A 282,198-nucleotide genomic window follows, 5' to 3' on the forward strand; every position below is an offset into this window, starting at 1 on the left:
TCAGTGATGGAGGAGTTAGAGGTAACAGCTCCTTATAGTGGAAAATCTGCATGTAATGTTTGACTTCCCAAAAACTCAACCACTAATAGCCTACTGTTAACTGGAATCCTAACCAATAACATTGATTGTATTCTGTATTCTTATAATAAAGGAAGCCAGAGAAAAGAAAATGTTATATAGGAAATCAAAAGGAAGAGATAATATTTAAATTTTACAGTACCATAGTATATTTATTGAAAAATATTTGCATATACGTGGACCCATGCAGTTAAAACCCATGCTGTTCAAGGGTCAACTGTACTTGTGTGGTTTAATATTTTATATTTATTTATTTATTTATTTTAAAGATTTAATTTATTTATTTGACAGAGACAGCCACTGAGAGAGGGAACACAAGCAGGGGGAGTGGGAGAGGAAGAAGCAGGCTCCTAGCGGAGAAACCTGATGTAGGGCTCGATCCCAGAATGCTGGGATCACGCCCTAAGCCAAAGGCAGACGCTTAACGACTGTGCCACCCAGGCGCCCCTAATATTTTATATTTAATCTCTGATCCTTTTGGAGTTTATCTTACACTATGAACTGGGCACTGTGCTTTGGGCTACCTGGGGAGTGACAGGCATGGATTGGATGGGGATTTGGGGAAAATAAAATACAAAGTTGTATATGATACTGTTACTGCATCAAAGTGCTATTATTGGAAGAAGAATAGCCCAAAACAGCTCTTAAGAAGAATTGAATAAGTGGATACCATGAGTCTGTATGGTAAGATAAGATAGTAAAGAAATCAGTTCTCTCCAAATGAACTCATTGATGTACTGGAGGGCACAGAAGATATTCTTAAAAGAGAATGAGATAAATTCTGACAAATATGTTTATAGAGTAAAATGATACAAAAGAGTTTTATTTCATGGGATAGTCAAAGAATCTCAAGTGAAATGACACTAGAGCTGAATTTTAAAGGATGAGTCGGAACTAAACAAAGCGAAGGTAAAGGAGAGTATTACTAGCAAAGAGCATTTTGTGGCTTGAAAGTATTTGCTGGGTTCTTGAAAAAGTGGAAGAGTTCCCTTGACTTGGTCATCCACCATATAGGAGGAAGGGATGAAAGAGAAAACTCAGTGATCCTGCTAGATCAAAGGTCAGGAAATATGAACCCAAAGGGCCAGATTGTAATTATTTTAGGCTTGTAGACTGTATGATCTCTGTCACAGTTTTTCAGTTCTCCTGTTGAAAGCCGCCACAGCAAACAAATGAGCATGGCTGTATTCTAATAGATTTTTATTTACCAAAAGCAGGTGGCAGTCCAGATTTGGCCCATGTGGCATGGTTTGCCTTCCCCTGGATTGAAATATTGAGATTGGAGAGCAAGTGAGGATGGGGGGTGTTAGAAGCACAGCAAAGTCTAGGGAAAAAGTCACAGCAACATTATTGTGTCTTTGTTTTAGCATCCTCAGAGAGCTAAAACTTCTAGTGTGGCTGCTACCCCTATGTAATTTTACAGAAACATAATGTAAATTTTAGATTGAAATCCTCTTAACCTTATATAGTGAAAAAACATGAGTTGTGGGAACCAGAAAAGAATGATGATCTCATCTTGCCTTGCCCAAGTGGGAGCTGTGAAACTAAATCTTCCCGAAATTTGGGTAATCTTAATCCAGTTATAAGCAGGTACCACCCTGTGCCAGAACTCTCTCAAAGTGGGGAATTTTGACATAGGAAATCAGCCTCTTAGTGCAGTAATTAGCCAGAGGTGTCATTTTGATGGTTAAACTTACAGAAAGCTTAAAAGTTGTTCAAGCATTATATAAAAGTCTGATGAATTAAATGTGAGAGCAAAAGGGAAAAACCTCTTGATGAATTGAATGGGATGCCTAAATTGGGTCTGAAGGTGGATTAGGTGGATCCTAAATATTTCTCAGACTTGCAGATTCTACAAATGTAGGCAGCTTAATAACAAAGCCTATGAGAATGTTTGTTTTTGACCAGCTGTCAAATAATGGAGAAGTTCAGTTGTGTAAATGCATCTTCATTTTGGTAACAGTGCAAATAATTATTAATTATGTGTTCCAAATAATTTGTTAGTATTAGTACAAATCTTACTAAGTCACAAGGATGATGACTATTTAAAAGTTCTTTTTTTTTTTTAAGATTTTTATTTATTTATTTGACAGAGATAGAGACATCCAGCGAGAGAGGGAACACAAGCAGGGGGAGTGGGAGAGGAAGAAGCAGGCTCATAGCAGAGGAGCCTGATGTGGGGCTCGATCCCGCAACGCTGGGATCACGCCCTGAGCTGAAGGCAGGCGCTCAACCACTGTGCCACCCAGGCGCCCCGACTATTTAAAAGTTCTTATAATCTTAACAATTAAAAGATGGACTCTACATCTCTGAAGGAAAAAAATCTAAGCATTATCACAGTGAAAATGGCAACTTTCATCAAGATGCCAATGATGTTTCCATAATTATTGATTTATGTAAGTGTGTAACTCAGTCATTATAGAATTACATTTTAATTTCTAGCATTTACTAGGGAGAGTGAAGTTAGTTACTGAGCAGGTTAGTTAGTGAGAATGTTAGCCAGAAGCAAATTACCTTTCATCGAGATGAAAGTTTCATGTTACTACTAAGTGAAGTTCTCCAGTGTATCTCTGTATATTATGACATATGCTTTCTGAAATAGAGATAACCTGGCCACTCACATGATTTCTTTCTTCTTGTTTGTCAGAAAAGAAGCAGGCATGAAATGTGTTTTCCCTGTTTTTCCAGTTATTGCTCATGCTGCCTCCAGTGCTCTTCTTTTTCTCTCTTCACTGTTTTCAACAAATAAGGCTCTTCCATGCAATAACATATTTAAGCTCCTTGATAATCAGTGGTCTGTGACATTGATAAAGGCCTTCAAAGTGATCTCTTGCTTAAACCAGCCATTATTTTTGAAAGTTTGGATTTCATTTCCTGGGCTTCCACCTCGAGACTTAACGACGATGGGGATAGGGTTGGTGGAGGCTAGATGCAAATAAAGTTTTAGAAAGTGATTGTGGATTGAATATACACCATGTCCTGGGCACCAAACTCTTTTCATATTTTATTTCAGGAGGTCACAGTTTGGAGGAAGCCAGAGGAATCATATTAACATGTGTCTGATAAAACCATAGAGACTGGTTTTTTTCCTCTTGTTTTTAACACATTGGCCAGGACATCCTGTAGGATGTTGATCTGTGTATTATATTTCATTCAAAAAAATTTACTGCGTTTATAAATATGATAAGTTATCATTTCATACCATTGCCCAGGTCTTCCTCTCCATTCTTCTCCACTCTTCACACTTCCACCACAAACAAATATTTAACAAAATGTGCATATTTTAGAATTTCTTTGTATCACTTCAAAGGTAGCATGTGCAAGGAGTTGAGATGAGGCTGGACAAGTAAGCAGTGCCAAAGTCATAGGGTTAGGGGAATGTGTCACGCCAGTGAACTTGGTAATAGAAATCAAGGAAAGGGCCTTTCTCAGTAAAGTGCCATGATCTGACTCGTGTTTAGATACATATTGTTCTGAGCGCAATGTAGGAGATGGATTTTTGGGAGCCAAGACTCGTGGCCAAGTAGAGTGGTGTGAAGACTCTTGTAATGTCCACATAAGGAATGGTGAGGACTGCACTGGTAAAAGGGATGGAGACGGAGAGATAGACTTGAGAGTGATTCAACCACTATTGTGTGTGGGGTAGAGGAAGGGGGAAGACTCATCAATATCTCTTAGATTTCTACCTTGGATGATTAGGTGGATGATAATTCCTTTGAGCCAAAGAACACTTCTTGATTTATTAAACAGAATGGTATTTTCAGCTTTTGAAGTTGGACATAGAGATTACTCTGGTATAGAGCAGGACTGTCCAATATGAATATAATGCAAGCCACAAATGTAATTTTAAGTTTTCTAGAAGCAACATTAAGTAAAAAGAAACAGGTGAAATTAATTTTAATAATATATTCTATTTAACCCAACGTATTCATAATATTATAATTTAAACTTGTAACCAATATAAACGTTATTAATGAGCATTTTACATTTTATTTTTATGGAAAGTTTTCAAAATCTTGTGTGTGTTTTACACTTATAGTATATGGCAGTTCACCCTAGTCACACATCAAATGCTTAGTAGCCACATGGGACAAGTGGCTACCATATTGGACAGTATACCTGTATAGCATCCTAGTATGCTTAGATAAAAGCATTCTTCTTCATAAAAGAATCACATAGCTCCTGGAAATTGACTAGTTAAGATAAATAAAAAGCTCAGAAAGAAGCCAATAGCTTAACAAGAGACTCGCTTATCAGAAGATAGGACATCTGTTCTGGGTTCTAATACTACAAATTGTGTGATCTTTGGGAAGTCACATTTTTTGCACCAGCATGAATCTAAGGTCAGGACTCTATTTTTACAGTTTGCTTTTAGTATCCGAAAGTCAGTGAGTTGACTTCTTTGTGCAGCAGCAGCAGCAGCAGCTGTAGTAGTAATAGCAGGGGTGATGATAATGGCAAGCCTTCTGTTGTGTGCCAGGCACAGTTTTAAATACTTTACACACATTGGCTAATCTAATTATCACAACAACCCTATGCAGTAGATTCCATTATCATGTTCATTTCACAGATGGGGAAACTGAAGTACAGGGAAAATCTAAGCAGATAACAGAGTTGGTAGGTTGCAGACCTGGGTTTAAAATGTGGTCCTCAGAGTACATACTGGTTTCTTAAAAAGTGAAAAAAAAGAAGAAAGTCATTTTCTTTCAAACATCATAAACATAAATTTTCAAACTCATGAAAATTTCAGAGGCACAACGAATATGTTTTGGGTCAGCTTGATTATTAGCACAGATAATGCAGTGTGTACATACAGTTGACCCTTGAAAAATGCAGGCGTTAGCCCCCCCCCCCCCGCCCAGTTGAAAATCTGCATATAACTTTTGACTCCCCCAAAACTTAACCGGTAGTAGCCTACTGTTGACTGGAAACCTTACCAGTAACATAAACAGTCAATTATCACATATTTTTGTATGTTGTTTGTGTTACATACTGTAAGTCTTATAATAAAGTAAGCTAGAGAAAAAAAATGTTATTAGGAAAAACAAACACAAGGAAGAGAAAATATATTTACAGAACTGTGCTGTAAAAAATCAGCATTTGAGTGGACCAGACAGTTCAAATCTATGTTGTTCAAAGGTCAACTATATTCATCTTTAAAAACCACTTTTAATTGTAAAGAAAATAGGTAATTACTGCCTTCCTTTCCTTGTAGTAGCCCTTAAGCCGTGCTACTTTGGCACTGTAGAAAACAACAAAGGGCCAGTAGGCAGAGCTCTGAAGCTGGATATTTCTCAATAAAAAGAGATAACTGTCCTAAGAGTAAAAACAAAACTAGCAAAGAAAAATGGACCAGTTCCCCCTTTCCCTATATGAGAGTGAGGCACAGGTGGTGGTTTGCTGATAAATGTTTAACAGCTGTTTCTCTGGAAAAAAATTTATGTGTTCCATACATAAGGTTATTATAAAACTTATATAGAATGTGTACCACACAATTTACAAATAATAATAAATATACTATACCCGTATTAGAAACTTCATACAGGCAATTGATTCTCGTAAAATACTTTTGCTGATTTTTTTGTTTGTTTGTTGCTGAACCCTTCTATCTGTTGGCAACCTATTATAGCCATTGATGAATGAATGTAGTTCTGACATGAATGTTGGTTAATATTTACATTTATGTTAACCAGGAAGACAACAGTGAAACAATCAAGTTGTATGTCAGGACATCACTCTTTTGTAGATGACATGAGTCACTTCTTTGCTGAATCAGAAAATAGTGTTTTAATAATATGGAAGAATATTTCCTTGCTTATTTGTGTTATTTACAATGCAATGGCTACAGGTACAATATATTTGTACGTTTAATCTGTATTGTGAACCATTTCTACTTCACTTTTTAAATTCTAGACAATCAACAAAACAAGCCCTCATTTGTAGTGAATTAATGATTTTCTTGGCATAAATATCCCACCAGGGCCAATTTCAGACTACTGACATGAGTGCAGAGTATAGAGTTGGAAAGAGATTCACAGTAGCACACCATTACGTGGTACTTCTACTATACGTAGGAACAACACATATAAATAGCCTCAAAGGCATAAAAAATAGTAAAATGTAATTAAGTAATTAGTGTCTCTTACCTTTGTTTTAAATATAAATTATTTAATTGTAAGTTTATGTAATTCATTTGTAATAACAGCTGTGTCTAACAACTGGTTCACAAAATTCCTAAAAATTTAATAACCAGCTTTTACGAGCCAGCACAAATCAGTGCACGATTGGCACAAGTATGGGGACTTTAGATGCTGACTTAGAAAGGAGCATGTGGAAGAAATCACATCCTGCAGCCTAGGTATACAAGAGGTGCAAAACCACCGTGAGATTGTACAGCTTGGAAAGATGATAGGGGACTGGAGCTGTAGAAGCATAAATAAGTATAGCCCATTTAGCATACTCACCAAAAAAAGTCCTTGCCACTCTTTACCAGAATCTTGATTTTAATAACCAGTTAGGATCCATGCAGAGGGGGATATTTAAGTTAGATTTTTATGGAGACATCAAAAGCATTTGTTGAGAATGACTAAACCTATGCTCTGTAATAAGATCTCTGTACAATTTTGAACATGTAAAAGTAACTATAAAGGAAGCAGAATGTGTTCTTATACAGGTGTCTGTTTCTTCCTTGCTATCAAATTGATGACAGTGCTTTATCTGTTGTGTTTGAATGGCCTTGCTGGCCCAGCACATCTGCTACATGGCCCAAATTGCTGCTGTAACTCAAAATTTGCTGTGTCCTGAGATGTCTGTTTCTTGCTTCAAAGTCCTGGGCACAGAGTCAAGCCATTTCTTACCCAGTTTCCCAAAGCCCACTCTGAGTTGTGAGATTTGTCTTGTCTGCCCTAGGAGTGACTGTGCAAGTCTGCAGTTCTGAACCTCTCCTGAAGGTGCTCCATGTGGACAGTGTCGCTGTGGCTGGGGTTTCATGGGGTAACAAGCATTCTTCTATATCACATCTGGGTTTTCTCATTGTCTGGCCCTAAAGTGTTTGGGGGGAAAGTCCTTTCTTGATTGGAGTCTTCTGAAAACAGATCCCCCATTGCTGGGATGTTTCCTGGGCAAAAGCAATAAAGATACCATATGAACCTTGCCTGCCTCCATAGCACATAAAATACAAATACCTAAGATCATGTTACTTCTGATATCATGTAGGGTTTATTAGGTCAAAAAAATTTGTCAAGAGTGAATCAGACCCTGGAGTTAGCCAATTCATTTTTAATTTTCATGATGATGGCAATATTTTAGAAAAAAAACGAGAGACATCAATCTGTTCCCTCTCAGCATTTTCATTTCTTGACTGGTTTATCATCATAATATTTCTTTTCATCAAGCATCTCTCTCAACTTGGTGATTAGTTAGACTGTCCTTAACTGGGCTTTCATCCAGCTCCACTATGTTTTTCTCAATTGGCATTATATTTCTGCAGTAGAACATTAGCTCTTCTGGCCCTAGACTTTATTCTCACTTAGCCCCTCTAGGCCCAGGTTATAAGTGTGAAATGTATTTATTCCTAAAATGTCAAGACCAATCATATGCAAAATTATAAGGCAGAAAACTCCTAGCTTCAATGCTTCACCTTATAATACACCCCTAAATTATACACTTCTTAAGACAGGAATTTTATCTCATTTATCTTCATGCAGTGGGTTTTGAAAACAGTCACAAGCCAGATTTACAGAAGGTATACCTTTGTTCATCCATCTTTGAACTCAGCTCTATTATACTGCTTCAAGAATACTCAGTGTCTTGATTTAAAGAAGTCTTTTTTAGAAAATCACTAAATTCATCACTTAAGCTCAATCAAAATTCCAACTTCCCATTATGATTCTTCTTTTCTGTGGTGGGTTTTTGTCTTCTGCTTGGTATCTTGAGTTTGTGTCTGGGCACAGGAGACATTTGTAACATTGTGGGGCTAGTGCTGTCCTCCAGACTTTTCTCATCTGCTTTACTCTTTGGTGGTGGGAGGTGGGGAGGGGTAGCTGTTCACATTGCCCCCACTACTGGTGGAGCTCTGTTTCACTCAAGGGGCATAGGCAGTGTTCATTGGGAGCTCCAGCATTTCCCTCTGCTCCTTAGGACCATACCTCAGATCTTTCTGGCCCTGGGGATCTCCTGTGGTCTGGCTAGGCCTCCTGTTTGACTGCCTAGCTTGGGCTATCAACCTTGAGGCCCTCTGTCACAAAGTCATTTTCTTCTTAGCTATGGTGATTCCCCTGTGAGCTTGCCAGTCATTTCTCGCTGGGGGACATTGGACATTACTGGTCCTCTCTAGTCTTCCGTGACAGTTTCTGTGTGGGAGCAATGCTGCCGTTCTCTTTACATCACTGCAGCCTTACTTGTCATGGTTTAAAAATCTCCACATTCAATCTTCCACCCTTTGGTTTTGTTATTAAGGGGAAGTTTTTACAGTTTAGGAAACTCAAGTGCTGAGCTCTAGTCATGAAAAGCCTAGTTTTCTTGACTAGTATATCTGGAATGTCCTTCAAGGGCCCATCTTGAAAGTGAAAATCTGAACTTAAAGTTTTAGTTGTTTCTCTTTTCCAACTGTGACAACTTTATCAGTTTCTACATCTGCAAATGTAAAAATGTAAGTACAGGACTGTTACTTTACCATAACTTCCTCTAAAAAGTAGGAGGTCTCAAAATTCATAGGAGAGCAGTGCCAGTGATCGTCAAGCAGAGAATAAGATGCTGTATACCTTATGCCCCTGGAGTTAGGCAAAGCAGCCCTGTTTTAGAATGGCTTTGAAGACAGGAGTGTAAAGCTACATGAAACACTAGTTGTAGTAATAAAACTTGTGTTGGAGGGAGAGGCCAATTCTGATCTCTGCCCTGTCACCTGCTAGCCATGAGACCGTGTTGCACTTCTTTTTAAAGATTTTTATTTATTCATTTATTTTAGAGAGAGACAGAGAGAGAGAGAGAGAGAGACAGACAGACAGCATGTGTGTGTGAGCACATGGGAGGGAGCTGGGGGGTTTGGGGGGGTGGGTAGGAGCAAAGGGGGAGGCAGGGGGAGGGGAAAGAATCCCAAGCAGGCTCTGCACCAAGCTTGGAGCCTGCTATGGGGCTTGATCTCACCACCCTGAGATCCCCAACTTAGCCAAAATGAAGAGCTGGACCCTTAACTGACTGAGCCACCCAGGCGACTCTGTTGCACTTCTTTTATCTGTTTATGATTCTTTTTTGGAGCATTCACACTAAAGCAATTGTACTCTGGCTGAACAGGAAGAAGGTTATATTGGGAAATACAAAATTAAACCAATACTATGGTTTTATAGTTAGGGAGATAAATGGGGTGGTTTTTCTCTCTGATAGCTACAGCCAAGTGACGATACCCAGGAATACCTGAGCACCTATCACATTGCTCTTCACCAGCGGGACCTGGAAGAGCGAACCAGCCAAGAAGAAGGAAGTGGCTAGCGTGGCGTGTTTCTGCAGAGGGGAACAATTCCAAATCAGAATGGGGAAGCTGCAGGGGTAAAAAATCATAAAAGAAGCAGACTCTAAATGATTGCCGTTGTCTCAAGGTAAATGTCTACTATCCAGATTACCTGTAGAATTTTATTTCATTTGGATCATATTTGTGATGAATAGAGAACAGGAATTCATCTAATTTAGGAAATATACCCCCTTTTCACCATTAGCAGTTGAATTCAGAACAAAGGGATTCTGAATTCTTTGAAGAACTGTGAAGGGTATACTAATTCTTTCTCAAGTATCTCATCATCTTCAGCCTCTTTTCAGTCACTTTGAGAGGATTTTTTAAAAACAGCCAAGCCTCAAGTGACCATTTATTCCTACATGTGATGGCGACAAGGACAAATGATCAAGTTATGAGGTCCAAACTGTGGTTCATTCTTGCTCTGTGGAAAGGAACAGAACTCTTACTTGTTTTTAGGGAATAGACTGATGATTCTTAGAACTCAGCATTCATTGCAAATCCTCAGAGCTATTTGTTAATGTAAAGTCATGTATTCCCACCCACCAAGCACCACTTAGAACGAAGGAAATGGAATGAAGTAGAGAAATAATGGCAAATATTGCAATCACTGCTATTTACTAAGAGCCTACTCTGATAAAATGTTCTGTATTTGCTCCTCACATCGAAAGCTCAGACATGTTGAATTGCTTGTTCCTCCAGGTTCACAATGGTGTAGTTGCTAAGTTCCTGGACCCTGGTGCCAGATTACCTGGGTTAAATTCCGCCTGTGTCTCTTTCTGGACGTTTGACCTGAGTGAATTCACCTCTCTGTGCTCCCATTTCCCATCTGCAGAGTGGAGAGAATGATATTGACAGTAGCTCCTCATTTGGCTGTTATGGGGATCAAGGGAGTCAGGTGTGTAAACACAAATCAGATCCCAGAGAGATTAAGTAAAGGCTCATAGTCCTATGGCAGTAAAAGGAAGAAACAGAGTTTACAACCATGTGAGTACTGGCCCTTATTATTATTCTGTGATTTTGAAATATGAGAACCCATATCATAGCTTAAGCAGCGAAAGAAGTGGTAATATTTGCTCCAGGCATGCCTCAGAATAGAGGGTCAGATGATGCTGTTAGGAAGGTCCCCAGCATCTCTGCTTCTCCTTGGCTTCAAGATAGATCACACAAGTTTTGGGGTAGTAGGATGGCTGTTTACAGCTGCAGGGGTTACAGAGAAAGAAAAAAAATCTTGTTATGAAGATCTGGCAGAGGTCCCAGGAAAGTGACCCAGCGTTGGTCAAATACCCATTCCCATTCCTGCACCCATGCCTGAGTTATGTGGCAGGCACTGAGGCAGGGGGCACTGGGCCAGAACACATGGCCTAAGGACAGATCTTGTGTAAAGACACTCAGGGTGATGCTCTAAAGAAAGGGGATCAGGAAGAAATATAAATCAGTATTAATATATAGTCTCATGGCTATCAGGTGACAGAGCAGAGACCAGAATTGGCCTCTCCCTCAGTACAAGTTTTATTACTACAACTATTGTTTCTTTTAGCCTTATACTCCTATTTTTCAGGCCATTCCGACATGGCTGCATTGCACAACTCTAAGGGCACAAGTGACACAGCACCCTGTTCTCTAGTTTTGAGGCCCATTGGCACTGCCCTCTTATGAGTTTCCAGTCCTCCCACTTTTTTTGAGAAAGGCACAGCCAGGTAGCAGACCTGTAGTTTCATTTTACATTTGCAGGCATAAAAACTGAGGATTAAGTGGAAGAAGGCTCCTTATTCATTACGTTGTTGTTTAAGCCTACCTTGTCCCAGAATCTATACTAAGTGTGCTAGCCGCCTTCTGAGAAACCAACCAGAAGTGACTGATGTGGAGTGCCAGTGCTGTGAGTCAAGACTTCCTCATGAGGGGCATGCCAGTATTCCGGCTGTGATGCTGAGGCATTCAGGCTTTCTATGACTTTTTTGAGCTGGATAACAATGAATAATAACTAGGTACATCACTGACTAATGTTTCAACTGACAAACAAACATGAGTTTCCTTCAGTCTACTTGCTCAGTTTCAGTGCATGGCTCTGTTAACACAGTCATGACCCTTTACGTAGAAATATTTATAGCCTTTGGAGTGTATTGAATTATCTTCTTCGGTTGACTGATACTGGTGGCCAAAAATTGTTGAATGTCCCTGAAACCTCAAATAGGTATTGCTAATAAAGTAGAAGGCAGAATAACAATTTCTTGAAAGTGTAGCATAATAAAAAGAATATATGTATATTGAGCGTTCTGTACACAGCGATTTTATAAGTTTTCCTTTCTAAATCCTGACCAACAAATGTATACTGTAGGTATTACCATCTCTTTTTACAGATGAGAAAAATCAGATCTCAGAAAGAGTAAGTAAAGGGTCATAGTCCTATAGCACTAGATGGAAGAAACAGAGTTTATTCATATATCCGTCCTGCTTCAGACACTGCCTTTCTTTCACTGTTACCATTTCAACCACCATTTCACCAAACCTTGCCGTAGTAAGGGACGTCTGAGTGGCTCAGTCAGTTAAGCGCTGCCTTTGGCTTAGGTCATGATCCCAGGGTCCTGGGATCGAGTCCCTGCATCGGGCTCCTTGCTCAGTGGGTAGCCTGCTTCTTCCTCTGCCTGGTGCTCCCCCTACTTGTGTTCTCTATCTCTGACAAATAAAAAAAATTAAAAAAAAAAAAAACTTGTTGTAGTAGACACTGATTATTTGTTGATGTCTCAGAATCCACTCCTGCTACCTAAATGCACCCAAATGTCACTTTAGGGAGTGTCCACCAACTTGATGTGTGATCTTGGGTCCTGCTTTGACATTACAGAAGGCAAACGGGTTGCTAAAGGTCACGTCAACCAGGCTGTTTCTTTTAACACCCAGGGACTGTCTAATGGAAGATAAGCATGCAACCTAAGCACAGCCAATCTGATGTAATGTTCTGATATTCTGTATCCTGAGAAGAATGAAGCAAGGACGGGAAAAAAGTTAAAATTGGTTGATTTATGGGAAACACCCTGGCAAGACTATATTCTGGCAAGATTGTGTTCTCATTTCTGTCTCCAACCTTGTTCTCAAGCTTTGACCTTCCATCATGTGATAGTCTTACTATCTTTCTAAAACATTGTTCCTTGTTTCAGAATCAGAAATGTTTTTGTGGGTTGCAGCCAGAGACCTCTCATAATAAACCTTCCTCCTTGGTAGCCCTGCATGCCATATTGCCTCCCAAGCATCTCACTGTCCTGTTCACCCCCTCCTCTACTCAGTGAAAACCTGATGTGCTTATTTCATCACTTTCCAAGTCAGGTGGTCTGTACTGCCTGGGGTGACTGTAAATAAACCAGGTAACTGATCTGTAATATCGAGCTAGGTTCAGAGAGAGGAGATTGATAGGGTCCTTTTCTCAGCTTCTTTGCTGAGGCATTAAGCTAACCTTCTTCTTAACAGCTATTTAAAATCCATCTTGGGCTTTTTCTTAGGATTCTGTTTGGGGCTTATCATCTGGCCATTTACAATGGGCTTTCTTCTTCCACAGGCTCCTGTGTACATTCTTCTCCAAAGGAGATTGTGAAGCACAGGAGATGTAGGTCAGAAGAGCTGAGTGCAGACCAGGTTGTACAGGGCCCAGGGGGACCATCTAATCTATGGACTCTGAGAAACAAACTGAGGGCTTCAGAGAGGAGGGGGGTGGGGGAATGGGATAGGCTGGTGATGGGTAGTAAGGAGGGCACGTATTGCATGGTGCACTGGGTGTTATACGCAACTAATGAATCATCGAACTTTACATCAGAAACCGGGGATGTACTGTATGGTGACTAACATAATAAAAAAATATGATTATAATAAATTGAAAAAAAATAAAAGCGCAAGAGAATCCTTGTACTACCTTGTTTGAAACCTATAGTGGATTTCCCATCTGAACTTGAGGGTAAAGTTTAAACTCCTTGCGTGGCATTCACATTCCCCACTCCCTCCCGCAGTGCCTGGCCTCTTTCTCTGGCTTCATCTCCAACATTCTCTCCTTTACACCCTATTGTCCAGCAAAGCTAAACTAAAGGTGCTTCCCTGTATTTGCCACATTGTTTCTTTTCTCTGTACTTTTTTTTAGTCTATTATCTCTTTCTGGAATAACCTTCTCATCACCCCCAGCTGCCCACACGTGAGCTGGCCAATTGCTATTCATCTTTAAAGGCTCATCTCCAGCATTACCTCCTCTGGGACGTTCTTTGATGACTTCCTACTCCAACCCTTACTCCTACCTCTTGCAGAGACTTTGCTTTCAAATTTGTATTTCTTTTTACATTCCTGGTGTTTAGCATTGTAGGTACTAATGATGATTGTACCTTCTCAGGAAGGATGGAGGGATGGCTGAATAAATAAAACCCCTTCCTTATATAATTGCAAAGTATAACACTGCAGAAAGGAATCTATAATGCAAGTCTCTTTAGACCAAAGCTTCATGTGTGTGGCTGATCGGTTTTCTTCCCCCCACTCTATCTGGGTGTGTTGGCAGTGATTTATTTCCAGTCAATAATGATTCAATTTATTTGTAGAAGTCAGTTAAGTCACTTAAGTGACTCAGTTATGTCCATCACATAAATAACATGAGTCTCAACTTGGCTGACAGGTTCTTGTGGTGACATATTCTGTTACCCCAATTACCAAATTAATCATAGAGCACAGAATAATTACTGAAGAAAAATAGGACCTGATATGTCTTTAAAAATAGATGCTAAGAAAGCAATAGGAAAATCAAAGTAGTCTGAAAATTCTGTGTCATAATAAGAGCATTCAGAAAATAAATTTGTATAATTTAGTTAGTGCCATTAGGTTTTGAGAAATATTTCAGGATAACAATTCAAGATTTATTAGCAGACCCAATGATGGAGGGTTTACACATTACCTTTTTAAATACTTTTAAAATACCTATTTCATTAAAGTATTTCCTCTTTATATAAATGAAATTTTGCATTTGACCCAATCTTTCTAGAGAATGTTGGGGAGTTTTGACAGAATTAACATGTTCCCCTAGGTAGAAGAGAAATGTGCCTTCATTTCCTGCAAGATAGGACCAGTGACTATGTAACTTGGATCCCTCTTGCTAAGGGAATGGCAGTCAGCAGCAACAAAGACTTGTACAGCTGCAGCTGTTTTCCTGTTCTGGTCTTAAGTGATTATTCTAGTAGCAGTTGTGCCAGATAAGCAGCCAAGGCCACAAGAGGCGCTTTTCTTTTGCCCATTTTGAGGTTTTTCAGAAATGCTCTGTTTTCTCGCCTCTGCTGGTAGGATTGAATATGTTGGAACATCACCATACTTCATAATACTTATTGTAGTGTCACTAACACCCAGGGGCCAGAGTTTGTGAGGCTTTTCCAGGTGAGTCATTATGCGAGTTGAGTCTGACTCTTCTTTCAGTAAAGGTTATGAAATGCCTTTGGAATTCCTAAGATCATGTTGTTTATTCTTGAGCGTTGAATTCAAATGATGCTTCTAGAAGGGCTGAGATAGAAGACAGGTGACAGGGGATAGTAAAACAGAGAGAAGGAAACCAACATCTCTTGAGCATCTAAGATTGCTTAGCACTAAACTATGACAGATGTTTTAAAGATGCTCTCTCATTTTATTTTCCCATCAACTGTCAGGAGATTCCCCACTCTTCAATTAGGAAGTAGAAATGGAGAGAAATTAAGGTAACACAAACAGTAAGTAGCAAATTTGTAATTCAGATTTAACTCTGACCCTCTTTGGTCTACTACTCTGCCTTCTTGGGTTTCATTGGCAAGTGCGGAGTCTTTGTGTTCCCTGGGTTCACATATGATAGTATTCTGTAATGCATTAAATATGTGTATCAACTGACAAATTTACAAAGCAGAATGAAATACTGAGTTAACCTTCAACACATTATGAGAGAAATTAATGAACTGTTCTTATGTATAAAGAAATTGTGAACTACCTTACTGTTGTACGTGGAAAATGTGTGTAATTCTCTCTTCATTTATTACTGTTTTCATCGTTATTTGTATATGCTAGTGATATCTATCCTCCAAAATGCTAAATAGGTTTATGGAAAGCTTCCACAAAGAAAAATAAATCTGATGACCCATTTTATTACAATATAAAAGAGGAGTGTGTATTGAACCTCAGCAAACCTTTTATGAAAAAGAAATATAGGGGCACCTCTTGGCTCATTTGGTCATGGGCCCGACTCTTGATTTCAGCTCAGGTCACAATCTCAGGGTCATGGGATCAAGCCCCAAGTCGGAGTCTGCTTGAAATTCTCTCTCTCCCCCTCTTTCCCTCTGCCCCTCCCCCTTCTCATGTATGCACATGCTCTTGCATGCTCTCCCTAAAATAAATAAATTTAAAAAAATAAGAGAAAGAGAAATATAATGCTTAAGAGCTGGGACACAGGGAGCCAGACAGATTTCCCTGGGTTTGAATCCCAGCTTTGCCATGTCCTAGCCCGGGTGACTTTGGACAAGTTAATGCAGTCAGTTTCTTCAACTGTAAAATGAAGATGCTAACAGTAATACTTATCTCAAAAAGCTGCTGTGAGCATTCCATGAATAGAGGTTCTAATGCCTAGAATAGAACCAGGCACACTGTAAGTCCTCAATAAATAAATGTTTTATTTCATCTATGTGTGAAGAAACAGGTCTGCAGTTCAGTGATTTGCTCGGGTCCTGCATTCTGTTGGCAGAGTTGGTGCTGACACCCAGGTGTCCTGTTCTCAGTCCAGTGCTGAGTGCTCCAGTGACATCCAGAGCAGTATGCATACGAAACTAGAATTTTCCCTCTACCATTGCTTTATTACTCCAAATGCCAATGATATTTCTGTATTCTGAATTTACACTGTCCACTCTAAGAGCAGTTTATCAACCCAATTCCCAGATGGAGAATCTTTCCCAAGGTCCCTGGTTACTCTGCTGCTGAGCCAGCTGTCACAATCTTGTGCTGTGAACTCCTAGCCCAGTGGTTCCCAGAATGCCAAAAATGTTAACAGACTCTACCAGGTCTACAATCCCATATCTATAATTCCCAAATCCCCAAAGCTCTCTTAATCTGAAAGCTTTTTCATGAATCATATGACTGTAAAACTTGTTCAGACCTGAGCTTATCTAGTGATAAATCACCTGAACTGACAGGAGACTATTTATCGTTTGTATTTATCCCTCCTGGTATGTGTATTTTTACAGTTTACTACAGACATACTAATGGTTTTGCTTATAGGATCCTGCCCCAGATCTCAGTTGGGACACCTATCAGTCAGGGTCTTGGCAGGAAGAGATGGGGCGCTCAGCACAAATGAATGAGGGGAGCTTAGTAAAGGGATTGTTAAGGCTGTGGGTGGGTTGAGGGACGAACAGGTATGGTGCAGGAGGGACAAAGGAGGGATTACTTGGTACACCAGGAGCTGTGACTACTTCTAGGTTTGAAGGGCTATGTAGAGAAAGCATTACTGGAATCCAGAGAGAACAGTGTGGGAGGGGGCAGCCATCAGGAGCTAGGGCCTTAGCAGGTGGAAGGAGCCAGCTGGTAGCAAATCAACAGAGAAGTCTGGGAAATAAATACCCAAGCTGGCTTTTCCCCTTCCCTGTAGATGTCTTGCTGACACCTTTCTTTGTGGCACCCTACCTGACACCAGAGGCAAAGGAGCTCAGAGATGCAGACCAGAAGGTGAGCCACTGGGGCCCCATGTGTTAGTGAGGGTGGCAAGGAGATCTGGAGGGTAAAAGGAAGATGTCCGGCAGAGCATGTTCTATAATATCCAATATATGCACTCTACCATGTTTCTGAAACCCCAAAACTCAAGAATGCTTAGAGTTGTATTTTATTATTCAAAAAATATGCCTACATTCAAAAAATATTAATATATACATGTGAAACATTTTTAGTTTGCAGTTATGATTTACAGTGTCATACAGACTTATGAATCATTTATAATAATTCCTTGGCTACCCTGAAAGATTGGAACTACTGAACAAAAGGGTGCTATCTCCTTCATTCATTGGTTCTTATGTTCATTGATTTTACAGATATTCTTTGTTGATTGCCTACTCTGCAAAACACTGTGGGCTGTGGAGTATAAAGACAAAAATGTGACACTAGCCCTTCTAGTAGCTTGCAATTTAGTTAAAAGACAGTAATTAGTTGGAAATATATAATACACTCCTGGGTTAGCAGATAGTTTCATCTCAAAGCTGCCTTGCTGTTGGAGGCTCTGTTTTGAGAAGGGTTTCTTGACCACATGTGGGCTCAGTGGAAAAAACCACTATGATCTATTAGCTGTGTGTGTGATGGGCACAGTAGCGGAGCATGAACATGGTGCATGGTTTTGGCTGACTGTGCTTTAACTGTGTGGCAGAGTGAGATCATTCTTATCACAGAAGCAAAAGGGTTTTTTTTTTTTTTTAAAGATTTTATTTATTTATTTGACAGAGATAGAGACAGCCAGCGAGAGAGGGAACACAAGCAGGGGGAGTGGGAGAGGAAGAAGCAGGCTCATAGCAGAGGAGCCTGATGTGGGGCTCGATCCTAGGACTCCAGGATCACGGCCTGAGCCGAAGGCAGACGCCTAACGACTGAGCCACGCAGGCGCCCCAAAAGGGGGTTTTGAATTAGGAACACCTGAGAAGTCTTCATGGGGGAAGGTAGAGGGTTTTTAAAGATTTCTGGACGGGAAAATGACAGGAGCAAAGCTAAAGGAAAAGGGCAGGATAGGCTGGTGTGGGAGGGCCATAGGGTTTCAGGAGTAAAAAAAGTAATAGGTGATCAAAGTAGATTAATGAGCACCTATTCTAAGGAGTTTGGACTTTATTTTGTAGCAAGTAGGTTACAACAGGGCTTTTGAGAAGGGGAGAAATTATGTTTTAGAATTATTCTACTAGCTCTTTGAAGAAGGGGAGGATTTAAGAGGAAGGTGGTTGAAAGTCATCTATGTCAAAGAAGGATGGTTGTCACCTAGGCAAGAGATGGTGATGTGAGAACAAAGACTGCAGCATAGGGAATAGAAAGAACAGTTGGGGGAATGAAACATGAGAGACTATGGACTCTGAGAAACAAACTGAGGGCTTCAGAGGGGAGGGGGTGGGGGAATGGGATAGACCCGTGATGGGTAGTAAGGAGAGCACGTATTGCATGGTGCACTGGGTGTTATACACAACTAATGAATCATCGAGCCTTACATCGGAAACCGGGGATGTACTGTATGGTGACTAACATAATATAATAAAAAATCATTAAAAAGAAAGAAAGAAAGAACAGTTGGTAGACATTTTGAGAAAGAGATAACGGATGTGGTATAAGAGATCAGAGGGAGAAGGCACAGTGACTCCAGGGCATCTAAAATGTGAATGAACAAGAGAGGGAGTCTGGCTGCTGAAGCTGGCATGAGGGCGCACCACCGTAGTTTTGGACATCTTGAGGCATAGTTTATGGCTAAAAATATTCACAAGGAGATGCCCTGCATGTATTTAAAATTCTAAATCTATAGCTCAGGAAAAAAAAAAAATGCTAACGAGACAAATTCCATGCCCAGAAAAAGTTTCACTACTGTAATTCCTTATGGTAATTCCAAAATGCAAAAAGCTGTAAAAATTACATGTTTAAGAAAGTTTAGTGTCAAAACTTATTTGGTGATAAACCTGATCTGAATATATGTGAGGCTATTAAATAGGCATTATTTATCCCGTTTAGGGTCAATTCTTTCTGCTTAGGAAATAATGTTTGAATAAAGGGTGCTGTCCCAAACTACTGGAAGGAAAGTATTCTATATTAAATGGTGCCTGTACCAAATTGCCTTTTAAAAATTAAAAAAATATATATAAATTCTGAAACATATCTGGCCCCCAAATTTTATTTATTTATTTTTAAAGATTTTATTTATTTTAGGGACAGAGAGAGAGCATGAGTGGGAGAGGCAGAGAGACTCAAGCAGACTCCCCACTGAGCACGGAGCCCAACGTGGGGCTCAATCCCATGACCCCCAAGATCAGTACCTGAGCCTGGGCCGAAACCAAGAGTTGGATGCTCAACCAGCTGCACCACCAGGGTGCCCCTGGACCCAAAGTTTTAGATGAAGTATTGTGGATGTGTATCAGTAATTACATTATGGATTTATTTCACAATTTAAGAAAGTGTTATCTTTGTTTTGATGCATTTAGTACAAAACACAGTAGGTTAACAGGTACGTCTTTGTATCTGAAATTTTTGAAGAATGAAGCATTCTTTATATATGCCTTTTTCATACACTGATGTTTGATAAATTTTTAATTCACAAAATTGGAATGCTAATAGAACCTACCTCATAGAGTTGTTTAAAGAGATAATGAACAGGATCCAACACATAAAGCGTATTTTAATAAATGTTAGTCATTCTTATTCCAACTCCTTTAATCAACAAAATATTTCCTAAGAAGCATTTTGGATTTTTTTTCCTTTCCCAACCTTTGAAAATGCAGTGAAAAGAAATGTCTCTCTTCTTGAAAATGTGAAGGAAGTAGCAGAGAGGACCACCATTTCTTGAGAAACTAGCATGTATGTGGTGCTTTTAACCTCATGAGAAGAATATTGTTTTCCCCATTTCACAGATGCAGAAACAGATTCTGAGATGTTAATTAGCATGGCCTAGGTCACCCCTCAGTAAGGGGTAAACTAACTTCTCTTTTCCCCTTCACCTAGGTCCAGGGGAGTGTGAGAGAGAACAGGTAAAACACCCTGTCTGGGTTTGAAAGATGAAGTCATTGTGGGCCTCTCTAGCATACTTCTGGTCCCCTTTTTAAATGGTTAAAAGAATGTTGTCTTTCCATTTGTGCTTAGTTTTATATAGGTAAATATATTTCAGACCCCAAATCATTGAAAATCATTTCTGATTATGTCCCTTTTTACCTGCCTCCCTGCCACACATTTTTCCTCTAAATAAAGACCTCTAGAAAAAAACATGCATTGGGCCCAGAATAATCAAGTCTAATTTTCAGACAAGCTGAAAGCAGTATCTTAATTTGATCAGGATTGGGAGGAGGAAAGGGATGTGGGGTGAGGTAAGAGTCTGGTTGCTGCGGTGGCATTGAGGGCGAGGGAGGGAGATTTTCTGCTTGCTGTAAGAGGGAGTTACCTGCCCCAAAGAAAATCAAGTTTATTGTAACTTGACCAAGTACACAGCAACGTAATCCGGTTCTTCAATTTTTGATGTGGATGCTTTAAATGAGAGAGTGTCACATTTTCTTCCTTTCTTCCCCAGACCACACGTTGTAGACCTGGCCCCTCTCCTTCTCAGTCCAGGCTCCTGAGGCAAGGTTTCTTTCTCTCGATTCTTGCTGCCAGGCAGGAAATGTCCCTAGCTATGGGATAAGCCTCCCCCATTTGGGTGGGGTGGGGGGGATGAGAAAAGGAAAAGGAAAAGAAAAAGAAACAAAGCAAGAAAAACTGCTAGAGCAGCTAGGCTGAGCCCAGAAGGATCACAGCGTGTTTCCAGTTTCCTAGAAACAGGGATCCCCCCTCCCCTGTCCCCGACCCCCACCGCCCCCCCCCCACCCGGCGTTTTCCCCGCCCCCACACCCCCACTCCCAGCACGGCTTGTGGGCGTGTCTTTAAGTCCCTGCTAATAGGACTGCCCCGCGGGCGGGGCCGGCTTCCCGGGGCGCCCCTGACAGCCGCCAGAGCGAGCCCCTAGGAGCTGGACGGGCCACACCAACCCCGCTGGTGACCGAGTCCCGGTGCGCTGGTCCATGCTGGTCCCCGCCTTTGTTCTCGGGCCGGAGCGGGGACATGCGCGGCTGAGGATGGAAGTGGAGGACTCGGGCGGCGTGGTGCTGACCGCCTACCACTCCTACGCTCGCTCCCAGCCGCCCAGCTCCGAGCCGCGCTGCGCACCCAGGGCCACCACCAGCCACCCGGGCAGCAGGTACCCAGATCGGCTCCAGAGGGAGCAGAGGTTTCCCGGGCTTGGGCTTTCATTTCCCAGCTGTGTTTTCTGCCAGGGCATAAGAGCACCATCACTTGATTGTTGTTTCAAGTTTTGATGGACTGGATGAGTGAGTGTACTGCTCTTTGTATTGTCCTTGATTGCAAGTGGGAAGTGCACGAAGTCTCAGCCGGCAGTGGCTCAAGTCCTTGGCTAGCAGAGGTTAGCTGTGGAGCCGTGTTCTTGATACAACTTGATGATAAATACGCACATGTCTCATTTCTGCCAAATTCACCCATTGATATTGGAGAATTAAAAAAAAAATTGGAAATGAGACAGGCAGAAAAGAAAAAAATTAAAATACATTTTCCCAAATCCTCAAATACTATTGAAAGTTTCTTTAGTAACTGTGTGCCACCTGAGCTAAAACAGCTGGAGAGATTCTCTAAAAAGTAAATCTGAGTAGACTTTTAAAAACAATTTTATTTCTAGATTTTCAAAACCATTCAACTGTATAAATACATTGGTATCATTATCATTGCTAATGTTGACTCAGTGCTGTAGATGCTATTATAATTTATTTCTTTTGGGTCAAAAGAGGTCTATAACCATCTCACTATGTGTGTTTTAGATTTAATATAGCAAGGATCTATGTTAAATTACTCTGTATCAGTGTTTATCTGTTTGATGCAAGATCAAGGCCAACGTGACTTCCATTAACTAAACAAAAATGTTAGACTCTTAGCAAATTTCCCTGGGCAGACAATAGTAAGTGAGATGGTTTGATATCTGACTCATATTTAGGGGAAGTTTTGCTTGTTTAAATGTGGCTATTTATCTACTATGGATCCACTGATGAAGTTTTTGTTTGTTTGTTTGTTTTGCAAGTGGGAAGTTTGAGTGTTGTTGATGTGCTTTTTTGCATTGAGTTTATTTTCACTTACTTTTTCTCATACTTTTATCTTTAGTTATGTGATAATGATTACTTCTGTCTCTTAATCTAATTGATTTGTGAGGCTTTCAACAGATTGTGATTTTATTTCAAGGAATATCCTTTTGGCTAGTATCCATGAGAAGAACAAACTACATTGGCATGAGATCTATGTTAGGCTAGGCTAACAAAGACAATATTGTTTCTTCCAAAAAGAGCAGGTTGAGTGTAATCTTATTTTTATATAAAGACGTGAGAAAGTAACATTTTTCTTCCAGCTTTAGTAACACATTGTTTTAAAGGCTACTTGAAGATATAAACTTGCATTTGTCTTTAGGGTGCTTTCTTTTCAAACGTAATTCCTGACTATAATTACTCAGATTATGAGTAACTAAATAGATAAAAGTGAGTTCATGAGAAGCAAGGACCTGGTTTGTGCATTTTTAGATGGTCCTGGTATAGCTGTCCTGTCTCTAACTCCCAACAGCTGTCTAGGAGTAATAGCTAGATTGTGCCATGTGGGCCTTCCGAAACTACATCCGTTTCCAAAGCAAACTGGAGGAGAAGTTCCATTAACTCAGCATGTGGTCTTGTGGAATGATAATGCATGAGAGCAAAAGAACTGTGTTTCACAGTTAGTGTTTTATCTTATGGCTGCCAACCAGATTTATGCTGCTCCAAGTTTTCATTTTTGGTGACCGTGTGCACCCTCTCTATAGGAACCTTTGTACTACTCAGCTCTCTGATGCAGGAGATAGTTGACCCCGTCCCCTGTAACTAAATCATGAGAGAATAGCTTAATTCCTTGGTTCCCAGTAACAACAATCAAAAAGAGATTCCTGTATTTACAAGGAGCCTGAGGACACCATCAATCATGAGTCTGATAACAGAAATAATCAGGACCCAGTTATTAACCTTTGACTCACTAACTACTGATCAATACTTCCTTTCAAGCCAAGGAGCAAGATCGTATTGTTCTACTTAGGAAGAAAGCACTCTCTCTTTCAAGAATACCCTTTCCTTGAAATTGCTTACATATGTATAACATATTTGTGGAGGAGTGACCAGTATGGACCTAGGAAGCATGGACTATTGTATCATCATTCTTTAGCTCTGAGTAGCAAAGGTTCAGTTCAAAGCAAGCCATCTCCTTATTTTCCAAGCCTGCACTCCATGTGACTTTATGTGCTTTTGATTTTTTGGGGCCTATTTTTCCCATTAAAATATAATCTCAGTCTCTCTCTGTCCCTCTGTGTCTCTCTCTCTCCATTATTCTCTTTTGTTCACTGTTGTAATCCCAAGTTCCTAGAGCAGCATCTGGCACATTGTGGTAGCTCAGTAAATGCTTGTTGAATAAATTAATGAATTCCTACCAAGGTTATAAAATGGCCAAGATAAAATGGCAGGATTTTTAACAGAAGTCAGTCTATTTGTACCTACCGTGTGCCAGCTGCACATGAGGTATTAGGGATACAAGATAAATAAGACAAAGTCCCTCCCTTGAGACTGTGGCCCTTTACCTCTCAGACAAATAAGATTTTTAGAAAAAGCTTGGAATAAGTAGCAACATTTCGAAAGTGAGAGGTTTCAGATATCAATCTGGACTGCTAGCTACTCATTTAAAATAATAATAGTAAAAGAATAAAGGATGCAGCAACTCAGGCCTCTGCTGCTGCCTGCCAGCACTGGCTGAAGCAGAGCAATGGCTGCTCCGTTACATGCCTCCCCCCATAACTCTTCAGCACTGAAGCTGGGTGGCCACTGCAGTTTCTTCGGGGACTGCCCATTTTATTTTATTAAAATAAGTAGCCAATATAAAGTGTACTTGCCAGTTACTCAGGCTTGGGGTCAGGCTCCCAGACCCCACACATCACCTACACCATTGATTACCGTGTGGTCTTGCACAGCTTACTTCAGCTGCTTAGAATAGTGTCCAAGACCAATGAAACATCCAATAATATTTAGATGTATTATTACTGTTATCACCTTTTTTTTTTAAAGATTTTATTTATTTGACAGAGATAGAGACAGCCATCGAGAGAGGGAACACAAGCAGGGGGAGTGGGAGAGGAAGAAGCAGGCTCATAGCGGAGGAGCCTGATGTGGGGCTCGATCCAATAACGCCGGAATCATGCCCTGAGCCGAAGGCAGACGCTCAACCGCTGTGCCACCCAGGCGCCCCTACTGTTATCACTTTTAATCACAGTTTTTGTTGACATAAAGAGGAGAGTAAAACATTTTTGGTATCTATCCCCAAAATGTATTCATGGAGGAAGAAAACTCGAGCACTAAGTATTTGTTAGGAGGAGAGAAGGTAATTCCTTATTTCACAAACATTCTATCTTTACATTCTATTTGTGAAGGATAAAAGAGAATGAAGGATTGTAAATTTTCAGTTCTGTTAAGTAGTTGGGACTGTCTTTACAATCATGTGATTTTTAAAGAGGCTGAGCTTCTAGACCCTTAATCAGAATCCAGAGTGAAAATTCTGACATACATACAAAATAATTTCACTTACAGAATGAAAGGTAGCTGAAGATAAAGCTAGGTGTCTTGTTTTTCAAAGATTTTCTAAGCTATAAATAAGGAATATATATAATATTTTTTGGTGAGTGTATAGTATAAAATGGCCATGAGTATTTCTGATGTTTATTTCATTATACCATAAACTTCCCAAGAGAGAACAAAAACAGAAGAGGAAGAGAACCAGCTCTTCCTCAAAAACAAATAAAGAAGCTTACCAAGGTTATCGTAGGAATTCTAATTCTATAGCAATGTTAAAACTTTTGTAAAGGGGATATTGTTTTGTAATATCATAATTATTCATAGTAATGGGAATGATTTGATTAAAATGGAATTAATGATGATTAGAAAATAAATACTTTGTGGAAAAAACTAAATTTAGCAACTCTTAGTGCCATATTCTTCCTGGATGAAAATTAAAAAGACATTTATTTCAAGGTGCCAGCTCTCATTCAAGTAAGTATTTATCTAGTTCTGTGTGAGCTTCTGGACATACACAGGTACACTAAAATATGGGGCAGATACTTCTTAAACAATACTTTTTCTAGAGGATTCAGAAAGAGTTATGGAAATAGAATTCTTAAGAGAGGGTAAGATATTTATGGGTCATTTTTAATGCTATGGTTAAAACCAGAGTTGGTGTCTCTGGTTTCTTTTTACAGTGGGGTCCCTACTGAGCGTAGGTGCCTCCATATGTGGAGCTGTTGGAAAACATCTGGCACATTTCCTTTGATCATGTCATTTGGCTAAACATTTGGCCAGTTGCTCTATCCATTTTTAACTTGCTTAGTTCTCCCAGATCGTTAATCCTCAATATATCCACAAAAATTCAGGGAACTAGGGTGTTGTAGAATCATGTTCATGAGGGTGAAAGTACTATTTTCTTAACTTTTTTTTTTTTAGATAATATTAGACTTCTAGAAAACTTGTTCAGAGTGTTTCAAGTAACCTTCACCCAGTTTCCCCTAATGTTAACACTGTACTTAATCCTAGTTCATTATCAAAACTGAAAAATTAACACAGGTGCAATATAGTTAACTATATAGTCTTTATAACCTGATTTCCTCAGCTTCTCTGCTAGCATTAGAGTTTCTGTTGTAGAATTGAATTTGGGATCCCACATTGTATTTAGTTTTACCTCCCAAACCTCCAATCTCTCACAGTCTGTCCTTATCTCTTATGGCACTTTTGGAGTACTGATTGCTTGTTTTGTAGGAAGTTCTTCAATTTGGATTGGTGTGGTATCTTCTCGTGATTAGACTGAAATTATGCATTGTGGGTAAGACTTCCACAGAATGATGTTGGGCCCCTCTCAAGTGTATCATATTAGGGGTTACAGGATGGTGATCTATCTCATCAGTGTTGATGTTGGCTCTGATCACCTGGTTAAAATGGTGCCTGCTGGGTTTCTGTACTGGTAAACTATATTTTGCTCTGTGTAATTAATAAGTATCTTGGGGGAGATGTTTTGTGTTTATGAAATATCTCCTGTTTTCTTTCCGAGCTTCCTTCTACTGATTTTTTTTCTCGATTCTTCTACAGTGATGTATTTTCCATTCTATAAAGTCCACATTCAGTATTCTCTCTGACTTGATTGTTTTATCTCCTTCACCTTTAAAAAAAAACCAACCAATTGTAAAAATTGTTTCAATTTTATCTGGTCTGAGTTCATGAAATCTGTTCCCTAATTTTCAAAGTTTCCTGATTTTTTTGGAAGCAAAATTTTATGATAGTCTTTGGAGAAAAATAAGCTACTACATTAAATTCTGTGTTAAGAGAGAGCAGTTGTTTAAATCTCACTTTGCCTGGAGAGTATTACTGTGGCTATCTATTTTCTTAGAACTATGTTTATACCTGATGGAAACATTTTTCCCTTACCAGTGTTCCTGAGATGTTATTCGAACATATGCAGATGTATCATAACTAAAGTAAATATTTAATTTACATGTGATTAAAATTTCTTCTCTTTCTGTCCTTAAACCAAACTATTTCATTTCTGAAGTAATTCCTATTCTCTGTTTTCTCAATCTGTGGTCTCTAGATATTAGTTCAAACAAAGAATGAAAGTAGAGTGTTGTGGAGCAGAGCAAAGGAAGGAAATAAAATGTTCTCAGAAGAAAATTTTGGAAATAAACTTTATCCATTTAAGTGATAGATTTTGTTTTAAGCCTCTTTGGATGAAAATATAAGGTCAAGCATACCCTTAACTAGTGTAGAAACGCTCCTTTCCTTAATGACTGTCATCATTAAGACAGTATGATTTGCAGTGCTGCCTTCACAACAAACAGCCTACATTGGCATATTGTTGTATTTCTTATACAATTTAAATATTATTTGTTGTTGTTATTTCCCCCCTTATTTTCAGGCAGCCTTGAAAACCTTTAGCAGTACTTTTGTTCTTTCTAATGTTGTTGTTTTTAACATGCTTTATAGTTTACTTTTCATTAGATAATCAAGGTTGTTTAGACTGTGTAAAGGAAGTGCTTATCGAAGGACTAAACTGTATAATCTAACAAAAGATTTTCATAGCATTTATTTCAGTTTCTTTGAGCATTTATTGGTTTGCTTGTTTGCTTTCAGTTTCTTGCTGTGTTCTGGTTACTTGAGTTAGTGAGTTTTGTATAATGTGTCATTTTTTATCACATGAAATTTCTTGTGTTCATTTCTTTGCGATTACTAGAGGTTGTACTTCAGAACAAAACAGTAACGTATCTAAAAGCTTCAAGCTGCTCTTTTTCTAAAATGGGAACTAAGAGATTGTTTCACTCTATATTCATCTTAAATATCTGGCATTTATGACACATTCTTTCAGTATCAGCTGTGTTATGTCACTCTTCAATAAATGAATATTATAGATAAAACTATCTTTTTTCTGGGCATTAAGTGTCCAAGGGTGGGAGAACATACACTAAGTATCACTTAAAGAACCAGCTGCTTTGTCTCATGTTACTCTTCAAAACTAATTAAACCTATGCATTCCATTTCTGATCCCTTAGATTATTGGAAGATGACTGCCTACAGGCACACAATACAAAGGACAGGAAACCAAAGACAAAGTAGTATGTAGAATTTTTAAAATTATCATGCACTTGAGACATATTTCTACTATTTTAATAATTCTAAGTTGTGGTGCTGATTATCTTATATGTGAGACAAATCTTTAGATCTGTGTTAAATTTTGTGATTAGCAAAAAGATTACTTTTGTACATATGTAATATATAGAGAAAAGAATTCTTTTGAGGTTTCCTGTTCAGTATTCATTTATGAAAATCTATTTATGAAAACACTGGCCAATGCATTTGTCTTTATACAAAGGTCTGTCAGTGTATTCGTATTTTTAGATCTGTAGAGATATCTGACAGGTGCTTAGAAAAAATGTCGAACGTAGAAAAATGACATTATAACTAATAATATGACATTTGATCTCTTGACACTGTTCCCTACCCTCATTATCATACCTAAACATTCATACAAGTAACCAAAGTTAACACTTCTGTGGTTGGAACCAAAGTCATACATAAGTAGCTGGAGATGAACAGCCAAACAAAGGAGAATAAATACAGTTAGAGAAGTGAGGACTAAACTTCTTTCCTGGAAATTTCCTTGACAATAGTAGCCAGAGAGTTTACACCTGTAATGACTTATGTCATGATCATTGTCCTATGATGTCATTTCTTTTTTTTTAAAGGAGTATTTTTATTGACAACTTACTTAGCTTAACATTATCATTTAATCCTTAAAACAGTCCTGTGACGTAGGAAGAAAGTAAGGCACAGAGAAGTAGCCCAAGGTAATGATAGAGTCAGGATTCCCACCCAACCCTTCCAAAACTGATGCTTTTAACCTGTTGTTTAAATCTTGAAACATTATTTAATATATTATGGATTTAGTGTTTTTCTGTCTCAATTTGGTCATAGGTTAATTGAGAGCAGGGATAGTATTACTATTGTATCCCCCTTAGCAAACTAGCAACTTTCACTTGGTTGATGTTACAAATACTCAGTTTCGATATAGTCTTTCCTTTTGAAATCGTTTTTATTCTGTTTCAGTGGAATAAGTATGCAGTGGGTTAAATATGAATGGATATAAATAGTTTGAGAAATTTTGTTATCAGTTGAAGCAAGTACAATGTTAGGAATTTTTTTCCTTTAATTTAAAAGCTAGGTTCTTGCCCTTCATGTAGTCTTAGGTAACAGTATTTTAAAGTAGACAAAATGTGCTGAAGAAGTCATTTAATTTGACCAATAAAGTGAGATCTAAGCAATTAGTAACAGGAAATCTTTCTGTGATTTTGGGGGGGCGGCGGCAGAAGTGGGGAAGGACAATTGTTAATCCTTTAACTTGATGTTCTTAGTAACTAGCTTTTAGAATTTTTTTAGTTTTATTAATTGCTTTCTTTAACTACTAAGATAGATTTCTATGGTTAAAAAGGTATTTTTCACTTCATTCCTTGCAGTATGACTCACAACATAAAAATTCTTTTTTCTTTCTTCTCCCTTGGGAGAGTGCCAATAAATTAATTTTTTAATTAAAATATTCTTTTAATTTTAGTATAGTTAACAGATGGTGTTATAGTGGTTTCAGGTGTACAATATGGTGATTCAACACTTCCATACATCACTTGGTGCTCATCATGACAAGTGCACTCCTTAGTCCCTATCACCTATGTCACCTATCCCTTCACCCCCCTCCCCTCAGATAACCATTTCTCTGGTTTGTTTCTCTATAGTTAGGGTCTGTTTCTTGGTTTGTCTCTCTCTGTCTCTCGTATTTTTTTTTCTTTGCTTTTTTTGTTTGTTTCTTAAATTCCACATATGAGTGAAATCATACAGTATTTTTCTTTCTCTGACTGATATATTTTGCTTAGCATTATACTCTTTAGCTCCATCCATGTTGTTGCAAATGGCAAGATTTCATTCTTTTTTATGACTGAGTAATATTCCATTATTGATATTCTTTGTTCATTCATCTATCCATGAGTACTTGGGCTTCTTCCATAATTTGGCTATTGTAAATAATGCTAGTATAAACATAGGGGTGCATATATCCCTTCAAATCAGTGTTTTTGTATTTTTTGAGTAAATATCCAGTAGTGTGATTATTAGATGGTAGAGTAGTTGTATTTGGGGGGTTGGGGGCAAGGGAGAAGGAGAGAAAGAATCCCAAGCAGGCTCCATGCTTAGTGCCAAGTCTGATATGGAACTTGATCTCACAACGCTGAGTTCGTGACCTGAGCTGAAATCAGCAGTTGGAGGATGCTTAACCCACTGAGCCACCCAGGTGCCCTGGTAGTTGTATTTTTAACTTTTTGAAGAACCTCCATATACTGTTTTCCACACTGGCTGCAATAGTTTGCATTCCCACCAGAGGCTTCCTTTTTCTCCACATCTTTGCCAACACTTGTTTCTTAAAATTTTTATTTTAGCCATTCTGACAGGTGTAAGGTGATATCTCATTGTAGTTGTGATTTGTATTTCCCTGATGATGAGTGATGTTGAGCATCTTTTTATGTGTCTGTTGGCCATCTGGATGTCTTCTTTGGAGAAATGTCTGTTCATGTCTTCTGCCCATTTTCTAACTGGATTATTTATATTTTGGGTGTTGAGTTGTATAAGTTCTTTGTATATTCTGGATACTAACCATTTATCACATATGTCATTTGCAAATATCATTATCTATTCAGTAGGTGGCCTTTTAGTTTTGTTGATTGTTTCCTGTGCAGAGACTTTTTATTTTGATGTAGTCTCAATAGTTTATTTTTGCTTTTATTTCTCTTGTCTCAGGAGACATATTTAGAAAAATGTTGCTATGGCCAATGTCAGAGAAATTACTGCCTGTGCTGTCTTCTAGGAACTGCATGGTTTCCTGTCTCACATTGAGGTCTTTAATCCATTTTGAGTTTATTTTTGTGTATGGTGTAAGATAGTGGTCCAAGTTTCATTCTTTTGCACGTAGCTGACCAATTTTCTCAACTCTATTTAGGGAAAAGACTCTCTTTTTCCCATTGTATATTCTTTCTTGCTTTGTGAAAGATTAATTGATCATATAATTATAGGTTTATTTCTGGCTTTTCTGTTTTGTTCTATTGATCTATGTGTCTATTTTTGCGATATTACCATACTGTTTTGATTACTACAGCTTTGTAATGTAAGGGATGCCTCCAGGATTGCTTTGGCTATTTGGGGTCTTTTGTAGTTCTATATAAATTGTAGGATTTTTTTGTTGTTGTTCTAGTTCTGTGGAAAATGCTACAACATAAGAATTCTTAATGCAAGTTGAGAAACAACACTCCATGAGAATTAATGGAGCTTTCTTATTTTCTCTCCCAATGGTCAGTCAGGTTTTTGCCTTATCCTGATTTGAAGTCACGCTAGGGACCAATCCAGGTCCTGGACCATACTTTTGTGAAGATCAGTTTTGTTCTAAATCTCGCTCAAAAATTTAGATACTACAAGATAGGTTGTGGCAATCTAGACCGCTGAGCCATGTCTAGTCTTAGTAGCCCTTATCCATCAGTGACCTCGGAGCCATGGATAATACTGACCAGAATTGAGCTGCAAGGATTCCTATTTAGAAAATTAATTCAGGGCCCATTGTAGTCTGGACTTGAGTCATCTGGAGAGGTCAGAATCCGAATGGCCTCCAGGTTCTGTGCACTTGTGAATATTTTGCAAAGTATTCATTTTGATAAACTTCGGCTCTTGGGACACTATGGAGATCGGATAGTCATTTTAGTTATATATAAACAGTGTGGTCCGGACTTCTCTGCTGACTGCTGGGTCTTTAGGAGTCTCTTCTAACTATTCTTAACCAGCCAGGGAGTTCAGAGTGTGTTATAAATAGGAATGAAGAAGCATCATCAAAGACTACTCATGAGTAAGGACTGCTAGGGATAATTTCTGTGGTACAACAGGGAAGCGAAGTATGGAAGTGTCTTGCTGAGAGGCTCATTAAGAAATAACCAGCTTTTTGAGCCAGACTCGGAATTCGTTCTGCTGACCCCTGGTTACCCACTCAGGCCCATAACATGGTCTGATGTTGTCAGGCTGACGGCAAGGAGATCATGGCAGAGGGGAAAACTGACTCTCTCACTGGGAGACATTAAGGGTATAGAAGTATAGAAAAGGTGGCAACAATTAGGAGAATGGCATTTCCTTAGCTTCCTTTCAAACGTGATTACAGCTACCCCTACGTTATCTCACTAAAGTTAACGTGGACAGTCTTGAAAACACACTTGTTGCGGCTTTTCATTGGAATCTTAAAGAAAAACATTTGCTGACCTCAATAGAATAAGCAATTAAATGGGAAAAGAGCTGACCTTAAGTTTCCGCAGATTTTGTTTTGAAAAACAGAGGATGCCTGGCCCCTGTGATTTTTAACATACCACAACTTAACTTCTCTCCCTCCTCATTTATAAAACTCAGTGATTACCAGGCCAACTTGGCAACTGTTTTTGTAAAGTCTAAATTGTGCTTAGTTGCAGAAAGCTCCACTCTAGAGGACCCCCACCTCTTCTGGTTGCTGGAAGCATGTAATTGGAAAAAGCAGGCCATCCTCTGCCTATTTGAAGCTGTGTCATCCTTTGTGGGGCAGTGAGTCAACACCAGCTAAAATAACATGAGTCAGTCACTGCTTAGAAGAAGCCCAAATGAAGCTGATTTCTATTATGCCAATCTTAAACAAACATGAGACTTATCCAGACTCTAAAATAGTTCTTGTGGGAGTTAAAAAAGATTAGCACCAATTTTCTTTAGAGTCCATGGAAGGACTTTTTTATGTGTCTTAAGAAGGCACTCTCTTCAATTAACCAAATTTTAACCTGGTTTATTCTCTCTTCTGTTTCTTCCACTCTCCATTTCCAGCATGTTCATACCCAATTCAGATCATTCTTACTGTTTTAATCTGGTTTCAGAGCTATTTAATTAAAATCCATAAAGTTACCACTATAATTTGAAACTGTTTGCTTATTCTGTTCCAGGATTCTCCAATCTTCTTATTTCTCTGGAGTGTAAAAGATTGTTTTAAGGAGGACTGTGACTGGGGGTAGAGAAATAATTTAGAAGGCAAATGCCATTGTTCAAGTAAAGATGATAAGGGGTTGTGAGAATACAGAGGAAAGGGAGTAATGGATTCTTGGGGAGAAACAAGTAGTGGAGTTGGTATGATTTGATGATTACAATTACTTGGGTTTCTGTTTTGGAGTGTTATTAATTGAAATTGAGAATTCTGGTGAATGAGCAGATTGTGGATAGGGAGATGAGTCTAGCAGGTGAAACTCTGAGCTAAGTGTGTATTTCCAGCTGGTAGTTAGCTGTACAAGCTGGCAGCTTGGGAGGGGAGATCAAGGCTGAAAATTCTAAGCTATTTACTCATGGGAGACTTCCGCATTCAGGAGAGAGTTAAAACTAGGACTGCATGCAATCTGGCAGGAGAGAATAGAATATCTGTAGAAACAGCAGTGGAACAAAGACAGAAACCTGGGGAGCAATGCCAAATAGGGAAGGGCAGAGCATTGGGAGACTAAGAGAATAGGAGCATTCTGGAAGCCGGGGCATTAGTTTCAGAATGAGCAGACAAGGTATCAGGAGTAGCTAGATACTCAGATACAGCTAGACCAATAATGTCAAGACTGAAAATCACCCCTTGGGTCTGGAGGGTGGATAGCAATGAAGATCTTGGCTAGGGTGGATTTAATGAGGTTATGGAGGTGGAGGCCAGTTTGCTGCAGGATGAAGAGTGAGTTTAAGGTGAGGAAATAGAGGCAGCAAGTAGAACCTATGCTAAAAACTCAGCTTATGGAAAGATGCAGAGAGAAAAAAGGCAGACTGAAGGGGGGGAGCTTATAAAAACTTACCCAAAAAAGCTGAAGATTCAGTGAAAGTCAAAAAAGAAACCTAGGTTTCTTTTTTTAATTTAAATTCAATTAATTAACATATAATGTATTATTTATTGGTTTCAGAGGTAGAGGTCAGTGATTTACCAGTCTTATATAATACCCAGTATTATATACCCAATAATACTCATTGCATCACATGCCCTCCTTAATGTCCATCACCCAGTTACCCATCCCGGCCCCCCCAGAAACCCTCAGTTTGTTTCCTATGATTAAGAGTCTCTTATGGTTTGTCTCCTTCTCTGATTTCATCTTGTTTTATTTTTTCCCCTCTTCTCCTATGAAGAAACCTAGATTTCTAAAATTCAAAACTTAAACACATTTGGTCCTACTTAAAATCCTTTGATAGTAACATTTTTGCATGCAGGATAAAACTTTATCCATAGCCCACAGCAGTTTATAAGCACTGTTAGTACAAGAACATTTCTCTGTTTCTTCATTTTGGAATCCTTAAGTACCTTCCCCTCCCCCATCAAACAGTAGAGTTTTAACAAATGTTTGCTGAGTGAAGGTACTGGAGGCTGAAATGTGGACATGTGACCTGTCCTTGGGTTGAGGAGCAACCAGGGAAGTCTTCCAAAATCTGAGCATCACTTCTTCTGTGAAGTCTTCTTCCCTGGCTGTCTCCCCCTCAAACCAAGTTGGTCATGTCCATTTTGGTGCCTTTTCTACCTCTTTACATTCTTCTACTATTGCACTTAACCCACTACTTAGTAGCAGTACTTCTATAAAGGCCAGGAGTTTGTTGGTGCCCCGGGCCATGTCTTGTTCATCTCAGTATTCCTGGCCTCACACAGTCCTAGGTACATGTATGCTTATTGAGTAAATGAATAATTCACTCATTAAATAGTAATAATCTCAAATATATGGTGATATTTTCAGAATTCGCTACTTTTGAATTAGAAAAGTATTACAAGTGTTAGAAATCTTGGATTGGTATTCTGACTTTACATGCTACCTGCTTTCTCAGAGTCCACTAAATTAGCCTTTATTCATAGTTTAACCTAAACTCTTGGTAATATGCTATGAAGTGAAGAATAATAAATAAAAATCAAAACTGGTAACAATTGTAAATGAGCAGTATGCCTTGACACATAAAACTTAGAAAAGGATAATGAATAGAAGGTAAACGTACCCTCCATTGTTTTAAAGATTAAATTTTGCTTGAGTTATTTCACTCATTAAAACATGAAGAATTTAAACTCCAATTTTCATAATAAAAGTGAAGTCGAACATCTGTTGAGCCTCTGTATGCCATATATTGGGTTCAGGGACTACACAAATGGTTAATAGTCCTTCAGTGAGAATAGATCAGCTGGTTAACAGGTTATTTCAGCTGCTTTTGAGGGGCAGCTCCTTCAGGGCAGAAACGCTGCCTCTCCCTCTGTATCCCTAGCATTAGCCCACTGGCCCAGGGTGGACACTCAGTGTTTGAATGGTGAGAAGAACGATTGAGGAAAAGTGTGCAGGGTGCTCTGGGAGAGAAGAGAAGGTGTCACTGCCACTTGGGGTTAAGTTGGTGAGAGTTAGATAGTGGGGTTCTGGAGGAACTTCTGGAGGAGTTGATAACTAAATTAAGTCTCCAAGAAGGACCACAAATGTCCAGTTATAAAATAAATAAGTCACAGGGGTAAAAATTCCAGCATAGGAAGTACAGTCAATAATATTGGTAATAATGTTGTCTGGTGTCAGATGGTCACTACACTTAGGGAAGTAAGCATTTCATATGTATAGAAGTGTTGAATCACTATGTTACACACCTGGAACTAATATAGCACTGTATGTCAACTAAGCTTCAACAACAGCAACAACAAAGAGAATGTGCACAATTCATTAGGAGGAATGAGAGTGGGGAAGAATCTTTGGCAGAAGAGCAGGAGGGAGGAGAAGGTGTAGCAGCCTGCAGCCAGGTGCTGGTGTCCCCGCGGCTGGCTGAAGTGAGACTAGCCAGGAAGGTAGAGGACACTGCATGCGCACTATGGGTGAACCGCTGAGGGTCAGGCCAAGCTCAGTTCACACCTTTTCTTCATTTGGATAACAAAGGGGTTCCATTGATGAGTTGACTTCCAGGGAACCTTCAAACACTTAAATTCTTTTATTTTTCTCTCTTATTAAGCTGGAAATGAAGGTAATTAGGTAATCCTAAATTTTTAACCAAAACATTGGCTTTAGACTTGTACTAATTGTATAATAAAATATATCCCCATCTCATTTAATTTTGCTTGTTTAGTTGATCTCTCTCTTTGCTGTGTGTGCAGTGAGCATGGATTGTTATCCAGTGTTAGTGGACTCAATTAGTGGACTCAATTACAGTTTGGTTTATTTCAACCAAGCTACCCAAGCGAAGGTATCAGTATATCAATAAGATGTTTGTCTTTCAGTCTTTCTTTGAAAAATCAAGCCTGTCTAGTAAGGAGAGCTGATTTTTCAGATGATCATAAATTAATAGGAATGTTGGATATCATTTCAGAATTCCACAGCATTTTATTGCATTTTTTGTTCAAGCTTAAAGAGAGCATTCATTAATAACTAACTTTTCAGTAAGATAAATTTTATCAATATTATATATACTAGATTTAAATATTTCTAATTATATTGGTACAAAATTAGAATAAATTTAATACAATTTGAATAAATTAGAGACTTCACAGAGGCGTGTGATCATGTTGTATATTTTCTGTGGTTTTTAATAGTCCAACAAACACACACTCTAAAGGAAAAAAAATCTGTTTTACCTGTTTCCTCATTTCCTGCTTTTGAGTTTTTTTCTGGAAGACTAAGTCCCCAGACTGAGATATATCTGATGACTTATTGCAAGAATGTATTTGTGAAGGAAGTGGTCTTAGAGGCTGGACAAGAATTTTCTCTCCATCAACAACCCCCACCCCTTCTCTTCTTTCTCTTGCTACCTCACCCTTCTATCCACTACTGTGGAGAGAAATTATGTAAAGACAGTGATCCTAAAAATCTCCAAGGTTTCTGAAGACATACCTCCAAATTTTTAAAAATCTTTTAATAGCCCCTTAAAAACATGAGGTGTATTCAAATACAGAAAAATGCACAGTTAAGTAAGTATTCAGTTAGATGACTTTGACCCTCATAACTACCATCCAAAACAAGATATAGAAGTTTCCATCACCCCCTAAATTCTCCATGCCCTTCTTCAATTACCCTCTCCCTGCCAGTTTCTTACTTCTATCACCATAGATTAGTATTGCCTATTCTTGGAAGTTACATAAACGAATTTTGTGTCTGCCTTCCTTTGGTCAGAGTAATGGATTCTGAGATTCAAACACATCATTCTGTCAGAGTCCAAAAGTGGTAATAATGTATATAGATGCTTTGGTAGCTTTATTATTTTACATGATTGTCATCCAGCTGCTCCAGGTATTGTCTGTTGCATATACGAGGAACTAGGCAAGAGAGCAGGTTTAAGTTAAAACCCATCACAGTATCAGACTCTAAAGACTCATCTCTCCTTGGTGGACCCAGGCAAAATTAAGATGTAAGATTTATTTTTGGTGCCTGCTCACTTTGCTTCGGCTTACTGGAGCCTTCCTTTTTCCTTCTAGTGCTCCCAGGCAGGAATCAGATGATTCAATCAAGTGACAATTTGCTTAACACTTGTGGTGTTTTACCTTTTCAAAGCATATGTAGAATTTTAAAGAATGGTGAACTTCTAGGTCTCATTCAGGGAACAGAAGAGCGTTCTTTAGGCAGGAAGTCACACAGCGCAGTGCACATCATTTAGACCAGAGACCGGCAAAGGTTTTCTGTAGAAGGCCAGTATTTTGGGTTTTGCTGACCGTTTGGTCTCTGTTGCAACGCTTTTGGTGTTAGCATGTAAGCAGCAGTAAATAAATCAATAGATGTGACTGTGCTATAATAAAACTTTGTTTACAGAAACAGGCAGCGGGCTGGGATGTGGCAGTGGGCCATAGTACTCAGACCCCTGATGTAAACAGCTTCTTGTTTTGTGTATTTGTGAGGCTTGCGTATCAAGCCCATCATAGCAAAATACAGAGAATTATTTCTCCAGAATATATAAAGTCGAATGGAACAAGAGGTTGCGCCTGTTACAGTCTCTTATTTTTCAGCAAGGACACTGAATTTCAGAATAATAACTTTTCAAGGTCACAAAGAGTCCGTGGAAGAGCCTGGACAATTCAGAACTTTGAAGTCTTTAACTAGTGTTCTTTGCCCTATTCAGTTTATGATGGATATGTGTCACATTACCTCAGGTATACTATTGGATGGACATTTGGGGAAACTATCTCAACTCATATATTTTGAAGGAATAAAAGAGAGAGAAACAAATAAGAATTCCGATGGTAGCATTCTGGAAATTCAGAAAGAATGAGACTTATACAAGTAGCAAACATATTAATTAATGGAAAAAAAGCCAGTATATTGAACACTGTATCCAAAAAGTTGTTTTAACAATATTAAGCGTGTGAGAGAAATAAATTAAAAATTTAACTGAGAAAATAGAGACCCCTGGATTTTCTTTCATTTAGTTCACTCATAGATTTATTCTTTCTCTTTCAATTTTTTTTAAAGCTAAACTTCACTGAATGTCTTCTCTTGTTGAAGGCACTGTGAAGGATCAAAGCTAATAAGACAGAGCTCCTATGCTTGAGGGGCTTAAAAGGGAGCTCAAGGCAATTGGGACCCATGTCTCATTTAGCTTTGTAGCCTCTGGAGAGAACACAGGATTTGCTTCATAGAAGAAATGGTGTTTGGATTAGGCATGTGAATATATATTGTGTGATGTGGGTATATTGGTGTACGGATGGAGGTGTGGAGCAAAGAGATGGTGTAGGAAGGAGCCAATAATTCCGCTTGAACGTATTGAGAATTGGTGAGAGAAGTAGTAACAGATTCTATACACATATTTGCAGGATTTTATGTGTGAGTTGGGTTTGGCTCAACGAATGAGTTGAAGAGATACCAGTTGCTTCACCCAAAGCAATGAAAAAAAAAATAAAAATGCCTCACTTTGGGAGGCTATCTTCAACTCTTTATAGATAACCATATAATTTATTGAAGTAAAGCATTAATTTTGAAAGAATCAGACTCAAACATAAACTTTATTCTTTTAGAATTCTCAAGGAATTTATGTCATTTCCCCCCGCCCACCCCAGTCAAATAACTGATAGAAACTAGCTTACACATTGGAAGCTGGCTTAATAATAATCGTAAACATAGGCCAGAATCCTAGTGGTTCAGCCAGAGTACCAGTCTTCAGACTTCACATTTAGTAAAGCTGTAGACAGCTCTTACCCCCAGTTAACGTGCCTTGCCACTGGATGACACAGCTGGGTATTGTGGATGATAGAGTTTTAGCAGTGTGTGTACAGGAGGGATGCAGGGAAGGCTGAGAGAGAAGATTCAACTCAACAGTAATGAAAACCCAACCCCCGTAGGCATTTTGGTAATTCCATGAAAGCAAGAATGTTACTAAGAACAGATTTTGGAGGTCATCTCAAACTTGGTCAGCTGCAGTTAAGCCCATGGCTGCTGGTGTAATGGAATGCACCCCTGTTTGTTTTGGGAAAGTGATAAAGAGATTCAGTTACGGATTTTCTGCCTTCCTGGAATGATGCTACCCTTAGAATAGAATTCTCCACATACCCAAGCATGATTGGACCTGAAATTCAGCAAATATTCCATTAAATGATCCATTGGTACCTAATTTGGGGAACTATTTTTTCATCCAGGCTCTCTCTCTCTTTTTTTTTTTCCTGGCGTTAGGAGGAATTTACTTAAAGCCAAATTATGAATAGATTTGTCAAAATTATTAGATTAACTGTTGAAGCGAGGTAACTTTTCACAAACTGAACATATGCAGTATATACTGTCTTTTAATTTGGAATTACTTTCATTACTCACAGATATTTATCTATTTATTTGATTTTTATCTATATATTTGAGAGAGAGAGAATTACTTTCATTACTCACAGATATTTATTTATCTACTTATTTGATTTTTATATATTTGAGAGAGAGAACACATGAGGCAGCATGAGGGGGTGGTGCAGAGGGAGAGGGATAAGCAGACAGGACGTGGGGCTTGATCCCAGGACCCTGGGATTATGACCTGAGTCGAAGGCAGACGCTTAACCAACTGAGCCAGCCAGGCGCCCCTACTCAAAGATACTTAAATGAAAGCAAAAAGTAATATATTTTGCTTTCTTGTTACTTCTAGCTTGGAGACTTGAGTAGTATTTTAAAAAAAATATTTTTCGTCATGTAGTTCTCAGTTTTTTCAAGTCATAGAACTTTTTGAGAATGAAATGAAAGGTTTAGGCCCGTGTGAAAAGTACACATATGCGTGTTGTACAGATTTGCATGCACTTTTATGTAATTCATGAAGCACAGGTTAAGAAGATGTTGGTCAAATTGTATTTAAAATTTCCTTTTTTCCCCACACCTTAACTTTATAGCTCTCATGACCATTTTTATATCCCAAGAGAGCTGTGTTTCCTTAGTACCTAGAGATTAGCTTTGACCAAGTGGAAGACAAACTCACTATAAAAATAGCACATGGCCATCCTAGGGACTGACTAGAATGCCTGCCCTGTGAGAGGCTGCTGTTCATTTCTGTCTCCCTGTAATCAGGATACTTCTGGGTGGCATTGGCCTCATGGGCAGTGTCTGTGGCTTGGGCATTTCGGGCTAATGTGAGAAAGCTTACTGGGCAGAGCCTTGAGTGCCCTGGTTTATGCTTTAATACCTGTATAAATAGGATATTTCTGTTCTCAGAAGTGAAAAATGTTGGCATCAACATTAATGAGATCATGGCACAAGAAGGTGCTGAGTTTTAGCCACTTCCAAGGAAGGCATAGAGGAAGGAAGTCTCTCAGTATTTCACACATGAGGAAATTACACGAATTGTTGTCTAATAAGAAGACAAAATAACTCTTTCGGCCCTCACACCCACAGTCCAAGGCCCTTTTCCTTATTGGGAGTCTGCTAGGGCTTTTCTCGGATCCCTGTGCGGGTGTGTGATCTGCACATGAGACCACCAGTCCATAGTCTTGTGTGCCAAGAGTCAGAAATGTTTGTTTATGCAAATGAAGCATTTCTGAGATTAGGGATAAAGCTTTTAGTGCATATTTAGCCAATATAATCATAACAATGTGAGGCAAAAATGTTTAAGCTAAAAGTCAATCAGAGCGAACAGTTGATCTGATCTGTTTGCACATCATCTATTCAGTAGGCCGCATTACCCTGAAAATAGAGATTGAAGAAAAGTTAGCTGAAGTCTGAGTAGTAAATTAGTAGTGAGTCTCTCTAGGAAAGTTGGAGATAACCACCCTCTCCTACAAACATTCCTTGGTAGCATTATCTGACAGATTTCTGGACTGGACAAATATTCCTCCCTACTCAGAGTTTTATATGCAGCCTTGATTCTATACATCTTGTTAATCAAGTAGTTTATAGGACATTTGAGGTCCCAAGGGTCCTTAGGAAACATCTAACCTTACTTTTCCAATGAGGAAACTAAGACGGTAAGTAACTCAAGCATCCAATATTCTAATATTTCTATACCGTTATTTTACGGGAAGGATTCATGACATTGTCTCATATTGTCCTCTTGTCATTCCTTCCCACATACCATGTGGCATCATAACATAACCTTCCTCTATCCACAGACTATCAGATGTTGTGTGTGAAACCAAACATGGGTTTTATGGGAATACTTGGCATCCATAGATTTAGGAGCTCACTCCTTCTCGGATGTTGGGATAGAAGGCATATTTAGAGTAGTGGGATCAGCCTGCCCTTTGAAAAGGAGTATTTTAATGCTGGAAGATGTAATTATTTTGTACTGACAGGTTATTCTTAAGTAGCAGTTGAAGTGTACATAGCTTCAAAGATATACCCTCCGTGCACATTTAAAGTTCAGAGAGGACCTCAGGGAGGAAAAAGTGATATCTTCAAAATGTCATTTTTATTTTTTTAATAATTCTTGTTTTCTAGTTTTATTGAGACATAATTGACATAGAGCGCTGTATAAGTTTAAGGGGTACAGCACGATGATTTGACTTACCTGTATTGTGAAATAATCATCACAATGAGATTAGTTAACATCCATCATCTCATATAGATAAAAAAGAAAATGAAAAACAGTGTTTTTTTCAAAAATGCCTTTCTGATAAACTTCAGCCCAGGTCTCTTTTCTGGGTTCCTTCTTCTGTCTACTGGACTTTTCTGTTTGGAGAAGGCAACTTAAACTCATCATGCCCTTGAAAGTGTCCTGACCTCTCTCATCTCTGGGTCTGTATACACAATAATAAATACTAATGTTTATTTAGTCCTTCCTTTAAAGCTGGCATGGGTCCAAGTGCTTATGTGTATTAAAGCCACAAGGATTTTACTCCTAGGACGTAGGTACTATTTCGCTTCTCATTTTGCAGATTGGGAAAGGACACAGAGGGTAAGTAATCTGCCCAAGCCTAGTGTAGTGGCCTCACTCCAAAATCTCTGCTGCTGCTGCTTTTTTTGAAAATTGTGGTAAAATATACATAACAGAGCCTGTGCTTCTTAACCACAACATTCTGTCCCCTTTTTACACACCCTGCTTCCCTTGCCTGAGGAGCCTTCTCCCCATTCTTCTTTGGCCCATTAAGACTTATCATCCTTGGTCACAAGTTACATTGTCTAGAAAGCCTGCCCTAGTACCTTTAACTTTTCTCTTCCATCTTGCGCCAGTTTATCTCCTTTGTGCTCCCGTGAACCCAGGCCCACTGCAGCCCTTGATTTATTATTCCTGAAATAATTATGATGTTGCTCTGTAGCTGCCCCCTGCCCCCATACTGGACTGCAATCTCCCTAAGAGCTGGAGCCATTATCCTTATGATCTCAGTACCCAGCAACGTGTCTTGTAAATGTTTATGGAATGGAGGGAAGGGGACAATGTATGAATTTTCTTCTCCAAAATTGGAAAACAAAATAATTAACTCTGGTTAGAATTGATCACAGAAGACAGTTTCTTATAAAATAAGAAATAGAAAATGAAACCCTGAAGAAACACAGGGAAATGATAATCAAGGTCAGGTTCCACATGGTTAGTTGCTTATATTTTCACTTTGTTAGATTTTATCTTGTTAAAAAAAAAAAAGCACAAAAAACAAAAACACAACAGTCCCAGTCTGTGAATTGTGAATGAGAAAGGAAATGCTTTTGTTTTTCACACTGTAAAACTAAAATTTCCATGACCTCATTGTGAGACGGTCCCTCTTCTTGGAGATAGTATGTCTCCTGTTAAAATGCAGCATCTAATTTAGGGCTCAGTAGCTTGGGGTGATTTCAGAGGATATCATAGATACACACATACTCTACAGGGGTGTCTGGGGTATCCACTGGTTCTCTGTGGGGGTGGTCCACCCTAGATGGCACTGCCAGATCTAATAAGAGCAGCAGCATTATGGATTGATTACAAAATACTAGAGTGCTGTCTCTCTGTAATTGTGTAAATCATACTTTTTGCTATTTAATTTTCTTTCCTGATTTTAGTTTGATTTTTCTGTCCTTGAAATACTCTAGGGTTATGAAGTTAATTGTCAATTGCTAAGACAAGAAGCTAGTTTTCCTATTATAAGAAATAGCAAAGTCCCTTCCATTTTGAAGACATGTCTCCAAAACTTAAAAAAAATTCCAGGCATCTGGCAAATCCAACTTCATAAAATAGTATTTAATTAGGAAGGAGGGCTACATTTTTAGAACAGACCAATTGATTATATTTTAGCTATTAGATAGATTAATTTTCAGGGTGGTCATTCTTTATTGTAAGCATTTAATTGACATTAAATCATATTAAAAATTTAATTTTAGCTCCCTTTACAAATTGGCTAATGCCCATTCACCCTTGGTAGACTAATAAGATTTCTACTCAGCCATGCTTTTTATTAATCCTCATTACTACCCTTGGAGGGAAAACATGGGTGGGGCCAAATGGAATTCTTTCCCCTGTTGAGTTTAACAACCACTGTTTCTGGAACTATTTAAAAAGGTTATGAGCATTATCCTAAATTACTGGACCCTCAGACCCAAATTCAAACCAAGGAGCAGGACAGACCTTCCTACCTATTCTGATTGTCTCACTGGCATCACACGTCAGTAAAGGACTAGTGCTTAACTTTCAGATTTCCTTCTGAGCTTTCTCTTGATCCTCTTTCTCTAGCTTGCACTTTCACAGTCTTTTTTGTCTATATCCGAGACCATTTGTGTCTTCTGCTAACACAGGCCTCATGCAGTGTAACAAAGGTTCCAGGCTCAGCAAAACCAATTGCTAAATCCACTTCAGTCTCTGCACAAAGAGGACCATGTCTAAGCAGAAAGGACTGCTGAAAAATGGGCTCTGGAAGCTTCTCATCGGGTGTGAGGTCAGTTCTTCGCCTGGGATTGCTGTGTGGTGACACGCAGGCTTTGCCTCCTCTCAGCTGAAGAACACAGGTAACAATGAGGTCGCTTGTTCCTCTCAACACTTCTTTATCATCTCTGGTCTCAGTTCAGGAATGCAGAGGTTAGGCTCCCAAGAAATGTAGTCAGTAATGTTGCACCAAGTTAGGAGTTTATTTTTTTCCTCTTTATGTGCTCTTAATCATTCCACTTGCTTTTGTCTTCAACCCAGTAACTGATGACTTTTTTTTTCTGTTGTTGCTATAAACACTATACATGAGAGTAAAGATGAGGCAAAAATAGAGCCTCAGACCTTTCCTATTAAATCAGTAGCTTTTGTGTCTTATAGAAATGTTGCTTAGTTAAGTGATTCTGAGTCTAGGCTATAATTTGAGATGGGACAGAGAAATAAGGAACTTGTTCTGTCTGTGTGCCCAGTGGGCAGCAGTACCAGTGAGTTTATTTTGTTTTTTTTTCTTCCTTTTTGAAGGACTATATTTTTGAAAGGTACTGTTAAATATTTCCGCTTATTTGCAGTACAATATTAAAATCGTAAAAGCTTAAGGTAAAAAAATTAATTTGACATGAGAATGACTACTCTTGTCTAATTAAAAATAAATTCCTTCAAAGTAGCCTTTATATTTTTTTTAGGTATTCCTGTGTTCTTTAATGCAAAGTGACAATAAGAACAAGTATTGTGTTTTCAGTGAGACAAAATTGAAATCAACTATACATATTTTTTTTCCTTTGTCCCCTACCTGTTTATGTGATTCATGGGGATAACATAATTTCATGATTTACTCATATAATAAAGTTTCAGCTTATCCTACAACTGCAGACCACAGTTGGAAGAACATAATATGTAAAACCTTACATCGTAAGAGGTTTGATTTGAAATTGACTTTTAAAAATGATTCTTAATAAAATAGATATTTTAAAATTAAATGAAAAAGCAACATTTGGAGGAATGGAATTGAATGAGTTGAGATATCTTATTTTTGTTGCTGTTTTGCATTCTGATGGTCTTCTCAGAGGTGTGGCTACTGCATCTTTCTCTCTCTGTGGTCGAGTTTCGTCTTGAAACCTTTCACTCAAGTATACTGATTTTTGTCTTACTAGATACTGTCTTTGTTCATAAAAGACAAAGGAAGTTGCTGAAATTCTTATGGCAGTCTGTGCAAGGATGACACAAAGAACTATGCTCCCTTTTCATGATTAAGATTTGGTCAGATTTAGTCTAAATTAGCAAACTTGTGCTTATCTTAAGTATTACGTCAATAGCTCTAAAATATATGACACAATTAATTCTCTGCAATGATTTCATCTTTGTTCTTAGTGTCTACTTGTCTCAAATGAGACCATTTTCATGAAGGGACAAGGTAACGGGATAATTAGGAAGAAATGACTGTTTAAAACATTATTATAGAATGAAATATGTAATTTGTCTTTGGTCATGGACTCTGAAACTGTAATTACTCTTCTTACATTTTTAATGAACTCCACTTCTTTCTATTAAATGTGATCTTCAGACCTTATTGCCATTTCTTCCAAAAAGGTACCACACATCCAAACAGCTTTTATAGAGGACCCTTTAATGATATGTCATTATCATAGTGAGATTAAACCTGTCTTTGGATAACTGAGACCATTTAGTGGAGCTAAATCACGGTAGAAGTTACATCATAGGAAAATTAAAGATGAATACAGTTCTATGTTGGGTATCACAGTCAGGGTAAGCTTAAGTACCAAGATCTGAAGAATCCATGCTGGCCAAGAGAGAACATCGTCAGAACTTTCAAATCACTAAGCCAGATACAGTGGGCAGTTGTTTCCGTCATACTAATTCACACTGGCATGGAGTAACTTTCCAGAACCTAGTGATGGTTGTACCCTCCACCATCTGTAACTACGTGGAGTGAGATAAGAGTAAAGTGATGGAATCCAGTGCTTCAGAGCAAGGGCAGGAATTTCCTCCCTTCCTTCTGCAGCTCAGTTCCCTAAGGATCTTCATAAGCAATAGGGCAAATGAAGCCTGGAGGCCAGGAAGCTTTATTTGCCAGCTGAGTTTCAAAAGAAGACTATACCTCTGAGTGGCTAGATGAATTTGATCCAAGGGGAAGAAGGTCAGGGAGTTTGTGAAAGGGGACCAAAAGTAGGTAATTTTTCAGAAAAGTAGTAAAGCAATATGGAGAAAGTGTAGGCCTATTAAGGCAACTGCTGAGTCAGAGGCATTACAGGAAGCATAAGGTAAATAATGGCTTGTTTCCAAAAAGTGACAGTGGAATCCTTAAGGGTAGAAATGTCATTAGGGTGGTTATTATAGATTAGGAGGTATTGGAAGAGAAGTAGTGATTTGGCAGAAGGACTAGAGGGAAATGAAGTCTTTGAAGAAAGAGGCAGAGAAATGGAAAGAGATACCATTTGGCTCACAATGGCAAAAACAACGGATTTTAGGATAAGAAAAATGAAAGAATCAGAGTTATTAAAGCCCAATGCAGCACTGTCAGCTTTTGTGCAGATATTAAATCTAAGAGGAATAAAAGACCATTTATTTATTTCATTAATTAATAAATAAATTAATTATTTTTAAAAAATAGGCTCCACATCCAGCGTGGAACTCAATGCAGGGCTTGAACTCAGGACCCTGAGATCAAGACCTGAGCTGAGATCAAGAGTCAGACACCCAACCGACTGCGCCTCCCAGACACCCCTAAAAGACCATTTAAAATTCATGGTCGGGGGTGTGCCTGGGTGGCTCAGTTAGTTAGGTATCTGCCTTTGGCTCAGCTCATGATCCCAAGGTCCTGGGATCAAGTTCTGCATTGGGCTTCCTGCTTAGCGGGGAGTCTTTGCTTCTCTCTCTCCCTTTGCCCCCCCCCCCCCCGGCTCATGCTCTCTCGCTTGCTCTCTCTCACATAAATAAATAAAATTTTGAAAATTCATGTAGGTATGTACCAGATCCTGTAAAATGATAAGAAAATGTTAATAGAATTCTCCCTTTTATGAGCATATATGGTATAAACTAGCATTTACAGAGATAATGTCATGTAGCTTTAGGTTCATAGAAAGTTCTTTATTACATATTTGTTCAAATGGGGAAGGAAGTTGTTCGTTTTATATTAGTTTTGCCTTTTAGAAGTTAATCAGTAGTCCTAGTGAATTTTATAGGTAGGAATAGCTAAGAGTTAGATTCTTTTTTTTTTAAAGATTTTATTTATTTATTTGACAGAGAGAGAGGCAGTGAGAGAGGGAACACAAGCAGGGGGAGTGGGAGAGGGAAAAGCATGCTTCCCACTGAGCAGGGAGCCCGATGTGGGGCTCGATTCCAGAACGCTGGGATCATGACCTGAACCGAAGGCAGACGCTTAACGACTGAGCCACCCAGGCGCCCCTAAGAGTTAGATTCTTGCTAAATAGAAAACTTGGGGATGAGACCATGCAACAAGAAAAAAAAATGTACATGAAAATAGAATAAATGCTGTACAGCCATTGGCTATTGTTAACATAGATTAGTGGCTTCTGAAGTTACTGTAAAGAATGACATGAAAAATAATATGACAACGAGATTGGATCTGAATTTTATGCAGTTTGACTTGTACCATTTACATTGGTTGTGCAAGAATAAGATTATTATTTATTTCACTGTCCAAATGGGACACTTTTGAAAGCAAAAGGAGGTGCTATACAATCAAGCATGGACAACAGGTTTAAACTGGGATTTTTCTGAGTAAGCCAGTACATATGGTCACCCTAAGCCTGAGTCCAAATAATATAAAATGTATCCCATGTTTTCCCTGGACAGCATTTGAGCAATTTCTTTGTATTATCAATATACACCAAAAATATCAGTTAAATTTGTACATGTCTCAACTATTGTGGTTCATACATTGGTCACAAAAGAATCGGGGCATTTTGGCCATAAGTCACTGCTAATTTCACTTTCAGCCTCACCCATATTGAAATAATCAACTCTGTTAGGTTTGAAAGAAGCAAATCAGTGGTGAAGGGCAGGAGCCAGACTGCCTGGATTGGAATCCTGGCTCTTCTACTGACTGTGGGACCTTGGGCAAGTTATCTGTCTAGGCTTGCAGTGGCTCAGTTTCCTCACTGAGGATAATTATAGTATCTATTCAATGGACTGTGTGTGAGGATTAAAAATACCAATATAAGTCAAGATCTGAGAACATCAACTGCCACATAATCTGATCTATGAAAGAATTAGCAACTTCTCTTCATCCTCCTTCTCCTTCATGAAGCACCGTTCATGTTTTGCGGTCCTTTGAATCATCATTTCCTGCCCTCTTTCCCTTTCCCTTCTTCCTGCTCCACCTTAAAAGATAAAAAAAAGAATCAAAAAGTGTTCATTTGCAGTAAGGAATTGAAATCAGTCTTATAAAACCATACTTAAAATATGTTAGTAACATTACAGTGGATTTTTTCCCTTCTAGGCTGCCCTCTTAGAAAAATCAGAATGTAATAAGTGAAAGAAAACACGATTTTTTACTCTTTATTCAGGATTCATAGTAATTTGACCAAGCATACATTTGTGGTTAACACAGAAATATCCCACTGAACGAGACACCAGACTTCTAAGAAATTCAGCTTTCTCAAATCAAAAGAAGAGGCATCTGAGCAACCATTATGATTGTCTAAATAATCTGATGAAAATGTTCTAAAATTGGATTATATATGGTTGTACAATTTTTTAAATTTACTAAAAATATTGAGTTGTACATTCCAAATGGGTGAATTTTATGATGTACAAATTATACTGTGATAAAGTTAACTTCACAATTGTAAATACAAATGCGAATGTAAATATATATTATATATGTGTGTGTGTATACACACACATATACATATACTACCTTCTGGGGACACAGGCCCAATACCTGCATTCTGTATAATGTTATCACAGCCACAGGGTCATCATCTTATCCTCCTCATCTTATTTGGGACATTTTGGCTTTGACTGTGTGACACTGAAGTTTATTTGGGACTGTTGAAATTATTCCTTTTGTTTAAAGAGATGTTACTGAAAAGAGCTTTTCACCCATTTTTTGTTTCTCTTTGGTTTATTTTCTAGCACAGTGGAAATATCCCATTGTAACTTTAACTTTTATTTCCTCTTTTTCCTTTTTTTAATTGAAAAATAATTAACAATATGTATTGGTTTCAGGTGTACAACCTAGTGATTTGATATTTATATACATAAGAAGTGTTCACCATGATAAGTCTAGTTACCATCTGTCACCAAAGTTGTTACAGTATTATTATTTTTTTTAAAGATTTTATTTATTTGACAGAGAGAGAGACAGCCAGCGAGAGAGGGAACACAAGCAGGGGGAGTGGGAGAGGAAGAAGCAGGCTCCCAGCGGAGGAGCCTGATATGGGGCTCGATCCCAGAACGCCGGGATCACGCCCTGAGCTGAAGGCAGACGCTTAACGACTGAGCCACCCAGGCACCCCTTGTTACAGTATTATTGACTATATTCCTGATGCTGTATATTATATTCCTGTGTCTTATTTATTTTATAACTGGAAGATTATACCTCTTTAATCCCCTTTACCTATTTCATCCATCCCCCCATCCCTTTCCTCTCTGGCAACCACTAGATTATTCTATCTGTGAGTCTGTTTCTGTTTTGTTTTTGTTTGTTTGTTTTTGTTTCATTTTTTAGATTCCACATATAAGTGAAATCACATGGTATTTGCTTTTCCTCTGATTTCTTTCATTTAGCATCATATTCTCTAGGTCCATCATGTTGTCACAAATGTGTTAAAAACCCAAGATGAGTAATGAAAATAACTTTTACAGAAATACTTAGCATCAAAATATCCTTTCTGACCCTTTATAGAGAATATGGACTGTTTAATAGTTATCAGAAATGGAAAATAGTATTTTTTGGAAGCTTGAAACTGATTAGTGACATGAGTCATTCTGTAACATGGTGAAGTTTGGAAAATAGGAGGAAACCCTGTTATGTATTCTGTGGAGATATATGGGGAAGATGAGGAGCAGAGCAGGACTGAAAAAGGAGGAAACAAGTGGAGTAAAACCTAAAGAAGTGAAATGTCTCTAGAGAGATGGGTCAGAGGCAGACATAATGAGAGCAGAAACCTGGCCAGCATCGCGTACAGGAAAGAGTGTATTTGAATTAGGAATTGTAGGGACATATTGATGATTAACACAAAGCTGAGATTTCCAGCTATCATGATGTTACCCAGGGAAAGAAAATTCATACAAATTTAGTAAAAAAAACACTTAAGTAGCAGTTGATGTTCTACCTATTTATCCCATTGAATTAAAAATTAAGCAATGACAAGAGTATAAATAATTTCCCCAATTTGTGATCTCTCTCTTTTGCATTATGTCCTTCGTTCTATCATTCCAAAATTAACAGGACCTGTGACTTCAGAGACAGAGGGACAGACTGAATTGCCAGTGTTTTTTAGCAATTTCAGTAAATTTGTTAAAAACTGGTGTTAAGGGTCTTTCCAGAGCTTGGTAGAAGAAAGCATTGAACACAGAGTTGTTCATCCCACACAAGCAGGGCTAGATACCAAACTCTTACACTGCACTGCCCCAGAAGAAAATTGATGAGTTCTGCCCCTTGGATTACCTTTCACTTCAAGGCTTTGAGGGTGTTTCCTCCAGACTAGGCCTCAGCAGTTCAGTGCCTGAGCTAGAAATTTTTGACGTTGAGAGCCTTTCCCCAGGTGCTGTTGAATTCTTTCTTTGTGCTGTGTTAAATAGATGTTTTCCAAGTTTTGGGGAGGAGTTGGGAAACAAGCTGAAGCTCGAGGAACTCTTCTTTTTACATATGTCACTGCATCATAGGTTTGCTTGGAATATTGTTTAGAAGATCCAAAGTAAGAAATTCCTGTGGCAAACATACTGTAATTGTATCAGATGAGAAATGGGAATGGGGGGCACTTAAAATACATATATCATAAGTACAATTGCTCTGTTCTCCTTCGGTATAGGACATAGAGTTGGCTCTAGAGTCTGTTGCTTGTTTTTGTTTTTTAATATTATGCCAGAAAGCAGGAAGGGAAGGAAGAGGAAATATAAATTATCCAGTTTTTCTCCTAGTTGGTTGGTCTAGTTAAAGATTTATAGGGAAACAGACCTGAAAATGAATTTTTATGGTATTTGTGACTTTTTTTTCATTCTATATCTGTTCGCTTATTCTCTTAGATAAATAAGAGTTGTGGTTTTTAATCAGAGAAGATCAAAGGCAAAATAGAAAATAAAGATTTATTTGTGAGTAAGAGTAAGGCAAGGGCATGAGACTGCTTTAGATTTGTTCTAAAATAATATGGAAATTGTTTCTTTATTAATGGGTTCTTTAAATCATACTCATTTCACATGTGACACTGTATAATGTAAGTTTGAGTAAAATGTTGGTTAAAAATCAATTAAAATGTAATACTTAGCAAGCATGGAGTGGGCTTTTTCTTTTCAGTACTTATTCTCTTCTAATCTTTATTTCACCACTGATGCCTTATATATAATTTTAAAGGAGGTAAGTTCAGATATCTTGGCAGATGTGGATTTAGTTCTTACTTTAATCCTTTTAAGTGCAATTACTTAAGTTTCAGGAAGTTTTATTAAAGACTTGGGTTGGCAAGTTTGGAAAAAATTAGATTTTTCAAAAAGAAAAGCTTAGAAATGAATAAGGAAATTCTAGTTCTTATTTAGAACATCCTGTTAGTGATCAATAAAAGCCCCACGTTGGGTAGTCTTTATCATTCTATACCTTTTCTGTACTATGTATAAAGTTGCAATGACTGTCTTCATTTTGGAAATGTAAATATATTTATATATAAGTATATAAATAAATATAAATGTATTTATATATGAAATATTAAAAATATATATAGGTATATGTATATTTAGAGCTTGAGCTCTGCAACAAATTTAAGAATTTTAAATAAGCCAGAGACGTTTATGGAATATCAGTCTTAAATGGTGAAGGAACTGAAACCTGAAGCTCATCTATGACGGGGAATAAGTATGGAAATTACAAGAGCAAAAACAAAAAGTAAAAGATAGCTAACATTTGAACATGTTCACAGATTCTTAATTATCTGACCTTGAAAAAAAATTAAAGATAATACAGAGAGACTAGGTTTTCACATTCAGGTGCAGATTTCCTCTGCTAAATAGTAACCTGACTTTAAATTTCATGCAGAAGTTGCTGCTACCTACCGATTTTAAAGGCAGAATGTCCTGCAGTCAAAATTTTGGTCACAGGTGGGTGATTCTTTTTTCAAAGGAGATTAATTAAGATTGTAATCAGAACAAGAAGGCTGTGCTAGTTGTTGGCTCTTTTCTAGGAGGGAGACATCAAAATATAATCAGGAAAGTTAGGGGTTTAAGAGGAACTTGGGATCAAAAGATTTGCAAGAGGAGTTCACAGAAAGAATTTGCTATGCTAAAAAATGATGTGAATATTCTCTGAAATGGAATCATATCATAACCATGCATGCCCATGTAAGTTCGAGCAAAGAAAATGCTTTGGAGAACTACAATATATAGGTTAAGTTTTTCCCCCTTTACAAATGTTGGGCAGCTTTAAAAGTTGGATAGCAGTAAATTTGCAAATGTGATTGTTTTCATCCTCCAAGTAAAATTTTTTAAGTTTTTAATACTGTGATTGAAAGCAAAAATAGTTAAATTCATAAGAGAACTATCAGAGGAAGATCTTATCCTAAAAATAAAGACTGTAATTGTAATCTCCACCCCACCAAGAAATTCTTAGGTCCAGGTCAGAAACAAACTCAGAATTCAGCAAGCACATAGTAAAATTATATAGTATAATGAACATACAGTAAAATACTGAAAGTTAAATGCACAATTTCCATGGAATTCTTTTAGAATAGAATTTTAAAAACTAGTAAAAAAGTTTATATTTTACTGACATTTCTATTGTTTTAAAAAACACATTCAGAACACTTGGTTACTGTGCATTCCTTAGCAGTGTGAAAGATTCCTAGTTAGGAAAAGGGATTACTTTGATAAAGCAATAATTGGAGTCAGTTTTAAATTTCTTATTGTCCAAAGCTTACCTTCATTTACTTTAAAGTACTGCAATAGAACTTTCCCTTTAAAACTGCTCTTCCCATTGCTATTTGCTTTACGTTCTAATCTTTAATTTATATGAAGGGATTTGTTACGGTTAGTCTGGGTCAGTGAGTGAATGCCTTCGAAAGGCTACAACACTGAAATGGGCCTTGTTCTTCCTTGGATTCATTTCACATTACTGGTTTTACCTGGCAATTCAAACGTGTAGGTACTATATATCCATTTCAGGGGTCCTTAGAATATAGGGAAATGAGTTCATGAAATTATACTTACGTTTCTGTCCACAACAACCTTTATTTTTGTCAAGATAGATTGCAGACTTCGTTATTTTTTTTGCTTTAAATTTTTTAAATTTAAATTCAATTAATTAACATATAATGTAGTATTTGGTTTCAGAGGTAGAAGTCAGTGATTCGTCAGCCTTATATAATACCCAGTGCTCATTGCATCACATGCCCTCCTTAATGTCCAGCACCCAGTTACCCTATTCCCCCACACATTCCCCTCCAGCAACCCCCATTTGTTTCCTATGATTAAGAATCTGTTATGGTTTGTCTCCCTCTCTAATTTTGTTTTCTTTTATTTTTTCCTCTCTTCCTCTATGATCCTCTGTTTTGTTTCTTAAATTCCATATACAAGTGAGATCATATGGTAATTGTCTTTCTCTGATTGACTTACTTTGCTTAGAATAATACCCTCTGGTTCCATCCAGGTCGTTGCAGATGGCAAGATTTCATTTTTTTGATGGCTGAGTAGTATTCCATTGTGTATAAATACTACGTCCTCTTTATCTATTCATCTGTTGATGGACATCTAGGCTCTTTCCATAGTTTGGCTATGGTGGACATTGCTGCTATAAACACTGGGGTGCAGGTGCCCCTTTGAGTCACTACATTCCTATCTTTGGGGTAAATACCCAGTAGTGCAATTGCTGGATTGTAGGGTAGCTCTATTTTCAACTTTTTAAGAACCTCCGTACTGTTTTCCAGAGTGGCTGCACCAGCTTGCATTACCACCACCAGTGTAAGAGGGTTCCCCTTCCTCCACATTCTTACCAACATTTGTTGTTTCCTGACTTATTAATTTTAGCCATTCTGACTGGTGTGAGGTAATATTCATTGTGGCTTTGATTTGTATTTCCCTGATGCCAGGTGATGTGGAACATTTTTTCGTATGTTTGTTGGCCATCTGGATGTCTTCTTTGGAGAAATGTCTGTTCATGTCCTCTGCCCATTTCTTTATTAGATTATTTGGTCTTTGGGCGCTGAGTTTGATATGTTCTTTATAGATCTTGGATACTAGCCCTTTATTTGGTAAGACATTTCCAAATATCTTCTCCCATTCTGTGGACTTTCTTTTGATTTTGTTGATTGTTTCCTTTGCTGTGCAAAAGCGTTTTATCTTGATGAAGTTCCAATAGTTCATTTTTGCTTTTGTTTCCCTTGCCTTTGGGGACATGTCTAGCAAGAAGTTGCTGTGGCTGAGGTCACAGAGGTAGCTGCCTGTGTTCTCCTCTAGGATTTTGATGGATTCCTGTCTCAGATTTAGGTCTTTCATCCATTTTGAATCTATTTTTGTATATGATGTAAGGAAATGGTCCAGTTTCATTCTTCTGCATGTGGCTGTCCAATTTTCCCAACACCATTTGTTGAAGAGACTCTCCTTTTTCCATTGGATATTCTTTTCCTGCTTTGCCAAAGATTAGTTGACCATAGAGTTGGTCCATTTCTGGGTTCTCTATTCTGTTCCACTGATCTGTATGTCTGTTTTGTGACAGTACCATACTGTCTTGATGATTACAGCTTTGTAATAGAACTTGAAGTTCAAAATTGTGATGCTACCAGCTTTGGTTTTCTTTTTCAATATTCCTTTGGCTATTCAGGGTCTTTTCTGGTTCCATACAAATTTTAGGATTGTTATTTATTCCAGCTCTACAAAAATAATTTGATGGCATTTTGATAGGGATTGTATTGAATGTATAGATCACTCTAGGAAGCATAAACATTTTAACGATATTTGTTCTTCCAATCCATGAGCATGGAATGTTTTTCCATTTCTCTGTGTCTTCTTCAGTTCCTTTCATGAGTGTTCTGTTGTTTTCTGAGTACAGATCCTTTGCCTCTTTGGTTAGTTTTATTCCTAGGTATCCTATGGTTTTGGGTGCAGTTGTAAATGGGATTGACTCCTTAATTTCTCTTTCTTCTGTCTCATTGTTGGTGTATAGAAATGCAACTGATTTCTGTGCATTGATTTTATATCCTGCCCCTTTGCTGAATTCCTGTATGAGTTCTAGCAATTTTGGGGTGGAGTCTTTTGGGTTTTCCATATACAGTATCATGTCATCTAGATTGCAGACTTTAAAATGCATGTAGACATATACAAAAGAGTGTATACACAGCAATTTTATTCATACACTGTACAAAAATAGCCAAAACTAATCCATGGTATCAGAGGTCAAGATAGTGGTGTCCCTGGGGGTGGTTGTGGAAGGAATGTGGGGCCATGGTTAAATTATAGTATCGCATTAAGGCTCATTTTCCTTGTCTGTAGAAAAGTGTTTGAAAATGTTTATAGAGTTCTTGGTACATATGTGTTGTACAGTAAGAGTTTAATAAGCAACAGGTACTATTAATAGCTAATAGTCTCTTGGCAGTCCCATAAGGATCTCAAATTCCGAATGTCCATTTTGACTTTGTCATCTTCCTTTACCATTATCTACTCATTTGCTGCTAATAATGGAATCATCCTTTCCTCACAGCCTCCCATCTATCACAAAGTCCATTGATTAGCTTTCCAGGTTGTATCAGTTTCTTACATCCCCAAGGCATGTTCAAGCCATCAGTCTTTCTCACTTGTCTTACTTCAGATGCCTCCCAGGTGCTCACTTTGCTTCCAAAAATCTCTTTATAATGCAGACAGAATGATTTTTCTAAAATGGAGTTCAATCAGGGTGCATATGCACTCTGCTTGAAATTCCGCAATGGTTTCCCATTCCTCTGAGGATAAACTCACACTGCTTAATATTTAAACTATCTTATAAGGCCTTACATGGCCTGATTTGCTGCTCCTTCCCTATCTTCAACTTTTGCTATTCCCCCTTTATAATCTATACTGCAAAAGTGTTTACGTTCACTGGATTTCTTTTCAACATGCTACACCACCTTTTTTCAGTTCATACATGTTATTAGAAGTAGTAACATTTCTAATAGTAATATTTATTTAAGAGGAATATTTCTGTTAGAAAAAGCCCTCTTCTCTGTGCCTCTCCATGCCTACTCCACTCTTATGGGCTGAATTGTGTTCCCCTCAAATTCATATGTTGAAGTCCTAACACCTAGTACCTCAGAAAGTGACTAAATTTGGAGATAGGGCTTTTAAAAAGGTAATTGAGTTAAAATGGGATTGTTACAGTGGACGTTTACCCAATCTGACTGATCTTATAAGAAGAGGAAACTAGGATGCATCCTGGCACAGAAGACAGAAGACATCCTGGCACATGACGACATAGTGAGAAGATGGCCATCTTCAAGCCAAGGAGAGAGGCCTCTGGAGAAACCAACCTGCTGACACTTTGATATTAGACTTCTAGCTTCTGGAACTGTGAGGAAATAACTTTCTATATGTAAGCCACCCAGCCTGTGGAACATTGTTATGGCAGTCTTAGCAAGGTAATATATCTACAGTGAATTCACTTCCATTCTTCAAGACTGAGCTTAGCAGTCCTTTTATCTCAGACACTGCTTGGGTTAGACCGATTGCCCTTCCATAAGGCATATCATATCAGAGATGCATTGGCCACCTGCTGTGGGTCAGGCCCTGTTCACATTGCTGTACCTTGTGCCAGCCATTTAATTCTTTTTTTTTTTTTTAATAAAGATTTTATTTATTTATTTGACAGAGAGAGACAGCCAGCAAGAGAGGGAACACAAGCAGGGGGAGTGGGAGAGGAAGAAGCAGGCTCATAGCGGAAGAGCCTGATGTGGGACTCGATCCCGGAACGCCGGGATCACGCCCTGAGCCGAAGGCAGACGATCAACCGCTGCGCCACCCAGGCGCCCCTAATTCTTTTTTTTTTTTTAAGATTTTATTTATTTGAGAGAAAAAATGAGAGCAGGAGAGAGTGCCAGCAGGGGGGATGAACAGAGGGAGAGGGAGAAACAGGCTCCACACTGGGAAGGGAGCTTGACGTGGGGCTCGATCTCAGGACCCTGGGATCATGACCTGAGTGGAAGACAGATGCTTAACCGACTAAGCCACCCAGGTGCCCCCATCCATTTAATTCTTACAACTACTTTAAGAGGAAGGTATCAACCTGCATTTGCTGATCAGAAAACTGGGAAGAGAGTTGCCAGCTGTGGACTCATCTACAAATGACCCAATCTCTTTTTCTCAGTTCTTGTCAAGATAGAATATATTCTTAACACAAGTATCAGAGTTTGACTCCGGTTTACCCTTATTTACCTATCATAGCATTCATCTAACATTATACAAAGATGTGTTTCATTTTCTTCTCTGCTAGTCTCCAAGCTCCAGGAACACAAACTCTGTCTGGACTTTTCCCCGCCAATCTATTGGCCAGTGTCCAGCACAGTGTGTGGCCTACTGATATTTGTGGGATGCTCCCAGCTTCAATGCTGAGGCAAGTTAGCTGCCAGAGGAGTTGTGCCTGGCCTGCAGATGGGGAAGGAAAACAGCAGCAATGCTCTCAGGAGAGAGGGTGAAGGAGCAGAAGTGGGGCTGAGAGGGCTCAAGTGAGTATGGCATCTCATAGCTTCTCCCTCTTCTTTCCCTGTGGTGCTTACAGCTCTGGTTATTGGGGTCAGGGAAGGGAATTATTAAAGCAGACATCTGGTCTATATTCCTACATCTGGTTGGCTGTTTTGTTCTATCAAAACTAAAGAACGTTTTCTTCAGAAATTTAGGATATGGGTGATAAAATATAATTCTACACCATTTAAATAGAAAATTCCGTGGGAAGAGTCCACATAAACATAAAAGAGTAAGACCGATAATTTCAGTGATATGAAGGGCAAGTAGCTCTATTATTGAATTATTTGCTGTTAGAAAAAAATAATGCAAGTTGGCACTTTTTCTAGGATTTCACAAGCACTTCCTATAATTCAGGGTCCATTAACACTGACAAATGGGCTCGTATCCAGATTCTGGGACCCCAGTAAGAGCTGAGTCAGTCTAGTTCCAAATTAAAATTTTAAACTCAAAGAAGGTTTTTTGGGGGTGTATTTTTATTAAGCACTTAGTGTGTGCCAGATAGCAGGGATATGAAGATAAGACAGTCTTTGCCCTCTAGGGGTTTTCTGTCTAGTGAAAGAGTCAGACATGAGAGCAAACAAACTTAATGAAGGAAACGCTCTGGGATAGAATAATATATTCAGGACCTGGGGGCACAAAGGAGGCAGCAGCCATTACTACTTGGGGAAATAGAAGAGCTTTATAGGGGCAGTGGCCTTAAAAGTTGAGTTCCTTGAGAAAACCTTTAAACAAATATAGTTCCCGTTAGAGATAAAACTAATCATTCTGCACAATTTTTTTTTGGCACATGTAAAACTTTTCTAAGAAAAGGATCATTATATGGGACGCCTGGGTGGCTCAGTCAGTTTAGGCATCTGCCTTTGACTCAGGTCATGATTCCAGGGTCCTGGGATGAGCCCCTCATCTGGCTCCCTGCTCAGCGGGGAGTCTGCTTCTCCTTCTCCCTTCTGCCTCTCACCCGCTCATGCTCTCTCTCTCACTCACACACTCTCTCTCAAATAAATGAAATCTTTAAAAAAAAAAAAGGATCATTATCAAAAGTGCCTTCAAAAAATTGATACAGCATAAACCAAGTACACCTGCTTTCTAATGCTAGAGTTTATTTTTAATTTATACTGTGTGACTTGGTTTGTTAACTTTATGTATTTACTTTGATTCAGTAATTCAATTCAACATTTATTGAGCACTTACTTTGTGCTATGTGGTGTCCAGGCTCTGGCATACACAGATAAATGTCTTGCCCTCTAGTTCACAGTCTCATAGGGAGACAAATATGTAAGTAAGTCATTTAGAATATAGGTATTATGGCATCCAAAATTAAGTGTTTAACTCAGAATAGTGAGGGAACCTGGGAAGATATCTTGGAGGTGGTAAAACTTTGGTAGGGTTTTGAAAGATAAATAAGATCTGGAATTTTAAAAAGAAACTGAAAAAAATAAAACCTGAGCATTAACTTTTAAATTCAGTGTTTATGGAGGGTGTGGAGGATTGGCTATATACCATATCAAATATAATTAAAAAGTGTGTGGACTGACCTATACTTATATGTACTGCAATGTATGTGACATAGGACATACATTTTTAGTTCTATTGTATTTATAAAGAATCTGCAAGAAAACATAGCTTATTAATATTATCTGTATTATCTTAGTCTTTTTATATCTAGATGAATAAAATGATAATTTAGGAAATACAAGTAAGATTTTTAAAACTTTCCTGAGGGGGTGGGTAACATTCCTGCTCAAAGCATTTTTAAAAAAAGATTTATTTGTTTATTTTAGGCAGGAGGGGCAGAGGGAGAGAGAAACTTAAGCAGATTCTGCGATGACCTGATGATTGGGAGTCGGAGGTGGGGCTCTATCTCACAACCCTGAGATCATGACCTATGCTGAAACCAAGAGTCGGATGCTTAATGGACTGCACCATCCAGGCGCCCCTGCTCAAAGCATTTTTTTTATGCCCCTTGCTACAGTGAATTTTGGTAGGACCTGGTGAGGGCACAGAAAATTTTGTGCTCTTCCCTTTAGAAATTTAGGATTAGAAAGCCATGACAGAGCATCATACTTTTGCTGATTAAAAGATAAAGGCATTTAACTTAGGTGAAATGCAGAGTCAGCCTGTTTCAGGCAAAGAGAGAGCTTAATAGTATCTCCTTACTGTGTGTGCTTGTGGAAAAAAAAAAAAGGCTTTCTTCTCATTTCCCATAAAATAGATAACTTCCTCTGCAATCCATGATTATAGATGCAATACGGGAATTGAAATACCAGTTTAACTTACATACAAAGTTAGTAGCTTTCTAGAAAAAGGAGCATTTATATTTTACTAGTATCTCATACCCATCTTTAGCCAAAGATTAGTCCTTTTGTTATTTTCGTAGCATGCATCATTATGTATTTCTATATTCAGACTCACAGAACGCCGAAATAATGATCTTTAGTAAATTTATGGCTTTAATTCATTCATCACGTAACACACATATTGTCAAACCCTCTTCTCAGTACTGAGAAATATACTACTGTATAGTAGTATACAAAACACAATAGACAATTTCTGCTCTTATGAAGCTTTCATTCTAGGGGTAGAAAATAAGTGAAATAAATAAGTTACTTTCACTATGTAGGGTATAATGATAAATGAGTGCAATGAGGAGAAGTAAAGGAGGGACAAATGTATAAGGGGTGCCAGAGACCTGGATGAAGGGTCATTGCAATATAAAATGGGGTGGGAGGGAGAGAGATTTACTAAGAAAAATAATTTGAATTTAGATCTGAAGAAGGCTTAATCTGCTGGAGGAAGCAGCAAGTGCAAAGGCCCTAGGGTGTCTTTTTTTCCAAGAAACAGCAAGAAGGCTAGTGTTAGCTGGAGTGGAGAGAACAAGGCAGCATGGAGCAGGTGATGATACGGGAGACGTAATGGCAGGTCAGATAGCAATGGGCCTAATAAACCATTTTAAGAACTTTTATTTATAATCCTTTGGTCTAGATATTAATCTGTTTATCAGACTGTATCAAACATCTATTTTATATCAGGGATTATATAAAGCAGTGGGGATACAATAGGTTTGTAATACTTGACTTCACGTGTAATACTTGCTTTCCAGTAGTTCATGTTATGGCAGAGTTTCCTTAATAACATAAATAAGAACATGTATTAAGCATTTATGTGCCAGGCATAACCCTAAAGGCTAATGTATATTAACTCCTTTAACAGTCAAAGCAGTACTACAATATAGGTACTATTACCTGTGGATGGGGAAACTGAGGCACACTAAGGTCAAGTGATTTGCCCAAGTTTGCACGGCTGGTCAGTGATCAGCAGAACTAGGTTTCAACGCCAGGGAGTCTCACCCCAGAGTTCAGCCTTTGACCACGATAAAATCTAGTCTTCTGAAAGAAGTAGACCCCCTCTTACAAAGATGCACCTCTGACGTGGGACAACTGTGCGGGGCAGTGTGGGGCGTGGCACTTCAGAGTCTGACAGATCCGAGGTGGAGCTCTGACTTCCCCTCGGTTTTACCGAGGCAATTGACGTAACTTGTTTTACTCTCAGTTCTTCTGATCCTTACAAACAGGGAGAAAAACACAAAACACTATAAATGTACCTTAAAGGTACATTGTCAAGATTTAATTAGATGGAATGGGAACCACATAGCACGGTGTCTGGCCCAAGCCTGGGAACTCACTAAATATTTTGGTTTTTTTCCCCTTCCCTTTCCATAAATCACATAACATCACCTAGTGATTACATATTCCTTGCAGGTCTTCTATTCAAAGAGAATACTTGACCTGAAGTATGATTTTTCTTGTCTTACGGGTGGGTTTACAGGAAAAGGTTCTGTAAATAGATGTGGCATCTTTCTCTCATTCCAAGATGTGGAGGTTAGTTAAGTTTTGTTTTTAGAGCTGAATTGATCTAGTTTTCCTTCGGGTTGGTAGAAGCCAGGTATCTGTGCCAGGCAGAGCTCTACCCTGCTTACCTTTCAGTATACCACCTTCACACATGCTGTTAGTCAGCTGTTTGCAAATGCACTTGTAGCCTTGGGAGTGTTTTACTGTGTTACTGAAAAGGCTTTTCATCCCAGTAAGTTGATCTGCTGGCTGAAAAGCTCACAGAACGTATTATTGTTTTCTCATGCTATATTTTTCCTGATTCAGTTTATTTTACCCATAGAGACAAAAAAAAAAAATACTTCCCAAAAGTAGAAGACTTGTAAAAATGTAAATTCCTGCAATGTGAAAGCAGAGGTAGTAACTGGCACACTGAGGGGTTACTCATCTCTTTGTACAGTATCAGAGGCTGGCTGTCTAATTCTGTACCTCGAACATTGTCAGAAAAGCCTAGCTGTGTAATTCTGGGTAAATTATTTATGTGCTCTGTGCCTCATACAACATCAGAAGCCTCGCTTGTACAATGCTGGGCAAATTACTTAACCTCTCTGTGCCTCCATTTCCTCTTCTGTAAAATGATGTTAATAATAGTACAATCTTATAGGGTGGTACCAAGGATGAAATTAGTTAGTATATGTGAAGCACTTACAACACACCAATCAACACCTAATAAACATCTAAAATGTTTTACCATTACTATCATTATTTTAAGATTGGCATGGCATCTTGATTGTACATGTCTCCCTATAAAAGTTTAGACTACAGTTTGGCTTTCTAGTAGAAGAAACATAAACACTTGAGAAAAATAAAAATGACTTCATTTGTTAATGGCCACTAATGATCAAAATTAAAGACATAATTTATTAGGGTAAGGCAAATAGCTCATTTGACTTGTAAATGGGGAATGGTGCTTGAAGATGTTATTCTTCCCTTGTTGAATGTGTATCAATATTATAATATATTGTAAAATATAAATAATAAAGGCTGTACTCATAGGCTGCATCATTTGTTTCCTGTAGAAGAATTACCAAAGGCTGCTGTTTACAACTGAAGCCTACCTAAGAGCTGTGTAAAATGGGCAATAAAATCGAGCTTTAGTGGAAGTACAGCATAAAAGCAATAATCATCCTGTGACTTAATGCCCTCAGTATGTAGTTAATAATCGTTGGCACATAAATGCTAATAGTCAAAGCTGACTGTTCACAGCTTACTGTAAACAAGAACTATTTGCTGTCCTAGATTCAGAGCACAATTCCTCTGACAATAATTTTGCTTCTTTTGTTCCCAGTAATCATTTTGGGACCATTTGTGTTGTCAAGGAAGCTATAGTTTCACTTCCAGACTTTTTTTATTCCGAAAAAAGAGATGAGTTGAGATCTTGACATGTATTAAAACTTATTTTAAAGCTTGTCTGTAATTAATGGTAGTAGCTAATAATAATTTGTATTGATTATGCAAGTACTATTACTTTAGTAATATACATTCACCTTTCATTTCCCTCACCTGCTATATCTGTTATTGTGAAGTATCTTTTGGGTTTTTTACCCTTACTGGCATAAGGACTGAATTGAAAATAAAAATCTGTCAGCATTTACCAGCTGAAAGAAGCTAAAGTTATAATACTGATGAGACTGGTTTTCTTTTGCTCGTGAATAAGTCACTGCCATATGGAAAGCGCAGTAAAATCATGAGCCAGTATTCAGTGTGTTCTTGTTAATAGAAGGACCCTTATAAGACAGAAAATTCACAAGCAGTAAGTTTTGAGCGATAGCTAGTATTTCCTTTGATCTCTTTTTCTCAGACATTAAACTTGAAGTGTGTCTAGAAATGGCACTGGAATTATTCTTTTATTTCAGTCCAAGTTTGATGAACAACCAAAATTGTACAAATTTCATCTTCCAACTGAGGCCTTGTTTAATTAATTAAACCTTGTTTAATACCAAACGTGCTCTCTGTCTCCTGCTTCCTCATTCTATCCTCTTTAACCCTATTCTCATTTCCATGAAACTTACTATCTTCTTAAGTAGTACCTAATTTACTTATTTCTTGTCTGTATTATTTTTATCTGTATTACTAGAATTAAACTCTACTAGGGTGAAGGTCTTTATCTTGTTCTCTGATGAATGTCAAGAATCAGGTCTGAGAATCATACCTGGCATATAGTGAAGTACTCAATAAATAGTTGTTTGATGAATGAAAATTGTGACTAAGCCTTCCCTTTCCATTGAGTGAAGTCATTTTTACTGTATGTTAAAAGGGACCGTGTTGTACATACACTATATTGGAAGACTCATGGAAATTATTTTCATTAAGAGTTCTGTGCTTCCTCTTAGTGTACTTGGTACAAAAAAATCTTGAGGGGGCAATAATAAAATTCTGCTTAAAATTATCTTTAATGGCTTCCCTTTGTTTAAGGATAAGAACTGAACTGAAATCCATTCCATGGTCAGAAGGTCAGCGTCTCTTGACCATATCCACCTTTCTAGTCACCGTTGCTCCTCCCATTTCTTCAGGCTGCTCAGATGCCCCACACTCCGTCTTGCCCCATTTGTTCTGTCTGTAATGTTCTTCTGGAATCAACCTCATCACCCTGTTCACCAAGTTGAACCCTACTCATCTGTCCAACCGCAGCTCAAGCAGCTTTTCCTCAGAGAAGCCTTCACTCGTGACATTTATCACCATTTTGTAATTGCAGCCATAGGATTGACCTCCCTTTCAGACCACAGTGTTGACAAGGGCCAAGAATGTCTGTCTTTGCTTCACATTGTATATGTTATCTCCAGCATAGAGCCTGGTACCTGGTACATTCTTAAGGACATTTGATGAATGAAGGAATCGTTTGTTCTGTGTCAGCACTAGACCTATCAGAATGAAGCATGCCTTTGCTGGCAGAGATTCTCTTCAGGCCTGGTATGAGTTTACTCTCCCTCGTTTCCTTCTCCTTAGTCTCTCTCTCTGCCTCCCTGCCATCACTGCCCCCACTGTGGAAAGCTGACTGAAACATTGTCTTAGTTATTAGTTCTACTGCTATTATTAGCACTTAATAGAAATAGAGTAAGAAAATACAGATATCAAATAATTTGGTATTTCTGAGGAAAGGCACTTAAAAGGCTCATGTTGTTCTGTGTTTATGGGTCATACGTAGTCTCATTGGATAAGACAAGTACCCTTGATAATAAGATAGAAACCTCTGTGATATGGCGATGACCTGCAAAGATGAAATTCATTGTTGAACTACTACAGTCTGGATTGTTGCCACTAAAGGAAGATTTCTCATTTGCATAAAGACAAATGCTGATGTATAAAAAATAGAATGGTGACTGGTTTTACCTTGATATTCAACAGGATCAATAACATCAGTCTCTCAGTATTTTTCTTCTTAAAATACCCATCGTGTGAATGGGCATTTATGGACTTAATCCATTTTGTTTTACTATTTGTTGAAAGTTCTATGAAATAAGGTTTTTGTTTTGTTTTGTTTTTTTATTTTGCAGGGATCCCATCATTCACACTGCATGGTGTGTGTATTGAGGAGTGGTTAATGGGGAGTCACTTAGTTAAGTGTGACTCTAACTGTTGGCTGGATCTGAATCTCAATACGGCTTTATATTTTCCCATGCTTTTTGAGTATGCAGAAACTTTCCTGAGAGTGTGGAGGATAAAGGTAAAGAGAAAATAAAGGTATTCTTAGTCAGAAAGTCAAATTCTGTCTTGGTTTATGTACAAATGATGTAAATAAGCCCACTACAAAATTTAAACAGGAGAAAATTTAATTTAATTTCATACGCATGGGGAATCTACAGAGAAATGAGGTTCCCACTACGATTTTTTTTTTTTAAAGATTTTATATATTTACCTCAGAGCTCTACCCCAGGACCCTGGGATCATGACCTGAGCTGAAGGCAGATGCTTAACCAACTGAGCCACCCACTACAATTTTTTTTTGGTGAACAGAGTGATGCTTGATCATTTCAGTAAATTTTTCATTAATTGAAAAAGGATAATTGAATAAAACTTGAGAAGGTAGTTAATTTGTGATATAAGGATAAGAAGTGTAAGTTGTAAGGTAGCCATCCGCCTATGAAAAACATTTTTATATTGGCAAATTTGTGTATCCAGGTAGATCTCCGGAGTATATCTGAAGAAGAGTCTACTATATACTATATAATCACCCATTTTTTTTATCAACCTAAAAGGAAAACAAGTAAAACTGATATTATTATTAGTCATAAAGTGAATTTGACTCAGCGCAATAGTGATGTTTAGAACTGTGCTAAAGGAAAATTGAAAGTAATTAATTGCAAGACTTCCACCATACATTCGGATGTGATAAAAGTACCATTAATTTTTGCCATCAGATTGTTCCTAATCACCACAGGAATAGCTCAAGACAATAAACAACGTCTTAAGAGAGGCCTTAGTGCTGCGAGTTCACAGGAAGATGCCTCCTCTCCCTGCTACAATTGAGGGGTCCTTGGCCGGGACTAAGCTGGCCCTGACGGTATTGCAATAGCCTGTCTATCGGGAGCTCAAAGACTCTGCCTTCTGAAGTTGCAGTCTGTTCTCTAACCAATTGGATATGAACCGTATGCTAGCCCAGTGCATGAGCTAAGACCCTTAAATCCTGTTTCCAAGCTTGCCTTGGAATTCAAATCAATCATAACTCCTTGTAAGGTCCCACTGCATCCTATGTCATCAGTTTTTCTGTATTATCAACAGGGCTAATCAAATAATTCACTTTAATAGGATCCCTATGCCTAATCAGTTCAAATCTGCAAACAGTGATTTGACTGACTACATGTTACAGCTGGACCTAGGTGCTAAAAAATGGTAGCATTAGAAATTGTAGGCCCTTGCTGTGTACCAGCCATTTTCCTGCATCATCTTAGCCAGTATAATGATATATTTAACCAGGAGGATCTGTACTATTGTGTTTAAATCAAATGACCAGTGCAAATGTAAGTTTTCATCTCCAACAGAGGACTTACAGTGACATAGAAAAAATATGACTCAACAGCAATATTGCTATAGACTTTAGCAGTCAGATACAGGATATCATCAGCTGGTACTGGATTTGATTTTTCTTGTTTTATGGAAGATTTCTGTGTTTATGTTTATGAACAATGTTGGTCTGTTGGTTTTCGTTCTTGTAATGTCTTGTCTGGATTTCATATCAGGATAGTTTTGATTTCTTACAATGAATTGGGAGGAGTTCCCTGTGCCTCCTATTTTCTGTGCAGGTTTGGTATTTTTTCATTTTTAAATGATAGCATACTGTGAGGCCATCTAGGCCTGGAGTTCTCTTTGTGGCAGGTTCTAAATTATGAATTCAGTTTCTTTAATAAATGTGGGTAGATTCCATTTCTTCTGTCAGTTTTAAGTAGTTTATATCTTTCAGGGAATTTATCCATTTCATGTAAGCTGTTGGATTTCTTAGCATATGGTTGTTTATAATATTCCATTACCATCCATTTGCTATCTGTAGGATTTTTAGGGACTGTCCTCTTTTTCCTTCACAATACTGGTAATTAATCTCTCCTTTTTTCTCGATCAGATTGCTAAAAAATTATCAGTTTTATTCATCTTTTCCAAAACCCAGGTTTTAAAAAACTTATTTTCTCCATTTTTTACCTGCTTACTCTTTCTTTCATTAATTACATTTTTAATTGTTTCTTTGCTTTGCTTTATCTCGGGTTTAAGTTTTTCTTCTTTTACTAAGTTCCTGAGATGGAAGCTTAGATCATGGGTTATTGACTTCTCTTATTTTTAATATGAGCATTTAATGCTATAAAATCCCCTCTAAAGATTGCATTAGCAGCATCCCGTGAATATTGATTTGTATAGTTTTGTGGGATGATGTTGTAGTTTTCCTATTATTCAATTACAAATATTTTCTAATTTCCCTTAGGAATTTTTCTTTGATCTCTGGATTATTTAAATATATATTGTTTAATTTCCAATATTTGGGCATTTTTCTAGATCTCTTTTACCAATTTCTAAATAAATTCCATTATGGTCAAAGAACATACTTTATGAGTTAAGTCCTCTAAAATTTATTGGCATTTGTTTTATGGCCAAATATATGATTTATCTTGGTGACATGCACTGTGAGTTTAAAAAGAATATGTGTGCTGCTCTTTTGGGTGGGAGTATTCTGGAAATATCCATTAAGTTAATTTGGTTGATGCTGTTGTTTAACTTTTCTATATCTTTCCCAATTTTCTGTTGTTCTCTCTGTTACTGAGAGAGAAATGTTGACATCTCTAACTATAATTGTGATTTGTCTGTTTTTTCTTTCAGTTCTTAGAGTTTTGACTTTAAATATTTTGAAGTCTTGTGATTTAGTGCACACATATTTAGGGTTAGGCTGTTAGGTTCTTTTTATGAAATCAGCTTTTTATCATTAATAAATAATAATCTTTGTCCTTGGTCATATCTCTTGTTCTAAAGTTGTGGCTGCCATAGAGTTGTGCTATTCAGACCTCCTTTCCAAAAAGTATACTTAGCCCATTACTTCAACTGCCATACTTGTGGAATCTGCTACATATTCCTGCTGTGGCTGTGCTCTCCCCAGGATGCCGCCATCCATGACCGAGCACAACATGATACTGGAGCTGGGCTGTTTTTGCCCAGTGCCAGGTCTTCTACTGGGCAGTATCTGCTGAGGACTGCCCATCAGCCTGACTGAGACTCTTGCACCTGCACTGCAGCCTGAGGCCCTTCCAACCCAAATCTTCTTTCTCCTCTTTTCCTTTTGCTGGTGTCAGATAGCATTCATACCTGAAGGTCTTTCCGTGTCCAGTCCTGCTCTCTCTTGCCTTTGTCTTGCACAGGTGTTTTCCCAAATAAATCTCCTGAACCTCTGATTTAGTCTTGACATCTGCCTCCCCTAGGACACAAACTGCCACAGAAATCTTCTTTGTCTGAATTAATATGTCCATCCAAGCTTTCTTATGATTAATGTTTGCATGGTAAACAGTCCATCCTTTTACTCTGTGTCTTTATAGCTAGTGTGTTTCTTTTTCTTTTTTAAAGATTTATTAATTTATTTGAGAAAGAGAGAGAGCGCGCATGAGCAGGGGGAGGGTTAAAAAGAGAGAAGCAGACTCCCCACTGAGTGTGGAGCCCAACCCAGAACTCTATCCCAGGACCCTGAGGTGGTGACCTGAGCCGAAATCAAGAGAGGATCAACCGACTGAGCTATCCAGGTGCCCCTCATTAGTGTATTTCTTATAAGCAGCCTATGTGGTTGGGTTTAATATACTATCTTGCTATATGTTTTCTATTTATCCCATCTGTCCTCCTCTTTCCTGGCCTTCTTTTAGATTACTTAAGTATATTTTTTATTATTCCGTTTATCTCCAGTCTTGTCTTATAGCTGTTTATCCATTATTTTTAGTGGTCACTCCAGAGTTTACAGTATGCCACTTTAGCTTATCACTTTTCACCTTCAAATAATATATCACTTCATGTGTAATATAAGAACCTGTGACTTTATGCTTTCATTTTCTCTTTCCCATCCTTTGTGATATTGTTGTCATGAATGTTTGTAGATACATCAAAAACCTTATAATAATATATTGTGATTATTTTTGTTTTTAAACAATTCTATTTTAAGGAAATAAAAAAAACAAGGGCATACTTTAATTTTACGTGTGCTCACAAATTTACAAATGTCCACACATTTATTTCTTTTGTGCAGGTCCAAGTTTCCATCTGGTATTATTTTCTTTCTTGAAAATCTTGCTCTAGCGTTTCTCGTAGTGTGTATCTACTGGCCATGAATTCTTTGTACTTTTGTTTGTCTAAGATAGTATTATTTAGTCTTTGTGTTTGAAGGATTTTTCACTGGAAATAGAATTTTAGGATGACCTTTCATTTTTCTTTCAGTACTTTAAAGATGTCATTCAACTACTCTTTGCTCGTGTTGTTTTAATGAGAAGTTTGCAGTCATTCTTACTGTTCTTCTGTACATTATGTCTGTTTTTTTCCACTCTGCTGCTTTTGATGTTTCCCTTAATCTCTGGATTTTAGCAATTGTATCATGATATTTGCCGGGCTGTGGCTTTCTTTGTATCATCTTTGTTGGGGCTCATTGAGTTTTTTGGATTCTTAGTTTGTAGTTTTCATCGAATTTGGAAAAATTTCAGCCTTTATTTCTCTGTATCATTTTTATCCTCTGACCCCTATCCTATGACTCCAGTAACATATATGTTAGACCACTTGACATCATCCCACAAATCACTGACGGTGCTCATTTTTTGCAGCTTTTTTTTCCCTCTGTGTGTTCAACTCTTTTCTATATTGTCTTCAAAGATACTCGTCTTTCTGCAGTTAATGTCCTGATAATCCCATCTAGTATATTTTCATTTCAGATAATTTTTCATTTCTATGAAGTCTCATTTTTTAATTTTCTATTTGTTTCCTCATATATTTCCTTTAAGTCCTTAACGTATGTTGAGCATATTTATAATTGTCCTTGTGTGCTGATTCCTCAACTGTGTCGTTTTGAATCTGTTTCTGTATCTCATTTTCCTGCTTCTTTGCATGTGTAGTATTTTTTTTAATTGAATTCTAGATTTGTGATTTGTTTGTATTCAGTGTAAAGTTTGTCTTTCTCTTAAAAGGGTTGTTTGGGCAGGTCTACAGTAACCTTTACTGTAGGGTGGACTTAGCCATACTACTAAACTGATACTTTAAAGTTATCTTACTACTAAAGACTCTTCTGGGGTTGGGACCAGAAGCCCTAGGTGCTCAACACAGACTTTCTGGTCCGGTTATTAAAAATTCAGGTGTCTCCTAGCTCTTTGCAATATCTGTGAATCATTTAACTTAAAGATCCTCGTTTGCTTTTTGTCTGGCATCATGAAGTTAACCCTGTTTATGTGTGACTTACCATTTAGCAATAAACTCAAGGAGACCCTTATATGATTTCTTGAGCCCTGCATAGCTTCTTCCTGTCTGGTGCTTATCCTAGAAAATTTTATCTCCCTTAGCCTCTGTGAACTCTTTTCTGTGTCCCCTTAACTCAGTGAGACCCCAGGATTCTTAGGTTTCCTCTCACTGCACTTCGGTCTGGAGTGTGCATCAAGGATGAAAGCTGGGATAACTGTAGGCTTCACCTCAGTTGTTCTCCTTCTCTCAGGGATCACATCTTTATTTTCTTCTAATGTTTATAAGCAGTTTTTCACATATTTTATCCACTTTTCCAGTTGTATGAAAGGAAGGCTACTCCATTCCCAGTTAATCCGTCATGACCAGAAACAGAAATTTCGTATTTATGAATAATCTGGATGTTTTCTTTTACATATTAAGGTAGGCTTTGAGAACATCTCTGTTGCTGAACAAGAAGCAACTTTTCGGGAGGGAGAGAAGAGACTCCAAGGTCATTTACTTTGCTCTGGATTGGCACAGGCTGAGACTGGACATAGGACTATGGTTGGTCATTTCAGAAAGAAGGGAGTATGGGAACTGGGAGGTAAGGGGTGGCGGTGGCCCCTCTTCTTTCCAGGTACTCCATCCCCAATTATTAGTCAAGGACAACCTGTACCTTCAAACTATCCCAAGAGGGGAGTTTCCTGGCTAGAAAATTCTGTATCTCTTATTTATGGGTGGAATCGTCTTTCTCCATTGGATGTCTATAGCAACTTAAGTATTTCTTTTTAATCTTTTTCTTTTGCATCAGTATTATTTATTGAGGACTTCAAAAGCCAGGCTCTCTGTTAAGGATTTGTACTCAAAATTCATTTATTTTTCACCACTGCCCTAGGAGGCAGGCAGTGATATATGACCTCTGTTTTATCCATGAATAAAGCAAAGCACAGAAGGATTAACTTTGCCCAAGCTTGCACAGTGTGCAAGTGGCAAAGCCAGTTAGACCTATGTCCTTTTTACGTCATGCCCGGCACTCTTGATATTAAGCTATACTTTCCCTTTTAGTACACGCTGCCTTTGTACTGTAGTTACTTCTGTACCTGTCTTACCAGTTCATGAATTGATTGAGAATAGGAATGCTGTGTTTACACATGTTATGTCTTCAGAGCCCCTGACCACAGCAAGTTGAGAGGGAGAAAAGGAGGGACAAATATCATCTTCTTTATCTCTCATTTTGGGAAAGAAGATAGTCTTAACCTCTTAGAATTAACTTGCTATCAAAATACTTCCTTATCAATAAGAAGAGCTTTCAATGTAACTTTGTTTTACTTATTTTATTCCTCATTAATCATAGTTGCTAGAGTCAGCTCACAGGAAATCAGCCATCTTATAAAACAACAGCTGGCAAAAAGGAAACATTCATTATTATTCTGTTGTGCAGCGTGCATACCTAGTAATAGCAGGTTTTGGAACGTGTTCTATGTTATTTTCCTCTTTTAGTCATGCCTATAAAGTATCTTCCCTTAAAGATTGATTTTTATGTTTTTTGTAACATTAGATAAATGTTTACTAAAATAAGATATATACTTGACAGTATATAATAATAGAAATAGCATAGCAGAACCCTCTAATCAGTAACTTGAAGTTATCTTCTTTTTGTTTGCTAACCAAATACACAGTGATATCTTGATTAAGTCTGTCACTAACCGGGGCAATAAAACTGTCCTACAGGATATCGCTAGTGGTACATCAGCATCCCCAGGGGAGGATGGCGGAGCTTACAGGTTGGTGCTTCCAAGGGTTCTTCTTACATCAGATGACTGTTGGATGACAGTTTCGACAGTTCGTTCCCCTCCAGGGTCAAATGTACATGTTCTAGGAGGCATTTAAGCCGCATCTGATAACCCTCGTAGTTGAACTTACAAGCTCCTGTAGACTGGTGTTTATCAGGGCAGAGGCTACACGTAAGGTGAGAAAGCCTTGCTGCTGGAAGCTGTTAAAAAATCTGTTTCAAAAGTCTTTAGAATCTGTAATTACTTAATTACATCAGAAGCTGCATCAGAGAGGAGTGGGTTTGTGGCAAACAACGTCACAACGTCTGAAACTTTGAGCTCAGAAAAACAGAATATAGATACTTGGTTTTATATGACCACCACTCTCTGTTCTCCAGAGATTCTTCTTTCTTATAACCACTTTCAGGCTCATGATTATGAAATGCTTCCTCATATTGCAGAACCAAAATGACTTCATTCAGAGTGAGAAACTTTAAACTTTATTTTCCATTTTAACACTTCCAAAAAGATCTGTAGTTAGCTCTTATTCTATGTATAAAGTGCAAGCCAAGAGAGAGGGCAGAGAGGAAAGGAGGAGAGACACGGAAGGTCCTATTTCTCAAGCAAAGCAAGAGAAATCCTTAGAAGTAAGAGGGAACTATGTTTCACGTGATCTTTTAAGATGTGGGATCTTTCCTCTCTTGGTAATTTAATAAAATGGACAAGTATCCACTGAATCGCTTTCTTCTTTACACATGATAAATTAATGAGCAGCCATCAAAAAATTGATTTTTAGTCTCTTGTGGCCTGAACTGGCCTGAACTGGATTGAGGCAATGATGTGAAGGCTCAAAACTAAATCTGTTGTTTCAGATCCCTGAGATATCCTGTCTCCCGGCATGTTGTTATGTCATATTAAACATTAGTAATTGGATCATAGGAACCACAAGGGACCACAGGTTTGTATCCTCCTTGTCTGGGTAATGCTCTTTAAAACAGTCAGTGAGTCCTTACAAACCCCACTGCCACCATACTAGAACTTGAAGGGCACCAGAGGAAGAGAGTTTCTATTTTTAACAGAAAGAGGCCTGAGGAAGGATTTTAGGTAGATTCTAACTAAGGTAAACTCTTTTTCATTGAATTAATTCATACTGAATGTTGTACCTCATATGCATGTTGTAAGAAACCTCTACCTTAACCATCTCAATAATGTATTTGAACGCAGGGTAATCTAACAAAACATAAAGTCATATTTGTGTCAAATGTTCTTAAGAGCTCCGACTTGTCTTAAAATTCTATTATATTGCATTTTTCCTCGGATGTTTTTCTCTAGAAAAAAAGTTGTGGTTCATTCATTAATTCAGTGTCTGTTACAGGTTTACTGTGTGTAGAGCATTTTGCTTGGCTTTTCTGAAATTATGCGTTTATCTCTTCATTTATTTAGCAAGTACTTATCGTATATTAATAAATGCTAAGTGCTATTCTAGGTCCTGGGAATATTGTTAAGTATTCATTACCAATGGGGAAGTCAGACAACAGGCAAGTGAACAAATGCATACATAATATAATTTTGGGGAGATGAGAGGGGATGTATTAGCTCTTTGTATCCAGCTACTAATGACTGATACTATGTAACAGCAGCTGGGAAATTGGATGCCAGGATGCAGTGACAGCATGATCTAACTTTTATATAATATATAAGGCAAAATACAGGGTCTTTTACAGTTATCTTATGCAGTAGACAATAGACATGTAAAGTACATGTTATTTTTCCCATTTATTCAGACAAAGAAAATGAAGCTCAGATGGAGTGAATTTCTTTACTTAAAGCTAGCTAATCCCAAAGGTTTTTTGCATCAAGCCTTTGCCTTCTGACCATAAGATGCATGTTTTTGCTCTGCATTACTACTTGGTACATGTTGGATTAATTATCTACCAATTCTTTTGTTCCTACATTTTAGGTTAAAATTCTTACAGGAGTAAAAATACTTATCAAATCATGATAGATACAGTGTTTGCTTTTGACTTTGAAAATACTTTAAATAAAGCCTCATATCTGTTTAGTGGGGAAAAGAAAAAAGGGGAAGAATATAAAACTTGCCCTCGCACACTGCACGGGTTTTCATAAATCTCAGCCTTCTCGAGGCTGATTACACTTTGCAGTCTTCCTTAGGAAATGGGTGAAAATTGGAGCTGGGACACAAACAGGAAGGCTGGGAGGCAGATCTGTCCCACAGGCACTACCTCTTTAAATAGCTACCGTGCAGTAGGAATTAGTTCTCCTCCTGCAAGAAACTCCACTGCCCTTTGTTTCTTTGCCCTGGGCTAGAGGCAACCAGTGCTGTCCTGTCTCGGAGGGGGAGGCAGTGCTCAGAGTGCGTGGGGTGGTGGATGTGGGCTGGAGGATGGCCTCCCCACCTCTGGGCCATGAGGACACATGGTCGCACAGATGTTTGGTACTTCTCCCTTAAGAATATCATCCGGGAGACTTTTAACCTCTTAAAAGGTAAGGTTGAGAGCACTTCCTAGATCAATCGCTTGGGCTACAGGCTTCTTTCTTCAGACTGATTGTTTCATTTTAAGAGAGGAAAGAAGAGAGTAGATGGTTGCTATAGCTTTTTTTAAATCCATTTTTAATTGAATGCGTAAGTAGAGCTTATGGTTTTATTAGTAGGTTATAGGTACATAATGTTAAGTGATAGTAAACTGTGATTTTTTTAACCTTTCAAAGAGGATTTTTGATATAGGGTGGACGTAAGTTTCTAAAGCTCAAATATAGAAGGAGAGTAGATAAGCCCTGTTACTAATTTGGGAAGACTAGTTAAGATGGAATTTTAATAGATGCATACAAAATGAATGGCTTAGAGGTCTTTTGATTCCAGTCCCTGCTTTTGAGCAGGAGCCTTTAAAACTCTAATCCAGGGGCTCCTGGGTGGCTCAGTCAGTGGAACGTCTCACTCTTGGTTTCAGCTCAGGTCAGGATCTCAGGGTCGTGAGATCGAGGCCTGCGTGGGACTCCGTGCTTAGTGCACAGTCTCCTTGGGATTCTTGCTCTCTCTCCTTCTGACCCTCCCCCTGCTTCCCTGCATGCTCGCGCTCTCTCGCTCTCTCTCTCAAATACACCTTTAAAAAAAATAGATAAAACTCTAACCCAGCCTTTCCAGATCATTATCTAATTTTGGAAACATCTACTGAGGTAGACTCCATTACCCAAGCAAGCACTTCCACTCTTTAGTGGAATTAAGGTATTTCTTTGGTCAGGCTACCAAGCCTTTCCTCTGGTTTTCCATGTTTGGACAAAGGGCGCCAAGCAGAAGCAGCTGTGTTTTTGCCCTGTTCTAGAGAAGAAGACAGGAAGGTGGGGAGGGAGTGCCCATTGCATACCTGCCTTTCAGAAAATACTGTGCCTGGGATTTTTGTGTGCTGCCTTTGTCCATTTTTTCTCATCTTTTCCTGGCCTCCGCCTACTCCTCCCTTATGTGCCTTCTTCAAGAAATTGGTACCTGTGTTAGGGCATACTCTCAAAGCCAGCCTTAGTCTGATTAATAGCAAGCAGAAGGCCTATTTCAAGAAACACAAATGCAGTCCTTCCCAGAAAGGTTTCCACAGTATCTGTTAACCTCCTTTCATGTTTAATTTTTAGAGCACTGTTATCCATACAGCCCCTTTGTCAGTGACTCCTTATATGTCTTGTCTTGTCTTTCTTTCTTTCTTTCTTTCTTTCTTTCTTTCTTTCTTTCTTTCTTTCTTTCTTTCTTTCTTTCTTTCTTTCTTTTTTCTTTCTTCTTTTTCTCCCCCCCCCTTGTTTTTGTCCTTTGCGTTGTCTTTCACAGGAAGGGGAAGTACTAGGACGGGTACTTTTGTTGTTTATTTGAATTTCATTTCCTTCAAATTAGAGTCATTTGCTTCACAGTGTTCTGGGTTCTTTTTAGTTAAGTAGCATCATCTTTATATTTTTGCCAATGTGTTTATAGTTTCTTTATTGTTTTTAAATTGTTTTACTACTAATGTATTTTGTAATCAAAGGTAGAGTCTACTTTAGCCCTGGTGAGCCTTTTTAGAGTAGAGTGTGTTAAAGCCCATTTAGATGAAATACTGCTTTTCTTGTATGGTATGAGTTGGGAGGGGAAAAGGCTTTTTTTTTTTCTTTTTAGTTTTACCTTTAGATTTCAGAGTGTGGTAAGCAAAAGCAAGGTCTATGATAGGTGATACATTTCCAGCATAATGTCTAGGATATGCTTGATGTGCTTATTTGTCTGTGAAAATAATTCTATACTAGTGTGCTTTGATTATTATTACTAAATAGGGAGTCTTTCTTTAAATCTTGTAAGTAAAAGGGATTTACATTATTTTTAGAAATCGTTCTCAAATTTGACATTCTATAGTTTTGTTTTGATAGCCCCCATAGTTCTACATGTAATAACTGCCCTCTGCCCAGCCCCCTTTGTACACATCCTATGTCTTATGAATTTTGTAAGGCACTTGTTAAACTGTAGACTAAGGGATTAATTGAAAAGTAACTGTGCTAATCAAAAGCAAGTTTAACAAGATAAAGCTTGTGTTTAGATAGGAAAATATTTTAAAAAGACTTAATTTTTATGATCCTAAAGCTGAAGGAAAAAAAAAATCAGATGGAAAACAGAACAATGCTTAGCTAACTTAAGCAGAATCTTTACAGAGAAGGAGTTCTGAAGACAATGGGCATAATAACGCAAGGCTCTATTAGCCGAAGTTCCAGCAGAAATTTTAGAAAAATAAAATCACTTGTGAGATGAGCTACAAGGAAATCAGTGCCCCTGTGCAATAAGGAGAATGACAAAGTCACGTAACAGATTTACTGGAAGGCCGCCTGCTGACCTGAGTTGAGCAGAGTGCAGGAATGTGTTTCAAAGCCTGTTTAAAACCCCAGAGGTGGTGTTTTGAATCACTCTTGCTGATGTAAACACAGACCCTGCCTGGAAATTTTCCAAAAGCGGAGAGGGTAAAGGCAGTTCAGTCAAGATGTGCAGTGTTATTATAATAAAGACATGGGGAAGCAATTCACCACCATCTTGGGAGACAGAGTCGAACAGCCTTTCGGCTATCTCTGAAGGTGTAGTGTGACCTGGTGATAAGACCATTCCCGAGAGAAGATTGCACTGAGAACAATCACCCCCAAGTGCTTATCTAAACAAAAGGAAGGGGGGGATTGAGAAAAAGGGAATTGTTTTTTAGTGATATAGAAGCCTGTGGATTATTTAAGGGGACAAAAACTATTGAGAGGAGCGTTTGGACAATATCAGTGCTGATGAGATGGACATTCATTGCTAGGGCACTTTAGTGATGAATAAATGATAAGTTCCCAAAGCTCAGGTAGCAAGCGAATGCGTTTGTAAGTGAGCAAGCAGGTCTTGTCTCTGTTAGCTATGAAGATCACCGCACGTAATACCCCATCTGCTAGATGTATTTGATGAAATGAACATGAAATTCAAACTTTCCAGATTTCTCATATGGATATACAGAGTAGTACGATTGGGGTCTGAAGTGAGAGGATATTTCCTGTCCAGCTGCACATCACCCTAAAGGAGACTTCCCCAGAATCCAACCTGGTACTTTACAGAAATCACTATTTGGGACATGAGGCGTCCATTATTTTGTTTCAAAAGACAGAAAGACACAATATTTCATTATTTGTGTACTAAAGTGGTATGTAACTATCTGAAACTTACGGAATAAGTAGGTGGTAAAGGAGATGTTTCTTCCTGTTCCATAACTTCCAGAGCTCATTCCAAATAACGCCTCATCCACTTCAAAAGGAATGCTGGAGGTGTGGAGGCAGTAACCCCGCACAGTGCTGCCTGTGATGGCGGGAGTGTACAGGAGAGCCTTCTGGGCTGGTGTAGGGCATCCAAAGGAACTAGGTGACCATTCAAGACAGGACGCTCGGAAGCAGTATAGTTAAAATGGAGGCTAACAGGCAGTTCACCTACTTGAAAAGATTTCTTTTAAAATAATTGCATATTATATAGTAATTGTCTTTCATTCTTTGCCAACCTCGAATTATTCAGTAGGTACGAATCTTCTAGTGTATGTTAGTTGAAGTACGACAGGATTTATCACTTGATCCGTCCCCAGCTGCTGCAGCTGCTCCTGCTCCCCTCCTTTTTCTAACAAAACACTCCCAAGTGCAGTCTCTGTTTGAATTAGGGAAGTCTGTGGATATCCCTTACCACCAAGAGGTTGCAGTTCCTTCAAAACTGCTTTCTAATCTATGAAATAGAAGAAATCAGAAGCCAATATCAGACAAGCTCACTTTGAGCTTTTTCAAGAAGTCTGATTTCCAAAGTCCCAGAAATGCCTAAGCTGTCAAAACGTCTGCCACCAGCAGTCTTTAGATTTTGATGGTAATGATGAGTAGAACTATAGAATGGGTGCAGGCATTTTATGAATACTGTTTTCTTTATCTTCACAAAAACTTCACGCAGGAGTGGGTATCCACAGTTTACAGATAAGGGGACTGAGGCACCGTGAGGCCAAGTGTCTTGCCCACATTTTATATAGCTCATGAGTGTCAGGGTAAGAATGTGAACCAAAATTTGTTTGACTCTGAGGCCTGGACATTTTATCCCACACAATGCTGAGTGAATGACAAAATTTGTTACTTGTGTTTTCTAGTCTGGAGGTAATAGGAAAACTCTGAGATTTTGGTGAAAGTTGCTGTAGGACTTTGAACAATCAAGGAAGCCTGTTTCTCCTTATTAATAGGACCCCCATATTCTCTATTCTCTGATTTTTTACTTCCTTTTTTGACCTACTATCTTGAAAGAGAAGGTCGTATCTATTCTTCTTCCACAGTAATATATAAATCTTGGTGTGTGTGTGTGTGTGTGTAGGGGATACTTTTGGGAGAAAAGAAGGGAAAGGATCATATTACCCCCTATAAATTGCAAAAAATTGAGAAGGAATGTATTATAGAGAATTATTGTATGTTGTTAAGCCCTGAGGGGACTCAATGAGCATTTTCAGTAATCTGTTTACAATTCCATCTGTTTACTGAAGATTTGGCTTTTTGGCAGTTACTTGACCACTTCGGATTGTAAACTGATTCATCTGTCAAAGTCCAGCTTAAATTCCACACCCTCCTTCTCCCTTCTCCCTGTTTTACCACTCCCCTCACAGTGACATCTCCAAATTCCTGAAGACTAGGTTCTCAGTATCTTTCCTTTAGTATTTATATACTCCCATACTCAGCAAGGTGAGTTTTCTTTTTAAAAGCATTACCTTGTTTTTGGCTGGCTTGTGGATGCCCACTGGACACTGATTGCTTCCTTTACTTTGGTAACATCCCTCCTCCTGCATAACTAATGGGGAGCTGGTCTTTATTATTAGTTGATTCATTGGGTATAGTATCCTCTCCGTGGTTCTGTTTTTGTATTGTGAGTCTAAACAGATTGTTCTTCCCAAGACAGATCTTGAAATGTTTGGTGATCGTGATCATGCTTCCCTTCTCCAGCGCTTTCAACATTTTCACACGTGGCGCATCCCCTTGACCGTCTGTCTTCATCCATCCTGCTCTGAATTCAGTCCTGGCTGTCAACATTCACCCTTGGTGCCCAGAGCCGAATTCCAGTTCTGCCGTGTTTAGGATAATCATCTCCTCTTTCTGTGTGATATACTTCTGTGCCGCTTAATCTTCCACTTAGTTTTCTTGGCATCCATGTAGCGCTGTTAGCTTGTACTGACCGATTTGGCCAAAATCTCTTCATCTTTTTCATATGAACTTTACTCTTGCCAGGAAGCAGTCATCCTAAACATGGACAGCTGAAGTTTCTGAACTTCATCCCCATTCCTATTAAACTTCATCCTGTTAGTTTCAGTCCCTTAGGCCTCCCAGTGGAGAATTTCTTGAAGTGGATTATTATCCAAAATAGTCTGTTAGACTAAGTAAGGAAAATGATCTTCTGAGAAAAAAGTTCCTAAGCTTAAAAAAAAAAAAATCTAATCTTCCCAAAGAATGTTTCATGTTACCTTGTAGAGAAAACTTTGCATAGCCTAGTAGTTAAAGCCCCATAGTGTCCTCCTGTGGCATCTGTAGAGTTGTCACAGCTATGCTTTCTACTGCATCACTAGCCAAACTAGACTCCTTGTCCATCCCACTCCGTTCCCTGCACCTGCCTGGCTGTGTGGCATTGTTCACCAGGGCCTAGAATGCATATAATTCCTATCCCATCTCTGCCAGTCAGAATCCTGCACATCCTTCTCCTTGAGGTCTTTCTTGAACTTTAATAGGGAGTAATTTCTCCTTCTTTCCAGTTCCCAAAGCATGTACTGAATTCTACTTAATGAGTGAAGTATGGTGTGGTGATGAGAGCAGAGGCTCTGGGAATGGATAGGCTGTGTACAGATCTGGGCTGTACTCCTTAATAATGCTGTAATCATGGGCTAGTGAATTTTTCTCTTAAACCTCACTGTCACATCTGTAAAATGGAGGTAGTAGTGCCTACCTTATAGAGTTGTCATGAGAATTGAACTAGTTAGTGTGTGTAAAGTACTTAGAATGGTACCTGGTGCATAGTAACTGCTAATAATATTTGCAGGTGAAATCCAGAATAACTTATGGACACGGTTTTTTGAATCCTTAAAACATGGCTATCAGAGCAATATTTACAGATTCATGGAGAAAGAATATTAGAGAGGAACATTTTCTTAAGGAGGCATTGTGAGATGGTCTCCAGCTAGAGGCCAGACTCACAGCCCTTTTCATTTGCAGTTAAATATTAGTCAACATTTTTATAAGCACTGTGCATATTTACTTGTATCAAGTAGTGCACATAACCTGGAGAAATGTGGCCTTCGTGTTATGAACTGTGTTTATCAGCATTGCAATTAAAATAATTAATTGCTCAAAGCTTAATTTTAATTTGTGTGCCCATGGGATCATGCTAATTTGCATTTTACTTTGTACAGTATGACAAAAGGAATTTTGTAAAACATTTTTTTTCCTTTTATGAAGTATAATCTTTATTTCTTAGAAAAAACAAACATCATGGTTGAGCAACATCAGAAGCTCATGCATTTAACTTTGGGCATTTATCATGAGGATTAGCAATCTGTAGCCTGATAACTCAATCTAATGTCAGTATTTATTGATGGTCTTACCAAGATCTTATGTTGGGCTAGGTAATATTGAGATGTTAAGAAGTAGAAGATGAAGTTTCTGTACTGAGGTATATTTGGAGATATAACCCAGTAAAGAAAGTAATAATATGAGGCAAATTCTAGTTCTGTACTCAGTGAATTACTAAGTCAGTGGTGTAGAAAACTGGGTAGTATAAAAGCCTCAACAAGATAGTTCTTAATTGCTACCAACCTATTTTAGTCCTCTTTCCAAACTGTCCCTTCAAGAACCTCTAAAAACTAAAGAACGCAAGCCTTGAGGACATCGTCAATTAACTGACAACAATATATTTGTACAAAGTGTTTCTTCTTGAAAATTTGCTCTAGATGTACCTGATGATGAGGTATTAGTGTAATAGCTAACAGATTGCCTTAATTAGTTCTGATAATAACCTTATGTTATTATCCCATTTTTTTAGACAAGGGGGAACCAGGTCTCAGAATGGACACATAAGTTACTACATCAGTAAGAGGTAAATCTGTGATTCAGTTCACACCAGCCCAACTGAAAAGCCCTCTTTCTTAACCACTATACTCTCTTGTTCCCCTTGACTCCTGTTCACCAGCCTACTTAAGGGATCCATGATTAGATTATTATGGATGAACCTCAGCAAATATGATTGGAGTGGGGGATAGAGGTGAATTAGAAGAGGTAAGCTAAGGCAAGTTGTAAAGAAACATTTATACCAGCTAATGGATTTGGAACATTCTACCAAACAGTTGGGTTAGCCTCATCCACTGAGTATTAACAAGAGAATGGCATTATCTAATTATTGTTTTAGCAACCTTTGCAAGTATATGTAAAGGATATTAAAATGGCAGGGAGCCAAATATTGAGAGATAAGTTAGGTGTGCAATAGCCTAGATATATCATAATATATACAACTAAATCAAAAAAAGATGGATTTGAGAGATGTATCTGAGGTAGATTTGGCCAAATTTGTGGACCTGTCCAATATAGTGGACAAAGAAGGGGGAGAAGTGAAAAATAGCAGGGTTGTAGTAATGCCATTCCTGAGGCTGGGGAAAAGGAGTGATTACAATTGGGAGGGGCTGAGTTTTAGACATGTAGAGTCAAACACATGAAGATGATTTGACATCCTGAACAGTCCGAGGTCAAGAGTGATCCGGCCAAAGATTAGAGAATCCTCCGCCAGTAAGTGAAGCCACAACAACGGATAAGGTCATGGGGAGGAGCTTGGGTGCCACAGGTAGACACTGGAAGAGAATGAGGAACAAAACCCAGGAGAGCCACCAGTATTGAAGGTATGACCCTCCTCAGTGGTGTTTTAATCTGATGGCTACCCTGTGGACTCTTTGGAGTTGGTATTTCCCAAGCCTCTGTCAACATTACTCTAAGCTGTTCTTTATGTTGACTTCCCTTGACAGGGGCTAAGCCATTAGCTGTTGATTGTTACTAGTATCACTCCCAGACGACTGATCAGCTCCAAACTTGGGAAATAATTTGCTTTTTGTAAATTGACTAAAGATTGGTATAGTCTAGAGATAATGTATAACTCACTCATAAATCAGTTATTAGATGTCCTAGCTTTTCTTTAGGATATTTTTTCCCATAAAGTTTGCATATTACATTTCTAGTTTTAAAATAAATTAGTGCAGTGATGGAATGCACATGAAATGACGGACAATTCCTTAAATAGCTCCAGGTTTCTTGTGAAATGTCTTGAAAACTTGACTGGTGGCTTCCTAGGTACTAAAAATGTGAGTGCTTTGATTCTATTGTGGCATGCTCTCTTAGTAGTGAGTAGGAACTTCTCTAAAAACTGACCCATTGCCTATTCACAGACAGCTATTTAGCAGTCACCACTACATGAGAAGTAACAACACTGGGAGTATCCTGGGGGAAAAATACCCAAGGCACAGGGCAAAGAGTTTTGAATCTTGAGGTCCTACTACCTAAGTTTGAATCCTACCTTTTACGTTACATACCCATTACAGCTATGGGTCGTCAGATGAGTGACGAAATTTCTTTAAGCCTTTATTTTTTTTATCTTAAAAAGAAATTATAATAGTACCAATAATATTTTTCATAGAATTGTTGAGGATGTTCAACAGGTTTTACCCAGTATTGGGCACTGGGGAGTGTTTTATATAATGACTGAATATCAGTGCACATCAACTAGGGTTCCTTTCTTTCTTTTATTCTGTTTTAAATACCTTTGTAAGTGGCTGCATTCTCTGGAAATGTTTTTATCAGACTTTCCTGAATATAATACAGTTCCTAGCTAGATGGTACTGTGAATATTAGATTCTCTGATATTAGGGGATATGGGACTATCACAGCGGTTCATTCTAATGCATTTAGAAGACTATACTTTTTTAGGGTTCCCTCCCTTTCTCTTACGGAATCGCCGCTTCACATCTGTCAGCAAATCGCTGGCCTAACTCTGCAGCTTAAGCAAGGGTCAGAACATCTGAATCCGTCTGCTGATATGGTATGTTCATTTCCTTTCTCTCCAGCGCAGGTCTCAAGGAATGTTGCCTGAGTTTTATAGTAGAAGTTTTTCATTTAATGTTCCTGACATACGGGCATGGAGACATAAGAGCCCAGGCGTTTTTGTAGGCCATTATAAAAATCATACTTAGTTTGGGCTCGGGTATTATTGAAGAGTGCACTGCGTACTGCATATAAAAACAACCCTACATCATGTTGTCAGGGAAATTCCCCCAAATTGCATATTAAGATAGATATTAAAGCTCTGCAAGTAAGCAGAGGTGTCCTCTTTGGGCTGCTGATCAGGGTTGTGGAACTTGCATGATAGAATATGAATAATAGGGGCACCTGGGTGGCTCGGTTAAGCATCTGCCTTCGGCTCAGGTCATGATCCCAGGGTCGTGGGATTGAGCCCAGCATCGGGCTCCCTGCTCAGCAGGGAGTCTGCTTCTTCCTCTCCCTCTGTCCCCCCCCTCCACTCATGCTCTCTTGCTTTCTTTCTCTCAAATAAATAAATAAAATCTTCAAAAAAAAAAAAAGAGGGAAGAAAAAGAAAATGAATCATAGCCCTGACAAGCTAGACGTTTTCAGGAATTGCGCATGTGTCTCATACTTCCTTGGGTAGAACCAGATGCAAGAGGCTTTACCATTGCAACTACTTGGTTTTCACAAACTGAATAGGAACACTGTGTTTATATTCTGGGCTCTCCATGTTGTTTTCATCAGAATTCTAGAAAGTTTCAGTATATAACTCCCACGGTACAGGTATACTGTGATCCCCTGAACAGCCATTTATGAACAATATCTGCCCTGATTCTAGGGCAAAGGTCACATTCAGTTGCTCACCAGTCCTTGTGGAGAGCAGAAATATTTGCCTTGTCTTGTATAGCATTTTAAACACCCTCATTATTGGGAAAATCGGTTAATTAATGGTGAAAATGCATTTGTCAAGACCTGATGCAGGCTCCTGACATTTCTTTATTGCTTCAAAATTACTCTGGCCAATGTGCATCTTTCTAACAAATCTCTGGCAGAGATTCAATCATCTTGCTACAGTAGTAAATCAGAGAACCCAAAATGTCACTGACATGGAACCCAAGAGTCCCTAGTTTATATAAGAGATCCTTATGAACTGGAATGGTTTGGGAAACTGTAGAAGAAATAAGAAGCTGGAGCAAGATGTTGGAAAGGAGAGGCAAGCAGAAGGGGCAGGGCCCTCCTGTCAGCAGTGGGGCTGGCAGCACGTTCACACGTGTGAGCAGGGGTTGACGGTGCCTTCCACCTCTCAGGCAGGACCAACAACCTGCATGGGCCCTGGTGCTTCCAGGACCCCGCTTTTTGAGCATGGGCTAGACCTAGGAAGCCATCCCACCTGTAAATCAGAGCTCAAGTAAGATCCCAGGTCAAGGCCAGATGGCCAGCCAGGATCTGCTTCTCCGGTGTTTGCAGAAGTCAGACTGTGGAGCTGCTGCTTCTGGATAGAATTTGACCTTAACTAAATATTCACATATAACATTTAAGCAATGGAAGCTGAGGAAAATCAATCAGTCTTGTAATGCACATGAATTTCACAGTCACGGAATATAATTTTCTTCATTTCTGGCAACTAAATTTATATTCTAACTCTAATTCCCCATTTCTGACAGATAGCAGAAAAAGTTAATCTAGTCACAGCCACAGCCGGTCTGCTCCATTCAATTTAGCGCTTTCTAAGTTGCTTCTGGTTAAGATTCAGGAATATTCAGGATCTTTCTGTCCATCCCCCTCCTTATTGGATGTTGCTTTAAGGAGTACTGCTCTAGAGGCAGTCAGGGGACCTGTGTTCTGGATCAGCACCCTCCCCTTCCCCTGACTTCTCAGAGCCCCAAACTGATGCCCTGACCCTGATGGGATTGGGTGAGGAGCCTCTGGGATGCCTACGTGGTTCTGTGGGCATGGGTGTGCCTCCTGCCTGGCTCCCTATTAGTGAACTACCCACTTTGCAGCCCCTGCTATGAGGACCTTTATCTCCAGCCAGAAGGAGAGTCAATCAATCTCCTCTTTCTGCCAACTCAACTCAGCACCCCTAGACAAGGCAGGCTACTCCTGACCTCGACTGCCTTCGCCCAGCAAGCTCATCCCTACTCATTCATCCTGCCCTTGCCACATGGGATGTCTCTGCATCTGTCTCCCTTAATAATGAAAGAAGGGAGGCAGGAAGCAAGCAAGCATTTTGCCAGATCCTCCCAAACTTCTGGGGGGAAACCTGTGATGACCCCCAAATCCCACCCTAATAGATTTGGGCTTTATTCTGGGGGTGGGGCACAGACTGCGTGTTCTCTAATTGCCTATAAAGCTCTTTTTCCTCTCCAGATTTTTCCCTTCTTCCCAGGGTAGTAAACACACACACACACACACACACACACACACACACACACACACACACACAAACTAGTTCTGCCAGTTCATATCTCTTTTCAAAACAACTTTTGTCTCTCATTTGAACTAGAACCAAGAATTTGGAATCTTTGTTTGCTTTTTTTTTTTTTCTTTTCTTCGCCTGACAGTTACCCCTGGGGCCAGTGGTGAACTGACTATACCATATCTCTTGGAATATGGGTTTAGGGAAGGGGGTGAAAGTGGTGAGGAGGGGCAGAGCCAGTCAACATTATATCATATCCTGGCAAAGGGCACCCTGAGCTGACTCATCATTCTGGGTCCACATTGGGCCCTCACCTCCTTGAGGTACCAGGCGTTTGGGGCTGACCTCCACACCTGGGCAGGACCGCTGTATAGCCCCCACTGCTCCTGATGAGGAGCGTCGCACACCCCTCTGGGCAGTGAGAAGGCACTGGGTTTTAGGGTAAAAGGTAGGGGTTTTTAACGTGTTAAGAATCCAAATATGAAGATGTTGTCTTTTCCATTTCTTAATGTTTTCCTAAGAGCCTTGATGAAGAATCTAATATGTGTATGTACATGTATATATTCCCACACACACACACACACACACACACACACACACACACACACACTTATAGTTGGCTTTATCTACCAGACTTCTGGTTGGGTTTTCTTAGGAACTGACTATCTAGTCATAGTGCTTACTGTTTCTGGTTTTCCTTGGGTCTGCTTTCTTCCCCAAATCTTGGAAATCTACCAGTGGTATTGCATCTAAATTCTAAAAAGACTTTGGAGGATTTTCGGCAGCGTGCTTCTGAAACCAGAGTGAAGGCTGGTCTTCTTGTCTGCCCTGGACCCCAACCTGCCAGTCCTGTTTCTCCAAGGTCTGTAGGGGCCACTATATTCTTAACTTCCTGAGCTGGTCTTTTAATGGTTTCCCAGCACTTCCTTTATGCCTTTGCCTCAGGCATTTTAGCTTGTTTTTCTTTTATCTTTAAAGCTGCCCCTACTTACCAACCCCCTTGAGGTTCTTTTCTTTCTAAAGATTGCCTACAGAAACAACACAGACTCATTGCAGTCTTTTATCCTGTAGCCCCCTTAAACATGGCCAGAGTCAGTTTTGAGGGTATTTACTTTTAACAGTAGGGAATAGTGAATAGCTAAATTGGTCAGAAGTTCCTCTCTGGGATAGCTCCCTGTGCCGTCCAGTGTACACTCCCTTCCTTCTGTGCTCCGGAGGTCATTTACAACCCCCCTCAGCCCCCTTGCCCTCTAGGTCCCAACTGGGTCTGGCCAGTGGGAGGTACAGCAGGGCTTCAGAAGGGAGGACAGGAGTGAGACTTCTCACTCCCTGGGAAGTGTCTGTGTTCTTCTACCCAAGATACCCAAGAACACAGCTGTTTTCATGTCCTACTAGTCCTGTTTCAGCTCCAAAGTTCTTTAATTCTGGTAACCTCTCCCTCCTTTTCCCTCTTTTGGTCTGGGGCTGGTGATGGCTTCTCCTCCCAGTTGCTAGCCTTAAAGGCCTTAACTTTTTTCTTGCTGGCATCCCCTAATGCTGCTCACATCTTAGTAAAATCTCAGTTACTCTGTTTAAATTTGTTACCTGCTTCCTCCCGGGACCTTGATCGAATCTATGCAGTTAGCGATGTTAGAGCACAGGTTCTGGGTGCCTTGCTACTTGAGGTGTATCTAAATTGTGGCCCAGCTGTATTTGTAACTCCTGGGAACTTTGTTAGAAATGCAGACTCTTAGGTTCTGCCCCAGACTTCCTATGTCAGAAGCATTTCAACAAGATTCCCAGGTGATTTCTCTGCACCTTAAAGATTGAGGGGGGAGCCTGGGTGGCACAGCGGTTAAGCGTCTGCCTTCGGCTCAGGGCGTGATCCCAGTGTTATGGGATCGAGCCCACATCAGGCTCTTCCGCTATGAGCCTGCTTCTTCCTCTCCCACTCCCCCTGCTTGTGTTCCCTCTCTCGCTGGCTGTCTCTATCTCTGTCAAATAAATAAATAAAATCTTTAAAAAAAAAAAAAGATTGAGAAGCCCTGCTCTAGAGATAAGTTTCCTCCTAAGGGAGTAAGTGGCCAGGAGCCCTGTTGGGTTTAAGTTTGCTACTTAAAATATCATCTCTTTCATTTCTGGGGAAAGCCCATAGCTCCCCTTGCTTCTCTTGCCCTGCTTTCAACCCGCACCCTATCTTGCATCCCATGGCAAAGCTCACATCCCTTGTACCCCTCTTCTTATCTGTTCACCCGTTCTAAACTCCAAGTGTGTGCTGTCATAGGTGTTAAGGATACAAAGAATAAGGCAACACACGCCTGCCCTCAACTGGATTATTAAAGGAACGAAGACCTGTTCATAGTCACTGTCAAGACAGCAGGAGGTACGTGCTGTAACAGAGATGGGACAAAATGAGGTGGAAACAAAGGCCAAAGTTATCAAAATTAAGTATGAATATGCTTGGTGAATGTGAGGAGGTCCCTTCTGTAAAATCCTATGAAAGCATTGTGTTTTCTGATTCCAGTCACACTTGACAACCTTGAGTAAAGATATCTGATTGTAATCCCCTGTCCTCAAGCTTCATCCTCACGTCACACTTGACAAATAGCAGTGTCTCTCCGAGGAGCAGCCGGCCGTCTGTGGTCAGGGCCGTTTGTGTGGAGGCAGCTGCTGAGCAGCAAGTGCTTAGAGGCAGCCAGAGCCCTAAAGGCATTAAGGAGCTGGGTTTTTTTCCAAAAGGAAATTCATGGAGAAAAAAACCAACTGATTACCTCATAAGCCGTCCTTGGAATTAATTTCAGTGCTTGTTAAAGAAACTAAATCCCCTTTTCATAAGGGTTCTCATAGGAGTTCCTAATTAGGCCCCCATCTTTGGTCACCTGTAAGCAACACTCCCATTCACATGTCTGCATAATTCATGTAAATGAATTAACACACATTCCAAATTACCCAAGCAAAGTGGGGATAGTTTTTATACCATTATGAAATTTTTTTTTAAGTGAGATATTGGCTTAAGCCTGTGAATATTGACCTAACCATTCATTCGTTCATTCATTCAAGAGGACCAGGGTGTTACTCAAAACATACTCTTCATCCACAGTTTTGCTACCTGTTCCTGGCATTAGAACTGAGTGATAGAGAAAAGATGTCGTCATCATTCTGGATTCTTGAACTTCAGCGCTCTCCCTTTGGCCCAAATGATGCCTTAGGCTAGCACATGTTGCTCCCTGCTCCCTGCTTCCTCTGCTGGTAAGCAGCTGGAATTTGGGTTGACTTCTGTCACTACTTACAGTTGATTGTGACTCTGTTGTTCTCATATCCCTGGTTTGTCATAGTCCTTACCATATGGGAAATAACTGAACCAACCAGTAGCTTCTGAGAATTCCAGAGAAGTTGACAGAGAAGAAAAACTAAGAAAGGGGCGTTATTCTGCTCTTAATCTATAAACGAACTTCCATGTTAATGTGAGTATTAGAGAAGGTGGAAATCTTCAGGTTTTGCTTGGTTTTCCAATTGCTAGTACTACCCAGTACTAGGTTACGGAATCAACTTAATAGGTTGCTATCAGCATTAAAAAAATGGAATAGAAAAGGAAATATATCAGAGTACATCACACATAATGAGTCTTTGATGAAGTTTATATTTGTTGCATGTATGCTGTATATGTGTGTGTTGGATAGATATATATTTCTGATTTGGGTCAAGGTTAAAAATTTTTTGAAAAATACTCCCCTAGGAGATAACACAATGTTTAAAATAAGGAGAAGTCTTACTGGAGGTTGATGGTGGGGAGAAATCAGGAGTAGGCGCTTGTCTTCAAATGGAGGGGGAAAGAAAAGTCAGTTAAACAAAATAGCATTTTGAGATCAAGTGACCAGGATAATGATTTCTGGAGTTGCAGCTTCACTGCACTGTTATCCACTATTGGTCACATGCTTATACTATTGTATGCTTATTATATATAATATGCTTTTGCATATATATATATATATGCTTATTATAAATTTTCTGGTTTTTTACCATTTCATTTTCTTTCCCCCGCCTTTCTCTAGTTTTTAGTAATGATTTTTTTTGGAAAAACTATCCTGATCAGATACTCTTAAAGAAAAATTTAAGAAAATTTTCCTAACTATGCCAGCATCTGAAAAGGAGTAAATATTTATCCAAGTCAGGGCAGTTGGCTACATTTAGGGTAAAATGTGAGAACTCAGAGGAAAGCAACCCTCAGGAAGGGAAAATTGGAACTCAGTTTACCCTGCCAGCCTCACTTCCCAGCCCAGTGTCCCCACTGTTGTCCCTCTTCTACCCTTCTGTCACTCGCCCACCAGAATGCCTTCTTAGTGTGACTGATCAGTGTTCTCTTAATTCTTCAAGACCATTATTCCATTGTTCCTGCTATTGATAGGTGAATCCCTGAAAAATAATGTAAGATTGTACCATTTAAAGTATGATCAAAAGGCTTAGAACACATTCTCCCCACAGCAGGAACTGCCATTAAAAACTATTAAAATTCAGCCAGCCATGGGGAAAAAAAAATCCCTATAATTTTCTTCTTAGAGCTCAGTTTGTTATCATAAAATTTTTTATTCTCCAAGTTTTTCCTTTGGCCTTAACATGTCGAAATATGATGTTGGAATATCGTATTCCACTATGATCACTTATTCGGGTTTGAATTTTGAATTGAAAATGCATTTTGAGAATACGGGAAAAAAATCAACTAAAATAAAAATCAACTTGAGTGAAGAAGTTCTTTAAGCTATGTTACTATTTACTTTTCTCTGATACCAAGTGTATGTTATTTGCTCTCACTTTTTAGGAATGAGATTAACAATGACAATAATCATGAAGATACTCATTTCCTTTTAGGGATGCAGTCTGCAGTTGGGGAAATTGTTTTCGTGTAGATTAGGGATTCCCAACAGTGAGAGTTTTTAAAAAATAGTGATATCTGGGCCCCAGCTCATCTGGAATATATAGCCCAGGCATTAAATTTTGAGAAGTTGTAATGTGCAAAGAGAAGGTACCTTGAATATTACTCTGGCGTCTTATCTTCCCATAGGTGTTCCCATGGGTGTTTTGTTTTACTGCTCAAAAACACAGTTAATCGGAATTTTGATTCTTTATGAAAGGTGTTAGGCATAGTTCTCAAAGACTTCTGTATTTCAAATACAAAGGCACAAGAGATTTTTTGATGTAATAGTTTAAACCATCTTTTCTAACAGTATCCAACAGTTATCCGTCACTGCATAACCCATCTGTCATTTCCTCTTCATAACTAACTTGAGTAGTTCTGCTTCTTTCAACACACCCTGGTTCCTTCTGCCTTTTGTCTAGGCAGAAACTGCAGCCCGGCTGTAGTTTCTCCAGGCCAGCTGCTTATCCGAGGTGCTTGCTGATTTTCTTCCTACAGCTTTTGGCTACGTTCATTAATTTGGTCATTCATCAAATACTTTCTGAGTGCCAGACTTCGTGTCAGGGCTTGGGATACAATGATGACTAAGACACAGTATTTTCCCACAAAGAGGAATTTCTTCTCTTTGGCCATTTCTCTCTTATGCCGAGACATAAGTGCTAAAATAGCGTATCCACAACTCTATTTGGGAGGAGAGTGTAAATGGCTCCTAACTGTCAGCAAAAGCTTCAGAGAGGTAATGGCACTTGAATTGAGTCTTAAAGGATAAATATGTTACTTGACCTGGCAGCAAAGGGAAAAAAGGGACATTCCCGTCAAAGAAAACAGCCTTGCAAACAGCCTTGCAAAAATGCCATAGTCCATGGCTTGTTCAAGCAAAGGTGGGAAGGTCTGTGTTGGTGAGGAATTGCAGGGGTCAAAGCTGAAAAAACAGACTTGGAGAGAGGCTGTCCGACCTTTTTATGACATGCTTACTCATTCGCTCCTGGACCTTTGCACGGTAGGAAGCCAGCAGAAAGGAACTCTGTGAACAAGTCCACACTTTGGACGAGATCGGGCGCATTCAGGGTGGTATGGCCGTAGACCAAGTCCACACTTCGAACAGATTCATTTCATAGTAGCCTGGAGGATGGACTGAAGAGCAAGGAAACAGGAAGCAAGGGAAGTGCAATAGGAGGGTGAACTATGGTACAGGCACCATTGACAAGACTTGGAAAGGACTTAAAGTAATTATAGGAAAAGCATGAGCCTTGTGGAAAATCTGAAAGATCACAGAAAAATATTAAGAAGAAAATACAAATAATTTATAATTGTTTCATGAGAGCCATTAGTGATTTGTTCCACTTTTCCCTGCACATTTTATATGGTTAAGATAATTTTAGATCCCAATTTTTCATTTAACACTATGAAAAGCATTTATTGTTATAATAAAGACACTCCATTAGCATAATTTTAATGGCTACAGAGTCATTTCTGTATGGATGCACAATAAGAAACCAAATCATTCCTTTTAGTTGTTTCCGGATTTTCATAAATAACTCTATATTTAACATTTTTGTGCATTGAGTTGCCTAAAACTATTATTTCCTTTTTTTTTAAGATTTATTTATTTGAGAGAGAGAGACAGAGAGAGTGTGGGGGAGGGGGGCAAAGGGAGAGGGAGAGAGAAACTCAAGCTGACTCCATACTGAGCATGGAGTCTGAAGTGGGCGGGGCTAAATATCACCACCCTGAGATCAGACCTGAGCCGAAACCAAGAGTTGGATGCTTTACCCAACTGCACCACCCTAAAACTATTATTTCTATAGGCTTATAACTTAAGTAGAATTGATGTGTTAAATCATACTGATCATTAAGACTTTAATGCTGCTGTATTGCATTTCAGATAAAGTATAAAAACTTGTGCTTTAGATTTGAGAAATATTCAGGATACAGGATAATTTGGTTGGATTTGGTGAACAATTGCTTTAGGAGAGTAAAAAATGATAAGCCGGTCTAAAATGATCCCAGTTTTCTAATTCGGCAGACTTGGTAAACTATATCACCACCAGCCAAGAAAAATGAGAATACAGGAGGAACAGACTTTGCAGGGAAGATGATGAGCTCTTTTTGGGGCTAGCTGCATTTGAGAGACTGCACTGGTAGAAAATCCAAGTAGTACACAGTGGGCAACTGAAAATGTGGTGTGAAATTCAGCGAAGGGGGTGCAAAACTCATAGTCTCGATTTGTGAGCAGTTTGGCAAATAAGTGTTGGTCAAAGTCGTAGAAGAGGAAGAAATAAATCAGTAAGAATAGAGTGGTGTGTGGGGGGGTGAAACTCAGGGGAGCATTGCTGCTTTTAAGAGCCAGGCACAAGAGTTGCTAGGGAAATAGATGCAGAATGTTTAGGGAAACCAGGAGTTAGCATTGTTACAGAAGCCAAGAGTGAGAGATTTTCCAGAAAAGAAAAATGATCTACAACCCTGGCTGTCAACCCTATCAGACACATTATCTCCTTGGTCATTTATAGATATTTATAGATAATATACCAATGCACATAATTTAAAAATCAATATAATAGCCCAACTGTAATATAAAGAACAAAAATGGAACTACATTTTATGTAGAATTTTGATATGTCAACATTGGGGTGTGACTAAAGGAGATGACACAAGGAAGGAGTTAAATGGTTGCTCTGATATGTAGAAGTACCATGGATGGGGATACTACAGGTGGAGACCAGTCCACCTGAGCTGGATCGTTGCACATGACATAATTTCTAGAATGATGGATACTCAAAGTACAGTTTTTCTTCAACTGGCACTATAATTGTGTTGCCGGAAAATTCAGTATATAAAAAAGACTTTCACTGAATCAGGCTCTAGGTTTCAATGAGTATAAACAGGTCTTTCAGCTGTGCTGAATATCCAGCAGACTATTTGAAAGTCATATGTGACACAGGACTATCCACTGTGTTGTAGGACTCCTAGCATTCTTGGCACTGCTGATTAAATACCAGCAAGAGCCCCAGTCATTGCAATTATCAAAAAGCTCTCCCACAGCATTCCAGAACACTCCCTATGGAGTGACACAGTCCAAGAGAGAAGCATAGGTTCACAGTGTCAAATGGCCTCCTTCGTCCTTAGAGTTCTTTAGTCTTTAAAGTTCTGGCTAAACAAGAAATGGAGGGGAAATAACATAATGGTATAGTAATCATGACCTCTGTAGAATTGTGTGGTTCTCCTTCCCTAATCAAATGATAGAGTTTTTCCACTGTTTGTACATAAATTGCTCCAATCCTTTCCTTCCTCTCTCAACTATAGGTTCTTAGGTTAATTCGTTAGACACACAGTGTTGCAGTTCTCCTTAGCAATGGCTCTAATCTAGCCAGTTTTCAGCCTACTTACACACAAAATCTGTTCCTTTAAAGCTGCTTCCAGGCTGATGCGTATAATTACCTGATTCAAACTTGTATTTTAAACATTAAGCAGAACATAATGAAGATCTTGAAAGAAATGCCTCAGTTATTCTGGGTGATTTTTGTGTCATTTATACTGATCATTTTGGGTGCAAAAGCTTTCTATATGTCTTCCAGAAAGACCATTCAGTTTTAAGCCATGTGACCTTGGACAAGTCACTTAACATCTGGGGCTTCTCTTTCTTCATAGTTAAAATACTTACGAGATATGATAAATGTGAAACCCTAAAATACCATAAAGTACATGGTCCATACTTGTTATGGACCACGGTTTAATACAGAAGACCGTGGCATGTGAGAGTAGGTAAGGTCTACTTAAGCTCGAAGCAATGATAAATGAGGGAAGTTGTTTCTCTAGTGTATCTGAACTTTAAGTGTTCAGACCATGGATGCTCTTCTTATATATACCTCTATTTCATTTCATGCTTATTTTTCCTTCTTTCTGTATTCCCATGACGAAAGGAAATGAGCAAATTTGGGGTGGATAGAAACAGTGTGGAAGAAAAATGAAATGTAGGATTTTGGAGGTTATGTTCTGAGTGGAAGAGAATAAAAAGTCGCAGTCAGTTTTCTGGGAACTGTTTAAATGACTTTCCCTACTCTCCTTCCTTCCCCCACTTCAGTTCCAAGGGAAGCCATACTGTGAATTGTAAAACACAGCATGCGTTTCTTGGCGGTGACATTTAAAAGGTGGTAGGTTACCCTCTGTTTGCTTTTATGGGTAAAGGATGTATATTTCATTCTAATATGCTGAAGATTTGATCTAGACTTGTCTAGACCCATGAAGGTTAGGGGTAATTAAGAAGGACATTAGAAAATATAATTGACAACATAAATGGAAAATGTTACACCCAGACTCATTCATCATGGTGAGAATGTCCTGGATTACTTGCTCAAGCCTCTCTTCAGTCATTCATGCTACAGTTATTAAGGGGAGAGAGAGGTTATAGTTTGTAAATCCTATACAATCATGAAATTAATTAATGAATTAATTGTATTAATTCTTTATTCATTTTCAGTTAGGAAAAGCAAAAATACTAGATAACAAACACTGTTAAGCTATTTTTCCACTTAAATCAAATAGTGTTTCTCTTTAAGAGAATGTATGGGGGGGGTATGGTGTGCAGTCCTAGACTTGAGATGTTGCAAAATAGATATACAGAAAACTAATTGTTCTTAAAATAGTTGCCAAGTTTGTTCTTGTTCTTTGTTCAGTTTCATAATAGAATGGCAAGTTTTGTTCAAATCCATTTTTTCCTTCACAATGTGATAAATAAATCACAGTGGCTTTTGCTTAATAATTTTTGCCCAACTTCGGAAATGCTAGAGAAATTGCCATTTTTGCAGATTGGTTCATTGACCTTTGGCATGTAATAGGAAAATAGGGCAACAGCCTTTTGCACTGCAGAGGGGTCTTAGAACTAACCCATCCTGCCAGAAGGAGCTTGACCCTCCACTGGGTGGTGACATTGTGTTGCTGTTGGGTCGCTTGCAAGGCATAGCTATACTCCAGTAATTTTGTTGAGGAACACATTATTTTCCTTAAGTTGTGATATTAAAAATTCACCATGGTTTTCAGTTTTTCTTGTACATTCCTTAGATTCACTAATGGGTCTAGTTTATTAGACCTTTATTTCAAATCTTGCTTTTTGTTCATTCAACAGAACTTGAGCCTCTATATGTAAAAATGCACACATTTTAAAATCACATGACCATTTTAACTTTTCAATTACACTTTTTCCTAAGTGAACAAAGGAAGATCAAGCAGCTTTAAACAGGCTTTCTTAAGAGATCAACTGAAACATTGAAATCTTATTCTCTCAAATTGCCATTAGGGAGATATGCCATTGCATATTTGTTTTATTAAAGACTAATTTTCTAAACCAAAGAGTGGAGCTCAGAGCACTCTTCTCTCTAGATGAATGGGCCTGAATAAAAGGATTCAGACTCAGAGTATGAGAAAAGCAGTAGTAAGTTTTAACTGAGCCTCCCATTCTTCCCAAGGTCCAGCAAGGAGAGTCAGGTCTTAGAGTGTCTCACAGTTCCAGGAGACACAGCCTGTGTTCACAGTAGAGAAACGGGGAGGGTGTCGTTCTAACAGCCATGGCTCCTCAGGAAATGGTCTGTTCTCGTGATCTGGAGAAGACAAGGGATCTCTCTTATTGTGTCCTAGGCGAGCGCACAGCAGCACCCTGTGGCCCACACATGTTCATTTGTTCTGGCTCAGGGGTCAGCAGATTTCCTTTAAAAGGCCAGATGTAAATATTTTTGGCTTTATGATCCCTAAGATCTCTTTTGTAACTATTCAACTCTGCCACTGCAGCACAAGTGACCATAGACTATACTCAAGCAAGTGGGAGTGGCTGTCAGTAAAGCTGTCTTTTTAAGAAGGCAGCAGCAGACTGGATTGTCACTGACCCCTGCTTTAGGTCATGTTCCACCTTTTTATTGGGCTAGCTGGGCATAGCCTGCCCCTTAAGGTGAGAGGAGGCATTTGGGGTGACCAGATATTTGTAGGTTGGGCCTCCCTAAGCACTTGTGGAATCCAGACCACTGCCTGGGACATCCTAAGGAAAGTTTTAAAACATATAACCAAGTGACAGTTATACCCTTATATCACGCGGAACATTGGAGTCTAAATTCAAATATAACAGGTGGCAACGCCAAGCTATCATATCTAAGGCCTGTAGGCATTTTCTGTGTTTGGGGACAGTCTGATAAATGGATGGATAGAAGTGCTTAACAAAATGTATAGTAGCATGCAAGGACAATATTCCAGGTATTTAATAACTCTTAGAAAGGTCCAGATACAAGAACAACAGACCCTACGAGTAGACAGCCAGTAAGGCTCTGCTGGCACTCACTCCCCAGAAAGAAGCTCTTGATCAATGGTAGCACAGTGTGCACATGCGCACACCCAGATAGCTATGTATGGGTGAAAATATCCACATACGTCTATTCATTTTTTCAGAGAATATAGAGTCCACATGGGCTTACCTTTCTTCATTACAAATCTTCACCTTCCCTCTCTGTATACCTGACTGAGAAAAACAGGACTTCGGCTAAGCTCAAACCCATGCCTTTCTGCCCCTTGGCAGCCTAGCTCAGTCCCCACTGTCCCTTTCTTTACAGATCAGTCTTTTTCTCCTAAAAGCTTCTTGCCCCCTGCCTTCAAAGATGCTTCCTCTTCTAAATCAATAACCACTTATTTGCATACAACTTTCCTATTTGACATGTTAATCATTTTCTGCAGAAAAAGTAGGGAGTCATGCTGGCTAAGAAATTCAGTGGTAACCATCTCACTACACTTCTTCTTTCTTCTTTTTTTTAAGATTTTATTTATTTATTAGAGAGAGAGCATGAGCAAACCGGGGTGGTGGAGGAAGGATGGGGAGGAGCAGAGGGAGAGGGAGAAGCAGACTCCCACTGAGCAGGGAGCCCCATGCGGGGCTCCAACCCAGGACCCTGAGATCATGACCTGAGCCAAAGACAGATGCTTAACCTACTGAGCTACCCAGGCACCCCTTCACTGCACTTTTTTAAAGTTAATCTGTTTTTCTCTCTTTTTTTCCTTTCTAAATTCTGTTAAGTTCAGCTTTGTTGTTTGCTTTTCAAAAATACCTCATTACAATTTCCTATCGGTCTTATAAAGAATGAGATTGGCAAGTTAACCTGTTTAATATAGTCCCATCAGACCTTCAGTGAATGAAAGGAGAAAAGTCCCATGTCTTTCTGAATCTGCCTATTTGTCTTTCTTTCTTCTTTTCATGTATATATAGACACAAAATCTTCTGTGATTTTACATTTCATTCAAACTTAATTTAAAAGTTTAAGTTTAAGAAATAAATGGAAAATGAGAAACAGACATTGGCCAGGGTGGCTGCTGGTGGAGAGCTCTAGAAACCGATAATGGCAATAAAATAAGGTTTATCCAGGCAGACTTCAGAGCTTAGCAGAGGGGCCAAATTTGCCTTTGTCCAGTAAATATTTATTGAAAGTAAATAGACTTCGGGGGCCTAATGGGTCTCTGCCTGTTTGTCTGGTAGGGTTCAGGTGTTATGTAAGGTTAACTTTTTGCATAAGGTGTATCCGTTTCAAAATCTGTCCTGTTTGTGTAAGACAGCTCCCCCCACCCCTTTTGGCATCAATATGCCCCTCCTGAAGCAAGACTTTAGAAATGGAAAAAACCTAGATCATTTCGATGCTTTTTGGAGTTTGTTCTCTGTCACTTTGAGACTGGAAAGGAAAAGATGGCTGTCAAGTCCTGGATCCCTGTCCTCCGGATGCTCTCAGAGCCAAGGCTTTAGAATGTCCTCTGAGGCCAGTATCATCCTGGCAGTTGTCTCTGGAACAGTACATACAACTTAAGAACTCTGGATTTCCATGAACGTTTATGTGGTATTTCTCCCCCTCTCCACTTCCCCAGTTTTCTGTTTCCTTTTCTGTGCCGTAATAGCATAGCTTTGTTATCTTTTGAGAGCTGGCACTGCCTGGAACTGATTTCTACAATTTGGAGGTCTTTGAGAGAGAGGAAATTAGAGAACAGTGATTAACTTCAGATAATGGTTTATAAAAACAAGTTTTTTTTTTGTTTTTGTTTTTTTGTTTTAATGAAACCTTGAGCTTAAAGGAAAAGCGTTAAACTTGGAAGAAAGAAGTATTTATTTTGTTTAATAAAATTCAGAATTTTCTAGACATAAAAGAAATTATAAAATGATTAAACCCATAAAATAATTTTCTTTTTCTTTTTTTTTTTTAAAGATTTTATTTATTTATTTGACAGAGATAGAGACAGCCAGCGAGAGAGGGAACACAAGCAGGGGGAGCGGGAGAGGAAGAAGCAGGCTCCCAGCGGAGGAGCCTGATGCAGGACTCGATCCCAGGACCCTGGGATCATTCCCTGAGCCGAAGGCAGGGGCTTAACTGCTGTGCCACCCAGGCGCCCCCATAAAATAATTTTCTGAAACATGTTTCTTTAATACAACTTTCATTTAAAAAGGGATTTCCCTATATACCTACTATTCATCCATCTTTATACATTTAATATTTACTTGGATGAAACAGGCATTATGTGAGGACGTATGATATACTGGATGTCAAAATAAATCTAATGTAATTTCTAATTTCAGGTAGGTTTTAAAAACCAGTTTAGGTGAGTCATATCTTCAAGTCTATAATACACTATGGTAAGTGGCATACGTTGGCAGATAATTTTCATCTGGTAAGATCAGGGAAAGTATCTTAGAGAAAGTGGTACTTACTTCTTGGTTTATACATCATCTCATTTTTCTCTCAACAATGTGTACAGTTTTCTTCTTCGGTAAGGTGTTCGAATCATTAGCCCATTATAAAAATTCAGTTGTTTTATTATTATTACAGTTTGAAAGTTCTTTCAATATGCTGGATACAAGTATCTAATCAGATATGAGATTTGCAAATATTTTGTAGAATATAGCTTATCTTTTCATTCTTTTAATGGTGCCTTTGAAGAGTAGATTTTAAGTCCAGGTTATATAGGTTTTATTTTATGCACCATGATTTTGTATCTTATTTTTGAAATCTTTACGTAACTCAGGGTCACAAAAGTTTTCTCATATGTTTTCTTTTCTATTTTTTTTAAAGATATTATTTATTTATTTGACAGAGAGACAAAGAGAGCACAGGCAGTGGGAGAGGCAGAGGGAGAAGCAGACTCCCCACTGAGCAGTGAGCCTGATGCGGGGCTTGATCCCAGGACCCTGGGATCATGACCCGAGCTGAAGGCAGATGCTTAACCCACTGAGCCACCCAGGCACTCCTCATATGTTTTCTTCTAGAAGTTTTAAAAGGTTTTGGGTTTTATATTTAGGTCTATGACCCATTTTGAGTTGATTTTTGTATATAGTATGAGGTATGGATAGAAGTTCTTTTTGTTTCTTCTTTTTTTTTTTAAATGGATCTTCAGTTGTTTCAGCACTGCTTATTGAAAAGATTCTCTTTCCCTCACTGAATTGCCTTTGTTGGAAACCATTTGACCACATTTGTGTGAATATAGTTTGGGGCGGGCTCTGTTCTCTTCCTTTGGATCTTAGTGTGTTTGATTGCAATACCATATGGCTTTCTCTTGTAGCTTTATTTAAGTCTTGAATTTAGGTAATATATGTGTTATGATTTTCCTTTTTTTTCATAGTTGTTTGGTTAGTCTATGTTCTTTGTATTTCCATATGAGCTTTAGAAATCATGTCAGTTTCTACAAAGAAAGCCTTCTGGGATTTTGAGTGGGATTGTATTAAATCTATAGATCAATTTGGGGAGAATTAACATCTTAAAGTATTGAATCTTCCAGTCCGTGTACAACTTATATCTCTCCATTTATTTAAGTCTTCTTTAATTTCTCTCAGCAATATTTATAGTTTACATTGTACAGGTTTTCCTTATCTTTTGTCAGATTTATCGTCCTAAGTAGTTTACATTTTTAATGCCTTGGAAATGGTATTGTTTTTAAATGTTGATTCTGATTACTCACTGTTAGTATGTAGAAATACAGTTGCTTTTTGTATTGTATGTTATATATTGTATACTGATCTTTATCTTGTTACCTTGCTGAACTAATTTATTAATTTTAATACCTTTTTTCTGTATTCTGTAGGATTTCCTACCTAGACTGTCCTGATATCTGCATTAAAAATCGTTTGTTTTTTCCTTCCATTCTGGATGCCTTTTCTTTTTTTTTTTTTCTTGTTTGATTGTGCTGGTTAGAATCTCCAGCACAATCTTGATTAAAAGTGGTGAGAGCAGTCATCTGGTTTGTTATTGATCTTAGGGGGGAAGCATTTAGTCTTTTACCATTAAATATGATATTAGTTTTTCCTAGATACCCTTTACAAGCTGAGGTAGTTCTGTTCCTAATTTGCAAAGTTTTCGTTTGTTGTTTGTACGTTTTTCTTCCTTCCTTCCTTCCTTCCTTCCTTCCTTCCTTCCTTCCTTCCTTCTTTTCTTTTCTTTTCTTTTCTTTTCTTTTCTTTTCTTTTCTTTCTTTCTTTCTTTCTTTCTTTCTTTCTTTCTTTCTTTCTTTCTTTCTTTCTTTCTTTCTTTCTTTTATAGGAATGGTTGCTAGATACAGTCAAATGCTTTTTCTATATCTCTTGCAATCATCATGTGGTATTCATTGTTTACTCTGTTAATAATTAAATGATGATAATTAAGTGTGATGAATTAAATGAACTAACAATTTTCAAATGTTAAATCATCCTGCTCTCCTAGGATGAATTCCAGTTAGTAATGATGTATTATTCTTTTTATATATTCTTGGATTTGATTTGCTAAAATATTCTTAAGAATGTTTGCATCTGTGTACATGGAGGACTTTGTTTTGTGGTTTCTTTTCTTGTAGTATCTGTCTCGTTTTGGTATTTGGGTAATGCTGGCCTCATGGAATGAGTTTGAGTTAGTAAATGTTTCCTCCTATTTAATTTTCTGAAGGAATTTTTGTAGAATTGGTATTATTTCTTTCAGGGTTTGGTGGAATTCTGTGGTAAAGCCATCTGAACCTGGAGTTTGCCTTATAGGAAGATTTTTAACTATAAATTCAGTTTGCTTAACAGATAGAGGGCTACTCAGATTATATATGTCTTCTTGAGTGAGCTTTGGTAGGTTGTGTCTTATAAGAAATTTGTTTTATATCTGAGTTGTTGAACTTATTGGCATAAAGTTGTTTACACTATTTCCCTATTATCCTTTTAATATCTGTAAAGTTTGTAGTGATGTCACCTTTTTCATCTTGTACATGTTGCTAGTTTGTATCTTTTTTTCTTTTTCCTATAATATATATGGTTGGAGGATTATAAATTTTATTGATCTTTGAAACAACAAGCATTTGGTTTCATTGATTTGTACTATTATTTTTCCTATTTGGTTATTTCCTGTTTTCTGCTTACTTTGGGTTTAGTTTACTTTTTCTGATTTTCTTAAGGTGAAAGCCGAAGTCATTGGTTGGATAGCTTTCTTCTTTTCTAATATGGGTATTTAGTGCTATAAATTTTCCTCCAGCAAATACTTTAGCTGTATCCCACAACTTTTGTAATGCTGTATTTTTAATATTTTCATAGTTTATCATTTCATCTTGTTTTCTTTTTTGAACTATTGATTATTTAGAAATGTGTTATTTAGTTTTATGAGGATTTTCTACATGTATTTTTCCTGTAGATTTCTAATTTAATTCATTTGTAGTCAAAGAATGTATTTCTATGACTTGAATTATTTTTGATTTATTGATACTGGTTGTATGGACCAAATATTATCTATATGGGTAAATGTCCACTTGAGAAGAATATGTATTCTGCTATTGGTGAGTGGAGTGTTCTGTAATTTTCAGTTAAGTAATTTGTGTTTTATATACTTACTGATTTACTCTGTACTTGTTCTACACATTGTTGAAAGAGGGTTTTTGAAATCTCTTCCTATAATTGTAATTTTTACCTATTTTTCTTCACTTGTCCATCATTTATATATTTTGATGCTCTTTTATTTGGTACAGAAAAGTTTAAGCTTGTTATTTCTTCTTGATTGACCTTTTTTGCTATTATAAAATGATTTTTTATTAATCTGTGGTAACATTTTTGCTCTGTAATCAACTTTTTCTGCTACTAATACAGCCATCCAGCTTTCATTTGATTTTTTTAGCATGACATTTTTTTAATCCTTTTACTTTTAACCTGTTGTGCCTTTATATTTGAGGTATATTTCTTGTCAACAGTGCTTTTAATGTCTTGTTTTTTAATCAAACCTGACAATTATTGTCTTTTAATGAAAATTTAAGCTATTTTTACTTTAACGTAATATGGTTGGGAGTAAATGTACTATTTTTATATTTGTCTTTCTTTTCCTTTTTTTCTTCTTTGTGGGGGGCTTCTTTTGGATATATTGAGTATTTTTTATTTAATAGATCTTTGTTGTGTTGTTTTAGTGTTTGCTTTAAGTGACATATTTTCATCTTTACTTTCTTATACTCTACTTTCAATTCATATTACTTGATAACATACATTATAGATTAATTTTAATATTATTAATATGAAATAATATATTATTTCTGCTTTAAACAATCAACTAGCCTTTAAGGAGACTTAAGTAATAAGGTAAAATGCTTTATATTTACCCCTGTAATTACCATTTCTTTTGCTCTTCTTTTTTTTTGTATAGATCAATGTTTTCACTTGGTATCATTTTCCTTCCACTTGAGGGATTTCCTTTAACATTTCTTGAAGGAAAGTTTTGCTGCTAATGAATCTTATGATTTCATTCTTGAAAGATATCTTCACTGAGTATACAATTGTAGGTTGATAGTTTTTCCTTCAAGTATTTAAAAGATGTTGCTCTGCTCTCTTTAGATTGCAATGTTTTTGACATGAAATCTGCTACTATTCTTTTGTTTGTTCCTCTTCACATGCTGTTTTTCTATTTTACTCTTGATTTTAAGAATTTTTTTTTAAAAGATTTTATTTATTCATTCAACAGAGAGAGAGACAACCAGCGAGAGAGGGAACACAAGCAGGGGGAGTGGGAGAGGAAGAAGCAGGCTCCCAGTGGAGGAGCCTGACGTGGGGCTCGATCCCAGAACACCAGGATCACGCCCTGGGCCAAAGGCAGACACTTAACGACTGAGCCACACAGGCGCCCCTGATTTTAAGAATTTTTTTCTTTATCACTGGTTTAAAAATTTGATTATGGTGTGCCACCATAATTTTCCATATGTTTCTTATGCTTTGAGTTTATTGAGCTTTTGGAATAGGTGACTTTAGAAAGTTTTCATCAGATTTGGACATTCTGTTTGGGTCTTAAAAATCTTCCCTGTGTTCACTCAACATATCAGTTTTTCCCCTAGCTTCTTGAATATACAGGATAAAGTTGTAATAACTGTTTTAGTGTTCTTGTCTATTAATTCTATCATCGGTGTCACTTCTAAGTCTGTTCGTATTGATTGAGTTTTCTCCTCATAGGCCGTAGTCATCTGCTTCTTTGTTAGCTTGATAATTTTTTTAATTGTAATTAATCTTGTGAATTTTATCTTGTTGGGGCTGGATATTTTTATATTTTTAATAAAAATTCTTGAATTTTTTCCTGGCACTTGAAAACTGTTTGATCCTATTGTATCTTGCTTTTAAAATTTGTTGGGTGTGACCAGAGTAGCATTTAGTCTATGGAAGAGTTCTCCCTACAGTAGAAGTAAAAGGCTTCTGAGTACTCTATCCAAGGTCCTGTAAACCATGAGCTTTTTCACTCTATCTGCTGGGTACACAAACTATTCCTGACCCTCTGTGATTACTGGGGATCCTTTTCTCTGGTGACTTTTGGCCTGGGGTAGTTTCCATATATGAAAACTGCAGACATGAGTAGAATCCTTTTGAGAATCTTTAGAGTACCAGGTACTCTCCACTACCCTGCTCTGTGAGCTCCATAGCTTCCTTGACTTCCAGCTCCATATCCCAAACTCAGAGAAACCAGGAGGCTCAGCTGGGTTCCCTGTTATTGAACCATGGCCTGGAAGCTCTCTCTAAGCTATAACCTTGGGGCTATTGTAAGACTCAGTTCGTTTGTTTTCTGTTTTTTGTGATCACTGTTTTTAGTCTTCCATCACTTAATAATCTTGAGAATCTTTTCATATAGTTTGTGTGTGTATATGTATGTGGTTTTTTTATTTCAGGCAAGAGTAAATCTGGTTCCTGCTACTTCCTCTTGGTTGGAAATCAACACAATGATTAAACCACTTGACATCTTCCTGTTGGTCACAGAGGCTGTGTTTGTTATTTCTCACTCCTTTTTAACTGTGCACCTCTGTTTATGTTGTTTCTGTTGATGTGTCTTGAAGTTCACTAATTTTTTTTTTTCCGGTATCGAAACTACCGTTAATTCCACCCAGTGAATGTTTTATTTCACATGTTGTATTTTTTATGTGTAGAAATTTCATTGTTTGTATCTTCTGTTTCTTTCTGCATTATGTTCATGTTTTAAGTCCTTAAGTATTTTGAGTATTTTCATTATAACTCTTTTTACTTTTTTTCCTGCCAGTTTCATCCTCTCTGTGTCTTTCTAGTGGTTGATTTTATTCTAGTTATGAGTCATTTTTTTTCTTTCTTTTTCATATATCTATTAATTTTCCTTGGCTAGTTGAACTTGTGAATTTTTGTTGTGGCTTGATAGATTTTGTTGTATTTCTTTAAAGATTGCATGGGTTTATATTGGCAGACCATTGTTTGTGGATTTTGGGGGAAGTGAGTGCATTTTAGTGTCTAGTCTACTTCACACTAGGGTAGTTTTAATCCTGCTAGTAAGACTTGAGACTTCTAAGGTTTCTACTGTATGTCCTGTGTATTCTGCTATGTCTCTTTACTCTGGCTGATGTGAAGTATGACACTTTGTCATGGGTGAAAGCAGAAGTCCACCTGATACATTTCTATTATACACACCACTGTACATGCAGACATTGTTGGCCTTGTTTGAACTCTGGAAATTTTTTGTATTAAGACTTGCTGGTTCTTTTCCAAGGAGTTAATTTTTACCTACTCTTGTGAAGGTTCAACTTCGGTAGTACTGATAGGTGTTTAACCAAAGAGTCAAGGGGACCCTCATGCCAATTCCTAAAGCAGTTTGACTTCATATATCCTGCCATTCTGGTACTCTGACAAGCCAATTCTAGCTGCCTCAGCCTTTCTGAGCTTTGATATCTGCTCTTTTACCTCTGTGAGACTGCTGCTGGGTTATCTTCAGGATCTCCTTCTCTGTGAAATTGCCTCCAAGTAGATAGGCATATCCATTGGGAGTCTCATTGCATTTGTTTGCTTTCTCTTGGCATCACAGCCCTGCACAGCCTGTTGTTAAAGTTTAAAAACAATTGCTTCCTTTCTTTGCCCAGTTTCCTAGTTGTTTACAGTAGGAGGGTAATTCTGAGCCTTCTTGGTCTCTCATGGTTGGAAATGGAAGCTCACTTTATGAATTTTTGTTTAAAGATTTTATTTATTTAATTGTCAGAGAGAGAGAGCCTGCACAAGCAAGGGAAGCAGCAGGCAGAGAGAGAGAAGGGGCTCCCTGCTAAGCAAGGAGCCCAATGTGGGACTTGATCCCAGGACCCTGGGATCATGCATGATCAGAGCCAAAGGCAGACCACTTACCAGACTGAGCCACCCAGGTGTCCCTACTTTTTGAATTTTTAATTCCACATCTGCATATATCAATATATACAGTATTTGTTTGGATTTTATTTGTCCTTATTAGAAATCTCAATGAGTGCTAGGTTTTTTATTTATTCTATTTACAGTATTTGGCACCTTTTTTTTTTTTAATTTATTTGAGAGAGAGAGCAAGAGAGAGCATGAGCAGAGGGAGAGTGAGAAGCAGACTCCCCATTGAAGAGGGAGCTGGACCAGGGGATAAGTCCCAGGACCCTGGGATCATCACCTGAGCCAAAGGCAGACACTTAAAGGAGCCACCCAGGTGCCCCTACAGTATTTGGCACCTTGAGCCTCATACCTAATACTCAGTAAATATTTGTTAAATTATTCATCATCATCATCATATTGTAGTCATTGTAGTCAGGAATACATTTTTATTCTTTTTAGCATGTTTCCTATTTCGTTTTCACCTCTAAATCACTCTCAGATTAAATTCTTGGATACTTTGCAGAAATCTTGTATTCTTTTTTTTCTGCCAAGCCAAAATTTTGGCTGATTGTTAAGAAAGTTGGAGTTGAGTAGAGGAAGTATTCGAGTTTAATGGTCTGTATCTTCCTGTGAATTCTAAGGCATTCTCATACAAATTACTTTTATGTCTTTCTTGGAATTACCAATAAGTGCATAGATAAAAGTATGCTCCGAATTCCATCAGCCTAGGTTAAGAGGAATGCAAAATGGGTTTGAGAAATTATTTTCTTAGGGAGAGGCCACCTAAAGTGGATCTTAAGTCAGGAGGGGAAGAAAGATTCCAAGCTTAGGGAAATCATGAGCAGAGTCATTTAGTCTTTAATCTGTAGGATATGTGGTTGAGGATACCACTGTCTTGAAATCTCATTGCAACATCCAGGTAGAGATGTCCAGCAGGCCCTTGGATGAGTCTGAGAGAGTAGTCAGGAATGGAGTTAAGGACTGGGAAGATACTAGTATAGAGGTTAAAGCTAAACTCTGACATTGGAAAGGCTTTTTTGAAGGGGAGGGGTCTATATAGATACACAGAGTATGAAGAACCTTGAGAAAGATACTAATATATAAGGACTGGTGGTTAAAAAGGATTCAGAAAGTAGGCAAAGACGTACTGTTGGAAAGGCTTAATGAGAATCAGGACAGAATGGTCTCACTAGAAGACACATTTGTGTTTCTCACAAATAGCTGAGTCACAAATAAGGGGCACTAGGATTACTTAGGATAGGCATGGGGGGTGGTGTTTGTAAAAATACATATACTCAGGTCTCTCCCCAAAACTAAATTGAAATTTTGTGAGTAGGGCCCAATTACATGCATTTTATAAAGTTCTCTAAGAAATTTTTCACAAAGTAAAGTTATGAGCCACTGGACTAAAGTTTCAAGAAGGAGGAATCATCAATTCAATCAAATATAAAAGAAAGTACTAGCCTAATTAGACTGTAAAAGTATCCATAGTATTTGTCCACTTGAAGAATCCCAAATCTTCTTGCTGCTGCAACTACTGGAGTCATGTTTTGCTGAGTTTCTTCAAAACTTATTAATATGTTAATATAATAAACATTCATCGAATGAGTGAGTAAATCATCTTAAAATGAAAGATTTTGAATGTTTTTAATAACTATTTTGGTAGATTAGAGAGAAGGAAAAGTTTGAGGAAAGGGGGGGAGAGGGGCAGGTACCATCTTTGAACCAGCTGATTATATGCTTTTTGAATTTGTTGATTATCATGTGGCTACTCCTCAAAAGTGGAAATGGTCCTAGCTTCCATTCCTTTGTAAAGTCTATCCCGTTCATTAAGGAAACGTTTTCTAAGGGTTTGCTATGCAGCAGTCTTTTAATAAGTGTCTGTTAAGTACATCCAGATATACTTCCAACTACAACAGATCTTATATGTAATTGTTTATTATGTTTAGAGTGCAGAGATGTAGGAGAAGCTCAGGAAGCTTTCACTTACCGTTGTCCTGGAGGTTTAACACTATAGATCAATTTTTTTTCTATTATATTTTTTTATGCCTTCTTTTGAGAAATACACCGTAGTGCTTCTCTTTTTTCTCTTTAGGATAATAAAACCAAAAAGTCTTTTGTGAAAGAGCATATTTCTCAAAAGATTACTCAGTAGCCATTACTAATATTCACAACCTTTCCCATAATTATTAATTTTTCCTTAATGAATTAATACATACCCACATGTACCAAAAATTTAAGAAAGCTGTTCTTTTATTGTTGTTGTTAAAGATGTGATTTTAAAATTTTGGCTGGAGAGTTGCATTTTCCTAGAATAATTCTATAATGACATAAATGGGAAACTATTGAGTCATTTAGTAAAATTCACGGTCAATGAATATAGTTGTACAAGTTGTTTATTGAATAAGAATGCCAAGGGGTCAGGTGGGGCAGAGATTCAGCTTTGCTCCATTAGGCAAACCACATTTTTTCAGAGAGGGTAGACTTTATTGAGCTCATACAACGGTTCTACAACAGGAACCCTGGTAGAATTTTATTTTATAATCTACTGAAATACAGATATTCTGTTAAGCAGAATCTGGTACTTTTTGCTTTGAAGAAGGAGCTTTTGCATGGAAAATGAGAGCAAAAATGAAAACTCTTGCCCATTTATCAAAAACCAATAAGTGTCAGTTTCTTTTTTAAATAAATGAGAGTAAATACAATGATATGCAAGATCTGAGTCCTTTGTGTCATTTGTATTTCTTCTTCACCCAAGCTCACCAGTTTTGTGCACAACAGAGTCTATTCAGGGAATTTACTGATTATCATAATTAATCCCAGCCATTGGTAAAGAAAGAAGATAACTTTACTGGAAAGGAGTGGATAGGAAGCCTTAGAAGAAGCAGAACTTCCTGGTTGGGTTATTCTTAGAAAGAAAAAGCTTCCTCTAGGATGATAGAAAAGAAATCACTCTATTTCCCATGGCATAAAGTATTGATCAGGGATTTATAGTTGTCTGTCTGCTGTCGGAGATTAGGTACTGAGGTACTAAAGTCATTCATCTTGAATGTGGTAGAGCTTCAGAGGCATTGGCAACAAGAGCCCCCACCACATGAGGTGTCAACCATTGTGACATTAGTTATTTGATTCTCTTTTGATGGAACTTACAGCTTTTGTTTTTCCAAAGTTTACATTTAACGCGGGCATTCAGGTTACTGGTCAGTGTCTTTCCCTGTCTTTCCCTGTGAGCAGGACTTTGAGGACCTTAATTCTGACAGTTGTTTTATGGCATTTTTAGACTATATAAAGTGCTCTGACTGCTGACTCTTAATGCTTTGCTAAAGGAATTTATCTAATGTTGAACAATGTTATGACTAAATTAGAGAGGGTGAGGTAGAGAACTGAGTGAAATTACCTTTAACTGGATGTCGACGATGATTACCAATAGCAACAATAATAAAAATGTGAATTTAGAATTTATTATTTTATTTTAACCTGGCTGTGATACTTGGGAAATGTCTCTACATGCCACAAGGAAAATTGAGTAAAATGGAATTCGGCTTCTACTGCTTTGAATGGTTTTAAATAAATGACGTGAATTATTGACACTATTTCAAGAAATTCTAATACATTCTAAATAAACCAGCCAATGGATAAATTAAAAATGTGATTTATGTTTAATAGTGCTAATATATTCCTTGTAGATCAAATGTATCACAGTTGCTTTTTAATGTGTAGTGTATGTATTTTATAGCCAATATATATGGTCTGTTACTATTGCCAGTTTTATTAACTGGCAAAATTTCAGACTTTTAGAGAATTTTGTATTAATTTTTTTTTTGGTCTTGTGGGGCACTTTTGCATATAGCTTTCTTTGTTCTTTAATGAAAATTTTGACTAGTGACAGAATTTTCAACATATTTTATGATAACAGTAGGATCCACTTGATTATTATGTGCATTTTAAGAAATACATTAAAGGAAAAAAGAGAATAGTCTCTAATGTAAAAAGTATGAAGCTTTTGGAGGGTATTTTTGGTGAGTGAGTAAAGAATATAAAATATAAATGGATTAGAAGACTGGTGACCAGGGGGAAATAAACATGGAATTAGATATCAGGGATTAAATTTATAGTTATAATTCTCAGTAATTAGCTGTGTGCTCTTAGATGAGTTACTTAATTTCTCTGAGCTTCATTTTTCTCATCTGTAAAATATGATTTATTTGGGCATTTCCTCTCAGCTCCCTAATTCTAGGATCCTCTGTTTCATTAGAAACACTAGTTATGGCTTTCCAATTTAAACCTGTTTGTGTAGAAATTAGGAGGAACCATCTTAAAGTTAGCCAGTGAAAACAAATGGAACATAAAATCGTTACTGCTCAAAGGGAACTCTTAGAACTAAAACCATCATGGAATAAGTGTGAGTGTGGAAAATGTATTGTGAAAGAAGAGAATCAAGGGATAATTATTCATCCAAATGGCCAACTCATTCCTGCCAGAATTTCATAAGTTGGGTTTATATTCACCTTGGGTTTTTACCGAATAGTTTAAAGTTGAGCGGATACTATTGTCCCATGAGGAGAAAGGCCAGAGGAAAACCTTAACAGGATGGACCACAGAGCTGTTTAAAACCCACGCACACGAGAATGACTATTCACATGAGAATGACTGTGTGGGGCTCCAAGCAGAGCTATTGCCTGATTATCCCTTTGATCTTGTTTGTGATTCTGCCCAGCTATTGTTGAATTTTTGGAGTTGAAGAAGGACAACAGACAAAAGAACTGAAAAATAGTATAAGGATGCAATAGAATAGAGTGTTGATGTTTTGTGGCTAACCATTTAATGACTAAGTAATAACAACAATAAAAGAGACCAGAGATGTGGAGGAAAGAGGTTACATGGTTACGTTCCAGCAAATCATCACAGCACCAAAGAGGCAGACTTTCAGATGACACCAGATTGGGGGCTCATCTGGTCAGTTATTTTAAAAGCCATGCACAGTAATACTGGCCACAACAGGCCCTTCAAAACCACAGAATAAAAATATACACTGAAACTTGGTAATAATCTATTAATCAATAGAGAGAATGTGTAACTTAATTTTGAATTAAAAAGACAATCTTCAAGAAATTTATCTAGATTTCTTGAAGAAGAGTAATTTTGGAAGCACAAAATGTATAGATCACCAAGACTCTTATAATGACCTATATCAAGATAAAGTATAGAATTCTATTAAAGAACAAGGGGGAAAGCTGCTTTGTGCTTACATTCTGTTTTATAAATTTTTTCCCCTGGTATCTCCTAATTGAATGAAAAATATGAGCCTCTAAGCAATGATTAGTTGTCACCAAAGTAATTTTCCACTAATAATTTTAACTATCTTTGAGGATAATGCAATGAATCACTTGTGGGATAGACTGAGCTTCACCAAAATCAATATCTACATCAAACTCATAAACTGTATATTTGTTTTAAAATAGAACATAAAATGTTCATACTTGGCGATTTCCTTTGCCTTAAAAACAGACATTTTAGCCTGTCACCTATTTAGACAATTATTAGTCAAATGGGTAAGACTATTTCACATCTATGACTATTATTCTTTTTATAAAACAGCCAATAACCTTTCACTGAAATGTCTTTCTTTCCATAACCCTTTTTGAAAATTTGATGATTTTTTTTATTTCTTAAAATTTATTCGAAATCCCAAAGTGTTTTTTTTAAGATTTTTTTTTTAAGAGCAGTTTTAGTTTCAAAGCAAAATTGAGAGGAAGATCCAGAGACTTCCTATATACCTTCTGCCCCACACATGCACAGCTTCCCCTATTATTCACATCCCCTGCCAGAATGGTACATTTGTTACATTGATGACTCTACAATGACCCATTATAATCAACTGAAAGTGCATAGTTTACAGTAGAGTTCATTATTGGTATTGTGCATTCTATGGGTTTTGACAAATGTGTAATGACCTGTATCCATCATTAAAGTATCACACAAAATATTTTCGCTGCCCTAAATATCCTCTATGCTCCATGTGTTTCATCCCTCCCAACTCCCCCTCAACCCTTGATAACCACTGATCTTTTTACTATTTCCATAATTTTGCCTTTTCTAGAATGTCATATTGTTGAAATCATATGGTATGTAGCTTTTTCAGATTTGTTTTCTTTCATTTAGGAATACACATTGAAAGTTCCTCTGTGTCTTTTCATGATTTGATAGCTCATTTCTTTTTAGCGCTGAATAATATTCCATTATTTGGCTATACCATGTTTATCCCTTCATCTACTAAAGGACGTCTTTATTGCTTCCAGATTTTGGCAATCATGAATAAAGCTGCTATAAATATCCGTGTGCAGGTTTTTGTGTAGACATAAGTTTTCAGCTTCTTTGGGTAAATACTGAGGAGAGTGATTGCTATATTGTATGGTTAAGAGTATGTGTAGTTTTATAAGAAATTGCCAAACTGTCTTCTAAAACAACTATAGTTTTTAGCATTCTCACCAGCAATGAATGAAAATTCTTCTTGCTACATATCCTCACCAGTGTTTGGTGTTTTCAGTGTCAAAGCACTTTTAATTATCAAAATTTTAAAAAGTAATTTTTTCTCATATAATTTTGTTATTGATGAACAATTAATGTAACATAAAATTTTTCTCTTTTAAAATATACAGTTCAAAAATATTAAGTATACAGTTCAGTGGTTCTAGTACAGTCACAAAATTGTGATACCATCACTATTAATTCCAGAGCATTTTCATCTTGCCAAAAAAGGAACCCTATACCCATTAGCAATCACTCTCTATTTCCCCCTTCCCTCAACCAACGTAGGGGAAATTTAAGAAACATTATATTTTGATTTTGTCATGAGTATGTTTATATACACCCAAATAAGTGATGTGTCCTAGTTATGTGGTTTAGTGGCCTTTCTTGGCAAAGCAGTAGACACAACATGGCATAAATTACTTTCAAAGTCAACATGTGGAGTTCACTTTCTTTTATAGCTACAAATACAGAAAAACATGTTGTTGTCCCCCTACCCTCAAAAAAAAAAGATTCTGTCATTCTTTCTTGCAGAAGAGTTTATTGTTTATTGTCCATTTGAGCCTCCTCCTTTGTAAATCCCTGGGGTTCAGTATTTATTTAATGGTTGAAAGTTGTTATTTTCAGGTTGCAACTTTCCCCCTTCCTAGTCCACTGCTTGTACTCAAAGGTGATATATACATGCGTAAGAATTTAATTGCTGACAGGAACCTCAGTTAGTTGAAAAACTTTCCAGCTTTCAAAACCATTTCAAATATTCCCTGATGAGTGACTGAGATTTGTTTGCTGTTTTAAGCCTCCACCTAATCTACAAACACATTTTTTCTGTACTTTTTTCTGCCAACAGAGAGGTTCAGACAGACCTGTTTACCTTTTGCTGAAATAGTTTCATTAACTTTCTCCTTGTTCCTCAAAGAGGAGTGAGGCAGGCCAAGAGAGGAACAGAAAATCGGGATGGTTGGAGGAGAATGAAGGATGTCAGATGATATTGAAAGAGTCACTGAGCCTGAGAAAGAGAGCAGGAACCTGCTCTCTGTTCTTGCTTCTTTTACTCTGAAACTATAGCTTCCCTTTATCACCATTACCTTTCAAGTGCTTTTTTGCAAGACATCCAAGTTGAGCTTGTTTATAAGCATGTAAGAACCCAAAGATTGCTGAGAAAGCAGAGCATAAATACAAGGGATTTGTCTTCTTACTTTATCTAAATGGCTTCCTGAGGGAGCTAAGAGGGCGAACAGCTGCATTACTGCGACGATGCCTAGGGTCTGTCCCACAGAGTGAACAATTTCACTTGCAAGAGTCTTGCTGCAAAGGCTCACTTGGATCCAAGATGATTTCTCTAGATGACCATGCTGTGCTGCCATTGGCATCATTCAAAGATGGTGACAATGGAAAATTCAATCCTTCTGTCAGAAGGGGCAGGGGGAATCTTCGATTTTGGTATATTCTTCCTAATACTCTTGGAATATATTTGATTTGAGAGCAATGTGAATATATTCCCTGTATAGTTAGGGATATCTTCAGCAGGAATGAAGTTTAACTCTGTAGTATACCGATCAAGGCCAGACCAAGATATAGGATTAGGCACATAATTTGGTAGCTCTTTCAATTGAAGATCATTACTTTAGACACACCTTCTTTTATGAGGCAGACTGTGTATTCTTACTTGAATAATTCCCTTAGTGGAGTGGAGAAGGTGTCTAGTCTCACCCTACTCCAAATGAGTTATTGAAGTATTGAAGTTATTGAAGTATTCCTTCCAGTTATATTGTTTGGGAGTCATTTGGACTGCAAGTAACATTAACAGCAACAAAGATTAGAGTTGTTTTTAAAATTAGGAGCTTGTCCTCCCATTTCTAGAAGTCCAAAGATAGGCAGAATCTGATGTTATTTCTGAGATTCAATAATGGCAAGGCTGATCTCTGCAATTTTCTTGGCTTTTCTCTCATCATTGCAAGATAGCTGCTGAAGCATCAGTCATCTTGTCTACATTGCAAGAAGGGAGAAGGAGGAAGAGAAAATGATAGCACTTATTTCAGGAAAACAAAAGATCTCTCTGAAACCGTGGGGAAGAATTTTTCTGATGTGACTTTGGCCAGAACTATATCAGATGGCCCTTTGTGGCCTAAGGGAGTTGAGGAAACAAGGCTTGGGAATGGGGTTGGGTCAGAAAGGAGTTCTGATAAATGCAGTTTTATTTATCTCATTATATTTCTAGTGATATTTTAGTGCCTCGATGATATTTTAGTACCCACTATAGCCTTACTGTAAGTCTAGCTACAGGCATGCTAAAAAATTAAGTTATAGCAGTCAGTTAACACATGGGTTTATAACTATGCACCATGCATTTCACATATATTAACTCAGTCCTTATAATAACCCCAGGACATGTATATGATTAATATTCCCGTTTTACAGATTGGCAATGAAGGAACAGAGGTTCAGTAGCTTGCTCTGAAGGTCATAGGTCAAGAAAGTGTCAGAGCCTACACTGAAACCTGGGCCAGCTGGCTTCACAGTTTTTCTTAAAATCACCACATTGTATTTCTTCTAAAGATTGTATAGCTATACACAGATACACTAATACCTGAGGGGGCTTTTGAAATTAAGAAAGATTATTGTAGGGAAAACATTTGGACAGGATTGAAAAGGTTTGAATTTATATTCTGGCTCCACTGTCACTAGTCATTCCTTTGGCAGATATTTCCGGGTTCCTATTACTGGCCAGATACTGTGTAAATGAGACAGACATGGTTCCTCTATATTCTACGGGGGGAAATCATTCCCCAAAAATGAAGTAAGTGAGTAGATGAAGTGTGAGTTGTTGATGGATGGGAAGAAGGAAATGCAGAAAGCTGAGATGATGGATAACTAGAGGAATGCTAATTTAGGATGGCTAGGAAAAGATCCCCAGAGGAGGTGACATTTACCTTGGGAGCTGAATGATGAGAAGCATCTTGGCATGGAAATAGTAGGAGAATGTTCCAGGCAGAAAAAAAACAGTAAGAGAAAATTTCCTAAGGGAAGAAACAGCTTGGCTTTTTAGAGAAACTGAGAAAAGATTAGCATGCCTAGTGCTAATGCTGGGGAGAGTGATATAAGGTGTGACTGCAGAAGTAGTTTGAGGACAGAACGTGCTGGGCCATGAAGTCCTAGAAGAGCATTTGCATTTTATTGTAATTGCAGTGGGAAGTTATGTGTCTCCACTTTGCTGTCAGTAACTGTTTTCCTCATTATATAATGAGACATGAATTCTTGCTTTGGCTGCTTTATGGAGTTAATGTAAGGATCAAATGATGTAATGTGTATGGTAGTAAATTATTGTATATGAAATTCTTTACAAGAGACAGTAAGTGTGCATAGAATATTTCTTAGCAAGAGCTATGTCTTTTAAAAATATTCTGTGGAATATACGCAGAAAAATTGAACTTGGGTTAGACAGAGCTAGCAGTTCATTAGCAAATAACAATGTTAAAAGAAATCTGATATGTTTACAATGTTCTGTGGGAGTTCTACTTCCAGTTAGGGCATAGACTACATGGTGGCTGACTCTCTTTCCCACTGTAACAGCTGGAGGACAAAGGATAAATGTAAACATGGTATGTTTTAAAAACTGTGGAGAGCTATGGACACACCATCTAAAGGAGATCAATCTCAAGGAGGGCAGAGCTCTTCCTAGGTGACAGAGCCCAGTTGTCATTTCCCTCCCTGGGCATGTTTCTCCCCCTGAGTCTTTGCACTGCTGGGCAGATGATCATACCTGCTTGGGTGGAGGGCCTCTGCTGGGGCAAGGAGATACCAGTATAGCTGTTAATGGCTGCCTATACTGGCACAGCAGATTGGAATCTGTTGAAGCCCCAAATGCAGAGACCTCCACACCTGATAATCCTCTCCCTTCATATTTTTGCTGAGAGCCCAATGACACAGGAGGCTGGGGGTTAGGCTCTAAATCACAGAAAGAGTTCTTAGTCCCATGGCTTTTAACCTAAAGCCCTCTTTGGTTTGCAGGCAGTGGGGGGTGGGGGCTGTAAACACGCAGGACATTTAAAACACTTAGAACCAGAAGTAACCTAAAACTAATTAAAGTTGCAATACAGCCCAGACCCAGCTCAACTCCTAATTGGAATGAAGTGATCTGTGTCTTACTCTAATTACTAGACAGAAGAAAAGGGAAATTGCTATTAACTCCAGTTTCTTAGACTTCTTTTAAAAACAATGTCTGCCACACAACAAAAAGTTATGAGATTAGTGAAAGAAAGGGGAAATGTGACCCATAAACAATTGGTATTTGATCCCTCTGGCAGGCATACTGATGGCACAGACTTTGGCATTAAGAGACAAGAACTTTTAAATAACAATGATAATTGTTAAAAGAATCAAAGGAAAAGTTGCATAAGATGAATAAAATATGAATACTGCCAATAGAGAAATAGAATCTCTAAAAAGAACTAATTGACATATGTCTTATGAAAAAAACATGTCAGAATTGAAACATTCACTGGATGGACTTAACAGCAGACTAGATGTGTAGAAGAAAAGAAAAGTGAACTTGAAGACAGGGTAGTAGAAATTGAACTGAAGAACAGAGAAAGAGGGGGGGAAAAAAGCAAAGCAGACCCTGAGGGACATTTGGGATAATACCAAATGGCCGACATTCATGTTATTGGAGTTCAAAAAGAAGAGAGAGAATGGGACCAAAAAAAATGGTTGAAACAAAAATGGGTAATAGTTCAAAATTGTTGAAAGACATTGACCCACAGATTTAAGAAACCCAGTAAACCTCAAGCAGAATAAAAACAAAGAAAACCACAAGGTAGGCATTTCATAATTAAACTGCTAAAAACAAAAGAGAAAGAGAAAATTTATGAAAAGCATCTAGAAAAAAAAGACATTATATTTAGAAGAATCTCAGTAAGAATCATAACGGACTTCTCATCAGATTCAAGCGTCCAGAAGACAATGGAATGATATCTATAAAAGGTCTTAAAAGACAATAGAAACTGCTAGCCTAGAATTCTTTGTCCAATAAACAAATTCACCAAACTGAAAAAGAATTAAAGATGTATTCAGAAAGAAATCTAAAGGAGTTTGTTGGCAGCAGATACACAGTACAACAAATGCTAAGGAAAAAAAGAGGAAATGCCAAATGAAAGTCTCAAAGCTGATTGCAAATGATCTGTTATAGGTACAAGGACATGTGGGATGAAATAAAAGAGCACCATAAAGGATAAAAATAAAAGACTACTTACTAAATTTTTAAAAAGATTATTGACTTTTTAGAAGTCAGTTGACAGGTGGAGAGAGAATTATACTACTGTAAGGTATCTGCGTTGTTCTCAAGTTGTAAAATACTAATTCAGGGTAGACATAATGAGTTCTAGATCTCCAATAATCATTACTACATAATACAAGTTATTTCTAGAAAGATAATGGAGGGGTAAATGGAATAATAAAATCTTTTTTTAATGCCACTTTGAATTTATGGAAATTACCATGCACTTAAAATCTAATTTGAAACCTAATGGTGTTTTTCCAACAAAAGTTACTGTGTAATACAATTGCATTCTGTCTTTCATGTAACATTTTCCTGGTGTTGTTTTGGAATTAAAAAATACAGTTTAAGAAGATTAAGCTCTATTTATCCTAATATGGTGAGGTATGAAGCTACAGATTGGTAAAGTGTTGGACAAGCCTGAGGATCACAGTTATGTATTATTTTAAGACTGGAAGGTCATGGCCCCTACTCTACCCCGGGATGAAGGGGAAAATATTTGGATCCCTAACTAAAGAAGTGACAACTTTTCCAAATGTCTTTGTTCCAAAAATACTGTCTGATTTCTTTGCCAAAAAAAAAAAAAAGTTGATCACTACATTTATAGAATTCTTTGGGTGGATTATCTCAGAAAGAACCAGTGTGTCACTCAGATGCTCATGACCTATATTTTGCATCTGTTTTCCTTACCCCAGCAGAATGTTATGAGGATCTCTTCTCTGAGAGTCCACCAGTGTAACCTTTGCATGAGTAAGGAACTGTGTGCTGTAACTAAAATTATCATTATTAGCTCTAAATGTGTATGCTCCTCCTGTTCTAAGATTCACTTATTATTTCTCAAATTTCCCATTTCTTCAAACTGTTTCAGTGCTTGGGTATATATCTGCATGTTTGCTTAATTTGTAAGATAAATTATGCTATTCCATACAGTTATTGAGGTGATATATCTGTATTGGCATGGAAAAGATATCTATGACATGTTTTTGAGTGGGAAGAACAAAACAGCTTATAGAAGAGTATTAATGTGGTACAGATGAAGGAGAAGACCTTTAATTTCCACTTTATAAATTGTATATTATTTAAAGTTTTATGCTTATAATACCACATTATAGTTTTTAAAAAACTTGGTCCATGTATGCCATTAATACTGTAAATTTTTTAAAGTCAAGAATATTCATTTTTGAAAGAAATAAACCTAAAAACATCCAGAACTAGAGAAAGTTTTGGGCATCTATGTATTTTTTTCTGAATATGGTGTATGAAGGCTGTGTGTGTAGTGGCAACTGATTATAGCTTATAAGTACGTGTTTCTATACTAGAGTTCTACAAATTTGTTAGTGGCTTTCAGTATTAGTCTTGTTGCAAAAGGGAGGAGTCTTAAAAGCCTAAAATAATAAAGGAAGCAATAACCATCATGATACCTGTGTCAATTTCATGTGTACTAAAACCACCAGAATCTGTCTTGTCAAACTGTAAAGAATTCAGTGGAAAACTCTAACCACCCAAGTATCAAACAAAGCTGCCTAAAATTATTTTTATCACATGACACAGCATAAGAAAATAAAAGTGGATAGTTCATATTTTCCTGAAATGCTTTGAGTTTTAAAAATAAATTAGCTCACTCACTGCCAGTTGATGCTCAAATCTGGCATTACTTATCAGTATGGTAGTGTTAGGATCAGTGTTAGAATTCCCGAAATTTCTGCTGAAAGTGATTCAGAAATCTAGGATTCTTAGAGGTATAGACAATATGAACACAGGGATTTATTTTCTTATTCCCCTCTCTCTTTGTTTGCTCACGCATATCAGTGTTCTTTGCGTAAACTGTAGGGCATAGCTAAATTCCATAGCAGTCCACTGCTGCTCTGTATATAAAAATGAAACTGTCCTAAGTGAGTCATAATGCCACAGTTGGACATTGCTATATCATTGCTTTGGTTGCCTCTTTCCATCTGGGAGTTCTTGTTCGGGGTGTAACAGCTCAGACTGCACATTAGTTAAGGGGTAGTCTCAGCCTTTGGTTCAGCTCTACCTGAATCCAAGGATAAGAAGGCATACTTGGAGTTCTTTGAAAGAAGTTGCACACGCACTCCAAGTTAGAAAATTTTTAAAAATCAATAAATAACGTAAGAGCAAGAACAGAAGATCGTACTGCATAAAGTACCTCAGTTATTCATGGTTCCCCAACCGTGAACAACAACTGAAGCGTTCTTGTTAATCAAACATTTTTCCTAGGAAATATGATATTTGTCAATCATATGTCTTGGAAATCAAATATATTTTGAATTTTTTCCAGTTTTATTGAGTTATTTGACATAACATTGGGTTAAATTTAAGATGCATGGCATGCAGATTTGATACATGTATATATTGCAAAATGATTACCACAACAATAAGATCCCTTAACACACTTCACATAAAAATATTTTATTTTTATGCAAATATTCAAAATTTCTCAGAATTCCAGCATTTTGGCATGTATGTCCCCCATTGTGTCTCTCACTTTTTAAACTAACATTTGTTGGGGTGCCTGGATGGCTCAGTCGTTAAGTGTCTGCCTTCAGCTCAGGGCGTGATCCTGGCGTTCTGGAATCGAGCCCCACATCAGGCTCCTCTGCTGGGATCCTGCTTCTTCCTCTCCCACTCCCCCTGCTTGTGTTCCCTCTCTCACTGGCTATCTCTCTTTCTGTCAAATAAATAAAATCTTTAAACTAACATTTGTTGAATATTTTTATGTTCTAAATGCATACACATGCTAATTTATTTAGTCCTTGCAGCAACTCCATGAGAAAATGCCCCATGAAGCTGCTCAGCTCTGTGTCTTCAAGATTGGCAGTGGTCCTGTTGTGGTCCTCCTAGGTAACAGGAGCCTGCACTGACCTCCTCAGTGGTTGGACCCTATCCTCAGTGGTGATCCAGTTCTCCCTGAATTGATTATGGGTTTCTGTGTTCTGGGTCAGTGCGCTGGTCCTCATCCTAATGTAGGGTCTTTCTATTTAAAGTCACCGATTATTTCCTCACACTATTTCATTATTTCAGCAGCCAACTTTTTAAAAATTTATTTTCTTTTTATTTATTTACTTACTTACTTATTTATTTATTTATTTATTTATTTATTTATTTATTTATTTAAGTAGGCTCCATGTCCAGTGTGGAGCCCAGTGCAGGGCTTAGACTTATGACCCTGAGATCAAGACCTGAGCTGAGATCAAGAGTCAGCTACTCAACTGACTGAGCCACCTAGGCCCGCAATTTTTTGTCAATTTTTAAAAATTCTGATAAAATAAAATATTTAAAAAATTCTGATAAAATACATGTAGGATAAAATTTACCATCTTAAACCTGTTTTAAGCATACAGCTCAGTGGTATCAAGTATATTCACTATGTTGTAACCATCTCTACTACCTCTCTCCAGAACTCTTTCTCTCTTCTAAAACTGAAACTCTGTACTCATTAAACAAAAACTTCCTATTCCCTCATCCCCACAGAAACATGAGTTTCAGGTATCCATCATAGTGATTTGACACTTATTTATAACATTTACAAAAATGCTCACCATGATAAGTGTAGTCACTGTATGTCTCCATACAACATTATTACAATAGTGACTATATTCCCCATGCTGTAATTTTCATCCCCATGACTTATAACTGGAATTTTGTACCTTTTAATCCCCTTCACCTATTTCACCCATGGCCCTACTCCCCTGCCCTCTGGCAACCACCAGTTTGTTCTCTGTATTTGAGAGTCTGTTTTTTTGTTAGTTGTTCATTTGTTTTGTTTTTTAGATTCCACGTATAAGTGAAATCATATGGTAGTTGTCTTTCTCTGACTTATTTCACTTAGCACTCTAGGTCCATTCATGTTGTTGAAAAGGGTGATTTTATTCTTTTTAAGTCTGAGTAATATTCCATATTGTGTGTGTTTGTGCGTGTGTATATATATTATATATATCACATTCTTTATCCATTCATCTATCAGTGGACACTTAGGTTGCTTCCGTATCTTGGCTGTTATAAATAATGCTGCAATAAATATAAGGGCGCACATATCTTTTCAAATTAGTGTTTTAATTTTCTTCAGGTAAATACCCAGAAGTGGAATAACTGGATTGTATGGTATTCTTTTTGTAAATTTTTGAAGAACCTTCATACTCTTTTCTGTGGTGGCTTCACCAATGTACATTCTCACCAGTAGTACATAGGGATTCCCTTTTCTCCACATTCTTGCCAACACTTGTTATTTATTGTCTTTTTGGTACTCATTCTGACTGGTGTGAAGTGATATCTCGTTGTGGTTTTGATTTGCATTTCTCTGATGGTTAATGATATTGAGTATCTTTTTATGTGTCTTTTGGCCACTTTGTACGTCTTCCTTGTAAAAGTATCTGTTTAGGTCCTCTGCCGATTTCTATTTGGAATTTTTTTTCTTTGGTGTTGAGGTTTATGAATTTTTTATATATTTTGGATATTAACCCCTGTGTAACCACACCCCACCAAGGGTGGATGATGGCCTGGAAAGACTGAAGAAATGACCCAGCGACAGGGATCAAGCCATAGGTTTATTGGGGGAACTTACATAGAGGATGTCCAGAAGCAGCCAACTGGACAAAGCATCCACTTCTGGAATCTACCTGCAGTAAGCTTTTAAGATTAGAAACTAGCCTAGCAACTATCTGTAGCCCTTCCCTTCCTTGTATAGCCAGTGTTTGAAGGAGATCAAGTCCTGCCATCCAGACACTCTTTGTTACAAGGAGACACTCTGGGTTGGCCACCCTTGGAGCCCCTAACCTTAAACACTGAACAACATGTTCTACCCATTCTGTTTGATGGGAATATAGAAGGAGGACAAGATCTCAAGATAGTGATTAACAGGGACATTCAGGTCATGCTTGCATAAATCACCCTTCCAGTATGTACCATACACTCCTTACCAGATAGATCATTTGTAAATATCCTTCCCCATTTAGTAGGTTGTTTTTGTTTTGTTGTTTCCTTCACTGTCCAGGGCTTTTCAGTTTGATGGAGTGCCAGTTGTTTGTTTTTGTTTTTGTTGCCCTTGCCTGAGGAGCCACATTTGAAAAAATACTCCTCAGACTGATGTCCAAGAGGTTACTGCCTATGTTTCCTTTTAGGAGTTTTATGGTATCAGGTCTTATATTTAAGTCTTTAATCCATTTTGAGTTTATTTTTGTGTCTTGGTATAGGTAGGTGGTTCATTTTTACTTTTTTGCATGTACCTGTCCAGTTCTCCCAACACCATTTAATGAAGAGACTGTCTTTTCCCCATTGTATATTCTTGCCTCCTTTGTCATAGATTAATTGACCACATAAATGTGGGCTTATTTCTGGGCTCTCTATTCTGTTTCATTGATCTGTGTGTCTTGTGGCAGTATCATACTGTTTTGACTACTATAGCTTTGTAAATATAGTTTGAAATCTGTGATTGTGATACTGCCAACTTATCTTTCTCAAGATTGCTTTGTCTCTTTGGGTCCTTTTGTGGTTCCATAAAAATTTTAGGATTATTTGTTTTAGTTTTGTGAAAAATACTATTATTAGTTTGATAGGGATTGCATTGAGTTTGTAGATTGCTTGGGTAGTATGGACCTTTTAACAATATTAATTCTTCCAATCCATGAGCATGGTGTATGTTTCCATTGACTTGTGTCATCTTCAACTTCTCTCATTGGTGTCTTACAGTTTTCAAGGTACAGGTCTTTTACCTCCTCGGTTAAATTTATTTCTAGGTCTTTTATTCTTTTTGATGCAATTGTAAATAGGATTATTTTCTTAATTTCTCTTTCTGCTAGTTCGTTATTAGTGTATAGAAACACTATAGGGCGCCTCAGTGGCTCAGTCTGTTAAGCATCTGCCTTCAGGTCAGGTCATGCTCTCAGGGTCCTGGGATGGAGTCCCACATCAGGCTCCCTACCCAGTGGGGAGTCTGCTTCTCCCTCCCCTGTAGCCTGTTTCCCCCCACTTGTGTGCACGCTCTCTCTCTCTCTGAAATAAATAAATAAAATCTTTAAAAAAAGAAACTGTACAGATTTCAGTGTATTAATTTTGTATCTTGTGGTTTTATTGAATTCATGGATTAATTCTAATAGTTTTTGGTGGCTTTTTTAGGCTTTTCTATGTATAGTATCATGTCATCTGCAAGTACTGACAGTTTTACTTCTTCCTTACATATTTGGAAGCCTCATATCTTTTTCTTACCTGATTGCTGTCACTAGGACTTCTAGTACTGTATTGAATAAAAGTGTGAGAGTGGATGTCCTTGTTTGTTCCTGATCTTAGAGGAAATGTCTTCGGCCTTTCACCATTGAGTATGATGTTAGCCGTGCCTTTGTTACATATGGCCTTTATTATGTTGAGATATGTTCCCTCTATACCCACTTTGTTAACAGGTTTTATGAATGGATATTGAATTTTGTTAAATGTTTTTTCTGCATCTTTTGAGATGATCATATGATTTATATCCTTTCGTTTGTTAATGTGCTATATCATGTTGATTGATTTGCAGATATCGAGACATCCTTGCATCCCTGGAATAAGTCCCACTTGGTGGTGGTGGTGAATGATTCTCTTAATGTGTTGTTGAATTCAGTTTGCTGATAGTTTGAGGATTTTTGCATCTGTGTTCATCAGAGATATTGGCTTGAACTATATGTTTTGCCTAATACAAACAACTTCATAGTTTATGAGCATGTGAAAATTATAAAAAGTATTTTCATGGTGATTCCTACATAGCCACAAAGTCATTATGAATTATAGAGAATAAAAAAGAAGGGCCGGCACCGAATGGAGTTTATTCTCTCAAACCCGTCTGTCACACTTAACTCCATTTCTCCATTGATTTTAAACCTAAATTTTATTTTGTGATCTATAACATAAAAGACTGATTTTTATTAACAACAGACATTATTCTTCCTGCAGAAAATCTATTCCTCGCTGCCGAAGAATTAACAGGATGCTCTCCAATGAATCCCTACATTCTCCCGCATTTAGCCGCTCCAACTCACAAGCCTCCGTAGACAGCACCTCCATGGAGGATTTCTTGCGGGAAATAGAAAGCATTAAAGAGAACAGCATGGGCAGCAGGGGAGGACAGGAAGAGCAGATATCAGCTGAGGTCAAGCCTGTGGATGGTAAGGTGCTGGACCTTTCGTCCCATGTGTTTACTGTCTTTCTTTGTATGCTCTCTCTTATTCTGTTTGCAGGTAGACATCTTTCCAATAGTAGTTTAACAAATGTAATCAGTAGAATTTGGCATACCAGCTAGCAACTCTCACTGATTTGTATCTACTGGACTAGCTTATGGTGGCTTCTATATACAGTGACATGACCAAAGAAGGAGGGCTATCAAAATCCAAATTGATTCTTCACAAACCACTACTTGGGGATGCTGTACCTATCATTGATTTGAGTCATCATCATTTAGCAGACTGAGTATTCTAATTTTGATGCTTTTACATTTGTATACCTGACTATTAATCCCCCCCAAAAAGGGGAGGGAATGCCAGTACAATTTTGGAGAAAAAAATTTTTTGATTTTGAGGCATTTACCAGTGTTAATGTATTTAGGGAATAAATTACCTTGTATCTCTCAAAATAAAAACCCTGTCAAATATACTAATTTTCAGTGAAACTAAACAGAAAATTGAGAACCAAATTAAAAAAAAAAGCTAATTTACTTACTCTTTCTAAAAAGATCTTAATTACTTACCTTGGATTAAAATAGGTCATCTTCATTTGCTACCTAACAACAAGTAAATACATAAGACATCCAAGAAAGACTGAAGGTAGTTTGGTAGTAAGTATCTACCTAAGAATGTTTTCATTAGCCAGTGATTAACCTGGCTAGGCTAGACAACTACCAAGATAGACTGAAACTTTTAAAAAGTTTTTATTCTTGGGGCGCCTGGGTGGCACAGCGGTTAAGCGTCTGCCTTCGGCTCAGGGCGTGATCCCGGCATTGTCGGATCGAGCCCCACATCAGGCTCCTCCTCTGTGAGCCTGCTTCTTCCTCTCCCACTCCCCCTGACTGTGTTCCCTCTCTCGCTGGCTGTCTCTATCCTGTCGAATAAATAAATAAAATCTTTAAAAAAAAAAAAGTTTTTATTCTTAATTCCTTCTTCTATAAGTCTGTCCTTCTTTGGTCTAAAAAATAATAATTTAAATATACCACAATTAGTATATTTCACAAACCATTAGAAATAAAAAGGTCCCACCACACATTGAATGGGAATCCATTCAAGGGAACCATCTCCATTAGTGAAGTGTATTCTTATTCCTTCAACTTACACCCTTACTTTTTGCCTTTTCAGATCCGGAAAGATAGAAACATATGTGAAGGAAAATACCTGTTATTCTTCATCCCTTTTCCTTACTTGCTAACTAGCTATATATATTAAAAAACATGAGTTCATACTGATAACCTTCCATTCCAATTCACCACAACAAGGTTTGTTGTTGTTGTGTTTTTTTCTTTCTGTATTTATAACTCTCTGCTCTAATAATGAGAAACCTAGCTTTTACTACCCTTTACATAAGCCTAGAGTACACAGAAAATATTTTCAGGCTTGCTAACCTAAACTTCTGCAAAAAGCATAGCTACTAACTAGAGTTTAATATTTATTTACAGATTTCTTTCCTTTGAACTATATGCACAGAACTTTAAGTGTACAACTCAGTGAGGTTTGACAAATGCTCACTTTGTAACCTCACAGTAATCAAGAAAGAGAACATTTTAGTCAACTTAGAAAGCGTTTTCATGTTTTTCCAATCTTGTCACTCCCATGACTGGCTGTCTCTGGCCAAAAGCAACCATGGTTCTGATGTTCTTGTGTCATAGATTAGTTTTGGGTTTAGCTTCTTTCACTGAACATAGTGTTTTTGAGATTCATCTGGCACATCAGTAGTTCCTCTCCTTTTTTATTGTGTAGTTTGTATTAGTTTACTCAGGCTGCTGTAACAAAGTACCCTAAAGCCCAGTGGCTTAAAATAGCAGAAATTTATTTTCTCACAGTTGTGGAGACTAGAAGTCAAGGTGTCAGCAGCCTCTCTGAAGATGTAGGGCTCAGTTTGTTCCATGCTTTTCTCTTTAGCTTCTGGTGTTAACTGAAATTCTTGCTGTTCCTGGACTTGTAGATAACACATGCCATTCTCTGCCTCTAGAGTCCCATAGCTTACTCCCTGTATTTTTGTCTTTCTCTTTCTCTTTTTATAAAGACACCCCTTATGTTGTATTAAGGGCCCACTCTACTCCAATATGACCTCATCTCACTTTAGATCTTAATTACCTCCGCTAAAACCTTGTGTTTCAAGATAAGGTTACATTCACAGGTGTTGGTGGTAAAGACCACTATATCTTCTTGGGGGGCCCAATTTGGCCTATAACAACAGAATTCCATTGTGTCAATATGCCACAATTTTTTTTATCTGTTTAACTATTAATAGGCTTGAAGGTTGTTTGCAGTTTGGGCTATTATAAATAAGGCTGCTGTGAACAGTCTTGTGAAAGTCTGAAGATACGTTTTTATTTCTCTTGGATATATATATTTTTTCATAGAATATGTTTAAGAAGAAACTGCCAGCTTTTTTCCAAGTAACTGTGCCATTTTACACTCCCTCTACTGGTATCTGACCGACAAATCTATTGTTTCATATTCTTGCAGTATTTGATGATATTAGACTTGTTAATGTGAATGATTCTAGTAGATGTGTGGAGGTATTTCATAGTGGCTGTAATTACATTTCACTGATGACTAGTGATGTTGAACATAATTTCCTGTGCTTAACTGTCCATTCATATAACTTGCTTTGTGAAATCTTTTGACTACTTTTATTTTTTTATTATTTTTAAAATTTATTTATTTATTTTAGAGAGAGAGAGAGCGAGTGGGGGGAAGGGCAGAGGGAGGGAGAGAGAGAGAATCTCAAGCAGACTCCCTGCTGAGCATAGAACCCAACGCGGGGCTGGATCTCAGGATCTTGAGATCATGACCTAAGCCAAAATCAAGAGTTGGACACTTAACCAACTGAGCCACTCAGGTGCCCGTTGACTATTTTTAAAAGTTGTGTTTTTATTATGGACTTGTATGAATTCTTTATATATTCGGTATACAACTCTTTTGTCAGATTAATGTACTGCAAATATTTTCTCACTCTCTGTGGCTTGTGTATTCATATCCTTAATGGGGTCTTTTAATTGGGTATTTCTTGTTGCCTCTCATTTTTCAGTTGTTTGCAGCTGGCATATAGGAATACAGTTGTTTTTTGCCTCATATTTCATTACCTTTCTATATTAATTTTCTAATATTTGTCTACTAGATTTCTTAGGAATTTATGCATAAAGAAAGAAATCACTTGTGAACAGAGGCAGTTGTACTTTTTTTATTCTGATTTTTATGCTTTTATTTCTTTATCTTGCCTTACTGTGCTGGTAGGACGTCCGGTACAAGCTGAATAGAAGTGGTGACAGCTCATAGCCTTGCCATATTTGCTTCTGTCTGTGATTTTTGTGTTTAAGTTGCTTGTTTTTTTCTATCTTAAGGTGGAAACCTAGACCATTGACTTTACATCTTTAATCTTTTTGAATATGAACAGTTCCCTAGAGCACTGCTTCACACACATCCCACAAATTCTGATATGTTGTATTTTCATTATCATTCAGTTTTAAATGTTTAATGTTTTGTTTTAAAGATTTACAAATGTTTTTGCAGATATATCATTTGTTATTGGTTTCTAAATTAATTGTGTTATGATTAGGTAACAGTTTGTAAGTTTCAACTTTTGACATTTATTTAGACTTATTTTATGGCTCAGCATATGGTCTGTCTTGGCCAAAGTTCCACGTACACTTAAAAAGAACATGTTCTATCATTGTTGGGTAGTGTGGTGTTCTGTATATGCCCACTAGGTCTGGGTGGTTGGTACATTTGATCAAATCTATTGTACCCTTACTAATTTTTACCTAATTTTTCTATTAATTACTGAGAGAAGGTTGTTAAAATCTCCAACTTAGATTGTGTATTTGTCTATTTTTCCCTCTGATTCTGTCATTTTTTTGCCTCATATTTTAAAACTCTGTTATTAGGTGGCATATACATTTATGATTCCTATTCCTCTTTGTTGAATTGGGCCATTTGAACTGACCCTCCTTAATATATTTCTAATACTTCTTGTCTTAAAGTCCTCTTTGCCTAATAATATAGTTACTCTGGCTTTCTTTTTTCTTTTTTTTAAGATTTTATTTATTTGACATAGAAAGAGAGGGCACAAGCAGGGAGAGCAGCAGACAGAGGCAGAGGGAGAAGCAGGCTACCTACTGAGCAAGGAGCCCAATGTGGGGCTCGATCCCAGGACCCTGGGATCATGACCTAAGCTGAAGGCAGATGCTTAACTGAGCCACCCAGGAACCTCCTTTTTTTTCTTTAAGATTTTATTTATTAGAGCAAGAGAGCTCCAGTGGAGGTGGGGGGCAGAGGGAGAGGGAGAAGCAGACTTCCTGCTGAGCAGGGAACCTGATGTGGGGCTGGATCCCAGGACCCCAGGATCATGACCTGAGTTGAAGGCAGATGCTTAACCAACAGAACCACCCAGGTGACCCTCATTCTGGCTTTCTTAAGGTCACTGTGTGTTTGTGGTATATCATTTTATCTATCCTTTTACTCTTTGTCTCTCTTTCATGTTTCTTTGTAGTTTGTATGCATTTGAGCTGTACTATTTTTTTTTTTTAGTGACTGCTCAGGTATTATAATATTTACCTCTAATTTATCACAGTCTATTTAGAATAAATATTACACTTCTTTATATACAATGTAAGGATTTTGAAGCAGTATAATTCTATTTCCCTTCTGGTACAGCACTTTGTACTGTTGTCAAATATATGACATCTACACATGTTATACAACCATCAATACAACATTATTTATATGGACTTATATATTTTTTTATTGTGAAATAAGTTAAAACTTGTAGAAAAATTGCAGATACAATTTAAATAACTTTTTAAAATTTGGAACAATTTGATCATTTGAGAGTAACTTGCCAACCCCTATTATTCCCAAGTACCTTAGGTCTTTACTTATTTATATATATATGTGTGTGTGTGTATGTGTGTGTGTGATATCACCTGTATATTATATGTTTTAGTTTTATAAAATATATGTATGTATACACACATACACTTTTGTCTAGTTATTCTAGCAGTTACTGAGAGGAGGTTATTAAAATCTTCATCTCTGATGGCTATGCATTGTGGATTTGTCTCTCTGGGTTTGTGTAGCCGTCCTCTATATAGTGACAGTATAACTATTAAAATCAAGAAATTATTTTGATGCACTACTGTTATCCAGTCCTCAGACTGCATTTAAATGTTTCTATATTTCCTGTATTATCTTTTATAACAAAAGAATCCAGCTCAGAATCACTCGTTGCACTTAATTGCCATGTTTCCTTTGTTTCTTTACAGTGTAGAATAGTTTCTTAGTTTTTCTTTGATTTTATAACCTTGACATTTTTGAAAATTACAGGCTATTTTGTATAAAGTTCCTCTGTTGGAATTTGTCTGAATGTTTTCTGATGATTCAGATTCAGGCTCTGCATCTTTGGCAGTTCATGATGCTGTGTTCTTCTCATTGCTCCCTATCAGATGGTTTTGACTTTCCCATTAATGAGGATGTCCCCTTGAATCACTTCGGGTGTTATATACAAGATTGCTGCATGTAAAGTTACTCCTTTCATCTTTGTGATCGATACATATTTTTGTGGAAGTTTCTTTGAAACTTTGTAAATACCCCATTCTATATCCAAACTATCAAATTATTTCTTTACATCAGAATGGGCTCCTGGTTTACTTAGTGGGTTATTTATTAGTGGGTTATCTTTCACTATCATTTATTTTTATGTTGAAAGTGTTCCATATTTGATTTAGGAAGCAGCTAGGGAATATATATGTATATGTGTGCCTATATATAGGTGTACATATGCATATATGTATGCATACTCACACACGTACATGTACGCACTTGTATAACAGCGTATACAATGTAATGTATATGTACATACATAAACATTTACATCTATATTTCTATAACTGAAGACATTGAAATATGTGAGTTCATATTTATACCTTCAATTCCAATCTAATACCTGTTAATTCTACTCTTCCCTTTCCATATTTGTGGCTCCCTTCTTAGAAGAAAACTGGCTTCCCCTACCTTAAACCTATATATTTACATGGTCAGTCCCTCCATGTAGTATCAATTTCCTGTCGTTTTCAGGCTCGCCCTGGTCATCCCACTTGGGCTCCAGCATCCCAGTCTGCCCTGGTCCTCTGCATAACCTGCCTTGCTGTGCTCTAAGGAATGTCTTTAGGCTTTAAGATTTAATTTCGGGGGAAGAGGAAGTAACCATATGACTTTTAAAGAAATCAACGTCTGCATTTTTAACATTTCCACTACTTCTTTTTTATATATCTGGTATCCATTTGATGTCTTTTCCCTTAAGCCTAAAGCGCTTCCTTGTGCATATATTACAGAGCAAGTTTGCTGGCCGTAAACTTCTTAGTTTTTATTCATGTGATAATGACTATTTTACTTCGTTCTTGAAGGGTATTTTTGCTAGACATATCATTATTGGTTGACAGGTTTTTATTTTCATTGAGGTTGTTCTAAATGTCATCTTACTGTGTTCTGACCTCAACTGTTTCTAATAAGGAGTCAGTGCCTTCATATTGTTGCTCCCTGTATGTAATCTGTTGCCTTTGACTGCTTTCAAATATTCTCTCTTTCTGGTTTTCAGCAGGTTGTCTTTAGATGCTTAAGTGCAGTTTCTTTTGTATGTGACCTACTTGGTATTAGGTAAGCTAGCTGGTTTTTCAACAAAGTTTGGAAACTTTTGGACATTATTTCTTCACATACTTTTTTTTCGGTACTACGTCTCTCTTCTCTGGATGTCAAACTGTATATGTGTTACAATACTTAACATTCCCAGTAGGTCACTTGGGCTCTGTTTTAAATATTTTAAAGTACATTTCTGTCTTTCAAATTGGATAACTTCTATTGTAATCTTCAAGTTTACCAGCCCTTTCTTTTCAAGTCTCTAATACACTGTTAAGCCCTTCCAGCAAGTTTTTTACTTAATGTATTTTAATTTTAGTTCTATAATTTAAATTTTAGTTCTTTTAGTTTTTTTTTTTATATTTTTCATTTCTTTGCTGAAATTCTCTGTTCACTCATGAGAATATTTTCCTTAAAGTCCTTGTCCAATATCAGAGTCATCTCAGAGTTACTTTCTATTGATGACCTTTTCTCTTGCCAAGTTAGTCCATTTTTTTGGTTTTCTTATATCCTAGCTATTGGATATAATGCAATATTATAACATTTTTGATATGTTTGAGAGACTGTATCCCATTATCTTCCTCTAAAGGGAGATAATTTCCATTCTAGCAGTTAACTTGGTTGGACTCATTCTCCCAACACCATCTTTTCTGCTCTATGTAGCTTTGCTCATTTATTTTAGCCATTTGGCTGCTGTCTTTCAGTAGGATGCCTGGAGTTTCACATACACCTTTTTGGTTTCATGTTTAGGCAAGGATTTGATGAAAGTTCATGCACAGATTTTGGAGTTTGCTCTGGTGTGGCTCCCTCCTAACAGGACTATGCCCCTCACTTTCCAGATATCCTAATAATCCCATACTCAACCCTCTGACTCTTGAAATAAATATGACTATGATTCTCTGTTTATGTTCGACACACTCTGTATAGTGTAAGGATTGTAAGATGACCTCAGTTGAAAAGTTGTGTAGATGTAAATCTCACACAGTACATTTCCTTGTATCAAAATTTTTCAGTTTCTTGCCTACACTTGGTTCTTCTCCATTACCCTCAAATATTTATTTTATGTACTTAGTTCAGAGTTCAAAATTGTTATACACAGAATTGTTATTTCTATACAAGCTACTCTACCTTTACTGGAAGATTTTATTCCCTTTTTTTGATATCTTGCTCTAACAAAGCTTACAAACCTGGTGGATTTTCAGTACAGAATGGTATGTATGATAGCTCTACTCATTTTTGAAAGTTGAGGTTTTTCATTCATTTTCTGACTTAGAATAATTATATATTTCAACTGAGATTTAATTAATTAATTCACAAATATTTGTACCTACTCTTTGCAGGCAACGTAAGATGTTGGTGTTAGAGTTGTAAACAAAGGCAGAGATGTTTCTGGCTCTAATGGAGTTTCTAATCTAGGAGGAAAGAAAATAATTAATGAAATGATATTACTAGATGTATGCTGAGGGAAAAATTATTTGAAGGAAAAACACACACAGCAGGATTAGGATGGGTAACAGTAGGACCTGACCTTGACTGAAGGGTTCAGAAAACAAACAAACAGAAAGACTTCATTGAGGAAGAAGTGAATAAACTGAGATCTGAAAGATTGAATGGCCAGTAATTAGGGGACCAAATGGAAGGATTGGCATGTCCAAAGGCCTTGTAACAAAATACAGCATGGAGCTTTTGAGGAACCAAATGTAAGCCAGTACTGCTAGAGGGGGAGAATGAGGAGAGCATGGTACAAGCTGTGGACAAGAAGGTCAGCAGCTTAATGTCTTGTGGGCCACATTGAGGGTTTTATTCTTAATCCCAAGAGCAAGGAAGAACTGTGGCATTACTTTAGAAAAGGGCTTATCCTTGTATTTGGAAAGGTCTAATTTAGTTACAATATGGAGAATGGATTAGAAGGGGAGCCCAGAATGGGAGAAACAGCTGGGAGCCTACTGCAGCAGTTCAGGTGAGATATGATGGTAGCTTGGACCAGGGTGAGAGCAGAAGAGATAAATAAAGTAGGAAATTTTTGAGAAATAATAAGGAGTTGATATCAAAAGGACTTGGTGATAAATTGGTTTTGATGTGTAGAAGAGGGAGATGTCAATAATGTTTCCTAAGTTTCTGTGCCAAATTAGATGGATGGTGGGTTTCATTTACTGAAATGTGGAATACTGAAAGAAGCCACAAGTTGGGAATGAAGACTATGCATTCAGGTTTGAACATGTTGAGTTTGATATATGATTTGATAAGAGTCGAGTAGATGTTGAGTAGGTAGTTGGATATATGGAGCTGAAATTCAAAGGTGTGTTCTATGTGGAAGTTATATATTTGGCAACTGGAGTGATTAACACAGGGTTGCAATGTCCATAATTTAGCAATAGTAATACTGATCTCTACTCTAAGATATTTCTTTCCTATGGAGAATATATATTCTGCAGATTTCTGTACTCTGAGTGCAGGGATTTAGACCATCCTCACCCCTAGCGTATGTTAACTCCAATTACTCCTTCCTTCTATTCTTCGATTACTGTTGACAGAGGTAGAGGGAGGAAAAATTCCAATTTTTAAAACTTTAATATTAAACTGTATTTGTAAATTTTGTCTTAAAAATGAAAATCCTAAGTCTTAAGTAAGGGAAGATTTCAGAGTCATAGCTCACTAATTTAAAAGATTTATTATTTTAGATTAAGGCTAGTAAGCTTACGTTTACCTTTGCATTTTCTGTTAAAGGGATAGCTAATAAAGGAAATGAATAATACAAACAAGATAGCAAAGAAAAGATTGACTAGCTAAGAAATTAAACTGTAAAGTACATTTAGAAGGCTTTGTTCATATACCAGTGATGCAATAATGTAACCAGAGTCCAAGAGTCTTAGACTGATGACTTGACAGGCTCTTTACAAATCAATCTAATCTGCTCTTTAAATAAATCTCACTGAGGCAATGCCTGTTTAGCATAGTTCCCAGAGATGTATGTGTAGTGAATTTTCTGTTACATGATTTGTTATTCTGAATTTTTTAAATTATTTCTTCACATCTAATTTACAATAGCAATTAACCTTCATTTTGATGAATTTCAATTTTTTTAATTGCATTCTGAGAAAAAAGGGAAAGATTACCTAATGCTCAGACTTATGGAGAAAAGTAAGAGAATGAATATCTGTTGAATTCATCCTCTGTTCAGATTCTTTGCCATCTCATGAATAAATTGATAAAACAGTCCTCATAGCCACCTGATACATTTTATTATTCCCTCCATTTTGCTAACAGGACAGAAACCTAGAGATATCAAAAAACTTTCCAAAGCCATTCACTAGTAAATGGTTGCATTGGGATTTAAACCAGCATTTGAGTGTTTAAAAAACCCTTTCCTGTACCACTAAGCCACTCTTTTTCTATTACAGTTTTAGTTTAAATATTCATATTTTATTGTTTGAGATTCGATGTCCAGATATGGCTTATATTTAACTCTCTGGTGAAGAAAATTACCTTACTAAATTTGCCAATTAACTTTTACTGTACTGGAAAACACTTTAAAATTTGACTTATTTAAAAGATGTCGCACGGGGTGCCTGGGTAGCTCAGTTAGTTAAGCATCTGATTCTTGATTTCGGCTCAGGTCGTGTCTCAGGGTCATGGGATCAAGCCCTGTGTCAGGCTCCAAGCAGGGGAGCCTGCTTCTCTCTCTCTCCTTCTCCATCTGCCCCTCCTCCCACTTGCACGCAGGAGCGTGTGCTCTCTTTCTCAAATAAATAAATCCTTAAAAAATATCATACGGATTTTTCACTCATTCCTGTAGGCCTTTCCCACAATTACTCTGGAAAAAAGGATGGTGTCTTTTTTTTTAATTGAAGTATAACTGACATATGACATATTAGTTTCAGGTGTACAACGTAATGATTCAATATTTGTATACATTGCAAAGTGAACAACACAATAAGTCTAGTTTACATCTATCAACATAGTTACAGACTTTTTTCTTGTGATGACAGTGTTTAAAATCTACTCTCTTAGCAACTCTCTAATATTGCAATACAGTATTATTAACTATTACTATCACTGTGCTGTACAGTACATCCCCATGACTTATTTATTTTGTAACTGGAAGCTTGTACCTTTGGTTCCTTCACTTATTTCACCTACCTCCCACCTCCTGCCTCTGGCAACTACCAGTCTCTTCTCTGTATCTATGAGCTTGTGGGCTTTGTTTTGTTTTTTAAGATTTCACGTAGAAGTGAGATCATATGGTATTTGTCTTTGTCTGGTTTATTTCACTTAACATGCCTTCAAGGTCCAAGATGGCCTTAATATAGTGTTTATTGACACTTCCTATTCATTGATATGCACAGGGCTGTAGATATACACGTCATCTAATCAAATGCAGAATGTTCTAAGCTTTTCTTGGTAATGTTATTTTTCAGAAGGAGAACTTGAAGCGGAGTGGTTGCAAGATGTCGGTTTATCAACCCTGATCTCGGGTGATGAAGAGGAGGATGGCAAAGCCTTGCTCTCTACGCTGACTCGAACCCAAGCAGCTGCAGTGAAAAAGAGATATAATACTTACACTCAAACCATGAGAAAAAAGAACAAGCAATCTATTCGGGATGTCAGAGACATCTTTGGAGTCAGTGAATCTCCTGTAAGTAATGAACATGGCTCAGAATTTTGGCTTGATTAGGGGTGAGGGGGAGAACATGAAGAAAATATTAGAAAAAGCTGGCCATCCTGCTCTTTTAGAGAAAACTAAAGCAGACAGCAGAGTGCAAAATTTTACAAATTTGAAACTTAAGTGGTCATTCCTTATCCCCCCGTCTCCCTTAACACTAAATTTATTCCCTTATTTGTTGAGTTGAGAATAACTTATATGGTAATGGAGCAGATCTTTATGGCTGGGATACACGAGAGTTTACTTAAATCTAGCACTGTGTGGAAATTCTGTGGACAGGCAAAGGACTCCCAGAGGAGTGGGTCCAAAGTATTTTAAGCAAGGGGTAAAAAGTGAAAGATACCAGCATTAATTAAGTGGGCAAGAGAATGATTCAGAAAACCATAAGGAAAGCATCACTTGTTTTCTGAGAAATGGCTGGTTGAAATTCCAGCTCACCCTTAGCAATTCTGTGGCCACAATTTTACTTCTGAGGCTATTACTCATGTTCTCCTATTGCTCTGTTTTACTACTAGCCCTGCTCATTTATTCCTTCACTTATTGCATCATTGAAATCAGTTGAAATAATTGAAATCAATAATTGCATCAGTGATACAACCAATATTATTGGATTCATTCTCTGTGCAAGATCCTATATTAGGTTCTATGCAGATAGGATTCTTGGAACTTTGGGGATATATGGGAAAAAAAAGAAACTTGATATTCTGCTATAGTTACAGACAGTTACCTGGGGAAAGTTAGCTAATCACTCTGATTTACATTTCTTATGTGTTTAATGTGATATCAATAATGACATAAATTAAAACTTCAAGGATATTGGGTGGCAGGCTTGGTTGAAGGCACCCTCCAATTTGAGTTACTTTAGGTTGTCTGTAAGTCATGTCTTCTCTTAGATATATTAATCACACTGGGTAGTTGTCAGAGTAGCTCATATTTCCGAGTTAACCTTTGCGTTGGTGCTAATAATGCCCTAGAATAGCACCTGTCCTTTAGAGCTCTCTAATGATGGAAATGATTTCTGTGCTGTCCAAACGGACAGCTAGTATGTGTCCAATATGCAGCTAGTGTGAATAAGGAACTGAAAATTTAATCTTATTTAATCTTAATTGATTTAAATCTAAATTGCCACATGTGGCTTGGAGCTAATGTGTTGAGCAACGCGGTTCTAGAATTTTCTGTTGTACAAAATTGTATACCTGAGGCGCAGTGCATTTTTAGTTCTGTGCTGTTTTAACTTTCATCCTAGTTGAAACCTGTGTCTTTATGGAAGGCAAGATTTTCTATAGCTGTAGTTGAGTAAAAGTGACACCCACAACCTGAGGCAAGGGCTTCAAGCATGTGAGTCCTGGCCAAGATGCCTATCAAAGAAAAGGTTTACCCTGCTGGTTTAAATTCCCTGGGTCATTTCACATTTATCTCCCAGATCATTTCAAGAGATTCCTAAGAACTTGGTCTTTATGCTTCCTTTCCCATTTTTGTTTCCAGCTACTTCAGACTAAGATTTTTCCTCTTCCCTAACAAACTGCAAAATAGGAGAGGATCTATAGCTTCTCTGAATCCTGCAGGTACTCAAGAAGATGCACACAATGCATCTTTAGGTTTCCTCAAACTTTGGACTTCTAGTCACATAGAAACAGTGTTCTTCCCTCTTTTACTTAGACCCTCAAGGGAAATATAAAGTGGGCACTTATTCATTGGGGCTTTAAGTGTAAAAGTAAATGAAGGGTGTCTTACTTTTCCATAATATGCGGGTGCAGGAAACTGGGTTTAACTCCAGCAAAGGTAGAGAGAGGACCACATTTGTGGTGGGCAAGGGGAATGGCTCTGGGCACTCTTTCTACTGTCCATCTTCCTCTTCTCCCTTTCACTCTTGCCGCTGAAGCCCCATTCCAGAGTGAATAGAGATTGCAGCAGGGAGAGTGGCTGTGGGTGAAGGGAAGGCCGTATATTCCAGGGAGTAGAGGTCTTGCACTATATCGAGAAGTGCAGCATCTGGGAGTCAGTGAAAGCCTGCATTGTATATGTGAGTTCAGAGTTCAGATTGTTCTTCATCAAAATTATAAAAAGCCACATTAAGCTAGCCTTTAAAGAAAATACGGTAGGGCTTTCTAGGGAACATGGCGGAAAAGTAGGGAACCCTTGTTTCATCTGGAATTCAGCTAGACTTCTATCAAATCATTCTGAACCCCTATGAATTCAACCTGAGATCTAAGAAAAGAATTGCTGAAATTCTATAAAGAGAAAAGCGACCACTTTTTGCAAGGTAGGAGGTGCAGAGACACGAATCTGAGGAATTTATCAGAAGATAAACTGCGGCAGGGAAGGAGCCTCCTAAGCCAGCTACTGGAAAGTGATACAGCTGCGGAGTTCAAACTCAGAACTTTTAGAAGTTTGCTCCAGTGAGGGACATCCCTGCCTGAAAAGTGCTCAGGTGGCAAAGCAGGGCAGAATCTTAGATGGGACAGTGTGGTCTCAGGATCCCCAGGATCAGAGAAAGAACGGGGGTGCCTGAATGCAGCAGAGTTTCCAAGCATTGTAGCCAGGAAGCCAGCTACAATCAGCAGGCATGGGAGTGGGATCTCAGCTACGTGTTGCCATAAACAAGGAACCACGGCACAATCCTGCAACTGCTCTCTAAGCAGGGGCCCAGTAAGTGACAACCAGTCCAACATGCTGCTCCTTTCTCCAGGAGGAGTGGCAAGGGTTCTCGCAGGATCAGGCAACTCTCCCCAAGCAGGGGCCCAGCGAGCTGGGGGGCCATGATGAGACTCCCCGCTCCCCTGAGAGGATTTGTCTGGTTGTGCACTGCAATTCTGCAGAGTTTAGTGCACACAAAAGGGACCGAGTGCTTTTCCCTGAGGGTGCACTGAAGAGTGGGGGCAGCAATCGTTCGGCAGATCAGGACACTGCCATTTTTACTTTTTTTTCATCCTCTAAAGAAGTGCAAAAAGCTTTCAGGGAACAAAAGCCAAATAGAGCAACCCAAAGCAGCTTACACTGAGCCCCACTGCCTGGCAAGGGGTGGTACAGCTCTGCCCAGGCAAAGACACCTGAGGATCAGTGCAGCAGGATCCTGCCCCAGAAGTCTAGCAGGAACATCAGGCAAATACCAAGTTTATGGGTCACACAGAACTGAAAAACTCCTGCGAGAGGGGAAATTAGTGTATAGAATTCAAGGTTTTTTTCATGAATCTTTCGTATTTCAGTTTAAAATTTTCTTTTACTTTTTTTCTTTTCAACTAGTTTATTTCATCAACTCTTTGTTTTTAAGGCTTTTTAAAAATTTTTCATTTTTACATTTACAGTTTACAGATATATTCTTCATTTTTGGCTCCGTTTCATTGTATTCAGTTTTATTTTTGTGTGAATATATGTATAAATTTTTCTTTCTTTACAATTTTGGGGTTTAGTGTCATCTAACAAACATACCAAAATACACCCAGGATCAAGTGGATTACCCTGTTTTGTCCACCTGTGAGATTATATTCTCTCTTCTTTCCCTTTTTTCTTTCTCTTTTCTTGTTTTGTTTCTGACCTCTTCAGATTTGTCTAGTGTGTATTTCACTGGGGTCGTGGTAGATATTTTTTATTTTGTTCTCTAGCTCATCTATTCTTCTCTGGACAAAATGACTACAAGGAGAAATTCACAATAAAAGGAAGAACCAGAGGTAATACTTTTTGCCACAGATCTAATCGCTATGGATATAAGAAAATGTCAGACCCAGAATTCAGAATAACAATTATAAAGTTACTAGGTAGGCTTGAAAAAAACATAAAAGACACTAGAGAATCTTTTAGTGCAGAAATAAAATCTAATCAGGCTGAAATTAAAAATGCTTTAACTGACATACAATCTAAAATGGATGCTTTAACAGCTAGGGTAACTGAGGCAGAAGAGAAAGTCGGTGACATAGAAGACAACAAGAGGACAAGAGAGAAAAACAGCTAACGGACCATGAGGGGAGGCTATGAGAAATTCGTGTTACCATAAGGCAAAACAATATTAGAATTATTGGGGTCACAGAGGAAGAAAAAAGAGAGAGGGCGGGACAAAACGTATATTTGAGCAGATCACAGCTGAGAACTTCCCTAATCTGTGGAAGGAAACAGGCATTCAAGTCAGGAGGCACAGAGAATCCCCCTTCAAAATCAATAAAAATAGGTCAACACCCTGACATATAATAGTGAAGATTGCAAATTTCAGAGATAAAGAGAAAATCCTGGAAGCAGTTCCAGAGAAGAGGTCCTTAACATACAAGGGTAGGAACATTTGACTGGCAGCAGACCTATCCACAGAGACCAGGCAGGCCAATAAAGGGCTGGCATGATATATTCAGAACAGGGAACCCAGAAATGGACCCTCAACTCTATGGTCAACTAATCTTTGACAAAGTAGGAAAGAATATCCAATGGGAAAAGGACAGTCTCTTTAACAAATGGTGTTGGGAAAATTGGACAGCCACATGTAGAAGAATGAAACTGGACCATTTTCTTACACCATACAAACATAAACTTGAAATAGATGAAAGACCTAAATGTGAGACAGGAATCCATCAAAACCTAGAGGAGAACACAGGCAGCTACCTCTGTGACCTCAGCCACGCAACTTCTTGCTAGACATGTCTCCAAAGGCAAGGGAAACAAAAGCAAAAATGAACTTTTGGGACTTCATCAAGATAAAAAGCTTCTGCACAGCAAAGGAAACAGTCGACAAAACTAAAAGGCAGCCTATGGAATGGGAGAAGATATTTGCAAATGACCTATCAGATAAAGGGCTAGTATCTAAGGTCTACAAAGAACTTATCAAACTCAACACCCAAAGAATAAAAAATCCAATCAAGAAATGGGCAGAAGACATGAACAGATGTTTCTCCAAAGAAGACATCCAGATGGCCAATAGACACATGAAAAAATGCTCCACATCACTTGGCATCAGGGAAATACAAATCAAAACCACAATGAATACCACCTCACACCAGTCAGAATGGCTAAAATTAGTAAGTCAGGAAACAACAAATGTTGGTGAGGATGTGGAGGAAGGGGAACCCTCTTACACTGTTGGTGGGAATGCAAGCTGGTGTAGCCACTCTGGAAAACAGTATATAGGTTCGTCAAGAAGTTAAAAATAGAGGTACACTATGAGCCAGCAATTGTACTACTAGGTATTTACCCCAAAGATGTAAATGTAGTGATCCAAAGAGGCACCTGCACCCCAATGTTTATAGCAGCAATGTCCACAATAGCTGAACTATGTAAAGGGCCAAGATGTCCATTGACAGATGAATGGATAAAGAAGATGTTGTATATATGTATATATGTTGTACACACACACACACACACACACACACACAATGGAATATTACTCAACCATCAGACAGGATGAATACTTAACCATTTACATCAATGTGGATGGAACTGGAGGGTATTATGCTGAGCAAAATAAGTCAGTCAGAGAAAGACAATTATTATAAGGTTTTACTCATATGTGGAATATAAGAAACAGCATAGAGGATCATAGGGGAAGGGTGGGAAAACTGAATGAGAAGTCATCAGAGAGGGAGACAAACCATAAGATATTCTTAATCACAGGAAACAAACTGAGGGTTGGTGGACAGGAGCTGGCTGGGGCGATGGGGCAACTGGGTGATGGGCTGTAAGGAGGGTCGTGATGTGATGAGCACTGGGTGTTATATGCAACTGATATATTATTTAACTCTACATCTGAAACTAATGATATACTATATGTTGGCTAATTGAATTTAAATTAAAAAAATATGTGGTATATATACCATATATCAGGCCTGATAAACATCTTCACACATTTTCTTCCTAAAAAATTCAGCATCTGTTTCTGCAAGTGGACTTGGAAATTTCTTAGAAACATACCTAAACTTTTTAAGTTTTCTCTCTGAATTTGACAGCATAAATACCAGTTCCCCTCTCCCTCTTCTTGCCGAAAGTACCTGTCTGTCCTCATCTGTCTCTTCATTTGCTTCTGTCCTCCTTCACTTCCTCCTTCCTTCTATGTATGTGTGTGTGTATTTCTGTGTATTTCTGTGTGTCTCTCTCTCCCCCGCCCTCCATCCTCTCCTACTCTTTATTTTTTTGACATAATTTACGTACAATAATAGAACAGTCACCTAAAGTTTCCATTTCACTTTCTTAATGAGGATTTAACGTTGAGTTTCATTAGGTAAGTTTGCATTGATTTTAGACATGTGAATCTGATCCAGTGTACTTACCTAATGAAGATATAAATTCAGTAATTTAAAAGATGGGTAGGTAGATTATGCTAGTCTTTTCTTAATTTTTTGCACATTGAATCCCATGCTTGGAATAATTTTTCTCCAGAATTTTGGAGGTACTTGTCCATTGTCTTCTCTTTGCACTGTTGGCTGTGGGGAAGCACAGTATCTCTACTGATCTCATTCCTTTATATACCAGTGTGAAAGCCTTTTGAGCCTTATGTTTATTGTTGGAACCTTGCATTTTTACCAGTTTCACCTTTTTATACCACCTCCATCCTAGTCCCTGTATTTGAACCCTTTCAATATGAGCGCTCAGTCATTCTTTAGGTTCTGTATATTGTCTTCTAACATTTAAAACCAGTACTTATTCCCTTCTTTTTCTCCCTTATCACCTCCTGAAACTCCTATTAGATGAGTGTTGAATTGTTTGGATTGAACCTCAGTGTCTTTTAAATGTTCTCTTATTTTCCAAGCTTTATTTGTGTGTATGTTTGTTCTGCATTCTTGCCTGTCCTTTCAACTTCTTTTTTTATAACAATAATTTGGTCATGGTGCTATCAATACTTCAGCCTTTCATTAATTTTAAGAAATTTTAAAAAGATTTTATTTATTTGAGAGAAATAGCAGGAGAGAGGGAGAGAGCGGATGAGCAGGGAAGAGAGGAAGAAGCAGCCTCCCCGCCGAGTAAGGAGCCCGATGTGAGACTCGATCCTGGGACCTTGGGATCATGACTTGAGCCGAAGGCAGATGCTTAACTGATTGAGCCACCCAGGCACCCTAATTTTAAGAAATTTAACAGTCATGTTGTTAATTTCCTGAAGCCTCTCCTTTCCCCTGACTTCCTCTATATCTTAGTGTTCTCTTTTTTCACACTCTGAAGGTACTAAATTAAAGATCTTTTTTTTTTTTATTTATTTATTTGACAGAGAGAGAGACAGCCAGCGAGAGAGGGAACACAAGCAGGGGGAGTGGGAGAGGAAGAAGCAGGCTCATAGCGGAGGAGCCTGATGTGGGACTCGATCCCGGAACGCCGGGATCACGCCCTGAGCCAAAGGCAGGCGCTTAACCGCTGTGCCACCCAGGCGGTACTAAATTAAACCTTAAATTCCAAGGTGGTCTTCTTTCCCTTGAATTACTGTTTTCTTCAGGGTCCTCTGTTTATTTTTGGCATCATTACTATTGTTCAGTTGATTTTGATCTTTGGGTGTTGATTCCTATTTATTAATGGAGGACTGGGTTGATTTATTGTTTGATTCATTGATTGATGAGTATAAGTAAAGACTATATTTCCTATGCAGTTACGTAGACTTATTTTCTCTCCAAAACTCTCGCAGTCTGGGCCTGTGTGAGTGATAAAGTGTATCAGTCAGCTGTCACACTTCACTTTAAGACAAACGAATATGGTATAAATTTCAAAATAATGGTAATCCTAAAGAACTATAATTTATTTGCTTTGCAGGCAAACCTAACTTCCCTTTTTATACTTCTGTCCATATTCTTTTAGAAGGCTCTAATGAAGGGCAATTTTATTTTCTGTCCAGGACCACTACACCAGGACAGCACCCCTCCTGCCCCAGGTGCTCATTTTGTCACCAAGAGGACACTTGCTGGGTTTTATTCTAGAATCGCAGTTAGCTGCTGTCTGCTGTTCAGTGTTAGAGGGAGGAGGGATGGTTTCGGGGCCTCTTTGTTCAGAAAAACATTCTTAGGTTGCTTCGGCCATTATCTTCTGAATTGGGGATGCCTTACCGTTCTTTTATTCACGTGCTGGATATGTGCTTACTTCTAGATTGCATTTATCTTCTACACATTTTTCTTTGTAGCTTTTTTCAGGCTGAGGTTTTCCTCAGCCATACTTGCTTGCTTTTTATCTTCCAGGAACATCCAACAATTTCTGTTCTGTTAATGGAAATGTTCAGTGGTTTCTAGATCTACTCTTTGAAAAAGGTATCTCTTTTGACACTTTGAGTGATTTGTGGAGGGAGGAGAAAGTGATATGTGCATTTTGCTATCTTGATCCAATTTTCCTATGCTGATTCTTCAGTAGTATTTATTTGTTTCTTCCAAAAAATGTGTTTTTCCTTATTATTGTAAAAATAGCACATAATCTTTACTGGAAACTTAGAAAATATGGACAAGCAAGTTAAAAAATGACTGCTTCTACAGGCCCAAATAAAATTTTACGATTTAATTAAATATCCAATAAATATAATTTTCAGTGGAATTCTAGCCATAAAGGAATAGACTCTTTAACCCTTGTGTTAGTAGAGCTGTTATACAGTAAACCACAAATACTAGGGGCGCGTGTTAAGTTGTTAAGTATCTGCCTTTGGCTCAGGTCATGATCCCAGGGTCCTGGGATGGAGCCCTGCATCAGGCTTCCTGCTCAGTGGAAAGCCTGCTTCTCCCTCTCCCACTCCCCCTGCTCTTGCTCCCTCTCTCTGTGTCTCTGTCAAATAAATAAAATCTTTAAAAAAAAATACTAAATCAACCTCTGGATACATAATACAAAGTCTACAGTACTTTTCATCATGAGCAGAATTTCAGTGCCCAAATACGTTTGTTTCTAATATTTAGAAGATGTGAATCAAATGTTCCTTTCAGTAATACATTTAATTGAGCAAAATAGTCAATCTAATTTATTTCCAATTTCATAATTGATAAATAATTAGTCAAAGGTGGGACCATCATAACTGACTGCATAAATATAGTCATGCAGCCTGAATGAATGAATGAATGAATGAATGAATGAATGAATGAATGAATTAGAGACAGAATGCACGTGCTCTCACTAGTGGGGGAGGGAGGTGTAGAGAGAGAGAGGGAGAGAGAATTTTTTTATTAGTTTCATAGGTAAAATTTAGTGATTCCTCAGTTGCATATAATACCCAGTGCTCATTACATCAAGTGCCCTCCTCAATGCCCCTCACCCAATTACCCCTTCTGCTCCCCCACCCCCCACCTGTCCTCCAGCAACCCGAGAGAAAGAGAGAGAGAGAGAGATTATCTTAAGCAGGCTCCAGGCCCAGTGCAGAGTCCGACGTGGGGCTCAATCTCATGACCCTGAGATCATGACCTCTAAGCCAAAATCAAGAGTCGGATGGTCAACTGACTGAGCCACCCAGGAGCCCCTCATGTACCCTCTTTAAAAAAAAAAAAAACATGATTATATTACCTATATACACATTTCAGTGCATGTAATAGAAAACCCAAGAAATCACGAGTTATATAAATACGGATTTTTTTCCTCTCTTTAGGAAGAAGGTGAAGGTAGGTGTTCCTTTGCTTTAGCATGGATCCATCTTCTTTCTCTCTATTTTGTCATTCATATGCAGCCTTCATCCTTTTGCTTATAAGTTGGTTGGGCCACTCTTAGCACTATAATCATATCCCTGGCCATGCCTGGAACTTGTACCAACTTACTCTTCCTGACCTTAGTTTCCTAGAAACCTTACTCTGTAGAATTCCAGTCACCTTTTATTGCCCAGAAATGTATGTGATCATCCTTAGCTGCAAGAAAGTCTAAGAAATCGATGATTTTTTAATTGGACACAAAAGTCCCTGAGGGAAAAAAAAAATCAGGATTCTTTTAAGGAAGACTGGTGATTGGGTTTGGTGTAAACAGTTAACAGTATTCTCCACAGAGACCAGTGTCTGTCATCGTGCCCTGACTGTAGTGCCCTCTCAGTATTGGCGGATGAATGGCTACGTGCGGTGGTTGGTGCACAGCACTCAGATCTATGGATCTCTCCGCAAATCTGTGTCAGTGTACACGCATACGTGGAACACATACTTGAATGCACAATTACCCTGCGGAGACTATGCCTGAATAAACATGCACATTCATTTTTCTCAGTAGCCAGATGATTTTTGTTGTATCCCAGCTCCTCTTTTGGATGTGACCCTGGATGAAGAAGGGGTATCAGCCATTCCTTGCAGAAATGGTCAACTGGCAAGATGAAGCAAGGGGACTTAAGAGTAAGGAGGCTAGGAAAAGTAATTCTTTCAAGGCAGTCAGGAAAACTTGAGCAAAATGCCTACTTACCTTGTAAGAAAGAAGGAAACAGAGACTCTTAAACTCAGGAATGAATAATTAAATAGTTAAATCCACAAATAACTACGTGGCCTGTCTGCACTTACAGCAACAAAACCACAGCTGCATTTCCAGCCCCAGCCAGAAGTCAAGATGTCGGGGACGTCATCAGCTGAACTGTTGTTCTTTTTGCTGAACACGTAATGGAAAGTCTTATGCTACTCTCCATGTATCTTTCAATATTGATTTAATTCTCAATATAAGAAACACTCCAACATTTCAGTTATTTTCTCAATGTAAGTACTTTGTGGGGTGCTGCATGGTAGCATCTTAAATGTGCAACAACAAGTGGGGAAAAGTGCAGTATCTAGCACAGGAGGTGAACAGATTTCATTAGAGCCCACCTTGTCTATTTTAGTACGAAGATTCAAAGAGTGCTAATCTGAGTTCATAACTGCTAATGACAAGATCTCAGTAGAAGGTTTTTGTGTGTGTGAGATGAATCCCCTGCCATGACCTATACCACTTGGCATAAGGCCTAGGCCCTCTTACTGAAATGATGCAACCTGAGTAGAGACATAGAAAGACATGCGTTTACTGACATCTGCTTCCACTTGGATTCATGGCAGCAGAAAATTTACGGTGAGAGACTTTCCTCTGTTATGACTCATATGTTACCTTCTCTTGAGCTCTACATTTTTTCCTACCTAGCAGAGGAAGAGGGATTCTTTAGATGTTCTAAGAATAACCCTTGTAACATCCTTGATCTGATGAATAATGATGATGATGATCTTTAGTTTCTATACAGCTTATTTTCATCTTACAAATATTCTATGTGGGACATTCTATTTGGATCTTAAAAAATTGTCCCAATACAGGCTAGCCATTGGTTCCTTCCAAATTCTGCTTCAGGGTTTCGATGTGTCCAGTTTGTGTTCTGGCTGCTCTTCTGTTGCCTGAGGGTATGTCAAGTTCTGAAGGTGGAATATGGTCAGCTGGGGCTGTGAGCAATTCTATTTTGCAGATTTTGTCACTAGTTTTATTTTTTTCCCTAATTTCATTATTTTCTCATGAGATTATGAGTATTAATTCCATTTAGTTAGCAGTCTTTACTTTTTCTGTTGAGGTGGCAGGAAGTGTCCTCAGGTTTTAGATTGTTCCTGCATCGTAGGGAGTCTTACATGCCTTACTTCCAACCAGGACTCTTGATTGAGGTTGCGATTCCTCTCCTTCTGCCCTTTATTCCTTCAGACCAGCCAGAGGAGGGACATGCAGAGTAGAAACTAGTGTTTTCAAATAGTGGATTTCTGTCAACCTTTATCTTAGCTAATCTGTCTACAATTTTGATCGCCTCCTCTTCCTCCTGTGGGTGAGGGAGGAATTCCTATCCTAGGGTTATAGGGGTGACTTGACACTCAACAACAGACAAGATCCACAGCAATTTATTATCACATATTCTCACAGCCTGGGGGAGGAGGACACCACACAGAGCCACATGTGGGGTGCACTTGGGAACAGAGTGAATAACCAGGGGTGGTAAGCAGCAGGCTTTGTAGTATCAAGAGAGTGAGGTGCCCCTTGGTTCCCATGGGAAGATGTGACTGGCTTGTTTGAGTAATTCCACCGGCTGACAGAGAACTGAAACCCACAGCTCATGGATAAGCAGGAATTGTGTCTGGTCCCCTGGATAAGAAGCACTGTCTGTCTAGGGGACCTTGTATGAGGGACCAGAGTAGGAGGGAAGCTTGTAGTTAGACCGCTCACGGTCCTTCTGCCTTTACCAGATGGCAAGGCAGCACGGAAGAGTGAGCTTTATTTGAAGTCTTATATGCCACACCCAACACACCCACCCTGGCCATGGACTTATGATTAGTCTAGGCTTCTTTTGTTTCTTTTCCCTTTTATCACTATTTCGTGTATTTCAATTACTTGAAGGTCTTATCACCTTTTAAAGGTGAATAAAAGGGCAAGTGTGGTGCCAAACATGTGAAGAAATCTTGCAGTGAGATGGAAGAGGGCATTGAAGTTTTGTTCCAGCCCTAACCTTGAACTACTGACCAGTTTCTAGAATGAGAAAGCAAGTACTCCTCCTTCTCCCAGGAGGGTGGTGAGGGCTAACATAGCAAAGTAACTACAGAGAATAGTACACATATTAATTTGCATAATAGTATATATTACAAAATGTCACATCTTCTTAGCAGATTGCACCTTTTATCCTTTGAGCAAATCTGCCAAGAAATATCTGTGGATACTAAATTTTCATATCCAAAAAGCTTAAATCCTAAATTGGTGAGTATCAAAGTGCTAGGCCTTATATTAATTTTTTTCAGAAATTTGTAAATATTAATCTGTTTGTTTTTGCATATAGTGTTAGTGTTGAGAAATCTGATGTCTCTCTAAATCTTATTCCTTTATTTATTTCCTTCTCTCATTTTTATATTTCTGGAAGCCTTTTACATTTATCTTTAGTGTTGGGAGACCTGAACTGTCATCAGGATAGGACATCTTTTTAAAAAATTTTTTAAATATTTTTTTATTTGAGAGAGAGAGAGAGCGCTCATGTCCTTGTGTTTGGTGGGGGGTTGTGGGGGAGCGGCAAAGGAAGAGAGAAACCCAAGCAGACTCCAGGCTGAGCACGGAGCCCCACACAGGGCTCAATCTCATGACCCTGAGATCACGACACGAGCAGAAATCAGAAGAGTTGAGTGCGCAACTGACTGCACACCCAGGCGCCCCGACCTCTTTTTTAAAAATCATCATGAGCACTTAGCTTTTTGCTGCTGAAAAATATTTCTTTTCTTTCACTTCTGGCCATTTTCTTTCCATTATTTCTTTAATTATTTTATTTTTCCATCTTCCTATTCTTCCTTTCATTGCCTGCATGTTAAACTCACATAGTTCTTAAATTGTATGTTATATTTCCTTGTCTTTTTTCCTGTTTGTTCCATATGCTAGTAAATTTTGACTGTATCATTTTGTAGATTCCTAATTCTCATTTTTGCCATGAGTGGTTAAAATTTAGCCTCTACTGATTTTTTAATTCAATAGTCATAATACTGTTAATTGACAGGAACTCCTTCTTTTTCACTGACTTCCCTTTTATTGTGATAGTTAGTCCTGATTTATGGTTGTAATATCTTCTCAAATCTCTCTGAAATTAAGTTATTTTAAGCCTTTTTCCTTCCCTCAATTCTTTTTCCCGAATGTTTATCACTGTACTTTTTTAGAATGCTGATTTTTCTCCATGAGTGACTTATTCATTACATTAATATTCTCCAGCGTCTGATGGTCCTTGGTGATTGATTTATATTTATTTATGGACTAGATTGACCAGTTAGTGACTTAGAGTGTGTTATTGCTGTATAATTTCTCCACCATGATACAGATATTTTCCCAAAGGATTCTTTATTGAATGAGAGGGCTGATTTTGGGTACTGTATAAGTCAGTAAGGTATGTAAGTGGAAGTAAGTTTAACTGTACATATGGGTGGGTGTCATGCTCATGTGCGTGCGTGCACGCACACACACACCAAAGGGAGAGTGGTGAATGACTTCATTTCTTGCTATCCACGACAAAACTAATGTTTTCCTTTTATTCTCCCTTCCATGACTTTCATGGAGGTCCAGAATTACCTGATACTAAGATGTGTTTTGGTCTCAACCCTGGACAACTTCCCAAGGCAGGTAGTTCACTTCAGCCAGAGTGCTTTTCTTGGGTCCATATATAGCTACTGCCTGCTGTTCAGTGTAAAGGGAGCCTTCAGGAGGTCTGTCTGGCCCCTCCATTGAGGAAGCACTTTATGATAAATCATTGTGGCCATTGAGCTAAGGCCCCTTCCTGCCCTTTGTAATTTTCACACTGAGCTTACTTGGTTTTGTGTATGTTTGCTTTTTGTACATGTATCCTTTCCTTGCCAGCAATGTTGTTTTATGCTGTTCTTAGGCTAAGTTCTGTACAATTATGAAATACATTGTTTACATTTTATTTCCCAGGAATTTCTAATTATTTCTTATCTGTTAATAGGACACCTTGTTGGTTACCAGTGCCATTTGGAGCTGTTCCTATAACAATACACACCTTTCTCTAACTCTGAGTGATTGGGAGCCGTGTACTCTCAGTCCTCTGTCCTGACCTGGTTTCTTGTACTGCCTCTTTAACATTGCTTCCACTTCAAAACAGATGTCTGTTTTTCTTAATATAATACATACACATTGGGGGAAAGTTAGAAAATATGGAAAAGCAAGATGAAAAACAACAGTTTCTGAAGTCTCATGTAGAAGTTTATGATTTCATTAATATCCAGTATGTTTAATTTGGCAAAATGTTGCTTCAGTCATGGAATAGAATAATTGCATCTTATTTTGGGGAATGCCATTATATCACAAATGCTGCTAAAAATCTGAGAGCATATGCACAAGACCTACAGTGCCATCTATCACAATCAGAATAGTCTCCAAATACACTTGCTGCATAATGAAAATTAGAGCTTTTACAATATTCAGTGAATGGGAATGAAATATTTGGTTCAGTCTTATGTGTTGTGAGTCAATCTAATGTATTTCTATTTTTCTTGATTGAAAAAAACTGACTATTGCTGATTTATAAATCATTACAAAAAGTTACAAAGTCTGATTTTAAAGTGGCATAGTTTAATCAGTAAGCTTCATGACTTAGATGAATAGAGATTTATTGTCCATATAAAATAAGAAGTCTGAGGCTGGTGTGGCTGATATCCCCTTTTCATCTTTCCATTCTGCTCCACTTAGCCTGTGGGCTAATATTTAATGCTTATCGAGTATCTGGGCGTCACAGACACTGTGTCCACGTGAAGAAGAAGCAGCATCAGCCAGCGGATTCTATCCACTTTAACAAGAAAACAGTAGCTTTCCTGGGTGCTCTACCACTTTGGGTTCTACTTGCATCTTTTTGGTCATAGCCATCACATGATCACACGTTAGTCTTTTTAGTTTAGACGTAGCATCTTTGGAGCAGATCATGATATTCATAAGTTAAGAAAAGAAAAGTGGATTTTGGCAGGCAATTAATAGTGTCTGCTTTTGAGACCAACTTCTGCTGTAATGCACAGCATGTATGAGGATCAGTGTAACTGGACAAATTGGTGAATGCCATTACCATTGCACAGGTAGTCATTAACTCCGTTTATCACTACATGGCTATACATTCTAGAGTCTTATGTAATGTATAATTGAATAAACAATCATGTTGGGACAAATATGCCCGGATAAAAATAACTTTCATTTCTCTCATTAGCCAGGTGATACCTGTGACAACCATACTGCTCAGTTGGATGGAACCCAGGAGGAAAAAGAGCTGCCAGGAGTTATCAAAACAAGTGGTTCCTTGGTAAGTTACAGCAGAATAACTGGGGGTAAGGATGAATGTCATTTTTTTTTCAAGACAATCAGGCAAAACTTCAGAACAGTGCACCATAATTAAGATGGCTGGACAGCTACAGCTCTCAACACACCTACCCACCTTTACTCAATTTGCAAGAAAACATTCAGCAGTAAATAAAGCCAAGTTTAATAGTCGAACCCACAAATAACTGCATGCTCTATAAAAACAGGTAAACACCCAGAAAACCAATGATTGTAGGCCTTTTCTGGGGCCTTTTCTCTATTTCCTTTACATTTTTTCTTTTATTTTAAAAAATCCTCGTAAGAGTGTTCATCCCATCGAATTATAGGTCCATCTGTTGGAGGAGAAGCAGGTGTCCTCAGGTTTCTATTGTTTGTCAAGTGCAAGGTGAAAATCAGGCACCTTCCTTCTGACCATACATGTGACCCCAGGTGTCCAGTGCCTCCCTCCCTCCCCGTCTCCCTGCTTGCCCCATCCCCACTTCTCCTCCCATGTGACCCAGAGGAGGGCACAGTCTGGCAAGGAAGAGGATGGAGCTTATATCTATTTCCAGCCAGGGAAGGTGACTTCATTTATGGTTTGGCCCAGAGCATTTTCTCACAGGTTTCTATGTGCACTCCTACTTTAAGCTATGTTTTCTCTCGTTTGGTGGAAATTACGTAGTCTCTTTTCTTTTTTCTTTTTCTGTCCTCATATTCCCTCTCCTGACTTCCTCCCAGATAACAAAAGGCAAAATGGTGAATCCCCATAGGTTTCCTCCTCCCTGCTGAGGTGGTGTTGGGGAGAGTCTTTGTTTGAATGTGCATACAGTGAGCCCAGGTGTGGTTACTCACACTTTTGGTTGTCTTTTCTCGTAATTTGGACATGATAGTTGTCTTTTAGAAAATTTTCTCCATTTGCTTTCTTCATTAGTGCTGTTTTAATGGGGAGGGAGTTGGATTATCGAAAAGAATTTATGTTATTCCTGAAATATCTCTCTCTCCAATCACCACTCATGTGAATGTTGCTGGGAATCTTTTTTCCTATTTTCAAGTTATGTTTTGTTCACCGTATTAGGTTTTAGGAAAGAGAGGTTTGATCATCTGACTTAAATTTCCCATTTAATCCCAGAATATAACCCCAATTGTTTACAGAAATAATATAAAATTTCTTTTGCTATTACAAATTATCCTCAGTCTGCTCCCTGCTGGTATTTAACCTTGAGTTCCCTTAACTTAAGCACACAAATCTTTTACTTCTGAAAACAAATCAACTTTCTCTTTCGAGAATTTCCAGTGGTGGAAGTTTGTGTTTTTACTCATCTTTTAAAACGGGAAAAAGATTTGAACAAACACTTCACCAGAAAAGATGTGGATGGCAAATAAAGTCATGAAAGGTGCTCAGAGATTATGGAAATGCACATAAAGCCAGTGAGATATTTCCACATAACCTGTGAAATGACAGATTAAAAAGACTGACCGTATCAACCACTGTGAAGGGTGCAGGGCAGCTGACACGCTCCTGCACTCTGGGGGGAACGTGAAATGGTCCGTCCACTTTGGAAAATAATGTGGCAGCTTCTTAAAATGTTACACATATCCCTACCACAGACCCGGCTGCTCTACTCACACATGATATATATTCATACAAGGACTTATTCACAAATCTTTCTAGCACAATAGCCCAAAACTGGGAACAGCTTTTACCTACAGGTAAATGGATGAAGAAATTCTGTCATATCCATACAAGAGAATATGACTCAGCAATAAAAAGCAATGAACTATTGATACGTACAACATGGGTGGTTATGCCATGTGAAAGAAGAAAGACAAAAAAGAGTCAATTTATGTAAAATTATGGAAAATGTAACTAACCTATGGTGAGGGAAAGAAGATTGTGGTTGCCTGGGGACCTGGGGACGGATGAAGAGAGGAGGAAGGGAAGGAGAGGTTAACAAAGGGATATAAGAACATTTTTGTGGTGCCGGTTTTGTTCATTGTCTTGACTATGGTGATGGTTTCCACAGGCCTGCATATTTGTCAAAACAACATCAAACTGTATACTTTACTCTTTAAATATCTGTAGTTAATTGTATGTCATAGCTCAATAGACCTTTAAAAAAGAGTCCATATTATAGCTTATGATTTTATTAATATCCAAAGTGTTTATTTTGCAATAAGCTATTAAAATAGTCTATTTATATATTATATGTGGTTGACCCTTGACTCTAAATCACAAATGCCACTGAATTTGGGCGTTTACTTAAGTCTTAGAACCTAGTCTAACATCATAACAGAGCTCCACAAAGCACTTCTTGTATAGATAAAATGTGCAGTCCACATAAATGAATTAGTCATTTGAGGTGCTAGTCTATTCAAAAAGCAAAGTGGTTGATCCAGTTTATTTCCAGTGTCTTAAGTGAAAAGTGGCTGCACTTGCTCTGTTGATACACAGTTCACTGCAGAATACAATCACAGCGTCTGTTAAAAACAATGTCAGTTACAGCTGTCTTTGCTTCATGGAACAGAAAATCTAGAGAACTTTGATTTAAACAAGTAGGAGTTTGTTTTAATCACAAAACAAGTAACTCACGGTGGGCAGACCGTCCCTGGCACAGCTGCAGCACAACGCAGTGCCAGCCTCAGCGCGAACTTCTACCTTTTGCCTTTTATGCTGCCACTGTAGCGTGCAGATGTGGTCCTTATACTCCCAAGATGGTTGGCAAACTCTGGCTACCATGTCGGCGTTCCTGATAGGAACGCGTGTCAACTGACTGACCGTTGCTAATAGAAAACCTTAGCTGTCCTGGAAAACCTTTATGGTAGAATTTCTCTTATTGCTCATCGACTGACTATGACACTCTTACATTATTTGGTTTTCTTTTCTTATTTCAGTTGCCTGAATCTCATTACTTCATAAATAAGGATTTTTTTTTTAATTTACCCTGCCAATTTTTGAATTTTTGAATTTTTGAATTTTTAATTTATTTCAGATTTATTCCTGGAGTTCTGAACTTTCATGAGGATCTGCCCTTTATTTCATTCATTTGGTCTCTGCTCGGCAAGTTCTTTCCATCTGAGAACTGTGTTTTTCCCCTCCAGTTTCTGGACACTCTCTTCTGTTATGTCTTAAGTCATTTTTTTCTCCCCATTTTCTGTGTCCCCACCCTTCTAGAACACATATTAGATGGTTGTTGCTATGCTTGAATTTCAGCACCTTCTTCTTTTTTTATTTTTTTAAAGATGGGGGAGGAGGGAAAGGGAAGGGCGGGAGGGGGAGAGAGAGAGAGAGAGAATCTTAAGCAAGCTCCACACGCAGTGCAGACCCTGATACAGGGCTCCGTCTCATGACCTTGAGATCATGACCTGAGCCAAAATCAGGAGTCGGATGCTTAACCAACTGAGCCACCCAGGATCCCCTGAATTTCAGTATCTTCTAAATTTCCTCTCATGTTAGTCTGTTTGTTCTGTTTTTTCATCTTTATTTTCCAGATTAGTAGTTTTTTTTCTTGGTCATGAATGTAGGTTTTTTTAGCTTATCTCACTCTTTTTCTAAATGTCAGTGAACAAATTCTTATATCTCAAGAACGACTTTTTCCCAATTATTGCAGCCATGGGTTCTTGGTTCATAGCAGTAATAGCCCCTTAAATCACACTGAAGAGAAGAATTAATTTGTTTTTAAGGAATCAAATTATTTTTATGTTTTTTACTGAGGTATATAATTTACAGACAGTAAGTGCATGTGTTTTAGGTGTGTAATTCAATTAGTTTCAACATATGTTTTTACCCATATAACCACAAGTCTGTCTAAACAGAGAACATTTCCATCAGAGCAGAAATATCTCTGAGGCCCTTTCCAGCCAATTGTCTTCTTGCTCCTGCCCAGGCAAGCCCTGTGGTGATTTCTGACATCTTAGATTGGTTTAACTTGCATGTAAGAAGAACTATAAATATAAAATGAACTCTTGTATGTGGCTTTTTTCACTCACAGTAACTTTTAGATTCATCCATTTGCTGCATGTGATAGAAGTTTGGTTCTTTTATTACTACTAGTAATCCATTACATAAATATACTGCTATTGGTATATCTGTGCACCTGATGATGGACATTTAGATTGTTTCCAGTTTTGAGCAGTTATGTCTAATGCCACCATGAACATTCATTTTACGTAAAGGATGTGTATTGTCATTTCTCTTGAGTAAAGATGCAGTGAAATTCAGATTTTTGGCAAACAAGTCACCCCCAGGTCATCACCCATAGCTCATAAACTCAGCAAGGAATAATTTAGTAGGTAAATCAAAAATAACTAAATTCTATCTTTTAAAAAAGGATCTATAGGGAGAAACAACAACAAAAACTGATTTTTGTGTATGTATCCCAAGTAGAGGATGTTGTCAACTAAAGCTCGGTCCTCGGGGGTGAGCTCATACATAAAAATAACAGACTACCATGTAAATGTTTTTTCAATATTTACAGTATCAACTAAGATATAAATATTTAGTTTTTTTCCAATTATTTTTTTCAAATATAAACATCTTGTGTGGAGAAATGTCAGCTTTTGGAATGTGTAATCATAAGTGACGCAAACAGTGAAGTGTGAGAACCATCTGGTCAAGGACGTGCACATCTCCCGTTGAGTGGCAGCAGGTGTGTCAGGTTTTAGGTTTTGCCTCCAGTGCAGAGAGAGCTTCTGACCAGGACTATGGATCCGGGGTTTTTTTGCTGTCCAGCTCCCTAGTCCCTCCCTTGTACTGCTGTCCATTGAGGATACCGTCACAGCAAGAGGATGAGATGATTCACCAGATACTCCCTCCACAGAAGCATAGGGTAGAAAGTGTTCCACAAGCCAGAAGGTACCAGCACAGTCTCAGCTGGAACTGTGGGTCCCTGAAGTTCTCTGTAGAATCATAGCACAGACTTTATTGATTTTTAATTGATGAGGAGATCGTTGTATATTTCCTCTGCACCCGAGTAGATCAGTTTCCCCAAAGGCTAAAATTATTGATTGTGTGTTCTTGTAAGTGGGGTGTACTTAACTTTGAGGTGTGTAGAGGAGGCAGGTAGGTTAGTAAACATTATCCACAGATGCCAAACCAATGGTAAGGATGAAGAATCTAATTTATTACTTCCAGGCAAAACTGATTTCATTTCAATCTGCCCTCCATGTCTTTCATTAGGCCTCCTGATTTTCTTCTCTCTTAGACCCATATATGCATGCTAGGATCCCACCCCCCTCCAAGGTGGTTAGTTCATTTTAATTGAACTACATTTTGGGGGATTTTCCTGCATTATATTTAGGGATTGTCTATATATTTAAGGGGCTGGTCTACTTGGCTTTTATTTTGCAAACATTTTTAACTATTTACCCAGGACCCTTTCATACTCCTTGTACAATTCTGTTATTTGTTTGTTTTTCTCCTCCCTCTCTAGAAACTATTTTCTTTTATGCTATCCTTAGGTAGAGGTCTTTATTTTACCAAACCACTTTTATCTGCTTTTCATCTAGAAATTTCTGAATTCGTCCGCTATGCAATTCTTTGTTGGCTTCCAGTGCTATCAAAAATGTCCTCCTTAAAAAAAAAGTGTGTGTGTGTGTGTGTGTGTGTGTGTGTGTGTGTGTGTGTGTGTGTGTGTGTTTTCTGCCATTTTTAGTGATGGGGTGGGAAGGGAGGTAGGTAATTGTCAGTCTACCATCTTGACTACTAGTCCACCATCTTATACTAGTTCTCATGTTTTCTCGCTCTCAAAAAAAAACCTTCTTTGTTCATTTTATAAATGGCAAGGGGGAACAGAGGGAAAGGGAGAGAGAGAATCTCAGGCTCCATGCCCAGTGCAGAGCCCAACACGGGGCTTAATCTCATAACCCTGAGATCATGACCTGAGCCGAAATCAAGAATCAGATGCTTAACCAACTGAACCACTCAGGCGCCCCGAGTGACAGTTTTTTAAAAAACAAAACACTATATATTTTCATAAGCATCAAATACATTCTATTTTGCAACAAGCTTCCTTCAGTACAGAAAGGAATATTTATGTCTTAAATTTTAGTGAAGCCATTGTCCACTACAGCAAAAATCTCTTATTTCTAGCTTTATAAATGAAAAACATAACCTGATAACTGTTGCTACTGAATTCTAGTCACTGCAAAAGATAATCATAGGGTGTGTTTCAAAACTAAGATTAGACATGTTTGGCCATATGTTATGGAAGGGTTGGAGTTGTTTAGCTTCACATGGAGATTTGGTGGTTCAAGTCCAGCAGGGCATTACATGATGCCTTAGCACAAACCCAGGTGGGCTTGATCTTCCACCCCTGCTGTCCGTTGCCGTGGCCATCATCCTTGTTAGAACAAGATACCTAGCGACTCTAAGCTGTCATCTACAGTGCTGTCATGAGTGTACATGAGCTGACCCTATTCCTTTTGGTCAGGAAAGCCTTAGTTGTTCTAGAAGCACTTTTGCTAAAATTACACTTTCCTCTCATTGACCACATTTGTCACGTGATCATTCTCAGCTGCAAAGAAGCCTGGAAATGAAGGTCTTTGGTTTAAATCCCTGGAACCAAACCAAGACATTGTTAAGGAAAAAGGAGTTTTTGGCAGGCAATAGCAGTGTCGGCCACAGTGGCCAGTGTCTGTCCTGTGTCTGTCAAAGGGCCTGGCATTTAGGTACTCACAGTGATGTTCCCTTAAGGACTGGATACAGCTGTCCCTGCCCAGGCAGTCACAAGTTCGTACAGAATCACACACATCTAAATAGATACACATAGTGTAATACACACGTTAGATGTGTTTGTCTGAATAAAAACGGTACTTTTATTTCTCCATTTAGCCAGATGATGCTTCTCTCAACAGTACCACCCTGTCAGATGGGTCCCAAGATGAAGAGGGGAGCTTTGCAGTTCCTAGGAGTGGCTCTGTGGTAAGTCCTCACATGCCAAAACAATTGCACATCAGGGCAAAGTTACAAGTTCAAGGCAACAAGAAGCAATTTCTTCAAAACAGATAAGGAAAACTTGTGGAGAAATTGTGAAGAAACCACAGCTGCCAGGAGACCCACCAACATATTAACAGTTAGGAAGCGGGAGACTCAAAACTGAGGAACGACTAGATCTCAGTTTAAAAGAGGACTCCATAAATTAATACCACTGTGGTGAGAAACCAAAGGATGTTCCCTGTGTGTATCAAGCCCAGAGGAATCTGTTACCTTTGGTCCTCTTGGCTGAGTTCACACCAGTAATCTGCCTAATTCTGCCATTTAACCCAGAAGTCCTTTTTCCCTGCAGGATAAATCATAAAGCCCTCATCCTGATATTGAAGCACTGTTGATCTCAGGACTTACCCATATATATCCTCCACTTCAGATACATTCACTCACTTGGCCTTGAGCAATAGAACTTGTACTCTTTTTGATCAGAAAGTCTCATCATTCCCCCCTCCTCTGCCCAGAACCCCTGGACATCCCCACTTTGGTGTCTCTGTGCAGGTGCTCTGGCAGGGGGTGATACAGTGGACCAGAAGTAGTGAGAGGCCCTTTTCAATGAGGTAGTGGTTATTCGATGGCAAGTTGATGGCAGGCAAGAGCACATCAGTCAGGCGGATGGAGGGGCCACATTCACATGAACCTCTGAGCAGTAGTTTCTCATCTGTTGTCCAGTTGGAGACAGGATGGTTGACGTTCACATGCATAGCACACTCTCAGTAGATCCCCATTGTTCAGAGAGACAACGCTGTTAGCCCCAGGTGAAGAAGCTTTTCTGTTGTGTTTTTAGATTTTTGGTTTTGAGGTTGTTTTGTTACACAGTGATCATATAAGAAGTACAAAAGAATGTGAGTGACATTTGTCAATGAGTAACTTCTCAGTAGCCCTACAGGTTATGGCACAGATGGGCTAGGACTTCCCACAATGTCTGACCTACTGGCTCTAAATTTGACTGCTACTTTCTTATTTAAGATTGCGCATCGGAATGCAAATGAGCGAGGATGTCTCTGTTTTAGAGATACTTTCCAGTGCATCCTACTTACTGATGGATGAAAACAAAGGAAGTCACTCACAATCTCTGATAGCTACTGAAGTGAGGAGTTATCTACAAGAGACCTTTCCTAGTTGTGCTCTGCCCCTGTGACTGGGGACTTCTGCTCTAAGGCTTTTGCACAGGATCCTGTATATTGTGTCTCAGCTGGTGGTACTGTGTGCCCAGGGCACCATCCCTGTGCATTCGCCTCGACTCTACCTACATGCTCCCCTCTATATGCCCATCTCTGAGAATTATGGATTTTGCCTTGTAAATAGTTATAGAATATTTCTACCCCCTCTTTTCCTATAACTGATTCCTTAGCCCAGAAACAAATCATCTTCCTGTATTACTGAAATAGCCTCCTTTGTGATCTCCCTGATTTTAGCCTATACCCCTTAAACTCATCCTTCCCACAGCTGCAAGTCATTGATTTAAAGCATGCAAACCTTGTTTTAATGCCTGCTGCAGTTCCCACACATCTTCTAGTTGTCATAAAAGTTCCTGACACAGTCTGACCCTTTCTCTATTTCTCTAGCTGACTTTTCTGCCCCAGGCATTTTATATGAGCCAACAAAGGACTGCATGTGGTTCCATGCACACACCAAGTAACCCTTGAAGCAGAATGGTTGCATAATTGAGTTGCTGAGGAGGATTTGGGGTTGGCCTTGTTTTCTAGGCTTTTCGTTGATCCATTCATTCATTCACCAAGTCCTTATTAGGTACACATCGTCTGCACATAGGATTCTTGAAAGTTTGAGAGTCTAAGAGAGAGACGGTGATCGTATGCAGCAGTTACAGATAGTGTCTCCTGGAGTATGTTAATCATTCAGATTTTGTTCTTCTGAAAACTGATTGAATGCTGATTGTGATATCAATAAAAGTTTCAGCAGTATTGAGACTCAAAAAAATCTCATTGGTACCTGTTTCCAATGTAACTTACTTTGGATTGTTCAGAATATCTTTACTTAGAAATGTTAAACAAATTAGTTGCTAGAGTAGTCAGCCCACAGAGGAGAACTTAACCCTTACTGCATCTGTACTGAAAATCATTCCAGAACTTCTTATGGGGGAAATACATTTTGACTTCTCTGCTTCTTGGTTATAAGGAGCCACTGGCACCCCAGTTTGCTTCTGAAGTTTCTTCTACATGATAAGATTTCCATTAATTCAGTGAAGTGCTAGCAAGGGCTTCAAGGGCTCTGGTCATGTCTCTTGTAAAGTAAATCTCACCTGGCAGTATAAATTCCCAGGGACATTTTATTGTCATCTTCAAGGCTTCAGAGGGTCCCAACAACTTGCCCTTTGGAGTTTGTGTTGTGGAATGGTTTCAAGTAGGCAACCTGACTTGTGGCTTGACCAATACTGGTATGTTTGTTTGTTTCCTATCTTTCATCTTTTCTATACATTTGAAACGTCAGTTTTATGATAACTGAAATCTATATACGGGGTCTCTCTTAATTCCTATGACTCTTTGGTTTGTTTCTGAAATCTCCTCGGATGTGTTCAACCTCGTTGTTCTGGATCAAATTTTTCTTTGCTCTTCTCAGGGACTTTTACTTTCAGATGAACTTAGGATAATGTTATAACCACCCATTAAATAAATCTTGTTAGGACTTCACTAAGAACTTCATTGAATTTAAAGATTAATGTTGAGGAGAGAATTCACATCTTAAAATATTGACTTATCTCACTGAGAAATAATAATGGTGTTTTTCCATTTATTTATATCTTCTGTCCTTCAATAAAAATTCATAATATTCTTTCTTACATTTTTTCCCATATACATTTTTCATTGATTAATTACTTAGGAACCTAATAGTTTTGACATTTCAAAATGGTAAGTTTTTTTATCTTCTAGTTTGTTTTTGCAGAGATGTAAGGAAAGTAAATTTTTTTGTTTCTCACAGCACTATTATAGCTTCCTTTCTGAAAATTCTTTTTACTTTTAAGAACTTTTCATTTGATTTTATAGTTTGTACAGATAATCACTTGAAATAGTGAAAGTTTTTGTTACTCAGTCTTTAAATAGTCATTTTGGGGTGCCCAGGTAGCTCAGTCATTAAGCGTCTGCCTTCAGCTCGGCGTGAACCCAGGGTCCTGGGATCAAGCCCCACATCGGGCTCCTCTGCTGGGAGCCTGCTTCTTCCTCTCCCACTCCCCTTGCCTGTGTTCCCTCTCTCACTGGCTGTCTCTCTCTCTGTCAAATAAATAAATAAAATCTTAAAAAAAAAGCCATTTTATTTATTTTCCCTGTCTTCTTGGACTGACCATAATCACTTGTTACATTGAATAATAATTATGGTGATCTTTTGATAAGTTCTTGATTTTCTCATGAATTCTTCCAAGTTTCATTATTAAGTAGAACATTAGTTCTAGGTTTCTGAGCCTTGTAATTGTTTTTATCAGAAATGGCGGTTGAATTATATAAAGTAATTGTTCATCATCTATTACAATAAATATATTTTTCTTTGTTAAGCAAATACCTTCGGAAATTCTGTTGATAGATCTTTCTAATATTGAAGTATAATTTTGTTGCTGAGATAACCCCTACTTGTGTTATATTATTCTTTTATTACATTATGGAATGTCAGTTTGTACTATTTTAGCATTTTTAACAACTATTCTATTAGTAGGATTCTAATAGGGGGATTAGCCTATATATAATTTTGTTTGTTGTTACAGAGTTATACTAATCTTGGTACAAATATGTTAAGAACTTTGAATCTTTTTTCAGTATTTTGGAGCCAAGTATTAAAATTTGGAGTAAATATATAATCTGTAACACCCATTGTATTTAAGTTTGTATTATAATTTGTTTATGAAACCTCTAAGACCTGGCATCGGTATAGACATAGTGTTTTGATTACTTTTTTCAATGGATATGGTTTTGGAGTTAAATTCCTTTCTATCCCAAATGGTATGAGTTTTGGTAATGTATATTTGTTGTAGCAAAACATTCAGTTTATTTAGCATTTTCAATATATGTTGTTGTTTATGTATACACACATATATACAAATATACACACATTTACTTAGGCGTATAATTTTAAAATTTTCTGTGAGGTAGCTATTTCTCCTTTTTTGTTCCTAATATTTATGTCTTTTATCCTAATTACAACTGTAAATAGTTGCCTGTATCAGCAATATTTTTTAGGAAGTCACTACCTTTAATTAATGAAGCCTACTTTTTCTATTGTATTAATTTATTTAATCCTTATTAATTTTTCATTCCTTCTTGGTTCTACTTGTATAATTTTTTCTAGTCTCTTGGATTATACATACTTATTTTTAATCTTTCTTATTTGCATTTAAGGCTGAGAGTTAATCTCTGAATAATAGTTTAGCTTTTATCATGGATTTTTGAAATTTAATGCTCTTATTGTCTAACATTTAGCTTATAATTTCACATGTGATTTAATTTTTATTCCAAAATATTATTGGAATACCTTTAAATTTGCATTTGGATAGATTTTATAATTTTTACTATGTTTTCTTTCGAAGTTGATTGCATATTTGTCAGTGAATGTGACTTATTTATCTCTGGGGTATTGGGTATTTACCCAAAGGAAAGAAAATACTAATTCAGAAAGCTATATGCACCCCTGTGTTTGCAAAATTATTTACAATAGCCAAGATATGGAGGCAATCCAAATGTCCTTAACAGGTGAATGGATAAAGATGTGGTATACCTGTATATAGTGCAATATTACTCAGCCATAAAAAAGAATGAGATCTTGCCATTTGCAACAGCATGGGTGGGTTTACAGGGTGTAATGCTAAGTGAAGTCAGTCAGACAGACAAAGACAAATACCATATGATTTCACTCATATGTGGAATTTTAGAAACAAAACAAATGAACAAAATAAAAAAGAGACAGAAAACAGACTCTTAAGTACAGAGAACAAAGTGGCATTGCAGAGGGGAGATGGGTGGGAGGTTAGGTGAAACAGGTAAAGGGAATGAGGAGTACACTTACCTCGATAAAGACTGAAAAATATATAGAAATGTTGAATCGTTATATTGGACACCCGAAACTAATGTACCACTGCGTGTTAATTATACTTCAGTTTAAAAAATAAACATTTATCTCTGGAGAATTTGATGAGATGTAGATTTATCAGTTCTAATCTCAGGTACAGAAGGGGAAGAAGGGGAACTTTATTATCTGTATTAACTCAAGGCAGCTTTAATACATAAAGTTATAACACACCAACTCAAACCTTGAGAAAAAAAAGCAGCAGCTAGTCAGGAAGGTCAGAAACATCTTTTGAGTTAGTGAATTTCTCTTATGAGTAATGAATATGAAATATGTTAGGTATGGTGTTTCTTTCAATGGGAGGAAATATCGTACAGTCAAGTCTAGTTTTGAGAGAACTCAACCTTCTATAGGTTGGAATTCAAAGTAATCATCCCCCATATATTCTACTCTCCAATCCCAGTGCTGTGTGATTTGGCAGAGCAAGCTTCATTGGCTGGAAAACCTTGCCTTTCCTCACCAGTTGAAACCCCAGCCTCTTGTGGTTGGGCACATAAGGAAATGGTAGGATCTGTTATGGCCAAGCAAAGGAAGTGTGCTTTAAATGGGAGTGGCGTTAATATTTCAAATATATTAAAATAACTAGTGAAAAATTTTAAATGATGCTAGTGTTAATATGTTTAATGGATGAGTAGACGTTTTAAAACTATAAATATCAAGCACCTAGCCTTTCACTCATCATATTTAAGAACTTAAAGTCCATTTATTGGCCGTCTTCTCCTCCTTTTTCATTTTTACCACATCATTCCCCTACTTTAACACAGGAATGTTCCTTTGTTTGTTTTGTTTTAACCCTTATGAGTGTCTCAACTTCTCTACCTGGCTTTCTAAGCCTTCCATAATTTGAGCTGACTATCTTGACCAATTTATTTCTCATATTTTTTTTAATACCTTGCCTCAACTCCTGGCAAACCAGTCTCTCCATAATTCCATATAGCGGAAATGTTTCGGATATTTCCATACCTGAAATTTATACTTCATTTTGGGCCTGAATGCTTTTGCCAGCCCCCTCTGCATCTGTAAGACCTCTCCATCATGCTTTGAGTTCCAGCTCAGGTTCACTTGCCTATGGGTGAAACCCTTCCAGGCTGCACCTCTTTCTTCTCCATTACCCTCCAATAAACACATAGTTGTGTTGTAGAAATTAGCTCTTAACAGTGGGTTGATTGTTTTTTAACAATGTTCCATAAATGTTACTCTGTACTCCTCATTATAAATAATAGCTCAAGAGCAGGGATCACAATTTAAATTTCTGTCTTCCCCCAAGATAGCCCCAGAATAATTTACATTACAAAGGGCAGGCACTCCTTCAGTCCAGTAGGGCTGGCTAGAGGCCAGGAAATCAAGTCAGCAGATGGACACTTCTCCACTTCACAGATTAAGAAACTGACATTTAGTAGGCTCAAGCATCCACACCATCAGTCAGCCTTTAAATAAATGTCTCTCAGTTTTCAAGGGTGTTGTCTCCCATAGGTGAGTTATTTCAAAGTTTGAGAAAGCATTTGTTTTTTTGAAAAACTTCAGAAGACCAAGTGGTCCATATAATTTTAAGGATTTTAGTGTACCAGTAATCTTTATTCTGTAGTTTCTTTTTTAGAGCTACCAATAATCTGATGGACAATGAAGTGTATGGCTCTCGACCTTTTTATGTCTTTTCATTCTTCTACCAATTATAATAATTGGGAATCTATGTTTTAATAATTGGTCATGTATTTACATGATTTTTACATAATTACAAGTGTTTCATCTTCTTTGAAATAAAATTGGAAAAAGAGAAGACAAGGCTCAGAATTCGAGACTCCCTTGTGTAATTTGTAGCACATGATAAAGAATCTTTCATGAAACAGGTGTTCAGTTATTGCTAAATAAATATGAGAATAAAAGAAATAACATCAGGCTCTGGGGAAACAATGAACAGACTTTATAGTGAATAGTACATAAAAGGTTGCTAATTGAATAGCAGATTTTCATCATCACACACATTCATAGATAATAACTACCACATTAAAATTTATATTGGCAGAAATGGTAGGATTTGTGTATAATTTTTTTTTTTTACTAATACCCATCCAGACTTGAGCAGTTGACTTGCTTCATGGGACTTTACAAAGATACTCAACTTCTGGGGCACATGGGTGGCTCAGTTGGTTAAGCATCTGCCTTTGGCCCTGCATCAGGCTTCCTGCTCAGGAGGGAGTCTGCTTCTCCCTCTCCTGCTGCCCAGCCCCCCATGCTGTCTGTCTCTCTCAAATAAATAAAATCTTTTTAAAAAAAGGAAAGGACTCAACTTCTGATAATATTGCAGGGAAAGACAATGCTTTGGTGGGATCTTGGTGAAGAAAGTAGCAAATTAGAAACTGAACTAGAAAACATACTTTTTTTGGTAGTTATTATCGCTCTGTATTTTGTCATGGAGGAATTAATATGCTAATTATTAACAGTAGCCAACCCTCATATTGTGCTCAGTGTGTATCAGATATTGTTTGATGTGATTACAGAACAAGTCATTTAAAATTCATAATACTGCTTGAATATGTTCTATTATCATAATTTTACAGATTAGGAGATTAAGCAATAGAGGACTTGAGTGACTTGCCCAAAATCACGCAGTAAGTGGAAGAGGCTGGATTAGAATCCCCAGAAATCTGGCCTCACGGTCCTTTCCATTAGCCGTCTAGCTACGTCATCACCTGAAATTTAAGACCAATACGTGTGACCACCACATCAAGAATAACAAATACTGTAATTGTCAAACTATGTGACATCTGTCATTGTAATTTTTACATCTTAGGAAGGGTATGAGCAGCAAATTATCAACAGCTAAGAAGACACAGTTATTTTGACCTTGACACAGTTCTCTCTTGAGAAACCTGTGTGAGTTATACAGGTCTGGACTGAACACAGAAACAGGAAATCAGGTGCAGGCCCTGTATGAAATCAAGAATTGCTTTGTGTGAAAAGAACTTTTGTAAACGGCAGAACATAAATCAGATTGGAATGGGGGGTAGCATGCTTTTATTTGGTTAAATGTCTTGTGTTCGTCTTCCCTTGTTTCACAGTCCATACTTGAGAGTGTTCCCGCTCCACCAGTTCATTCCAACGGATCTGTAGACCCTGGACAGTCCGCTCAGAATGCAGTGAGTGGTGAGTGACACATCCTTCTATATTGAACTTAAGCTGTGTCTTTTCGCTTTTGTTCTGGCACTCAGTACAGTCAGCAGTGACTTTGTCAAGGCAAAATGTGTGGGTTTTTTTTCCCATTTGGATTCTATCACTCCAGCACTCACTCCCTGCCAGCTCCAAACACCCTATTCTGTCACACCAGACAAAATTAATTGAGCCAAATTGGAAGCAGAACCTTTTTCTCCTTCACTACCATCACATCATTTAGAAACTACTCACTTGGGTGGTGTCTTTGATTTGAGGTCTCTTTCACAAGTAATCTGGATCTGCTTAATAGCTGCGAGTAGGCCAGGGAGTAAGACACTTCCAAAAATCTCTACTTATGCTCAAGAGTATATAACACCAGAGCAGCTCCAACATACAAGGCTACAGGGTTAGCTTTTAACTGGGCCTTTTCCACTTCAGTTTTGAATTTTTAATTAGTGTTTCTGTTTAAAATGTTAAAATCTGTTGATTTGTAAATTTCTCCATATAATTTTTAATGTAAGATTAAGTCTTCTATTATTTGTTTTTGTTGTTGTTGTTCTTTTTGTTCTATTTGGTTGTCCTTTAGTCACTGTCTATAGAAGAGGGGTAAAAAAGATGAGTTCTCTTTTTTATAATCAAATGGGCTCAGTATGGAATGCAAAATCCTCCACATAGAAAATAGGCTCTTTCAGGGCTCTACTTTGGTGAGACTTGAACTTTCCCTAAATATGTGCTCCTTCTCATATACAACAGAACTTCATACTTTCAGCGTTAGCTTCAAAATTCAAATAAGTTGGGGTGATGAAAGTGTTCTCATGTTTGTTATTCAGTTCAAATCATGCCACTAAAATATAAATGTCTGCTTGGGGTGATTTGGTGGTTTGGAACACTGTAATCACTGCACTCTGAAGAATCTGTCCATAGAGCCTTAAGAAGTTAGAGTATTATTGGGTGCCTGGATGGCTCAGTTGGTTGGGTGTCTAACTCTTTATTTCAGATCTGGTCGTGATCTTGGGGTCCTGGGATTGAGTACCCCTGTGTTGAGCCCCTCACTCAGCAGGAAGTCTGCTTCCCTCCCTCCCTCTCTGCCCCTTCCCCCACTCATAGGCACTCACTTGTGTGCTCTCTCTCTTTCTCAAATACATAAATCTTTTTTTAAAAAAGAAGTTAGAGTATTATTTAAAAATCAGTCTTCTTCCACTTTAAATGCAAACCTCTGTATGGTGAGAGAAAATCAAAACTCCTCCTTGGCCATCTCCTATGTTTTTACTGTATGCATTTATTGTATTTTTGATTAGTGTTTCTGTTAAAAATTTTAAAATCTGTTGATTTGCAAATTTCTCCAATTAACCTTTAATGTAAGATTAATTAGGTCTTCTGTTATTTCTTTTCGTTGTTGTTATTCTTTTTGTTCTATTTGGTTTTCCTTTAGTCACTGTCTATAGAAGAGGGTAAAAGAGATGAGTTCTCTTTTTTATTAAAATCATATTTTTTTTCACTGCATATGAACAGTTTTTACAGGCAATAGAAAAAGATGTCACCCCAAATCTTAGTCAGAAGTCATAGTTTAGGATTACTCAAATGATTTCTTGATTCACTTGTTTTTGGCCAAGGAATCTATTGTCTTAATTTCAAACTACCCTCGGAGAATGTGGGACATTTCTTGTCACCCATTTGGCTCTTTCTTAATAAACAGCATAGGAGGTCAGGTAACCAAATGAAATCACAAGAATTTGGATCAATTTACATGAAAAAACCTAGTAGTAAAGTCCAAATTGAATTTGAACACATCCTAAGAGACAAACATCCCATAGTTTGGGAGAAACAACAAGAAAAGTGAATTTTTTAGTGGGGTCTTTGCCCATTCTCCCTCTTCCTTTAAGCTTCTGCTTCCCCAGGAGTAGGAACATTGGGTTTAGATGGACTTAATTGTAATATCATAACATATAGAAGAAATACCTCATTTGTGGGCTTTCCTCTAGTAATCCTCAATGCCTTTCATGAGATATAAAAATCTAAGATTAAAAACATTAGATGAAATAGAAAGTTTGTTTGGATAATGATTATAGAAATTCATTCATATGGAAGTCCGATGACCCCACATTACTGTTTAACTGAAATCCTCTAGGTGAGTCTGATTCTGTTCCTTGGATGTAAACATTCTGATGTGCTTATAGGTTAACTTAGAAATATTTTGTGCTTCTTTTACAGTACATGATATTTATTGATTAAATGGCATATAAAAAATTATACATCCTTTATTTTAGATGACGATTATCTGAAAAACAAAATTCCACCAGAAACTGAAGAGCTGTCCTTTGAAGTATCTTATTCAGAAATGGTTACGGAGGCGCCAAAAAGAAGTAAATTTAAGAAGTCAGATTTTAAGAAAGAGGACTATGCTTTAACTGTATGTAAAACCTTTCATGGTTATTCCAATAATCTCCTATGACTTTTCCATGGGACAAATTAGGATTTTTTTTTTAATGTGTGTGTGTGTGTGTGTAGGGAGAGAGCAGGCATCAGTGTTGCATAACACCAGGGCACCATCTATTGTGCAGTGCACGGCCTGCCTGCCAGGCTGTACCTAGCAGCACTCGGTTGAGGAAGCGTTGTGAGAGTATATGCTTGAATACTGTTTTACAGAGGAAATAGGATTTCCTGGCTTGTGTGATTTCCTACAGTTTATATCCTTACTTACAAGTTAATGGAGATTCTAACTATATACCTACTTGTGCCTCTAGAAGCCACATATCAGTGGGGGTTACTGCAAAAAGTCACAGTCATTACAACAAGAAGTGAGCACTTGCAGAACAGGCACTAAAAATTCATCAAAAATAGATTCAAGAATTTATAATATTATTACAGAATAGGCAAGTAGAGCTATATTCTTCATTATCCTGAAAACCTCAGAATATATATCTATGTATCTCCAGGATATCATATCCTGAAAGCCCACTACGAGAACTACGTTACATTGATCCGTAGGCTACTCAGTAAATGCATTTGTGAAGAGTTCATGATGTAGAGCCCTGAATATTCTGTTATGATCAGAGCTGGGGCATGATGAGCAGCAGGGCTCAGGAAGTTTCAGGGCTAAACGATCATTCATATAGTCATATAAAAACTGGTAGAGTCTTTGCCTGGGCAGCCTGGACCATTCCCAGACAACAACCCCATGATGGGCGGGGTGGGGGGGGCAACACGGCAGGGGAAGAACTGTAAGCCTCTCTGAGTGTCTTCCACTAGCCTGGTGCTGTGCTAGGTATCCTCACTGTAATCACCCTGTGACTGCTCCTATTTTACAGTTAAAAAACTGAGGCTCAAAAAAGCTAAGTTAGACATCCAAAGCCTCACAGCGAGTAGGAGGCTAAGACAGGATTTAAACCTACATATGTCAAACTCTAAAACTCCTCCTGTCCCTAAGCAGCTTCTATGTTGGAGGGCACAGGGGTGTTCTGGGGCAAAAGAAGGAATCCAGTGGGACTCTGGTTTCAGGGGCATTCCTCCCTATCTTTAGAGAAAGTCATCCAAGAGAGGATGCCGGCCCCCAGTTCCTTCATTCAGGCTGAGATTTGGGTCACCTGGGGTGCAGGTCAGTCTCCCTGAAGAAGTTTGCATGGGACTTAGCAAGTGGTAATTACTCAATGAATGATTGCGGTTCTTGTCTCTGTTGTTGTTGCTATATATTACTGTTGTGTGGGGCCTTGGTCTCAGAAAGAAGGTAAAACAACTAAGTTTTTTATAGGACAAGGTATGCCCCAAACCACATTCTACATTTTGTTGTTTCACTTTTAAAATATTTGAGTTTTCACAGAGCAGTTGACTAAATGAACAAATGAATGAAGGAGTGGATGGTTTAAAAACCTCAAGAAAGCTCTGAGGGAGCCCCTATAGAGAATGTACAAAGCTTTGTAATTGAAATACCTGGGATTTTTCTACTTTAGCAATTTTTTTTTCCATACCAGATTTTTTGAGAGCAAAGCATACTTGTAGGTATTATATAAGAACAATTTATTTCTTAAAAGGTCTTACTTATTATAGTCTTCGCAGTATATCTAGATTGTTGAAGAGGTTTTTTGTTGTTGTTGTCATTTTACTGTATTTTGTTTCCTGTTGTGGAAATGGGAAATATAGCAATTCCATTGTCTCAAAATGATAGTGGGATTATTTGGTACTTTCTATGTATTTTTCTTTTTTAGAAATATTTGGACTTTTAATATCTGAATTTGAGGTTTAAGGTAGAATAACTACTGTCTCAGCAGGCCTTGTACATCACATTCAACGGGGAGATTAGTCTTTTAGAGGATGTAGAAGAGAATGGGTCATACCTGATTAAAGGACTGATGGTCCCCCAACCCGAAGAGATACATCAGAAGCTCTTCCGGGAGCACTTAGCTGTTGGGCTTTGTGCACATGTGTCACACGTACCCCTGCTAGGTACATTTCATATGGTGCCTGGGACATCAGTGGACAACACAGGATGCTTCTTATAAGAAAGATGTTTTCATGGTTGTGATGACAATGTGATAGTACACTTCAGACCACTGTTTTGTTTCTACTTTAGCTCAAGAGTGTTCTGCAAATGTTCTAAAAATCATTCATAATCTTTCTATGACACAGCTTGCTTCTCAGAGATTTTTTACAAGTAGCATGTTTTGCTATACAGATTTAGAATGTCCAGGTGGCATTTGAATGAAAGGATAATAATTTTCCTTTGCCATAAGAAATAAATATCTTCAATATGTATTTTAGAAATTTATTGTCCGGAAAACCAGATTCGGCCTAACTGAAGCAGGAGATCTGTCTGCTGAAGATATGAAGAAAATCCGCCATCTTTCTCTGATTGAACTGACCGCCTTTTTTGATGCCTTTGGAATTCAACTGAAAAGAAACAAAACTGAGAAAGTAAAAGGACGAGGTAGTTAGGACAGGTTTCTTCTGATTTTAACACTTTGACACACTGGAATAAGATAATGCTTTGCTGATTCTTTTTTTCTTTCTTTCTTTTCCATTTTACAATGAAGATAATGGTATTTTTGGAGTTCCACTTACAGTCCTATTAGACAATGACCGAAAGAAGGACCCTGGAGTGAAGGTCCCCCTGGTGTTACAAAAAGTGAGTGAAATGTAAATGACTGGGGAAATAATAGAGCCTCCTCCTGCTTGCAGTTTGGAGTTGTGAACCCGCTAATGAATTGTCTTGTATATTTAAAGACACTAACCCTTGGTGATTTTCAGCTTTCTTCATGCATTCCAATAGCATCCTACAGCACTTGTAACCAGTTTGCCTTGCTGCAGACTTTTGCCTGTTGCACTGTCGGACTATAAAGCATCAGGTGATGGACACAGATGCTCTCTCACATGGCCTCCTTCTGTTTTATTTTTTCCAAGTACTTTCTAAAGGTTACTTGTGTGTGTTATATGTTTGTGTGTGTATTTGAATATTCTCTGCAGAATACAAGATGACCATTAGTTATCAGCTGTACATTTACTGATTATTTTAGTATTTGCCAAGTTCTTTCACAGATTGGATATTTTTAAATATGTATGTGTAATCATTTAAATAGAATTTGCCAAACAAAGCCCCATAAAGCCTAAAACCCACTTTTCTGGTGGTTTTTCAGGTATGACTAAGAAGATGGGATACATTTAGATAAAGAAGAAGTTTGGTAGAAGGGAGTTTGAAAAATGATATTACCTTAACTGTCATCCACCAGTATCTCTGTGACCATCATTGCTCAATAGATGATTTAATTTTAAGTAATGTTTTTTATAGCCAACAATTTACACTGGTTTACTCAAGTATGCATTTATTCAACAGTGACATCCAGTGGCACATTTAAAATCCCAAGCCCTAAACACAAATCTTGTTGCACTTTAAATTGAGTTTTTAAGTAATGTAGAAAAATATTGACTGAGGAAACGTAAACTTACCTTATTCACAGTAACAATGCCACGGCTCTTTACAGGGTACTCTCTAAGCTTTGCTGTCAGGGCCTCAGACTGAGCAACTTCTCAAGTCAGGCGATTGATTGCTGCTGATAATGGCAGAGGACGGTGATGAGAGAGCCAGAGGGTGCTGGCGACATGCCAGCATGCACAGGGCATCTGAGGGTGCTTCCCCTGAGCAGGTGCCGCCGTATGCTAGCATGGGCAGTCAGCACGGAGCAGCCCGAGCAGGCTGTGTTATCATCTCCCTTCTACTACTGAGGCCACTGAGGCAGAGGAGGGTGAGACACCTTACCCTGGAACGTACAGCCAGCCAGGAGGAAGGGCGACAGGGAGCGCAGCATATGTCCACGGCCGAAGTCCATGGTGACACAAAGATTTTCTTTCCTTCCTTGAATTAGAACTAGAATGATGACCTCTGTCTTCTGTGTAAAGGACAGAGTTTGAAGACAACGCATAATAATCTAAGACTGAGGAGATTCAGCACATGAATTTATATTATTATGTAGCTGCAAAAACGTAGCGTGTAACTTAGCCAACGGAAAGTACACAGTAAATGCTAGTTCAACTAAGTCTGGATTTATATCATCTTAGCAACTCCATGCATGTTAGCTATTGCTATTCCTGGTATCAACTATTCCTCATTGAAGACAGCTGAAGGTATTATTCTTCCACTCCTACAGGAGAGCCTTTTTTTATGGACATATTTCCTTGGCCTAAATATCCATTTTTCTCCCAACCTATAAGAACTACCTTAGTTCAGGCAGCACCATTTCTTGAAGGGAAAATAGCAGAGACTCTGGACCCTCCTCTTACAGTGTAAGCACAAATAAGTCACTTAGCCTCTCCGTGCCTCGGTCTCCTCAGCAGTTGGACGGGATGCGATTAGCACCTGTGTGGTAGGATTAGTGTGAGGATTAAATAAGTTAATAGATGGCAAAGTGCTGAGAAAGAGACATCGGACACAGTAAGTGCACAATAAATGTTATGTTATTACGTTAACAATATCATCTTCATTATCACGATGGGAAACTACTGTTGCCCTTAGAGGTGGTTGTGAACATTTCACAGAGCATTCAAATCCCAGGAACGTGTATATGCATGGGAATTTATTTATTGTTGTCACCATCACTGTTATTTCAGATGTTTATCATTGTATGGAGGTATTCATTTTTATAATGTATCATTGCTTTTAGTTTTTTGAGAAAGTCGAGGAATCGGGCCTGGAATCTGAAGGAATTTTTCGACTTTCGGGATGCACTGCCAAAGTCAAGGTACTGAATATTTTCTGTCTTTCTAGTGGGAGACCTAAGCTAGCGAGACCCAGTTTACATAGGCCCCAGGTATCAAGTCCTTTGTTGTTGTTGTTTTTGATAGGACCACTTGACCCTACCTAGTGTTGCTGGATACCTATGATTAAATGTTGTTCCATGATCCTGAGTTGTGTATCCTTTTATTTTTTAGAACAACATCAGTAAAAAAAACAGCAACAGCGAAACAACCCACCAATTCACCATGAAAAACTGCTGCTTACCTTTAGTTTGGAAAAGTTGAAATGTCCCATCACTGTTTTCTGGGTGAAACATTTTAGTTTGCTGTGTTCTGCTCAGTCATGGAATTCACCAAGCCAATATTACATGAGCCCTTATTTCCAGTATCAGTTGCTTTATTTATTTTTTATGTACTATTTTTTTAGAGCAGGGGAGAGGGAGAGAGAAAATCTTAAGCAGGCTCCACGCCCAGTGCAGAGCCGGATGTGGGGCTCGATCTTACAACCCTGAGATCATGACCTGAGCTGAAATCAAGAGTCAGACCCTTAACTGACTGACGTACCCAGGTGCCCCCTATTATCAGTTGCTTTAAACTTAGGAACATTGTTTGGCTATCTTTTTAATGAAAGTCCTTTTAAGAATATGTAGGAATGGCTTTCACTACTGCAGTTCACTCAGTAGTTCTAAAACCTAGTTTTATTGAAGGTAATGTTAATTTCTATATAAAACCACCTGTGTAGTGTGATTCCTTTTGCTTTGCTTTCTTACTTCTATGTAGTGGCAAACGCTGCAGTGCCATAAAGGAAAGAATCACTAAAAAGAAAAACTTTTCTTATGAATTTCCAGTAAGATATCCTACTTTGTCTACTGGGGGGCATCACAGTGAGGAGTTTCACTCTGCCCTGGAATCACTCCCTGGCTGGTAGACATGAGAACCTGAGCAGTTTTAAAATCAGTCCTTGAGGGAAAAAAAGTCTCAGGATGAGGGAAAAATTAACTTGGTTGCAATGTGTAGAGGTGGGAGAGCATCTCTTCATTAATTTATTTTGGTACATGTTTTGGGAAATTCTATTTGTATCAGAAATATCAGAGTTTTTATTTAGAAGTGTGATGCGATGTTTTTGTAAGTAGAAATGGAGAATAAATAGGCTGCGTGTATTGGAAGCTCCAGAAGGCCGATTCTGAGGTGGAGTCAGGAGTAGAAGAGGCATAGTGCTTCTGAAGGGTGCAGGGGAGGAAGCCACGCTGGGAAGCTGCGCCTCAGACCAGATGCAGGGCTGGCGCTGGCCTTCCCTGCCCCTCGGAGTAGCCCCTCACCAGGCCGAGGGGCCCGGCACCAGCTTCCACACCCACAGGCACTGCTCGGGCTTCCTGTGAAGAAGGGGATGAGGCAGACAAGCGGGTGCTGACTGCTGTCAGAGTCAGCCGTCAGGAGTCTCCTGCATTATTTTATGCAGATAATTCGTTTGTGAAGGAGGTCTGAGCAGTGCACCATTTTGCCAGTGGCAGGAAGGATTGGGGCATTTGGAGAGCTGTCACTTCCCTGGGAATAGAGATCGCTAGAGGCTGGAACAAAGTCATTTGAAAGGCAAGAAAATTCTAATGGTTCCTCAAGGTGTGTTCTTTCTAAATTGAGTCTGCTTTTTGTCTTCGATCCTCATAAGTATGGTTGTTATATGTACCCTGGATCAGAAGATGAAAGTTGTCCTATCTATAGAGTCAGAGAACCAAAATGAAGTCGGAGAAACAAATTTCTTAGACACAGTTAGACCTCATTCCTCTAAACCTCCCCTCCATAATTGGGAAGCGGTATTTGCACAGATTCTTTCTGGCTCCCCTGTGTGTGTGTGTGTGTGTGTGTGTGTGTGTGTGTGTGTGTGTGTGTAAAACATAATGGAGATGATTTAAAACTGTCTTTTTCAAAATAATCAAAAGGTGACAGCATTGTACAACCTTTGTTGTGTGCACGAAGTTTAACACCGTTTCTTTAGCTAAATCTTTGACCGAAAAATGCTTACCAAAGGCTAATAATTCCTTCAGAGTGTTCTTATAGGCACATGCATTCCTGAACCATATTTAGGGGAAAATCCCTTTGCTCCCCTAATCGGTTTTATGTAGTTTCAGCCTATTCATTCCATCTCTTATTCGTCTGAAAATGTAATCCAGATGTTTTCATGGTTTGAGCTCCAGGAAAACCAATGTGAGAGAAATCTGGGCCAGCAAACAGAAACAGGGGAATATCATAGTTAGAAAGACACTGTAACTTGATCTATTAAAGGGGTCTTTATATCTCCTTTTTGTTCAGACTTTAAACTACTTGTGTAAATTCTTCTGTTAGACTAGTTTTTCTAGAAATGTGCTTGAGGAAAGATAGTTTAAAAAAACTCCATTATAATTATCCTCAAATGTGCCAAATGGATGACGCGAACACTAATGTATCATTGTGAACAATCTTGTGCTTTCAAGGCCTGGTGAGACTAACAGGGGCACAGCCCTGGGGGGGAGCTGCTAGCTTTGGCCGCACAGGGAACACAACAATGGAGCCCATTCCTGTATTCGAGGCCTCAGATCATTTGGAACCAATTTAATGCTTTGCTGTTTCCAGTGATTTTCTTTTCCAAAAATGACAGAAATTTGAGCCAAACACTGGGGAATACATTTTATGGAAGAAGGCAGGCTGTTTGACATGCGAGATTTTCCTTCTTTTTTTTTTTTCTTTTGACTCGTTTCAATTACTCTGAGGCAACTCTAAATGTTTCATAATTGTGTTACCTGCTCTACTGGTTTCCCTTCCTGAACTGGTTTTTGAAGCTGAAGGTGGGTCATTTGCATTTTTATAAAACTACCTCGGAAATGGAAGCAAGTTGTATATTTGCTCAGAGCAGTTTGAAGGACATGACATCTGACCCCGGCCTAGTGTTCTCATTCACTTTGGACAGAAAACATGACTTCTTTAACCTCTAAATGCTTCCTTCCTGTCTTTGGCAAGCTGAATTCAACACCTGGTTTATGGTTTCATGTTTAGGACCACCATGGAAATGCCGGCTCTGCTCCTATGTCCCTCAGTCTTTTTTCTGGTCAAAAGGAGGAGAGGACAATCTTTTTCTCTGTTTTGTTTTATTCTGGCCATCCAGACAAGATGAAGAGATACCGTTACCCAAATAACCACACATGCATGGGTTGCCCATAGTAATACTACTTAAGGTTATTGCAGACCAAGAGCAGGGGGATGTTATGAGCAGCCTGCGTTTATTGAGAGCTTACTGTGTGGCGGGCCCTCCCCACTGAGCTTTACATCTGATTCAATCTCCGTGAAGTCATTTTATTTATTTGTGTATTTATGTATTTATTTATTTTAAAGATTATATTTATTTATTTGACCGAGAGAGACCGCGAGAGAGGGAACACAAGCAGGGGAGGGACAGAGGGAGAACTAGACTCCCTGCTGATCCGGGAGCCCAATGCGGGGCTTGATCCCAGGACCCTGGGATCAGGACCTGAGTCAAAGGCAGACGCTTAACGACTGAGCCACCGAGGTGCCCCTGAAGTCGTTTTAATATCACTGTTACCCAGTGAGAAACTTGAGGCATAGGCTTTAGAACTAGTCAGTTGTGGAGCTGGGATAAAAACCTAAAGAATCTGGTCATAGAGCCTGCTCTTGGTAGTGGAGCCATGTTGCCTGTTAAGCACACAGGGAACCGCCGGCAGGTTAGAATGGTGGTCATGTCGTGTTTCAGTCAGCTTCCTACAGAGGGATGTGGGAGATGAATTTGAATTATTTTGCTCTCGCTGGTGCTTCCTGCATCCTTGAAAACAGTTTCCCCTTTGCTTTGTAGCACCAGGCAATGGATGGAAGACATTTGCTGCTTTCCCTGTACTTCTTGTTAACAACACCTGCATGTACCCATGACCCCAGCTAGCAGTCAGAGTCATTTTGGACTGTTACTTCACCTTCTGAATAATCCATCACTGATTTGTGAGAATTTTCTCTCTCAGGCATTCCATCAATGCCACTTCTCCTTTCTGTCTTATAGTTGCTTATCCAGGTTAGTCCTTGATTTTCCAGAAATGGTGCTATGGCCCAGTAGCTAGTCTCCTTGCCTATAGTCTGTTCCCCAAAAAGCATCAAGCCTTGTTCTCCTCCAAATTGCTTTCCCATCTGGCTATCAGAAAAGATAAATCTCACCTTGTTCTCCTGCTTGGACATGTTCCGTGTTGCCTCGTGGCCCATTGATTGAAGTTCAGTCCCCTGAGGGCTGGCTCTGGTCTGCACCCCAACAACACTGAACTAATTGGAGTTCCCCAGACCCAGTGGGTCTCCTTGCATTTGTACCACTGCTGGAACACTTCCTGCTGTCTGGAGTACCCTTCTATTTTCTCTTCCCCTGACAAGCTCCTCAATGGCTCGAGACTTGACCTGAGCAGAGTTGGATTCTCCTCTTTCCTGGCCACATAGCATCCAATATGTGACCTGAGTTAGCATCATGAGTTTATAGAACTCCATTCACAGAACTGCAAGATGCCTAAAAGCAATGGATCCCGTGCATCCTTCTCTTACCAGAGCCCAGTCTGTTCTTTCAATCTGGGAAGTGCTTTGTATGTATGCTTCAGTGCTTTACAGAGTGTATTTATCAGCAAAGGATTGGCTTCATTTGCTCTATTATTCCTATTAGATTGAGAGCTTCTCAAGGACAAGAAGAAAATCTCCTTTTGCTGTCACTAATAAGGGCTAGAGGGTGGCTTGGAATCCTGTCTCTGCAAGGGATGTGTACTGCCAGGGTGTCCCCCGTGTCGCAGGCTCAGGGAGCCATGAGAGCATTAATGTCTGGGCTGGTGAATGAGCTGCAGCATGGTAGGGAAAGGTCAGATGTGCAGACTGACTCTGACTGTGTGTGACTCAAGGCTGGAAGGCCTCAAAGACACTGACGGTTTTCAGAGTTCTCTTTTTGGAATAGTTAGTGTCAGTTGGGGAACTGCTACAACTACCTGCTATTAATAAGTAAACTCTGTATGCAATTCAAGGGGATGGTAGAAAATGAGTTTGAAAAAGAAACATGGAGAATGGCGGCACTGATAATCAAATGAATTGATAATGTGAACTGTATAACCCAACTAAAACTTAATGGAGGCTTAGTGATTTTTTTAAAGTATTTACACAGTGTTCCAAACCTTATGAAGGATTGGGCAAGCATGCAAACATGTGGAAGACATGTGTACCTCTTGGCATAACACTTTGCTGTAACTGCTCCAGGAAGATGTCATTGGTCTGCATGTTGCCGTGAGGTCAGAGTTCCTTTATTGGGATATTTTTCATTCTGTATGAGAACTAGCTGAGAGGCATGCATTCTTGATCTAATTTAGAAGTAGATGACAGGATGGCAGAAGGAAGGGATCATGAAAAAAAAAAAGGGGGAAGTGGAGGCTTTTGTCAAATCAGTACATTTATCCTGTGGGGATACGTGGTATTCTGCCAAAACCACAGAAACAAAACTATGATCTGAGTAAAGAATTTTATAGTTCTGTAGAATTAGCAGATTATCTCAAGATTAACATTATTCTTAAAAGATTTTAGAAAAATTCATTCAGAAATAGCTATTTCGGTTCTTTAATTATGTTGAAAAGTTAGTCTTGATAGATATCGGCTTTTCAATCCATTTACAAAAATAGTTTATGTAATGACAGTTTTTAAAAGGGAAAGGGGTATCAGGTGGTAGAAAGGCCATGAGTATTGACTGTTTTTCTTGATTTTCAGCAATACCGTGAAGAACTGGATGCCAAGTTTAATGCTGATAAATTTAAATGGGACAGAATGTGCCATAGAGAAGCTGCAGTAATGTTGAAGGCATTTTTCAGAGAACTACCCACCTCTGTCTTCCCTGTGGAATATATACCTGCCTTCATCACTCTCATGGAAAGTAGGTGGCAGAAGTTAAGTGTGAATGGACTAAGATATAAGGTCCATAAAGTGACACAGAGCAAAAGAAAGCTGCATAATCAAATGCGATCATAAATGTGCAGATGTCCCGTTTCCTGGCAGTGCTTGGTGAAATATTGAGTTTGATGGTAAACAGTCCTCTCTTTTCCGTAAGTCTGGTAGATACAATTTAGTGGCTTTTATGATTGTGAAAAGAGAGGATTGCAGATAGACCAGGCTCCTGAGATTTTAATCCCTGCTCAACCGTCTGTTAGCCGTGTAGTCAAACTTTCTGAGCTTCATTGCTGCACCTATAAACTACAGATAATAATTGTTTGTCAGGTTGATGTGGTTATTGAATGAAGACATCCCGAATAGTGCTTGGTGCGTGATAGTCCTTCCAAAAATAGAAGGTCTCTCCCTTCTTTAAATCCAAGGTCCTGGGTTTGATTATGTGTAACACACAATAAATGCTACACAGAAGGTGTTTTGTCTCTGAAAACTACAAAGGCACAGAGATTAGGTCCTAAGTGAGGAACTTGGATAAAAGCATGGAAATGGAAAGTGTTGTGTTGTATTTGGCAATGGAAGAATAACTTGGCATGGTTTTAGCCTCAGGGTTGAATATTGTGGAGATGTGACAAGAGAGAAATTGAGAAAAGCAGACTAGGTTTACATGATAGGGGCTTTGACTACTAACCGGAGGAATTCAGGGGTCACAAGCCTAACTCTGTACAAAGCTGTTAAATAAATGGCAATTCTACATGGACAGAAAAGGCCCGTGGACAAACTGAAAGGACACACCCCTTACAAAAAGGTTGGCCACTGCTCAACTCTAGATAACCATTCTAGTGGTTACCGTGCGGGAATGAGAGCCAAAATCCACACTTTAATAGGAAAACTGTTAATTCGAAAATATCAGCCACAAATTCAAATTTGAAAACACTCTGTGAGCCAAACAAATGATATCTGTATCGACCAGTTTACAACTTCCTGCAGGTTGACCAGAACTATAAAATCCTTAAAACCACAATGAAAGAAAATAATAGGTCCTAAGTCTTATGACATAATTTGTCCTAAAAAATAGTAGGTTCTAAATCTTTAAAGATTTTAACTAACTCAGATTCATAAAATAATCCTTTGTGTCTTAAGAGAATATGATAGGCAAGGCAGTTTTTTCCTAAGCTTTAATTCACATTCCATCTGTGACTAGTATCTCTTTTCTTTGTAAGATGTAGTGTTTTGTTTTCTGAGAGAAGCTTGCAAATAAAGAGAGAAGAACTGGTTTGCTTCATTCTTTTTTTATTTCAGATATTGTGTTTTTCAGTTCTGGAATTTTCAGTTGGTGCCTTTTTTTTTTAATTGAAATATAATTTACATACAGTGTTATATTAGTTTTAGGTGTACAGTATAATGATTCAATAATTCGATACATTTTTCAGTGCTCATCATGATAAGTGTACTCTTAATACCCTTTATCTTTCTCACCCATCCCCTCCCACCTCCCCTCTGGCAACCACCAGGTTGTTCTTTATATATTTAAGAGTCTGTTTTTTTTGTCTCTTTTTTTGTTTGTTCATTTGTTTCTTAAATTGCACATGAGTAAAAAATCCTATGTCATTTTTCTTTCTCTGACTGCTTTCACTTCTTTTACCCTCTAGATCCATCCATGTTGTTGCAAATGACAAGATTTTGGGTTTTTTTATGGCTGAGTAGTATTCCATTATATGTATATGTGTGTGTGTGTACGTATACATACACACTTGTATACATTGTATGTATGTATACACACACATATACACCCCGCATCTTCTATATATTTTTTCCACATCATATTTTCTTTATCCATTCATCTGCTCTTGGATACTGGGGTTGCTTCCCTATCTTGGCTATTGTAAATAATGCTGCAGTAAACATAGGGGTGCCTATATCTTTTTGAATTCCAGTGGAATTACTGGATCATATGGTAATTATGTTTTTAACTTTTTGAGGAACGTCATAGGATTTTCCACAGTGGCTGCACCAATTTGCATTCCCACCAGCTGTGCATAAGTGTTCCTTTTTCTTCACATCCTCACCAACACTTGTTACATCTTGTGTTGTTTTTTTTTTATTTAAGTCATTCTGACAGGTGTAAGGTAATATCTCATTGTGGTTTTGATTTGCATTTTTTCATGTGTCTGCTGGCCATCTCTGTCTTCTTAGGGAAAATGTCTATTCAGGTCCTACACTCATTTTTAAATCAGATATCAGATTATTTGGGGTTTTTGGTGTTAAGTTTATACATTTTGAATATTAACCCCTTATCAGATATATCATTTGTAAATATCTTCTCCCATTCCCTTTTTGTTTTGTTGATGGTTTCCTTCACTGTACAGAGGCTTTTTATTTTGGTGTGGTCCCAATAGTTTAATTTTGCTTTTGTTTCCCTTGCCTGAGGAGATGTATCTAGAAAAATCTTCCTATGGCTGATGTCAGAGATAACTGCTTATGTTTTCTTCTAGAAGTTTTATTGTTTTAGGTCTCACATTTAGGTCTTTAATCCATTTTGAGTTCATTTTTTTCTATTTTGAATTCATTATTTGCATGTAGTATAAGACAGTGGTCTAGTTCCATTCTTCTTCATGTGGTTGTCCAGTTTTCCCAACACCATTTGTTGAAGAGACTGTCTTTTCCCCATTGTATATTCTCGTCTCCCTTGTCCTATTCTTGCCTCCTTTTTAAGGATTTTCTATTTATTTGCTGAGATGGCTTATCTTTTCATTCATTATAAGCATATTTTTCTTCACATCATTGAACATAGTTATGATAGATGCTTCAAAATCCTTGTCTGCTAGTGCCAACATCTGGGTCATCTCCGGGTTGGTCTCTGTTGATTGTCTTTTCCCTTGAGAATGCATCACTCTTGTATGTCAAGTAAATTTAAACTATATCCTGAACGTTGTAAATACTGTGTTTTGGAGACTCTGCATTCTATAATATTTCTCCGAAGAGTGAGGTTGGAGTTTTGTTTTGGTTTTTGTTGTTTGTTTGTATTTGAGCCAACAATTTACTTGAACGCAAATTGAACTCAAATTGTCATGGTCTTTTGGACCGTCAGTTCAGTTATGTATCCTTACCTGTGCTACTCCACACATGCTTCCGTTCATGAGCTAGCCAAGATTTTCTACCAGAATCAGGGCCTCCTCCCATTGTTTCCCAGTGGCTGTGGTCATCTTGAATCCTGTCTTTTAGTTGTTCAGGCCAGAAGGACTGGAGTTTAGCCACCTCCTGCAATACCAGCTATGGCCTGACCAAAATAGTGGCAGACTCTCCCTGTGCCATTCCCTAATTCCAAGTGTCCAGTCTTCTAAATCTGCCTGCTCTTACGACTTCTCCACTGCCTTAGATAGTTTAATGTTTTTTATATTTGTCCAGAGTTTATACTTATCTTCAGGAGGGTTGGTCAGGAAGGAGCTTATTCAGCCATACCAGAAGCAGGACTTCCTCCCTTCAATTTGTAAGTTCAAAAAACATAGGATTTTCTGTATAGTTTGCTCTCCTGGAAAATGGAGAAGTATTCACTTTGCCTTGATCTGTGGTATATATACTAAATAATTCATCAAAACAAATTGGTGCCACAGAAGATTTTTTTCTGTTTGTGATTTTTTTGGTGTTATGAAATTATGCAATTATGCCAGTCTTGTTCAGAGAATCCTATTTTCAAAAGTCATACAAATAAACTAGGTTTCCTTAACATCATTGTTCCCTGTCTGACTGCAGCCAGTACACTTCATTGCAGGAAGAAAATCTGGAAAATATCCTGAAAAGACTCACAGAGGAGTCCACATTTCTTTGTATGACTTTGAAAGTGAAAAATACCATGTTGGAGTGATTGATTTGATACCAGCCAACCCCACAGGAAGCCCAGAGCTCTGGGCTGCTACCAGCAGGGAAAATGGCCCTTTTGTGGATACGAATGTTTAAACTGCTAATCTTTATGCTCTAAAATGGGGTTTGAGAATGTAGTCTTTTAGTGTAATCACAATCTCTTTCCAAACTTTGCCCAAAAATTGCCCATAAAATTAGAAGACTTAGTCAAACTTTAGATACTTTCATGAAAAGTTGAATAATTTTCTGGGAAAATAATGACCTCAAGGGGAAAAGATCCTAACCAGGATGCAGTAATAAATTAACTATGAAGCTATTAGCCACAAAGTGGTAGAGGGGTAGGTTTTCAAAATAAAATGAAAATGGATTATTTGCCAATTTAGAGTTTCAGTCTTAAAAGTAACTTCAAAATTTCTCTGAAATTGACAGAAGTACAGAGCCTGCATCTGCATCTGTTGTTCCCTCTGCCAGAGGGTTGGTTGCATTGGAAGGTTATAGACAGCCTGCAGTTTATGGATTAAAATAATACCTTATCTGTCCCTCAGTGCTTTGTACTGAGATATGCTCCTGATAGTTCCCATTAATCAGGTAAACTCCTGTCCATGTACATTAGCCATTTTCAAAAACATCCTGAACCTGTGTCATTTTTGCTTACAAATTTGACATAAATTTCTAAAAATCTGCATGGGGATTGTGCCAAGACAATATGATACAATCCTATAAATAATCCTCCCAACTATTTCTTTGTTACGTGGTTATGCACAGAAGTCATCTGCTTCTAACTAGGATGCACGCAGTCTCCTATAACCTGGTAGCTTGTCTCAAGAGAGTTTCCGCTGCTATAAAGCTAAGTAACTTTACAGGCAGGTGACTGCCTTTCATCCATTGAATACAAATAGATTTTCCTTCAAGTTGAGAACTCCCCAGGGACGCTAAAACATAATGCTTCCCTCCAGGAACTCCCCACCAGGAGACCATTGTGAGGAGAATACGGAGAGGCAAAGCAAAGCCTGGAATGCTCTGATATAAGCTACATTTTCAGCACAGCTGGTTGTGGATTATCCAGTTGTAGATGGAATCCCTAAAATTCTTTCCCTAAAACAGGAGTCCTCAGAGTTTAATACACAAGTATAAGTGCCAGCCCTCTGGCACCATCTTCTGTCATTCTTAAGGAATAAAATACTCAAGAATCTCTAACGATCCAACCATAGTCACTTTCCTTAAATGTCCATTTATGATCTAGAATAAGTGTCATTAATCATAATAACAAGAGCAACACATATAGAGGTAACTATGTGCAGGCACTGATGTAAACACTCTATACATACTAACTCATTTAGTCTTTGTAATAACCCAGGGAAATAGGTAGATATGACTACTCCCGTTTTACAGATGGCAAAATAGTAGCAATGAGGGGTTAAATAGTCTGCACGGGGTCACTCAGTGACTAAAGTAGATGCAGAATTTGAACCTGGTTCTAGAATCTATGCTTCTAATAATTATGCTTTGCTGCCTCATTATATGGAAACAAGATTTATTTTCTGTCAACTTGAGCTTTTAAGCCTTCTGTTTATAGCATACAAGTAAAGCAGGACCTGTGGAAGTACTTTGAAAAGGGAAATGTTATACAAATCTAGAATTATTTTGAGGATCTCATTGGCCACCTGCCTCTACAGTGGCATTATGGGATGTGAAGGAGGAGTTGATCGACTGAGGCTCTTGTCCAAGTTAACAAATTTACATCGTTGGGCACAAAACCTGAGTCTTTACCACTGAAAGCTGTCAGGAGCCCTCCTGTGCCACCAGATGTTAGCAAGAAATGCTGTCAGAATGGATCAGTGTTGTTCAAAATGTGTGGTTATTTCTGTTTTCTTGTTAGGAGGGCCTCACATCAAAGTACAGTTTCAAGCTTTACATCTCATGGTCATGGCACTGCCTGATGCCAACAGGGACACAGCCCAGGTATGTTGTATCAACCTCATGGTCCGCCATTGGCCCTTCTTAGCCAAAGATAATGGCTCAGATGGAAAAATAAAAACCAAGATGACAACTTACTAAGCCAGCTCAGCATGCTGCCAACTAATTATTGCCTTTCCCCATTCTTACTGCTGTTCTCCCGACGAAGACAGGAAAGAATATAAACCCTGCAATCTTCTCTGAACATTTAAATTTGATTCATTCAATCTATTAAGAGATACACTGAGTATCTGTCTAGTGCCAGGCACTGGCCTAGGGTCAGCAAGAGGAGAAGCAAAGGTGGAAGACAAATGGGATGATGTCAGAAGAAGACAAATGGGGTAATGTCAGACAACGTTATATAAGCTGCAGAATGTAAAGCTCTCTAATTTTAGGTCCTCAGCTACTCACTTCAGTCTGATGACAAAAGATCTGAAGAGTATCCTTAGGGAGGAAATTTGAAGTCACTGATTTAAATGAAACTACTAAAATGTTGATGTCTTACAGTTTATAAAAATAATTCAATTAAAGAACTCTAGAATCTTGGAATTTTAGAAATCACCTGGTAGGATCTTCTCATTTTACGGGTTAGGAAAATTAGACTCAGAGAAATGATTTTGGAATGTTAACGAAACATATAATAGAGCATTTGATAGAACCATATTGCAAGATTCTCCCAAATATTCTGCCACTTATTTCAGATTTATTTCCTTGTTGTATGTTGGCAGAAAGCCAGAGGTTCTCTTGCTATTTTGAAAATGATTCTGTATGCAATAGGAAATTTTTATTAACTACAACAGGTGTTTGGAATCTTTGAAATGAAATTGAGTTAAGATGAGTTGGAAAGAGCCCATCATTTTGAGGCCAGTAAACATAATGCTGAAAACAAAGACGGTTCTTTGTGCTGCCTCTCATCAGATATTTCAGTTTGGTGAGGACCTTTCCAACTACATAATAAAAACATCTATGTCAATTATAATATATGTCAATTATAGCATATCCTCAGCCCAAGGATGGGGATTGGATGTGGCATAAGAATGTCTGTCTAGTATAATTCAGTAATTTTTCAAAAGCTGGAAATTTATTAGCTTGTTTTGGGGGTTTTTTGTAAACAATGTGCTTTTATATATGAAGAAAAAAAGAATGCCTCTGGTATCAGATACTTGGTTCAGAATGTCACGTATCCTCTGTTATAACCAAGGATGCAGTAGAAACAAGTAATCCAATACTTTTCTAACAGAAGATCCTCAAAAACATCATGGGACTGGTGGAGATGTTACACACATGCGCGCGCACGCACACACACACACACACACACACACACACACACACACGCTTTTTCCCCATTCTGCATTGGACTGGATCTCGGATTGAAGCTGGTGTGCTATAGAGGTCAAGAGCTCTGGCTCGAGAACCAGGTTTCCTCAGTTCAAATCCTGGCTTTGCCACTTAATTAATTGACACTGGGCAAAGCTACCTGAACCTTTTCCATTAGTTTCCTCATCTGTCAAACAGTATTAATAACAGAACCTATTTCACGGGGTTTGTAATGATGATAAAGTCAGTGATATATATGAAGTATTAAGAATGCCTGGCTTACAACAATCCCGCAAATAAATGTTGACTATTATTACTATTACATGCTAACCATTTTCTCATTAGAAATACTATAGCAGGATTTAAACTTGAAAACTTAAAGAGTTGTTTGTTTGCTTGTTTGTTTGTTTGTTTGTTTTAAGACTTCAGCCCTCTTGGTGAATTTCAGAAGGTTCTGAAAAGCATCTGTACTTTGGTGGGTTAGCCAAACTTTAAGCTTTCTCAAATCTCTCTCTTTTTTAAATGCCAAGAACAGCTGCATGTAAGCATTTCCCTTTGGTCGGCTGAATATTCCCAAACTGAAAAGCAGTAGAGAAATGATACCCAGAAAGTAAATTTTTTAAAATTTTTCAATTGAGTTTACATTTGGACTGAGGAATGAGATACTCATGTTTTGTTTTGTTTTGCTTTGCTTTGTTTTAAATGTGTTTTCCTTTCCCAAGGAAATAGTAGATAGTTTAAATGGTAATGCTTTAAATTAAGGGTGTTTTTTAGGATTCCTTTTCTTCCTTCACAACAAAACTTGTACTTCATGTTTATTTAAAATGCAATGTTTTCTCCTCCTAGGTTACTACATAATTTAAGTATTTGTCAGCCTCGTTTTGGATAAAAGAAAATAAAAAATGCCAACTATTATTTGTAGAATCTCCAATATAATAAACTCCATAAAAATGGAAGTAGTTTTTTGAAGCAGAGAATTCAATAAACTATTCACATTTCTCATTAATACTTTTAAGGAATAAAAGGGGCCACATTATACGTTTAGCCATTCTGTAGTTCTGACAGTTTTCCAGGGGCACCATGAATGGGTATAGAAATGAATGATAGCAATCAGTGGTGCCTTCTGATAATCTCCAGTATCGTGACACAGTGCTGTTTCTTGTCAGGCCCTCATGACATTCTTCAATAAAGTGATTGCCAATGAATCAAAAAACCGGATGAGTATATGGAACATTTCTACTATCATGGCACCAAACCTTTTCTTCAGTCGAAGCAAACATTCTGATTATGAAGAATTACAGTTAGCAAACACTGCAGCCCACATCATCCGCCTAATGCTTAAATACCAGAAAATTCTGTGGAAGGTGAGTAACAATGTGATGACTGTGATGTTTTCCTTGGAAGCCCACCAGCTCCCAGGAAACATAAAGGCTCCATGCCCTTAGTCACGGAGAGGAAATGTGAGAAGCCAAGCCCAGGTTGCTTGTGGCATCTTTGTACATTCTTTAATGGCTGCTCCTAAGTGTGTTTTCCCTTTTAAACAGGGATCCTTATCATTTTCTCTAAACTTTACAAGGACAAGTGCCACAGTCCCTGGTTCCAGGATACTGAGCGTCCAGAAGGAGTTACCATAACTGGAGACAGATTCTAACAGGGAGGTTTAATTCAAACGCTTTCTTTTTGATTCAAGCAGTGTTTCCTCTCCAGGTTCCATCTTTCTTAATCATGCAAGTCAGAAGAATGAACGAAGCTACGATGTTGTTAAAGAAGCAGCTCCCAAGTGTCAAAAAGCTGCTGAGGAGGAAGACCATCGAACGAGAGGTAATGACAATAAACTAAGAATGCGAACGTTGTCGCTACCCAGATTTTTATTTCTCAAAACGTAACACACAGTAGCTTGTAATTTTGAACCAAAAATTTTATATTCTCACAAAGTATCACTGTTGTGACCATAAATATTTTGGAAATGGTGTTCATAACAGAGTACCGAGGTCTTTCCATTTTGTTGAAATATGTGCTTCTGGTTGAAGTTTTTGAAATATCTCTATCATGAAGATTATTTAATATTCTGTTAAGTACTTAAGTCTAAGATGGTTCTCACAAAAGGCAAAAGTCAACCTTTTAGGCCCTGTGAACTAGATTTAGGGCAATCCACTATATCTAATAAATAAAGAATTCTCTAGTGATTGGATAATAAAATAACTTTTAATCTTCAAGTTGTTTAGTGTAATTACATTCCATTCCAAAGAATTTTTTCTTTAGTAAGGTTGTATGGAGGTGAAAAAGGGAACAGGTTTTAGAAGAATTATCTTTATTGCTTTAATTTAATTTGTGGAAGATCATGAGTGTCAGATAGAACATTCAACCTTGAGGAGGATGTAGAGGTACATGAAATTTGCTTTGCTCTTAAAGGAATTTCCACCTAATGTGGGAGAGAAATGTGTACAAGAACCACGAATATGCATTAAGTGTTAGACCATGTGGCAGGACCATGCAGAAGAGAAAGAAATGTGCTCCATTGTGGGGAATTGTTGACACCTTCTGAAAGGAAGTGGTGTTTGAGCTACATCGTGAAGGATGGATAGTATTTTGAAGGGAGAAAGGAGAAAAATGTTAATCCAGGGAAAGGAATAGCAAAAGGCAAAACAGTGAAGAGGGAATATTGCTAATTGATCTATCATAATCATGATGAATGGCTGTATTCCTTTACTGATTATAGGCAAAGTGACTTCAGAATAAGTAGAATCAACGTTTAAGTTTGGAAGAAAGATTGCTTTAATTGAGAAAAAAATTTCATTAAAAAAAACTTTATTGATATAATTCACATATCATACAGTTCATTTATTTAAAGTGTAAAATTCACTGGTTTTTAGTATATTCCCAGATATGTGCAATCATCAGTGCAATCAAGTTTAGAACATTCTCATCACCTGAAAAAAAGGCCGTCCCCTTTGGCTATCGTCCCTATAAATGCACTTCCACCATTTCTTTCTGCCAGTCCTAAGCAATAATTTATCAACTTTGTCTCTTTAGAGTTCCCTGTTTTGGACTTTCAATGAATTAAATTACATAATATGTGGCCTTCTGTGACTGGTTTATTTCATTTAGCGTTACATTTTCATGGTTCATCCAAGAAAATACATCATGGTAGTATGTATCAGTACTTCTATTTTTATGGCCAAATAACATTCCCTTATATGGATTTCCACGTATTTTTTATCCATTCATTTATTGATAGACATTTGGGTTGCTTAGATCTTTCACTCATTATGAATAATGCTGCTATAAACACTTATACTTATGTGTAGAGATATGTTTTTACTTCTCTTGGGTATGTGGTGGGTAATAAAGCAACTTTATGTTGACTCATCTGAAGAACTTCCAGAACTTCCAAAGCAGCTGCCCCATTTTTACATTTTCACCAGTAGTGTGTGAGGTTTCAGATTTTTCCGTATTCTCACCAAAACTTGTTATAACCAGAAATTATTATTCTATCCATCCTCTTAGTATAAAGTGGTATCTTATTGTGGTTTTGATTTGAATTTCCCTGAAAACTAATGATGGTGAGCATCTTTTCATGTGCCTTATTGGCCATTGGTATATCGTCGTTGGAGAAATGTCTATTTTGATTCTTTGCCAATTTTTGATTGGGTTGTCTTTTTACTGTTAAGTTGTAGGAGTTCTTCACATATTCTAGATACAAGTCCCTTATCAGATGTATGATTAGGAAATATTTTTCCCCTTCTGTGGGTTGTCTTCTCAGTTTCTTGATTGTGTTCTTCAATACATAAAGGTTTTTAATTATGATGAAGTATAGTTTATGTATTTCTTTTATTGTCATATATAAGAATCTTTTGTCAAATCTAAGATCATGAGGATTTGAACCCTATATGTTCTAAGAATTTTAGTTTTAGTTCTTATATTTATGTCTTTGCTCCATTTTGAGTTATTTTTAGTATATGATACGAGGTAGGAGTAGACAAGTTCATTCTTTTGTATGTGGCTATCCAGTATCTCAACATCATTTGGTGAAAAAGACTACTCTTTCCCCAGTGAATGGTCTTGACGCTATGGTTGAAAATTGACCATAGATATATGTTTTTTTCCAGACTCTTAATTCTGTTCTTTTGATCTATATGTCTATCCTTATGCTAGGAACACAGTGTTTTGATTACTGTAGCTTTGTTTTAAGATTTGAAATTGGAAAAATGAGAGTCCTTCAACTTTTTTTTCCAAATAACTTTGATTATTTGGGGTTCCCTAATTTCCATATGATTTTTAGGGTCAGTTTTCCCATCTCTGGGGGAAAAAAAATGGTAGTTGGAATTTTGATAGGGATTGCATTAAATATGTGGATCAATTTGGGATGGATTGCCATCTTAATAATATTACACTTTCTAGTCCATGAAAATGGATTATTATTCTATTTATGTAGGTTTTCTATAATTAAAAATTTCTTCTAACACTGTTCTATAGTTTTTAGTGTACAAGTCTTATACTTCCTGGATTAATTTTATTCCTAAATATTATTCTTGTTGATATTATGGCAAATGGAATTGTTTTCTTAATTTCATTTTTGGATCACTAATTGTATACAGAAATACAACTGATATTTCTATATTGATCTTGTATTCTGCAGTTTTGCTGAACTCATTTACACTAATAGTTTGATTTTGTGTTAATTCTTTAGTATTTCTACATATAAGGTCATGCTGTCAGTGAATGGAGATAATTTTCCTTCTTCCTTCCCAATCTGGGTGCCTTTTACCTCTTTTCTTGCTTAATTATCCTGGCTAGAACTCTGGTAAAATATTAAATAAGAAGACAAGAGCAGCGATCCTTGCTTTGTTTCTGATCTTAGTGGGAAATCTCAGTCTTTCATCATGAAGTATGATGCTAAATCTGGTTTTTTCACAGATTACCTTCATTGGTTTGAGAAAATTTCATTCTTTTATTTCCTTACTTTTTAAAATTCAATTTGTATAAACTGGAAAAACATAGTGCACCCATTTCTCCCCACTGTACCCCATTCCCCACCTCGGCAACCACCAATCTGTTCTCTGTGTCTACGAGCTGGGATGTGTGTGTATGTGTGTGTGTGTGGTGTGTGTGTACACACACGTATATATATTCCAAGTATTCCAAATATAAAAGGGATCATACAGTATTTGTCTTCCTCTGTCTGACTTATTTCACTTGGCATTATGCCCTCAAAATCTTATCATTTTTTATAACATGGATGGGCCTCAAGAAAACTCTGTTCTTAATTTGTTGGGTGCTTTTATGATGGAAAGGTGTTCAACTTTGTCAAAAGCTTTTACTTCCTCTATTGAGATGATCACTGTTTTTTCTTTTTTTCTTTCGTTCTATTAATATGATGTATTACGTATGATGTATGATGTAATGTGATTGTTTTTCGTATATCTATCGAACAAACCCTGCATTCTTGAGATAAATCCTACTTGGCCAAGGTATACAGTCCTTTTAATATGCTGCTAGATGGGTTGCTTGTATTTTGTTGAGGATTTTTACATCAACATTCATAAAGGATATTGGTTTGTAGTTTTTATTTCTTGTTATATCTTGTCTGGCTTTGGTATTGCAAATACTGACCTTATAGAATAAGCTAGGAAGTGTTCCTTTCTCTTCTATTTTTTAGAAGAGTTTAAGAATAATTGGTATTAATTCTTTAAATTTGCAGAATTGATCAACAAAAATGTCTGGATCTAGACTTTTCTTTGTAGGAATTTTTTTTAAATACTAGATTCAATCTTCTTACTTATTATAACTCTATTCAGACTTGCTGTTTCTTCTTCAGCCAGTGTTGTGAGTTTGTGTGTTTCTAGGATTTTGTCTGTTTCATCTTGTTTATCTAATTTGTTGGCGTACAAATTGTTCATGGTGTTCTCTTATAATTATTTTTATTTCTGTCAGATTGGTAGTAATGTCCCCACTTACATTCGGGATTTATAATTTGAATCTTCATTCTTTTTTCACAGTCTAGCCTAAACGGTTGTCAATTTTGTTGATATTTTGATAGGCCAACTTTTCTTTCATTGATTCTCTTGTTTTTCTGTTCGTAGTCCTTATTAAAATTCTCACCTTTGTTATTTATTTTGTTAAGCTTGTTTTGAGTTTCTTAATGTAGAAGGTTAGATTATTGAGTCGAGTTTGTTCTTTTTTAATGTAAACCTTTACATCTATAAATTTTCCTCTGAGAATTACTTTTGCTCTATCCCGTAAGTTTTGGTGTGTTGTGTTTCATTTTCACCCATCTCAAAGTACTTTTTGATTTTCCTTTGACCCGTTTATTATTTAAAAGTATGTTCTAATTTCCACACATTTGTGTATTTCCCAGGTTCACTTCTGTTGCTGATTTCTCATTTAATTCCATAGTGGGTGGTCAATATACTTTATATTATTTTGATTTTTTTAATTTTTCTTAAAGATTTATTTATTTTTACAGGGAAGGGGGAGGGGCAGAGGGAAAGAATCTCAAGCAGACTACCCACTAAGCAAGGAGCCTGATGTGGGGCTTGATCTCACAACCCTGAGATCATGACCTCAGCCAAAATCAAGAGTTGGACGCTCAACTGACTGAGCCACCCAGGTGCCCCAATATTATTTTGATATTTTTAAATTAATTGAGACTCATTTTGTGGTCTAACATATTGTCTGTCCTGAAAAATGTTCTGTGTGTACTTAATGCGAATAGACTCTGCTGCTGCTGGGGTTCTGTAGATGTCTGCTATGTCTAGATGTTGATTTCTGTTTTCTCTCTGAAATGCCTAGTTCTTCTGTTACTGAAAGTGAGGTATTGAAATATTGAAATCTCGGGGCGCCTGGGTGGCACAGCGGTTAAGCGTCTGCCTTCGGCTCAGGGCGTGATCCCGGCCTTACAGGATCGAGCCCCACATCAGGCTCTTCCGATATGAGCCTGCTTCTTTCTCTCCAACTCCCCCTGCTTGTGTTCCCTCTCTCGCTGGCTGTCTCTATCTCTGTCGAATAAATAAATAAAATCTTTAAAAAAAAAAAAAGAAATATTGAAATCTCTAGCTGTTGCAGAACTGTTTCTCCCTTCAATTCTTTTTTTTTTTTTTTGCTATATGTCTTATGATATGTCTTTTGCTGTGTGATTTTTGTTCCACCATTCCTCCATTACTGCCTTCATTTGTGTAGAGTATTTTCTAGTATACCACTTTTAATTATTTTACTATATAATTTTGTTGAAAGAAACTGTTGTTTCTTTTACTACACATTTTTTAATTATCTCCTTAGTAGTTGCCATGAGGATTACAAGTAACATCTTAATATATTGCAATCTAATACATATTAGTTTCACCTTCAATTCAATAGTATATAAAAACTTGTAAAGACCCCTATATCTCCTGCTTTATGCTGTTATTGCCACAAATTGCATCTTTATAAATTATGTGCCCATCAACATAGATTTATAATTGTTGCTTTATGCACTTATCTTTTAAATTAGATAGGAAAACAGGTGGAGTTATAAAAAATACATAATGCTGCCTTTTATATTTATGTATATAGTTATCTTTACTGGTGTTATTTCTTTATGTGGATTCAAGGTACTGTCTAGTGTCCCTTCATTTCAGTCTAAAGGACTATCTTTAACATTTCTTAGAGGGAAATTCTGCTACGAGTGCTTTTATTTATCTTAGAATGTCTAATTTTTTTCATTTTTTAGTTGTTTAGCTTTTATTTAATAATCATAAACTTAACTGTAATTCAGCTGCATTTAGAGGGGGATAAGGAAACCATGGAACCCAAAGAATTGCAGCAAGAGCACAAAAATGATAAGCTGTTTTAAGCAGATGAAGATAAGGGGGTGCTCTTCTGAGCTACAGAAGGAATGTTCTGGTGGTTAAGAGAAAGCATAAGTCGAATTTATTAGATTTGCCTATTTCAGCAGTGGTGATCTTTTTGCTGGTCTTCCATTCTTGTACCCATAGTGCTCTGTGACTTCCATGGTATTCAGGCCCTCTTTCACCTTGGGAAAGACCACATGCTTGCCATCCAACCATTCAGTCTTGGCAGTGCCGTTGAAAAACTGGGAACCATTTGTGTTGGGTGCAACATTTGCCATGGACAAGATACCAGGCCCCATATGCTTTAGGATGAAATTTTCATCATCAAATTTCTCCCCATAGACTTGCCAGCAGTGTAATTATGGCATGGGAAATCACTGCCCTGGCACATAAATCCCAAATCTGTGAAAGCTGGAACCTTTATAACCTAATCTTTTTTCTCCAGTGCTCAGAGCATGAACATTTTCTGCTGTCTTTGGAACTGTGTCTGCAAGCAGCTCAAAGGAAATATAGCTGAAGGGCTCACTCACTTCTCAACAGCAGTTTAGAGCATGGGGTTCATTATGGCTGGTGACACAGGTAGATGTGGCATGGTGGCATCTAGAATGCCTCTTCTTTATTTTTTAAAGATTGTTTTGCCAGATAGAATTTTGCTTGACAGCTTTTTTTTTCTTTCAGCACTTTGACTATGTTATCCCATTGTCTTCTGGCTTTCATGGTTTCTGCTGGGGAATCAACTGTTATTCTTACTGAAAAAATCGCTTCTGCATGCTGCGTTGCTTTTCTCTTGCTGCTTTCAAATACTTTGTCTTTTGACAATTTAATTATGATGTATCTTGGTGTGGATCTCTTTCAGTTTATCCTATTTGGAGGTTGTTGAGCTTTTGAATAGGTAGATCAACGTTTTCAGCAAATTTGGAGAGTTTTCAGCCATTATTAATTACTTTAAATGTTCTCTCTGTCCCTTCTTATCTCTTCTTCTGGGACTCTTAATTTTCTATGTGTTGATGCATTTCATGTTGGATATTGTCCTACAATTCCCCTTAGGTTTTGTTCATTTTTCTTCATTCTTTTTTCTTCCTATTCTTCAGACTGTATAATCTCAATCAATTTATCTTCAAATTTACTGATTTTTTCTTCTGCCTCCTTAAATCTGCTGTTGAGCCCTTCTAGTGGATTTTTCATTTCAGTTGGACTTTTCAGTCCAGAATTGCCATTTGATTCCTTTTTATAATTTCTGTCTCTTTTTTGATATTCCCAGTTTGGTGAGATCTAATTCTCATGGTTTTCTTTAGTTCTTTAAACATGGTTTCCATTAGTTCTTTGAAAATATTTAAAATATCTTATTTGAAGGCTTTTACTAGTAAGTTTAATGTATAGGTTTCCTTCAGGAGTTTCTTTTGAAACTATTGAAACTACTTTTTACCTATGTATGGGCCATATTTTCTTGACCTTTTTTTGCCTGTCTCATTATTTTTTTGTTGTTGAAGAATGGACATTTTGTTTATTTATTTATTTGTTAAGATTTTTCTGTATTTATTTGACAGAGAGAGAGAGCACAAGCAGGGGGAGTGGCAGGCAGAGAGAGTAGCAGGCTTCCCACTGAGCAGGGAGCCCAATGCAGGACTCAGTCCCAGGACCTGGGGATCATGACTTGAGCCAAAGGCAGACGCTTAACCAACTGAACCACCCAGGCGCCCCAAAGAATGGGCATTTTAAATATTACAATGTGGCAACCTTGGAAATAAGATTCTTCTCCCTCCTCCAGGATTTGTTGCTGGTTGTTGTAGCTGTTGTTATATTTGTTTAATTACTTTTCTACTGAGCTATTTTTGTAAAGTTTAAATTCTTTGTTTTGTGTGGCTACTGATGTCTCTGCTCCATGAGCTTAGTGGTTAGCTAATGTTTGCAGAGATTTTCTTAAACACCTTGTACTAAAAAACTCCCAGTCTTTGCAGATGAACTCTGTGTGTTTGTTTGGGCACATCTTCAGCATTCAACCAGACAGTTTATGACTCTGCCTGAGCCTTCACTTCCTGCCTAGACAGAGCCCAAAGGTCAGCCAGCTTAAGTTGACAGCTAAAGTTATTTTCAGGTCTTTTTTGAACACATGCACAGCCCTTGGCATGCATATGGCCTTCTAGATTCTCAGGAATATTTGGAGCTTTTCAAAGCCCTTATTCCCCAAAGCATCTGTCTCCAGCTTTGCCTCTCAAGCCTTTTAGTTAGTCTATTGTTTTCTCCAACTCTTACTCACTGCATCAGGCAGCAATAATTAAAACATTTGCTTAGAAATGTTTTCACCATCATACCACCTTTAGCACTGGTCAGGTTCCAAGTTAGTCACGATAGAAGCAAGCCTTCTGAACCAGTATTCTTGGGAGCCACCAACTAGGTCAGAACAAAGAATTAGAATTAGAATTCTTTGCGATTGAGTCATTCTGCCCCTTCTGTACCTGTACTGGGAATGCAGGCTGTTATTTGCAAGCCTGACACTGGACTAGGGAGCAGAGATGGGAAAAGTGTAAGTTTAAAGATTGCTGTATTTATTTATTTTAGAGACAGAGAGAGAGAGAGTATGAGTGAGGGGAGGGGCAGAGGGAGAGAGAGAATCCTCAAGCAGACTCCATACCAGGACCCTGAGATCATGACCTGAGCGGAAATCAAGAGTTGGCTGCTTAACCAACTGAGTCACCCAGGTGCCCCATTTTTCTTACTTAAACACTCCCCTGGTTGCATCCTTTGGGCTAGTATCCTCCGTGAATTAAAACCTTTCTCTGTGCCTCAGTTTTCTTACATTATAAATTGGGGAGAAAAGTAATGATACCTAATTCACAAAGTTGTCATTAGCATCAACTCACTTACCATGTGTAAAAAGCACTTTGTAAGTTGTATAATGCTATATGAATGTCAGCTATTTTAATTTTTTGGTTGTAACATTAGAGATATGAAAAAGGTAGAACTTAAAGTTTATAAGTACCATGGAAGCAAAGACTTAAAGTTGAAGAAATAGTCTTTCTTCAGTTCTATCGTACTATACCGTGTGTTTACCTCTTAACTTTGATTAGAGTAGACAGTTCATTAACAGGTTACAAAGTTCAAAAGGTACAAAACATTATAGAATAAATAATGGCCACCTCTGACTTCCCCTCCTGGAGACAAATAATATCACCAATGATAGGGTAGGTGTGCCCAAAAACATGCAGATGTATATACTTCCAAAGAGGCATTATGCACATGCAAACAAATATGAATGTATGTTTGTTATGACTTTGTTAAATTAATATTTGTTAAGTGGAACACAGGGCACTGGATGGTGAATCACACACATATCAACAATAAACCATAAGAGAAACTGAAATAGGAAAATTTAGTATTCACATGTTCGGGAGGAAGTACATGGCATGCCCCAAGGAGCCATATGGGCAGGTCAAGGCAGGATGCAGACATAGCCATAGAACCTAGGGCACATTTCTTTGTTAGGGTCTATGATGCAGTGCTTTGGGGTTCCCAGGCTAAGGCCAGATTGGTCAATTCAAACCAAACGGGTAGGTTTTTGGTGAGCTCCACAGGGGTCTTATCTAAGGGGCACACAAAGGGATGACCCTCAGAGGTGGGAAGACTGTTAATCACAAAGGTTACAGGGAAGTCACATCAGGATTCCATGATTTGCTCATGACTTCATGGTTTTATGTCTAGGGCATGGGCTTGCATGAGAGACTACTGTCAGTTTAAGGTCACTGCAGGTTGCTTGGCCAAAGAAAATGGATGCTGAGGTAGCAGCACCATGGAGTATAGCTGACCTGAACTCTCGACAGTGTTCTTCCCTCTTTTTTTGCATGAATGGTAACATACGTGAAATACTGTCCTGTGTCTTGCTTTACTGACTTAAAAATCATGGTGATTATTCCATATCATTATTCCATTATCAGTTTACAAAACCTTCTTTGCTTCTTTTGCATGGTATTCCATAGACACATCATAATTTATGTAAGCAATCCCATATTGTTGAACAATTAGATTGTGTCAGTCTTTTGCTAATAAGATTTATGCACCAGTGAACGAACTTGTATATACATTATTTCTCACAAGTGAAATATAAACTTGTAGGATAAACTTACAGATGTAGCATAGTTGAGTCATTTTATACTTCGAAAAATATTTCCAAAATGTTTTCCATAAAGATAACAGTTTACACTTCCATAGTATGTACTTGTTTTCCCAACATTAATCCTGAGGACTAAATGTGTTTTATTTAGGTTATAAGCCCCAAGACTTCAAAGGTACTACAAAAATCACCCTCTTCGAGAAGAATGGTAAGAAAGAATTTCCTTTCCTCTCTTATTAACTCCCTACATGTATTCTCTGGCTGTGTCTATCACACCCGTGTATCATTTTGGTCATGATCTATCCTTCAAACTTGACATTCATGTGGCTGATGAAGAAATAGTATAGGGAGAGAGTCAACTAACTGATGACTCAAAACATATGGTTAGGCAGCCTGTACACAAGTATGAATATTGTAGGAATTTATAGGGAAAATGTGATTATTATGATCACAGGTTCAGTAATGTCAGGAAAGTGGGATTTATCTTATAGAGGTTTCTGGGGGATGCTGGAAGAGGAAGGGCATGAAATAACCAAAACAGTGTTTTAGAAGTTTAGTCTTGGCTACACCCTGCACCCTCTTCCCCAAGTCCATCTCCCTCAACATCCATTCCCTGGCATGCTTTCGTGGTTCTTACTAGTTATAGTATAAAAGTATCATAATAATTGACCCTATTTTAAAATATTTTCTATTAGTTTCCTACCACAGACTAGGTAGCTTAAAATATTAGAAATCTATTCTCTCACAGTTCTGCAGGCTGAAAGTCTGAAATCAAGGTGCCTGCTTAGTTCGTTCCTTCTGAAGGCTGTGAGAGAAGGATCTGTTCTTGACATCATTCCTAGCTTTTGGTGATGCCACCAATTCTTGGTATTCCGTAGCTTATAGATACATCACTTCAATCTCCACCGCCATCTCTACACACTCTGTGTGTGTGTGTGTGTGTGTGTGTGTGTGTGTGTGTGTGTGTGTCTTCGCCTCTTGTAAGAACAGTAGCCATCTTGGATATACATCCACCCTACTCCGTCTACTTCATCTGAGCTAATTACAACTGCAGTGACCCTATTTCCCAATAAGGTTATATTCTCAGCTACTGGGGGTTAGGATTTCAACATATCTTTTGGGGGGACACAGTTCAACCCATAACATATTCTTTTCATGGTATATATTGAGTCAGTTCAACTTAAACCTTCTTATACCAACCATGCCATCTTTTGAGAATGTTCAAATTTAAAATGATTACCTGAGGAGTTAGCCAGATCCTCAGATACGAATTTATTTAGATTTATATCTAGATAGATAATTAATTTTTAAAATACTCAAAATTTGGAAACAAAAGGAATTTCCCCAGCCAATGACAAAAACAGGAATTTCTGTTAATTAGACCATGCCATTCTTTGATTATTTAATTTAACTTAACAAGAGCTCCAAGGTAGGTCTGCAGGCCAGTCTTGTCATATGAAAACAGAGATACTCAGCAGTCCATACGCTGCTCTTCAGAGTGTTATCACACTCTTTGAGGGATCAAGTTTTAAGTGGTCATTTGGAATTCAAGTTGGGACCCCCAATCATTGTTATTAACTAAAGAAAAAGGATATTTAAAAAGCTGTATTTTCTAATTGATTCTCAAATTTTTCAGAAGGTTGATCTTAAAATACATTGAAATACAGAGTGCTGCTTAAAGTAAGCTTAATTAGGGCACAGTTCAAGGAAATGAACTGATAGAAACATGAGATTTTGTCATAACCTAGTGTTACTTCTCTCATTTTAAGGCATTATAGCAAGGCCTTAAGCATGTAACAAAAGTAAAATCCCAGGTTAAGTTTAGTGAATCTCCTATTAACTAGAAAGTAGTGTTTCATTCTGGTTAAATACTGGTCACATTCACATGTTTTCCTAATTCACATTGCCACTGATTTTCATATCTCTTAAGTGCAGTCATTAAAGTGATATTCATCCTAGTTTGACAGAATGTACTGAATTTTTCCTCATTGGCAGTCTGACGTGCCGGAAGGAGTCATAAGGGTCCATGCTCCACTTCTCTCTAAGGTGTCCATGGCCATTCAACTCACTAGTCACACCAAAGCCAAAGACATACTGGCAAAATTTCAATATGAGAACAGGTGAGTAAAAGTGAATATAGGTCTCTTGTACAAGGAAGGTGATCTTTTATCAGATGAGTAACTTTCCAGGCATTTACAAACTTGACCTTCTTGGAAAATTAGAACCTGTTACTTTGGGGAATTTACCAAAAGAGTAAGTCAAAAGTAGAGAAGGGGATTAAGTAGACCATAGAATTGTTCATAACAGAAGTGTGTTTTGTTTTGTTTTTTAAGAAATTTCTACAAATAGGATTCTTAATAAGTATCTTCCATTTTGGGATTTCATTTACACATGAGTTTTACTTTTTATTAGAATAAAAAATATAGCAAGTTAGTTTTAGAGATAACTTGGAATACCATTCCAGGCTTCACTGAGCTTCAGCATGCCTAGATCAGATAAAGTTTATGTAGTTAAATGGACATCATAGCTGTTTTTTAACTTAAAACATACTACTAATAAATCTTGAGATGAGAATTTTATTTACAAATAAAGTCCTTTTGCTCATCTCCCATAAGTCACCTTAAAGCAGCATTAATCAGGTAATTTTTCTCTAGGCATGCTTATTTGAGGATAAACATTTGCCCTGAGGTTTTTAAAAGATGAGAAGCATGAGAGGCACTAGTTTAAATCCTCCATTAGAGAGCCGGTACAGCTTCATGGTCTCTAGTAAAACTGATGGATATTCCTTTTATTCTTTCTTTTTGTTGTTGTTGTTGTTGTTTTTAGAGAGTGAGAGCAAGCAGGGGATTGGGAAGGGGAGAGGGAGAGGGAGAGAATCTTAAGCAGACTCTGTGCTGAACACAGAGCCCAACGTGGGGCTTGATCTCACAACCCTGAGATCGTGACCTGAGCTAAAATCAAGAGTTGGACACTTAACTGAAGCACACAGGTGCCCCAGACTGATGGAAATTCCTCAAGAGAAGCTTTACAACCATGTTAAGAAGGAGTACCCATGTTGGGGGGGGAGCCAATTGTGGAAGATTACATACCATAAGACTCCATTTATATAACATTTTGAAGTGAAAAATTTTAGAAATGGAGGGTAGGTTAGTAGTTTCTGGGAGGTGAGGAGAGGAGATCATGGGAGGGCGATGGGTATGGTCATAAAAGGGCAACACAAGGATCTGACAGTGTGGGAGTTGCACAGTATCTTGACTCTGGTAGATCAAAGAGCCTCTACAAGTTGTACTGAACTTAATACACACACACAAATGAGTACAAGTAAAGTGGGAAATTTGAATAGGATAGGTGGATCATACCAATGTCAGTATGCTAACTGTGACGTTATACTTACTTGTATAAAATGTTACCATTTGGGGAGAAGTGGGCAAAGAGTATGAGGAATTTTTCTATATTATTTCTTACAACTATATATGAATCTACCACTCTCTCAATAAAAATATTTCAGTTTAAAAAAACAAGAGTAGCCAATAGAAGTAATCTATGGTGTTACAGGCCAGAACAGTGGCTTTCTATGAGGGTGGAAGGGATAGTGACTAAGAAGCCATGACAGTGGCTTTTGAGAAGTTCCTTTGTTAGATTATGGGGGCTGGTTACATGATATATTCACTTTGTGAAAATTCTTCAAGTATTCTATGATACGTGCATGCTTTGTATCTTCTCTTTCTCTCTCTCCATATACATGTGTATATATATACATATATATGTGTATATATATGAGCATACATAAAAAAGAAAAGAGGAATAGATGGGGTCAACAGGAGCCCAGAACACTTACTTCTCTCTGTTGCTGGAACACTGTAAGTAGTTACTGTTAGGGCAGTAATAGAGAGACTTGAAATTCCACTGGGGGGATGTGAACATCCCATAGATTGCTAGTCACGTGCACGACAGAATTGCCTCTGTACTCCTGTAGACCTGTTGTAGAATGAAAATCTTCTAATAAAAATAAATTAGAATCAGTGACTATAGATAGATATAAATCCTTTGTACGAACTTCGTAAGATGTTTAGTCCATTTTCCTCACTAGTTAGAACTGTGGCCAATTTCAGTTTAGTGTAAACTGGCCCATTTTTGCCTGTTTCACTAGAGGCTTATTTTCTGACTCCTAACTACTTCTGTTTAAGTAAAAAAAGGGGAGAGAAGTCCCATTCCTCCCAAGTCCTCCCTCTTCTGACTAAAAACCCTTGGACATAACACAATGACAAGCATAGGGAGACTCTAAAAGGTAGAGAGACGAGTGCTGACTGCCTAGGGACATCGGGCCTGTGCACCAACGTGGTGGTGAATTCCTGTATTTCCTTATTGCCTCCCATATGCGCAGGCGGGGTGCTGCAGGAACCTTCAGCCTGGAATAGGAACACACAATAAACAAGCTCCAAGAAGAGCCTGTTAACACAGCCAAAGGACTGAGAGAAGGTGGCCTAACCACAAAAAAACATTTTGGCAATACCTGCCCTACTCCAACCAAACACTAATAGAAAAAGCACACAACTACACCTGTGTTTTCAGTGGGACCAAGCAGGTCACTGATCTACATGCCCCACCCAACAGAATCAGGTGACTGTCCAGTTCCCAACCACAACAGTGGCAGCAGGGTCCTGCCTCGAGCGGTGTCTCCTCCACCCAGCAGCAGTGAGACCTAACAAATCAGTGCAAGGCAGTTATCGACCAGCTTCACCCCACCCTCAGAGTGAGTAGGGTCCAGTGAAGAGCAGAGCTTGACCCTCACCCAACAGCAACAAAACAGCGAGAGTCAACCTTGTTTCTTCTCTCCCTGGTGGCAGCAAAGCCCAGGAGGGAGCTGATCTTACACCCCCAATCAGAGGCAGCAAAGCAGTACCAGTTGGTGCCCCACTTTTACTAGGCAGGTGTCAGTGGGGCCCAGCAAAAGCTGAACATACACACCCACCCATACCTTGTGCTAAACTTCCACAAGAGGAATGCCTGCCAAAAAATGATGACTAAATAAGATCCAGAGTCTCATAATATCCAAAGTGTCTGTGATAGGATACAAAATCACTCATTATACCTAAAACAAAGAAAATCACAATAGGAATGAGAAAAAGACATTTGAGAAATGCCAGCGCTAAATTGAATTGGATGTTAGAATTATTGGACAAGGATTTTACAGCAGCCATCACACACACACACACAAATGCTTCAGCAAGCAATTATGAATTCTCTTGAAACAAATGAAAAAATAGAAAATTTCAGCAAACAGATAGAGTTATAAAAAAGAATGAAATGAAAATTATGTAACTGAAAGAATAGCTGAAACTCACTGGATGGGCTCAGTAGTGGAGTGTAGATGACAGAGGATATAATCAGTAAACTTGAGGAGTATCAGTAGCAGAAGCCTAATGAGACATGACTATGTATTAGTTTCCCAGTATTTCCATAACAAAGTACCTCAAACTAGGTGGCTTAAAACAATAGAAATGTATTCTCTCAGTTCAGGCCAGGAGTCTGAAACAAATGGTGTCAGCGGGGTTGGTTCCTTCTGGAGGCTGTGAGGGAGAAACTCTCCCATGCCTCTCTCCTAGCTTCTAATGGTTGCCAACATCCTTGGCATCCCATGGTTTATAGCTGTATCACTCCAGTCTCTCCATCGTCACATCCTCTCTGTGTTTCTCTGTATTTTTCCCCCTTATAAGGATTCACTGGATTTTTGGGGGTCCCCTGAATCCAGGATGATTTCGTCTCTAGATTCTTAACTGATTACATCTGCAAATAACCCTATATTCAAATAAAGTCAGATTATGAGCATCCGGGCAGACATGAGTTTTGGAAGGGACACTATTCAAACACTTATAGTTACTGAATATACTGCAATATTCTGGATGGGTCCCTAGAACAGTACATAGATGGCTACGTAAAAACCAAGAACATCTGAATAAAGTATGAACCTTGGTTAATAAAAAACGTATTAGTATTCGTTAGTTGTGACAAATGTACTATATTCATGTTAGATGTTAATAATAGGGGAACAGGGTGTGGGGAATATGGGAACTGTCTATACTATCTTCACAATTTTTCTCTAAATCATAAAAGAGTTCTAAAACTAAATTCGTTTGTAAAATTTGTCAGAGTTTTACCATGTAGGAGAACTACTACTTATTAATGGTAAAAAAAAAAAAAAACAATTTCAGGGTAAAATAGGTAAGGTTTAGTTATGCTAGAATTTTAGGACTATCATTGTTTTAAAAATGAAATCCACATATGCATTAATGGTCCTCTTCATTTAACTTCTGTTATTTTTAATTTAAAGAACTAAGAATAAATAGAATTAAATGTTTATTTTTAAAAGTATGAGGGTAAAGAGAACTGTTGGGAGTAGGTTTCTACACATCACTCAAAATAGTAAAACATCAATCCTAATAGATCATGATAAGTTACTGCAGTGCCAGAGAAACCACACACACACACACACACACACACACACACACACACATAAAACCCATACAAGGCAGTATATGAAAAAACACTATAAATAAGTCAAGATGTAATCATAAAAGATAGACCATATCCTGGGCCATAAAATAAATTTCAGTGAATTTAAAATAGTTGAAATCATACAGAATATCTTTTCTGACCATGAAGGAATCTAACTAGATGCAAATAACAGCAAAACATCATCATTTCCAAATATTTGAAAATTAAACCACACACTTCAGAATGATCCATGGGTCAAAGAGGAAGTGTTAAAGGAAACTGTTAAAAGTACATAGAATGAAAATAAAACTGCACCTTTTTTGTACAGTACAGCTAAAGCCATACTGAGAGAAAATTTATAGCAATAAGTGCATACATTTAAAAAGAGGGCAAGATCTCAGAGCAAGTAAGTTGCTACCTCTAGAAACTTGAAAAATAAGAACAAAATAAACACGAAGCAAGCAGGATGAAGCAAATGACAGAAGAGCAGAAATCAGTGAGATTGAAAACAGGAAAATGATAGAGATCAGTGAAACAAAAAGGTAGTTCTTTTTAAAAAACAATTAAAATTGATAAACTTTTAGAAAGACTAACAAAAATGAAAAGAAATCATCAATATTAAGAATAAAATAGGAAATATCCCTGTATACAATGCTTCTCTTAAAAGGATAAGTAAATACTGTGAACAAACTATATACCCAAAATCAAAAACTTAGAAGAATGGACCATTTCCTCAAAACCCACAAATTACCAAAAGACAACCAAGATGAAATAGTTGTGTAGCCCTTAAAGAAATTGAATCTTTAAAGGTTTCCCAAAAAAAGAAATCTTCAAGCCCAGATGGTTTCACTGGAGAATTCTAGCAAATGTTTTTTTAAAAAATGAACACCAGTTTAGCACATTCTTTTTCCAGAAAGTAGAAGAGGAAGGGACACTACCTAACTCATTTTATGAAATTCGTATTGACCAGATACCAAAGACAATAAACAAACACTGAAGACTAATATCTCTCATGAACTTAGACACAAAATCCTCAACAAAACATCAGCAAATCTAATCCAACATGTATTGAAGGAATTACAGTGAACAATTGGGATTCATTTCAGGTATGCAGGTTTGGCTCAATATTTAGAAATTAATGTAATCTACCACTGGATTGGAGAAAAATCATATGATCATGTTAATTGATACAGAAGAAGCATTTGACAAAATCCAGTACCCTTTCATGATAAAAACCCTCAGTGAACTAGGAAAAGGGAAGACGTCCTCATCTTGATAAAGACCATCTACAAAAATCTACAGCTCGCATTATACTTAACAACGAAAGATTGACTTCTTTCCTTCCAAGATCAAGAACACTACTTTTATTCAAAATACTTTTAGAAGGGGTGCCTGGGTGGCTTAGCCATTAAGCGTCTACCTTCGGCTCAGGGCATGATCCCGGAGTTCTGGGATCGAGCCCCACATCAGGCTCCTCTGCTGGGAGCCTGCTTCTTCCTCTCCCACTCCCCCTGCTTGTGTTCCCTCTCTCGCTGGCTGTCTCTCTCTCTGGTAGATAAATAAATAAAATCTTAAAAAAAAAAAAACCAAAATACTTTTAGAAGATTAAGCCACTGCAATAATAGAAGGAAAGGAAAGGAAAGGAAAGGAAAGGAAAGGAAAGGAAAGGAAAGGAAAGGAAAGGAAAGGAAAGGAAAGGAAGAAGGAAGGAAGGAAAGAAGAGAAGGGAAAGGAAGGAAGGAAGAAAGAAAAAGAGAGGAAGGGAGGAAGGCAGGAAGGGAGGAAAGGGAAGGGAAAGGAAAAAAGAAAGGAAAGAAAGATTGTAGAGGAAGAACAAACTGTCCATAACAAAGTTTATCATTTTAAATTTACAGTTCATAGTATTAAGTACATTCACATTATTGTATAATCATTACCACCATCTACAGAAAGATTTTTATCGTTCCATACTCAGACTCTATCCCTGGTAAACAATAACTCCTCATTTCTCCCTCCCTCAGCCACTGGCAACCACTCTTCTACTTTCTGTCTCTATGAATTTGACAATTATAATAATTTTTAAAGATTTATTTATTTATTTTGGAGAGAAGGGAGGAGGGGCAGAGGGAGAGAATCCCAAGCAGACTCCCTGCTGAGCACGGAGCCAGTTGCGGGGCTTGATCTCACAACCCTGAGATGATGACCTGACCCGAAAATCAAGAGTTGTACACCTAACGAACTGAGCCACCCAGGCGCCCCTCTAATAACTGATTTTTGACAACAATACAAAAGCAATTCAATGGATGAAAGACAGCCTTTTAAACAAATGATAAATGGTGCTCTAGCAGTTGGATATCTGTAGACAAAAAAACAACCCAGGATGGATCACAGATTTAAATGTAAAACTATAAAACTTTTAGAAAATAGCAAAGGAGAAAACCTCTGTGATGTAGGACTAATAAAGAGTTATTAAAGTTGACATCACAAGCATGATCCAAGGATGTCTGAGTGGTTCATTCAGTTGAGTGACCAAGTCTTGATTTCAGCTCAGGTCGGGATCTCAGGGTCCTGAGATCAAGCCCTGTGTTGGACTTCATGCTCAGCAGGGGAGTCTGCTTGAGAGTCTTTCCCTCTGCCCCTTCACCCATGCTTTCTATCTCTCTTTCTCTTTCTAAAATAAATAAATAAATCTTAAAAAAAAAAAAAACAAACCAGCATGATCCATAAGAGGTAAAAATGGATTAATCTGACATCATCAAGATTGAAAACTTACTGAAAGACTCAATGAAAAGGATGAAAAGACAAAGATATCCAGCAAATAACTAGTATCTAGAATATATAAAGATCAATACTCAACAATAAGAAAAAAAATCCAATTTAAAAATGAGCAAGGGGTGTCTGGGTGGCTCAGTCAGTTAAGCGTCTGCCTTTGGCTCAGGTCATGAAACCAGGTTCCTGGGATAGAGCCCCACATCAGGCTCCTTGCTCAGCAGAGAGCCTGCTTCTCCCTCTCCCTCTGCCTGCCACTCCCCCTGCTTGTGCGCTCTCTCTCTGTCAAACAAATAAATAAAATCTTAAAAATAAATAAATAAATAATTAAAATGAGCAAAAGACATGAACAGACATTTCACTAAAGAGGATACACAGATACACATGCACATGAAAATATGTTCAATATCTTTAACCATTAGGGAAATGCAAAGCCACAATGACATCACTAAACATCTCTGAGAATGGCTAAAATAAATAATAGTGATGACACCAAATACTGGCAGAGATACAGAGATCTTTGGGTCACTCATAGGGCATTTTTTTTCTACATAATGTCTGCACCCAATATGGGGCTTGAACTCACAACTTGGACATCAAGAGTCACACACTCCACAGACAAGCCCAGTGCCCCATGGGCTTATATCCCAAAGAAATGAAGATTATATTCACACAAAAACCCATATACAAATGCTTATAGCAACTTCATTTATAATAGTAAAATCTGGAAAAGAAACCCAGATGTTCTTCAACAGGTGAATAACACACGGGCGCATCCGAACCATGGTGTGCTCCTCAGCCATGAAACGCAGCACCTCGGATGAATCCAGCGATTTATGGGGATTGGGGAAAAAAGCCAATACAAACAGTTCTATGCTCTTTGTTTTCATTGACAGAACATTTTTGGAATGACAAACTTCTAGAAAATGTGGACTCGAGTACAGGTTACCAGGGATAAGGGATGGGGGTAAGAATGAGGACAGAGGGAGGTGAGAGGGCTATAAAAGGGAAACAAGAGTGATCCAGTGGTGATGGAAATGTTCTGTATCTTGACTCAATGTTGACATTCTGGTCGTGATAGCGCACTAGAGCTTTGCAAGATTTTACTATTGGGGAAAAAAGTAAAGGGTACATAGGATCTATCTGTGCAATTTCTTAAAACTATGAGCAAATCTACAATGATCTCAAATAAAATGTTTTGTTAAGCAAAATAGGTCACACCTCTTTCTTCCTCACAAAGTGCTGAAGTCAGTCTTTTTGAAGTAACTAAGCTGAAAGTCACTCTTCAGGTGGGATGAAGACCAGTCGCTCCTCTCCCGCAGCATTCAAGACTGGGGTGGAGAAATTAAATTGGGCAATTATTTTCTCTGACTTGCTTTCACTATAGAGCAGAAACATGCAATGAAGTCAACATTAAGCAGTTTGAAAAGCTTTAGGCAAGTTTAGAAACATGCCATGCACAGAAGAGAGAATCCTATTCAGTTTTTGGCAAAAAGAGAAATGAAACCTGACTTCTTTTGAACAGGGAGTAATGTGACAATGACAAGGCAATATTAAACATCCAGCTGCTCCTTCACCAGCCTTGGTGTGTCTGTAACAGTCCTCTCTTAAATGAAGCTGACAGTTGTGGATAGAATGGGCTCCAGGTTGCTATAGGGCCTAGCAGCGTCCATCTTGGTTTGGAATAGTACCATCCTCCCTGTGCCTTGGATGCTTGTCTGTGTCAAACAAATAAATTGTTTTTTATCATAACTTTAATTGTAGTAATGATTTGTGGGTGTATTTAATTGAAGGCAGAAGGAATTGTTTGTTGCCATGGTTATTTAATCCACGTATTTACCTCAGATCATGGAAGAAGGTTAAGTCACATTGCTTTCTTTTTTTTTCAGTCATGGTTCATCAGAATGCATTAAGATTCAGAACCAACGGTTATATGAAATTGGGGGAAATATAGGTAAGCATTCTTTAACGGTTTTTACTCCTAAATTCTCTGATTACTCTAAAAGAAATATGCTATTATTATAAAGGCATATTTTATAAGTTTCTTAAATATAAATTCAACATCATTAAGTTTCTGAAGTTTTAATCTCATGTGAGAACAGTTGTACGAATTTCCTAAAATATTTTCAAAATTTAAATGTAAATATTTTAGTTGATATGGAGTAGACTTTTGGGTCTTTTAAGTGTGCCTCAGAGTTGAAAAGTCTCTTCCTGGAGATCCCTGCAAAACAGAGAACATCATGGAACATTGACACTGTGACACCCTTTTTGCTTAACTTCCCTGGTTTCGCCCTTGGCCCAGGTTCATTCTTCCTATTTTCCTGAGGGGGAACAAAAAGGAATCAAATGGAAATTTCCTCTGCTTGCCTCTGTGTCCTGCCTTCCCCTTTGTTCAGGTCTTCTGCTTGCCCTCCGCACAGTCTGGATGAACCATCCCAGCTCTCACTTATGGCCAACACCTCCACATGTGCCTCGCTTCGTGTTCCCTCCTGCCTGCCACTCGGCGCCTTGCTCCAGCTCCCCATTCTCTCTTGCACCATGAGCTTTTCCCTCCCAACTGCATCATTTCCAACTACATAAACATTTTTGGTAATTTCTCTCATCTTCACAAAACTCTCTCTTGACCCCCTTCAAGTTTTAGTGTTCTGCTTTACAGCAAAAACTCCTTGAATCCATTTTCTGTCCTCCAATCTCTTCCTCTTGTTCTCTCTTGAAACCACTCCAGTCAAGCATTGCCCCGCAACACTTCACCAAAATTGCTCTCTTGTTGACGCCACTGGAGAACTCTTATGTTGTGAAATCCAGTCATTCGTTCTGTCTTGATAACTGCCTGAGTTGATCTTCCCCTTCTTTGAAAATACACTTTCTTCACCTGGTTTCAAGGACAACCTAAGCTTCTGGGTTTTGTCCCACTTCACTGGCAGCTCCTGAGTCTCTTTTGCCTGCTACATCTCATCCTCTCAACCTTCAACATAGAAAACTGTGGGGACAGGCCTCAGAACTATTCTTATCTACTTGTAACATCCTTGGTGAGCTCAGTCCATCCCACTGCTTTAAATACACCTGTATGCTGATGCCTCTCAAATTATATCGACTTCCGCTTAGCACCAACCTTGCAGATCCAGTCACCAGACACACTTTGCCTTGGAGTCTTTGCATTCACTCTTTTCCCCAGAATGCTCTCCTTTAGAGTGTTCATTTCTCACTCCCTCACCTCTTGCAGGTGTTTGCCACTGTGTCACCTTCTCACGGTGACCTTCCAGGATCTCACCTTCTCTAGGTGTGCCTTCCCAGCTTTGTTGTTCTCTCGTGTTCTTATCACCACCAGACTTACTTTATATTGTACTTGCTTATTTGCTGGTTGTCTTTTACCACTTTGACAATGTAAGTGCCCTGAGGGCAACTATTTTTGACTCTCTGATGCATTTCTGTAGGCCTAGCCCCTGGAATAGTCCCTGGCATATAATAACTTTTAAGAAATATTTAATAAATGAATGAATCAAGCAAGCAATCAGATATTGGTAGCTTGGTTTGAGACTTTGGTGTACATTTCAAACACACTGTACATAGAGATTTTCAGATGTATTTGCCTCGTGGAATGATCTTTTTGTTGTTATCATTTCTAAATTTCCTGCCTATGCACATTGCATCTGTAGTCAAACAAAATGACCATTCTTAAAATAACTTGATTTTTAATCTTTTCTAGCACCGGTCAGGTTACTATCTGTAAAACCATTAGAGGACATGTTCAGTTTATATCTTAAACAGGTCCTTGCCATATTTTCCTAATTGATGTGAGTCTAGGGAACAATTTGCCTGTAGTTGATATGTCTGTTTTTTCCACAATTTTACATGGGATTTATTTGAAGTATTTCACAGTCATTAAGAAACAAAGAAGGGAAAGAATAAGGCAGGCAGGCCGACTGGCTTTGCTAAAGAACCTTTAACACGTATCTACTTACTTTTGGCTGAGAGAACGACCTTGGCCTTACGCAGACCTTACCAACACACACGTGCACACGCACACATAGAAGTGTGCACCCTCGAAAACATTCTCTGATTTTCTCTTTCCTTCAGGGCAACATTGCTTGGATCCAGATGCTTATATGTTGGATGTATATCACGTAAATCCTCAAGCAGAGTGGGTGATTAAACCCCAGCCACGTTCTTGAAATACCCCAAGATGGCAGCTATCATGTATTATATGCCAAGAAGATTCTACATTTGGTAGGGAAAATAACACGACTGTTTTTGACATGTCTGTTCCAATAACCCTCTTGGTGTTTCTCAGCCCAAGTGGCGTCTCCCGGCATTGTCAACATGAACTGTGGAGGAGGAGCTGGTTGACTGAGCTGAGGCTTTCTCCTACGGTTCCTAGATAATGGTGAAGGAAAGACGCTGTGATGGTTCCAGAGGAAAGGCCAATCTAGTATATGGAACTCTAATCATTTCTAGTACTTTGACTTCACAGCAGAAATGAACTTCATCTTATACCCAGAGATAAAAAACACTTCTTTATGTAGCAGATGCTACCAAACACAAGAGGTGGAAGAGAGTCTTTTTTATACTTACGTTATATACGTATGTTGACCTTTTTGAACAAGAATCCCAGAAATATCAATAATTTCTGCTCTGCAAAATAATTCAGATCTGCTTTTCAAAGGGAATCAGTTTCTAAAGTTCTACGTACAATATTGATGCTCTGACTTGCTCCCAACTGGAGGAGGATGAACTTCTGTTGAAGGAATACTGTATTGTTATGTATGTCGTACTGTATTATGACTATCTGCATTCTGGTGCAAGTGAACATTTCTCTATCATGGATTATTGAACATTTATATATTTAAAGCTTATTCTCTTATGAGCACAGGTTCCCATAGCAAAGGTTAGTTTGACAGAGGGTGTACTTATGCTTTCATAACCTTCTGGGTAGTTAATAATCACAGAACCTCCATCTTTTCATCATGATTATGGTGCTCAATGAAAAGCTTTCTCTGTGCCAGGCACAGAGTTCCTTTCCTGATCAAACATATCATTTTTTAAATATTTTACAGTCACTTCTGTAGCCCAAATTTAAAAATATAGAATTGTCTTTATATAACTGTTCTTCATCCAAAAGTACTGAAAAATACTGTTATATCTACATTTTATAAGCTGTAAAAGCAAGTTGTTTCTGTTCATCAATCATAGACATGGCCAAGCACTATGGATTAGCCTTAGGCTTTAAAATGAGATGCATATTTGGTAAGCTGAAAACTGTCTTGCTATGAAGATCTGCAGAGCCATTTTCCAGACCTGCAATTGGTGAGAACGCACAGTTCTCCACAATCTCATGGAGAGCAGATCTGTGCTGAGGGGTCAGACCGCTCTGCCTTTCGTCTTGAGACTGCAGATACAGGTCTAGGGTTAGCTAGAAAAGGGGACAGAGGTCTCATTTATCCCACACGCGTGCTTTGGATTAAAATCCACACACTGAGATTTCATTGAATTTATACTAATTTTAATGAGATTTAATGTCCAAATGACTCTCTTTTGCAGTTCAAACAATAAAGTTACTCACAAATACAGAAAACATTTTACCAAATATTTTACCAATGTTTCTACTTACCAATTCTCAAAACATGATGTGATAATAATTTAAGCCCACATATAAGAAGAAATCTTTTTTCTTTTTTTTTTAAGTAGGCTCCACACCCAGCGTGGAGCCCAACGCGGGGCTTGAACTCACGACCCTGAGATCAAGACCTGAGCCAAAATCAAGAGTCAGATGCTTAACTGACTGAGCCACCTAGGTACCCCTAGAAGAAATCTTTTATATGCAGCATTATTATGACATATATTGATATCTCTAAAAACATTATTTATATTCAACATGTAGATAATTATGTTTCTGGCCATTAGGATTTTGTTATATTTTTATAAAAAACTCCAATATCCATTCATTTTATTTGAGAACTTTTACTTCCTGTGCCTGAAAACCCATTAGAAGCTGAACACGTGTCCTGTAGGTTTTTATTTATTTCTACATTTCATCTGTTTTCAGGGTTTGGCTAATTGATTGCATGTGAGTTTACATAATGAATTTCAAGAGTCTGAAGAAATGCTTTTATTGTTTTTGAAATTCAGACAACAGGAGTAAACATTTTACTTTATGCAGTAGCTAACTTCCAAGGCCTAAGAGGACAGTAATTTACACCCACACATGGAAGAAATTCTTCAAATTCGCTATCTTATATTTCCATGTATACATGAAAACAGGGATGGTTTTTTCTCATTGTGTTTCCTATAGCTTCAAATAGTTAAATTCTATTGTAGAAGATTTTTTTTATAGAAGATTACGGATCTAATTTTTTATTTGGGAACTTTCCCATCTTTGGACTGAAAACACATTAGAACCTATATATAAGTTCTAGAGGTTTTCAGATTTACTCCACTTGTCATTAGTGTTAAATAAGTGGCTGACAGATGACAGCTAAACAACCATTTCTAAATTTCTTACTCACTTTTGTGTGGCATCAGATGTCAAAGACTTAGCTGACTCAATAGCTTTAATCAGTTGAATGTATTTAAGTATGTGTGACAACTTTCAAATAACTATGTAATATGGAAGGCCATGCCAATACCAGTATCTTTAGATATAACTTTTATTCTTAGTCATAGGACTAACTAAGTGATTAGAGGAGAATTTCAGTAGACACACAGACTAAGTTTTGTATGACTAGAGGTTCTTTTTACTAATTTTATTCTTAAAAAATAAACCCCTACAATTACAATTCAAAAATGTCTGTCAAATAATTATTGAAACTATCTTTGCTTTACCAAAGTTGTTTTATAATGGTTACAGTAGTCTGTAAAAATGAGTAGTATGTTTGCAGACAAAAGAAGGGTCAGAACTTAGGCTTCTAGATTCAGTTCTTACTAGCTTCCCACCCACCTCCTCCCAAGTGCTCTTGGTGTACAATTAGGAAAATAATATCCAGGAAGGTATTAGAGAAAGTTAACATTTTAGTGACACTTACTCAGAAAAAACCCGAGAGCTGGCTCATTGTTTTCTCCATTTGGCGAAAGAGGATCCCTTTGTTAAGCAGGTAATTGGGGGATATGATTCTTAGAGCCAGTGATCTTCAAATAAACTGGAATATTAATTTCGTTACAATGTGTACACAGTATAAACTACCTCACTTGCCTTTCTTAGGAAAAAAAATTAATGGACTTTAACAGTTTTTGTTACAAACTGTCCCTGAGTCATCTTATTTAACAGTTAGCTTTCAGTGTACATTTAATAATATACATTGAATGATGTAAAATATTTTCAGTGTAAGCTTTAAAGCCAAAAATACTCTGTAACTGTGACCTGTGGTATACTCTGAGAGAATTTATGTCCCTTAGTCATTGTCTTGTATTTTTCACTATGTTGCAATGTAGGTTTTCAAGTGTGGGAATTAGTAGTCCTCTCTTCTTTCAGGCATTTTTCAACTGCTTTCCCCATGTTGCACTTGACTGAAAAGTAACATGAGATTAAAATGTCCCTTCTTTCTTTCAAGTATATTTCAACTGTTTTTCACAAATGTTTTACATGCCTGCAAAGAATATATATTATGGGACTAAATAGTTCCTAGTTTCTGACAGGCATTTTCAACTGTTTTCTATAAATATGTCATTTAATAAAAAATAATATGACATGGATTAAAATGTTTCTTTCAAACATTTTAAATAGTTTTACACATACACACACCTTAAATTAAAAACATCTTTTCTTTCAGTCATTTTCCAACTATTTTCTAAAACTATGTGACCTGATTAGACAATGATTTAATGTCACAAGAAATGCCAATGTTTTATGTTGTCTCCCATCTCAAAAGTTAATATTGATTCTTTTGTCCCAGGTTTCATTGTTAAGTATAATATGTATGTTGCATTTTACCCATAAAAATAAAGAGAAAAAACTAAAAGCATTGTCACAAGAATTCTTATAATAATTGAGCTAGTCTAAGGGTATCATGATGCTGGTGAAAGAGTGAGAGCTTTCAAGTCAGAAGGTATGTGTCTGAGCCCACTGTCTGTCACTGACCTGCTGGGTGGTAGTCTTGTACAAAAGCCACATGGCACGGTAATAATGGACGGTTGTGGAGAGGGGATAGAGCAAATAAACAACAGTTTCCTAAATTTGCTTGAGTTGATGTTTGGGACAGGTTTTTAAAACGTGTCTTTTTTTAAAAAACTTTCTTAATAGAGAAAAAACATTTTACAAAATTCAATACCAGTTCATAATATTTTTTAAAAATTCAACATTTTACTGTATATTTTGTACAAAAGGCAAGAAAAAAAGGTATAAAGATTAGAAAAGAAAATAGTCTGTATTTGTTAATGATATGCGTATGTGGGAAAGACTGGAGTATCTTCAACTATTAGAACTAGTAAGATAATTTACCAAGGTCAATTATACAAGATGATTACATAAAAGTTAATTGTATTTTGTATATTAGCAGTAAACAATTGGAAAATAAATTTTTTTTTAAAGATTTTATTTATTTATTTGACAGAGACAGAGATTGCCAGCGAGAGAGGGAACACAAGCAGGGGGAGTGGGAGAGGAAGAAGCAGGCTCATAGCGGAGGAGCCTGATGTGGGGCTCGATCCCATAACGCCGGGATCACGCCCTGAGCCGAAGGCAGACGCTTAACCGCTGTGCCACCCAGGTGCCCCAGAAAATAAATGTTTTAACTTCCATTTCCTATAACATCAAAAAACATAAAATACTTATGAAAACATTTATCAAAAGATATGCAAAACACGTATGCTAAAAACTAAAAACTATTTTTGGTAGAAATTAGAGAACAGCAAAATAAATGTATAGCTAGACCAGGTTTCTGCATCGGAAGAGATGGATGGAAGAGCGTTGGCAGGATGCAGTTCTCCACAAACAGATGTGTAGATTTAATGCAACCCCAATCATAACACCAATAGGCTTTTTAGGTACAAATTGGCAAACCTACAAATTTACATGAAAATGCAAAGAATCTAGAACATCTGAAGAAATATTACCCCAAAAAGAGAACAAAGTTGGCTTGAGAATGCGGGATTTCAAGACTTACTCTAAAGCTACAGCTACCAAGACAAGATGATACCGCGTGAAGGTGGGCACCTACACCAGCAGCACAGAAGGAGATGCTCACTTACGTGGCCATTTGATTTTCAACTCGTGCCAAAGAAACCTATGGAGAAAGGAGGCTTTCTCCGGAAGGTACTAGATCAACTAGATATACGTATCACAAGGTATGCAAAAATTCATCCAAAAGGGATCATATTGTTCATTGTAATGCCTGGAACAATGACACCTGCAGAAGAAAACAGAATAGCTTTATGACTTGGGGATAGGCAGAGCTTTCTTAGGAACAGAAAACAGCACTTTTTTTTTTTAAGATTTTATTTGAGAGAGAGAGAATGAGAGAGAGCATGAGAGGGGGAAGGGTAGGAGGGAGAAGCAGACTCCCGTCTGAGCAGGGAGCCCGATGCAGGACTCAATCCCGGGACTCCAGGATCATGACCCGAGCTGAAGGCAGTTGCTTAACCAACAGAGCCACCCAGGCGCCCCCAGAAAATAGCACTTTCAAATTAATAAATTAAACCTCAACAAAATGTAAAACTGCTTATCCAAAGAGACCATTAAGAAGTCAAATAAGCAAACCAGAGATTAGGAAAAAATACCTACGTGTAAAGCATATATTTGACAAAAGACAGACATTCAGGATATATAAAGAATTCACTAGTGAAAAGACCAGCACATTTTTGAAATGGGCCTAAGACTTGGATACTTCATGAAAGAAGAGAACACAAAGGCCAATAAGCACATAGAAACACGTTCAACACCATATGCTACTGGGGAAATGCAAAATAAGCCACAAGGAGATATCACTACATACCCACTAGAACAAGTAACATTGAAAAGACTGATCATTCTGAGTGTGGAAGAATCAGAACTCTTATAATTGCTGATATAAAATGGTATAGCCATTTTGGAAAAGGGTCTAGCAGTTTCTTATCAGACTAATCATACAACTACCAGCTGCTATCTGAATACAGATGATAGCATAAATCAATCTCAGAAACCTTATGCTGAGTGAAAGAAGCTAGACACAAAAGACTGTACACTGTACAATTACGTGAAATGCTAGGACAGGCAGAGCTAAACAAGGATGGGGGAGAAAACCCAGAATGATGGTTGCCTCTGTGGGGGTAGGTATGGAGACTGGGGGGAAGGGGCTTCCCAGAACATTCTGTATGTGCCATCCCATGCCAGGACCCCTGGCTCCATGGGCCTCTTGAGCACTTGATATGTGACTAGTCTGAACTGAGATGTGTTCCAAGTGTAAAATACCAGATTTTGAAGACTTGGTAGGAAAGAATGTAAGACACCTCATTGGTAATATTTTACTATTACATGTTTGATTCTAGTATTTTAGATATTTAACTTGAAGTGATAAATTATAAAATAAAAATTATAAAATCAATTTCAGCAGTTTCTTTTTAATGTAGCTACTAGAAAATTCTAAGTTATATATGTGGCTTACATTATATTTCTGTGGAACAGTATTGTTTTATATTTTGATAAGGGTTTGGGTTATAAAGATGTCTGTATTTGTCAAAACTTAGTGAATGTTTACTTAAGATTTCTGCATTTCGTTATGTGTAAATGTTACCTCAAAAGAAAATAATTTGCAAATAACAAATATTGAACTTCAGGTAATGATATGCATACTGGAGTACTTCGGGGGAAGTGTATTGGTGTCTGTAACTTATTTTTGAAATGTATAAAAATAAGACAGATTGGTGAATAGAAGGATCAATAGATGATAGATGGATAGATATGCACCAGGTCAAGTGTAGCAAAATATTTATAATGTAAATGATGGTGGGCATAGCGGTATTCAATATAATAATCTCTATGATTGAAATTTCCCATAGAATTTTGAAAAAAATATTTTTTTAAATGTTTTTCTTTTAAAATAATTTTTTAAGATTTATTTTAGAGAGAGAGGGAGTGCACGTGCATGAGTGGGGGAAGGGGCAGAAGGAGAAGGAAAGAGAGAGAGGATCCTTAAGCAGACTCCCCGCTGAGCAGGGAGCCTGATGTGGAGCTCAGTCCCAGGGTCCTGGGATCATGACCTGAGCCAGAATCAAGAGCCAGCCTCTTAACTGACAGCCACGTAGGTGCCCCTGAAAAAAGAATTCTTAACATAAAAACATAAAAGCAGATAAAAGAGTATCAGGAGTTTGGGCAATGCTGGGGTTCCCCTTCGATGTTTCCTGTTGTCTTCCCCACAGTAAATTACACTCTCTCCTAATATCTTCAAACAGAAGTTGAGTGGGGGTGAGAAGCAAAGAGAATGGAGAGGTGTGCTTTTGAAATCTTACCCGAGCTGTGTCAACTAGCAAGCATGTGTGCATTCTTACAGTTTGTTGACGAACTTCCAGCTAACAGTAATTCATCCTGAGTGTTTGCTTTGCAGCCTTACCACATTCTTCCTCATTCTGCAACTGTGGGCCAGTGTTGGCGTGGAGCTTGTGTCCTTAGATGACAGGGTCTTCTCTCCCATCAGTGACCCTCACTCACTACATGTCACTCCACGCTGCCCCAGGCTTCCAACGCAGTGACATAAGAACAGTCTGGACACGTAAGTACCATAATAAGTAAGAACATACCCACCACTAATGATCCGTGAATTCACCAATCTAATAATCTATTGCCAAACAGGGTTGGGGAAGCTATTTTCTGGTTTCATAAATCTTCCAATGCTGCAACAACTTATTTTAAAGGAGTGACTTATCAGTTCAAACAACAGATGTTTTGGAAAGGGTTGCAAAGTGATCCAGTTCTAACAAGCAGTCCAGAGGTCTTCTGTTCTTAATTATATTATCCAGTTTTATAATCTCTCAGCCTACAACTCTTGATTCAGCAATGCAATAGTTCAAGAAGTATTATATAGCGATGCAGATAATAAACACAAAATATACTGAACGTAAAAGCTCAACCTCCTCCATGTCAGTTCAGCAAGTTAACCTCACTGCATGCCATTTTGCACATAGTTACCAGCAAAAGGGTCACAAAAAAACCTCAGGATGCCTATGTGCCATTAGCAACCACTGTTTGAAGGATTTTAAGAATTTACAAATTTCAGAAGTTCACTTGATAACAGCAACAAATAACAGTAACTTGTTCATCTTTTGGACACCATGTTAAAATTATTATGCAAAGATGTCGAAGAGGTTGCCACAGAGCAAGACAGCCCCAGGTGTTTCTCGGGGATTGAGGTCTTCCTCCACAATTCATACAGACGAATGTGTCTGAGGAGTTGTTCTCCTTGGTCTTTCTGTACCCACTAGAGCCAGAACCGCGTTATCAATACACTGCACCGCCCGTTACACGGACGAAAGGGTTACAGAACTCACGGTTTAAAAGCATGGGTATGCATCATAAGATCTACCTTTTAATAAAAACAGTGCCCCCCAACAGTACAGCTAACATGTTCTCTTACCAGGTTCCTGGAAAAAGAGCAAGAAAGTTAAAGTCAGGTTTCCAGGAGTGCCTTGGTGGCTCAGCTGGTTAAGAGTCTGCCTTTGGCTCAGGTCATGGTCACGGTGTCCTGACATCAAGCCCCGTATCAGGGTCCTTGCCCAGTGAAGCCTGCTTCTCCCTCTCCTTCTGCCCCTCCACCTCCAGCTCATGCTCCCTCCCCCCAAAATAAATAAGTAAATAAATATCTTTAAAAGTCAGATTTCCATAGAGATACAGAAAAGGTCATGTCAAGCATTTTTTCTTTTTTTTACAGTCCTTCCATCAATAACATATGTTTAACACAATATATAAATATAGAAAGTAATACATATATGATCACTAGGATTTGACTTTTTCCATGAGACAGAATCTTCCTTTCATCTCTTGACCAATCCATTTAGTATATGTCCAGTTAATCTTAATGGGGCTCCAATTACCTTTATCCTGGAGACATCGCATGTTTACATCAAATAATAGTACATGATAGTTTAACATACCAAATCATGGTGCTGCATAATTTTTATCCATTTTAGCAAAAATGTCCCCATTTAAACATTCCATACTTAGCATGTCTCAAAGTGAATCTTTAAATCTTTATGCCAAAATCCATTCTAACCATATGTTGTTTTTTTTTAAATCTCAGTTTAGAGCAATTTTTTTTTAGTTCCTCAAGTCAAAACTCTCGTTTTGGATCCTTTCTTGTCACAGCCCACATCAACCCATTGGTAAACCACGGGGCGATCAAGTTTAGAAGCACAGTCATATCCTGGTCGTAAAAGAACACAGGTAGGCCCAGGTCCTTGTGGCTTGAACTTGTAAACATTTATATTCTGTAACTTTTATCTCTAAAAAGGGCCTTTCAATACCCTAGAGAACATTCAGCTTTCTGGGTATTTGTCACTAGACAGCAGCAGAGGATTTGGCTCTGTTCCAGTATTGACTGGTGCAGGCTGAGCTGCAGAGTGGTTGATGTGTTGCTGTTGTCGTCCTCCTGTGCTGGAACTCTTCAGCAGACAGAAGTTTCTTCAGATCATCCCCTTACACGGGGATTGGGGGATGAAGGGCCTTGAAAGCTTTGTCCACAGCTGTGGTAGAAGTCAGGCGCCCCCACACGCAGGAGCACACTGGGGGGCCTTGGGATGACTGCAAAGAGATGTGGCAGGGAGCACTTCCTGGTGCTCCTTCCCCTGCAGCTTGAGTGCCTGTGCCCTAGGCAGGCATATGGCACTCCGTCTGCTTTTGTGGCCTCCCCCAGGATGGGCGGAGGGCTCTGGGCCCTCTGGTGTGGGTGGGAGCCCGAATGGGGCAGGCACCATCTCTGCTGCTCACTGCTAGATTCAAGTCCCAAACGTGGCGACTGCACACTTCTGGAAGTGCTGCATCTGTCCCTTGCAGCTCAGAGGGCCTCCTTGTCTGTATCTGCCTCTTTCAAGTGAGCAGACGAGGCTGTCTCTTTTTGAGTCTCTTTCCCACACCCTACACAAATATGGCTTCATTACAAATGGTTCATTTATTTCCTTGGATGTAGCTCCTGGCCTTTGGTTCAGAGAATGGACACTGAAAACCAAACGAATGTGCTTTCCCTACCCTTTCTCTCTTTTAGTGCACCAGGTTGATCTGTTTGGAAGGGTAATGGCTTTGTCCTCCCATGGTACAGTTTCTCGCCCTGTCCGATTGTGGCATTTTTTCTGTTCCACGGCTAATGAAGCCGTCCTTCCTAGGCACCCAGCTAATCGCTTCAAGGGCACATATGGATTATCTGTTCCCGTGGTTCTTGACTAGGGAGTGCATGCTGTCCTCTTCTGGCCATCCCCGAATGTTCTGATCCTGAGCACAGCTGCAATCTCTCCTAGATCGATTTGGAATCCTGTCGGCTGTGCCAGGTGACACAGGGCAGTATCTCAATTCCAAGTATCTCTGCGAAATGCAGTTCAACAGCAAAAACATACAAGCCGATTGAAAAGAACCAAGAGTTCTGGGGATGCTAGGGCCTCTCCTAAGACATTTCTCCTACCTTCCTGGTGGTAAATTACATGTTTTTCAACAGTCTAGGCAGAAATTGGAAAGGGGTAGAAAGGGCACTCTTTTAAAGGTGCATCAGAGTTTTGTCAACTAACAATCACATGCACACCATTCAGATTGTCACCTTATTTATGAACTTTTGTGTTGGAACAGCTCATTTGCAGAGGTTATTCTGTATTTTTATAACATTTTTATCACTACACAGCAGTGGACTTTGCTGTAGTCCTAAGCTCTATGTCCTAGAAGACAGGTCGGGATCAGGCTTCTCACTTACATTGCATTACTAGAGGACAACAGACACTTACCCATAGTAAGTGGATTCCTAAAATTTAAGATTTCTGCTCAGCAATATACCAGTAAGAAAATGAAAAGGCAAATTACAGATTGGGAGTAAATGTGTGTGTGTGCATGTGTATTAACCCCAGAACATGTAAAGAACTCTAACGACTCAATAATACAAAAGACAATCTTTAATGGGCAAGAGATTTGAACCAAAATCCCACCAAAGCACAGAAATGGTCACTATACATGAAAAGGTGCTCATCATCAGACATCAGGGAAATGCTAATTAAACCACAATGTGTTGATACTACATAACCACAGGAATGCCCAAAATAGATCAAATTAAAAAGAGTAACAATACCAAGTGTTAGCAAGGACACGGAGTAACACATTTTCGTCCATTGCTGGTGGGGGTGTAAAATGCAAGAACCATTTGGGAAAAGTAGCAGAATGGAATGAAGTTACTCAGATACCTACCCTATAACCTAGAAATTCAACTCCTACTTACTCAAGAGAAACTAAAGCATATATCCCCACAAATATGTGTGCAAGAATGTTCATAGCAATTTTATTCATAATAGACAAAACCTGGAGAAGAGAGAAATGTGGTTAATTCATTCAACAGAGTAGGACTCAACAATAAAAAAGTTGGTTGTTTTTGTTTTTTTGTTTTTTTAAAGTATGCTCCACACCCGGCGTGGAGCCCAATGCCAGGCTTGAACTTGGGACCCTGAGATTAAGACCTGAGCTGAGATCAAGAGTCGGCTGCTTAACTAACTGAGCCACCCAGGTGCCCCAAAAAGGAATTTTAAATACATGCAAAAATATGAATTTCAAAACCATGTTGTGTGAAAGAAATCAAACATAAAAGGGTATGTACTACATGATTCCATTTATATGTAATTCAACAGCAGGAGGAAGTGGTCTATGGTGGTAGGTATCTGAAAAGTGGTTTCCTCTTCTAGAAGGGGCTGCCTGGAAATGGGCACGAGGTGATTTTGTTGGGTCCTCCATGATCAGGCTTGACCTACTTTGTACTCTCTCTCTCCCATGACACCAGGGTCCCTGCTTCAACTAGGGGACTTAGATCTCTCATGACCCCAAACCACCCACCCCATCCCCAACGGTCCCATTACTACAGTGAAAGCACTTCGTCAGCTGGGCTGTTCCAGGTGCTCCTACCATGCACCCAGCAAAGCCTAGGTACAGCTACCTTTTCAGAGCCTTCCCATGCCTTTCCATCCCACGGTACCATAATTTAGCCCTTGAGTTTATAGTGTTTTTAAGGTGCACGTCTGCCCTTTGGTCCTAGCAATTTTAATAGAGCAAATTCTCCATTTTCATCTCACCATGCAGTTCAAGTGCTAAGTTAGCACTTAACTGGTAAATATTTGTTGAGAGATAGTCAACATTCAGTCATGTATCATTCCTAAATACCAGAAATGTTAGAGACAGCTGCAAAGATAGACCAATGGAACATTACTATCTTATCATAGAAGACCTATTTGTTGGGCCCTACCCTCCAGGTCAAAGAAGCAGTCTTTGTTTTCAGTAGCTTTGACGAAAATCGAAGTACCTGACGAATGACTATCTGGCAACTCCGGTGATATCGATGGGGACTCAAGGGACTGACGAACAACAGAAGGGCCTAAGAAAATTGTAATTGAATACAACTTCTTTCGTGGCTTTGCTCCTTTCGTTTTGAAATGTGGGTAATTGCCACCTTCTAGCATCTTTTCCTTCTCTAGGACACATTTCCTCTGCAGAAGCTTATGAGAAAACAGCCAGCTTGTTTGATAACGTCAGGATAAAATGAGAATATCAACTAAAGCTAGAACTGTGAGGAAATTGGAGGAAAAAGTGGGGGAAAAATGAACAAAGATTTAGTGGAAAAAAAACAATACATTGGGAGAATAAAAAGGGGAGTCTAATGGGTGCAACTGTAATTGTGCAACTGTGATTTTTTCCATAATGGATTAATTCAGTTAGCCAGTATTTCGTCAAGGATTTTCACTTGCAGAGCCAGAAGTAAAGGTGGTTTGTGATTGTTATAATTTCCTTACGTTGTTTTGGAGCTGGGATTATACCAGACTGACTGAACGGGTAGAGCACCTTTCCCCCTTTTTGTCTTCAACTTTGAAACAGTATGTTAAATATTTAAAGGAGGTTTGTGGGCGCCTGGGTGGCACAGTCGTTAAGCGTCTGCCTTCGGCTCAGGGCGTGATCCCGGCGTGATGGGATCGAGCCCCACATCAGGCTCCTCCGCTATGAGCCTGCTTCTTCCTCTCCCACTCCCCCTGCTCGTGTTCCCTCTCTCGCTGGCTGTCTCTCTCTCTCTCTCTGTCAAATAAATACATAAAATCTTTAAAAAATATATTTAAAGGAGGTTTGGAAGGGAGGGATTGCTAAGGGACATGAGGAAACCTTAGGGGGTGATATGTTCATTATCTCATCCTGTGATGATTGCAGGGAGGTATACATATGCTAACATTCATTAAACTGTATACTTTATGTGAAGGTTATTATAGGTCAGTTATGCCTCAATAAAGCTGTTAAAAAAAAAACAGCTAGTTCTGGGCTCTGTGCTTGGGCTCTGAAGCGTGGTGGCGGTGCACTGAATTCCCATGCCAGCTAGGCAGTGGGAGAGAACCATGCTTTGCCTACTGCCATTGCCTGAGAAAACACTAGAAAGGCTTACCACAAGGAAAACATTAAGATGATTAGACTGTCAAGAAGGACAATCAAGAATATCTCCCGGGAAAATGATCATTTCCAATGAAACGATTTCTGGAAAGAGGCTGGATCTTGTGTGCTCCTTCCCAGTATTGCAGACAGTACAGGATTCCTCTGGCTAACAACTTCAAAGCCGGTTTGAAAGGGGAGCGTGTTACCTTCACACTCTTTCTCCAGCACGTACGGCTACAGTTGCTGGAATCACAGGCACGGGATTACAGTCAGCACTGCAGTGACGATGGAAAGGACTTTAGAGGGCCTGTCGGTTCCTTGGACTCACTACCTATTGGGACATGTGCAGGAAAAAAGAGGGCTTCACTTTAGCCTTCTCTGGAGTTCCAGATGAATGTGTCCTCTCAGCCAGCACTCCTCGTATGAATTCTAAACGGATCTGAAATCACAACTTCGACGTTCTTAAGAAGGAATTATCAAAGCCAGCCTTAAATACTTTACAGTGGGAATGAGACTTGAAGCACTAGACAGGATATATCTATCTGCCCTGCACGAACTGTAGGTGTTAGAGGACATGAAGTTTATATTGCCCTTGACAAATAGAGAGGAACTTTTGCTTATTGCTACAGTACAATTCTTGAGATATTTTCTTGGCTGGGTAATATCCCCGGACAGATGTCTGATGGCAATCTGGGAATGATGTTGCTATTATACAAACTGCAGCAGAAGTACAGTCTCCTTGCAAAGAGACCGGCTGTTCAGTGCAGTCCGTAGAGAAAACTGCTCCCAACCACCAGCCCAGTGGGTCAAGGAAGCAGGATAGTTTAAAACACCTGCCCAGATGTCAGCCCTGAGAAGGATAACTTTCCTAAAAATGTTTCCTCAACAAAAATCAGCATTCATACTTTTAAAAAGACCTAAAATTAGGGGAAAGAAAGGGGGTTTTTGAAAGTCTCCCCATTGGGGCGCCTGGGTGGCACAGCGGTTAAGCGTCTGCCTTCAGCTCAGGGCGTGATCCCAGCATTGTGGGATCGAGCCCCACAGCAGGCTCCTCTGCTGTGAGCCTGCTTCTTCCTCTCCCACTCCCCCTGCCTGTGTTCCCTCTCTCGCTGGCTGTCTCTATCTCTGTTGAATAAATAAATAAAATCTTTAAAAAAAAAAAAAGAAAGTCTCCCCATTTTGTGTTCTCCTACATCTCAGCTTGCGTGAAGTTTCTAGACAGAGCCCCTGGCCTTCCTTTTGGCAAAGGATGACATTGCTCAGATGACCATTGCAGGGATATCTGCTGTCTGTGACTCTGGAAACAAACGGAAACCCCAGTGCTTACCTGGATCAGAAGAGGGCCCCGCAGATGCCTACACTGTTGGCCAGACCCTGGGGTAGTGTGCCGGATGGAGACCTCCAAACTGGACCAATCACGGATTCCTCCCTGGAGGAGATGTGGCTGCTGCCTCCTCTCATGGGGGAAGATACACTATCCATCTTCCTTTAGTGAGGAACACTTGCTCAAGATAAACTGACCAAAATAAATCAGCAAAAGAAGACCTATCAGGACACAGCAGTGCTAAATGACACGCTAGCAGCCTTCTCCTAAAGCCATCCCGCTCTCCCCTAAGCACCCCGCCATAGAGCTACGTGGACCAGATGCAGAAGTTTTGTCTTAAAAGGAAGTGACGGCCCTGCATGCACGAAGAGCAAAGGCGTTCTTAAAAACCCACTAATGCAACAAACTCTCTAAACCCCACCTGGAGAAAGTCCACAAACTCTTACCTTTGCTGTAGGAATTCTTTTCAGCTTGTGTCAGCTCCATCAAGCTCATCACCGGTTCTGAACTGACTGTCACTGCAGTCTACCAAGGACAATTATTTGAAGTCAGGAAAATCCACACACAGGAGAATTGAAGTCCCAAGTCGACACTCGGACCTGACCTCAGTGTACTCAAAGGATTTTTCCACTGTGGTCTGTGGAGGAAGTAATCCAGTTTGTGAGAGAGGCAGCTACTCACCCTTGGGTGCACCTCAGAAAGCTCTTCAGTAGACATGAAGGTTCTGCTGTGACCAAGGGGTGGATACAGTGATGAAATACAGGAGGGTGATGCTGAGGCCAGCAGCAAAGCCAGGCCATCGCATCAGAGGACTTGACAATCACCAAGAACTTCGTGTCCATTCAGACAGCACGCATTTGTCTGGTGTACTGATGCCTTCTCAGTTGAGAAGTGTGTTTGTCGCCCTCAGCAGTCTTCCTTTATCAGAAGATTCCCCTGAAAATTGTAAGGCTAACATTAGAATCTATTTCTCTAAAAACTACCAGAAGCATGAGGACTAGAGTACTCATATTGGTAGTTCTTTTTTTTTTTAATGTTTTTTTTATTATGTTAGTCACCATACAGTACATCCCTGGTTTCTGATGCAAGGTTCGATGATTCATTAGTTGCGTATAACACCCAGTGCACCATGCAATACGTGCCCTCCTTACTACCCATCACCAGTCTATCCCATTCCCCCACCCCCTCCCCTCTGAAGCCCTCAGTTTGTTTCTCTGAGTCCATAGTCTCTCTTGCTTCATTCCCCCTTCTGATTACCCCCCTTTCTTTATCCCTTTCTTCCCCTACCTATCTTCCTAGTTCTTATGTTCCATAGATGAGAGAAATCATATGATAATTGTCTTTCTCTGCTTGACTTATTTCACTTAGCATTATCTCCTCCGGTGCCTTCCATGTTGCAGCAAATGTTGAGAATTCGTTCTTTCTGATAGCTGAGTAATATTCCATTGTATATATGGACCACAACTTCTTAATCCAGTCATCTGTTGAAGGGCATCTCGGTTCCTTCCACGATTTAGCTATTGTGGACATTGCTGCTATGAACATTGGGGTGCATATGGCCCTTCTCTTCACTACGTCTGTATCTTCGGGGTAAATACCCAGTATTGCAATGGCTGGGTCATAGGGTAGCTCAATTTTTAACTTTTTAAGGGACCTCCACACTGTTTTCCAGAGTGGATGTACCAACCTGCATCCCACCAACAATGTAGGAGGGATCCCCTTTCTCCACATCCTCTCCAGCAATTGCTGTTTCCTGCCTTGTTGATTTTTGCCATTCTAACTGGCATAAGGTGGTATCTTAGTGTGGTTTTGATTTGAATTTCCCTGATGGCTAATGATTTTGAACATTTTTTCGTGTGTCTGTTAGCCATTTGTATGTCCTCATTGGAAAAGTGTTTGTTCATATCTTCTGCCCATTTTATGATTTGTTTATTTGTTTCTCACGTATTGAGTTTGAGAAGTTCTTTGTAGATCTTGGATACCAGTCCTTTATCTGTAGTGTCATTTGCAAATATACTCTCCCATTCTGTGGGCTGCCTCTAAGTTTTTTTGATTGTTTCCTTGGCTGTGCAGAAGCTTTTTATCTTGATGAAGTCCCACATGTTCATTTTATCTTTTGTTTCTCTTGCCTTTGGAGATATGTCATGAAAAAAGTTGCTGGGGCGATGTCGTAGAGGTTTTGCCTATGTTGTCCTCCAGGATTTTGATGGATTCCTGTCTCACATCGAGGTCTTTCATCCATTTGGAGTTTATCTTTGTGTATGGTGTGAGAGAGTGGTCAAGTTTCATTCTTTTGCATGTAGCTGTCCAATTTTCCCAGCACCATTTATTGAAGAGACTGTCCTTTTCCCACCGGATGTTTTTTCCTGCTTTATCAAATATTAGTTGCCCAAAGAGCCGAGGGTCCATTTCTGGGTTCTCTATTCTGTTCCATTGGTCTATGTGTCTGTTTTTGTGCCAGTACCATGCTGTCTTTGTGATCACAGCTTTGTAGTACAGCTCGAAATCCGGCATTGTGATGCCCCCAGCTTTGTTTTTCCTTTTCAACAGTTCCTTGGCAATTCGGGGCCTTTTCCGGTTCCATACAAATTTAAGGACTATTTGTTCCAGTTCCTTGAAAAATGTCATTGGTATTTTGATCGGGATAGCATATTGGTAGTTCTTTGTATCTTTTAATATTTTTTAATTGTACACTTTACAAATACACTTTATTTGGGAAACTGGAAAAAAGCCTTATTGATTTTGGCAAGTACTTACACACAGAACGAAACCCCAAAGAATCAAATATCAGGGATTAACAATTTCTAGAAATAAATCCACGAAATTGTTAACTTAGAAGAAAATTTAAAGATGTAACTAAATCATGGTTTCTCTTCCTGATACTGTTGCTATTTGGGGCCAGATAATTCTTCATTGTGGGGGCTGTTCTGGGCGTGGTAGGAGGGTTAGAAGCATCCCTGGTCTCTACCCACTGGACGCCAGTCACACTTCCCCTTCTCCCTTTGTTGTGACAACCAAAAGTATGTCCAGACAAACGTCCCCTATGGGGCAAAACTGCCCCTTGCTGAGAACCACTGAATTCCTTCTCTTTTGTGAATGTTGTATCTATCTGGTTGGTATAATATTCTATTCATGTTCTATTTGTTTCCAGACAGTGAATAGCCGTACAAATTACTTTCGTTGATGTTATGTTTTATCTTTTCTTTCTTTCTTTTTTTTTTTTTTAAGAAAAGCTTTGGAAGCTTTGGGGGAAAAAAGAAAAGAAACCTAGGTCTGCCTGAGTTCAGAGCCTCTACCATTAGGCTAGAAAATCTAAAAACAAGTCACTCTACCCTGTGCTTCTGGAAACGCTAAAGAGGAAAGCACATTTGCAAAGTATTTTTCACAAGAGGCTTTGTAAGCAGCTGTAACTATAAAAGCCCCAGATGCTATTAGAGGAAGGGCAGGTCTTACAGACCAATCCGTGAAACTCGAAAGGAGAGATGCAATTCTATTTTAGAAAAAGAAAGGTAACTTAAGTGTCTGGAGACCTCATAGATTTAATGACTGTCACGCAGGGCACTGCATAAAACAACTAACAACCGGATACCTTTCGCCCAGGAGCTTGGAGTCCGAACATGCGCTGAGGTTATGCACATGCGGTCTGGCCGTATCCCACCTTCCTCCTTTGCTGACCACTGATGTATTCGTTGGCAGGGTGCTCACTAACACTCACTCGGACAGTCTGTTCTGCCTGGGGGGGGGGCAGTTGAGATTCCACTACCTCCACCAGGTCAGGGTCTGCGCTGCTGAGCAGGAGGAGGGGAAGGGCACAGCCTCTGTATGGTCAGAGTCACTAAAAGGTCTCTTGTGGTCAGCTCTGTGTTAGTGAGGAGACCTTTCCCACTCTGTTAGAATAGATAATTGGGATTTGGTGCTAGGCATGTCTAATGTTTCCTAACTACTCTGTCAGATGGTAGGGAGAAAAAAATCCTGGATATTACACACCTATCCTGCCAGTTATAAATCTCTAATCCAATGGCGGCCATTTTGCCGCTGCCTATCCCCGGATGAGGCTGTTCTCTGAGGAGGTGTGGAAATCCAGTGTGATGTTTACATCCCATCGACATCGTCGCCTTTCTTGACTGACACCTAACAAAGATAACGCTGAGTACGGGCTGAGCCCAGCCCAGGTCGCCCTTCCCCAAGAAGGCTCAAGGTCAGGCTCAGAGAGGCCATGGCTGGGCTGGGCTGGCTGCCTGTACAGTTTGGCTCCTGGATGAGGTGTGGGTAGACCTGGCCCTGGTTTCTTTTCTGACCCAGCTCCATCCCCACCATGTCACTTTCACCCTCTGAGTCTCAGCTTCCTCATCTGTGAGGTGATGCAAGAGTAGCTTTGGAAGGAGACAGACCCCATCATCGGGGCTGAGTCAGACTAGAGCACGGAATGGCTTATCCTTTCTCATCTATTGCCGGGTAAGCATTGGGCACCCAGCAGAGATGTGCATTTTTGACAAGTGCCCATCTTAAATTCTAGGACAATGCTATTCAAAGTGTGGTCTGTGATCTGGCGCCAGTTGGACAACTGTTACTGGTCCAAGACAAGGTAGGCAGAAAGAAAAGGAGCAAAGCTCTGAGAAATGTATATGTAATAACATGATTTTCCTCAAAGCCCCAGGACAGGATCATTGAATAGGGTACAGAGGAGTTTGGGTGGAACTTGAATGGTGAGTGTCACGTGACTCGAGCTGCATACTTGTTATGCACAGGAGGACCTCCTTACACCGCATATCATTTTAAGATCTGTCAACTACATTCCAACATCCTATAGTCTGTATACATTTATTATTCATTTATAATTTGTTTTTATAATCATTTCGACTTTTAATTAATATTTTTAATGTAAATACACACATATTTCATAGCTATATTAGGCAAGTAAATTTGTCTGACAAAGTGCTAAAACCGTAGTATGATTTATGGAAAAGTACAAATGAGTCATGAATGAAACTGATACTTAAGTGGCATTTACTTACCAAACAAATTCAAAACAAAAAAGAATTCTTTGAGAAAGAGAGTTTTGAATTAAAAGGCTGACAGAAGCAGATGTTTTGTATTACACTATAAACATTAAAGCTTTTGGGGTCTTCATGAAGAATTGCTCCTTAGTTAGCTAAAACTAAAAATCCATTTACAATTCCTGAACAATTAGCAAAAGATTGCACTGGAGATGCTTGCTTAGAAGTAGTAGGTGAAACACAGGAAAAATGGGGCTCAAAAACTACTTTCTAATCAGAAGTGTTCAGAAACTGGCTATTATGATTTAAGACCAACTCATAAAATGTATAATGTTGCCTGTTTTTCACTGCAACTTGGCAACTACACAGATATTGCTAAAATGAATTCGTTTGAATAATATAGTAAAAAGACAGCACCCCCTGCCACCCCCAGCTTTCCTGCTAACAAGCAGCTAGCTCTGAACTGAAGAAAACTACGAAGGATGATTACATTGCCAACAAATGTGCTAGGAATTAAAGTTTGGAGTAGGAATGTGTTCCGATGGCACCCCTACAATGAGAGAAAAGCACTTTGTCGGAGTTTCCTGGATGGAGAGCTTGCACTGACTGCAATCAGTTCACAGCCCGTCATGGAGAAAAGTCTTGCTATGAAATATGTCAGCCTAACTAAAAAGTATGCTTAGTGATGGAGCAAAAACGAACGCAGTAAATTGAAGATGATTCTTTTTATAATGTAGTAATGTGGAAGTTGAGTCGTAACTGGTACTGCATGCTGAGTTAGGATCTTTACGGAGCAGGAAAGTGTCAAGAATGTCTGAACTATAAGACAAAGTCTTGCCTTATGTTTCTACAAAATAAGAACCTAATTTGGTTCTAATTTTTTCAAGTGTAAACTGGATAGTCAGTCTTGCTTATTTGTTGCTATCTTCAATATTTTTTAAAAGATTATGTATTTATTGGAGAGAGAGAGCACACAGGGAGAGGGAGAAGCAGACTCCTTGCTGAGCAGGGAGCCCGACACAGGCTCCATTCCAGCACCCTGGGATCATGACCTGAGCCGAAAAGCAGATGCTTAACGACTGAGCCACCCAGGCGCCCCTCTTCAATATTTTAATGATTTTTATACTTCTATGGAAGGAAGTATGGCAATGTGTTTTGGCAGCGAATATATGATTGTAAGGGAAAAATAAAAGAAGCTTGGAAGAACACAGTTTTAGAGATTTTTGACATATTCCACAATTTAATAATGATTGTCAATGAAGCAGGTGATGATCTTAGTATAGCTAATCTGAAAAGTTACAAACGTCGTATGAAATTGACCAAAATGCTTTACATTTTATTTTTCATTACAGAATAGCCATATGGAGGAAAATCATGGCTTGAAAAGTAATTTCAATAAAAGGTAGCTGAAATAAAACTATAACTTTATGAAATAAATTGGGGAACTAGTTGATGGACTGAAAATGAGTTTTGAAAATGCGGCATCACTTGCTTCATTTTGGATCAAAGTTAAAAATGAGTATCTTGCTGAAATTAATCTCTTCTTACACTGCAATCAACATACCTCTATGAGATTAGTTTCTCTAATGAGTTTTTTAATTTATTTGAGAGAGAGAGAAGGAGAGAGAGAAGGAAAATCTTCAAGCAGACTCCCTGCGGAGTGCAGAGCTGGACATGGAGCTCAGTCTCAGGACCCTAAAATCACGACCTGAGCCGAAATCCACCATTGGATTCTTAACCAGCTGAGCCACCCAGGTGCCCTTCTCTAATGAGTTTTTAAAACACAACATGGAAGTATATCTAAAACACACTTAGATATACTTTAGCAAGTAATATCATAAACCCAAATTATCTTAGATAAATTAACAAGAAGTGAGCACATTTGTTGAATGACAAAATACTACAAGTAGAATAAGGATTCTTTATATTAATCACCTATATGCATACTTTCAATGAGTGTGTACTGGTTTTAAAACTATTTTTTTCCTCTTTTATTTATTCTAATGATGGTTAATAAAATGCAGGTTCATTCTGCACTTTTTTTTTTTTAAGATTTTATTTATTTATTTGACAGAGAGAGACACAGAGAGAGAGAGAACACCAGCAGGGGGAGTGGGAGAGGGAGAAGCAGGCTTCCTGCTGAGCAGGGAGCCCGATGCGGGGCTCGATCCCAGGACCCTGGGATCATGACCTGAGCCGAAGGCAGACGCTTAACAGACTGAGCCACTCAGGCGCCCCCATTCTGCAGTCTTTAATTCAGAAAACTGGGTTTGTATTGTGTATGTTTTTTCATTTCATTTTTCTAGTAAATAATTTTTATAGTATTTTACAAAAATATAAGCCCACAATGGATAGGAAATTTTTAAAAAACTGGTCTTTCATTATCGACAATTTGAGAGACAAATTATTTAATATTACCTCTTCCCGCAACTCTTCTCTACACTCTTTTAAGTAGGCCAAGTTTTCATCTCTGTTTCTAGGCACCTTCCCTTAATCTTTGGACCACCTGAAAGGATACTTACATGTAGACTGGACTCTCTTATAGGTAAAATGTTATTTAAGGCTCTGAGAAATTATGTTATAATAATGGAAGGCCTGTTGGTAGAGTTGATTATTGGAATCAGTGAATCTCACTGTTGGACTTAGAAGAAATATAGATCAGTACCCTGGCCAAATTTAGAGTTGGTTCTATAAAATACAGGGAACACCAATAAAACCCCACTAGATTTCAGTTTTCATAGTGCAGTGTTGCGAGAGTAGGCTCTGGAGTCAGTCTGAATAAATTCGAGCCTTGGTTCTACTCCAATCTGCTCTAAGACCTTGGACAAATTACTTCTCTGATAGACAGTAGCCATAGTCTCTTCATTTGTACAGTGAGAATAATAACAATACCTACCATAAAGATTTCATGTAAAGATTAAATGAGACTGCATGTGGAAAAATCTCTCAGTAGTCCTGGGCTGGGAGTCAGTAATTGCTAGCTCGTGTCATTGTTACTGTGCAAAGCATTTTCACTTGCAGCTATCAAAGTCGACCTCCACCACAATTTATAAGGTAGTGGGGAGAATGTTCTTATCAACATTTCAGAAATGACATGCAGGCTTGGAGAATTAAATCACCAACTCAAAACCAGAAGCAGAGAGACTTCTCATTTCCAAAACCATGCTCTCTCTCTTTTTTTTTTTAAGATTTTATTTATTTGACACAGAGAGAGACAGCCAGTGAGAGAGGGAACACAGGCAGGGGGAGTAGGAGAGGAAGAAGCAGACTCCCAGCGGAGGAGCCTGATGTGGGGCTCGATCCCAGAACTCTGGGATCACGCCCTGAGCCGAAGGCAGATGCTTAAGGACTGAGCCACCCAGGCGCCCCACTAAAACCATGCTCTTTCCATCAAGGGGCTTTAGTCTTCCTGGCACATGATTGCCGGATCCCAGGAACGGTGTGTTCATTCAGCCCAATCCTTACCTTCTTCAATCAAGGGAATAAAAAAGGCACAGGGAACCTCGAATCCAAAAGAGAGTGCATCCTTCCCCAGCTCCACACTAAAGGACTGGAGCCTCCGCCACAGCCCAGCCCCCCACCACCCCCAGTTACCCTCATCTGGAGATCTGGGCTTCCTTTTGCTTCCCACAACGCCTCCCCAAATTCCCAACTCCCTGACAAATTCCCAAGAGAAGATGAGAGGGCCAGGCGAGCTGGGCTCCTTCCAGTGCTGCCTTCACTAACAGCCACACTCCTGTCGCCTCCTCATTGCTTTAGCACCCTGAGGCCGCTCTGGGGGGTAAATAGAATTATTTTACTCCGCTCTCCAATTTACTGCAAGAGATTATGAAAGGATGACACCTAGCTTCACTAGAAATCCCGCTGGCTTCTCAGCAATCACTTTCAACATCTCTCTGTAAAACTCAGTGTTCACAGCTTCTCTCCCCCACCTCTCAGGCCTTGCAGTGGCCTGGCCTCTCTCTTTACGGAACAACCACGTTGGAGCTGAAGTTCTTCGCAGCTTGGGGTAGCTAGCCATCATTCTCTGCTTTCCACGGAACTGACATGATGACCCCGCCCCAGATCCGAGACCACACCTCGCAACCCTTCCCAAACGCCCAGCCAATGGCAATCAACCGCTGCAGGTCGACTCTGCCCACTCACCAACTGCTACGCCCACAGTTAGGCTGGCCCCGCCCCCACCGGCCCGCTTGTTTCCAGGCCACGCCCCCACACCACCGTAGCCCCGCCCCAGCCCTGAGCTCCGGGCTCGCGCCTCCTTTCCACGCACGTGCGGGGTTGGCCAGCCTGCCCGCCATTAACAGCCAGATGGACCAGAAAGCCAACGCTTCCTGCGCCTGAGCGGGCCCTCGTTCTCACATCACAGTGGTCCAAATGACATGGCTTTGAAGAACTCTGCCCCGTGTTTTCCAGCTCTGGGTGCTTGAAGAGAAGGAAAGGGCCAAGAGAACACGGAACAGCCGAACCCCGCGGGGCCGAAAATTCCTTCAAGGGCCCAAGGAAGCTGTCCCTGGGGACGGACAAAGGGCGGGCTGTGGCGTGGTTCCCGCCGTCGTGCACCCCAGCGGATCGTGTGATTCCTGAGCCTCAAGACCCGGTGAGTAGGAGGCCCAGTCCGGGGCGGGGTCCCCCTCACCACCAGCCGGGTGAGATGCCTGCGGCGTTTCCCGCTCGTGGGTACCATTTCCGCCGAGGACCATGCAGGGCCTCCCCATGCCGGCCTCGTGTGGACATCCCAGCTGGGCCGCGGCTGGAGGTGTGAGGGCCAGGCCGGGCCCGCGGAGCGGGGCTTCGGGGGAGGCCGGGAGTCCGGGACTGAAGCTGGCCCGAGAGCAGACGTGATTCATTGGCTGAGTGAGGGCCGCTAATGTCCTGCGTAGGGCGAGAGAGGGAGGGAGCAGCAAGAGCCGTGGTGCTTGCAGTAGGAATGGGTGTCGGCGAGTGTCTGGGGGACATGGGTGAACCACGCACAGCTTCTGCTCCGGAGTGCACAGCCGACCACTGCTGAGTGGCTGAACAGTCGCGGAGCAGTGCCCGGTAGATTGGTGCTGTGGACTGTGCTGGTAACCTGGGACCTGAGGACTGTGCTGGTAACCTGGGACCTGAGGACATGGAAACTCAGTGGAAGTAAGCTAGAGAAAGGGAGGTGGGAATTAGAGACAGCTGCCAGGAAGAACTTTCACGTTTCTTGGGATGTGTGGTGCTTTTCCGCCCTCCCCTCTTTAGAGCAATCCGTCCAACAACCTTTCAGTCTCCCCCTCTACTCCCTGCCCTCCAGTGCCAGGCCCAGTACCTTTCATAGGCTTGTATAGCGCCTATTCTGGTCCCTCGGGCTCCTGTGGCAAAAATGCCATAGACTGGGGGGCACCTGAGTGGCTCAGTCAGTTAAGGGCCTACCTTCGGCTCAGGTCATGATCCCAGGACCCCGAGATCAAGCCCCACATCTGGTGCCCTGCTCAGAGGGGAGTCTTCTTGTCCCTCTCCCCATGCTTGTGCTCTCTCGCTCTCTGTCAAATAAGTTTAAAAAATCTTTAAAAAAAAAATGCCATAGAGTGGGTGGCTTACAAACAACAGAAATTTATTTCTCACAGTTCTAGAGGCTGGAAGTCCAAGGTGAGGGGCCAGATGGTTAGCCATGTCCCTGTTCTAGATAGCGGACTTCTTATATCCTCACATGGTAGAAGTGGCCAAGGGCCTGAGGCCCTCCCTGGGGCGGGTTTTACAAGGACACTAATCTCAGGGATGAGGCCTCCACCAACATTAACTTAATCGCCTCCCAAAGGCCCACCTCCTAATACCATCACTTTGGGAGTTAGCTTTAAGAGTGTGAATTTTGGAGCGACACATTCAGACCATAGAGCTCTGTCTTTCTTAGTGCTCTTCAAAGTTCATGATGTTTTGAGATTTCTTTTTAAAACCTGATGTCTCACTTACCCCACTCCCACACACGGGATAGAAAACTTCCTCAGGATGGGACAAATAACCTGTTTTGCTTATGATGGAGTCCCTAACATCTAACACAGTGGCTGGCATGTGGTAGTTGCTATGTAAAAATTTGTTGAATGAATGAATGTTTTCTTTAACACCTTGGGAATATAATAATAATTTTGTGACTTTTTTTTTCTGTGGTTCATTATCTTCGTATGATTCCTGAGAGCGATTTATGTAATAAACAAAACTCTCAGGATTGTCTTGATTAGTGTGGCCTAAAGCAAACTTCCCTAAAAGTAACTTTTGCTCTAAACCATCCAGAGGAAACTTTGCCAGCTGTCATTGAGGAACTAGGTTGTTGTTTCCAAAGGTCTTAGAACAATGTTCAGATTGCTCATGTTCCCTGTTTATTAGGTGTGAAAGATCTCATGAAGGATTTTGACATTCTGAGCCTTCCTACACTTTCCTGCTTGCTGCATGAAACCATTATGGTAAAATGAGATTATACATGTAAGAGCATTTTGAAAATTCTAGAACTCTAAACTCTAGAAATTTAAAGAAATATTTTTGTCATTATTCTTTTTCAGTAATTGATCCAGGCCCACTTCTCTACTTTATGGTTTGTTTACAGGTTACATTAGCCATTACAGACATGAAAATACCCTCCTTTGCTCTCCTTCCTTTTAAACTTTGGTTTCTTCTTAAAGGTACTTATAGATGCAATCAGTCCTTTTATTATCTGTGCAGGAGCTAAGCTCTTACTGTTTTATTTGCATCCTAGATTAGATATAATGCAATGCACTTTTCCTTTGTCTGGTTACCACTCGAAATAAAACAAAACAAAAACAATTCATTTGTGGATTGGAATCTTTAGGTATAAAATGTGCCATTCTTGGCTAATTGAAACATAATATTTAAAAGAAATTGTGACTTGAAATGTTTCTGTAGAATGCTGACCAATGTTCACTTGATAAAACCCATGTGAAACCTTTCTAATCAGGCATAAGTGTTATGTATTTTCTCATTTACATGATATATACAGTGCCTATAGATTTTTCACAAGCCACACAGAAAAGTCCATTTCATTACTTTATAATCTACCTTTTAAATGAATATATGTATACTTATACATAAATACACAAAATCATACTTAGTGTGGTACTTAAGAGCAAGGGAACCTGGAAAAGTATACATATATAAAAAATCTCTATTCAAGTTTCAATCTGCCACCTACCAGCTGTATAAGTAAGAGCAAATTAGTTAACTTCTATAAATGTCTCAATCTAAGGGTGGGAGGGTGAAGGATGGCCAGGTGGAAAGTGCTGATGTCCTGAAGAAAAGGAGGGGGTGGGGTCTGAGATCTATGGCCTAAATGAGTTAGGGCTGGAACTTTGTTTGCACTACTAGCATGGAAGAGAATGAATAGGAGTAAGAGAAAAAGTTAAAAAAAAAAAAAGGGTCACTTTCGGCTAACCATTCAGCAGGTGGGAGAAACTGGAACCAGTAGGAATTAGGAAAAGGCCTGGGTAAAAAATAGCCGACAATATTTTCCTAAGAAAGACAACGTGTGCACAAGTACAAAGGAATTCATGTGGATAGTATTACTAAATGTTTATAATTTGTAGTTGAAGAAGTTATGGCGTTTACAGTAGCTGCAGTGTGGGAATGATCATTGGGGTAGGCTCGAGGAGATGGTCTTTCCTATCCCTTGGTGTCTGTCATCTTCTCCCTTGTCCTCGTACCAGTAATGCTTCTGCCATATATTTGCCGTGAGCATGTATTTCTTTTGAGCATTCACTTAGTGATTTTATCATAGTTTTCTTCTTCAGATGTTCTTTGGCTTTTACATATCCAGAATTTTCCTACAGTTTTAAAGCCCCCCCTTCCATGTTTTTATTTTCGTAAGACTTTTCTCCTTTAAGCATGGGCTGAGAAATTATGTCATCCGTGAGAGAACTCAGGTAAGAACTGATCAACTCTGGAGATGGCATCAGAGGTTCACGGTTTAGATTACGGTCTCATCATGTAGGGGTATAACTGAAGACTGGCCGTATAGAGGAGAGGCACAGGGCAAGGTATGTGGGAAGAGGCTTGGAGCTTCCATGCCCTTTCCTCAACTCTCCACATGTTCACCAGTCCAGAAACTCCCTGATTTAAATGTTAATCTCATCTAAGAGCACTCTCATGGAAACACCCAGAATAATGATTGGCCAACTATCTGGGTACACTGTAGCCCAGTCAAATTGACATATAAAATTAACCATGAAAGCTCTTGACTGTTGTCAAATACTTTTCTGCATCAATTGAGATGACTGTGTGTTACTTTTTCCCCTTCATTCCGTTAATGTGGTGTGATGCATTGGTTGATTTTCACATGTTGATCCATCCGTGCATTCCAGGGAAAAAGGCTCTTTGGTCTGGTCGTGTTGCATAAACCTTTAATATGTTGTTGAATCGTTTGTTAGTATTCTGTTGAGGATTATTGCATCAATATTGGTAAAGTTATTGGTCTGTAGTTTTCATGTAGTATCTTTGTCTTTTATATTAGTGTAATGTGGCCTCTTGGAGTGAGTTAAGAAGTGGTCCCTCCTCTTCTATTTTTTTTAACTGTGTGGTTGGTTAAAGGAATGGTAGAAACACAAAATACACAGCAGGCACTGTGCCTGAACTAACGATTCCTCAAAGAAGGAGTCATTTCAAAATTTCGCTGTCAGATATATTGTATCAACTACTGTTAATTAAGAATCACTGATTAAGGAGCACCTGGGAGGCTTAGTCGGTGAAGCGTCTTCCTTCCACTCAGGTCATGATCCCAGGGTCCTGGAATCGAGCCCTGAATCAGGCTCCCTGCTCAGGAGGGAGTCTGCTTCTCCTTCTGCCTCTTCCCCGGGCTTGTGCTCTTTCTTTCTCACTCTCGCTCTCAAATAAACAAATAAAATCTTAAAAAAAAAAAAAAAAAAGAACCCCTGCTTAAGACTGGGGCAAAGACCAACGTTTAAAGTTAAATAATAATGCAATTGATAAGGAGCTCTTGCAATGTGAGATACCCTCAGGTAAATTGTGATTTCAGTTGTATGCGATGCAATAATTCAGAAATAGAAGGGGGCTGGGAAGTATCCACAGAAGGGGAAGAATTTTGACTTCATATAGAGAGAGATGGCGGGCATAAATTATAGATGGAAAAGTAGAACAGGCAAGAATAATGAAGTGGGAATGAGCCAAGACATATTCATGGACAGTGAAGAACCCATTTGGGCTGGGACAGAGCGTTCACGAGGGTGAGGAGTTTGAGATGGTCCTTTGCAGGCTGGAACAGTAGGGGCTGGAACTCTTAGGAGGGTGGAATTTATCTTAGAAAGTTGCTTGAGAGGCTAGAGGGGGTGTGTGATACGGTCAAGGAGTATTTTATCAGTGCAAGGTGGCTGCACTGAGCACAGAGTCCTTGAGCTGAATGAGACTGACATTAAGGTCACAGGACCCATGAAGTCAGGAGGGCATGATTTGGTCTGTTTTGTTTACTGCTCTAGTGCCAGGGCCTTTTGTATAGCTGGTGCTCGATATTTATTGAATGAATGAATGAAAAAGACATAAACTGGCAAATGGAAATAAAGACGAAAATGCAAAGAATGTTTTGAAGGATAGAACAGTAGTACTGAGTGACTGGTTGGATACGCGTGTCAAGATAATCTTAACATTTCTAGCAATGGGAGAGTTTATAACCTATTGAGAGAATGATGATGGTACCATTAAAAACTGGGGAATCCAAAGTTGAAGCCAATTAGGTGGGCTGAAGTCGGGGAGGATATAGGCTTGTATAGATAAGGTGAATTTGAGGTGCTGGGTGACACGTCTAAATGGAAATGCTTAGTAGACAACAGGAACTGGATTTTGAAGAAGTCAGATTGTGAATATTGATTCTTTGAATCTTTCAGAATCCTTTGCACTTAGGTTATATTTTAAACCTTAGGCACAGGCCAGGTAACTTAAAAGCAGAAAAACAGAAAAGCAAAGTCAGTTTTGGAAATTTGAGGATCATCCACATTTAGGTGATTGGAAGTGAAATATATTGAAATTTATCTGTGAAAAACACACACTGAATGACTGAAGAGTGTTAAGTTACAGCAAAAATAGAATTTTAGTATTTAAATACCATTTTATACATGATTAAAAACATATAGTATTAAGAGTGATCGTGATTGATGATCTGAAATGACTGAAATGAGCTCCCACTGTTTGAAGATCAGACTGGTAAGAGAAAAAAATAACTAAAATCAAGAACCAAATTTTAGGGGTGGTGGGTAGCTTAGTCGATTAAGTGTCCAACTCTTGTATTTTATTTTCCTCTACATAGCAATAAATATGTACCCACATAACAATAAATATTCTCTTACCCAGCCTGTATTCACCTCCATCCCAACTCCACTCCTTTCAAAATTCTCAGGATTCATTCCCTGGCATATTCTGGTTTCTGCATGGGCCTGTTAGACAGGTCCAAGAAGAATTACATTTATTTTAAAAATTTCCTTCCAGAGTGTTTTGAGTCAGATCACACAAGCCTTTTATCTGTCCTTACCTGCTATTTGTATAGGTCTAAAATGACTGTCCTGAGGCTTAGCCATGTGCTCAGTCAACTAAAAATTCATTTCTCATCGCTTCATAGACAGGAAATTAATTGGACAAATGTGAAACACATGGAAATTAATAGTTTATACTTTCGATTACCATGGCAGCACCAATCACAGAATATTTCACTTAATGAACTGTGAAGCCCCCAGTTCCCTGGTCAGTCATGTCACGTGAAAGCATTCCCTGGAAGAATGTTCACTCTGCTATGCACCGTGTTATGCACCGTGTTACCATCATGCTTTGAGGTATCAATTTCAAAAGCCCATGTGGAATTTAAATTGGGCCTGTTATTAAATAGCTATAAAGTAAAGAGAGGATTTACAGATGTCACATTTTTCTGTTTTTTTCTTTTATTACACTTTTTAATTTTTTATTGAAGTATAATTAACATACAGTGTTATATTAGTTTTAGGTGTACACTATAATGATTCAACAATTCTATACATTAAGATAAGTGTACTCTTAAATGTATACCTTATTTCACCCATCCCCCCACGCGCCTCCCCTCTGGCAGTCACCAGTTTGTTTTCTATATTGAAGAGTCTATTTTTGGTTTGTTTCTATTTTTCTTCATCTGTTTTCTTTCTACCATTCAGTAGGTTGCCTTTTCATTTTATTGATGGTTTCCTTCACTATGCAAAAGCTTTTAATTTTGGGGTAGTCTCAATAGTTTAATTTTGCTTGTGTTTCCTTTGCCTGAGGAGATGTATCTAGAAAAAATGTTTCTATGGCCAATGTCAAAGGAATTATTGCCTGTGTTCTCTTCTAGTTTTATGGTTTTAGGTCTCATATTTGGTCTTTAATCCATGTTTAGCTTATTTTTGTATATGGTGTAAGAAACTGGTCCAGTTTCATTCTTTTGAACATAGCTGTCCAATTTTCTCAGCACTATTTGTTGAAGAGACTGTCTTTTCCCCACTCTATGTTCTTGCCTCCTTTGTTGTGGATTACTTGACCATATAAGCATGGGTTTATTTCTGGGGTCTCTATGTGTTTCACTGATCTCTGTGTGTGTTTTTGTGCAGTACCCTCCTGTTGTGATTTCTGCAGCTTTGTAGTATATCTTGAAATCTGGGATTGTGATGCCTCCAGCTTCATTCTAATTTATTGAGATTGCTTTGGCTCATCAGGATCTTTTGTAGTTTCTCAGAAATTTGGGGATTACTTGTTCTAGTTCTCTGAAAACTGTTGGCATTTTTATAGGGATTATGTTAAATCGGTAGATTATTTTGGGCAGTATAGGCATTTTAATAATATTGGTCCTTCTAATCCATAAGCATGGAATATATTTCCATTTGTTTTGTGTCATCTTCAATTTCATCAATGTTTTATACTTTTCAGAGTGTAGATCTTTCACTTCCTTGGTTGAGTTTATTACTAGGTATTTTTTTCTTTTTGTTACAATTGTAAATGAGATTATTTTCTTAATTTCTTTTTCTGCTACTTCCTCGTTAGTGTAAAATGCAACAGATTTCTATATATTGATTTGTATCCTGTGATTTTACTGAATTCATTTATCAATTCTAGTAGTTTTTTGGGGGAGTCTTTAGGGTTTTCTAGATATAGTATCATGACATCTGCAAATAGTGACAGTTTAATTTCTTCCTTAAGAATTTGGAAACCTTTTATTTCTTTTTCTTGTCTGATTGCTGTGGTAAAGGTTTCCAGTACTATGTTGAATAAAGTTAGTGACAATGGACATCCTTGTCTTGTTCTTGATCTTAGGGGAAAAGCTCTCCGTTTTTTACCTTTGCTTATGATGCTATAAGCATCATATATGGCCTTTATTATGTTGTGATATGCTCTCTCAACGCACTTTGTGGACAGTTTTTATCATAAAGATATGTTATACTTTGTCAAATGTTTTTTCTGCATGTATTGAGATGATCATATGATTTTTATCCTTTCTCTTGTTGATACGATTGATATGCAGATATTGATTGTGGTGAATGATTTTTTTTAATGTATTATTGGGGTTTTTTGCTAATATTTTGTTGAGGATTTTTGCATCTATATTCATCAGAGATACTGGCCTGGGGTTTCCTTTTTTTGGTAGTATTTTTGTCTGGTTTTGGTATCAGGGTAATGCTGGTCTTATAGAATGAATTTGGAAGTGTTCCTTGCTCTCCCATTTTGTGGAATAGTTTGAGGAGAATAAGTATTAATTCCTCTTTAAATGTTTGGTAGAATTCACCTGTGAATCCATCTGATTTTGGACTTTGGTTTATTGGGAGTTTTTTGATTACTGATTCAATTTCATTGCTAGCAATTAATCTTTTCAAAGTTTCTATTCCTTATTCAGTTTTGGAAGATTGTATGTTTTTAGGAATTCATTCATTTCTTTTAGATTGTTCAATTTGTTGGCATATAATTTTTCATAATATTCTCTTATAATCCTTTGTTATTTCTGCGATATCAGTTATTTCTCCTCCGTTTCTTATTTTGACTCCTCTCTCTCTCTCTTTTAATGAGTCTGGCTTACCAATTTTGTTGATCTTTTCAGAGAACGAGTTGCTGGTTTCATTCATCTTTTTTTATTGTTTTTGTAGTCTCACTTCTTTCTTTCTTTTTTTTTTTTTTAAGATTTTATTTATTTATTTATTTGACAGAGAGACAGCCAGCAAGAGAGGGAACGCAAGCAGGGGGAGTGGGAGAAGAAGCAGGCTCCCAGCGGAGCAGGGAGCCTGACACGGGGCTCGATCCCAGGACCCTGGGATCACACCCTGAGCCAAAGGCAGACGCTTAATGACTAAGCCACCCAGGCATCCTCACTAATTTCTGTCCTGATATTTATTATTTCCTTCCTTCTACTGGCTTTGGGCTTCATTTGTTCTTTTTCTAGCTCATTTAGCTCTTTTTTTTTTTTTTAGCTCTTTTAGGTTTTTATTTGGGATTTTTCTTGCTTCTTGAGGTAGGCCTATATTGCTATATTCTTCCCTCTTACAACATTTTGCTGCATTTCAAAGATTTTGGACCATTGTGTTTTTATTTTAATTTGTCTCCATTAATTTTTTTAATTTCCTCTTTGATTTCTTTCTTGACCGATTTGCTGTTTAGTAGCATGCTGTTTAGCTTCCACGTGTTTATGGTCCTTGCAGTTTTTTTCTTGTTACTGATTTCTAGTTTCATACTATTGTGGTAGGAAAAGATGCATGATTTCAGTCCTTTTCAATTTACTGAGTCTTGTTTTTTGGCTGAACATGTGATCTATTCTGGAAAATGTTACATACAAACTAGAAAAGAATGTGTATTTTGTTGGTTTTGGGTGGAATGTTCTGAATATATCTGTTAGGTCTGTTTGATCTTATGTGTTATTCAAAGCCACTGTTTCTTTATTGATTTTTTGGTCTGGATGATCTATCCATTGAGGTAAGTGGGTAGTTAAATTACTATTATTGTAATAGTAATAATTACTATTATTGTTATCACTGTCTACTTTTTCCTTTATGTCTCTTAATAGTTGTTTTATGTACTTAGGTGCTCCCATATTAGATACATAGATACTTAACAATTGTTATATCCTCTTGTTGGATTGTTCCCTTTATCATTGTGTAATGTTCCTTTCGCTCTTGTTACAGTCTTTGTTTGAAAGTCTGTTTTGTCTGATAAGTATTACTCCCCCAGCTTTCTTTTCACTTCCATTTGCATGGTAAATGTTATTCCATCCCTTCACTTTCAATCTGCATGTGACTTTAGGTCTGAAACAAGTCTCTTATAGGCAGCATATAGACGGGTATTCCTTTTTTATCCATTCAGTTACCCTATGTCTTGATTGGAGCATTTAGTCCATTTACATTTAAAGAAAGATAGGTATGCACTTATTGCTATTTGCCAGTTGTTTTACAATTGTTTTTGTACTTCTTCCTGTTTTTTTCTTCTTCCATTGCTTTCTTCCCTTGTAGTTTGATGGGTTTCTTTAGTGTTATGCTTGGATTTTTTCTCTTATTTTTGTGTGTCTGATAATAGGTTTTTGAATTGTGGTTACCATTAGGGTTCATGTATAACATCTAATGTGTATAGCACTCTATACTAAGTTGATAATTGCTTATGTTTGAACCCATCTAAAAGCACTAAATTTTTACTTCCTCCCCATTTTATGTATATGATACAATACTTTACATGCTTTTACTTTGTGAATCCTTTGACTGATTTTTATAGATATAATTGATTTTACTAACTTTGTGCTTTAACCTCCATACTGGTTTTATAAGTGATTAATTACTACTTTTATTATATATTTACATTTACCTGTAAAAATTTTTTCCTTTCATAGTTTTTTTCTTTCTTTCTTTCTTTCTTTCTTTCTTTCTTTCTTTCTTTCTTTCTTCCTTCCTTCCTTCCTTCCTTCCTTCCTTCCTTCCTTCCTTCCTTCCTTCCTTCTTTTTTTCAGGCAGTACAGGGGGAGAGAGAATTTTAAGCAGTCTCTGTGCTCAGCAATGTGGAGCCCGATGTGGGGCTTGATCTCACAACCCTGAGATCATGACCTGAGCAGAAATCAAGAGGCAGATCCTCAACTGAATGAGCCACCCAGGCACCCCATAATTTTCTTCTTTCTTGATAATGGCCTTTTCTTTCCACTCCAGGAATTGCCTTGAATTTTTTTGTAAGCCTGGCTTAGTGAGGATGAACTCCTTTAACTTTTGTTTGTCTGGGAAACTATCTCTACTTCTATTCTGAATGATATCATTCAGAATAGAATATAGAATATAGAATATTTTCGGTTGCAGGTTTTTTTTTTTTCAGCCCTTTGAATATATCATGCCACTGGCTTCTGGCTTGCAAAGTTTCTGCCAAAAATTCAGCTGATAGCCTTATGAGGCCTCTCTTGTATGTAACTTTTCTTTTCTCTTGCTGCTTTTAAAATTCTCTCTTTATCACTACTTTTTGCCATTTTAATTATTATTATGTGTCTTGTTGGCCACGTCCTTGGGTTAATTTTGTTGCAGGAGCTCTGTGAACTCTGGATCTAAATGTCTGAACTCCTTCCCCAGATTAGGATTCTTTAGCTATTGTTTCTTCAAATAAATATTCTGCCCCCTTCTCTCTGCCTTCTCATCCTAGGATTCCTATAATGTGAATGTTATTTATTACTCTTGATGATGTCTCTGAGTTCCCTTAACCTATTCTCATTTTTTCTTTTTCCTGTTCAGCTTGATTGCTTTCTATTACTCTGTCTTCCAGATCGCTGATCCATTCTTCTGCCTACTCTAATCTGCTATTTATTCCCTCTGGTGTATTTTTTATTTCACTTATTGAATTCTTTCTCTCTGACTGGTTCTTTATTATATTTTCTATTTCTTTGTTGAAGATCTCACGGGAATCTTCCACTCAAGTCCAGTTAATATCTTAATGACCATTATTTTGAATTTTTTTAATCAGTCATATTGCTTATTTAAATTTCCTTTAGCTCTTTTGCTGGAGCTTTTGTCCTCTTCTTTTATTTGGGACATACTCTTATGTCTCCTCATTTGCTAACTCTCTATGTTTGTTTCTGTGTATTAGGAAAGTCAGTTATGTCTCCTGGTCTTGTGAAGAAGAGGTCCTGCGGTGCCGTATGGTGCAGTGCCCCTTGTTCATCTGAACCATGTGCTTTGGGGGTGTCCCCTATATGGGTTGTTGTGCCCCACTGTTTTGGTTGGTCTGTGTTCGCCTTCAGTCTGGTTGGTTCCAATGGCCTATTTTGCCTGTTGGGGGCACCCTGACCAGGGTTTGGTCCCTGTGCTGTTAATGGGCCAGCCTGGGGCTGCCTTGGGCTTGTAGTCCAGCATTATGAGCGATCAGATCAGATGGCTGCCCTTAGCCTATTTGCGAGGGTTGATGTTGCACTGACCTACAGGGAGCTCCCCCTGCATTGTTCCCTGAGAGGCTTTCGTTGGTAGGCAGGATAGCAGTCAGACCAGATTCCTGTCTTCTGGCTTGGGACTGATGGGCAGGGCACTCTTTCTGTGCTGCCAGCTATAAGGTTCTGCTGCTAGGACTGTGGGTGCACTGGTGTGTGTGGTTATTTCCCCCTCTCTTCAGGGCAGGAGTTGCTTTGAAATGGCACTGGTCCCTGCTGGGTTGCTTGCAGAGTGTGTCAGGGCAAAAGTAGCTTTGGAAGAATGGCTGCCAAGTGGGGTGGGTTGGATGGGGTGGATGTGCAGGGAAATGTAGGGGCAGGGCCCCAGGTACTAGCAAGATAGGTGGAGAGGGTTTGTGCTAATTCCCACAAGTGTCTGCTATCTAAGCCGGGAGAGAAATGGTGCCTGCCAGCACTTTTGTTCTCGGAGTAGTTTTCTAAAGATCCCTGCACTTCCAGTGCACATTCTGAGATTAGTAAGGCAATCTCCTCCCTGTATACCCCTGGCGCTTTTCAAATTGCACTTCCGTAATGTGTCTCAGTGGAGTTACCTATTATGCTGTCCCTTTAAGGGCAGGCCTCAGTTCCTTATAGCCCTCCAGCTCTCAGAGCTAAGCCCACTGATTTTTAAAGTATTGAGAGTTAAGCCCCCCTGATTATAAAAGCTCTCAAAGGTAAGACCCGCTGATTTTCAAAGCCACATGTTATGTGGACTGTCTTTCCAGTGTTTGTCCGCCATGCCTGGGGTACTTGGTATGGAATCTGATCGTCTCACTTCTCCATATTTGTGGCGTTCCTCTTGTGGTTAGTCTTACCTCGGGTTTGATTCCCAACTGTGTCTCTGCCCCACCTCCCCTTTGCAATGTGGTCTCCTCTCTCTGATGAACTCTGGAAAGTTTGTTCTGCCAAGTTTGGGGTCATTTTCAGAGTTAGTTGTGCTGCTGTGTTTGTTATCTTCATGTGTCTGTGGGACTCTAGGTGAGCTCGGGATCCTCCTTCTCTCCCCATCTTCCCAGAACCTGTGAGAACTTACTTTAAAACGGGAAAACCTCAGGAAGAAAACCTATGGTCATCGGAAAAAGATGGAGTCATTGGAGCTGCCCCGCCCCCAATATAAAAGTGGCCCTGTGCTGGTTGCAGAATCTTCAGAAAGAGCGAGGAAAGAGGCAGAAGGGCAGCTGACCAGCTCCTGGGCTTCTCGAGGAGCTTGGAGGGGCAGAAGCATCACTGGGCTTCAGGGTGCTCTTCGTATTCATTCCACATCAGCAGCACCCAGATCCAAAATAATCAATTAAGAAATTCATTTCTTAATTATTTTTTACAGCTGTATTGAGATATATTAAGTAAAACTTAACACCAGATAGTTAATGTGATTAGTTTGGATGGATGGATGGATGGATGGATGGATGGATGGATGGATGGATCGATGAAGCCATCACTACAAACCAGATAGTCAGTAGTTCTAGCCCCCTGAAGTTTCCTCATGCCCACATACAACCTATTCCTCTCTCCACCCTGACCCCAAGCATTTTCTACAATTTTATATAGATGATATCATACGGTATGTATTTTGTGTAAGGCTTTTTTCAGCATAGTTCTGAGATTCACGCATGTTATTGATGTATCAGTAGTTCATTCCTTGTTATTTCTACGTAGTCCGTTATATGAATATACTATAGTTTATTCTACTGAAGGACATCTGGAATGTTTCAGTTTTGGGCTACTGCAAATAAAGCTCCTAAAAACATTTATCTATAAGTCTTTGTATAGGTATATGTTTTTCTTCTATTTGATAAATAGCAAGAATAGAATAGCTGGTATGTATAGTATGTATATTTAATTTTTAAAGAAATTTTTAAAGTGTATATTTAACTTTTTAAAGAAATTACTAAACTGTTTTCCATAGAAGTTGTACTACTTGACATTCCCACCAGCAAGGTACACGAGCTGCAGTTGCTCAACATTCTTAGCACTTTTAGCATTCTAGAGGGTATGTGGTTGGATCTTGTTGTATTTTTCTTCTTATCATTAAATTAAAATATTTATTGTGAAAATTAGAATTTACATATAAGCAAGAAAATTAAAACATATCTGTAATCTTACCTTCCCGAGTTAACTACATTGGTGTGATATGAAACATCATCCTGAGACCTGGTGGTATTTAGTTGGAACAGCTTAGCAGCCACCTACTGTGTGAAGAGTTGTCACATGGAAGAAGGGGAAACATATTCTGTGAGGCTGGAAAGAACCATAGCAAGAAGCAGGAGTTATGATGAGCTACCCAGCAAGGAAATGGACTGCCCAACACCATGAGGTGCTCCTCATTATTACAAATAACTAAATCTGGCAAACATTTGTCAGAAAAGTTATGGGAAAAAATGCCTATGTTGGAGGAGAGATCAAGCTAAATGACTTCTAAAATTCTTAATTCTAACATTATGTGATGAAGAAATACTTGCTAGATATATACGTATATTAGATTTACAGCACTCATGAGACAATTTGTATTTTTGTGTTTTGAGTATAGTCCACACACAGCATTACTGTAGTTTGAAATGTGCAACATAGATTCAGCAAGTTTATATGTTATGCTATCTCACTACAGGTGTAGCTACCATCTGTCACTATACAACTCTATTCCAATACCATTGAGTTTAAGTATTCCCTAGTCCATACCTTTTATTCCCATGACTTGTTCATTCCCTAATCTGAAACCTATAGATAGGCTCCCGCTCGCTCCCTCTCATCCATTTTGCCCAGCTCCCCTTTCCTCTGACAACCATCAGTTTGTTCTCTGTATCTATAGGTCTGATTTTGCTTTTTGTTTGTTTCTTCATTTGTTTTGTTTCTTAGATTTCATATTTAGTGAAAAACATAAGGTATCTGTCTTTTTCTGTCTGACTTATTTCACTTAGCATAATACCCTCAAGGTCCATCCATGTTGTCACAAATGGCAAGATCCTATTCTTTTTTATGGAAGCGTAATATTCCAGTGTGTGTGTGTATATGTGTGTGTGTGTGTGTGTGACATCTTTCTTATCCATTCTTCTATCACTGGACACTAAGGTTGCTTCCATGTTTTGACTATCGTAAATAATGCTGTAAGAAACATATGGGTGCGAAAGAGGGGGAGTTAAGATGGCGGAGGAGTAGGGGACCCCTTTTTCAGCCGGTCCCCTGAGTCGAGCTGGATAGGTACCAGACCAGCCTAAATAACCACGGAATCAGCCTGAGACGCAGGATGATGCATCTGGATCTCTACAAATGAACATCTCCAGCGCCGAGTATTGAGGTACGAAGAGGGGAACTGTAAACCGTGCACGGATATCGGAAGATAAACGGAAGGGGGAGGGAGCCGCCGCCTTTGGGCGCCGGGAAGCGGCAGCCACCTGCACGGGGGAGCGGGCGGACTCACAGAGGGCACCCGCGAGAGAGCGGACTGAGACCGGTGAGCCGTGAACGCGCGCCACCAGGCATCTCCCGGAACACCGGAATCCCGGTGTGCTCACGGGATCCAGACTGAGACCGGGAACTCCCGGAGCGCGTGCAGGGCGGCTGGCGGCTGGCGGGCCACCTGCACGGGGGAGCGGGCGGACTCGCCGTCGGCACCCGCGAAACAGCAGACTGAGACCCTGAACCGGGTGCACGCGCCACCAGGCTTCTCACGAAACTCCAGAATCGAGGTGTGCTCACCGGGCACAGACTGAGACCGGGAGACCCGGGAGCGCGCGGGGCGGCCGGTGGCTGGCGGCATTAGAAACACAAAGGACAGAGACGCACCGGCCCTGGAAGTGAGGGCAGGGTCACCGAGTTGGTGCGCACATCCCGGGACGCCGCAGGGTTGAGCAGCACCAACAGTAACAGAGTTAAAGTGGCCAGAACATCAGTGGAGAACGGGCCGCAATCCCTCTGTTCTGCGACAATGCAGCCTCTGCTGCTCTGACCCTCAGAAGAGGCATAGCCGGCCGCCAGGGAAAGCCGCCAGAGAACAAAAGCCTGGAAATACCGGCTCAGAGAGTGCCCATCCCCATCCTCCCTCGCAGGGGACACGGAGACTCTAACCAAACAGGGTTGCCTGAGTATCGGCGCGGCAGGCCCCTCCCCCAGAACACAGAAGGCAGGCTGAAAAATCAAGAAGCCCACAACCCCGACGCCTGGGTGGCGCAGTCATTGAGCGCCTGTCTCCGGCTTAGGGCGTGATCCCAGCGTTCCGGAAAGGAGTCCCTCATCGGGCTCCTCCGCTGGGAGCCTGCTTCTTCCTCTCTCACTCCCCTGCTTCTGTTTCGTTCTTGCTGACTGTCTGTCTCCCTCTCTCAGATAAGTAAATAAATAAAATCTTTAAAGAAGAAGCCCACATCTCTAAGATCCCTATAAAACAAGGGGCACGGCCTGGGACCCAGTCAATAATTTTGGGCTCTGGAAACCCCGCAACCTCTCTTCATCAGAATGACAAGAAGGAGAAGCCCCCCCCAGCAAAGAAAAGACAGTGAGTCAGTGGCCTCTGCCACAGAAGTAACGGATATGGATGTAACCAAATTATCAGAAATGGAATTCAGAGTAACAATGGTCAAGATAATGAGTAGACTTGAAAAAAGTATTCAGGAAAATATTACTGAGAATATACAATCCCTAAGGGCGGAAATGAGAGCGAATTTGACAGAAATTAAAAATTCTATGAGCCAAATGCAGGCAAAACTAGAGGCTCTGACGGCCAGGGTCACGGAAGCGGAGGAAAGGGTTAGTGAATTGGAGGATGGGTTAATAGAAGAAAAAATAAAAATAGAAGATGGTCTTAAAAAAATCCACGCCCACGAATGTTGGCTACGGGAGATTACTGACTCAACGAAACGATCCAATGTTAGAATCATCGGCATCCCCGAGGGGGTGGAGAAAAACAGAGGTCTAGAAGAGATATTTGAACAAATTGTAGCTGAAAACTTCCCTAATCTAGCAAGGGAAACAAAAATTCGTGTCCAAGAGGCAGAGAGGACCCCTCCCAAGCTCAACCATGACAGACCTACACCACGTCACGTCATAGTGCAATTCGCAAATATGAGATCCAAGGAAACAGTATTGAAAGCGGCCAGGGCAAAGAAATTTCTCACGTACCAAGGCAAAGGCATCAGAATTACATCAGACCTGTCTACACAGACCTGGAATGAGAGAAAGGGTTGGGGGAGCATTTTTAAAGCTCTTTCAGAGAAAAACATGCAGCCAAGGATCCTTTATCCAGCAAGGCTGTCATTCAGAATTGATGGAGAAATAAAGACATTTCAGAATCGACAGTCACTAGCCAATTTCGTAACCACGAAACCAGCCCTACAGGAGATATTAAGGGGGGGTTCTATAAAAGTAAAAAGGCCCCAAGAGTGATACAAAACAGAAAGTCACAGCCAATACAAACAAAGACTTTACTGACAACATGGCAGAATTAAAAGCATATCTCTCAGTACTCAGCCTGAACATTAATGGTTTAAATTCTGGTTTCAAACGCCACAGGGTTGCAGATTGGATAAAAAGAAATGACCCGTCCATTTGCTGTCTACAAGAGACTCATTTCGAACCCAAAGATGCATTCAGACTGAGAGTAAGGGGATGGAGTACCATCTTTCACGCAAATGGACCTCAAAAGAAAGCTGGGGTAGCAATTCTCATATCAGATAAATTGGATTTTAAACTACAGACTATTGTTAGAGATGCAGAAGGGCACTATATTATTCTTAAAGGAAGTATTCAACAAGTGGATATGACAATTATAAATATATATGCCCCCAACAGGGGAGCAGCAAGATACACAAGCCAACTCTTAACCAGAATAAAGAGACATATAGATAAAAATACATTAATAGTAGGGGACCTCAACACTCCACTCTCAGAAATAGACAGAACACCCTGGCAAAAACTAAGCAAAGAATCAAAGGCTTTGAATGCCATACTCGACGAGTTGGACCTCTTAGATATATATAGAACACTACACCCCAGAACCAAAGAATACTCATTCTATTCTAATGCCCATGGAACATTTTCAAGAATAGACCATGTTCTGGGACACAAAACAGGTCTCAGCTGATACCAAAAGATTGAAATTATCCCCTGCATATTCTCAGACCACAACGCTCTGAAATTGGAACTCAACCACAAGGAAAAATTTGGAAGAAACTCAAACACTTGGAGACTAAGAACCATCCTGCTCAGGAATGACTTGATAAACCAGGAAATCAAAAATCAAATTAAACAATTTATGGAGACCAATGAGAATGAAAATACAACAGTCCAAAACCTATGGGATACTGCAAAGGCAGTCCTAAGGGGGAAATACATAGCCATCCAAGCCTCACTCAAAAGAATAGAAAAATCTAAAATGCAGTTTTTATATTCTCACCTCAAGAAGCTGGAACAGCAACAGAGGGACAGGCCTAATCCACGCACAAGGAAGCAGTTGACCAAAATTAAAGCTGAAATCAATCAAGCAGAAACCAGAAGTACAGTAGAGCAGATCAACAGGACTAGAAGCTGGTTCTTGGAGAGAATCAATAAAATTGACAGACCACTGGCAAGACTTATCCAAAAGAAAAGAGAAAGGACCCAGATTATTAAAATTAGGAAAGAAAAAGGAGAGGTCACGACGAACACCATTGAAATTGGAAGGATTATTAGAAATTTTTATCAACAGCTATATGCCAATAAACTAAGCAATCTGGAAGAGATGGAATCCTTCCTGGAAACCTGTAAACTATCAAGATTGAAACCAGAAGAAATTGATTTCTTAAACAGGCCAATTAATTATGAAGAAATTGAGTCAGTGATAAACAACCTTCCAAATAACAAAACTCCAGGCCCGGATGGTTTTTCTGGGGAATTCTACCAAACATTCAAAGAAGAAATAATACCTATTCTCCTAAAGCTATTTCAAAAAATAGAAACAGAAGGAAAGCTACCAAACTCATTCTATGAGGCCAATATTACCTTGATCCCCAAACCAGGCAAAGACCCCCTCAAAAAGGAGAATTACAGACCAATCTCCCTAATGAATATGGACGCCAAAATCCTCAACAAGATACTTGCTAATAGAATCCAACAGTTCATTAAAAGGATTATCCACCACGATCAAGTGGGATTCATACCTGGGATGCAAGCGTGGTTCAATATTCGCAAATCAATCAGCGTGATACGTCATATCAACAAGAAAAGACTCAAGAACCATATGATCCTCTCAATCGATGCCGAAAAAGCATTTGACAAAATACAGCATCCTTTCCTGATTAAAACCCTTCAGAGTGTAGGAATAGAAGGTACATTTCTCAAATCATAAAAGCCATCTATGAAAAGCCTACTGCAAATATTATTCTCAATGGGGATAAGCTGGAAGCCTTTCCCTTAAGATCAGGAACACGACAAGGATGCCCACTCTCGCCACTATTATTCAACATAGTACTAGAAGTCCTTGCAACAGCAATCAGACAACAAAAAGGGATCAAAGGTATTCAAATCGGCAAAGAAGAAGTCAAAATGTCTCTCTTCACAGATGACATGATACTCTATATGGAAAACCCAAAAGAAGCCACTCCCAAACTATTAGAAGTTATAGAGCAATTCAGTAACGTGGCGGGATACAAAATCAATATTCAGAAATCAGTTGCATTTCTGTACATGAATAACGAGAACGAAGAAAGAGAAATCAGGGAATCCATCCCATTTACAATAGCACCAAAAACCATACGTTACCTTGGAATTAACTTAACCAGAGACGTAAAGGACCTTTATTCTAGAAACTATAAATCACTCTTAAAAGACATTGAGGAAGACATAAAAAGATGGAAAGATATTCCATGCTCATGGATCGGAAGAATTAACATAGTTAAAATGTCCATGCTACCCAGAGCAATCTACACTTTCAATGCTATCCCGATCAAAATACCGAGAACGTTTTTCAAAGAACTGGAACAAATAGTCCTTAAATTTGTATGGAACCAGAAAAGACCCCGAATCTCCAAGGAACTGTTGAAAAGGAAAAACAAAGCTGGGGGCTTCACAATGCCGGATTTCGAGCTGTACTACAAAGCTGTGATCACAAAGACAGCATGGTACTGGCACAAAAACAGACACATAGACCAATGGAACAGAATAGAGAGCCCAGAAATGGACCCTCAGCTCTTTGGGCAACTAATATTTGATAAAGCAGGAAAAAACATCCGGTGGGAAAAAGACAGTCTCTTCAATAAATGGTGCTGGGAAAATTGGACAGCTACATGCAAAAGAATGAAACTTGACCACTATCTCACACCATACACAAAAATAAACTCCAAATGGATGAAAGACCTCGATGTGAGACAGGAATCCATCAAAATTCTAGAGGAGAACATAGGCAGCAACCTCTACGACATCAGCCAAAGCAACCTTTTTCATGACACATCCCCAAAGGCAAGAGAAACAAAAGATAAAATGAATTTATGGGACTTCATCAAGATTAAAAGTTTCTGCACAGCCAAGGAAACAGTCAGAAAAACTAAGAGGCAGCCCACGGAATGGGAGAATATATTTGCAAATGACACTACAGATAAAGGACTGGTATCCAAGATCTACAAAGAACTTCTCAAACTCAATACACGAGAAACAAATAAACAAATCAAAAAATGGGCAGAAGATATGAACAGACACTTTTCCAATGAAGACATACAAATGGCTAACAGACACATGAAAAAATGTTCAAAATCATTAGCCATCAAGGAAATTCAAATCAAAACCACACTGAGATACCACCTTACGCCAGTTAGAATGGCAAAAATAGACAAGGCAAGAAACAACAATTGTTGGAGAGGATGTGGAGAAAGGGGATCCCTCCTACATTGTTGGTGGGAATGCAAGTTGGTACAGCCACTCTGGAAAACCGTGTGGAGGTCCCTTAAAAAGTTAAAAATTGAGCTACCCTATGATCCAGCCATTGCACTACTGGGTGTTTACCCCAAAGATACAGACGTAGTGAAGAGAAGGGCCATATGCACCCCAATGTTCATAGCAGCAATGTCCACAATAGCTAAATCGTGGAAGGAGCCGAGATGCCCTGCAACAGATGACTGGATTAAGAAGTTGTGGTCCATATATACAATGGAATATTACTCAGCAATCAGAAAGAATGAGTTCTCAACATTTGCTACAACATGGACGGCACTGGAGGAGATAATGCTTAGTGAAATAAGTCAAGCAGAGAAAGACAACTATCATATGATTTCTCTCATCTATGGAACATAAGAACTAGAATGATCAGTAGGGGAAGAAAGGGATAAAGAAAGGGGGGGTAATCAGAAGGGGGAATGAAACATGAGAGACTATGGACTATGAGAAACAAACTGAGGGCTACAGAGGGGAGGGGGGTGGGGGAATGGGATAGACCGGTGATGGGTAGTAAGGAGGGCACATAAAACATGGTGCACTGGGTGTTATACACAACTAATGAATCATCGAGCCTTACATCGAAAACCGGGGATGTACTGTATGGTGACTAACATAATATAATAAAAAATCATTATTAATAAAAAAAAAAAAGTGAAAAAAAAAAAAGAAACATATGGGTGCATATATCTTATGAATTAGTTTTTTTGTTTTCTTTAGGTAAATACCCAGTAGTGGAATTACTGGATCATATGGTAATTAATTCTATTTTTAATTTTTTGAGGAAACGCCATACTGTTTTCCACAGTGACTAACACCAGTTTACATTTCTACCAATATTACACGAGGGTTCCTTTTCCTCCACATCCTTGCCAGCACATGTTATTTCTTGTGTGTTTGATTATAGCCACTCTGACAGGTATAAAGTGATATCTCTTCGTGGTTTTGCTTTGCTTTCCCTGGTGATTAGCAGTGTTGAGCATCTTTTCATTTGTCTGTTGACCATCTGTACGCCTTCTTTGGAAAAATGCCTATTCATGTCCTCTGCCCATTTTAATTGGATTGTTTGAAGGTTTTTTTGGTGTTGGCTTGTATAAGTTCTTTATCTATTTGGAATACTAATTCCCTTACTGGATGTATTATTCTACAAATATCTTCTCCCACTCAGTAGGTTGTCTTTTCATTTTGTGGATAGCTTCCTTTGCTGTGCAAAAGCTTTAAATATTTTGGTGTAGTCCCAATAGTTTAATATTGCTTGTGTTTCCCTTGCCTATTTCTCTGGCTGATGTCAAAGGGATTACTGCCTGTGTTCCCTTCAGGGAGTTTTGTGGTTTCAGGTCTCACATTTAGGTCTTTAATCCCTTTATTTTTGTATTCATTTTTTTATATGGTGTAAGGAAGTGGTCCAGTTTCATTCTTTTGTATGTTGTTTCTCTCTTGCTACTTGTAAAATTCTCTCTTTATCTTTAACCTTTGACATTTTAACTATTATGCATCATGTGTAGATCTCCTTGGGTTCATTTCATTGGAACTCTCTGTGCTTCCTGACCCTGGATATCTATTTCTTTCACTAGGTTAGGGTAGTTTTCAACTGTTATTTCTTCAAAGTTTTCTGCTCCTTTTACTCTGTGTCTTCTTCTTTTAGGACCCCTTTAATGTAAATGTTCACTTGATGTTGTCCCAGAGAGCCATTAACCTATTGTCATTTTTTTGAATGGTATTTCCTGCTTACTGTTCCGTAGGGGTGCTTTCCATTACCCTGTCTTCCAGATCACTGATCTGTTCTTCTGCATCTGCTAATTTACTATTGATTCCCTCTAGTGTATTTTTCATTTCAGTTATTAATTTCAATTCTGATTTGTTCTTTTTTATATTTTCTGTCTCTGTTGAAGTTTCTCACTGAGTTCTTCCATTCTTCTCTCCAGTCCAATGAGAATCTTTAAGATCATTATTTTAAACTCCTTATCAGCCATTTAGTTCTTTTTCTAAAATTTTGTCTTATTCTTTCATTGGGAGCATATTCTTCTGTCTCCCCATTTTGTTTCACTGTCTGTGTTTGTTTCTATGAATTAGGCTGAAGAGCTACTTCTCCTAAACCTGAAGGAATCGTCTTGTGTGTGGTTGTTCCTTATGTAGGCTGTGTGTGCCTGGTGACTTTGGCTGTCTGGCTGGAGCTCTGGCTGGTGTGTGCTGGGAGTCATGTGGCAATCTGTACTGGGGCTGTCTTTGTGGTATGGCCAGAGCTAAGGTGGTGTAGGCTGCAGGAGTCCTGAAGATCTCTGTGCAGAGGGCACCCTGGAAGGGCAGCTGTAACTAAAGTGGGTACAAGTCAAAGGGTCTTGGGTGTCTATGTGCAGAGGGCACCCTGGTAGGACAGGTGTAGTTGAAGTGAGTGCAGGCAGGGGATCCTGAGGTTTACATGCAGGGGGCACCCTGGCAGGACAGCTAAAGCTGAAGTGGATTTAAGCCGGGAGGTTGCATCGTTCTACATGCAGGGGACACCCTGGCAGGATGGCTAAAGCTGAAGTCATCATGGGCTGGTGTGGTCCCTGGGCTCTCTGTGAAGAAGGTGCTCTGGGGACAGCAGAACCTGAAAGTTGGTACAAGTTGGGCTGTCCTTAGGCTCTGGATGTAGACGGCATCTTGGCAGGTTAGCTGAAGCTAAAGTAGGTGTAAGCCAGGATGTTCCGGGGCTCTCCGCACTGAGGTTGCCCTGGCAGGGCGGCAGGAGGTGAGGCAGGTTGTGGGCTGGGAAGTACCTGGGGCTCTCCATGCAGAGGGCACCTTGGCAGGATAGCAGAACTAAAGCAGAACTGAAGTTGGGATGTTCCAGGACTCTCCACACAGGATGTTGTGGCAAAGCAGCGGGAGCCGAGGCTGAGTGTGGGCAAAGGGGTACTAGGGTGTTCTGCATAGGTGCTGACCTGGCTGGACAGTGGCAGCTGAAGCAGGTGTGAGTTGGTATTGTCCCTGGGCTCTCTGTGTAGAGGGTGCCCTAGCAGCACAGCTAAAGCTGAGGCGGGTGCAAGCCAGGGTGTCCTGGGGTGCTCAGTGCAGAGGGTGCCCTGGCAGGGCAGTTGGAACTGAGATGGGCACAGGCTGGAGGTTCGCAAGGCATTCTTCACAGGGGCACTCTGGTGGGGTGGCTGGGACCAAAGCACACATCAGCTGGAAGGTCCCAGAGCACTCTCCACTAGGGGTGCCCTGCCCTAGCAAGCTGTCTGAAGCCAGCGTGGTGTGGTTTGTAATGTCCCAGGGCGCTTGGCACGGAGTCACGTTGTCATGACAGCTGGAGCTTGGTGAGTGCTGACCCAGGGGTTTCCCCGTGTGCACTGTTCTGGGGCTGCCTTGTTGGGATGGGTGGGACTGGTGTGGGGTAGGGACCTGGTGCTCACTGAGGCAGCAGGCCAGCTATGGCCTCCAGACCTTGCTGCATCTGGTGGAGGGGGCATGTGAACCATGGCGCTTGCCATCTCCTCCAACTGAGAGTTTCAGCAGCTTCCCTGCCACTTGGGTTCTAGGGGTGGATCTTTTCTATATTAGTTGCTCTTTTAAACTGTGGCTTTTTTTTTTTCCTGTGCCCCAGGGTAGATGAATCTGCTCAGGGTCCCTCGGTGCTGTTCTTCGCCACTGCAGTTCACATCTTTATCAGGGGCGGGGGTTCCCTTTGTTACCTTGTCTTTGTCCCTCTTGCCCTTCTCTATCTTTTGTTGTACAGGAGTTGTTAAGTCAGTCTTCAGTTCTACTTCAGGGGGAGTCGCTCTATAAATAGGGGTGGATTTGGTGTGTCTGTGGAGGAGCTGAGTTCAGGTTCTTCCTGCATTGCTGTCTTGGACCGGAATGCAGATCCGTTTTGGTTTTAATTTGCATATTCCTAATGACTAATGACTTTGAGCATCTTTTCCTCTGCATGTTGGCCATTTATATTTTTTGTATGTGAAATATCTGTTCAAATATTTTGCTTATTTTTAATAAGTTTACTTACTGAGTTATAAGAGTTTTTTATATATATTCTGGATGTATGAGCAGGACTGCTCTTGATTAATTCTTTTCATTTTCTTTCATCTGAGAATGTCTCTTTTTTTTCCACTTTTATCCTTGAAAGACATTTTCATATTTTCACTGGTTATAGAATTCTGGGTTGATAAACTCTTGTAGTGCATTAAGTATGTGGTTCTGCTGTCTTCTGGCCTTCATGGTTTCTCTTGAGACATTCATGGATATTTGAATCATTGTTCCCCTGTATGTAATCTGTGCTGTTATTTTTTTTTCCAGCTGCTTTCAAGAATTCTTTAGCTATCTTTGGATTTTAGAAGTTTGATTATTGTGTTGAGGCCTTGTTTTCTTTGAGTTTATTCTATGTGGAACTTGCTAAGTGCCTGAATCGGTAAATGTATGCCTTTCACTAAATCGGGGAAGTATTTTGCCATTCTTGCTAAAGATATTTTACCTGTTTCAATCTCTCTTCTCTCTGTGGGACTCTAATTATACTATATTTAATCTTTAGATGCTATCTATAGACACCGGTCACGCTTTTTGTTTTCAATCTTTTATCTCTGTTTGGTAGGTTGGATAATTTATCTTGTACATTCAAGTGCACTGACCCTTTATCATCTCTGTGCTGATATTGAGTTCATCCATTTTTTTCACTTCAGATATTGTATTTCTCAGTTCAGTAATTTTCAATTGGTTCCTTTTTCTATTTTCCATTTCTCTGTTGAGAATTTGTATCCTTTCATTTATATCAAATGTGTTTTCCCTGACCTTATGAAGCATAGATATAATAGTTACCTTAATATCTTTGATAATTCTGTCTTGAGATTGGCATTTGTTAACTGTTATTTTCCCTTGAGAGTTCATCCTATTTTCCTTGTGTGTATGTTGAGAAATTTTGAATTATATCCTAGATATTGTGAATGTTATATATTGTAGCCACTGGGTCCTGTTGTAAGCCTCTGAAGACTTCTTGATGTTGAAATTAACTAGGTTGTATTCATACCCTACCTTCTATCTCATTTTCTGTTGTTAAATCAAACAAATACACATATGCATATCTTTCCACTTGATATTAGAGATCGCTCTAAGAGTCAGCAGTAATTTATTCACCTAGTCACTTTATTACTTTAAGATTCCTCTTTTTCTTTTTTCCCCCCCAGTTTATTTCAGTTGCAGTATAACACTTAATAAAAGGGGGGAAATGTTCTCTCATAAGTTAGTTAGCCTACTAAGAAGTGCTTTCTTCAGTTCACTTCTGATCTCACCTAGAATATCAAAAGCTTTGCAGAGAGTTTTCCAATTTTGGACATTTTTTCGCAGCCAGCCTTAATGAATTTCTCCTGCCAGATCATTCCTACTTTTTCTTTTGTCCTTTTCACTCATATTGCTTCTTAGATTCCACTTTCAATTTAATCAGACTTCATGGATACAGAATTACACTGAAATCATACAGTATTAATCAGACTCACTGACTTCCTGCCTCCACCTAATCCTGACTACTTTCTAGTCGGTGTGTAGAGCCTCACATCTAACCTCTGGTGTATCTGGTCCTCACTAGCTCCCACCTGCTCCCTCAACTATTCTTTTCTGACCACCTAATAGAGACACAACTCTATTAGTATGCATTCTTCAATTTTTATGAAAGCTTTTGCTGCTTTTTGTTTATAAAAGATAATCACATTTGAATTTTGAACACATGCTAAAAATTAAATTGTTCATGAAATGCTTGATGCTCATAATGGTTCTGGCTAAAAGAAACTGCCAAAAACCTTCTTCTTACGTAGCTACGAAATTCTTCTTATTATGTAAATAGAGACCACAGCTCTTCAATATTCAAACTGGAGTTTGTGCTTTAATACTTTATAACTAAGTATTATGCACTATATATACTGTGAGAAGAAAATATTTCTAAATTGTGTTAGAAAATGATTTCCATTATGTTCTCATCCAAGTCCTTGGTTCAGACCACTGCTATAGGTCCCATTGCTCAACACTGAAAAAGTTTGAAAGGAACATGGGCTATTTCTTTATTACCCTTTGAAAAAATCCTGATAGTTTTGACATTTCAGGATATATTAAGCTGAAAATTTCACTACTATTATGAAAACTGTTAAGCTTCTAGAACTTCTTTTGGGAATACCTTATAAAAGAGGCTTATCTGCCTCTTTGTTTTATGCTTATTAGATGGTTCGAAGGAATTACATTTATGAAGAAGTTTTGATATTTATAAGAAAAACTACACTGCTGAGGTACTTTTAGAAAGAATGATAAAGTAATATTCAACAATTACTTACTAATAATCTTACACAAGTCCTAATTATGTTAGCTCTGGGAGAAATGCCTAAGAGATATCCAACGCAATATAGAACTTTGGGAGCTGTGAAACAACTCTAAAGGATCACTGAGGAGCACATAGGTCTGAGGGGAAAATGCATTGTAACTAAGAGCCATTAAGAACAATAGGTCCCTAACCAGAGCAGTAAGTGCTGCACAGGGCTGCCTACAGAAGACATCAGTGACATTGGACGATAAATATGTAACTTCACATACTAAAATAGAGACATGAACTACACAGATTTGAAATTTATATGGCATTTTTGGAATTTTGGAAATTATATGAAATATTAACTTGGTAGAGAGACCTTAAGGCTTCAAAATACACTTAACTAAAAATGGCTACCAGAAGGTGTTACATGTGCCCACATTCACTTGTTTTTCAGTGCAGTCCAACCTAAGAAAAAGTCCTGGTGCTTTCTGTGCAGGCTGTTGCTGCATGTGGACATTTGGAACTGCACTAGAGATACTCCGTCATTAGGAACAAGTGATGCGGAGGCTGATACATAAACAACAAAGGTTGTAGTTGTGACAGAGTCCTGGGTTGGGGGCAGGGCAGAAATGCTTCCGGTCACAGTGCCAAGGAAGAGAGAAAAGTGGATAACAGTGTGGGGATTCAGCTGCCTTTTGTTTCTTTTTGCTGTCTGATTGCTGAGGCTAGGACTTCTGGTACTACGCTGAACAACTGTGGTGAGTCTGGACATCCCTGCTGTGTTCCTAGTCTTATGGGAAAAGCTCTCAGTTTTTCCCCATTGAGAATGATATTCACTGTGGGCTTTTTGTATATGGTTTTTATGATATTGAGCTATGTTCCCTTTATCCCTACATTGTGGAGAGTTTTAATCAAGAAAGGATGCTGTACTTTGTCAAATGCTTTTTCTGCATCTATTGAGAGAATCATGCGGTTCTTATCCTTTCTATTAATGTACTGTACCACACTGATTGACCGGAGGATGTTGAACCACACTTGCAGCCCAGGAGCAAATCCCACCTGGTCGTGGTGAATAATCCTTTCAATGTACTATTGGATCCTGCTGGCTAGTATCTTCGTGAGAATTTTTGCATCCATGTTCATCAGGGGATTGGTCTGTGATTCTTCTTTCAGGTGGAGTCCGTCTGGTTTTGGGATCAAGGTAATGCGGCCTCATGGAAAGGAGCCATGTCTTCGTGTCCTCTTCAGTTTCTTTCATAAGTATTCTATAATTTTCAGAGTACAGATCTTTTACCTCTTTGGTTAGTTTTATTCCTGGGTATCTTATTGTTTTTGGTGCAGACAATGCCCATATTGTGCACTCTGTGAAGTCTCATTACAGCTTGCTCTTTACGCCTTCCCAGTTACCCGTAGACTTACAGTCTATCGTATGGTATCACAATTTAGCCTTTGATTTCTAGGATTTTAAAGTGAAAATGCATATGCCTTCTCAGCCCAGCAATTCTAATAGAGCATTTTATCTATTTTCCTCTCAATGTCTGGTTTGAACCCTAAATTATTACTTAATCCATAAACCTGTGCTGATATATTGTTGTTCCATATTCAGCTGTGTGTGTATAATCCCTAATTATAATGCATCATTTTAGAGATGGTTGTAGAGACAGAGAGCATAAGAAAATCAATAGAGTATTGTATGAATGGGACTTCTAAGTTTATACCAGCTGTATTAAATGAGTTGGCTAGTTTTCTTTTTCTTGTTTTTGTTAAAACTTGCCTTTAAACCAACTGGTTTTTGGACTTTTTTGTGGACAGGTGTAACTGAGGATTAAATTTCACTAAGGTCGATGTTATTGGCTTGCCCACGTGTTCTCTTTCCTTTTGAGCCAGTTTTAATATTTCCTAAATATGTACCTTTTTTATATTGGTACCATAACCCCACTTTATGGATGAAAAAATTGAGGCTTAAAAACAGTGCTGGATGCTGTGGCAAAAAGTATGGTGGTTCCTCAAAAAATTGAATGTAGATTTGCCATATGATCCAGTAATTCCACTTCTGAAAATATAATGAAAAGAATTGAAAGTGGGAACTTGAACAAATATTTATGCACTCATGTTCATAGTAACATTATTTACAAGAGCCAAAAGGTGGAAGCAACCGCAGCACCCATTGATGGTTGAATGGGTAAACAAAATATAGTATATCCACAGGGGAATACTACTCAGCATTAAAAAGGAAAGAAGTTCTGACCTGTGCCACAACAGAGATGAACGGTAGGATGTTTCGCTAAAGTGAAATAAGCCAGTCCCAGAATGACAAATACTGAATGATTCCAGTTACATGAAGTAACTAGAGTAGTCAAACTCCTACAGACAGAAAGTAGGATGATGGTTGCCAGGGGCTGGGGAGAGAGAGAATGGGGAGTTAATGTTTAATAGATACAGAGTTTGTTTTGCGAGATGAAATGAGTCCTGGAGCCAGGTGGTGGTGACGGTTGCACAAGAGTGTGACTGTACTTAATACTACAGACCTCTACACTTAAAAATCGTTAAAATGATAAATTTTTACATTAGCCATATTTTACTACAATTAAGAAGATACCAGTGATGGATTAATAGGCAGACTAAGCAAACATTTGGGTCCCCAAAAATAGGTTTTGAAAAAAAGCTGATGTTTCAGTAAAAGTATTGTGGGAAAAATACGATCTTCAGTGAACTTCGTTGCGTGTCTTTTAAGCTATAGATTTTTAAAAAATTTTTGAATCATTTGGTAGTGAGGGAAGGAGTATCAATCTTTTTAGGTTCTTGGGGCCTATAAGTGGGGTTGCCAAATTTAACAAATAAAAAATACAGGATGTCGTGCAATAGTTAAGACATACTCTTACTAAATGTGGTTCATTGTTTATCTGAAATTCAATTTAACTGGGTGTCCTCCTGTATTTTATCTGGCAACCTAATTCTAAAGAGCTGAATCCTTACATTAGATCACGAAGGTAGAGACCTCATGATGGGAGTAGTGCCCACATAAGAACAGACACCAGAGCTCACTCTCTCTGCCATGTAAGGACCCAGCAAGAAGGTGGCTGCCTGCAAGTCAGCAAAAGAATCCTAACCAAAGCCTAACCCAGCTAGCATCCCAAACTCAGACTCCCAGCCTCTAGAATTGTGATAAGTAAATTTCTCTTGTTTAAGTCACCCAGTCTAGGGGATTGTTTTATGTCAGGCCAACCTAAGACAGTATAACTTAAAGTTAACAAATTGACAAAAAAACTGAAATTTATTTGCTTTTCATATATCTTGGTATCTGTTGATGGGTCAACAATGCTATAAATACATACATAATTCATAATTCTACCTATTTACTGTATAGTATTAACTTTTATGGTCTTCATTTATAATCAATAAAATTACAAATTATGTTAAAATTGAGATTTTTACATAATTATGTGTTAACATAGTTTATATTTTATTGATAACAACGATCTAAGGATTTAAAAGTAAAATGTAATTGTGTTCAAGTATGAAATTTCACAATAAATGAATATTAAAGTAAAAACAAGCAAACAAAAAAACAAACAAACAAAAATAAAGAGCTGAATCCTGCCTTGCTGAGAGAGGTTAAGGAACCAGCATAAAGCCCTGCAGTGAGTCAGAGCCAGGTATCTGACCTGGAGCTCAGGTTCTTTACCATCAAGGGGAGCCGTCTAAACCCAGGTTGCTCTACTCTCACTCAGTGAAAGGCCTACGGGGAGAGAAGTGGATTTTCCCCTGAGGGGATCTTTTAGGAGAGGCTTTGTGAATACTTATAACTATGAAAGGCCCAAAGTCTGTTTCAGCTCTAGTAGTAAGTGGTGAAGGTGAACGGAAAGGAGGTAGAGAGAGGAGAGGCAGGAAAGGGAACAACCTCCATGCAAGTCTGTTGTGGTTTGGATTACTTCCTCCCCCAACTTGGTGGACCAGCTTCTAGAATGTCCACGTCTTCATCTCCACTGTAGAGGGTTTCCACAGAAACACAAAGAGAAAGGCCACCCCCTGCACAGTGAAGGGACCCTTGTGCATTTTTGTGCTGAGATGGCTAAAGCTCCTTTCCTAATCCGCTGTCCAAGCGAGCTGCCTTGAGACTGCACTTATCTGCATTCTTTAAACTGCCAGTTGCTACAGAACAACAAAGCTGACAATTGGCTGTTACCTTTCGCTAGTATCTTCAAGCAGACACTAAAATGGGAAGGAAATACAAATTTCTTCGCAGATATCAGCCAGGAGGTACAGACAGTTGCCAGGATTCAGAGACATGAGCAAGGCTCAGAAGAGAGACAGGGACCAGGACCACAGCAGCCTTCCTTGTTTATCAAATTAAAACCTCTCGCAGAAGTAGAAGTTGACTCTATCACTTTCCATATTGGAAAAGTAGGTCATTGCTAAATGAATTAGAGACCTCTTTTCTTTCTTTGTTTCTTTTTTTTTTTTTTTAAGATTTTACTTATTTATTTGAGAGAGAGTGCGCCAGAGAGAGAGAGACAGAGCACAAGCAGGAGAGCAGCAGAGGGAAAGGGAGAAGCAGGCTCCCCACTGAGCAGGGAGTCCCATATGGGGCTTGATCCCAGGGCCTTGGGATCATGACCCAAGTGGAAGGTACCAACTGAGCTACCCAGGCACCCGTAGAGACCTCTTTTCAAGTAGGAATTTGAATAAGGAAATCATTTTCCTGAAGTGTGTGAGATAGCTGCCATTTTGACCACAGCCATCGACACAGAGCAGAACTAAAATACATTTGCAGGGAACCAAGGGAGACATCAAAAATTAGGGTTTAAAACTGCTTAGTTCATTAAAAGAATATACATGTGTGACTAAGATTCTTCCTTTTGAAATTATATATGTTCTCCCAAAAAAAGTAGCTGATGAAGGGAAAAAATTATATATATGTTTTTTTTTTGTGTGTGGGGGGGGTTAGTCCTGAAAAACTCTCTTTTAGGTCAGTCCTGGTTAAACAATATATCTAAAGGAGGTTCCATCTCCTTCCTTTGCCCTCTTTGCCCTCTGTGACTGTCTGGAGTCTGTTTAAAGTCTTCTGTGGCAAACAGCTGGTGCCCTCTGCTGAAATGTAACTAATAGCATTGGTGGTTTGTTGTAGAAATCAGAGCTCAAAAATTTTGGTAAAAAAATGAAAATGTTCATTCTCTGTTATAATTTATTACAGGCTGTAGTGACACTGTATTTTTTAATTTAATTTTTTTTTCTACTGACTTAAAAGATCATTCTCTATTTTCTAGGGCTGAAATTAACTTTCTAGAAAAGATGTGCCAGAATGCTAGTCTGTTCTGACATTTGTTTAAGCATCTTTAGACTTTAGATACTTTGTATAAAACAGAGAGGGGTTCTTTCTTAAATATTTTTTATTTATTTATTTTGTCTTAGAAAAGGATCTTACCTGGTTGTTTGAAAATGATTTTTTCCCCTAGCTCTTCAAATTAAGATTGATGTAGTTGATATTCCTTTCTTTTACTATTCAGTCTTTAGGGGCAGTTTTTTTTTTTAATTGAAGTATTGTTGATACACAGTGTGACATTGTTTTCAGGTGTACAACACAGTGATTATTGGATAAGTCAATACATGATTCTGTGCTCACTACACCTGTACCTACCGTCTGTCACCACACAACGTTATTACAAAACCACTCTTTTCTCTATGCTATTAATTTCATCCCCATTACTTATTTACTCCCTAAGTGGAAGTCTGTACTTCCCACTCCCTTTCACCCATTTTGTCCATTTCCCCACCCAACTCCCCTCTAGCCACCATCAGTTTGTTCTCTGTATTTATGAGTCTGTTCCTGCTTTTTGTCCATTTTATATGTATACTTCTCATTCTTTTATCTGTGCTTGTATTGATGGACACTGGGATTGCTTCCATGTCTTAGCTATTGTAAATAATGCTGCAGTAAACAGCATATATCTTCTTGAATTGGTGTTTTTGTTTTTCTTGGGTAAATACCCAGTAGTGGAATTAGTGGATTGTGTATTATTTTTATTTTTAATTTTTTGAGGAATCTCCATACTGTTTTCCACAGTGGCTGTACCAGTTTACATTCCCACCAGTGGTGCACAAGGATTCCTTTTTCTCCACATCTTTACCAGCATCTATTATTTCTTGTCCTTTTGATTCTAGCCATTCTGACAAGAATAGGTTACATCTCATTGAGGTTTGGATTTGCATTTCCCTGATGACTGGTGATGTTGAGCATCTTTTCATGGGCCATCTGTGGGTCTTCTTTGGAAAAATGTTCAGGTCCTCTGCCCATTTTTTAATCTGATTATTTGGGTTTTTTGGTATTGAGTTCTATAAATTCTTTTTTTTTAATGTTTTTTTATTATATTATGTTAGTCACCATACAGTACAACCCTGGTTTCCGATGTAAAGTTCGATGATTCATTAGTTGCGTATAACACCCAGTGCACCATGCAATACGTGCCCTCCTTACTACCCATCACTGGTCTATCCCATTCCCCCACCCCCTTCCCCTCTGAAGCCCTCAGTTTGTTTCTCAGAGTCCATAGTCTCTCATGCTTCACTCCCCCTTCTGATTACCCCCCTTTCTTTATCCCTTTCTTCCCCTACTGATATCCTAGTTCTTATGTTCCATAGATGAGAGAAATCATATGATAATTGTCTTTCTCTGCTTGACTTCTTTCACTTAGCATTATCTCCTCCAGTGCCGTCCATGTTGCAGCAAATGTTGAGAATTCGTTCTTTCTGATAGCTGAGTAATATTCCACTGTATATATGGACCACAGCTTCTTAATCCAGTCATCTTTTGAAGGGCATCTCGGTTCCTTCCATGATTTAGCTATTGTGGACATTGATGCTATGAACATTGGGGTGCATATGGCCCTTCTCATCACTATGTCTGTATCTTTGGGGTAAACACCCAGTAGTGCAATGGCTGGGTCATAGGGTAGCTCAATTTTTAACTTTTAAAGGGACCTCCACACTGTTTTCCAGAGTGGCTGTACCAACTTGCATTCCCACCAACAGTGTAGGAGGGATCCCCTTTCTCCACATCCTCTCCAGCAATTGTTCTTTCTTGCCTTGTCGATTTTTGCCGTTCTAACTGGCGTAAGGAGGTATCTTAGTGTGGTTTTGATTTGAATTTCCCTGATGGCTAATGATTTTGAACATTTTTTCATGTGTCTGTTAGCCATTTGTGTGTCCTCATTGGAAAAGTATCTGTTCATATATTTGCCCATTTTATGATTTGTTTATTTGTTTCTCGCGTATTGAGACGTTCTTTGTAGATCTTGGATACCAGTCTTTTATCTGTAGCATCATTTGCAAATATATTCTCCCATTACGTGGGCTGCCTCTTAGATTTTTTGACTGTTTCCTTGGCTGTGCAGAAGCTTTTTATCTTGATGAAGTCCCACAAATTCATTTTATCTTTTGTTTCTCTTGCCTTTGGAGATGTGTCATGAAAAATGTTGCTGTGGCTGATGTCGTAGAGGTTGCTGCCTATGTTCTCCTCTAGGATTTTGATGGATTCCTGTCTCACATCGAGGTCTTTCATCCATTTGGAGTTTATCTTTGTGTATGGCGTGGTCAAGTTTCATTCTTTTGCATGTAGCTGTCCAATTTTCCCAGCACCATTTATTGAAGAGACTGTCTTTTTTCCACCAGATGTTTTTTCCTGCTTTATCAAAGATTAGTTGCCCAAAGAGCCGAGAGTCCATTTCTGGGTTCTCTATTCTGTTCCATTGGTGTATGTGTCTGTTTTTGTGCCAGTACCATGCTGTCTTTGTGATCACAGCTTTGTAGTACAGCTCGAAATCCGGCATTGTGATGCCCCCAGCTTTGTTTTTCCTTTTCAACAGTTCCTTGGCGATTCGGGGCCTTTTCTGGTTCCATACAAATTTAAGGACTATTTGTTCCAGTTCCTTGAAAAATGTCCTCGGTATTTTGATCGGAATTGCATTGAAAGTGTAGATTGCTCTGAGTAGCATGGACATTTTAACTATGTTAATTCTTCCGATCCATGAGCATGGAATATTTTTCCATCTTTTTGTGTCTTCCTCAATGTCTTTCAAGAGTGATTTATAGTTTCTAGAATATAGGTCCTTTCCAGTCTCTGGTTAAGTTAATTCCAAGGTAACGTATGGTTTTTGGTGCTATTGTAAATGGGATGGATTCCCTAATTTCTCTTTCTTCAGTCTCATTATTCGTGTATAGAAATGCAACTGATTTCTGAGCATTGATTTTGTATCCCGTCACATTACTGAATTGCTCTATAACTTCTAATAGTTTGGGAGTGGATTCTTTGGGGTTTTCCATATAGAGTATCATGTCATCTGCAAAGAGAGACATTTTGACTTCTTCTTTGCCGATTTGGATACCTTTTGTCCCTTTTTGTTGTCTGATTGCTGTTGCAAGGACTTCTAGTACTATGTTGAATAATAGTGGCGAGAGTGGGCATCCTTGTCGTGTTCCTGATCTTAAGGGAAAGGCTTTCAGCTTTTCCCCTTGAGAATGATTTTTGCAGTAGGCTTTTCATAGATGGCTTTTATGAGATTGAGGAATGTACCCTCTATCCCTACACTCTGAAGGGTTTTAATCAGGAAAGGATGCTGTATTTTGTCAAATGCTTTTTCTGCATCTATTGAGAGAATCATATGAGTTTTGAATTTTTCTTTCTGGATAAAATCTAAGACACTGATCTATTTGCGAATGTTGAACCACCCTTGCATCCCAGGGATGAATCCCACTTGGTCATGAGGGATAATCCTTTTAGTGTACTGCTGGATTCTATTAGCCAGGATCTTGTTGAGGATTTTGGCGTCCATGTTCATTAGGGAAATCGGTCTGTAATCTCCTTTTTGATGGGGTCTTTGCCTGGTTTGGGGATCAAGGTAATATTGGCCTCATAGAATGAGTTTGGTAGCTTTCCTTCTGTTTCTATTTTTTGAAATAGCTTTAGGAGAATAGGTATTATTTCTTCTTTGAATGTTTGGTAGAATTCCCCAGGAAAACCATCCGGGCCTGGAGTTTTGTTTTTTGGAAGGTTGTTTATCCCTGTTTCAATCTCTTCATAACTAATTGGCCTGTTTAAAAAATCAATTTCTTCCTGTTTCAGTCTTGGTAGTTTATAGGTTTCCAGGAAGTCCTCCATCTCTTCCAGATTGCTTAATTTATTGGCATAAAGCTGTTGATATAAGTTTCTAATAATCCTTCCAATTTCATTGGTGTTGGTTGTGACCTCTCCTTTTTCATTCATAATTTTATTAATTTGGGTCCTTTCTCTATTCTTTTGGATAAGTCTTGCCAGTGGTCTGTCAGTTTTATTGATTCTCTCCAAGAACCAGCTTCTAGTCCTGTTGATCTGCTCTACTATACTCCTGGTTTCTAATTCATTGATTTCTGCTCTAATCTTGGTCAACTGCTCCTTCGTGCGTGGATTAGGCCTGTCCCTCTGTTGCTGTTCCAGCTTCTTGAGGTGTGAATATAAAAACTGCATTTTAGATTTTTCTATTCTTTTGAGTGAGGCTTGGATGGCTATGTATTTCTCCCTTAGGACTGCCTTTGCAGTATCCCATAGGTTTTGTACTGTTGTGTTTTCATTCTTGTTGGTCTCCATAAATTGTTTAAATTGATTTTTGATTTCCTGGTTTATCGAATCATTCCTCAGCAGAATGGTTCTTAGTCTCCAAGTGTTTGAGTTTCTTTCAAATTTTTCCTTGTGGTTGAGTTCCAATTTCAAAGCGTTGTGGTCTGAGAATATACAGGGAATAATTTCAGTCTTTTGGTATCGGTTGAGACCTGTTTTGTGTCCCAGAACATGGTCTATTCTTGAGAATGTTCCATGGGCATTAGAATAGAATTCTAATATTCTTTCATTCTGGGGTGTAGTGTTCTATATATATCTATGAGGTCCAACTCGTTGAGTATGGCATTCAAAGCCCTTGTTTCTTTGTCGATTTTTTGCATGGGTGTTCTGTCTATTTCTGATAGTGCAGTGTTGAGGTCCCCTACTATCAACGTATTTTTATCTATATGTCTCTTTATTCTGGTTAAGAGTTGGCTTGTGTATCTTGCTGCTCCCCTGTTGGGGGCATATATATTTATAATTGTCATTTCCACTTGTTGGATACACCCTTTTAGAATAATATAGTGCCCTTCTGTGTCTCTAACTATAGTCTTTAGTTTAAAATCCAATCTGACTGATGTGAGAATTGCTACCCCAGCTTTCTTTTGAGGTCCATTGGCTTGAAAGATGGTACTCCATCCCTTTACTTTCAGTCTGAATGTATCTTTAGGTTCAAAATGAGTCTCTTGTAGACAGCAAATGGATGGGTCATGTCTTTCTATCCAATCTGCAACCCTGTGGTGTTTTATGGGATGGTTCAAACCATTTACTTTAAGACTGATCACTGAGAGATATGATTTTAATGATGCCATGTTGCCAGTAAAGTCTTTGTTTCTATAGATTGTGACTTTCTGTTCTGTATCACTCTTGGGGCCTTTTTACTTTATAGAACCCCCCCTTAATATCTCCTGTAGGGCTGGTTTCATGGTTATGAAATCGGTCAATGACTAGTGATTCTGGAAGGTCTTTATTTCTCCATCCATTCTGAATGACAGCCTTGCTGGATAAAAGATCCTTGGCTGCATGTTTTTCTCTGAAATAGCTTTAAAAATGCCTCCCCCCCAATGCTTTCTCTCATTCCAGGTCTGTGTAGACAGGTCTGATGTCATTCTGATACCTTTGCCTTGGTACGTGAGAAATTTCTTTGCCCTGGCCGCTTTCAATACTGTATCCTTGGATCTAATATTTGCGTAGTGCACTATGACATGACGTGGTGTAGGTTTGTCGTGGTTGAGCTTGGGAGGGGTCCTCTCTGCCTCTTGGACACGGATGTTTGTTTCCTTGCTAGATTAGGGAAGTTTTCAGCTACAATTTGTTCAAATATCTCTTCTAGACCTCTGTTTTTCTCCACCCCCTCGGGGATGCCGATGATTCTGACATTGGAACGTTTCATTGATTCAGTAATCTCCCGTAAACTACATTCTTGAGCGTGGATTTTTTTAAGTCCAGATTCTGTTTTAGCTTTGTCTTCTACTAACCCATCCTCCAATTTGCTGATATATTCTTCTGCCTCATTCACCCTGACCGTCAGAGCCTCTAGTTTTGACTGCATTTGGCTCATAGAATTTTTAATTTCTGCCAGATTCGCTCTCATTTCTGCCCTTAGAGATTCTATATTCTCATTAACATTTTCGTTTATACTTTTTTCAAGTCTACACATCATCTTGACCATTGTTACTCTGAACTCCATTTCTGATAATTTGGCTATATCCATATCCATGAGTTCTGTGGCAGAGGCCACAGACTCATTGTCTTTTCTTTGCTGGGGGGAATTTCTCCTTCTCGTCATTCTGATGAGGAGAGGGTGCGGGGTTGTCCAGAGCCCAAATTATTGACCAGGACCCAGGCCGTGCGCACTTGTTTTATAGGGATCTTAGGGATGTGGGCTTCTTGGTTTTTCAGCCTGCCTTCTGGGGGAGGGTCCTGCCGCTCCGATACTCAGGCAACCCTGTTTGGGTAGAGTCTTCGTGTCCCCTGCGAGGGGGTATGGGGACGGGCATACTGTGAGCCAGTATTTCCAGGATTTTGTTCTCAGGCGGCTTCCCTGGTGGTTTGCTGTGCCTCTTCTGAGAGTCAGAGCAGCAGCGGCCAAATCTCAGCCTCTGTCTCAGAACAGAAGGATCGCGGACTGTTCTCCACTGATGTTCTGGCCACTTTAACTCTGTTTCTGTTGGTGCTGCTCAACCCTGCAGTGTCCCGGGTTGTGCGCCCCACACCCGGTGTCCCAGCCCTCACTTCCAGGGCCGGCGCGCCTCTGTCCTTTGTGTTTCTAACACCGCCAGCCACCCTGCGTGCTCCCGGTCTCAGTCTGGATCCAGTGAGCACACCAGGATTCCGGAGGTCCGTGAGATGCCTGGTGGCGCGTGCTCCCGGCTCACGGTCTCAGTCCGCTCTCTCGCGGGTGCTGGTCCGAGAGCCCCGCCCGCTCCCCCGTGCAGGTGGCTGCCGCTTCCCGGCGCCCGAACCCGGCGGCTCCCTCCCCTTCCGTTTATCATCCTATATCTGTGCGCGGTTTCATGGCTCCCCGCTTCGTACCTCAATACTCAGCGCTGGAGATGTTCATTTGTAGAGATCCAGATGCATCTTCCTGCGTCTCAGGCTGGTTCCGTGGATGTTCAGGCTGGTCTGGTAACTATCCAGCTCGACTCAGGGGACCGGCTGAAAAAGGGGTCCCCTACTCCTCCGCCGTCTTAACTCTGAGTTGTATAAATTCTTTATGTATTTTGGATATTAACTCCTTCTCATATATATCATTTACGAATATCTTCTCCCAGTCAGTAGGTTACATTTTGTTTTGTTGATGGTTTCCTTCACTGTGAAAAACCTTTTATTTTGGTGTAGTCCCAGTAGTTTATTTTTGTTTCCCCGTCCCCTTACCTAAGGAGATGTATCTAGAAAAATGTTTCCATGGTTGATGTCAGAGAAATTGCTGCTTATGTTCTGTTCTAGGAGTTTTATGGCTTCAAGTCTCACTTTAGGTCTTTAATCCATTTTGTGTTTATTTTTGTGTATGGTATAAGAAAGTGGTCCAGTTTCATTCTTTTGCTGTCCAGTTTTCCCAGCACTATTTGTTAAAGAGACTGTCTTTACCCATTGTGTATTGTTGCCTCCTTTGGTATAGATTATTTGGTCATATAAACATGAGTTTATTTCTGGCTCTCTATTACGTTTCGTTGATGTGTATGTTTTTGTGCTAGTATCATACTGTTTTGATTACTACAGCCTTGCAGTGTATCTTGGAATCTGGGACTGTAATACCTCCAGCATTTCAAGATTGCTTTGGCTATTCAGGACCTTTGTAGTTTCATACAAATTTTAAGATTATTTCTTCTACTTCTGTGAAAAATGCCATTGATATTTTGATAAGGATTACATTGAATTTATAGATCATTTTGGATGGTATGGACATGTTCACCATATTTTTCCAGTATATGAACACGAAATAGCTTTCTTTTTGTTTCAGTTTCTTTCATCAGTGTCTTCTAGTTTTCAGAGTATAGTTTTCTTTCACTTCCTTCATTAAGTTTATACCTAGGTATTTTATTCCTTTTGGTGCAATTGTCAAATGGGATTGTTTTCATAATTTCTCTTTCTGCTACTTCATTATTGGTGTATGGATTTCCTATTTCTGGGTGTTAATTTTGTATCCTGCGACTTTACTGAATTCATTTATTACTTCTCATGGTTTTTTGGTGGAGTCATTAGGGTTTTCTTTGTGTAGTATTGTGTCATCTGCAAATAGTGACAGTTTAATTTCTTCGTTATGAGTTTAGAAGTCTTTTATTTCTTTTTCTTGTCTGATTGTTGTGGCAAGGGTTTCCAGTGCTGTTGAATAAAAGTGGTAAGAGTGGACATCTTTGTCTTGTTCCTGATATTACAGGAAAAACTCCATGAAATATGATGTTAATTGTTGGTTTTTCATATATGGCCTTTATTATCTTGAGGTATGTTCCTTCTCTAAACCCATTTTGTTGACAGTTTTTGTCATGAATGGATGTTGAATTTGTGAAAATCTTTTCCTGCATCTATTGAAGTGATAGGATTTTCATCTTTCATTTTGTTGTTGTGATGTATCACGTTGATTGACTTAGGAATATTGAACCTTCCTCGCATCCCTGGAATAAATCCCACTTGAATATGATGAATGACTTTTTAAATGTATTGTTGGATTTGATTTACTAGTGTTTTGTTGAGTATTTTTGCATCTATGTTCATCAGGGATATTGGCCTGTAGTTTTCTTTTTCTATAGTGTCTTTATCTGGTTTGGTATCAGGGCAATGCTGCTTTTGTAGAATGTATTTGGAAGCTTTCCTTCCTCTCCCATGTTGTGAAATAGTTTGAGGAGAATAGGTATTAATTCTTTAAATGTTTGGTAAAATTCGCCTGTGAATCCATCTGGTTCTGGACTTCTGTTTTTTGGGAGTTTTTTGATTACTGAATCAATTTTGTTACTAGTAATTGGTCTGTTCAGATTTCCATTTTTTTCTTATTCAATTTTGTTAGATTGTATGTTCCTAAGAATTTATCCCTTTGTTCTCAGTTGTCCAGTTTGTTGGTATGTAATTTTTTGTAGTATTCTCTTATCATCCGATTTCTGTAGTGTTGTTCCTTCTCTTTTTTTTCTGATTTTATTTCTTTGTGTTCTCTCTCTTCTTGATGAGTCTGGATAAAGATTTATCAATTTTGTTGATCTTTTCAAAGAACCAGGTCTTGGTTTCATTGATCTTTCCTATTGTGTGTGTGGTTTATTTTGGCGGGGGTCTCTATGTCATTTATTATGCTCTGATATTTTTTATTTCCTATCTTCTGCTCACCTTGGGCTTTCTTCTTTTCCTAGTTTCTTTAGATGTAATGTTAGATTGTTTAATTGAGAGTTTTCTTGTTTCTTGAGGTAGGTCTGTACCACCATACATTTCTTTCTAAGAACTGCTTTTTCTGTGTCCCAAAGGTTGAATGTGTTTGCATTTTCATTTGTCTCTGAATTTTTTAATTTCCTCTTTGAATTCTTTGTTGACCCGTTTATTGTTTAGTAGCATGTTGTTTAGCCTTTACGTGTTTGTGTTTTTTTGTAGTTGTGTGTGTGTGTGTGTGATAGATTTCCTGTTTCATATCATTGTGCAAAGGATGCACAATACAATTCCAATCTTTATTGGGACTTGTCTTATGGCCTATCATGTGGTCTTTTCTAGATAACGTTCCATGTACACTTGAAATGAATGTGTATTCTTCTGTGGTTTTGGATGGAATGTTCTTGTACATATCTGGTTTATCTGGTTTAATATGTCATTCAAAGACACTGTTTCCTTGTACATATCTGGTTTATCTGGTTTAATATGTCATTCAAAGACACTGTTTCCTTATTATTTTCTCTTTCTATATCTGTTAATATTTGTGTTATTTATTTAGGTGTTTCAATAGATATTTACAATTGTTATATCCTCTTGTTGGATTGACCTCTTATCATCATGTATTGCCTTTCTCCGTCTCTTGTCATAGTTTTTGTTTTAAAGTCTAGCTTGTCTGATATAAGTGTTGTTCCCCCCTCCCCAACTATATTTGCGTGGTATATCTTTGTTCCATCCCTTCACTTTCAGTCTGTATGTGTCTTTAGTTTTGAGGTAGCTCTCCTGTAGGGATCATATAAGGGTCTTATTTTTTTTATCCATTCTGCCTCCATATGTCTTTTGATTAGAGCATTTAGTCCATTTACACTTAAAGTAGTTATTGCTATTTTGTTCATCATTTATAGTGGTTTTTGTAGTTCTTTCTGTCTTTCTGTTCTTGTTCTCTTTTCTTGCAGTTGAGGACTTTCTGTAGTGTCATGTCTGGCTTGCTTTCTCCTTATGTATCATAAGTTTTGGGGTTTTGGTTGCCATGAGGCTCATATGCAAATCCTAAGTATACAGCTATGTATATTAAGTTGATGGTTATTTAAGTGTGAATACATTCTAAAAGAACTTTTTTACTCCCTCTCCCTTTTATGTATATGCTCATATTTTACATCTTTTTATTCATAATTTTCTTCAAATTAAGACCTTTTGTTTTCCATTTAAAGAAGTCCCTTTAACAGTTCTTATAAGACAGTTTAATGATGATGAACTCCTTTAACTTTTGTTTGGGAAATTATTGCTCTCTCTCTAAATTCTGAATGATAATCTTGCTGGGTATTCTCAGTTGTAGGTTTCTGCCTTTCAGCTATTTGAATATGACGTGCCACTCCCTTCAGGCCTGCAAAGTAGTTGCTGAAAAATCAGCTGAAAGCCTTAATAAGGGGTTTCCCTTGTATATAACATTTTGCCTTTCTCTTGCTGCTTTAAAATTGTCTCTTTATCTTTAACCTTTGACATTTTAGTTTTGTGTTCAGGTGTGTTCCTTGTGTTCATTTTGTTTGGAGCTCTCTGTACTTCTGGAATCTGGATACCTTTACATCCTCAGTAGCTATTGTGTCTGTAAGTTTTCTGCTTTCGTCTGTGCTTGATCCTCTGAATTAGGTGGAATAGCACTTCTAAACTTGAAAGAATGGTCTTATGTATGGTCATCTCCTGTGTAGACTGTGTGCCTGGTGACTTTGGCTGGCAGACTGGAGCTGTGTCTGGTACGGGCGAGGGATCCTGTGACACTCTGGGCTAGGTTTGCCCTGGTGTGACGGCCAGAGCTGGTACGGGCATGGGCTAGGCTGTCCCAGAGTGCCCCAGGTAGAGGGCATCCTGACAGAACAGCTGAAGTGGACGTGGGCTGGGGGGTTTCAGGGCTCTCCATGCAGTGTGCAGTCTGGTGGGGAGGCTATAGCTGAGGGAGATGCAGGCCAGGGGGATCTGGGGTGCTCCATGCGTGGGCTACCTTAGCAGGAGAGCTGTAGCTGTTGTGGGTATTGGCTCAGGCAGTTCCAGGGCTCTCTGTCCTCCAAGGACAGGGCTCTCTGTTCTTGGAGGACAGCTAAAGTCAAAGTGGGTTCAAGTCTGGGTGTCCCAGCGTGCTCAGCACAGGGGGTGATCTAGCGGGCAGTTAGAGCTGAGGCTGGCACAAGTCAGGGTACCCTGAGATGCTCTGCGCAGGGGCTGTGCTGGTGCTATGGCCAGAACCGAGGTAGGCATGGGCTGGGGATTCCTGGTCACTCAGCACATTGGGTGCCTTGGCTGGAGCTAAAGTGACATGAGCCAAGAGGGCCCAGGGTGCTCTAGCAAGCAGTCTGGAGCTGAAGTAGTGCGGACATGGCATGTTCTGGGGTGCTTTGTGCCTGGGTCACCTTGGTGGGATGGCTGGAACTATAGTGACACTGACCAGGGGGGTTCCAGTGTGCGCTCTGATGGGGCCACCTTGGTGGGAAGGCTGGGGTGGTGCGGGCTAGTGGCCCAGAGCTTGAGGCACTAGGCCAGCGATGGCACCTGGACCTTTCTCC

The 282,198-nt window shown here is 38.7% G+C and overlaps 1 protein-coding gene across 5 annotated transcripts; it reads left to right on the forward strand.

The window, feature by feature from the left end:
- Positions 1 to 21,244: 21,244 nt before the first annotated feature.
- Positions 21,245 to 218,586, forward strand: ARHGAP28 (Rho GTPase activating protein 28). Of its 5 annotated transcripts, none has more exons than XM_045781952.2 (18): positions 21,245 to 21,500; positions 125,880 to 126,091; positions 137,206 to 137,423; positions 153,004 to 153,096; positions 159,922 to 160,011; positions 168,204 to 168,288; positions 170,562 to 170,704; positions 173,050 to 173,215; positions 173,322 to 173,413; positions 175,443 to 175,520; positions 181,270 to 181,432; positions 187,181 to 187,263; positions 189,741 to 189,938; positions 190,282 to 190,395; positions 200,663 to 200,719; positions 202,507 to 202,631; positions 211,644 to 211,708; positions 213,832 to 218,583. In XM_045781952.2, the coding sequence occupies exons 1-18, from the start codon at positions 21,325 to 21,327 to the stop codon at positions 213,924 to 213,926; spliced, it is 2,253 nt and encodes a 750-aa protein (XP_045637908.1). In that variant the 5' UTR covers positions 21,245 to 21,324; the 3' UTR covers positions 213,927 to 218,583. The 5 variants fall into 5 exon arrangements, with proteins under 5 accessions (XP_045637908.1, XP_087726091.1, XP_045637909.1 ...); XM_045781954.2 differs by lacking the exon at positions 21,245 to 21,500 and adding an exon at positions 72,491 to 75,154; XM_087869965.1 differs by lacking the exon at positions 202,507 to 202,631 and having other exon boundaries at positions 213,832 to 218,586.
- Positions 218,587 to 282,198: the final 63,612 nt, after the last annotated feature.

The sequence above is a fragment of the Ursus americanus genome, chromosome 19, assembly GCF_024610735.1.
Source record: "Ursus americanus isolate L20-20 chromosome 19, mUrsAme1.1.p, whole genome shotgun sequence".
Taxonomy (NCBI): domain Eukaryota; kingdom Metazoa; phylum Chordata; class Mammalia; order Carnivora; family Ursidae; genus Ursus; species Ursus americanus.

Coding starts and splice junctions, on each gene's coding strand:
- ARHGAP28 (XM_045781952.2), top strand. CDS start 21,325: ATGCTGGTCCCCGCCTTTGTTCTCGGGCCGGAGCGGGGACATGCGCGG. Junction 160,012..168,203: donor TTCCTAGGAGTGGCTCTGTG/GTAAGTCCTCAC, acceptor CTTGTTTCACAG/TCCATACTTGAGAGTGTTCC. Junction 175,521..181,269: donor GATGCACTGCCAAAGTCAAG/GTACTGAATATT, acceptor CTTGATTTTCAG/CAATACCGTGAAGAACTGGA.